This window comes from Phoca vitulina, unplaced genomic scaffold (genome assembly GCF_004348235.1).
Source record: "Phoca vitulina isolate PV1807 unplaced genomic scaffold, GSC_HSeal_1.0 scaffold2, whole genome shotgun sequence".
NCBI classification, from domain to species: Eukaryota; Metazoa; Chordata; class Mammalia; order Carnivora; family Phocidae; genus Phoca; species Phoca vitulina.
Genome location: NW_022589705.1, coordinates 56,215,248 through 56,430,782, shown reverse-complemented (window position 1 = coordinate 56,430,782; position 215,535 = coordinate 56,215,248). Strand labels below are relative to the sequence as shown.

The 215,535-nt window shown below is 38.7% G+C and overlaps 2 protein-coding genes and 2 pseudogenes across 3 annotated transcripts; 2 read left to right on the top strand and 2 right to left on the bottom strand.

Moving 5' to 3' along the window:
- The first annotated feature begins 29,457 nt into the window (after nt 1–29,457).
- On the top strand, nt 29,458–98,213 carry PRKAA2 (protein kinase AMP-activated catalytic subunit alpha 2). 2 transcript variants are annotated; one of them, XM_032428126.1, is made up of 9 exons: nt 29,458–29,619; nt 60,228–60,369; nt 74,233–74,326; nt 75,231–75,375; nt 76,787–76,874; nt 78,281–78,505; nt 87,610–88,114; nt 89,545–89,671; nt 90,897–98,213. In XM_032428126.1, exons 1-9 carry the CDS (start codon nt 29,526–29,528, stop codon nt 91,133–91,135), a joined length of 1,659 nt encoding a protein of 552 aa, XP_032284017.1. In that variant the 5' UTR covers nt 29,458–29,525; the 3' UTR covers nt 91,136–98,213. The 2 variants fall into 2 exon arrangements, with proteins under 2 accessions (XP_032284017.1, XP_032284026.1); XM_032428135.1 differs by lacking the exons at nt 89,545–89,671; nt 90,897–98,213 and having other exon boundaries at nt 87,906–88,057.
- On the bottom strand, nt 43,050–43,542 carry LOC116647020 (annotated as a pseudogene).
- Nucleotides 98,214–109,476: 11,263 nt separating the features above from the next.
- Nucleotides 109,477–203,505, bottom strand: FYB2 (FYN binding protein 2). The gene is given in 19 exon segments (XM_032428102.1): nt 109,477–110,249; nt 110,368–110,524; nt 113,402–113,495; nt 116,297–116,383; nt 127,034–127,094; nt 128,708–128,736; nt 133,638–133,736; nt 134,775–134,835; nt 136,580–136,620; nt 136,730–136,844; nt 146,136–146,262; nt 148,944–149,074; nt 154,824–154,857; nt 155,052–155,086; nt 165,826–165,926; nt 180,959–180,967; nt 196,610–196,643; nt 199,485–199,646; nt 202,752–203,505. Coding segments are annotated over 19 exon segments (2,169 nt in total). The 3' UTR covers nt 109,477–110,211.
- LOC116647003 lies at nt 119,692–120,427 on the top strand (annotated as a pseudogene).
- Nucleotides 203,506–215,535: the final 12,030 nt, after the last annotated feature.

Here is a 215,535-nt window from a genome sequence, read left to right as displayed (position 1 = left end):
AAGGAATTCTGCCTCCAGACTGCCTTTGGACCTGAATTACAATATCAACTCTTCCCTGGGTCTCCAGCCTGCCAGCCTTCCTTGCAGATGTGCCAGTCCCTTAAAACCTCTCTTTCCATACACACACACACACACACACTATTATTTTGTTTCCCTGAAAACCCTCAACAAATACAGATACCTAGAAGCCCAGTGCCATCATAACCCTCTGTAGAGTGGATGCAAAAGTGAACCAGGCAATAAGGAGATTTGTGGCCAAAGTATGGCTTAAAATCAATATACTAGGTCTGTGCACTGACCCTGTGGTTCCTGCCACCCCAATTCCTGAATCTATAATTGAGTTTGAATTACTTGGCATTTGGAGTAACCCTTGGCCTGCAGGGGTAAGAAATATGATAGTAGCTAGGCCAAGTAAAAACCTCTGAATCTGCCCCATCCTCATCCCTAATAAAGATAGAAGCAACATTGTATCCAAGGGAGGATGGAATGTATTAGTATCAGCCTTAAGGATCTCAAGGATCAGGGACGGTGGCCACTACCATATCTCCATGTTTCCAGCCAGTCCAGCCTCTATAGAAACCAGATGCTAGATTCTAGAGAATGACTGCAGGTTCAACCAGGTAATATCCCCAATTGCAGCTAACATGCTAAACATGGTATCTTTTTTTTTTTTTTTAGTAGGCTCCACACCCAACGTGGAGCCCAACCTGGGGTCCAAATTCACAACCCCAAGATCAAGATGTGAGCTGAGATCAAGAGTCAGATGTTGAACCGACTGAACCACCCAGGCGCCCCCTCAACATGGTATCTTACTTAGATTAATTATGGTCTTAGGTACATGGTATATGGCCATTAATATAAAGGATATATTCTTTTCTATCCCAATCAAGATAAAGGACCAGAATCAGTTTACATGAAATGAACCACTATGTACATTGACAATTTTGTCATTGTGCTATGTTAACTCTTCTGCTATCTGACAGTAATACAGTCCAAAGAGATCTGAACTTCCTGGATGTTCCACAAAACATCATATTAAATCATTATAGCGACAACATCATTCTGATTTGGCAGGATGAGCAAGCATTGGCTAGCACACTGGAAGACTTGATAAAGCACATGCTTGTAAGTAGACAATGTATCCTGTGATAATTCAGGGGCCTGCCACTTCAGTCATGTTTTTAGAGCTCCATGGTCAGGCAAATCCCAGAACATCTCCTCCAAACCAAAAGACAAATTGATGCATCTTGCATCTTTCCATTTTCAGTGCCTTCAGAATCACTTCGGTTTAACTGAAACCTTACTCTTTCCAGGCAATCCTAAGCCAATGGCTAAGCACAGTGGATGTATGTTATGGATTAAATGTTTGTGTCCCCTCGCACCAATTTATATATTGAAGCCCTAACCCCTAAGGTGATGGTGCTATGGTCTGAGTATTTGTGTCCCTGCCGGATTCATCTGTCCAAATACTAATGCCCAATGGGATGGTAGTATGTAGGGCCTTTAAGAGGTCATGAAGGGGAGGTATTTAGGTCATGAGGGTGGAACTCTCACAAATGGAATTCGTGCTCTTATAAAAGAGAGCCCACAGAATTCCCTGGCCCTTTCTGTCATGTGAGGACACAGCATGAGGTCTGTGACCCAGAAGAGGGTCCTCATCTGACCATACCAGCACCCTGATCACAGGCTTCCAGCCACCAGAACTGGGAGAGAAAGATAAATTTCTGTTGTTTATAAGCCATCCAGTCTGTGGTATTTTGTGATAGCAGCCTGCACAGACTAAGACAGATGATAATTGGAGATGGGGACTTTGATGCTAATTAGGGTTAGATCAGGTCATGACCATGGGGCCCTGATAATGTGATTAGTGGCCTTCTGAGAAGAGGAAGAGAGAGATCTCTCTTTTTCTCCTCATGAACATAGAGGAAAGGCCACGTGAGGACACAGAGAGAAGGCAGCCACCTGCAAGCCAGGAAGGAGTTCTTACCAGGAACTGGACGCTGTCAGACTTGGATCTTGGACCTTCGAGAGGTCTCCAAAACTGTGAGAAAAGTAAGTGTCTGTTGTTCAAGCCCCCCAGTCTACGACAGTGTGTTACAGCAACCCGAACAGATGAAATCAGTGTACTGGCCATGAATACCCAACCAGAATGCTTAGTCTTTGCCCTAGAGTTCCTCATTAGGCTGATGAAGACTTAGTCAGATCTGCATCGCCATCTGATGCCCTCCCTTTATTGGTAACCATTCAACATATCTGTGGTTTGTCATTTTGTTTTTTTTAATATAAGCAAATATGCATAAATACTTGAATCCTCTCCTCCCTTTCTTAGATAAATGGTAACGTACTATGTATGCTTTCTCCTCCTTGCTTTTTACACTTAATAGTATATTCTAAAGATAACTCCATCATAATATATAGAAAACTTTACTCCTCCTTTACACCTGCTTGGTACTCTATTATATGAAGATGTACAGCAATTTTCTCTAATCCCCTATTGATGACAGTGGGTTGTTTTCAGCATTTTGTCATCAGTTCACCTTGAGGATGGAGTCTCAGAAGTGTAACTGCTAAGTCAAAGTGCAAATGCATATGTAATTTTGCTAGGTGTGAACTGGCATTCACCCTTTCGTTTGCAATGTAGCCTATTTCTACTCTTAAATTTGCCATTTTCCTTCAAGGCATCTCTCTCCATCCAGTCAAACAAGTCAGACATTTGGAAATTTTCTCCAACCTTCCTTTTATTCCTTGCCTCCGTCAAAGTAGACATAAAGTTAAAATAATTTTGCCTTCTAGGGATTGGGTTCTGCCTTTAGCCCTGAAGTCCATGGCTTCAATTCAAACTCTTGTAAACTCTTTGGACATGCTTTCTTACACACTATATTATTAGTGTCTTGGGGCACACACACATTAGAGTGTATAATAGGAATCGGACTTGGGTGGAAGGCCAGGGAATGCTTGCATTAAAAAAAAAAATGATTCCTGAACTTATACCTGAAGACTGAACAGATATGGACTAGAGAAAGGGCTTTCAAGGGAGAGGGAAGGCATATCCTAAGGATATGTAAGGTACTGTGGTGGGAGGGTGCATGAAGAGTAGGAGGAACTGAAAGAAAGCTAATGATTTCAAAGCACAAAGTAAAAGAAAGCAAACTGGAGAGACAGAGGCCAGAACATGCAAGGTTGGTAGACTAGATGAAGGATTCCCTATTTTATTCTAAAAATATATAGAAACCATTTTAAAAATTTAAGCAACAGGGTGACACAATCAGATTTGGGGATTGAAATCATCATTCTGGATAATGTGTAAACAAAAATTAGAGTAATCCAGGCAAAAGATACAGAGTATGATGGGAGTGGTGGTGGCAAAGTAGACAGATTCAAGAAATATTTAAAATGGATTTAACATAAGGGTGCCTGGGTGGCTCAGTCTGTTGGGCATCTGCCTTCAGCTCAGGTCATGATCCCGGGGTCCTGGGATGGAGTCCCACGTCGGGCTCCCTGCTGAGCAGGGAGCCCACCTCTCCCTCTCCCTCTGCTGTTGCCCTGTTTGTGTTCTCTCTCTCTCTCTCTCAAATGAATAAATAAAATCTTATTTTATCCATTTGAGGAGACAGTGAGCGAGAGAGAGCACAAGGGGGGTGGGGGTTGAGGGCCAGAGGGAAAAGCAGATCCCCCTGCCCTCTGCTGAGCAGGGAGCCCAATGCGGGGCTCCATCCCAGGACTCTGAGGTCATGGCCTGAACCGAAGGCAGATGCTTAACCAGCTGAGCCACCCAGGCGCCCCTAAATAAAATCTTTTAAAATAGATTTAACATAAATGAAACTAATTAAAATATTTTAGAATCTCTACAAATAGACAGGGCTTAGTGATGGGTTGGTTAAAGGAGTGTTTCCCTTAACTTTATTCCTGCTCCTATGACTTCATGAACGATGATCTGACACTGAACTAGGGAACCTGAAAGACAACCAGGTTGGGCTGAATGGAAGGGAGGGTAGAAATCGTGAGTTGGATTTTTGGACATGCTGAATCTGAAGTGCATTTGATGTTCTTTTTTCAGTGCAAAAAGGTGTTTTTATTAAAGCACAGGGACAGGACCCATGGGCACAAAGAGGTGCCTACAGTGCATTTGAAATTCTAAGATAAGACAGTAAGCACTAGGTGGGAAATAAAGGTCAGCCGGAAAGGTCGGGTTGATGACATACATTTCTGAGTCATCAGCAAATGACATAATTTGGAGTCACGGGTCTATATGAGAATGTCTCAGTATGTAATGAGGAGAGGGCAGGCCTAGATCAAGTCTTGAGGACTGGCGACATTCACCGCCACCGGAAAGAGGAAGAACAGCACACAAATGTAGTCCAGAAACAGCGGCGTGTGGTGGGTGGGGGCAGAGGGGGTGTTAAAAAGAAGCCAGGGAAGGAGTAGTTAAAGGAGAGAATGCTTGGTTGTGTTAATTGCTGCTTGAGGTTGGGTTAAAATGAAGCCATAAAAAATATGATTATTAGATTGAGCAAGAGTCATTAGTAACCTCCATGAGGTCAGTGTCAGTGAGGTGGTGCAGGTGGAAGGCTCATTACAGTTTATTGAGGAGACAATAGAAGGTGAGGAAGGTGAGACAGCTTTCGCTTCAGCAAGTTCAGAAGTGTAGAAGTAGCTGGAGGCCAGTGTGCAGTAAAGGGAGGTCTTTTAAAGGTAGGAGAGTGTTTTGAATGCAGATGGGAACAGAGCAAGAGGAATTATTGCTTCAAGAAGGAGGGGAATAGGGGCGCCTGGATGGCTCACTCAGTCAGTTAAGGTCATGTACTCAGGGTCCTGGGAGCCGGGTGTCTGGCTCCCTGCTGGGCGGGGAGTCTGCTTCTCCTTCTGCCTCTGCCCCTCTCCCCACCCTCCGCCTCTGCTCATGCACTCTCTCCCTCTCTCTGAAATAAATAAAATCTTAAAAAAAAAAAAAAAAGAAGACGAGGAAGAAGGAGGGGAATAAGAAACCAAGCCCCTGCGAAGGCCCGAGGGAATCAGATCTATGCTGAGGAATTGGCTGGTGATAGGAGAAGGGACACTTCACCAGCTGGAACAGGAGGGAAGGAGACGAAGGCAGGTGCAGATGGGCTTGTGGATCCAGGGTTACGATGATCAAAGCGTCCCCATCTGATGGTGTCTATTTTCCCAATCAAATTGGAAGAGAAGAGAGTTTGTCAGGTGCAGGTAGTCACGGTAGGGATAGAAGTTTGAGGCTAGAGTCTACAAGACTGATACCAGAGATTCGAAAGCGAGCTTCTAAGAGAAAGGTAGTATGACGGTCACACAAGCTCACTTTCACTTGTCAGTTGGCATTACCATTCTTCTGTATTTAACATCCTGTCTCGTAAATTAATCCAAACTGATCTCCGCAAGAGTTTAGTCTGAATTAAGCAGATGATGGTTTCAATTCTCCACTTATGTCTGAGTCTGGATCTCTCAAAAGCAGAGCCCGAAGCAGAGGGTTTATGTGCTCTTCTTATTTTATTAAGGAGTACAATCCCAGGGGAGGACAGTGAAGAACAAGGACCGCAAAGCAAGGATGGCGGGAAAACCAAAGTGAAACGGTATGTGCTCGTTGTTGCAACGTGCTATTGATTGCTGGATTCAAAGACTGGGCTCTTAGGAATTAGGACATGCTGTATGTCAGGACTACTCACTTAGCAGGGAAGGGGGTAGAAAGGAGGAAGATTTTATCCACTGGCTATGATCTGTGAGATCATGGATTCACCCCCTGCACCTCTGGGTGCGCCTGGGCCCCTAGTAGGAAGCTCTGGGGTGGGAGGAGAGACGTGCGAGGCAGGGCCGGAGGTGAATGAAGTTGCTTTCAGCTTTGGCCGGTGTGAACTTTGTCAGAGCTCATACAGAGCTGGCCTGCCCAGCAGTAGCATAAGAGATAGATACATCCAAAGAAGTATCTTAGATAACTTACAATTGGCAATATGATTTACTGAAGCCAGGGAAGGAGTAGTTAAAGGAGAGAATGCTTGGTTGTGTTAATTGCTGCTTGAGGTTGGGTTAAAATGAAGCCATAAAAAATATGATTTTTTTTAGTAACACTAAAGTCAAGTAACACTTTGGAAACACAGACAAAAATGGAAATGAACTTGCTGTTTCTAAAGTCATTAAGAGAAGTCTTCTCACCTGGGTGGTGAGCTGATCGGAGATTTTAAGACGCTCTGCACATAACAGGAGTATTTCAGATTTGCTTTGGGCAGGCTTATGCAGGAAACAATTTTAAAATTGTTTCCACTTAAAAACTTATTATTTTAAAAATACTTAAATTTTTATTTAAATTTTAAAATTATTTAAAATTATTATTTTAACAGGGCAGAAGAATCTCGTGGATTTTGAATGCTGACTTCTTTTCCTTAATCTTAAAGCTTCCCTGTCCTGCCATCTAGTGTTCACTGGTGTCTCAGAGGGACATCCGCAAGGAGTTGCTTTATCTGTTTCTCAATGGCAGCATCACCAACATTTTGTGGCAAGGCAATTTCTAGTTGAGGGAAGCATTTGGGGATATTTATATCCCTGTCCCTCACCCACATCCCTCTGGGTATTGCGGACTGAAAACACTCCCACACGTTTTCAAATGTGCCCCAGCACCCCAACCTTTGAAAACCACTGCAGGAAGGGTTGATGGTGAGCCCCTACTTTAGAGATGAGGAAACCAGGGCTTGGAGAAGCGAAGAAACAAGGTCACACTACAGACGCGCCTATGGAGTAGGTGCCCCATAAACAGAAGTCCTTTCCTAATGTCCCTCTGCGGAGGGTGTTTAAGTAACTTAGTGCATTTGTAATAGGACACAATTTATAAAATATTCTATTTTCGCAGAGCTGTATATCATAAAGTGAGGTTCGCTTGTCAGAGCGCCCTGCTAACAAAAACAGAATAAATGATAGATCAGAGAGAAGTCACAAAACCCGAAGAGTGTTAAGAATTTGAGAAAAGATTGTAGGAAGAAATTATAAATAAACCAGGCTATTCAGCTTAGAAATTGGAATGAGGATTTGATAGTGGCCTTCTAGCGTGTGAAAGATTTTCACACAGAGAATGGTGTATATATGTGACATGCTGTATAGTCAGAGATAATGTGAGTTAATGGTATTTGCATCAGGGTAGTGTTTGTACAGAGCTTGAAAGCTTACCAAACACTTTCATAGACATTATCTCGTTTTAATAATTTTTATAACATTGATTGAGTTTAAAATGGCAATTATATGTATCTTGTTATGTACGTATGTAAAAGATGAAGGAAAAACAATCATTACTGATAAAAATGGGAGAAAGGACTACTGGATATAAACATATTCAATGATTCAGGTTTTTAATTTTTTAAAAATATTTTATTTATTTATTTATTTATTTGAGAGAGAGAGCATGAGCAGGGGGAGGGGCAGAGGCAGAGGGAGAGGGAGAAGCAGACTCTCCCTGAGCAGGGAGCCTGATTCAAGGCTCAGTTCCAGTACCCCGAGATCCTGACCCTAGCCAAAGGCAGACACTTAACCAACTGAGGCACCCAGGCACCCCAATGATTCAGGTTTTAATTAGGTAGGAAGATGGGAGTTCATATGGGCAGGCCCATGCCTGACCACCTGACATCTGGGAAATGCAGGGAATTGGTTAATTTAATTGAATATATAGAAGATAGATAGATAGATAGATAGATAGATGATAGATAGATAGATGATGGATAGATAGATAGATAGATATTAGAAGACATGGCTTGCTGAGTAAACCAACAAACCATCAATCAAAGTGAAATCAAATTCAAAGAGAAAGTACATATGCATGACATATCACAGACTATCACTGAAAACAAACCCCAAATTTTAGAAAACAATAAAGTTAGGAACCAAGATTATTGGGAATGCATGAGGCACAATGAAAACACAGGACAAAAAAGATGATATAAGAGAAAACCCTGGGAGAAAGAGAGTTTTGAGAAGAACTCCTTATGAGAAAACAATTGCATGCAAGCTTCAATCATCTAATTCACTATTCATGAGGAATTGTTCATGCTATTACCTACATACGTTAGCTCAAATAACTAGAAATGGCATAAGTGCTAAGAACAATTGACTATGTATGGTGTATGAATATGTGTTTTCATAGTTACATTATCTGACCAACTTTTAAAGATTCCATTTATTTAGTTATTTAGAGGGTGCAAGCTGGGGCAGGGGCCGAGGCAGAGAGAATCTCAAGGAGACTCCACGCTGTCACAGAGCCTGACATGGGGCTCGATCCCACAACCCTGAGACTGTGACTTGAGCAGAAACCAAGAGTCTGACGCTTAACCGACTGAGCCCCCCAGGCGCCCCCTGACCAACTTTTAAATCCAAGAACTATCTCCAGTGATGGTGCTGTTATGCCTTCCTCTTTGACATTATTCATTCAACAGATAGCACACCTACTGTGTGCCAGGCACTCTTTAGGCACTGGGAATCCGGTTGAGGACAGAATAAACATATTCTTGCTCTCACGGGGATTACTTTCTTGAATGTGTGTAGGGGGTGGGGAGGGGAGGAACAACAGACGAGCAAAATAAAGTAAAAACATTGTAGTATGTCAGTGGTGGTAGGGAGACGGTAAATCAGGGAAGGAGAGTGGGGACTGCTGGGGCATCAATAGAAAAATAACATTTGTTGCTCAGGATAAAATATTAAGTGAAAAGAACAAAACTGAGGGGCACCTGGGTGGCTCAGTCAGTTAAGTGACTGACTCTTGATTTCGGCTCAGGTCATGATCACAGGGTTGTGAGATTGAGCCCCTCTGTTGGGTTCCAGGCTCAGCAGGAGTCTACTTAAGTCTCTCTCTCCTTCTCTCTCTGCCCCTCCCCCCCCAAATAAATCTTTAACAAAAACAAGACTGAAAACTGCATATAAGTATATTGCCTATTTTTATGTAAAAATAGATTGAACACAATATGCACAGAAAAGAGAATCAAAGGGAATATTCCTATATATTCAAGTGATTATCTTCTTGGTTGATGAAACTAGGAGTGATTTTTTAAAGTGCTTTTCTTCATGTTTTTCTATTTTGTTAGTTTTCTATGTAAGCATGTATTACTTTTATAGATCAGAAGCAATAAAAAGTTTTAATCATTTTTCTCAACATGTTCTTCTTCTTCACCAAATGGAACGGTTCATACCCAGCATAATATATTTGTGTTAGATGTATAGAAGAATCATTTTCTAGAAAGATAAAATAAAACCTTCTTGAAATGCCCAATAATATTCTTGTCAAGATTCACTGTTCTTTCTACTAAAATGGTACTTTTTTTAAACTCTGGGCCCTCTGCCCTGATTTCTCTCCCCTCATTCCCTAACTGCTTAGACCACCTATAAAATGCTTACCATCTATTGTTGTGCGTTAGTAACCTCCCTTCAAGAGGCACTGGCTAAGAACATGGGTTCCAGAGACAGGCAGCTTGGGTTTGAATTCCATTTTGCTACTCACTGGCTGTGTGACTTTGGCCAAGTGGCCTAAACTTCCTGTGTTGCCCCTTCCTCACACAGAAAACAGGATGTGCATAATTCCTATCTCGTAGGTTATTGTGAAGAAGAGTGAGTCCATCTATGTAATAGTGCTTAGGACAATGCTTGGTATATATTAAATGTTACTCGTTATGACTCTAAATTTAATTTTCCAGAAGACGAGGACCACATTTGATATCTCTCTATATTCTTAGCTCCAACTAAACACAGTGCTTAGGAAATGCATCCTACCCATTTTGTATCCCTAGGACCTAACATGTGGGGAACAGGTGAGATTTGATGTGGGGTAGGAGAGAATAAAATGTCAAGCAGTTTGATATGTTATGTTTGTAATCCACTCTGTCATTCTTCAAGGTAAACAGCAGATATGAAAGCGAAGGCTCTGAGAATTTAAACAACCTGCCCAAGATCACCCCGCTGTTAAGTGCAAATTAAACCCATGTTTGTTTGACTCTGTTCATTGTACTATGTGTTGGAAATAAACGTGAATAAATGGATGAGTGAATTTGAGAAGGATCTGGAATTGTCCTTTGAGCCCCTCCTGTGTTTATTTATTTACCGCTGTGTTCCCAGAACTTAGCACAATGCCTACTTCACAGGAAGAGCTCAATAAATATTTATTGTTAAGTGAATGAATAAATAAATGAAGAAAAGGACAAAGGAACAAATCAAGGAATGAATAGGCAAACACCCTCTCAAAACATTATTTTCAGCCTTAATATCCAGGCTCCTACATTCAGTATATGACAGATTCATGATAAATGCATCTATTCAGTACCTAGAGAAAGTGGAGGAAATAATTCATTACCTATTTGCTACATGTACAAATTCAGACCAACTGGCACACAATCACCTGTGGTTTTATTTTTATAAAATGAAGAAGTAATACGTCTCCAGCTGAGCAACCATAAGCTTCACTTGTTTGGCTATGGGTTCATGTGGAATAGGCAAAGGGATTCAAATAAATTCATATAGTTCATCCCAAACATATTTTCTCTTTCGATTCAAGGAACTTTGGGAAAATATTTTTGTTTATATTTTAAATGATTGCATTTCCCCTGTTCTACCATTCCCCCCACCCTCCCCGGCCTCAAATCAGCCTCAAGCTGGCAAAGGTTTAGAGGGACTCCTGGAGGGACTATTATAGATGCTTCTTTTGATTCAAACTAGTCCCCCACCTCCTCTTAATATAAGCGTGGGAGAAACACCGTAAGTTTAACATAAAATGGATTTATTTATAATAACATGTCAACATGATAAAAACACATTAATATATCTGCAGGGTACAATGAAAAACTGCTGCAAAAATCAGCTGTAAAAATAATTTTCATTTAGATGAAAAATAGCAGATAGTTCAGGAATGAGCCAATATGTATTTTGTGAAGAAAGTTTATATCCCACTGGTGCTTATAAAACGTTTCTCAATTTATAAAAATATGCTTTCCTGCATGATTTTAGAGTTTATAAAAATACTCATGCTGGAAATGGCATAATATCATTGTGTTTTATATGCTTACATTCTCTCCACCCACACATACAAATCTTCAACATTAGAATTAATTTTGGAACAGGGAGGTTGCTTTGAGATAGCCAAATAACTATAATATGCAAATACCGTAGAGCAGAAATATAAACAAGATGAGTGTTAGTCACAGATGATTTTAAAATTTTGAGATCTACTACTAATGCACGGTATTGAATAAGAAATCTTTCTCAGTGGTAGAACTAGAAGCTTGCTACAAATGAGGATATACTAATGTTTGATGTTATTATTTTTAGTACCACACGTATCTGGGGTATAGTTTTATATAACACCATTGTAGGCATACGACATGGTTTCTTTCCTTTATTTCATTTTGTGTGGCCATTAGTGGATAGTGAAAACTGTCTGAAGCATTTCATAAGCCTAAATTTCTATTTTATTAGGATAAAACTCTTTTTCTTCATGTCAGTTTCTTCATTGAATTGGATTATGAGCAATAGGTTTTATTGTAAAAATGAATCCTTTTAAATTTTATAACATATGGGGAATCATGACAGATACATAACTATTAAAGATTAATACAAACATACAGACACATAGACATACCTGTGGATTATTGTCTGGCTCCTAAATATTTGCATCCTATGCACACATTTTGGCACAAAAAGGTAGACATTGTGTTAGGACTGATAGAAATAGAGCATATCCCACAGTCTATGTATAGTATTTGCTTCTTTGTTCCTGCCTTTTGTTTATATTGCTTATGGTTTTTCACACAAGTGTACTGATAAGTTTGACTCTTGTATTAGTCATTTTTTGCTGCAGTAACAAGCAACCCCAACATTTCAGGAACTTAGATTTATTTCATGCTCATAGAGCTTCGATGGGCTCTATGTGCTTTTTTTGTTTTTTGTTTTTTGTTTTTCAGTTCAGGAGTATCTGAGGAAGGCTCTTCTTTTGGCAGAGATCAGAAGCCCAAGAAGCCAAACCAAAACATGCAAGCATATTTAATACCTCTTCCAGGATAGGGTGTATGTCACATCTACTCACATTCCTTTGGTCAAAGCAAGTCACATGTCCAAGCCCCCTGTCAATGTGATAGGGAAGTATATGCCCCTCCTCCCCCTCCCAGGGAGGACACAGGTGGGAGGGGTGGTAAATACTAGTTGAAAGGTAATGCAGTCTGTCATGACTACAGATTAAAAAGCCAAGTCATACCAGTGAGTTACAAAAAGAGTTAAATACTAAAATATCATTGCTGATTTAAGTAAAATTTTCCTATTTCTTTGGAGAACTACTTACAAAGGACATGATTGTTTGGGAGCCAGAGTGGAAGTTTAGAGAAAGCAATCAGATGTATTAATTAAATCTAAGAAAGGACAAAACAAAACATATTAATTTCTTTCTGGGGCTTCCTTAGCACCTAAGCTTACCTCTGTCATTTTACTCATTACTGTGTTTTCCAATCATTCATTTCCGAAGACAGAGTAGTATCTATTATCTTTGCATATCCAGGGCCTAGTAAAATCCCTGGCACGAAGTAAGCACTCAATGAATCCATGCATACATAATCCAGAATATGTTGTTCTTATTCTTTTTCTCTTCTTTCTTTCTTTCTTTCTTTCTTTCGTTCTTTCTTTCTTTCTTTCTTTCTTCTTTCTTTCTTTCTTCTCTCTTTCCTTCCTTCCTTCCTTTTTCTTTCTTTCTTTTTCTTTCTTTCTTCCTTCCTTCCTTCCTTCCTTCCTTTTTCTCTTCTTTCTTTCTTTCTTTCTTTCGAGCCTGGGAGTCATGGGGGGAGGGGCAGAGGGGGAGGGAGGAGGACAGGCAGACTCCATGCTGAGTGTGGAACCCCTAGGAGGCTGGACTCCATCTTACCACCCTGAGATCATGACCTAAGCAGAAACCAAGAGTTGAACACTTAACCCGCTGAGTTAGCCTAGAGCTCCTTATTGTTTCTTTTTCAGTGCTAAAACTATTTATATTTATAACATATGAGAACAAACACATTTGCTTTTCTCTTTCCCATTTTCTTTTTCTACATGGGACTTTTCACTTTTCCTTTACTCAGTGAGGTGAATTTATTTTGAATAAAATAAGTTGAACACACTTGGTTTAATATACCTCAAGTATTTTCCCGCAGATAAGCTTTGTGCACATGCACATACACACCAGTGTGTGCATATGTGTGTGTGTGTGTGTGTGTGTGTGAGAGAGAGAGAGAGAGAGAGAATGATCTGTACAAATAGTTTTTGTACCTTTACCAGATATCTTTAGGGTAGTCACTATTCATTTACTATACTACTGATAAAAATCAGTTCTTGAACCGGCTTCTTTCCACATTTATTTCTTTTGTGATTTGTTTACTGGGAAAACCTTCAGAGATTCACATTATGCAGTTCCAAGCCTGTCAGGAGGACCATTACCATACTAGCACAGTTAAAAAGATTTCAAATAGGTTATATAATGCAGTCCCCTCACAGTAAATAGCGGACAACAATATAAAGGAATGAGAAAATGATGATAATTCCAAAAAAATGAAAATGGAAACAGTAGAATGCAAACTGGTTTCTATTACCATTCAACACATATAATAAACTGTTCAATTTTTATAAAATTATTGTTAAACTCACTTGGCTCAGTTGTGCATTTTTCATGATTTAAACTTCACACTGAAGTCATGAATATTTTTAAATGAAGTTCATATGAAATTGCATCTTTGCGAGTCATCCAGAAATAATATAGAGATATCATCTCTGCAATTCCCCCTGCTTCTTCAAACCATGACTTTCCAATTCTGTAGCTGATATTAGAGAGACGAAGTATGTGACCAGAGTAGAAAATATTATTTTTATGTAGCTACACAAAAGGAAACAGAATTTGTTCATGATCTTTACATATGCATGTCATCTTACTACAGGAAACTTAATTGTTCATGACAAAACTTTTGAAGATTCAAATGGATAGGATTTCTTAGTACAAGTGAACTTGGCTTTTGTTTTTTCTTATAGGTAAAAGAGTGATGACAGTTTAGAGACTAAATGAATTATCCAATGGGCGCCTGGGTGGCTCAGTTGTTAAGCGTCTGCCTTCGGCTCAGGTCATGATCCCAGGGTCCTGGGACTGAGCCCCACATCGGGGCTCTCTGCTCAGCGGGAAGCCTGCTTCTACCTCTCCCACTCACCCTGCTTATGTTCCCTCTCTCACTGTCTCTCTGTCAAATAAATAAATAAAATCTTAAAAAAAAATGAATTATCCAAAAATCACAGCTTCATGAAATATCAGATTTATAATTAATATTCAGAAGATTTTAATATAGAGACCCACACATATCATGGCAGAAATAGTAAAGTGATTCAAAATAGTTAACATTTGAAATCTCAAAATTCCTGGGGTGCCTGGATGGCTCAGTTGGTTAAGCATCTGCCTTCAGCTCAGGTCATGATCCCAGGGTCCTGGGATCGAGCCCCATGTTGGGCTCCCTGCTCAGCGGGGAGTCTGCTTCTCCCTCTCCCCCTGCTGCTCCCCCTGCTTGTGCTCTCTCTCTCTCACTCACTCTCTCTCTCAAATAAATGAAAAAAAAATCTTAAAAAAAAAATAAGAAATCTCAAAATTCTTGGCTTAATGCTGAAAAATATTCGCAATACAATAAGATCAAGCCGTTTTTATCTGATGCTTGTTTCTGTGCTAAGGATTCTATCAGATACAAACTTAGCTAAGACTTATGACAGGAAGCTATGATCTAGAGCCCCCAGCAGCAAAGGAGTGAGAACATAAAATTCTTGTAGGGATTTACTTTTTAATTTGTATTTGAAAAATGTTCCTAACAGATGAGAAAAAGTAAGGAGCTATTCATAAAACCTTCGGATTATTTCCACAAAAATGTTCCATTTATTGAACAGGAAATAAGGTGTAGGATGTACTTTTAACCAAACTAAGAATTCACTTCTCCAATTTATAAAAGCTATTCATTCCTTCTACTATGTACGAATCCAAACATTTCCTCATCTGTACCCCTCAAGAGACTTGACTCTTTAAATGAGACTCAAGAATAAGTGTTTATGGCACCCTCTTTCATGAAAAAAGAGGAAAAAACAGTCCCTTTTCAATGTTGATAAATTCTAGCGGGTAAGAAAGTTGGGGGTTACTCGATGTGACAGGAAACTTGTCAGAGGGGCGTATGTCCAGTGTATTTGATACCATGGCAATCTTTCTCAGGTGAAAGCCTGGAGTTTGCCGCAGTGCATCCAAATTTTGTAGAATAAATTTTGCAGTGGGGCGGGAGGAGAAGGATGTTGTTGAGACTTTCAGACTCTGGATGGAGGAGTCATAGAAAACAGGTAAATATACAAATGGAGAACAGATTTAACCAGCAAACTGGTTAAAGAGCAAAAAAGGAACAACTGGTGAGAGTTAACAACAGGTGTCTTTATGACTGATGCAGAGAGCCTTTGCAGCAGGAATTCAGGGATGAAGCTGACTTCGGGCTTCAAGAAATATAGTCAATGTTGGGACTTAGAAACATGGGATTTATTAAAGACAAGTTTGATTATTTCTCTCTCTCTCTCTCTCTCTCTCAAAAAACCAAAACCCCAGAAACCAAACTTCCTTGCCTTCAGGTTGTTTACTTTAAGCTATCACCACTTGATTTAGCTTTTTCCCTGTAGGCATCGTAAAGATACATTAGATTTTCGAATGAGGGAGTAAAGAAAAGGGCAGGAAGGGTGTATAATCAGGCTCTTTTTTACAAGGCCATGTTTCTGAGAGTATTTATGTCATAGGCAATGAAAACTAGAAACAAAAATCAAGTATTTTCTTTCCTATGCAACAAAAGAGAGTTTGGTGGGAAAAATAGGAGGTGCCATTTCACTTCAATGAGTTAAAAAAGAGTCAAAAAGTAATGACTTGTTTTTAAATTGTTTCATGGGTACAAGTGTTCTTGAGAGCCTAAGGGCATTGTTCGTGGGATACTTCTTTTGTATGTAGCATGGTAGACACTGGAAAATTCTTGAGGCTTGAATGACATTCTGCCAAATTAGCATTTAACTTAACAAAAGAATTCCTCCAATGATTCACCTTTACAGTAAACCTAATATAGTTACCTGAAAAAAAGCCATAGTAAAAGTGGTTCTAAGTTTTTTTTTTTAATATTTTGTTATTTATTCATGAGAGACAGAGAGAGAGAGGCAGAGGCAGAGGGAGAAGCAGGCTCCCTGCTGAGCAGGGAGCCCGATATGGGACTGAATCCCAGGACCCCAGGATCATGACCTGAGCTGAAGGGAGATGCTTAACCATCTGAGCCACCCAGTCACCCTCTAAGTTTTATAAAAGAGAATTAGAATCAGTCCTAAAACAAAAAAATGAATGCCTTCAAATTTATTTTTATTTTTTGTTGTTTCCAAAATAATACTTGAAAAAGATCTTAAAAGGCTGGAAATATACATTTTTTTAAAAAAGAGGATGATACTTACTTAAGATGATTTCCTCCTGAGGAAAAGTTGTAAAGCCCTATTTCCAAGAATATAGCTGAAGATTGCTTTGAATTCTTTTTTTTTTTCCTGGAAAAACTCATGAGAGATGCTATGATAAATTTCTCATTATACATTATGATTTTTAAGCATTTCCCTAGTCTATGTTTGTAGCCAAGTATGCCTGATGTTCCATACACTTTATTACATAATCTATGTGAGATATCAAATGGATCACATAATGAAAGAGTTTAAGAGCAGGATCACCGTGGAGATGCCAACCACATGCTCACTTTCTGAATACGAGCAAGGGAACCAAAGTGTCGAATTTGCACATTGTTGTCCTCCCTACCTGCCTTCTCCCTTTGCCCAGTGACAGGAGAAGCTTTCTGGAACACTAGGATGATCACACAAAGAGGAAAAACGAAGTGGCGGAAATAAAAGCTGCCTCCAGCAAAAATGAAAGATGTTCCCGGAGAAGGTGAGAATTACCCTTGCGGTAGAAGCAGCAGAGAGACGGGCACACTGGAGCTGGGCTACTCAGTTATGGTTTGCAGGCATAACCACTTCCGGCTGCATGTGGATGATACCTTCCACATGGCACTCAGTCCTTCTCCTGAGACATTGGTTTCAAGTTCTGCATTGTAAGATGTTAACCAAAAGAACCAAATCACCTTTCCCACTGTTACAGAGTTGTAGTCACCGGGAGGAGAACATTAAAAAATAATCCCTCCTTTTCAATTTTGAAGATCATGAAGGCAGCAATAAGCACCGGATGGAAAAGCTGTGCTGGGGGACACGGGAAATGGGAATTGACATAGGAAAGACGTTAGGGTTCGAAGCCTTTCTCTCTAAGAAAGAATTCTCGAGACGTCTTTGGTGCACAAAGGTGGTTTTATTAAAGCACGGGGACGGGACCCTGGGGGCCGAATGAGCTGCACTGGGGTCATGAGGCATGGCCGATTATATACTTTCAATTTGGGAGGGCGTTAGGGATAGCGTTAGGTCTCTAAGGAATTTTGGAAGCAAGGTTTCAAGGACCTTAAGGGGGTTAGCTATTGTTGGGAAAAGGTCATTTATTACCATCTAATAAAACTTTAGTCATGGGACCCTTCAGATGTATATCGGTGGGTCATGTGCTTGGGGGATGATTGCCAACACGTATCTTGGGGGGTTTAGAGATAAAGGAAGTTTCCAAAGGAATTTTTATATGTTAAAGTAAACTTATGGGATCCTGAAGGTGGGGCTAACTTTGCCTTTTGCCCTTAGCAAAGTGTTAACATCGAGGCAGCTGAGTTCCTAGAGGAATGTCACTCTGCCTGTTTGAAGGACTTGTCAATGGGCTGCAAGTAGTAAGGAAATTTAAGAATTTTTCTTCTGCCTTTGTTTCCCACAGAAGGAATGAGTAGGGGTTTCTTGAGTTCCACAGAGAATACAGAGGTCAGAATGTACTAAAACTTCAGGGAGAACTCAGTTCCAGTAACATTTCTATTTGTTTCCAAGGTTAGCATGGCCTGGGAAAAGAAGCACAATTTTTTAAAGTAAAACTATTATTTTATTTCAAATTTAGTTTTTAAGGGACAATACTATCTTCCTCTATCCCATACAAATAAATGATTTCTGGCTCTAAGCAGTAATAGATTAAATGAGCAGACTAATTTTGTACAAAAGGTAAAGTCTGAATTGTCTCTGAACTTGGTAATGGAAATAGTAGTCCTCCTTCCTTTATTCATTCATCAAACATTCAAAGAATGCCTTCAAAGTAAAGGCTCAAGGGGACAAGAGATCGTCATAAATAGTACAAATGCAGTTTATAATTGTTTATTTTAATAAAATAAATCATATCAGATTCTGGAGTGTTGCTTGTATAGCTCTCTCCCTTGGGAAAGGGTAGAATTATGCCTACCCTTGGTGTGGGGGGTGTGCTACTCAAGTATAGCAGTGCACAAAAAACAAGAGTTGAGAATTACAACCGTATGGTAATATAACGAAGAATTTTCTTGTTCTTAGGCTTTTGTAGTCACTTTATACCAATTACTGTCCTAGAAAGTGATAATCACACAAAAGAGATACAGCTACAAGTTAATAGAATGCAGAGCAAGAGATGAATTCTAGCCAAGAGTGATTAGGGAATCCCTTGTGACAGTGGAAAAAGATGGGCATGATCATGAGATATAAGACTTTAAAAGGTAAGATAGCTCTTTAATTATTAAACAATACAGTCTTAAAACATTTATTGAGAACCTAGGTGATTGGAATACAAAGATAAGCAGGATAAAATCCCTGCCCTTGAATATTTCAGGAAGGGACATATGCACCAAAAAAGGGAGAAAAAAACAATGCAATAGAGCAAATATAATGTTCTAGCACAACACGGTGCTAGAACAGCAGTGATATAGGACCTTGCAGGGGTAAAGAGGAAGAACCCTTTAGTGTTGCCTGTGAGAAGATAGGTGAATTAAGATATTATGTCTGAAATGAGATATTATGGATTATGTCTGTTACTCATTCATTCAACTAACATGTATTAAGTACATGAATTAACCTATAGTAAGTACAATTAACATGTACTACGTACGCAGCTTGCCCTCAAGGGATTAATAGTCAAATGGTGAACCAGACATATAAATAGATAAGTACAATGATGGATTTAATTAAGTATAAAGCACATGGCATTATTAAAGACAAGGTGGTCAAATGTATCTGGGAGGTTGCAGAATGGCTGCAAAAAGGAGGTGAATTTTGAGACATGGAGGTCTTTGTTAGGCAGATTGTGATTGGAAGTACCAAGGGCTAAAGGAGTTCTAGACAATGAAAACAATGAGAGTAAAGGAACAGTGTTCTGCTACAGTGTGGTGTGTACACAGAATGGAAAGAGCTTTGGGTAAGGAAGATGAAGCAAGAAATGGGGTTGGCAATGACCAGATTATAGAAGGCCTTGAATGCAGACTTAAAGACTTTGAATTTTACTCTGTAGACCAGTACTTTTCAAACTGGATTCCGGTTCTTGAGTTCCAAGAAGTACCTAAGGAAGGTACTGGGCATGCCAAAAAAGCAGATTTTAGGAGTCCATGAATTCTAGACTCTGGAGTTTTAAACATTGATCTTTAGGCAATGTAAAGTGTTTGAACACTTTTTTTTCTTGTTGGAACAAGTGTTTATTATTCTTTGTATTTAGTATTTACTTAACATTTAGTATCTGCCATTATTATTCATGTAGTTCCATCATTTTATAGATGGCTACCTGTTCATTTGTGTAAAACCAACCAAAAACCTTAAAACCAAAGGATGAATCGGGCCTAAGACTCCATCTACCAATTAAATTTTCTCTAGGCAGGCTCTTTTCAAAGCCAGGAGTCTCAAAGCATGATTTCCCCCATGCATTTTTGAAATCCTGTTAACTTAAAGAAGAAATGCATGAGTGTTTGAACATTTTTAAGGAAGGAAGTGATAGGCTAAGAACTGCTTTAGGAAGATTCGTCCATCTACAGTACCATGCTAGAAGTCTGGAAGTCATCCAAAATTTCTCCCTTTCTATCCTAATTCATAAATAAGCAGTCACTAAATCCTATTCATTCTTCCTCTTAAATATCACTCAAATCTACACTTTCCCCTCCTTTCCTACCGGAACTGCCAGTGGTTCAAGTCTTACCCTTTTTTTCCCTGGTCAAATACAGGAGCCTTCTAACTTACTCTTCCATGCTCTTCAGTCACTTCTATCCATAACTTTGTCATACCACTTATTGCACCATTTTCAAAATTTATTAAAATGTATATGATTTCCATTAGAGTATAAGTCCCTTGAAAGCCGGAATGGGAGGTTCTGAAGGACTGTCAAATCAGGATTCACTGCTAAATGTTACACAGTTAGTCATTCTGTCTTACTCCATCATCCCCCCCCACCTTTCTATTGGATCATTCCCATTAGCACACAAGCATGTTGTATTTTCCCTCGTCCTAAAAAATCTACTCTTGTCTCCACATTCTCCAGTTGCTACTGCTCCCTTCAGAGCAAACCTCATAAATTTCTCTGCTCCCTATCACAGCAAAGAATTGTATAGAATCATCTTTTCTATTTCTTCACTTTAATTTTCTCATCAACTCACTCCATTCTGACCTTTATCTCCATTATTCCACTATAAAGTCATTTCTCAAGGTTATCAAATCCAATAGTCAACTCTTCATCCTCATCTCACTTGACCCCTTGGTAGCATTAGACATGGCGGATAATAGTGTCTTGAAAAGTTGATACTTTCTTAAATTTCCTCCTATCTTAGTGGATATTCCTTCTTAGTATCTTTTGCAAACTCCTCTTCCTTTTACAGTTCTTTAAATCTGAGATAACTCCGTGTAAGCATCTCTTCCTTTTACTGTTTATATTTATTTCCTAAGGGATCTCTAGTTCTATGGCATATATACTGATGATTTTGAAACCTGCACGTCCAGTCTGGACCTATGCCCTGAAGCTCACGCTTTTGTGGTCGACTACCTACTGGACATGTCCTTTTGAATTTCTATTAAACATCTCACACTTACCATGGTCAAAACAGAATTTTGTTCCTCTCATCCTTCCCTTCCTCCCAACTTATTTCTCACGAAGACTTTTGCATTTCAGTCTATGACACCCTTGTCCATCTAGTTGTACGGGCCCCAAAAATCTAAGTCTGTCATTCCTTTTTTGTGATTCTTCTCACAACTCACATCCAACCATTGGCAAGTCCTCTTGGATTTGTTAAAATCAAAGTGTATGTTAAATTTGAATGGCTCTCCCCATCTTCACTGCTACCACCCTGGTGTAAGCTACTATTAACCCTCACCTGTTCTACTACAATGGACTCTTAGTTTCTATGCCTCCACTCTTAGCCCTTTAGATTCTTTTCCATACAGTCATCCAGAGAGATCCTTTAAATTTATAATTTGTATCATGCCACTCTCCTGTTCAAAAATCTTCCAAAAATATTACACTTTTTTAAAAAAGATTTTATTTTTTTATTTTATTTTATTTAGAGAGAGAGAGAATGAGAAACAGCATGAGAGGGGAGAGGGTCAGAGGGAGAAGCAGGCTACCCGGTGAGCCAGGAGCCCGATGTGGGACTCGATCCCAGGACTCCGGGATCATGACCTGAGCTGAAGGCAGTTGCTTAACCAACGGAGCCACCCAGGTGCCCCATAATATGATTATACTTTTTAAGAAGTCCAGAGTTTTTTTGTTTTTTTTTTTGATTTTTAAAAAAATTGTTTTATTGTTATGTTAATCACCGTACATCATTCGTTTTAGATGTAGTGTTCCATGATTCATTGTTTGTGCAGAACACCCAGTGCTCCATGCAGAATGTGCCCTCTTTAATACCCATCACCAGGCTAACCCATCCTCCCACCCCTCTCCCCTCTAGAACCCTCAGTTTGTTTTTCAGAGTCCATCGTCTCTCATGGTTCGTCTCCCCCTCTGATATCCCCCCCTTCATTCTTCCCCTCCTGCTATCTTTTTTTTTTTTTTTAACATATATTGCATTATTTGTTTCAGAGGTACAGATCTGAGATTCAACAGTCTTGCACAATTCACAGCGCTTACCAGAGCACATACCCTCCCCAGTGTCTATCACCCAGTCACCCCATCCCTCCCACCCCACCCTCCACTCCAGCAACCCTCAGTTTGTTTCCTGAGATTAAAAATTCCTCATATCAGTGAGGTCATATGATACATGTCTTTCTCTGATTGAGAAGTCCAGAGTTTTTAACATAGTCTACTCAGTATGGTCTGGCTCTAGGCATTCTGACTGCAAACCCCTCCATTCTCATTCTTGTACTCACCACTCTGGACACATTGATCTTCTTGCTATATCTCCTATATGTTATTTGTACTGTGTCTTTGCACTTGCTCTTCTTTCTGTGTGGAATGCTCTAATCTCAGATATTTCAATGGCTCCCTCCTCCACATAATTCTCAGATCTCTGCTAAAATGCTATATTCTCAGAGAGACTTTCTCTGACAACCTATACAAAATGCCTGTTCAACCCTCTGCCCCTTTCATCGGTGTATCCATTTACTCTGCTCATTTTTCTTTATAGCACTTGTCACTAATATTACATTATATTATATATTTGTTTGCTTGTTTATTGCCTGGCTTTTCTGCTAGAATGTGACAAAGATTCTCTCCTTGACCTGATTCTTGTCAGACTCCTCTGAGCCCAATTAAGCCCCATCCTTGGGCATATCCTCAAGAGCCCAGTTTTAGCAAGAATCCTACTAAGTTAGTTCAGCCAGAGTAATCATTCTCACTACCCAACAAAATTCCTTGTCTTTACCATCACCTTGGCTTGTTAGGAATTCCATGGAATTGGGGTTGACCCAAGTTTTCAACAAATAAATGACATTTAAAAAAAAGGGGGAGGAAAATCATTATAAATTAAAAGAGATATAAGATCCATATTAACAAAAATGGCTTGTTAGGAAATGCATAGGAATGGCATGGCTTGTTAGGTCAGCTTAGCAAAGAATTACTCTACCCTTTTACTTTGTCTTTTTTTTCTTTTTTAAGTAATCTCCATGCCCAGCCTGGGGCTCAAACTCAAGACCCCAAGATCAAGAATCACATGCTCTACTGACTGAGCCAGCCAGGCACCCTGAATTACCCTATCCTTTTAGTAATTTTGTACTTACTGACCCTCCACCTTGTTCCTTGGCTATACAATGCTACTTTCCATTATTGTATTCAGAATTGAGCCAAATCTCTCTCCCCTACTATAAACCCCCATTGCCGTAGTCCTTATCTTATAGGGATATATATACAAATATAGCAACAGTTCTGAATAAAACATGCCTTACCTTCTTTAAAACTGTATCCTCAGGGCCTAGAATAGTGCCTTGCTCTCAGTAGGCATTCAAAACATCTTTGTTCAATAAATGAATATATTTAGAATAAGGAATGATATACTCAGAGAATTTGGGAATTTTTAATGGGTAAAGCTAATTTTATAACACTTCTAAAACATTTCAATATTTTAAAAAACAGAGGGTGAAAGTTTATCAATAAATACTTTAAAAAGTATTAACACTTTTAATTTCATAGAATCAGAACCTCAGAGTTAAGAGCTCTTCAAGGGTACCTAATGCAAGCCCACATTTTAATTAAAAAAAGAACCTGAATTCCCTGTTTATTTTTTAAAGGTCTTTATTAGAGGGTGAATTATTTTATCATTTACAGAGCATTTGGAAATTTTGAAATTACCTAATTGATCTTAAGTTTACACTAATTAATCATGTCAAAGCTTTGTAGTTAATGTTAACAGGATTGAGCCTACAAACCAAAGCATTAACACCCACTTAAGGTCATTAAAAGTGGATTACAAAAGACTTCAAATAATATATATTGTATCGTTTTGTCAAGGCTTGTTTTAATTCCAAAGCACAGCCATAACAAAGTGGATAATCAATTCAAGGTGACATTGGTATCTCCTTATTCAAACTCACCAGTTTTAAAGTATTCAGTATAGATAGGCACTGAACCCATGCCAGGAGGGAAATAATTGATTTAACTGATCTAAAAGTGTGTTTGAGCTTTTTTCAGACAAGCTGTCAACACACACATGAAAGCAAGTTTCTAAAAATGCTGTCAGATCCATAATGTTTATACAGCAAAGCAAACCACCTTTATTATTCCAATTAATGCATCTGCTCATGGAAGAAATTCCATCCAAAATGTTTTATTTTTCTCAGCTACACTGAAAATTACAATGTTGACCCATATTGAAGCAATTTAGAAATGTACTCAGCCACAAAATGGAAGTGGATTACATTAAGTTTAATATGTTATTAAGGTACCTGCTAAAAATTACACCTCAGAGTTATATAGTACATTTCCTTGAAAGGGTTTCAAGTATTGTCATAGGAATTGCATCTACTTATCTTTTTGAAGAAGGTTGGGCCCAGTAATATTATTTTCTCAACTTTACAAATCAGTAATAATAAATGTCAAGAGGTAAAATGTGTTTAGGGAAAATAACATACCAAGATCAAACAGTTTGTTGATACCTTGGACTATCGCCTATAGTACTTTATAGTAATCTTATCTTTTTCCTTTGATAGTTTCATTCCAAAATGGGGAGTGGGATTGGAAGTTGAATTTCCTAACGGCTGAAAAGAACGTTCAATATAATCTACTTCAACACTACTAGTTTTGCTAATGAGATATGAAATGATCTGTTGAAGGACACACTGCTCAAGTGGCTAAGCTGGGGCATAACTCAGGATTTTTGTGTCTAAATACTGTGCTTTGTCTACAACACCATAGTACTGCTTATGATCAAGAATAATTATTGAACTAAATCCAACAGGGTTTGGGATATTCAACAGGTAAAATGACCCAATTTTTCAACAAATAAATGACATTAAAAAAAGGGGGGTGGAGGAAAAATCATTATAGATTAAAAGAAACATAAGATCCATATCAACAAAATGTTAAACCGTAGACTTAAAATCTCGATTAGAATAAACCAAACATAAAATTACATTCTTAAGGCAATCAAGGGAAATTGAATACAGAGTGGGAATTCCAGGATAGTAAGAAATTACTGTTAATTTTGTTACATGTGATAGTGGTAGTGTGGTGATGCTAAAAAGAAGTCCTTATCTGTTAGAGCTATACACTAAAGTATTTATCAGTGAAATATTCTATCTGGTTATTTGCTTTAGAACACCACAGAAAATAAACAAATGAAAAAGTACAAAGATAGATTGCTAAATGTTAACAGTGTTGATAATCATCAAGGGAGGGGGTTATTTCTACTACTTTACTTTGGTATATGTTTGACATTTTTCATAATAAAAATTAAAAAGGAAGTAATTATTGAACTCATAATACATAAAAGACACCACCAACACAGTTCATTAATCACTGAATACCCAACTTTTCTTATTTTAGTCGGGAGAACAATAACAGAAACACCTTAGCATGAATATATAAGGTCCTACATGTTCTGGCTTATGCCTATTTCCAACCTCACTAATGACTATTGCACCAAGATGGAAAATTATGCTTTGTATTTAATATGCGTTTGCATAAAATAAAACTGCTATTTAGTTTGACTTCTTATTTTATTTTATATATTTTTTTAAATTAAAAGTTTTTAAATAATCTCTATACCCAATGTGGGGCTCGAACTCATGACCCTGTGATCAAGAGTCACATGCTCTTCTGACTTAGCCAGGCGCCCCAACTTCTTTTTAAAAATGTTCCTCCCTGTATTCTTATTCCTTGATTCTTTAGTAACCATGTTGTTTATTTCAATTCAACACGTATTTATGGAATGATGCATGAGTTTCTGTTAGGCCCAGGAACAGCAGACAGGGTATGTGATTTTTATATCTATCTATGAAGTATTCACTTATATATAAGTATATATGAAAAATATATGACATATATAACAGAATCGATAGATGCTATATTAGCTGTATGAAAAAAGTCCTATGCGGACTCTGAAAAGAAACATGTAATCAAAAACTTGATCAATAATGTTAGAGGAAGGACAGAATTATCTTTCTATACTCTATATAAAGCATATTACAAAATATGAGGAGGCAATCAAAGAATATGCAGGCAAAACTATAGAAAACAAGTATTATAAAGGTATGTGGGGTATTAATTTATAAAAATATGTTATTTTCCTGGATTTAAGGATGTTTGTTATTTGTCAGCTTTAAAAAATTTGTAGTTATGTTCTCTATTTTCAAATAAACATTCACTTTCATACCTAATTTTCTATTTTTTTTTCCTTAATCAGCTCCCCCTCATTATATAAACTTCAGGTGCCACACAACCTGAAACCACGTGGGTGCCTATAATTTGGTAGGCACTGTTCTGGGAGCTAAGGGTCTGTCAGTGAACAAAATAGAGAGAAAGCCCCTCTCTCTTATGAAGCTTACATTCTAGTTGGGAGAGACAGACAAAACAAAAACATAATAAACAAGGAAATTCAATAGTACGTTAGAAAGTAAGTGCCATGGAAAACAGTTGCGAAGGGTTAGGAGGATGGAGAGTGCAGGGCAAGGAGTGCGGGTGAGCTGGAACTGCAATGTTAAATAAGGTAGTCAGAGTAGGGAAGTCTCATGGAGAAGGTGACTCTGAGCAGACTTGAAGGAACTGGTTATTGAGAATACCAGTGGAATCTAGTGTAGCATATTAGTTTAGTGGTACTCCATTATTCTCTTATTCAGGTCCTGCTTTAGAGTATCTGAAATAAGATAACCCCAAGGACCCAATACCGGTGGGGAAAGCAGTAACAGCTGGATCAGGGTTAAGAACTGAATGGTCATCTAGGGCACTGCTCATAGAGATTGGTACTAAAGAACATAGGGACACTACAACATCACTGAAAAATAAGAAAAAAGGGGAATATGATATTTACCAGGACATCTTTGGTAGCGGGGGTGAGACCTCCAAGGGGCGTGGCACTGAAGGAGATCTGGTCTGATGAACTATCAGGTTTGTACTGCTGAGTAGGGTGAAGCAATAGGGAATCACATCTGAAACGCGTGGGCGACAGGACTGCTTTGCTGTCACTAGCAGTGACAATGTGCTTTCCCACCCTTCCTGCCCGGTAGCATTCAATCCTGCCGCCAAACAGAAATCAGGAAGACAGCTAAATATGTAAGCTTAAAGTATATGTTGTCGGCCTGCCCTAGAAATAATAACTATGGGAATGAGGCTATAATTGTGAATATTTTAAATGTTCTTAGAGCACCATGTTTGTTTGTTTTTCTTTGGCAGCTGTGGTATAGTAGAAAGACAAAAGGACAAGTCAGAACTGGAAATGAATTCTGAGTCTGCCACTTAGCTGATTAGCCTTGGGCAAACCAGAAAGTGAAAAACTAAATTTTATCATCTATAAAATGGGGGCAATAATAAGTTTCTTTTATGGCAATCAAATGAGGTAATTGTGTTTAAATGAACTTTTTTTAAAAAAATATTTTATTTATTTATTTGAGAGTGAGAGAGAGAGAAAGAGAGTGAGAGCGAGCAGGAGCAGGGGGAAGGGAAGAGGGAGAGGGAGAAGCAGACTCCCCACTGAGCAGGGAGCCCGATGCAGGATTCTATCCCAGGACCCTGAGATCATGACCTAAGCCCAAGACAGCCATTTAACCGACAGAACCACCCAGGTGCCCTAAATGAACTTTTTAATCAACAAAGTATCATATTCTTTTTGGCATAATAATAAAGCTACAAGGTTGTTCACAGTTGCTAGGTAAGGATTAGTTATGAAGTATGTAATAACTTAAGTTGTAATAATCAGCGAATAGTTAAGACAGCATGTAAAATGCTTTAAAAATCTCTATAATCTGCCTTCACTCAATTCAATAAAACGATTGAACAGACTTTTCAATGTCTTTTAATGGTATATTAGAACAAGAAACAGACAACATATTTCAAAAGCAAAAATAGGTATTTTGTTTTCTTACTCACTTGAATGGATACTGAATGAGTGACCCTTAACCAAATGAAGGTGCAGCATCAAAAATAACTGGCTATTTTCTCCAAATTGCCAGCTAGGTAGAGTGATTCTTAAATGATACGTCTTGTCAGCAAGAAAGATGATCCCAAGAATGAACAAAAATAGCCTCTGTTCAACAGCTGTGATATTTATAATTTATAAACTGTGATCATCTTTCATCAGATTGTCTTGGTGTCTAAACAAGAATGGATGTTTGCCATTTGTATATTTATCACTCTTCAGAAAACAAACTTTTATTACATCTTACTCTTTCTGATCAATGCATTTCTCTCTTCACATATAAACAGTATGATAACAGGCTTCTTGTTTGAGGAACACGACCTTGGAACTCTAGTGTCATGTACAATGTTAAAGATGTTCAACTAATCCTTAAACATTTATTTCCAATCAGCAAATACCTTTTAAGCACTGAAAGGCAACACTGAAGACTAGGATAACATGGAAGGAAGAAAGGGAAGGAGGGTGGGAGTGATAATCGATTCATTACTAAATTCTTGTCAGTCTTTAATACTCTGCCTGGGTGTCATGCTTCTAGTTTCCTCTTACTGTTCTTCCCCCACTTCTATTTTTCTTTAATTCGTGCCCTTCTATTGCCCTTGCTCTTCACCATGTCTTTGTGCCCTATATATTTTATTTGCTTTGCTCGCTACATGGTTTCCCTCTTCATTTCTTTCACTACTTCCCTCTCGTGCAGCTCTACGACAAGCTATTTCTACACTTTATACAAGCTTGCGCTAAATTACAATTGAGCAAATTTCGTGACTGTGCTTTATTGGAGAACTTTGCGCAAATTAGAATTGAGAGCTCTGGAGGAGGGGGCTCTTGCATCCACAAGGCAAGGGAACTGAGAATTATAAAATACGTGGAGGAGAACTGAGAGAGCACAGAATTGCGTCCTCCATGTGCCACGACCTGCATCAGAAATACCCCGCCCGTGACTCAAAAAACTTCCGGCAGCGCTCCGCAGACTGACCTTCGTTCGAGGCCCTTCCCCACCGCCGCCTCCCCCTGACTTCCCCTACACCCACATTTTCGTCTTTACGTCCCTCCCTCCCCACACTTCGGGCCCATTTCTCTTCAAATTCGACTCCCACCTTGCACGCCGAGATTCGGCCCCTCTCCGTTCCCACGTTCGCTCCCCTCGGTTTCTGTCACAGGGCCCCGCCCCCCCGAAGCCCATCCCCGCGCTCGGCTCCCCCCACAGGTGAAGGGCCCGTCTCCTCGCCGCCCCCTTCCCGCCACTCCCCCGCACACCTGGCGGCCCCCGGCCCTCCCCGGCCCTCCCCTCCCCCTCCGGCGCCCCGCCCGGCCCACAGCCGCCGCCGCCGCTCGCGCCCGCACGCCCCCACGCCGTCGCCGCCCGCGCCGCGCCCGCCTCGCGCCCCTCGGCGTTTCGGGCCTCCCCCGCCCGACCCCCCCCCCTCCGCGGGCCCGCTGCACTGTGGGTAGGCGGCGGCCGCACTGAGGAGCCGGCGGCGGCGGCGGCGGCGGCGGCGGCGGTGGCCGCGCTAGCACTGAGGAGCCGGCGGCGGAGCGAGGCTGTGCGCGCCGAAGATGGCTGAGAAGCAGAAGCACGACGGGCGGGTGAAGATCGGACACTACGTGTTGGGCGACACGCTGGGCGTCGGCACCTTCGGCAAAGTGAAGAGTTGAGTACGCGCCCGAGGCCGCTGCGCGGGGCTGTCCGCTCGCGGGAGGCCGGGCCGAGCGGCGGGAGCCCGGCGCCCAGAGCCACGGGCGGGCGCGGGCCTGGCGGCAGGTGGAGCGGGCCCCGGAGCCCCGCGAGGGTGGCGGGGGGCGGCGGCGGGGACGACGGGAGTCCCGGGGTCTGTCGGGCGCTCGCGGACCTCAGTGCCCGGGTCGGTGAAACCGGAGGTCGGACTGTTGGGCACGGTGCCTTCCAGCTGAGACGGTGTGGGCAGCACCGGGGAGTACCCGGTGCTGGTGATTGAGTTTCCAGCGCGCCAGGTGCCCTGCTGGGTGCTTTACGTGTGATCTCATTTAATCCTTACAGCGACTCGGTGCAGGTGTTGTCCTCACCTTGAAGGTGAGAAAACGCGGACCCCTAGAGGTTTGGGAACGTGCCCAAGGTCACACAGAATTTGGCAGAACCACGATGAAGTGTAAAATGTCTTCCAGTTCTGGCTAGGCCAGGGAGGTCCCTGCCATCCGACTCCTTCGTGCGCCAGGACTCGGGCGGGGTTGGTGGGGCGGACGCTTTGGGGCAGGTTCCGGGGGCCTGGAGGTGGGGGCGTGAGCGCAGAAGGCCGCTGCATGGGCTCAGGGCTTAATTAGAGCTGGAGGTCCGAGGGGTGCTTGACCAGTGGAAAGAAGCCTAGGAAGGCTTCTGGGATGGGGGGAGGTTCCTTGGTGTTGGACCTTGGAGCGTGCGGGGCTGAGGATGCCAGAACTGCTAAGACGTATTCTGCTGAGGTCTCTTTTCTTGGTGATGGGATCCCATTTTGGGTGTAGAAAAACAGGCTGCTTTTTTGAAATAGTTTTTAACTTGTTACTAGTTAAGTATTGAACTTTCCTCCTTTTGCTGTTAATAACAGTCACATGGGATTTAATTAATCTGTCCTCTCTCCTGAACTTATTGTTTTACGTTTGATTGTTATAAATTCAGAATTGTAAGTCAAACGTTAGCTTTTCTCTTTTTGCTGTAAAAATGTTGGGTAGGCAGCCTGGAGATTTTATCTCAGGCCTCTATTTCCTTGTAAAATACGTATTTTAACCTCAAGTCATGGGTGTTAAATAGGTAGAAGGAACTCGTTCATTCCTGTGGCAAAGATTAGCTCCTATTTACTTCCACATATCTGAAGCTCTTCTATTCGGAAAGCCCTTACTGAGCACCTACACTGTGCTAGACACTGTTCTAGGCAATGGGGTACGATAAGGAACATAAACCAGATTAAAATCTCTCCAGTGGAGCGTATATTCCAGTAGGGGAACACAAAAAATCATCAGAATATATATGTAAGGTACGTAGTATGTTTAGTGCTACTGAGAAGAATGAATCAGGGAAGGGAGAATGAGTTTTGTGAGGTTAACCATTTTCAATAAGGTGATGAGGCAAGGTCTCACAGGCAAGGTGGTATTTGTGTAAAGACCTGAAAAGTTTATAAAAATCTTTGAAGTCCTATGTGGGCCATAAAGTCCTGGGATATTTATGAAAGACTTTAAAGTAGAGTGGATAGCTAAGAGAATATATTTAGAATGAATATAGGAAGATCCAGGCATTAGGTTAATGCCTGAAAGGTTACCTGTCATTAAATATCATTACTGAGGACTGCTGTGTTACGATATTATACAGTTACTCAAGCAAACCGTGCCTTTGCCATCTGGGTATGTACACTCTCAAAATTATATAACTTACCCTACATCCTTTCAAACTGTGTTAAAATGTTTGTCTTTTTGAATTCTTCTGTACTCTGAATGTAGACTAAAACACCCATCAGATCAATTGGCTCATTGTCAAAGGACAACCTAAATCTCTTTTGTATATATTCTTGTGCTGCTTCCAGGCACTGGCTTCTTAAATATAAACCAATGGAAGGTACATTGGTTTATGAGAAATCCTTTTACTGGAGGACCCAGTCTAATGGGCAACCAATCAGAGGGGTGTTTTTAACACTATGTTAGAGCCTCTCTAATGTTATGCTGTGATTTCCTATCTAGGATTAGAATTAGTACCATTGTTCAATAAAAATGATGGAAGTTGCTACAGTTCAGTTATTTAATTCTTCAGGGGACAAGAAATAAAAGTGCATGTATTTTTCAAAGTAAAAATACACCTTTATTGAGGTATATTTTACATATCATTCACCCATTCCAAGTGTACAATTCAGTGATTTTTTTTTTTTTTGTAACTTTACTGAATGATGCAACCGTCATTATAGGTGCAACCAACATCAATTAAAAAAAAATTTATCGCCACAGTAAGATCCTTCATGCTCATTTACAGTTCATCTTTGTTCTCACCACCAACTTCAGGAAACCCTTAATCTGTTTTCTGTGTGTATAAACTTGTTTTCTCTGGATACTTCTGATAAATGGGATCATTCAATATGGAGTCTTTCATATTTCCTTTAACAATGTTTTTAGGTTTATAGATGAGATAACATGTATCAATAGTTTATTCCTTTTTATTGCTGAATAATATTCCATTGCGTGGATATGCCACCTTTGTCTATACATTCACCAGTTGTTTTCGGTTTGGGGCTGTTAAAAATAATGCTACCACAAGTATTTGCATGCAAGACTTTGGGCACATGTTTTCATGTATCTTGGTTAGGCACCGAGGAGAAGAATTGCTGGGTCCTATCGTAGTTTCATGTTTAGCTTTTTGAGAAACTGCAAACTATTTTCAAAAGTGGTTGTACCATTTTGCAATCCTACCAAGTGGATGAGGGTTCTCCCTTTCTCCGCATCCTCACCAGCATTTGCTGTAGTCTGTTTTAAAGGCATTCTAATGGGTGTGAAATGATGTCCCATTGTGGCTTTAATTTGCATTTCTTTAACGAGTAATGATATTGAACATCTTTAGGTAGTTATTAGTCATTCATATATCTTATTGGGTGAGATGTCTGTTCATATCTTTTGCTTATTTCATGAGCTGAATTTTAAGAATTCTTTGTAAATTCTGGATTCGAGTCCCTTATTAGGTGAAGTTTGTAAATATTTTCTCCCAGTCTGACTTTTCATTTTCTTAGTGGTGTCTTTTGAAGTCTAAAAGTTATGAATTTTCATGAGGTCGAATTTATTGACTTTTTTTTTCTTTTTATGGACCTTGCTTTTGGTGTTATAGCCCAGAAATCTTTGCTTTAGGTTTCAAGGATTTTCTCTCATGTTGTCTTCTAAATATCTTCTAAATTTTATTGTTTTAGCCCTTACATTTAAGTATATGACCCATTTTGAGTTAATTTTTGAGTATGGTATAAGATGAGGTTTTAAGATCAGCTTTTTGAATGAATATCCAATTGTCCCAGCACAGTTGAAATGTATATGTTGAAAACACATGCACTTTTAACTGTTATATAATTTAGACTTTGTAAAGTTAATTTTTACTAAAAACAACTTAATAATAGATGATTTAGTTATATATATATATATGTATCTTAAGATTTTATTTATTTGTCAGAGAGAGACACAAGCAGCGGGGAGCGGCAACAGAGGGAGAAGCAGGCTCCCTGCTGAGCAAGGAGCCTAATGTGTGGGACTCTATTCCTGGGATCATGACCTGAGCCTAAGGCAGACACTTAACCAACTGAGCCACCCAGGCATCCCATAGATGATATAGTTTTATATGGCTATAAAAACATGGAGATGGAGGAATGAATAGCATTTTTTGCCTTTTCTCTTAACTGTTAGGCTAGTTGTAGATTTTGAAAAATTTAACTGCCCTTGTTGATGTACCAATTTATAGACTGAAGTTAGGTACAATAAGTGAAAATTCAGAGTGGCATAATTTTCATTTGATTGCATTCATTTCAAGTTATTTTTATTTTTATTATTTTTAAAGATTTTATTTGACACACAGAGAGAACAAACTGGGGATAGTAGCAGAGGGAGCGGGGGAAGCAGGCTCCCCACTGAGCAAAGAGCTCAGATGCCAGGGCTTCATCCCAGGACCCCAGGATCATGACCTGAGCCAGAGGCAGATGCTTGACCAACTGAGCCACCCAGGTACCCCTCATTATTTTTAAAAATGTAGAAATCCTCTATTTGCTGTTAAATAATGAAAGGCTTATTTTAAATGTTCTAAACTGATTTTCTTCATTCTGTTGTTTTGTTAGATTACTGCGGAGTGCTATCAAAACAAATTATGGGGGCTGACAGAATTTAAAAGTAATGTTTTTTCTCTACTTAAATTTTTTGTCCACATTGATTTAGTTCATACTCTTTTCAGGGTGGGGTAGAACTGCTGTTTAAGAGCTCTTGTAATTAGACTTGTTCAATTCTTACCTAAATAGTAAAGGTGATAGAAATGCTAGAAGAATAGATTTGTTGCTTGTGTTATACAAAGACTGGTTCAAGGAAAATATACATAATATAATGCTAATTACTTATTTAAAAAGAAGCCTGCTTTTTCAAGGTGAGTACTGATAGATTTGCTTTATGAAATATTTATTCTTCATCAGAATTGTACACTAAGGGATACTTTATAATCACACTAGCCTCTTTCTAGCCAGCAAAGTCTCACCAAGGAATTACCTTCTCTGTTTTTCAAATAGTTATTTGAATGACCCACAGAATTGGCTTTCAAGAAATTAAATATATATTTTACTAATTCCTCACTTATTTTTGAGATAACAGGAAAGATAAACAGATGGACTTTTTATTACATTTTATTTTTTAAACAGGGAGTGTTACCTTCTTTGAAATGTAAATACCAAGTTCCAAATGATAAATTGGATTTTGGACAACTACCTGGTCAGTTGGTGGACCTGAATGTTGTACTGTGGCATATTGGGCCCTTGCTATGATTGTTTTTTGACTTCCATGTAGTGTCATGGTCCTGAATAAGACATTTAATCTCTCTGGGCCTTGTTTTTTTTTTTTTTCTCTCCTAAAGGAGAGCACTAGAACATGTAATGTATCAGGTCCTTTACAACTTAATCATTAAACTGATTTTTAAAAAGATTTAATTCCCCCAAATGGATATTTTTTAATTGTTCCTTCTAGATTAATGGAAATTTGAGTAACTGAAGATCAGAGCTGAAATGTCGATGTAATGCAGAACAAAAGAAAAGGGAAACACATTTGTAACACTTTAATGACAAAAGCTACAACTTGACTCAGTTTTTGTATTTTAAATACTATGTAATGCACTTGATTTTATGTATTCCCCAGAGTAACCCTGAGTTTGGTATTATCTCCATTTTACAAATGAAGAAATTGAGAATCTATACCTTAAGTGACTCGCCCAAGGTCACAGTACTAAGTGGCAGAATTGGCAATCATAACCAGGATTTTCTGACTCCAGAATCTGTGCTGTATGCAATGTAAAGTCAAAATGCGTAGGGCGTTATCTTGAGTTTCAAATCTATAAGAAGGTAATCTTACATGTCTGTAGATATTTAGCAATAATTGAGAAAAAGATTTAAATGTCTTTTTTTAGTTCACATTGAGATAGAATAAGTACCCCCCCCGAAAATCCATCATATACACGTGTGATTAAAATTTATATTTTCATGTTCCTAACTTTTACTCTTATGCCTCAATTTATTTTCTTATATGGATGAATGTGCTGAATTCTAACAATTTTAACCCGAATTTCTTGGAAATACCAGGTAATTCTTTTTTTTTTTCTTACTATGAAAGTAACCCTGACTAAAGATTACCAGTAACCTTTAGTAACCAGAGTAAAGAGATTTTACAAAAACGATATGATGTCCAAGAAGGAACATATGGTGTAGGAAGGCATTAGCCCTGGATTTTAATTCCATTCCACTACGAGTTATATGGCTTTGGGAAAACTGTTAAGCTTCTCTGAGCTTCTGTTTCCTCCTTTGTAAGATGGCAATAACAACACTTGGTCTACCTACCTTCTAGAATTTTTATGAGGATTAAATTAGTCGAAGTACATAAAATGGCTTTAAGAATGATAAATTGCCATACAGATAAGTGGCAGTATTGTGGAGATGACTAGGTGCATGGCTGTTGTGAGTCAGTTCTGTACCATGTGTGAAGTGTTAACTGTTTGCTGTGTTTAGAAATGCCTTCAGTTCTGATAGAGACATTGAGACAGAGCTGTAATAATCTGCCACTGTGCTTTGGATGCGTGCATTGAAGAAAGCTCTAAATGACTAACTTATTTTTGTTATGTGAAACTTAATTATTAGCTTTTTATTAAAATGCAGTAGTCCTTTTTGGATAAGTCATGTAATCCCCCCCCCCAACAAATGTGAAAAATGAATAAAATAAGAATGAAAGGGAAGTAACAGTGAATGTTCATTTAAGTTACTAGCTGAATTGATTTTACTTTTAAAATTATGCAAATTCTAAACGAGTGTTAAACAGTAGTTCCAAATAATAAAGTTATATTTCTTCTCACATACTAGAAGGTTAGTGTTGAATCAAAATCAATTCAATGATTCTCTCAAAAATTAGGTAAATATTCACTTATCTTGTCATCCATGTTACTTTTCCTTATTCTGCAGTATTTGTAATGGTGACCACTGCCCCATTTAGTCTTCCGAGATTCCTGTGGTTTCCTTGATGATAGGGAAAGTATTTTGTAGAGAAAGTAGTTAATTTTTTAAAGTCAAGCTGATAATTTAATCTGACTTACAGAAAATCTAATCACAAATCAAAAGTCTCTTAATACAGCCTTTTTTTTTTTTTTTGCTGACTTAAATATCCTTTATGTGATTTCACATAGGTAATTTGGTCCTTAATTTCTGAATGGATTTTGTTCATTTTGTGTAATCAATTCACTGACTCTGAAAAGATACTTTCCCATAAGAAGCAATGTTCTAAATGGGGGATAGGTTCAGGGTAAGTCCACAGGGACATCATGGTATATAGTACAAAGAACACTGGATTTGGAAGACCTGGTGTGGAACTTTTGCTATGCTGTAAGCCAGCTGTGTGGCCTTAAATCAAAGACTCGATCTATAAAAAAGGAAATAAGAACACATGTTCTCTTACATTGTTGTGAGAAAAACATGAAAAAAATATAGTTAGTACTCATAAGTACTTAACTCTTATGTAGTCTTATGTAATTAGGTCCTGTTATGTACTTTAACTCTCAATTGCTGAATTCTGAGAATAACCTGTGATCTAGTTCTGAGACCAGAATTTATTTAATGAGGGGGGGAGGCAGAGTTTACTATCTTCTTCTTCTTCTTCTTTTTTTTTAAGATTTTATTTATTTATTTGACAGAGAGACACAGCGAGAGAGAGAACACAAGCTGGGGGAGTGGAAGAGGGAGAAGCAGGCTTCCCGCTGAGCAGGGAGCCTCATGTGGGACTCGATCCCAGGACCCTGGGATCATGACCTGAGCCGAAGGCAGACGCTTAAGGACTGAGCCACCCAGGCGCCCCAAGAGTTTACTATCTTCTGTTTTTTGTTTTTCTCAGGTCTCCTTTTATATTTCATTCTGATATGTTCAGAAAACTCAGTCTCTAGATACTGCTTACTGTCACCGTCTCCTATATGCTACTCCCAATGCCTGTGTGTGAACGTGTAATTTATATTCCAGATCCTGTGGCAGGGATCACAGAGCTCTTGAAAGAAAGAGGCAAAAGTTAGGAGAAGGAAGAGAATATGAACAGCAGCTGGCAGTTTTTATTTATGGGATTTTTGAAGTTTGACCATATACCTCAATTACCTTAGTTCTTTGGACTTTGATCCGTTTGCCATGCTGACACAGCACTGCTCTATCTAGGGTTTTTTTTGTTTTGTAAAAACATGCCAAAATACTCACTTATCTTGTCATCCATGTTAGTTTTCCTTAAAGCATTTGGTAGTATTTGTAATGGTGACACTGCCCCATTTAGTCTTCGGAGATTCCTGTAGTTTCCTTGATGACAGGGAAAATATTTTGTAGAGAAAGTAGTTAATTTTTTTAAGTCAAGCTGATAATTTAATTTGACCTCGCAGAAGATCTAATCTCAAATCCTCTAAGACATAATGAGTAAGTGGGTGGCACAAGACTCCTAAAATATTGAATATGTTATAAATAGAGCAAATCTACCTGGTATGTATTAGACACAAATATAAGAGCACCTTGAATCAGGTTGATTTTTATGGATTTTTATTTATCAAATGACTGAAATGTATATATAAAGCAATGTGTTTATTTTGAAATGTAGTGAACCATTTTATTTTTAGTATGGTGTATTAAGGAAAGAATTTCAGGCAGCTCTTATCTCTGCTAATAATAGAAATTTTTTCACCCCTTTAAGGGAACAGTATTCTTGCTTAAGTGCTCTCTTATGTTTAACCATGTTTGCCTTGCCTCTGATAAATTTTACCGTATTTCTTTAGACGGTGCCTTTGTTTTTAAAGTGGTAATAATCCTTTTAATTTTGCCCTTAGATTTTTTTTAAACAACCTTTTATATGGTTAAAGAGATTATCCTATCTTGCAATAAATGTGTCATTCTGAATGCCAATGTGTTGACTTATATAGATGCTTTTTTCAGAATTTTTTCTTCATATTATTCATGTAATTTTATGTAATATTAAAAACATGAGTCATGTGTTCTCATTTAACATCACTCAACTCCTAAAGTATAAATTAGTTATAAGGTAGTTATAAAGCTGTCATAATTGAAAATCATGAATTAAAAATTTTAAATATACCATAAATTGTTTCCAAATTCTTACTTTGCTTGATAAATACCATAAATATTAGTTAATTTCATTTTCTTTTTAAATGTGTTTGAGTATGACTTGGCACTATAAAGTATTCCATAATTCACTTCTCCCAGACTTAGTTAATGAAATAATAAAAACCAATATATATTTAACATTTACTGTGTTTAGTCATGTTGGATTTAAAGCAAAATGTTTTTACTTGTGGCAATGATACTACTACAGATGATTTACTAATTTAAAACAAAGTGGGAAGTAATCATCAAGAATTAAATGAGTCTTGTCTCACATTTGAATTCGAAGCCAAGTATATGATAAATCTACCTTTTAGTCAGATTTACACCAGGCTGTACTTAGTGCTCTACTAATTCACAGTTAGATAATATAACAGGTATACTATATGCTGTAAACTTGATTTCAGCAAGAATTTGACTTTATGTCTTACAATAGCTTTGTGGATAAGATGAAGAAATGTGCTCTATATGGCTTATTGCTGCTGAATAACTATTCCCAAGGAAATTAGGTGTCATCCTAAAGGGAAATCTTGGACATTGACTCTAATAATAAAGATAGTAATATTTCTTATTTGGGCTGGTACAAAGCTAGATGAGGTGATTAATAGACAAATTACAGAAGCAGAATTTAAATTTATATAAACTCTTGGATTGCTAGGCAAAACCCAAGAGGGTGAAATTTAATAGGGACAAGTGTCAAATCTAGCACTTAAGTTAAAAACAGAAAACAGGAGCATAAAAGTAGAACAGTTGATAGTAGTTCCTGAGATGCTGGAGTTTTAACTGACCACAAGCTTAGGAAGTATATGTTTTGAATGCTTTAAATGTAAAAATTGTTGTTGGAATGGAAACAGATGTGTATTAATTGGTAGTTTTATAGGTAGCATAGTTCCTGCTGTACTTTGGATTAAGCTAAAGTTTGAATATTGAGTTCATTTCTTGGTGCTACAATTTGAAAAAACTTAGCATTCAGAGAATGACCAATAAGGGGAGCCCCAAAAGAATGCCATATGAGATAGGGTAAAGGAAACATTTTCTATACTATTAATTAGAACATGTATTTTAAGTGTGATAGCTGTTTTTAAATTGCTAAAGTACCATCATCTAGAAAAAGGAGGCACCATATTCAGTGATGTTTTGAAGGATACAATGTGACCATTGGGTGAATATTTTAGGGAGGCAAATTATAATCCAGAATAATGAGGATCTTTTTATCAAGGAGCTTGTTTAAGAATGGTACAGCTGGGGCGCCTGGGTGGGTCAGTCGTTAAGCATCTGCCTTCGGCTCAGGTCATGATCCCAGGGTCCTGGGATCGAGCCCTGCATCGGGCTTCCTGCTCCGCGGGAAGCCTGCTTCTCCCTCTCCCACTCTTCCTGCTTGTGTTCCCTCTCTCACTGCCTCTCTGTCAAATAAATAAATAAAATCTTAAAAAAAAAATGGTACAACTGGAGCGCCTGGGTGGCTCAGTTGGTTTAGTGTCTGCCTTCGGCTCAGGTCATGATCCCAGGGTCCTGGGATCGGGTCCCACATTGACCTTCCTGCTCAGTGAGGAGTCTGCTTCTCCCTCTCGCTCTCCCTCTGTGCTCTCCCTCTCCCTCTGTCTTTCAAATAAATAAATCTTAAAAAAAAAAAAAAAGGGATGGCACAACTTGTACTCCAAATCAGTTAGATTTCTGTCATTGACATATTTACTTAGATTCTAGATGGTTATCAAAATTCTTATTACAAAATTTCAATTTCTTAAAAAAGATTTATTTATTTGAGAAGGAGTGCGTGCATGCAAGCATGACTGGGGTGGAGGGCAGAGGGAGAAGGATAAGCAGACTCTCTGCTGAGCAGGGAGCCTGATGTAGGGCTCGATCCCAGGGCCTGGAGATCATGACCTGAGCCGAAGGCAGATGCTTAACCAACTGAGATACCCTGGTGCCCCACAAAATGCCAATTTTGAATGGAAAGTTGGCATAAATAATTTATAAAGTGCTTTTTAACTTCAATATTCTATAATTGCCAAAATAGTTTTTCTAATGTGATTAATTTCCACACCTGCTATGACTTCAGACTTGTATTAAATCAACCTTGTAGTCAAGAACAATTAAAAAAAACAATTAAAAAGCCTATAGAAAATGTAAAAATCTGTTTGAAGTCAGCCAGGACTTCGGTGGTCAGTATCTTCCAGTGAGAAGAAAAATGCATTGGAGCAAGTCTGTTATTTTGTTTGGCTTTTCTGTTTGAGCCATTTGCTAATTTGTCATTATGGTACAAGTAAGAAGCCAAACAACAATGGCTGAAAGGCAGAAAAGATAAGCAGAATTTGAGTCTTGGGGAGAAAGCTGTTGGGAGTTCACAGCTTACTAAGGATGAGAGCTGCTGGTAAACAGTTGGGTGTCTGGTTGCAACCCTCTGAGGACTGAAATCCTTTTTAGAATCAGCTTAATTGCACACTTATTAAGATGATCTGCCTCCTATCTTTATTCTTTGGAGGAAGATCAAATCAGCTGGAGCTTCTACAGTTTTTTCATGTACAATGTTGAACATTCCAGGAGACAAGGCCAAGATAATAGAAACAGACTCATGGGTGATTCACATGTTAAAGTTACCAGACATGCACTTTAACTGTGATTAGTATGTTGAAGATGGAGAGTTTTAGCAGAGATCTGGAATCTCTAAAAAAAATAAAGGGAATTCTTTGACTGGAACATATAATAATTGAGTTAGGACTCCATGGATGCTTTAACAGCAGATTAGATTCTGTTGAAGAAAGAATTGGTGAACTAGAAGATAGGTCAGAAGAAATATCCTGACTGAAGCATAGGGAGACAAAATGATAGAACGTGTAAGAGACCTATAGAAAAACAGTGAAAAGTCTAACATGTATTATTGGAACCTGTAGGTAAAAAAGATCCTTGTAGGCTTAGGACTTTTTTTTTTCCTCTGGAAAGATGACATCAGGTTTACCTTCTTTTGATATAGTTTCTCTTAACATATACCAAGATAAATGTGATTTCTCAGTTCTGTTACTGTAATACCAGTATTTATTTTGAAAACGACCTGTGACTATTGAATTACATCTGGACTGAGAGGTCTCTGAAGGGACATGTAATTCTCCAAGGAACTATATTATTACTTCATTGTTCCACCAGCATAAAACTTGTACAGAAAAAGATATTCCAGCTTCCCTTTATGATGTCTCTTCTAACTCAATGCACCCCCTGTGGGAGGCTTAGAAGCTGCATGAATGGGCAGTTATTTGATGTGGTTACTGTTTGAGACATACAAATGCTGGAATAGATTGTATCCATTCATGTGAGTGTCATCCCCCACAACCTACTCTGTGTGTGTGATGTGGGGTTAGGGAAGCAGGGATTAAATGTTTTAAGAACTGACAAAGATGTGTTTGATTCGGCCTACTGATAAGCTGTGTTTCTAGTCCTAAATCTTTCTAAAAAAACTAAGTAAAACTGGTGTTAGATCACTACCTATTGTGTCCTGTGAACATGAATGTTATTTTGAACCGAAGACTACTGATGATTATATAGAGTGGACACTATGCAGTTCCAGAGGGAGGAGAGAGGGAATGGGGCAGAAGCAGTATTTTTGAAGACATAATAGCAGAAAGTTTTCCAAAACTGATAAGCATGTCAAGCCACAGAGTCAGAGCTCTATGAACCCCAAGCTGAATAAATACAGGAAAATAATTCCTAGGTTCATCATTTGAAAACTGCTCAAAACTGGTTCCCTTTGCTTGAGGCTTTCCTATACTGGAGTGGACTGCATCTGTCTATGCAGAAATGAGAGAAGATGTTAAGAGAAAATCTTAAAAGTAGCCAGGAGATACCATCTTCAAAGGAACAATAAACCAATTTTCTCAACAAAGCAAGGAAACAGTAGAATGATATCTTCAGAAAGGTGAAAGAAATGAACCACCAGCCTATAATTTTGTACCCAACAAAAATATCCTTCAAAAATAAAGGCAAAATATATTTCAGATAAGCATAATTTGAGAGAATTTGTCACCCGCAGACCCACAGTAAAGGGAGCATCAAAGGGGATTCTTTCAGGCAGAAAGAAAACGATGCTTTCCCAGATGGAAGCAGGAGGAAATGAAGAGCATTACAAAGGGCAAATATGTGGGTAACTATATAGATACTGACTATATGAAATAGTCTTGTGAGATATAAAATATATATAGGAATAAAATACAACAACAGAAAAAATGGGAGAGGAAACATAGAGCTAGTGTTCTGAAGTCATTGATTATCTAGGAAATGGTAAAGATACTAATTTATACTAGATTTCTGGTAAGCCGGAGATGCTTGTTGTAATCTCTAGGGTAACCACTGAAATAAAAACCTAAAGGCCCTAGAGATAAAAAGTCGTTTGGTTCTCATTTTGTTTTGGAATGCTAAGTCATTTACTTTTTTTTTTTTTCCAGAAGGTTCTAATGTATTTTTATTTTATTTTATTTTATTTTTTAGATTTTATTTATTTATTTGACCAGAGAGAGACAGCGAGAGAGGGAACACAAGCAGGGGGTGTGGGAGAGGGAGAAGCAGGCTGCCCGCCGAGCAGGGAGCCCGATGCGGGGCTCGATCCCAGGACCCCGGGATCATGACCCGAGCCGAAGGCAGACGCTTAACGACCGAGCCACCCAGGCGCCCCTGTATTTTTATTTATTTAGAATTGTGTAGAGTTTGTCATCTTTCTATCATATAATATACAGTAATATTCAAATATCTGATACTAACATAACTTACTGACCAATTCTAATACTGAACACAGACTGTTCTATATGAACAATAAAAACAAAACCAGTGAGTTTATCTTAGAAAATTTAAATTCAGGTCATTATTTCACAATCTGGAAATCTGAGTAATCCAACTTTACGATGATTTTCTCATTCCTGAAGTTTGCTCTGTCGATGTGTGATTTGGGACTTCCTCTTGTCTCAAGCCATTTCTGCATATGACGTACTTTGGAGATGGGACCTTGCAGTTGTCCTTGCACTGTGCCCTGGTCAGTGTTCTGGACCCAGCCAACCAATCCCAGCTTTTTACCCTCAGCCTGAGGGTACTTGTGGAAAAAGACCCTTGGACCTTCCCAAAAATTTCATAACCCACTGATATCAGGGATATCACCTTCTGCCATGTTCATGCCCACACCCTCCTCGTCCTCCTCTCGGGCGCCTGTGTCTACACCGGCGACCAGCACGCCCTCATTTACTTTGCTGTTTAAGTAAGCTCTACTGAAAAATACTTTAACATTTTTACAGTGTAAAGCCAGTATAAACGTAAGTTTTAAAAATGAAGCTGAATACAACATGTTACGTACTCAGTTCTCAAACAGGTAAGCTGAAGAACAAGTCTTTGCCAAAAATTCACATCTTTAGGCTTTCCTGATCTATTTAAAATAGCACATTTTCGCACCTCCACCCTGTCACTCATACTGTATTTTCATCGTTCTCCATTATATTACCATTACATGTTTATTGTTTATATTCTCCACCTGAATGTAAGTTCCATTTATACCTGGTTTTTCAGCATTTGGAGGAATCCCTAATACACATTAGGTACTCAGAAAATATGTCAAGTGAATGAATGAACAAATGGATGCTCAGACCAACAGGGTAAAAACAACTAGGAGAAAAAGATCTTCAAGGATATGGGTTTGTTCTCTCAATAAAAATAGAGTGCATGTTACATACTGTATTATGGGACGGTTTCAGTCCGTGTTTTATTTTCTTGACATTTGGCAGCTCTTGATGAATACCTTTAGTCTGTCTGATCCACAGCAAAGGCTACAGCCCTACTCCAGCCTGCATTTTGACTGAACACAGCAATTTTTCTTACTTGATTCTTCTCATCCTTTGTCCCTCCTTCCTTAGCCTATCGCTGTTAGGCTTCATCCCTTCAGGGCCCTAATTTCTCAACTCAAGTGCTGGAGATAAAAGGATTAACATGCAGTAAGCACTCATGTTATAATCAAGAGAGGCTGGTTGTTGGGAGGTAAAATAGTGTGAATTTTGAGCTTGGGCACGGCAGGCAGGTATAGCATCTTGCCACTCACTGTTGTCTAATTCCTAATTTCTTCATCTGTAAACTGGGTGTAATAATATTTGTAGAGTTCCAGGAATTAAATAAGACATATATAAAGCACTTAGTAGTACTTGTTTAATCAGTGGTAGATAAAAAGGAATAAAGTCTTTTTGCTTCCTGTTCAGAACTATCCTTTAGAGAACTTTAAAGGGCTTTCGGGGAAAGGAAATTTGGAGAAAAGCAATGAGTCTGTGTTTTGTTTCACCATGGGTGAAGAAGAAAGGAGCCTTGTGTTATTTTGGCAGAAGTCTGGAGATGGTAGAGGTCAGAACATCTGTGCCTCAGAAGTCCCTCCTGACTCCAGAGGGAAAGCTCTTGGTGCAGTTGAGTAGGGGTGGCTGTTGCCTGCCGGGGCCCTGCTTGCTGACACATGTGGTGCCTCTGGGACCTGTCATAGCCTAAGTATGGATACAGTGTCATCCAGACATTCTTCCTTAACTTTTTTATTAAGCTCTACTACACATACAAAGAGGTACATACATTCTAAGTGATTTTTTTTTTTTTTTACCTAAATCCTCAATGGATATTCACAAACTAAACAAGCACATACAACCACTAAAGACACAAAATGGCCAGCATCCCACAAAACCCCAATTTGGGCCCCATTTTAGTTACTGTTTCCATCCTCTACCCCCACCAAGGGTAACTACTATCTGATTAGTTTCACCTATTTTTAAACTTTGTAGAAACAGTTTTTTTTGTTTTTTTTTTAACATTTTATTTATTTCACAGAAAGTACAAGCAGGGGGAGCAGCAGAGGGAGAGGGAGAAGCAGGTTCCTCACTGAGCAGGGAGCCAAATGCGGGGCTCGATCCTAGGACCTTGGGATCATGACCTAAGCCGAAGGCAGGCGCTTAAAGGACTGAGCCACCCAGGTGCCCCTGTAGAAACAGTTCTATTTGTGCCTGGCTTCTTTCACTTGAGCTTATGTCTGTTGCAAGTTGCAGCATATAATTGTAATTTGTTAATTCTCATTGCTGTATATTATTACATTAAGACTATACCATTATTTATGCATTCTTTTTTTTTTTTTTTTTAAGAAGGCTCCACACCTAGTGTGGAGCCACTGCAGAGCTTGAACTCACGACCCTGAGATCACAACCTGAGCTGAGATCAAGAGCCATATGCTTAACCCACTGAGCCACCAAGGCGCCCCTTTTTATCTATTCTGATATTGACGGGCCTGTGGGTAGTTCTTACATTTTGGTTATTATGAATAATGCTGCTTTACATATTCTTATACGTGTCTTTTTTTCTATTCATGATATATTTACTGTATAGATAACATTCAAAATCATATAATATTTTAGAAATACTGTTTTTTCCTACTTTTCAGATTTTTGTCATTATTAGGGCTACTTTTTTCTTTCTTTTAAAGATTTTATTTATTTGTTAGAGCACAAGCAGGGGGAGTGGCAGGCAGAGGGAGAAGCAGGCTCCCCACTGAGCAAGGAGCCCGATTCAGGACTCGATTCCAGGACCCTGGGATCATGACCTGAGCCGAAGGCAGCCGCTTAACAGACTGAGCCACCCAGGTGTCCCACTACGGCTACTTTTTGAATCATCAACTGTAGTTTTCTAGAGTACCTATTCATTTTTATTTAAGTTATTTTGAGTCTGTGAACAATACTATAACAGGTACCCACTAACATAACATTAGAGCTTTGGGTTTTTTCATTTGTCTTGTAGAGTTATACTTAGGAACTTCACAATGTTGTAAACACACAGTATACTGCTTTTTAAAAAATCTTTGATCTTATAAGGCTTATTTTATTTAAGATGATAGTCTACATTTTAAGTATGAAATCACTGTTCAGGAATAATTGTCATATTATCATATCCTTGAGAAATATCCTTTTTGTTGTTTACTAATTTGGTCAAGTGTTTTTTCTCAGCTAATGATTGATACATGTTTAGGCAAATGTGTCTTTTGTACATAGTCATTTGTTCAAAATAATTTAGAAATAACCTTTCTAAATATGAAAGGTTTATGAGACCTTGAATTTGAGAAGAATCTCTTTTTTCTGGAGTATAACTTTTGGTTTAAAAAAATCAAGTTTTATTAGAAAGAATCAAGTTTTATTTGGAATATATGGTATGTCTTTGAGAAAAGGATTTTGTTGTATTTTTTTTTTTTTTTTTTTAGTCCAAGTGCTGTTTCCAGTCATCTTGCCAGTGGCAACAGAACTCTTTAAAAAACAGAACTCTAGGGGCGCCTGGGTGGCTCAGTTGGTTAAGCGACTGCCTTCGGCTCAGGACATGATCCTGGAGTCCCGGGATCGAGTCCCACATCAGGCTCCCTGCTCAGCGGGGAGTCTGCTTCTCCCTCTGACCCTCCTCCCTCTCATGTTCTCTGTCTCTCATTGTCTCTCTCGCAAATAAATAAAATCTTAAAATAAATAAATAAATAAATTAATTAATAAAATAAAATAAAAAACAGAACTCTTGAAAAATGAGAAAGGAGCAAACTCTGCCCCCTGAGAATAGCTTTGGAGATAGCAAGATACTTGAATCACAATTCTAACATTAATTTCTTAATATGAATTTGGTAAATTTCTTAAGTTCTGTGATCCTCAGTTTTCCCCACAAAGGTCCTTATAGCATTTAAATAAGAAAATGTATATAAAGTGGGGCGCCTGGGTGGCTCAGTCAGTTAAGCGTCTGCCTTCGGCTCAGGTCATGATCTCCGGGTCCTGGGATTGAGCCCCACATTGGGCTCCCTGTTCAGTGGGGAGCCTGCTTCTCCCTCTCCCTCTGCCTCTCTCCCTGCTCATGCTCGCTCTCTCTCTATCTCTGTGTCTCAAATGAATAAATAAAGTCTTTAAAAAAAAAAAAGAAAATATATATAAAGTACTTAATATACATGTAGGCACACACATACATACAAAGTGCCCAATATGCTGTAAGCACTCATTATTATTATTATCATATGCCTTTGAGAAATACCTTTCTTCCTGTTGATATCATAGCCACCTTTCTCCAAATTGCTCTACTTCCTAAGCCCCAAACTTGTCTGCTCCTTTCACCCTGCTTTTGGAGATCCACTCTGGTTCCTTTCCTCAGCACCCTGTACTTTTCCTTCCATTTCTTAGATCTTTGCTGCTGAAAGCCTAAGTCCATGGACCAGCAGAATAGAGAGCTTTTTATAAAGATCTCAAAGCACTTGAGAACTCTGTATACATTTCTGCTCGTTATGTACTTAGGAGTGGATCACTGAGTCAGAGTATACATGTTCAGTTTTAGTAGTTACTGCGTGTTCTGCACCAATTTACACTTTTCCCAGGTGTTTGCAGTAATTTATATTCCCACCAGCAATAGAAAAGTTCCGGTTACTCTGTATTTTCACCAGGGCTTGGTATTACCTGTTTTTTAATTGTTGCTGGGTGGGCATGTTGTGATATTGTATTATATTGTGGTTTTAATTTACATTTCCTTGGTGACTAAAAATACTGAGCACCTTTTCATGTGTTTATTGACTAGCTACAACTCCTCTTTTCCAAGTTTATTTTCCTGGAAGACATTTGATTTCTTTTGAAATGCCTAGACTTTAAGTAAATTGCAGTCCTGGTGCTGATGGTTATTTCTTCTTCTACCAATACTTTTCCACATCTAGGAACTCCTGGAATGTAGTACCACAAGGGATTCCTTTGGACTTAAAATGTATAGATAATACTTTTTCTCTGACAGGTATTTGTTGTTTTTTCTCAGATATGAGAAATTAGCACACCCAGTTTGAATTCCCCTCTCAAATTCTAAAGCTGCAATATGAATAGTGTATGAAACATAAATTATATGTTCAAACAACCAAATATTAATGTCAGTCATGCATTCCATCCATACAGAAAGTAGTTACTGAATGTCAGTTATATGTCAGGCACTGTGCCAGATGCTGGGGATACAAAGATAAATGAGACACAGACCCCGCTATGAAGGAGCTGATTGGTTTAAAGAGGGAGATCAATAACAACAACCAAATAGGTAATTACAGCATTTGATGTTAAGTGCCATCATGAAGAGGAGCTGTGGTTGTACATTGGAGGGTCCTTTGATCCAGACAGTTGAATTGTTGGAATGATGGGGGGAATGGGGGTGGTGTTTAGGGAATCCTTACTGGAATAGTACTTGAGGTAAACTTCAAAAGACAAATGAAACTTGGGTAAGTGAAACATTGGAGATTGGTGATCAAGGACACAAATGGTTCACATGTTTAACTGAATTCATTTACTGTACTCAATAAAATTCTACTGAAATTTACTGAATGCTTATCATGGGCTAGATATATTAGCCTCGGAGATGAGAGAAAGCACAGCCCTGATGGGGAATTCAAAATGGTTCTGAATGACCAAAGTATACCATTTGAGGTGAGGGAATGGTGAAAGATGATACTGGAAAGGTACGCAGATGCCTAACTATGTACTACATAAATACTCTATGTGTATCTATGAAGCTAAATGAAGCCTCCACTATTAATCATTCAAAATACCTCCTCATTCCAATTTTCCACCTAAGTGCACAGAACATACTAGGATAGGTTCTAGCTTCCTAGTATCAGTGGAACCTTCATATTGTGTGGTACCATAATTTGACCTGTCTCCCAGAACTTCTGTCCAACACCATTATGGAAAGTTCTTGAATCTTCCCTTTGCTTTTTATTTCAGTCGTTTTGCCTTACCTGCACCTGGAGGGTGTACAGAAGACTAATCTTTCTTGCTACTGAATATTTCATAATGTATCCCCAAGTTTCCCCCTTGCTCCTTAAACCTAGGGCCAGTTTCAGGGTCTCACGGTAAGATCGTTAGAGCCCTGAAAGGAATCTTACAGCTAGGGTGATAAAAAATCCCACTCTAACTAGAAGACTATGTCCCCAGCATCTCGACTTGGAATTCTGAGTCCCACTGCACCCAACCCCAAGTCATTATTACATATAGTGTATAGATTCTATAATACTTCTAACATAATAGTATTATTTTAGACATGAGTGAAATCTGTTGGGTAATCATGGGACGCAGTGTGCTCTGTAATCAATATATAATCGTTATGAACTAGGTTTTAGAATCAGACAGACTTGGATTTAAATACGGATTTTAAAAAAAGATTTTATTTATTTGAGACACACACACACACACAGAGCACAAGAGGTTGGGGGGGGCAGAGGGAGAGGGAGAAACAGACTCCCAGCTGAGCAGAGAGCTCGACGCGGGGCTCGATCCCAGTACCCTGAGATCATGACCTGAGCCGAAGGCAGCTGCGTAATTGACTGAGCCACCCAGGTGCCCCTTAAATACTGATTTTGTTCATTACTAGTCATTTTAATGTCTGTAAGCCTCAGTTTCCTATAAAATTTCCTCATGGGGTTGTTATAAGGTTAAAATGAAGTATGTAAAAATATTTAGCATGTGTGCATATATATAGACATACAGCTGCTAGTTGTCCTCAGATTAGTGGGAAAGAACCATTAACTATCCTCAAATAACCCCCACTAGATATCACACAGGAGCTTGCTATCTGAAGTTTGTGCTTGCTTCTGAGAAAGACCGGGATTGCAATTAAATCCTGTAGTCATGGGGCACCTGGATGGCTCAGTGGTTAAGCATCTGCCTTTGGCACAGTTCATGATCCCGGAGTCCTGGGATCAAGCCCTGCATCAGGGACCCTGCTCAGCAGAGAGCCTGCTTCTCCCTCTCCGTCTGCTGCTCCCCCTGCTTGTGCTCTCTGTCTGTCCCTCTCTCTCTGTCAAATAAATAATATCTTAAAAAAAAATCCTGTAGTCATGTTGAAGAATGATGCCCATCTCTTTTGTAGTCTCTCCTGTGCTTTCTTTTTTTTTTTTTTTTAAAGATTTTATTTATTTATTTGACAGAGAGAGACACAGCAAGAGAGGGAACACAAGCAGGGGGAGTGGGAGAGGGAGAAGCAGGCTTCCCGCTGAGCAGGGAGCCCGATGCAGGACTCGATCCCAGAACCCTGGGATCATGACCTGAGCCGAAGGCAGACGCTTAACCAGCTGAGCCACCCAGGCGCCCCTCTCCTATGCTTTCACTTAGAGACCCTCCTGAGGGATTTAGTGTACATTTTTGTAGCCTAAATTTTAAGTCCAGTCATCCCAAATGCACCCTGAAAATTTTAGGAAACTTCTTCAGCTATATTCAGTAACATGGTGATAGACTTGATTTTATTTGTTTAGGCTAATAATTTTGTGGGAGCATAGCACTACACATGCCATGTTCCAATGAGGTAATACTTTTCAAGTGCCAAAAAAGAAACCTACAAATTTTGTACATAGGTCAGGGAGTTTGTATAGGAATAGGAAATATCACATGTAGCTATTGGGCCTGTGAAGCATATAAAATTAAATAAATTTTTCATGGACTGAAGCTTTGTCTTTGCTGACATAGTTCAAATTATTATGTAATATGTTCACGACCTTTACAGCAGAGGGACATTTGTGACAACCCTTTGCTTTTGTATGAGCCTAGCAGAGAAATAGATCATAATTCAGACCTAAAATAATACTTTGTTTTGTAATTGTTCCTTTTCTTTGTTTTACTAGATATAGTAATAATCTTATATATTAAAATTGAATGAGGAAGTAGTTACTATGAATTAATATGGAATATATAGGAAAAGAGTGTTTCCCATTATACTTGATGAAATTGTAGGGCCTGTGCTTGTAAAAAATGCTAGACTTTATTGGGAGTAATACTAGAAATTTGAAAAATTAATTTTATCTTTGTACAAAACAGTCATGTATACAACTACATAACACAGTTATATACATACAAGGGAACATTACTCAGCAATAAAATAGAATAAACTGGGGTGCCTGGGTGGCTCAGTCGTTAAGCATCTGCCTTCGGCTCAGGTCATGATCCCAGGGTCCTGGGATCGAGTCCCACATCGGGCTCCCTGCTCTGTGGGAAGCCTGCTTCTCCCTCTCCCGCTCCCCCTGCTTGTGTGTTCCCTCTCTTGCTGTGTCTCTCTCTGTCAAATGAATAAATAAAATCTTTGTAAATAAATAAATAAATAAAATAGAATAAACTGATATGTGCAAAAAGAAAAAATCCACAAAAGTGGATGAATTTCAAAAGCATTAACCCAAAAGAAGCCAGAGTTGAAAGGCTACATACTAGATGGTTTCATTTATAGAATATTCAGAAAAATACTATAGTAACAGAAAACAGATCAATAGTTGGCAGGGGTTGGGGTGGAGGAAAGGGACTAACTACGAAAGGGTATGATGGAATTTTTATGTGATGGTGGAAGTGAGCTACATTTGATTTTAGTGATAATTACATGACCATATATGTTTGCAAAAATTCATGGTACTAGATGAGGGGCAGATTTTAAACCTCAGTAAAATGACTTTTAAAAAAAAGTTATACTCAGGGTACAGTGTTATATTAAGTGGGAAATTTTTTTGGGGGGGTAATTTTCAGTATAGGTTGGAGTGGTGAAAAAGGGAGATATGGAGCAGCTGACTGTTGAAAGACTTTCTGTTTTTTTTTTTTTAAAGATTTTATCAGAGAGAGCACGAGTGGGAGAGCACAAGCAGGGGGGAGCAGCATGGCGCGAGCCAAGCTACTCATGCTGTTTGACAAAGTCCAAGTATGGGGGACGATCCTGAAAACAGGAGACTCCACAGCTGGCTCCTGCTCTTCTCTTTCATTTTGTTTATGGCAATCTTTATAATTGTGGGAATATTTCTGGGGTTTCATGATAAAGTGACTACTCATCTTAGTTACACCTATCTAAGCAATCATAATGAAACTAATTCCACGAAGAATTAGTTTCTATAGAACAAAATAACAAGACGGTCACGCTCTGTCTAGCACCTTTCTCTTTGCGTACTGTTTTTTAGTTTTAGCGAAAGCCAATAAGCAGAAATAAGTAAAGGTCATGTTAATCATTACAAAGGAAAAATGAAAGAAGGCTATGGCTGTAATCCAGAAAATGATCTAAGATTTGGAAAAACAAAAATATCCTAACATATAAATAAAGTTCCTCTGAGGCTGTCAGGAGGAGATGCTTGCAACCTGACCCTGTGTCTGTGTCTCCTCATTCACCGACGCCGTCCTTTCCTACGAGAGACCCACCCCGGCTGGAGCTGGACTCCGGCAGCAGCAGAGGGAGAAGGAAAAGTAAACTCCCCACTAAGCAGGGAGCCCAATGGGGGGCTCGATCCCAGGACCCCAAGATCATGACCTGAGCCGAAGGCAGACGCTTAACTGACTGAACCACCAGGTCCCCCAGTTATTCCCAGTTCTGCTTCTTGAACAATATAAATCAGTTTCATTCTTCTGTATGACAGCTCTTCACCTTACCAAATGTAAAATCCTAAAAAGCATAGACAGTGTAAGTATGGATTTTTTCCCATAAATTCCATAGCTTTAGAGAGTATTTTGTATAATTTGGCTGTAATTTAGGAAAAGCAAAATGAAACACGAATGAGTGGTAAATTTGTAGAACTCTTTAATCCAAGAAATTGTGTGGGCTATGAATTTATTTCCATTAGTTCAAGGATGGTAGTTCAGCAAAATTGGAAATTTGAAGTAAGTTCAAACCTTTTGAGTTTTAAAGAATGCTAAAATAGTGAATTCTATTCAGCTGTGATTGGCAGACATCTTCAAAAAAAAAGAAGAGTGGCTTAAACAAGATAGTATTTTGCTCTCATAACAGTCTGAGCAGGTGGTTCAGAATGTTGTTGTACCCAGTGGCATCAAAAGCATGGGCTTCTCTCTTCTGTTGCTCCCACCTGCCTAACCCTGTCCTCAAGGTTCAAGATGGTGGCTTTGGAATTCCAGGCTTTAGGATGGAGAAGGGGATGAAGAATAAGCTTGTGAGGCACATTTCTGCTTACATATTATTGACCAGAATATAGTGATAGGGCCACATCTAGTTAAAAGAGATGCTAGGATGCAGTCTCTACTCTGGGTAGCCATGTGCTCAGGTGTAATTTGGTCTTTATGTCTGGGAAGGAAGGGTGGGATAAATATTGGGTATGACAGAACTACTTTGTTCACTTTCTCAAGTGTTTAGTACAGTGCTTACCATACTAGGCATTCATTAAATAGTTGTTCCATTTATTGCTTGTATTGATCTGGATATTTACTCTGAATACATGATAAATCATGGCAAATTTGTCTATCCCTGGCATTTTTTTAAATGTTCTTTCTTATCTGTGTTCTGCCTTTACAAAGAAGGTATTCCTAATAGCCTGCAGACAGATTTAATACCATACAGAATTTATTTTAGCTCCTTTATTGCTGATGTTTCTTCCCCTGTAAAATTTGGAATCCTGTTAAACCTCTCTTTTCATGTGTATTTGGTCAACATAGTCCTGGCATGTGGAAAGTACCCAGTAAATGTGTTTAGACTGAATAAATTAATGGAAATAAAACTGATGAATCCAAGCCTTTTTTTCCAGTTACTTCCCTAGAAGAGTTTATGGCTATAATACAGAAGAAATTCTTGGTCTTAAATCTGTTTTTCTTATAAGATTTTAGGAATATTCCTTTGGCTTTCATGTAGAATATGATGAGATAATTTGGATTTAATTAATTATTACTAAGTACTAATTCACTTAACAAGTTATTAGGCAATAGGGACTAATATAGTTCAGCAAAAAGAAGAGGCGTTCACAATATATTTGACTCTTTTTTTTTTTAAAGATTTTATTTTTAAGCAATCTCCACACCCAACGTGGTACTCGAACTCACAACCCCAAGATCAAGAGTTGGAGGTTCCACTGACTGAGCCAGCTGGGCTCCCCTCAATATATTTGACTCTTGATATCAGATATTCAATTAACTTATCAGCATCCCTATTTCAAGAGATAATGTCCTTTCTTTTCCAGTGTTTCATGGGGAAAAATTTCTTCAGATATAAAGAGAAATGAGTCAGTTATTTCTTCAGATGTCATAAAGTCATGCTTTTTTTTAAAAAAAATTACTTTTAGCTAGAAGGTTTTCTCAGATTTATTGAGGTATGATTGATAAAATTGTAAGATATTTAGTGTATATCATGATGATTTGATATATGTATACATTGTGAAAGGATTTCTCTCATCTAATTAACACACTTATCTCATGTTTTATTTATATATGTAAAAATATATATGAAAATAATATAAATGTGTATATATTTTATATATGATATATATTTGTATATATATGAACATTTAAATTCTCAGCAAATTTAAGTTATACAATGTTTTGTTTTTTGTTTTTTTTTAAGATTTTATTTATTTATTAGAGAGATAGCGAGAGCAGGAACACAAGCAGAGGGAGTGGGAGAGGGAGAAACAGGCTTCCTGCTGAGCAGGGAGCCCGATGCGGGGCTCGATCCCAGAACCCTGGGACCATGAGCTGAGCCAAAGGCAGACGCTCAGCGACTGAGCCACCCAGGCGCCAAGTTGTACAATGTTTTCAACTCTAGTCATCAAGTTTTACATTAGATCCTCAGATCTTATTAATCTTCTTGATGAAAGTTTGTACACTTTTACCAAGCTCCACTTTTCTACAAACTTGTAGAAAGTTTGACTTTTTTACAGATTCCACATATAAGCAATATCATGCAGTGTTTGTCTTTATTTGGCTTATTTCATAAGCCAGAGGCATAATGCCTTAAAGTCCATCCATGCTGTCACAAACAGAACTTTCTTCTTTCTCATGGTTGAATAATAATGTTGTGTGTGTGTGTGTGTGTGTGTGTGTATCACATCTTTATGCATTTATTGACAGACACCTAGGTAGTTCCATGTCTTGGCTGTTGTGAATAATGCTGCAGTGAACATGGAAGTGCTGGTATTTCTCTGATATCCTGTTTTCATTATTTTTTTTTGATACATATTCAGAAATGGGATTGCTGGATCATATGGTAGTTCTATTAATTTTTAAAGGAAACTCTATACTGTTTTTTATAGTGGTTGCACCAATTTATATTCCCACCAACAGTGCATAGGGGTTCCCTTTTTTTACATCCTTGGCAACACTTATATGTTGTCTTTTTGGTGATAGCTGTTCTAGCAGATACGAGGTGATATACATTGTGCTTTTGATTTGCATTTCTCTGATGATTATTGACGTTGTGCACCTTTTCATGTATTTGTTGGCCATTTGTATGTCTTTGGAAAAAAGTTTATTCAGTTCCTCTATTTTTTAATCAGATTTTTTTTTTTTTTTTTGCTATTTAGTTGTGTGAGTTCTTTATATATTTTGGATATTAACCCCTTATCAGATATATGATTTGCAAATATTTTCTCCCATTCTGTAGGTTGTCTTTTCCTTTTGTTTCCTTTTCTGTGCAAAAATTTTTTAGTTTGAAGTAGTCCTACTTGTTTATTTTTGCTTTTGTTGTCTTGGCTTTTTTTGTCAAATCCAAAAAAATCATTATCAAGACTTATGTCAAGGAACTTACCGCCTATGTTTTCTTCTAGTTTTATGGTTTCATAATTTGTTCTGAGTTGATGTGTGTGTGACGTGTAAGATAGGTTTCTAGTTTCATTCTTTTATATTTGGCTGTCCAGTTTTCCCAGCACCATTTATTGAAGAGATGATCCTTTCCCTATTGTATATTCTTGACTCCTTTGTTGTAAATTAATTGACCCATATAAACATAGGTTTATTTCTGGATTCTCAATCCTATTCCATTGACCTGTGTGTCTATTTTTATGCCAGTATTAGACTATTTTGATTACTATAGCTTTGTAATATGGTTTGAAGTTGGGAAGTGTGATTCTTCTAGCTTTGTTGTTCTTTCTCAAAATTGCCTTGGCTTTTTGGGTCTTTTGTGGTTCCATATAAACTTTAGGATTGTTTTTTCTGTTTCTTTGAAAAATGCTATTAGAGTTTTGATGGGGATTGCATTGAATCTGTAGGTTGCTTTGTTTGTAGAGACATTTTAATATTATCAGTTCTTCTGTCTGTGAGCGTGGTATATCTATTGTGTCTTCTTTATCAGTATCTTATAATTTTCAGTGTATAGATCTTTCACCTCCTTGGTTAAATTTATTCTTTTTTTTTAAATTTAATTTTATTATGTTATGTTAATCACCATACATTACATCATTAGTTTTTGATGTAGTGTTCCATGATTCATTGTTTGCGTATAACACCCAGTGCTCCATGCAGAACGTGCCCTCCTTAATACCCATCACCAGGCTAACCCATCCCCCCACCCCCCTCCCCAAGAACCCTCAGTTTGTTTCTCAGAGTCCATAGTCTCTCATGGTTTGTCTCCCCCTCTGATTCCCCCACCTTCATTTTTCCCTTCCTACTACTTTTTTTTTTTTTTAACATATAATGTATTATTTGTTTCAGAGGTACAGGTCTGTGATTCAACAGTCTTACACAATTCACAGCGCTCACCATAGCCCATACCCTCCCCAGTGTCTATCACCCAGCCACCCCATCCCTCCCACCCCCCACCACTCCAGCAACCTGTGTGTTTCCTGAGATTAAAAATTCCTCATATCAGTGAGATCATATGATACATGTCTTTCTCTGATTGACGTATTTCGCTTGGCATAATGGCCTCTAGTTCCATCCACGTTGTGGTTAAATTTATTCTTAAGTATTTTATTCTTTTGATACAATTGTGAGATTGTTTTCTTAATTTCTTTGATAGTTCATTGTTAGTGTATAGAAACACAACTGATTTTTGTATATTTTGTGTACTGCAGCTTTACTGAATTTGTTGGCAAAGTAATACTTCATCATTAAATTGTTTTGAGTAATTTCATTCACTTTCTGGTTCCTTTGTTTTTTGGTTTAAGCATATAGCATTAAAAACAAAACATCCATCTGTTTGACTGGTAGAGTCTTTGCTCTTATCTTTTTGATCTGGAAAGAGCACATATATTCTCAGTAGTCAGTAGTTTCAATTATCAAATGGGGAAGGAGGAATTGAACTCTTTTTTTTTTTTTTTTTTTTAATTGACAAGGGGATGCAGCATTGGTTACTTTCATTGAGGCTGTCTGGGAGTTGAGGAGAAAGACCTATTTTTTAGGCCATGCAGGCAAGTGTTTGGGTATTTTGAAATTCCCAAAGGTGAGTACTAAACTACCCAGGCATCAAGAAACCATTTAGGTTATTTTAATTGAGTAGAAAGTCCCTGAAATTGATTCAGCCATAGAAAAGAATGAAATCTTGCCATTTGCAACAACATGGATAGATCTAGAGCATACAATGCTAAGTGAAGTCAGTCAGAGAAAGACAAATACCATATGATTTCACTCATGTGGAATTTAAGAAACAAATGAACAAAGAAAAAGAACAAAACAGACTGTTAAATACAGTGGTGGTTACCAGAGGGGAGGAGGGTAGGTGGTTGGGTGGAATAGATGAAGGGGATTAAGAGTACACTTATGATGAGCACTGAGTAATGTATAGAATTGTTGAATCACTTTATTGTACACCTGAAATTAATATAACACTGTATGTAAATTGTTCTGGAATTTAAAAAATTAATTCAAAAAAGTTCCTGAAATTGGTAATATTTTTCTGGAGTTCTGGAGACATATTTTGGAATGTTAGGATAGATTGCCTGAACTTGATATGATGGTTCCCAATTTGTTTGTTTTATATGTAAGTAAAATAACTTTCGAGCTTCACTAAAGTTTTTGAGATGATAATTTACTACTTGAGAAAGTTATAAAGGTAAAAATAATCTCTAGTGACAAGAAACTCAGTTCTTCCTAGGTCAGCCCATTTCCTGGTTGCATTGTTCTGACTGGGGGCATTATTATAATCTACACATAATAATGTGTAGATCTTTCTTGCTTCCTGTGAATTGAAGTGAGGGAGCTTGAGATCACGTGTTGTGCCACCTCGTAGGGCATCACCTCCTATGAGTTACTTCTCTGTGCCTCAGGTTTCTCATTTCTACAATGGAGGACAATACTTCATAGAGTTGTTCGGCTGAGTGAGCAGAGTAGTTAGTACTTAGAATAATAAAGCAGTAAGTGTTGTCACTTCTATCATTGTTATTAATGTATTTGTTTTAATGATTTAAAACTTGATTCTGAGAATATTTAGGAGATATTGTCACCTCTTTGATTTCTAGCATATAGGCTGTGTGTCATCAAGCGAAATTGAGGACGTAGGTTTGGTGGAGGAAGGGGAAGAGAATGCTGAGTTTACTTCTGAACATGCTGAATTTGAGGTGTTTGTGGAATAATACTAGGACTGAGATACCTGAATTTGAAGAAGAGGGCAGAGTGCTTGGCACATGGGTGATAATTAAAACTATGAGAGATGGGCTAGATCGCTTAAGGGTCTATTTTGGTTATATATTAGAAACCTGGGGACCCTAAACTTTAAAGAACAGGTGGAAGCCATAAAGCATACCATCTGAGAGTTAGTAGAAGAACCAGGAGTGAGAAGTGCCACCAAAAAGGGAGAGTAATCAGTGTTGTCTATTGCAGTAATCTGAGAACTGGAAAGTATACATGGCTTGATGATTAATGGGTCTTTTGTGACCCTTTGGTTTTGGTAGAGGAGTGGAGGCAGAAGCCAGAGAGCAGTAATGTTAGGAGGGTGAAAAGGGAGGAGGAACGGACGATAAATGTACACTACTGTTTTGAGAAATGTTGGTGAGACAAATGTTGAAAGCTAAAGGAAGATACAGGGTAAATGGAAGATTTGGGAGCAGGACAGGATATTGATGGGCTAAGGAAAAGGAGCTATTAGGAAAGAAAATGATTGAGTATAAGGGCCGTGTAGAAGAGGTGAGGGTGAGTTCAAGGCCACAAGTTGATGATAGTGGCCTTGAACAGGAGGAGGGTGAAAACATCTGAGACTGGAGCAAAGAGAGATGTGGATATAACCAAGCCTGAAGATAGAGGAAATCACTCCTATGGACTTCATTTTCTCCCAAGAAACGGAAGGGGAATTTGCTGTAAGGAGTCATGGGTTGACTAGATGTTGTGAGGAGAATGATCAATGTTTAGAATAGTAATTGAGGGAAATAGGAGGGGAGGCTGACAAATTTGTTTTCTGATGGAGGGATTTTTCATTTCGATATTACTAGTAGTGTGGATACTATGAATGTGTTATATGAAAGGGGAAGGACTGTTGTTTCATTTAATGCAACATATATTTAGCATGTATTATGTACAAAATACTGTGCTATGTACTTCTGGGAGAGTCAGATGAATACTGACTGCCTTACTCAAGGTGGGGGTGGGTATGAGCTCATAGCTCATGTCGTATGATTTGTTAAAACCACAAATGTTTACAATAGCCTAAAAATGATAAATGATACATGAGCTTTGTAAGCATACTTATAAGGGTTTGAAAGAAGTAGAGATCGCATTAAATAGGGGGAAATAGGAAGGCTTTATGGAAAAGGCAAAGAAATACATAAAATAAAGGCTATATGTATATTTTCTGATGAAATAGCAATTAAACCAGTTATAAGTTTTTAATTTATTACAGCAATCATTTATTCTTCTATAATACAATGACTGGCATTACCCAGAAATGAAGAAATAAAGAGATTAACATAGTGAAGTCTGCTCTATCCAAAAGATGTTCCACATTTGGTTATTTTTTTGTGGTAATATAGAATTCAGTAATCCTTTCAACAAATATTTAATGAACATCTCCTTTGGGTACTGAGGATACAGAGAAGACCAAGATGCAGTTTCTTTCCTCAAGGAGTGCATACTCTAGTAGAAGAAACAAGTAAAAAAAACTTAAGTTCTATACAATAAATGACATAAAAGTGGTATATATGAGTAGAGAGATTTGGGGTTCTAGTGGAAGGAAGAATGAATAAATGATTATGTTGCTATGACAGCAAGTTTTTTCCTTTTCTTTTCTTTAGTTGGAGAACATCAATTGACAGGCCATAAAGTGGCAGTTAAAATCTTAAATAGACAGAAGATTCGCAGTTTAGATGTTGTTGGAAAAATAAAACGAGAAATTCAAAATCTGAAACTCTTTCGTCATCCTCATATTATCAAACTGTAAGTATTTTTGTACCTGATAATGCAAAAGAGAAACTGTCTTGAAATATTTCCTATGAATTTACAAATAATTATCTTTAGTTAACTTTTTATGAAAGTATAAATCTTTAATATTTATATTCAGCAAGTATTAATTCATTTAACCTCCATCAATCCTTTCTTGCATACTTTTAGTTTATAATTAAAAGTCAGTTTTTCAAAATTGGTACTGTTTTCAACTGATGAATGCAGCCTTGGACGTTGACTCTTCTCTAGTATTCACTTTGAAGGGCATTTAGGACTTTAATGTTCCTAGATTCATTTTATAATTTTTTTCTAGTCTCGTTTCATTAACATTACAGTGATTTCTTTTGGAAAAGGTAAAATGTAACTGTTTAATATTATCCAGTATTGTATATTACTTGCAAAACTGCAATAATTACTGTGATTACTGATAGCAGAGCTCTTAGGAAGGCAGGTGGATTTTTTTTTTTTTTTTGATAGGACAAGTTACAAACTTAAAAGATAATATGAAGAGATTGATAAAGCTGATTAATTATATTGAAAGAGAAGTAATTTAAAATTGATTAGAGCTAGAAAAAGTAGATATTGAGTATGTAACAGTATTCTTTGAAATCATTTAAAGTTGTAGTTTAATATTTACTGAGAAAACGTAATACACTAACCACTGAAAATTGTCTTTACTTTTTATCTTAAAGCTTGGATAGAGTTTTATAAAATAAATATTAATCTTGTTGAGTACCTGCTAGTGGCTAGGAGCAGTGTTGAGCATTTTACATATATAATTTCACTTTATCCTCACGATAAGCCTATAGGGTAGGTATTGTTTTCAATTAATAAATAAATTGTATATCTTTTTTTTTTTTTTTAAGATTTTTTTATTTATTTGCGAGAGAGACAATGAGAGACAGAGAGCATGAGAGGGAGGAGGGTCAGAGGGAGAAGCAGACTCCCCGCTGAGCAGGGAGCCCGATGTGGGACTCGATCCCGGGACTCCAGGATCATGACCTGAGCCGAAGGCAGTCACTTAACCAACTGAGCCACCCAGGCGCCCAAATAAATTGTATATCTAAAGAGTATCAGCAACGTGTCCAAGATCAAAGAGCCAGTAAGTTGTGGAGCTGGTAGTTGAGTTCATGTCTGACTCCAAATGCCATGCTATTAATGCTTTACTCCAGTACTCCAGTCTTTCTCAAAACAAAGTTATATGAATTCCTTTTAAGGAAAAAATAAATTTGTGGATCCCTGGTTTTGACTTAATTATTTTTAGTATATTGTTACTTAAGTATACAGAAACAATTCGGTGTAATAAACTCCATATGCTTATAGCTTTGACACAATTATGAAACCAAGATAAATTCACAATTTAAATATAAGACAATGAAGTCAAAGAAATTCAAAGTAGTATCTATAGTATAATGTGATGAATATGGTGTTTTTCAAAAACCAAATCATTGTTAGTTTAATAGTAGGACATCCATATTTATATTTTGATTCAAATAATATTGAAGAGAAAGCCTTTTCATATGAGTATATTGTAAAAAAAATCATTATTAATGTCTTTGAGGCTTTGTTTGCTAGTTCATTGTAATCAGACATTATATTTAGCCTAAACTTTGTTAGTGAGCAGTCTTTGGATGTCAGTGTTAACAAGGAACAACTTGATAATCTGCAGAGGTACATTATTTGCCTTACAACAAGGCTAGCATAGTAGCTGTGCTAGGCTGATTAATGCCCCCCCTCCCCCAAGACATCCTAATCCCCAGAATCTTTGAATATGTTATATTACATGGCAAAGGGGAATTAAAGTTATAGATGGATTTAAAGTTGCTAATCAGCTGATCTTATAATAGGGAGATTTTCCTTGATTTTCTGGGTGTGCCAGTAGTAATCACAGTGGTCCTTAAACGTGAAAGAGGGAGTCAAAAGACTCAGAGAAAGAGATTTGAGAGTGAAGTGAGGGCAGAGTGATAAAATGTGAGAACGACTCAACTGGCTGTTGCTGACTTTGAAGATGGAGGAAGAGGGCCATGAGCCAAGAAATGTAGGCACTCTAAAAGTTGGAAAATACAAATATTTTCCTCTAGAGCCTTGCTGCCAACCTTGATTTTAGCCCAGTGAGACCTGTCAGACTTCTATAAAACTACAAGATAATACATTTTGTTGTTTTAAGCCACCAAATTTGAAGTATGGCAGCAGTAGGAAACTAATACAGGAGCATTCCTGAAATCCTTAAATGAGTGGCTTATCCAGTTATTATTGCTGGGATTGGGAACATGCATTTAGTCTTTACTCATACTAGCTACATTTATTGTTAGTGAACTGTTGCAAATTGGTATGTTCAGTGCATCTTACCAACAATATGAATATGTGCTTAACTTCAGGAAGGCTTTTTCTGGAGGGCCTTGGTCTGCTGTTGGGTAGCAGCGATGACTCAGGTCTCACACTGTTACCATGAAACGTGCATTCTGACAGTGAGCGTCAGTGTCCTTTCATCTTCACGTGAAGTTCACTTGTTCATCGACATAAACAAGAAATGAGGTCTCTAAAATAACATGGCAGTGCATGATTGATTACAAGCTTATCGTCTAGGACCTACATTCTAGATGATCCAGAATATGTATATGCAGGTTTTTTAAGATTAGCGTAAGAATTAAAATGCCACCTACCAGCTTGGTAGCTCACCTCTCATATTCTTTGTTTCCTTAATTTTCCTTAATTTTAAAGTGGGGATGTGTTTGCACTGATATAGTGCCTGGTATTTGATGAGCATTGGCCTAAAGTAGGAATAGGTAACCTACAAGCTGATATTTCAGTCCACTTTCGTGATTCTTAACTGTTTTTCCCCTACTTGAAATAGTTCATAAATAACTTTGACTCCATGCTGATAAATGACTTTATTCTAGTTACTGAGTGGCTTCTAAGCTAAATCTTTTTGCTCTTCCTTTACTGAGCAGCCACTTCCTATAAGAGGAGAAAGCTGGGAAGCCAGACTAAAAGTGTCACATGCCAGAATGAGAGTGAAGGGGGAGATCTCTGTATTTGCCTTGTTCCTTGACCTCATCCCTTTTAGAATGCCAGCCTGAAAGACCCCAGAGAAATTTTGCCCACTTAGGGTATGAGTCCTAGTTCCTGTTGTGTTCCTACAAACACAAATCAGATTTTGTCAGTAAGCAGTTGCAACTGTCATGAGGATTTAAAAGCTTATTTTTGATGTCATATCTACCAGTGTTTTCTTGCCTTCATTTCTATAATTATAATTTCAAATTTTGGTTTGGCTAATTATCTTATTCTGGTTTAGAATTATTTAATTATTTGCTATTTTGTTTTGTGAGGGAGATGTAGAATGTTCTCAGGGTTGATCAGAAAGTAATTAGCAGAGGTGAATATAATGTTTAAATCTTCTGGCTTCCAGCCTTGGGCTTAATCCATTCAGCCAGATTGCCTCTTCAATTGTGGACTGAATTAAAAAAAAGAAAAAGTACTCATGTATCCTTGCTATAGAACAAGCTTATTGACATAGCCTCTAACAGTGTTAGTGATTTATTTATTTTTTATTTTTTATTTTTTATTTTATTTATTTATTTATTTGACAGAGAGATCGCACAAGTAGGCAGAGTGGCAGGCAGAGGGAGAGGGAGAAGCAGGCTCTCCGCTGAGCAGGGAGCCCGATGCGGGGCTCGATCCCAGCACCCTGGGATCATGACCTGAGCTGAAGGCAGCTGCTTAACCAACTGAGCCACCCAGGTGGCCCAGTGTTAGTGATTTAAACAGGGAGAGAGACCTGATCCTTTTAGTGGTTTTGTTTGTTTTGTGCAGTCTTGGACTAACTGCCAAGAATAGTTCCCTTGTTACAGAATGGGCCTCTAGTTTCTCTAGCAGTAAAGCTTGAAAACCAAAAACCAAGAATGTAGGATATTTATTGCATGATTTCTCTATTAAATCAAATTGTAAAATCCCACTGGGAGAAAATTGAAAAGAGTAAACAGGATTCAAAGGAAACTCCAAACTTTCCCATGAACTAGAATTTGTTGATAAGATTTTTGTCTTTGTTCCCCGCCCCCCGCCCCACTATAGTTCTTGGGGAACTTCACTTTAACCAATCAGAAGATCAGTACTTTATTTGGTAGAGCTGGTTTTGCCTGTTTACTTTTTAAAGTTTTATCTTACTCAACCTATAGACAGCTCTTTAACATTGTTCACCACCACCACCTTGAAATGTTGTATTCTCTGGGTTTCTATAACATCACAGTCTTCTGATTTTCTTTTTTGAATCTTTCATCTTCTTAAGACTTTCTTTTATGGACCTCTTCATCTTCATGGCCATTAAATATTGATGCATGTCAGCATTGTGAGCTAGTGTAATGTTAGTGAACCACCTTTGGGTGACCCCATCTATTACGATGGTTGTCATTTGTCATCATTGTGCTAAAGATTTCCAAAACTATATTTCTGGGCCAGGTATTTCTCCTGAATCCTGAACACACTTATTGAACTCTTTATTGGATGTTTCCATTCTGAAGTCATTGAATCATCTGAAACTAACTTGAACTTTTCTTTCTTTCCCAAACTTCTTTCTGTTCTGTTTTTTTTTTTTTTTTTTAAAGATTTTATTTATTTATTTGACAGGGAGAGAGAGAGAGAGAACAAGTAGGCAGAGAGGCAGGCAGAGGGAGAGGGAGAAGCAGGCTCCCCGCCGAACAGGGAGCCCGATGCGGGGCTCGATCCCAGGACTCTGGGGTCATGACCTGAGCCGAAGGCAGCTGCTTAACCAACTGAGCCACCCAGGCGCCCCTGTTTTTTGTTTTGTTTTGAGCAAAAATACCATTCATGCAATTTTCTAAGCCTAAAACTTAGGGATCATCTTTAATTCCGTTTCCCTCATCTTTATATATAATCAGTCATTGAGTTCTGCAGCTCTTATCCCTAAATAATCTTAGTTATTTCTTTCTGCTTTTATTGTCACCATCCTCTTTTGCTTGTTGTCCTTCAGCTGTTGTCTCTACTTAGAAAGCTTTTTCTACACCTCCCTTCCAATTCCAATTTACCATTTAGATTTTAGCCTTTACAGGTGATTATCTCCAGAAAACCTGTTTACTCTGTAAGTCTGTGTTAGGCACCATCCTCTCTGTACCACAGCAGTCAGCCTTTCTAAAGCCCTTGACATTACTTTGAACTTGCTAATTTGTTTGTATTAGTATCTCCCACAAGACCAAGTTCTTTAGAAGCAGGAATTATGTTTGTTTTTTCTTTTATTTAACACATTTTTACTGAGTACCTGCTATCTAATAGGAACTGTTGTAGGCATTGGGGATATGATAGTGAAAGATAAGGTTTCTGCCCTTACAGAGCTTCTGTTCTAGAGCTATCTAGCAGTTCTAGATAGTGAGTAAGCAAAGTAACAGGATTACTTTAGGCAGTGATACGTGCTTTGAGGAGAATGAAAGGTAGTGCTGTTCTAGGTTGTGACTAGCAAGGAGTAAGTGTTAATTCAGATTAAGTTGTGGGAAGGCCTCACTGAGGAGGTTAAGTTTGAGCTAAGACCTGAAAGATTATTAAGATCTAGCCAACTAGTGAGATGATATGACTATAGTATAGAATGGGTATGGGGGCAGAAATGGATGCAGACCAGTTACGAAGCTATTGTTGTGTAGTCCAGCTAAGAGATTATGATTATGGTGGCTTTAATCAAAGTGACAGTCTGGATTTGTGCTGTCCAGTGTAGTAGCCATTGGCTACATGTAGCATAAATTTAAATTAATTAAAATATTTAATTCTCTAGTCAAGCAAGCCATATTTCAAGTGTTTAACAGCAATGTGTGGCTAATGGCTATTGTAAGAGGCTATATAAAACATTTCTATTATTGCAGAAAGTTCTATTTGATACCACTGGTCTAGGGGGAGAGAAATCTATGGATTCAATATATATTTTGTAGGTAAAGTTAATGAGTTACTGAGGATAATAAAGTAACAGGAATTTTTTTTTTTTTTTTTTGGCCTGAGCAACTGGAATTTTGGATTTTGGCTTGAGCAACTAGGTGCTGATAATGAGGCTATTTTTTGAGATAGGAAGAATGGAGGAGAGTCATGTTGGGGTATAGGTGGATATTAAGCATACTTGTTTTGGCCATGTTAAGTTGAGAATCCCATTAGATCTAAATGGAGATGTTAGATATCATCTTTATCTCCCTAGCACCTAGTACAGTAGTAGGCATTTACTAATTACTTATAGCATGTGTAAGTAAAGAGGTGACATTTGAACAAGGTCCTCATGGTTCTATGAGGACAACAAGAGCAAAATAAGGAAAGTGTAAAGAACATGGCGTGTTGGGAACATACAGTATGTGTAGGGAAATGGAGGAAAACAAGGCCAGAAAGTTAGCTTGTTCATCCCTTCATTTAGCAAATGGCACCACTGAGTCACTTGGGATATATCTGCAAACAAAAAGATGACGTGACAACGAAATCTGCTATTATGGAGCTTCTGTTCATGTGTGTGTGTGTGTAGTGGCGGGGGGTGAGTAGATAGATAATAAAACTTATGTTAGTAAAATATATTGTTAAGTTAGACTGTGAAAAGGTGAGGGAATATCCCATGCAGATTATCTGGAGGAGGAAAGTAACAAATGGAGGGAACAGTAAATATAAAGGCTCTGAAGTGGAAATATAGGCCAGAGATCAAGGGAGCAGAGTGATCTAGGGGGAATTGGACTAAGAGATGAGGACAGAGACCTAAAAGGGAGCCAGATTTTGTAGGGTATTATAGACCATTGTAAGGACTTTGGCTTTTACTCTGAGCCAGATGGGAAGCCATTAGAAAGTTTTGGTCAGAGGTATGATATGACCTGACTTATGTTGAAGCAGGGAAACCAATTAGGAGTCAACTGCAGTATTGTGGGTAAAAGAGTTGGTGGCTTAGAATAGAGCATAATCTAGAGGGTGTTGAGAAGTAAGCATCTTCTCTATATACTTTTGAGGTAGGGTAACAGCATTTGCTTAGAGATTAGATGTGGGCTGTGAAAGAAGAGAAGGCATTGATTGACTCCAAGGTTATCTGGCTTGGGCAAATAAAAGAATAGAGTTGCTATTAAGTGAAATGGAGAAAATTATAGGAGGAACAAGTTAGAGGTGTGGGGTGTTGGAGGGTGGTATCAAGAATTTGATATTGGTTTTATGATGTTGAGATGCTTATTAGGCATCTAAGTAGAGATATAAATAGGTTATTAAATATATGACTCCAGAGTTAAGGGGACAGGCATAAGATAAAGAGAAATTTGGAAGTCATCAGCATATAGATGGTAGTTAAGATATTTAAAGTCCGAAGACTGGGGCGCCTGGGTGTCTCAGTCATTAAGCATCTGCCTTCAACTCAGGTCACGATCCCAGGGTCCTGGGATCGAGTCCCACATCGGGCTCCCTGCTCTGCGGGAAGCCTGCTTCTCCCTCTCCCACTCTCCCTGCTTGTGTTCCCTCTCTTGCTGTCTCTCTCTCTGTTAAAAAATAAATGAAATCTTAAAAAAAAAATAAAGTCCTAAGACTGGATGAGATCACCAAGTATAGAGTATAGATAAATAAGAAATCTAAGGATTGATCTCTAGGGCATAATGATGTTAAGATGTCCAAGATGAGGAGGAACCAGCAAAGGAGAATGAAAATGAACAGTTAAAAGAGGTTGGAGGAAAACCAGGAGAATATGCTATCTTGAAGCCAAGTGAATAATATATTTGAAGAAAGAGAGATTATTAACTGTTCCTTATACTGCTGAATATTGAGTAAGATGAGACTGAGAATTGACCCATTAGATTTGGCAAGGTGGAGGCTGCTGGTGTCTTTGAAAAGGGCCAATTAATTGTAATGATGAAGGCAAAATCCTGTTTTGAGGGGCTTAGGAGAGAATTTGAGCTGAAAAAGGGGAGTTAGTTATAATAGACAATTCAGAAATTTTATTAAAAGGCGAGAAGAGAAATAGTGATAATGAGAGGAAATGTGGGGTCTAAACAGGGTTTGTTTTTTTAAGATGAAAGATATTATAGAATGCTTGTACACCAAAGGGGATAATTTGGTCAAGATGGAGAGACTGATACAGGAGAAAGAAAAGCTAATTGTAGAAACCAAGTCCTTTAGTTAGGTGAGAGGAAGGAATCCAGTGCATAATTGGAAGAGTTAGTGTTTGATGGTGTATGACCACGGAGTGAGTGGCTGGGTGTGGTGGAGGATGAGGAGGTCAAGGAAATTAGAGGCCTTGTATTGGACAGATCACCCATGTGTATATCATGTACAACAGTAGCAATGGGGGAAAAAGACATTAAGTCAGAATGAAAGGGAGTGGGGAGTTAGGTTGATGACTGTAACAAAAAAAGGGTATTGGGTATGTAATCTGATGGCCTGCACTTCAGAGACAGTGGAGTTTTTGAGGAACGAGGTTTTGAGTGAGGATTTCCTTTAGATCATAATATATTATTAGACTATGCAAATTGGCCAGCATTTAAAATTTTCTTGTGAATTAATAAATTGAGGATCTGATCAGCAATGGCTGCTAATTTCTCAAAAAAGAGAGATATTATAGGCCTTTGCTTGGAGGTGCACAGCACCATCTAGTCTTTCAAAGGAAAATAAAAGTCAAAATGAAATCTGATCTAGTCTCTAGATCTAAGAGGGTGTTATAAATTGTGCATTATGTTGCCATAAAGAATGGATCAACCAAATGAGACCATGGAATCCTCTGCAGGACAAGCCAACGAGCTCCTTCAACAAAATAATGCATGAAAAGAAAAAAACAGAGATGGAGGAGCAGCCTATAAATTAAAAGAAACATAAGAGATATATCAGTCAATTGCAGTGTATGGATTATAATTGGATCCTAATTTAATCAAAATATTAAAACAAAAACCAAAAAAGCATTATAAGCTAATCAGGAAACCTGATTGGATATTTGATGACATTCATGATTTGTTAAATTTATGCATGATAATAGTATTGCATGGGTATATACACATACATTTTTTAAGGCTATTATTTTTTAGAGATATATACAGATCTCTTTACAGAGAAAATGAAAGCCATACTCAGTGTGAATTGATTGAAAATGTATACTTTTTATGAAGTTAATAATCAAGGCATACTAGTAATCTTATACTCTAGAATGTTAGAAAAGATACTGATTTATTCTGTATATCCATGCATAAATAAAGCAAGATCAAGTTAATAAAAATGGGCAAAATACCGGAGTGAGCATTTAATAAGAAATGTGTATGGCATTTTGCAGGAGATGGAGAATATGTAAATCCACAAACTTTGTAAAGATTTTAGCATTGCCAAAATCTTTTTGAAAATAGTTGGCATTAGCTCTTACAATTGGACAGTCACATGAACTATGACTCAGCAATTCCACTCATAGGTATATATCGAGAAAATCTTGCCATGCGTAAGAATGTTTACAGCAGCACTATTATAATAGCAAAATGTGGAAACAATTTACCCTCCAGTGGTAGATTGGATGAATAAATAAATAGCCTCTCTGTTAAAAGGAGAGTAGATCAATAAATACAATGAAATATTATACAATGGTCACATCAGATAACTAGCAAACACAACAGTGTGGATGAATCTCAAAAAAACAGGCCCCAAAATACTACATATAGCCTGATAATCTTTTTTATTTTTTAAAAGATTTATTTATTTGAGAGGGAGAGGGCGTACAAGCAGGGGGAGGGGCAGAGGAGAGAGAGAATCCTCAAGCAGACTCCCTGCTGAGGGGGCAGTGGGGCCTGACACACAACTCAATCCCAGGACCCTGAGGTCATGACCTGACCTTGAAATCAAGGGTCCAACACTTAAGTGACTGAGCCAGCCAGGGGCCCCACCTGATACCCTTTTTTAAAGCTAAGAGCAATTAAAATAAAAATATACATAAGAGTATGAATTTTACATATATATGAAGACAATGGGATACACATGTATATACATATATAAATAAAACTGTATAAAGGAGAAAGCAAGGGAAGCAGGAAGGGGATTCAGGATGATGGGTAACTTGGTTGAGGGGAAGCAGTGGGAGGGGGAAGATGACTCCACTGTATGGTTAGATGGAAGGTATTGTTGAGGTCCTATGTTTTTTGTTTGGGTGATGGGTTTGTAGGTGCTTATTATAGTGTTAAAAATAGTAATTAAATAAAAGTAGGCCATTCAAGGACCAATAAAGACAGGTGCCATGAACCAAGGGTAATGATTACTACATTTCTTTAATAACTGACTTCTAAATAAAGAAAAATATTATTCTGTATATGCAGCTATATAAACAATGTTTTGAAATCTCTATGGATATAACCATCAAAAAGGCATACTCATGAATATTGACTTTTGCCTAACTTTGGAAAGATTTTTCCTGACTTCTATATGCTATTTAACTGGATATTGCCTAGAAATGCATATAACTTGGTCAGCTGGAGAATGCTTGAGGTTTTTGTGGATACTTGAATTTATTTTGATTAATTAGAAATACTTTTTTCTGAAAAAAAATTTTAAAGCATGTTAGTTTACTCTTCTGTTGTATTAAATATATGAATTTCATGATTGAATTTCTTATAATGCTTCAATGTGATTATTTTGGAGGGCACAAAAATTTGGCTTACTTGGCTAGATATAAGAACATAATCCTGGAATTGGCCTTTTCCCCTAGGTCCCAATATGAAGCTGTTTTCTTAGGATTTCTTTCTTTTAAAAATCATGTTTCCTTTTGTCTTGGCTTCATGCTAGTTAATTGACATTTTATTCATTGAATTTTTGTTGTAATGTTGCTATAATTTCTGTTTCAGATTATTCTGGTTTTGGCTCCAAGCTGCTCACATTATTTAAAAGTGCTACTTTATATAGTGACTTAAATGCCTACTTCATTATAGATACTTTGCTAGGTGCACACTAACTGTATAATCACAGACTGAGGCACATGGTCTGAAGCCAAGGGGGTGCTTCTGTGAGAGCAAAAAGGGCTGACCTGGACTTAAAGGAGTGACCTTTAAGCAGAGCTAGAAAGGGTGACTGGTAGACTGTTAAAGGGCGGAGTACAGGTCAGGTACGGGATTCAGGTTAGCAGAAGCTGCTTATACAAAGATGCCATGGCAGAAGGAAGTGCAGTACAACTAATGAAAGAAAGAAATAGTGCACTGCAGTGAGGGGAATCAAAGAGGAGACAGTACAGACTCAGGCGGGGGCCTGACTCACTCAGGACCTAAGAGCAATGGGAACCCCCTGAAGATTTTTGATTAGGTGACTACTGAAGAACAGATTCATATTTTGAAAAGAATACTTGTCTAATATGTGTGTTCCTGAATAGACTGTAGGCTCAAGTAGAAGGAGGAGCTGTTGATCTCATCAAGTGCAATACAAGTAGGTTTTCAACAAATAGTAAATGTCACTATTTAATAGCTCAGTGTCTGGCACATGGTAAGTACTCCTAATGTTGGTTTTGGTTTTCATTGATCTAGATTGGCCTTTGATATGGACAGTGGCTGCCGTGGAGTTAGAGGTTTCATGAAGTAGTTCAATCCAACAGTATCCACTGAAGACCTGTGATATACTTGGAAGAATCAGCAGCTAAATATATTAAAATTTCATCACTTTTTTTCTCGTATGCCCCAAAGATGTAGCAGAGCAGAAAAGTGATGGAGAATTCTGTTAATAAATCAGATTAGCCTACAGTGAGGTGAATAGGTGCTCCTGCTTCACACTATTCATTTTTTTCAATTAGACTTTGGTGCCTGGTAAGATTGCTTTTATAGAACCATTTCTTCTGGAGTTCTCAGGTAAAATTCCCTTTTCATAGTTTATTTGAAGTAATTTCGACCTTATTCCTCAGTTATATTAGTTTATTTTATATAAAGTGAGTTCCTTGTCATTTTTCATCCCAAAGACTAAAGATTGCCATTAGAAATATTTCTTCTGAAACTCTATAATCATTTTCATACTATAGCTTTAATATTTTACTTTTTTCAAGTGTTTATACGTGATGTGTCTTTTCTTAAAATGTATAGTATGTAGTTATATCACCAATGACCTGGCCATTTTTTCTTTCCTCTTTAATAGTAACCAAAACCACCATGTAGCACATAGTTGCTATTGTGCACATTAATAAAAAGTACCCCATCTGGGTGGACTAATTTACCAGAAAGGTCCCCTGCTTCTGATACCTTCTAAAGGGTGCCATCAGGGTCACTTTTCAGCTCCTGCTTGTGCCTTCACTGGGCGCCTGTAAGCCATGCAGAAACTGCACAGCTATACTTAGTGTCCCTAAATAGTAACTCAGTATTATAGATACTCAGTAACTCAGATTATAGATAATCCTTTATAAACAAAGCAAACTATTTAAAAAGTCAATCAGTTGTTCATTTATGTGTGTTAAATGTAACCTTCAGTTAAAACATTAATAATTGTATTTAACTTGTTTTCAGAACTTTGGTAAAATTGGAAATATGGGGGGAAGTTGTCTTTTAAGAAAATTTTTTTCAAATAGAGCTTAGATTCTTACTTTTTAATGTTCTCAGCTTTGAGTGCCTAGAAGTAAATTAAAAAAAAAATACATTCATCTGTCTACTTAACTTTTTACTATGGAACTTTTAAAAAAATATTTATTAATTTGAGAGAGAGAATGAGAGAGAGCACGGCTGTGGGGGGGGTGCAAAGGGTGAGGGAGAGAGAGAGAGTCTTAAGCAGACTCTATGCTGAGCTTGGAGCCTGATGCGGGGCTTGATCTCAGGACCCTGAGATCATGACCTGAGCTGAAACCAAGAGTTGGTTGCTTAACTGACTGTGCCACCCAGATGCCCCACTATGGAATGTTTTTAATGTATAGGAAAGCAAAATGATGAAGCCTCAAGTATCTGTCATTTCGCTTCAGCAGTTGCCAGTGTATTGTTTTACTTTCTTCTTCCCACTTCTGCCATCACAAATTATTTTGAAGCAAATCCCAAATATGATTTTATTCTGCAAACTCATCAGTATCTACTCTGAAACATAGACCCTTTTAGTAATACAAGCACAGTTCATTATCACACCTAAAAAAATTAAAGTAATAATATCAACCATACAGTCAGTATTCAGACTTTGTTTCATAAGTGGTTTAAAATTGGTTTGTTGGAGTCAGAATCAAAATAAGTCTTGGGGCGCCTGGGTGGCTCAGTCGTTAAGCATCCAACTCTTGGTTTCAGCTCAGGTCATGATCTCAGGGTCCTGGAATCCAGCTCAGTGTTGGGCTTTCACTCGGAGTGGCATCTGCTTGAGATTCTTTCGCTCCATCTCCTTTTGCCCGTCCCCCTGGGTGCACATGTGTACTCTCTCTAAAATAAATCTTAAAAAAAAATCAAAACAAGTCTCTGTAGTATAATAGGTCAATTTGTCTCTTGATTTACTATTAATCTATAGCTTCCCTTCCCCCTTTACTTTTCTCACATTTTATTTGTTGAAGAAAGGGTCGCTTGACCACTTTCTGCATTTTGCTGATTAAATCTCTTGTGGTATCATTTAGGCTTAACAAGAATATTTTTAACTTATGTTTAAATATGATACCTGGTCTCTATAGACTGTAAAAAATTTTTTTGTTTAAATGGAGAAATGAATGCTTAGTTGTTGAAGAATAAAGGATTCCAAAGATTTTGTAAACATGAAAGGGAGGATCTGAAGAAAAGTCCATAATCCTCAGAAAGCAGAGAATTTATTAAAGCTGTGTTTATAGCTCTGTGATTGTTTTGATAACATAATTTGTTGCCATCTTAAGATATTATAAAACATTGGAATATAAAATTGTAGCAATAATAGACTAGCTTGATTTTTTTAAAAACTAACATTTTTTATTTTTCATTTACAAAAAAGATACCAGGTGATCAGCACTCCAACAGATTTTTTTATGGTAATGGAATATGTGTCTGGTGGTGAATTATTTGACTACATCTGTAAACATGGCCGGGTGAGTAACTTACTATCTAGTACAATAAGCCCCTAAGCTAAAAAAGAGGGTAGTAGGAAATAGCAAACCACAAAGATATCTTCAAAGTCAGGGTTGCTTCTGTAATAAAGCCCAATAAAAGATACAGAATATTAGACATCTTTTCTTTCTTAAAAAATACACATTTCAAGGGGCGCCTGGTAGTCTCAGTTGGTAGAGCATGCGACTCTTGATCTTGTGGTTGTAAGTTCGAGCCCCACACTGGGTGTAGAGATTGTTTAAAAATAAAATCTTTAAAAAAATACACATTTTGGGGCACCTGGGTCCCTCATTCGGTTAAGCGTCTGCCTTCGGCTCAGGTCATAATCCCAGGGTCCTGGGATGGAGCCCTGTGTTGGGTTTCCTGCTCAGAGGGGAGGCTGCTTTTCCCCCTCCCCCTGCCCCTGCTCTCTTGCACTGTCTCTCAAATAAATAAATAAAATCTTAAAAAAAAAAAAAAAAACCTTTCAAAATACTGATTTTAGGGAACATGTTCCACTTAATTGCCAACATAATGTCAGTGCTTTTCAGAGTGAAAAATCTGTTCCATAACATTATGTTGAAGCTTCAAGGATTTCCTTTTCTTAGCACTTTCACATAAATTCTGTTTTACATTATGTTTTACTTGTTGATTGCCTAAAACATTGTGCACATTTAGTAATATTAATTGAAAATTAGATCTTACTGCCTAGCAGCAAAGAAGAGCCTTGTTAATTTACATGTTGAACTCTAATGCAAGTTTTTGGTTTGTTTGTCTGATTTGTTGAGAATTCTAGCCTGATTCTAATTAGCTTGCTCAGTTACATTTGGGCTGATTATGAAACTAAAACTCTTGCTATGTACATGTCCCAAATATTCTTAGTGCAGCTTCTTTTATACTTGCTAGGTTGAAGAGGTGGAAGCAAGGCGGCTCTTTCAGCAGATTCTATCAGCTGTGGATTACTGTCATAGGCATATGGTGGTTCATCGAGACCTGAAACCAGAGAATGTGCTGTTGGATGCTCACATGAATGCCAAGATAGCTGACTTTGGTATGTAACTCCAAGGTTGTTCAGAAATGTACTAGTTGCCTTTTAAAGTGTGTCAGTAGCAACTGTTAAAGAAATATGAACTTGCAGTTTCAACTTCATAAATCCTGTACCTTGAAAAAAGGGATTAATGCTTGTTCTATTCATTTAAACACAATTTTAAAAATGCACATGCTTCTAGAGAAGTTTAGAGGGCCAGTTTCAAGGTAAATCCATTTAATCTGCATTTCCTCCTAAAGGAAAACTTAACTGTCTTTTTTTTTTTTTATGGGGGGGGTCACAAACTCCTTTGAAAATCTAATGAAAATATGGGCACTTCCCTTGATGAATGCACTTAAAGAGAAATACATGAAAATTGCGTGCAGTTTTGACGACTTACGGTCTTTCTGATTTGATCAAGGGTGGATTTCAGGGTAAAATCTAACCACTTGCTAAAAAGAATAGGAGTTTTTGTCAGGAGTAAAACAAAGAAACAAAAATCAAAATGTAAATCTAAATGCACCAAACACTTTCTGGGGTAAACATACCTGGAAAGAGTACCATAGTAGGGTGTTTGGCAAAAGGATTAGGAAGTGAGAGGTTATAGAAAGAGAGATGAAAATGTGCCAGAGTTCAGTGTTGCTTATTTAAAATTTTTGCCTGTACCTTGTCTTTAATCTAAAAACTAGGAAACTCGTTTCCCTATTTCTCCTCCTTCTCTAAATCGCAAAACTCCTTAGTATGATAGTTCAACTAGATTTTTGGTTCCGTAGATTATTTTTTCTATGTTGAATTAAAGCTTTCCAAATTAAAAGCTTTTGGAACATAATCTTTATAAATTGGAGCCTGATTTCTACTTAGAGATTTTTTTAAAAGGCTTTGAAAGCACAGGATAAAAAGTAATGGTCTCTATTTCATTCTTTCAACTGTAGAAATGGGTAAATAATATTTTGTTGCTTTTATGTTTGGGAAAGTTCATACAATTTAGAATAACCTCGTATTTGTGAAGTGAATCAACATTTTCAAAAAAGATTTATTTATTTTAGAGCATGGGGGTGGGGGAAGGGCAGGGAAGAGGGGGAGAGAGAGAATCCCAAGCAGACTCCACGCTGAGCATGGAGCCCAACACAGGGCTCGATCCCAGGACCCTGAGATCATGACCTGAGCCGAAACCAAGAGTCAGGATGCTCAACCAACAGCCACCCAGGCGTCCCAAGTGAAGGAATTTAATTCCAATCATACACGATGTGCTTTATCTTTTTTGTTAGAGTGTAAGTGCTCTGAAATGGTCTTCTAGTTTCTCAAGTGCTTTCTACTGTTTTAAAATAATTACAAAATATGATATATAGAACATTGAAGACTTGACATTTTTCTTCATGCATTTATCTACTTTTAAAAATATCTAGCACAAAGTAAATATTGCTCTTATTTTCAGGATTGTCTAATATGATGTCAGATGGTGAATTTCTGAGAACTAGTTGTGGATCTCCAAATTATGCAGCACCTGAAGTCATCTCAGGCAGGTAATAATAGATCAGTGGAGAGTAAGCTCTTTATAATCTTTTGTTCATTCTAATAACATTTAATTAAAATATATTCTATTCAGAGGATGAGATTGTTAACATAATAGGAACAAATTGTCCCTTTAATTTTTCCATTATTGAAGAGAGAATAGTTATATGAAACAATTTTTTTAAACATTTGGTTTAGATTTTGTTATGAGTATATTTAAAGAGTTCTTCCATTAAAAAAATGACTGAAACAAATCTTGATTTTCTTCATTTTGGAAAAGTACAGATAAGAGAAAGCATTTGTTAAATTCAAGCTAGTGTCGTTATTTTCTTACCAGACATAGTACTTAAATAATAATTTACATATTCTTTTATAAGATACTATATAGAGTATTATTTTATGTTTTGTCTTTAGAAGAATGAGGGTTTTCAGGGACAGTATTGTCATTTCATGAAATTAAACTGTATAAGTAGAGATTGGAACTTACTCATTGGTATATTCAAAAAATGTTTATACAGATTGCAGTGGTAAACCAAAGATTTTTTTTACAGTGACCAATGTCTGATTTAAAAAGTTAACAGAATTCTCTGAGAGAAAATAAAGAAAAGGTATTATTGCAAGGAGCAGGTATAGGAGTTTGGACAAGTACAGCAAATGATATAAATGATGGACAGTAATTTTTTGAAATGGATTGTATTCTTTTAATTGGAATTGTAGAGATTCACTTTGTTACCTCAGACCCAGGTTTGAGTTTGTCAGTGGGGTATCAGAGGCATTTTAATACTGCAGAAAGGTCAGAGAAAAAAGGAATAATATTCCAGGGATAGGTTATGTGGAGCAAAGCTAATCTTAGTCCCATGAGCTAACCTAACAAGTGATTAGAATGAAAGTCACACTCAGGATAATGTGATACAGGACAAATAGTGTCAAAGAGATTGCTGCAGGACTAGTTTGGCACTTTAATGTTTCAAATAGTCTTTAAAATAGGCGTGTCAGGGATAAAAATTCAATTTTATATGCATTTTTTTTTCTTGTAGTTTTGTGGTAAAAGGATTTAGCCTAAACACTATAGTATTATTTTTTCAAGTTTATGGTCATTTACTTTGGTGTTTCCATAAAAAAAAAATCAACCATGGTAAGTTTTATATTTTTTAATTAGTCAATTAGTAGGTTCAGTGAGTTTGTGACAAATAAAGAAAAGTACCACTTTCTCTTGGAAAACTTGAATAGTAATTGCTGAGACCGATTCTCTATGGTGAACAAGCATTGAGTGTTGGGGTATGGCCATGGACTTCATTAAAGGCTTGCGAATCAATATACACCAAGTCTATACCATGTGTATATAGAAACAGGGTATATGTGGATGAGAAAAAGTGGCACTTGCATTTCAGGTTTGTGTTGTCATCTTTTTTCTTAGATTGTATGCAGGTCCTGAAGTTGATATTTGGAGCTGTGGTGTTATTTTGTATGCCCTTCTTTGTGGCACCCTCCCATTTGATGATGAGCATGTACCTACGTTATTTAAGAAGATCCGAGGGGGTGTTTTTTATATCCCAGAATATCTCAATCGTTCTGTTGCCACTCTCTTGATGCATATGCTGCAGGTTGACCCCCTGAAACGAGCGACCATCAAAGATATAAGGTGATTCTTCTTTTCATTACTGTTATGTACATTTTATAGTATTAATAGTACCACTAATTGAGTGCCTGCTTTATGTTAGACTCTGTAATAATAGGAATAGAATAATAGGAATTTTGCTTTCCTTTTTACACAAACCTGATCATGTCACTCATCTTTTAAATATTTCAGGTTGTTTCCCATACTTTTTACTTGAGGTAGCAAATTCTCTGAGGCCCTTCCTAATGAGGCTCCATTTCCTACTCCTGAGGTCTCACTCCTGCACTCACCACTGCACCCATTGGTACCAGTGCTTCAGCTACACTCAGCTTTTCCTTCTTCCTCAAACATAACATATATTTTATGCCTTCATGTTCTAATTTATATTACTGCCTCTGATGCCATTTCTGACTTTTTTGACCTGACAGATTTCTGTTCATCCTTTAAAATTCTGCTTACATAGGACCTCCTTTGTGAAATCAATTCGGATTCCCCTAGGCAATGTTAATTGCTTCCACTTCCGTGATTTCCACATTTGGTTTATGGTTTTATTTTTTCATTATCATTTCATATGTAGCTATTATTACTCCGTGCGTGTTTCACGGAGTAATAATTGTAACTCCATAAGGGTAGAGAGAGTGTCTTGCTCACCTTAGTACACACAATGCTAGATGGCCCACAAATGTAGTATATGTTGAGAAACTATTTGAATAAATTTTATACATAATACAGACTGAGTTTTATGTATTTTACATATGGTTGATGAAATAAAGCATTAAAAGTTTTGTTAAGATTTTGAATCCAAAAATAGCTGCTAGCACTGTGAAGGATTTCTTGTTATGTGAGAAACTTTGGAACTCGCAGTGGCTGGTGTTACTGTGAATACGACCTTTATATAGCACACACAAGCCACAGTAATTCATTGCCTTCTACTCTTATCAGGTTATGTTTCTTAGAGGGTTTTTGTTCTTACCTAACATTTCATCAGTTATTCATTTACAAACACATTCTTTTGCCATCTTTCCAGAATCTCTCCTCTTATCTTCATAAGCCAGAATGGCTGTTTAGAGACCTACGACTCCTGGAATGTTTAAACGATGACATGATTTTTTATGTGATTGCTGCCAATCTCTTAGACTGCAAGAAGGGGCTGATTCTTTTTGCATTTGCACACTGTTTTCTTCTCCCAGCCTTTCTTAAGCGCTACAGGCCTCATGCATAAAATAAATGTGTAATTGTAAGTTAGTATCAACTTTAGTTATGGAAATGCACTTAGCAGGAAAAAAACCTTTTGTGTTCACAGTACTTTTTTTTTTCTTCTTCTTTTTTTTAATAAATAAGTTCTACACCCAACATGGGGCTTGAACTCACAACCCCGAGGTCAAGAGTCACATGTTCTACTGACCTAGCCAGCTAGGTGCCTCAGTCACTTAATTGGCTTTTCCTTAGAAAGAAAATTAGATATGCTTCCTGTGAGTTATTCATTCTATAATTGGAAGCCTGCATCTCCCTCTCCCCTTCACCCATTTTGCCCATCCCCCCAAGCGCCCCCCCCGGCAGCCATTGGTTCTCTATAGGTCTAATGCTGCTTTTTGTTTATTACTTTATTCATATCATTTTTTAGATTCCACCTATGAGTGAAATCATATGGTATTTATTTTCCCATATTTATTTTACTTAGCACAGTACCCTCTAGGTCCATTCATTTTGTTGCAAATAGCACAATCTCATCTTTTCTTAAGGTTACACAGTACTCCATTGTATATGTATACCACATGTTCCTTACCATTTGTCTGTTGATAGACAGTTAGGTTGCTTCCATATCTTAGCTATTGTAAATAATGCTGCAATAAACATAGGAGTGCTTATATATTTTTGAATTAGTGTTTTTGTTTTCCTCTGGGTAAATAACCAGTAGTGGAATTATTGGATCATATGGTATTTCTTTTTTAAATTTTTTGAGGAACTTCCGTACTTTTTTTCACGGTGACTATACCAATTTACATGCCCACTAGCAGTGTGGGATTCCTTTTTCTCTGCATCCTTGTCAACACTATTATTTCTTGTCTTTTTTATTTTAGCCACTCTGACTGGTATTACATGATATCTTATTGTGGTTTTGATTTGCATTTCCCTGATTACAGATGTTGAGCATCTTTTCACGTGTCTGTTGGCTATCTGTATGTCTTCTTTGGAGAAATGTCTATTCAGGTCCTCTGCCTGTTTTTTAACTGTTTTTTTGTTTTGTTTTTTTTGTTGTTGAGTTGTGTAAATTCTTTATATATTTTGAACATTAACCCCTTATTGGATATATAATTTGCAAGTATCTTCTCCCATTTAGTAGGGTGTCTTTTTGTTTTGTGGATGGTTTCCTTCACTGTGCAAAAGCTTTTTATTTGATGTAGTCCTGATAGTTTATTTTTGCTTTTGTTCCGTTGCCTTAGGAGACATATTTAGAAAAATGTTATTACGGCTGGTGTGAGAGATATTACTGCCTGTGTTTTTCCTAGGAATTTTATGGTTTCAGATCTCATATTTAGGTCTTTAATCTTTGAGTTTATTTTTGTGTATGATGTTAGAAAATGGTCCAGTTTCATTCTTTTACATATAGCTGTCCAGTTTTCCCAGCACCATTTATTGAAGAGACTATCTTTTCTTCATTGTATAATTCTTGCCTTCTTTGTCACAGATTAATTGACCATATAAACATAGGTTTATTTCTGGGCTTTCTATTCTGTTCTGTTTGTGTGTCTATTTTTGTGCCAGTACCACTGTTTTAATTATTATAGCTTTATATTATATCTTGAAATCTGGGATTTTGATACTTCCAGCTTTATTTTTCTTTCTCAAGATTGCTTTGGCTATTTGAGGTCTTTTATAGTTCCATACAAATTTCAGGATTGTTTGTTCTAGTTCTGTGAAAAATGCTGTTGGTATTTTGATAGGGATTGCATGGAATCTGTAGATAGCTTTGGGTAGTATGGACATTTTAACAATACTAATTCTTCCAGTCCATGAGCATAGTGTTTCACTTCCTTGGTTAAATTTATTCTTGGTATTTTATTATTTCTGGTGCAGTTGTAAATGGAATTGTTTTCTTAATTTCTCTTTCTAGTACTTTGTTATTAGTGTATAGAAATGCTACTGACTTCTAGGTATCCTGCAGTTTCACTGAATTTATTCTAGTAGTTTTTTGGTGTAGTCTTTAGGATTTTTTATGTATAATGTCATGTCATCTTCGAATAGTGACAGTTTAACAGCTTCTTTACCAGTATGGTTGCCTTTTATTTCTTTTTCTTGTCTGATTGCTGTAGTTAAGACTTCCAGGACCATATTGAATAAAAGTGGTGAGGGTGGATGTCCTTATCTTGTTCCTGATCTTAGGGGAAAAGCTCTCAGTTTTTCACCATTGAGTATGATGTTAGCTGCAGGTTTTTCATATATGGCTTTTATTATGTTGAGATATGTTCCCTCTAAACCCACTTTGTTGAGAGTTTTATCATGAATGGATGTTGAATTTTGTCAAATGCTTTTTCTGCATCTGTGAGAGGATCATATGATTTTTATTCTTTGTTTTGTTGTGGTATATTATGTTGATTCATTTGTAAATATTGAACCATCCTTGCATCTCCCTGAATAAATCCCACTTGATTGTGGTGAATGATCCTTTTAATGTGTTGTTGAATGTGGTTTGCTAATATTTTGTGAGGATTTTTGCATCTTTGTTCATCCAGGGATATTGGCTGCTAGTTTTCTGTTTTTGTGGTGTCTTTGTCTGGTTTTGATATCAGAGTAATACTAGCCTTATAGGATGTATTTGGAAGCTTTCCTTCCTTATCTATTTTTTGGAATAGTTTGAGAATAGGTATTAACTATTCTTGAAATGTTTGGTAGAATTCAACTGTGACTCCATCTCATCCTGGACTTTTATTTTTTGGTTATTGATTCAGTTTTGTATGCTAATTTGGTCTGTTTAGATTTTCTATTTCTTCCTGATTTAGTTTTGAAAGATTGTATCTTTCTAGGAATTTATCCGTTTCTTCTAGATTGTCTAGTTTGTTGGCATATAATTTTGGTAATATTTTCTTATAGTCCTTTGTATTTCTGTGGTGTTGATACCTCTCCTCTTTTGTTTCTGATTTTGAGTCCTTTCTCTTTTTTTTCCTGATCAGTCTGGCTAAGGGTTTATCAATTTTGTTTATCTTTTCAAAGAACCGGCTCTTGATTTTATTGATCTTTTTATTTTTTACTTAAGAATTTTTTTTTTTAATTTAAGTAATCTCTACACCCCTTGTGAGGCTTGATCTCAATAACCCCCAAGATCGAGTCACATGCTCTTCTTACTAGGCAAGCTAGGTGCCCCTTACTGATTTTTTTCTATTGTTTTTAAATTTTTATGTCATTTATTTCTGCTCTGATCTTTATTATTTTCTTCAACTCACCTTGGACTTTGTTCTTCTTTTTCTAGTTCCTGTATGTGCAAGTGTAGGTTATTTGAGCTTTTTATTATTTCTTGAGGTAGGGCTGTATTGCTGTATATTTCCCTCTTAGAACTGCTCTTGCTGCATCTCAAAGATATTGGATTATTGTGTTTTCATTTTCATTGTCCCCATAACTCACTTAAGTCATTTAGTCTTAAGTACCAAAATTGAGTATCAGGTAATAGTGATAGAAGGACTTAATTTCTGATGGCTGTGTAGTAACCCATGGGAAATGAACTGATTTTGACTCAGGTGAACCCTCATAAACATTCTGGTTACTGCTTATCTTGATAGAGTTAATTCAGAAACTGGATCCTGAAAACAAAAGCTGAGTATGACTTCTTAATTGGCAATTTTCTTATGGTAAAGAATTATGGTCCTTTGTGTAAATGAATGAATTAGAAATAAAAATTTAGATTATTTCCCTATTTATCATTTTTTATTTTTTTTATTTTTAAAGATTTTATTTATTTATTTGACAGAGAGATAGAGGGATAACACAAGCAGGCAGAGCAGCAGGTAGAGGGAGAGGGAGAACAGGCTTCCCGCGGAGCAGGGAGCCCATTGTGGGGCTCGATCCCAGGACCCTAGGATCATGACCTGAGCCAAAGGCAGACGCTTAACCATCAGAGCCACCCAGGTGCCCCACTATTTATCATTTCTTAAACATTTATTTATATTATTGATATAATTCACATACCGTAATTTGTCCCTTTAAATTGTATAATTCAGTGATTCTTAGTATATTCACAAAGTTGTACAGTCATCACCATTTTCTAATTCCCTTAAAGAAACTCTATGCGCATTAGCAGTCATTACCCATTTCCCCCTCCTTTTATCCCTTGGAAGCCAGTAATCTACTTTCTGCCTTTATGGATTTGCTTATTCTGGAAATTTCATATAAATGGAATCCTATAGCACGTAGCCTTTTGAGTCTGGCTACTTTCACAAAGCATAATGTTTTCAGGGTTCATTCATGGTGTAGCATGTATAGTACTTCATTCCTTTATTCTTTAAAAATACTCCATTGTACAGATATATGGCATTTTGTTTATCCGTCCATCAGTTAATGGATACTTGAGTTGTTTCCACTTTTGGGCTCTTAAGAATAATGTTGCTATGAACACTCATGTACAAGTTTTTTATGGTCATATGTTTCCATTTCTTTTGGGCGTATGCCTTGAGTTTGTAATTCTTGTTGCTGTTCCTTTTGTTAGTGATTTTACTAAACTAATTCCACAAATTTTGTACTCTTTGTCATCGTTGGCCACTGAAATCTCTGATTAGTTAGCTTAATGATCATCTTATTATTAGAGCTTTCCTTAAATGCCTTAATCTAATAAGTCTCCCAGCCTTTGCTGAGTGACTGTGTGTGCATGTTGGAGTATGTCTTCATTGCTCCAAAGAGAAGCTTATAACTCTGATTTAGTCTTCACTCCACATTAGCAGAGAGCCTCAAAGTCAGCCAGTGATTAGAAATGAGGGTCTTCTTGGGCAAGCACACAGCCCTGCATATGTGCATGGCCTTCTTGAGTCCCAGGAATATATCAAGAGTATTTCAAAGACCTCAGTGGAACTCCTATTCCCGAACTTTTCATTTTAAGGTTTTTGGTTAGCTTCTTGTTTGCTCCAACTCTTACTGCCTCTTTAGGCAGCTGGGATGTCACTGTTGCCATTGGTTGTTTTGACAAATGTCCTGGGGAGAAGGCTATTTGCAGTGAGGGAACTCTGAATCAGGTCAGAAAAAGACAAGGCCTGCCAAATGGAGATTTCCAGGGAACTTCCAGACTTGTCAAATAATGACAGTTCTCTGAGGATAGGACTTTTGGAGAATTCTGAACCTATTCTGCTCTAATTCTAAACCTATCTCCCCCTTAGTGGTTGCTAGGCTGCTGGTTTTCTGGGCTACCATGATTGTGCGACTGTTGGTTTTGTGAGACTGTTGGTTTTCAAGGCTACCATAGAAATGGGGAAAGGGAGATGGATATAGGGCAACTTAAAATGTCTCAGATCTCACTGTTGTTACTGAGATCAGCTATTTTCTTGAGTAAATACTTCTCAGGTTGTTGCAGGCTTTTGATTAATTTCCAGGGTTCTGGAAAAGTTGATTTTGGTGATTTTTGCTAGTAGTCTGAATGCTTTTATGGAAGAGTGAATTTTTGGAGTTCATTCAGAAGTGCTCAGCTTCCCTATTTGTCATTAATATTTTTAAAATGTTAGATATATAATGTCTTCTGTTTCTGTTGAAAAAGTAATATATCACATTTTTATTACTAAGCCTTCGGTGCTTAGTATGATACAGGAAATAAACACATTAATGAATTAATGTTAGTTTTCATATTTTATGTATACGTCATTTATTTATTCTGCATTTACTGAACATTTACATTGTGTTGGGTAGTGGAATACAGCTAAATAAGGCATGGTCCCTGTTTCAAGGAGCTCTGAGTTTGGTGGGTAAGATAAAGAAAAAAATCAACACCTGTAAGAGTGTGAGTGTTACAATAGAAAGATCTACTAGAAGCTGTAGAAGATTCATCTTTGTATCCTCCTCAGGGCCTGGCACACCATAATTTCTCACTTGGACTATTTCACCAGTATCATCAACATCATCATTATTTTTGTCTTTTCAGTTTCCATATCACAAGCAGGATGATCTTTATGGAATGCAAATTAGATCATGTCACCCCTGTCTCTGTAAAGTCTTTCAGTGATTTTCATCAAGCATAGATTCTAGTCCCAGAATCTTTCTTCTAGCCTTTAGCTCTCCGAAATATTTGATAGCTTTTGCCCCTCCAACCTGTAACTCCTCCTTTCATGATAGTGGCCTCAGTCCCATTCCTGGAATATGGCACAACTCTTTCTTGTCTCAGTCTTCACATACATTGTTTTTTGTGCTGGGAATACCTGTTTCCTAGCTCTTTGCTCCCACCTGACTTCTAATCAGTCTGGTATCTGCCTAAATATTACTTAGTAGCTTCCCTAACTACATGGCTGTCATTCTGATTTATATATTCTTATTTTACCCTGTTTTCTTCTTATAATCTTTATCACAGGATTTTCATATTTGTATATTTGAAACTATATATTTATTTTTGTGAATATTTGTTTTATCTGTATTTAGCTTAGGATATAATCTCTGTGAGGAGGAGTGTCTTTTTGCCACAGTATACCCTTAGTTAATATTCATAAGTGAGACAATCAGTCAATAGAAAGCATTCAAGCAAAATATATATTGATCTGAATTTAGCTTAGAGGGTGCCCAGTTCTACCATGTAGCAATGCTTGTGCAGTCTCGAAGGAATAGTACATGTTAGATGAAAAGGGGTGGGATATTCTTGGATGGCAATAGTAACATCATGTGCAAAGGCCCAGAAGTGTGAGAAAATAAGATTTAGGAAACTGATTGTCAAACTTTTTGGTTTTAGTACTCCTTTACAGTCTTAAAATTGAGGATTCCAAAGAGTTGTGGGTTGTTTTTTTTTTTAAGATTTTATTTATTCGAGACATAGAGATAGAGAGCATGAGCAGTGGCAGAGACAGAGGGAGACGGAGAGGCAAGCTCCCCACTGAGCCAGGAGCCCGATGTGGGGCTCGATCCCAGGTCCCTGGGATCATGACCTGAGCCGAAGGCAGATGCTTAACCATTTGAGCCACCCAGGTGCCCTAAGAGTTGTGTTTTTTAATGAAGGTTATATCAATATTTATCATATAAGAAATTAAAACTGAGAAACTTAAAAAAAACCACTTAATTCACTTAAAAATAGCAGTAAAGCTACTACATGTTAATCTAAATAACATATCTTTTATGAAAAATAACCCAAAAAATGGTAACGAGAGTGGTATTATTTTACATTTTCAAATTCTCTTAAGTGTTGGGCTTATTCAGAGACAGCAGCTAGGTTCTTAGTCTACTTCTTCATTCAGTCTGTTGCAATATGTTGTATTAGTTGCAGTCTATGAGGAAAAGCTGACCCCACTCAAATAAGTGATTGGAAAAGGAGGAACATTTTAACAGTCTTTCAGATAGTTGTGGATATTCTTCTTTGATATTAAGCCAAAGCTTAACTTGTTAGTTACAGTATCAAATGAGAAAACATCTCGGTGTACTTTTGTACTTTATTACATTAAAATCCATTGGTCTTTTTTGTGTTTTGTGGATATTTTACCCGTGTATGATTCTGTAACATGCATTGGTCATTTTGAAAATAACCGGGTTATTGAGTTAAAAAGATTTTCTAATTGGTGACATGTTCATTATAAAGTATTAGAAATCATGTTCATTGTTATCATTATAAAGTTATTAGAGAATCTTTAAGTAGTAGGAAGCTGTCAAACTCATGGAGGCAGATACAAATTATATAGAATTCTAAAACTTCGCTTGAAAGGTTGAACTTTATCATTGGCAAAAAAATACTGCCAGTTGTTTAGTGACAGGCTCATTTTACTAATTTTTCAGAAAATGTCAGCCAAATACCCAAGTCTGAATAATCATAGTTATTCAAGGGTGGGGGTTAATTAACTTATCCAGGGTCACATAGAGAACAGGTCTTTCTGATTCTGTTATATTTTATTGCCCCATGTCTAAATTATTTGGGACTTGCCAAAGCATGTTCTTACAATAGTGTATTGTGGTATTTTTCCTAGAGAGCATGAATGGTTTAAACAAGATTTGCCCAGTTACTTATTTCCTGAAGACCCCTCCTATGATGCTAACGTCATTGATGATGAGGCTGTGAAAGAAGTGTGTGAAAAATTTGAGTGTACAGAATCAGAAGTAATGAACAGTTTATATAGTGGTGACCCTCAAGACCAGCTTGCAGTGGCTTATCATCTTATCATTGACAATCGGAGAATAATGAACCAAGCCAGTGAGTTCTACCTCGCCTCTAGTCCCCCAACTGGTTCTTTTATGGATGATAGTACCATGCATATTCCCCCAGGCCTGAAACCTCATCCAGAAAGGATGCCACCTCTTATAGCAGACAGCCCTAAAGCAAGATGTCCGTTGGATGCACTGAATACAACTAAGCCCAAATCTTTAGCTGTGAAAAAAGCCAAATGGCATCTTGGAATCAGAAGTCAAAGTAAACCGTATGACATTATGGCTGAAGTCTACCGAGCTATGAAGCAGCTGGATTTTGAATGGAAGGTAGGAAATTGTATATTCAGATCATTTGTAAAAGTTTGCTTTTTTATTTTTTTGTATAGTAAGCTGCTCTGATCTACTGAGTTGAGTACTTAGGTCAATAAAAAAGTTGTTTTTGATTTAGATACAAATTTAGTGGTCTTGATGCTTCTGAATGATAAACCCCATTTTTCCATTAATATACCAGGTGCATTCAATACTAAACAAAGTTCTGAAAGCATGAAGAGTTGTTGATGCTGAGGACCTACAATATTTTTTATTTAGAGACTAGCATTCTTGGCCAAGAAACAGAAAGTAATCAACCTGAAATCACCTGAGAAAATAGTCCACCTATTTCCACCTGCATCATAGCAATAAAAAGTCATGTGTCTTTGAAGATGCTATGTTTTTACTTTTCTTTCTTTTCTTTTTCCCACTAGCTATAACAGCTAGGGGTCAATACAAATGATACCATCAGGACATATTTATTCAATCAACAAATACCTTTCTCTAGATTAAGAAAATCTCTTTTATTTGGCCAGTGCTTTTAATCCTTGGTTATGTGTATTTTTCTTACTCTTAGCCCCAAATTTTCTTTTTTTTTTTTAAATAGTGCTCAAATTCATTGCAATTCTATTTGAGTATATGTGGGAGGAAAAGCATTTTTTTCATTTCAGATATCCTTTCATTCTTGTTCCTTTCTTGAGGACTATGAATGTATTTTTAAAGGAGGAATTTTTAAAAATGTTCAAATATACCCTATATATATTCATTTGACATGTTTGAAACATCTGTCATTTCCATTTTATTTGTACATGAAATGAATAAACAAGATAATAGTTCCTTAAAACGATTTAAAAACCAGATCCCCCTTTGCTTAAGCAATTTAGTTAAGAGAGACACTAATGTCTTTAAAATTACATACAGAAAAGAATTTGGAACTCATTTGATAGATGTTTTGAAAACCCAGAATCATCTTTATCTGAGCTGCAGTTTTCTTCTCTTCAAAAGGCAAATAGTACTTCTTCACAGGATTATTGGGATACATAAATTTTGTGACAGTACCTGTTTATACTGCCTAATGCAAACCATTAACATGTTAGTTCTCTTTTATTCCTCCTACTCCATATTAATAGGTAAAGGTATTCAAGTTGAGGCTGGGTGACCAGAATTATTGTTGACATTTTAGAGCAGAGGCATAGCTAGAATGAAGGCTAGACCGTATATAATCTCTGAGTTCCCTTTAAATTTCTATTGATCTGCACAGACAATACTATTAGTGGAGATTAAATAAATACTAAACTGTCATGTAATATGAAAAGATCATTCAGGAATTCCTTCTCTACCCCACCTCTGTCCGTTATTTCTTTTGATATTCTTTGCAATAAAATAAGGGAGATATTGTGCAGTTTGTTTTTTTAACATTTTTCCTTAAAAAAGATTTCACATTTTAGGTAGTGAATGCGTACCATCTTCGTGTAAGAAGAAAAAATCCAGTGACTGGCAATTATGTGAAAATGAGCTTACAACTTTACCTGGTTGACAATAGAAGCTATCTTTTGGACTTTAAAAGCATTGATGGTAAGGAAGCTATGCAGGCATGAGCTCTGAGAAGATAAAACTTGGCCCTAGTTGACAGGATGTTAAATCATCTCAAAGACATGGTGGGTAGGTCTTCTATACTGGTTTTTAAGTAATCTAGAGTTAACTAAAAATTCAAGTGAAGTGAAAAGGATTGAAGATGTGGACTATCTCTAACCCAGCACCTCTCCAAAAGATGTGCCTCCTTGGCATAAAAAACTCACTTGAAGTGTTGGCTGTGGAGCAAAAGTAAGGAATAACAGGGAGGCAATTTTAAAATTGCCTGATGTTAAGTTCTTTGTCACATTTCTTCATTCATATTTTATTATTGTTAGGATTGTAATATCTAAACTTCTCCGTTCATCAACTTCCCTCATCCTGGTTGGCCAAATGAACCTCTCCTTGTATTCAGGTTGGATTTTGATGCCCCAGCCATTCAGGAGACGAAGGAGTCAGGGAGGTGTGGGTTGTGTCTAAGTATTTAGTGGGTACCAGAAGTCAAACTCTCATGAACCAAATATGCTTGTTCAGTTCAGAGGCCCAAGTGGGATAAAAACAGTAAACCAGGGGTCAGGTGCTGGATAGAACCAGAGAACTGAGTTCAGAGTTAGGGAAGTTGTTTTCAATAGAACAGTTAAATTTTATTCTTGAGCTACCACTGGCTGTCATCAGAATTACCATCATCAGAATTACCTAGAATTCTTATTAAAATGCAGATTGTTGGGAACTACCCCCAGATCTACCAAGTCAGAATTTATTTCTAGAGGTGAGTCCTGGGAAACTGGAAATCTTTATTTTTAACAAGATTTTCTTCGCCCCATTCCCAGGCAATGTGTACTGAAGGTTCAGAACCACTGTATAATGGTAACTTTTATTTTTATTTTAATGATATTTTTTGTTAACATGCTGCAAGAAAATAACCCTTCAGGGATCTGCTTTCTTCAAATGGGGTATCAGTTTTGATTTCAAGGCTGATGCCAAATACTGTGTTGAGAAGGATTTAGGGGTGACATTTTGACTGTTAGTGTTGTGGTTGATGAGTGATGTCTGTTATGATGTGGGAGGAAAGGGGTATTGCCACCCCTGCTCTTAAAACTCTGAAACATGACATCCGTGAAGTTGCCCTTGTTCAGATATGTTTACTCAGTTTTCTGAATGTAGCATCTTCATAGGACTTGGGCAAATATACCTTTCATATAAATTGCTCTTCTTTCATCCATTTCAGATGAGGTGGTGGAGCAGAGGTCTGGTTCTTCAACACCTCAGCGTTCCTGTTCTGCTGCTGGCTTACATAGACCAAGATCAAGTTTTGATTGTGTAACTGCGGAGAGCCATTCACTTCCTGGCTCTCTCCCTGGCTCTTTGACTGGAAGCACATTGTCTTCAGTTCCACCCCGCCTAGGCAGTCACACCATGGATTTTTTTGAAATGTGTGCCAGTCTGATCACTACTTTAGCCCATTGATGATGTTTCTCTAGTTTCTGTCTTTCTGTTATTACACTGTGAAAATCAGATAGATTCTTAAAATTATTATTTTACTTATGGATATCATATACTCTGGAATACTGATGGAGAGTCATGAATATTTCCAGGGGACACTCAATGCCATTGAAATTACTGAAAACAAAAAAGTCTGACATTTTATTTACCTGTGGACATCTGTAATTCTATTTTGCCTATGATAAATTCATAGAGGCAGTATCTTTAATTGGTGAACATTGATGAAGATTATTGTTACTTTAAAATTGTGAGTTCACTACAGATGATTAATACACCTTCACTGGTGAATCCTCTCATCACAGGGTGGTTTGGCAACACCTCTTTGCTTTACTATTTAATGTAGGTAAATCTACTTTATTTCCTAAAGTTCAGCAGGCTTTAAGCTGTGTTTATACACCCAGTTCTCTTGCACAAGATAAAAAAAATAATAATAATAACACAGCCATTAATAAGATGATATTTAAATGTTGAAGCCTTAAAGGCTGGCCCCAAAAATTTCAGAAGCCAAGTTCTAGTAGTTTTAGCTTTTGCAAATACTGCCTAGTGTTTAATAGAAGGGCTGTGGTCCTGGAACAGGTAACTGGTTTCCAGGTTCCTTAAAAACATCTTATAACCAGCTAGAGGTTTTATTTCGAGATTTCCTTGAATAACATTTATCTTAAGAGTCTTCAGTGTTCTACTCAGTATTGGAACATCTGGAATTGTAACAATTTTTGTGTTTTTCATAAACTTAACATTTTTTAAAAAACAACATCATTTTAAAATATGCCTTCAAAACTACCTTTCTCAAATTCTTTTTGGCTCTATTTATTTTTGTATTTTACCAAGCATGATAAAATAGTTAAATGAAACAAAGCAAAATATCAACAGTCCCTTAAAAGAGAACTCTTATCTTTGATTTAATGTATGTGGTGGTGGGGAGTGTGTGCGTATGTCACCCTGCATCCCACAATGCTAATTCCTCATCTAAAGTTCAAGTTTGTTATCACAGCCACCCCTCTCCCTCACCTTCCCACCACCATTTACTTTGTTGTTTGATCCTTGGTGGCTGGTTGACTTAGCTTTTAAATCTTTTCTGGTTCCCTTTCTTTGTTCTATATCTTGGTTGCTAGCCATCCAGTTTGAAAACAGTTTTGGCCCTAAGGGCTTTTGTGTATTTCCAAAGCTTGTTAGGCTGTGATCTTCACTGTTGAGGCTGTTAGGATAGGGAAGCCTTAAACCTTTAAAAAAAAAAAATCTCTCTTGAATAAATGTATGTGTTGTTTACATATATACATATATGTATTCACACACCAATGCTTTTAAAGGAAAACCAAACAGTTTCTTTGTTTTGCTTTGTGCAGGTTTTTTTTTTTTTTAAAGATTAAAAAGAAACCTGTGTACAGCAGAGTAGATAATAGCTCATTGCTTATATTGTTTTAGTGAAAGTATTTAATTTTTAAATTATGTGTAATTTATCTAATTTGTATTTATTAATGTTTAATATGTTGTAATTAACACTCTCATTCACCTGACTTACCCTAGAAAAGATTAAGCTCTTGGAAACAGGTTTCTCTTTGCCAAAAATAATGTTTTCTACCAAGAAGTGAATGAAAATCTTTGGCCAAGTTTCTCTTATGTTTAGGGAAGATAAGCATATCTATCTTTAAGTAGTTTTGAGTCAAGAGTTTGCAGTGTGTCACATCATATTGGTTTATAGAACTTTTTAAAAATTGTGTTAGTAACTTTTAAGTCTGACTTCTTAATATCAAAAGGAATCTTTGCCAATTTGGGAAAAAGGGTGGGTTTGCATTAAACTGTTTTAAGTTTAAACCTTTGAAAGATTGCCATCTAGTGGCACCAAAGGGTACTTTTTGTGATTGTTTTTATAGGGATAAGCAGTCCTGCTGTGCATTATAGATAGGGCATAATTTTGACCTCTCCAAACGTGTAAATACCTCTTTTGGGAAAAACAGGGCCACCTCATAATATTTGCTTGACTATGATTGACCTTATAAATAGGAATTAATCTGATGATTCCTTATCCCCAATGACAAAATCCCTAACAATTTTGAAGGTGGAGAAACAGCAGCAAGGAATACAGTGGCATTTTAGCTTTGTTAGTCGAATAAATCAGATATTAAAAACTTATTCATAACAAAATTACTTTATATTGGTGATTATCATGTTTATGGAGAATTAAAAATATTATATACTGTTTTCTCATTCTTGCCAGTATTTGTGAATATCTACATTTTGATGGTTATCTGTTGAATTTTAGGAGAACCAGGGTTGCAGTTTTGGTTCTCATATGCTTATGTTTTTAAAGCATAGCTACTCTGAATCTAGAAGGCATAGTAAATTGCTTTATATAGAGAAGATTTCAGGAGGCTCAATCCAGCATAATAGGGGCTGGAACATTGTCATAGGAGGTTTTTGTTGCTAATGGGCAGAAAGAGGGAATGAATCAATTGCTAAATTCACACATTTCAGTCTTGTAAGTTGGTTAATTGTGGATGTGGTATGTGGTTGTTAGATCTTGGGTGGGAAGAATTTCTTCAAGTTAAGATTTTGGAGGAGAGCTTCTATTACTAGGTTATAAAGACTTAGCTACATCATGGAAATGGACTCCATATGGTTCTATAATAGCATTTCCCACACTGTATCCCTGAGGTGCTCTGCTGAAAAACGAGCCCATTGAGCAAGTTTGGAAAATGTTATATGCCATACTCCTGCTTGAGGATGACAATGAATATGAGCATTAAAGACTTTGAAAAGTCCTTCAGTGAAAAAAAGAAAACTTTAACCCTGCTTTGCCCAAATTAATTTAACTACTTTTAAACTTAATATCCCATGGGAAAAGGCAAATGTGGAAAGTACTATTTTAGGAAAATTATTGTCCCAGGTTGCTATAATTAGTTATAATATATATGTAATACATATATTACATATATAATACATATGTAATTATATAATTATAATTAACATAGGAAAGAAGAGAATTAAGATACTTTTCTCCTTATCAGTTGTTGGAGAGAATATGGTTCAGAATCAGAAAAATTTCATTTTAACTGTGGACATACTCATTTTGAGCAAATGCTGGACTAAACAGAATTTCGTATGGCCGTGATGTGTTTCATAGCACCTTGATTTTCTTAATCAGGTTGTGGTATTGTTTGGGAGCAAAATTTGTGTTTAATGGATAGCTGAAAAACCTTAAACCAGATTACTTGTAAAAAAGGCCTAAGAAACTAGTGACTAATGCTTATGGCTCTGCGGCTCTGTGGGCAATGAGTCTATGACATTGATTCTCACTTTCAAAATGTATAGTCAGTGAACATTTTCTAAGTACAGGACACCATACTTAGATCTAATTCCTGTAATCTTTAACGTAGGAACAGATAACAAATTGAATAGGGAGGTAGGCAAACTATTTCAAGTCAGGTTTTTGTTTTGATCAACAAACTTTTGGCACACTTTTGTAACCTCAAGTGTTTGCACTCCTTAATATTAGCCGTCTATACTAGGAGCCTAAATTAATTGGAAGTACCAGTATTTCTCGGTCAGGGAACTGGCTATATGTTTTACAGACAATTCTCCATTTTCTGCAAATAGGGTTCCCATGACAGTTACGTAATTGTGGGCTTGTTTTTTCTTATTCTGTAGCCAGTTTGTACTCAGGGAACATAAATTGTTTTTTTATATTAGAAGAGACCTAATTGAGAAAATAATCATAGACAACTGTTATAGGTTTTTTGACTATTTGAATTTATCTGTAGCTTCTATTAATGTGCAGTATACTGAGTTAATATAAGCACTGTACCTTCCATTTATAAAATATAAAAGCTTAGAATGTGCCTACCACAGACACAGTATCTTTGTCTATTCACTGGTTAATAATTTAAATCCTGTTACTGGCTGTGAAATCCCAATATCTAAATGCTAACCATGTTCACAGTTTTGTCTGGTTTTGTTTTTAAAGAACGCCACCTTTTCAGTCTGGCATTTCTTTACCTGGTCATTCTGTCACTCTGTGACTTTTTAAATAGGGAAGGTAATTTATTTTAACAATAGTTCTCAGAGGCTCTATTAGAAATTCTGGATGAGGGATATGTGCAATTGGTTAGTAAGTCACACCTATGTTGGACCTCAGTTAGTAACCTCTAAAGTGGGAGGAATAGTCTAAAAGGCCTCCGAGGTACCTTTGAGCTTTAAAGTTCCGTCTGCTTTTTTTGTGTGATTTGTATTAGTGTTCACTTTTTATATATTTAGAGATTTTATACTAGTGTGAATGTTCTGTATTTGTTTGGTGAGGCATTTTAAAGGTATATACTTGAAAAAAAAATTTAAATACAGCTGTCCTCTGGAATATAAATGGCAAAAATCATCCAGAAAACCAAACACATTAAAACATGTGCACTTGGCATAAGCAAAATATTACTAACTTGAAGTATTGGAAGTGTTCCATACATTTTATAGTGATTTTTAGATCCAGAGACCATATCTATTAACTTAGTTAATACACTACAGTAACTTTGTGAGGTATAACCATTTTCCAGTTGAGGAAGCAGGACCACAAAGCTCTTCATAAAGCTTTAATGCCATACAAGTATTCAGCGATGATCACTGCTTTTTCTACGCCACCTTCCTCTAGGGGAGAACAGTCTGAATCACCGAAACATCTGAGTAGTTAGGTAATAAAGATAAACACAGATGTATTGCTTTCAAGTCTTAGAGTGACATAATGTAGTCTTAACTGAATATTTCTTAATTATTTGAACCGGTTGATTGTACTAAATAAAATTATCTGAAGTATTTATGATTAGCATACTGATATTTATAAGTACTTCTGAGTTATTGAGGGTGCTTATAAAATACTGAAGAAACTTTTAGGCATGATTCTTCCTTTATTTACATGATCCTTGTAGCATAGTCTTTTATAAAAAGTAAAACTAGCCCCAGCCCCTGTCTTAAATTATCATAGTTTTTGACTGTTATCTGAATTAGGCTTATCTAAATTTCATATGCAGATTGATGATTTTTCATTTTGTATGGGTATTTAGAAGATAAACACTGTTTTCATAGAGTATATCTCTGTTCACAAACTACCTAATTATTATTGGCTTGATAGTCTCCCAAATCTTACAGAACTTTGAAATGTAATTTGTTTGATGAGCTTTAAAAAATGATATGTTACTTAAACAAGTGGCAGGCATCCTTACTAGCCTTTCCACATATAATCTTGATGGATTTGATGCCACTGTACAGTAATAGCATAAAGAACAGGACTCACAGTCTAGACTGGATTACGTTTTAATTAAACTTTTTCAGCCATAACCTGATAAGAATCAGGCTGGGTCTAGAAGTTACCAGACTGTGGGCCTGTATTAACGTAGCGAGGCAGTGTTCGTGTTTACTGCCACCCTTGCAGAGCAGTGCCAGTGTGTAAGCCATGACTGTGATGCGACTTTGGGTAACGATTCTTTATATCCAAAGCAGTTTAGATTTTATGGAAGTAGCTCATGATTATTTGGACAAGCAAGGTAGGTAAATTTCAATTACATTTAAAGTGCAATTAAGGAAACCCCAGAGTAGTGTGTTCTTTCCAGGAAAAAAAGCTTAAGTATTTGTAGGAATATCCTAGCATGAAAACTTTTCTGAACATACACAGAGTTTTGACAAGGTTAACTACTTTGTGTTGATTTAAAATTTCAAGGAGGAATAGGAATGTTCTAGCCAAGGAGAACTACATAGTTAGTTTTTTGCTGCTTATAAGCATTATTTCTCACAGCTCAAAATCCCTTTTAAGTTAGTTTTGTTACAAAGAAAGGCCATTCTTCTGGACGGATAACATTTTCCTGAATGGGAAAAACAAAAACAAAAAACAAATAGATCCATTGCTCTAAACAAAACACCTTAATTGTGCCTTCTCAAATTATAGGAATACTAATAATTAGTCAAAAATGTGTCTGAAGTCATTTTTCTAATTGCTCTCATTTTTCCTTAGTTCTGCCCTCCACAAATGGTTACATTGTTTGCTTTTGCCTGTTTGCTTTTTAGGCTCCTTTGGACATACCTCACCCTATCACTGTCAGAAGCTGTTCACTGGATGTATTTTTCTTTTCCTTTTATGTTGCTTCACTTTTTAAGTCACTTTGGTGAAATTTTAGCTGCTTTCTCATGTTTTTAAAATGAATGCAGTGATTAACAGTCTTTACATTTCAACCCTTTAAAATGTTTGTAAAGGCAAGAAATAATGCAGAGCAAAGAACAAAAATCTAACTTGGAATGTGATTCTCAGTTTGGTTGGATTTCCTCATCTACAAAATATGGACGATAACCTACCTCACAGATGTGTGTGAGTAACTGTTTGAAGGCCCTCACTTAAATACAGGGTTTATCATCATATTTAAGGTAAATCCCTTCCTTTTTTTAATAGAAATCTTTGATACTGATAGGATGAATATCTTGATTTTAGGTAAGTCTCATGCGGTAAGAATATAGTGGTAAAAACGTTTTGAGACCATAGTTTCACAAATTATGGTATTCTTATTTTAAGTGACTTAAAATTTCTTGAAAATATCAAATATTCAAATTTGAACTTGTCTTTTGTGGCAACAAATATTCAGAACTTCTTAAAATGTTGGCTGAAGCTGCCTTAATGTACCAAAATACAGCTTTCTCTCAAGACTGTTCACAAATATCTGGTTGTACAGTGTTTTGTGTGTTTAATGTAAAATTGTTAGAGAACTGTGAACTCTAAGCAGAGTAATCTAAATATTGTTTTAAGAAGAATGTCGGTGTTCTTTGTCATGTATGCTTAAATATCATACAGTGAATTTTGAGTTCAACAAATAAAACTGAAAGTTGATAGCCATTAGGTTATGGCCATGACAATCATAAGAAAATGTAAGATTGGATATTAGTCAAAAAATTTTCAAGAATATCCTGCGTTCATTTTTTCTTAGCCTATTTTTGAAAAAGAAGAAAATATCCCATAGACTGATATATTCACCTGTCAAAGCACTTGGTACATATCTATTAAAATCTTTTTAAAACTTTTGAAATTGGGATCACTTTTTATAATTTATTTCAGGAAAAAGGAAAAAAGCCCCGACTTCGAATGCTTTTGTGTTTTAATAACCATAGATTCAAATTTCAGTTTTGTTTGTTATGTATTTTTTGTGGGTGTTAAATGATTGGTGGGAAGGCTCTGTCTTCCAGTAACCACATGGTAAAGATGTCATCTTGAACTACACAGCATTTCATAGTTACAGGTTCTCCCTGATTAATATTTGCACTGTGCGTACTCATAGGTAACAAACACAAAAGAGAAAAGCAGCTTGATTGCTTATAAGGTTTTTTCACAAAATCAAATTAAAGTCTCTGGTTAATGTGAAAGCTATTTTTGTTTCTGCTTAGTCATTAAGCTAATATTCTACATGTCAATTAATAGTTACAGAGAAAGCTTTTGTAGAAAATGATTGCCTAAGATTCCTTGAAGAATTCATACCACTTTTGTCATACGTTGTAGTTTCTAACTTTAGCCATTGTATTTTCTATTGATGCTATAACAGATTACTACAAACTTAGTGACTTAACACAAATTTATTATCTTAGAGTTCTGTAAGTCAGAAGTTCGGTGTTGATTCTTCAGGTCACACAAGGCTGAAAACCAAATCACTGGTAGGGTAGGGCTCTAGGGAGTACTCTGTTTCAAGGCTCTTTCAGGTTATCGGCTGAATTTAGTTCCATGCTGCTGTGGGATTGAAGTCCCATTTCTTTTGGCTAGGGATCATTTACAGCTTCTAGAGGCAACCATCGTTCCCAGGCCTGTGGCTTCCTTCATCCCCAAGGCCAGCAACAGGGGACTCATGCTTTGTATCTCTCCTGCCTCTTCTGTCACTACATTTCTCTGACTGGGTGGCTGACTCTTCTGCTTTCCTCTTCTGATTTTAAGGGCCCCTGTGATTAAATTGGGCTCACCTGGATAATCTCTTGGTTTTAAGGCTAGCAACCTTAATTTCATCTGTAAAGTCCCATTTGCCAAGTAACATGTTTACAAGAATAACACCAGGGCATAAAGATCACAGAGGAAAAAAATCTGTTTCCCGTAGCCATAGAATAGGAAGGAAAAAGACCTCAGACTAGCAGTAGAAAGTCACACTAAAGGCTGCCTAGGCTAGAGAATGAACAATGTAGATGTGAGCCTATGTACCATTCTTACTTATCTAAATGAAACTTATCTAAAAAACATTGTTACTCTAACCCTCATTAAAACATATATAAGTAAAGATTTCAATTTGCTTTATGCAAACTTTAAAGAGATTTGTTTTTATTAGTTAAAATATTTTTCCTTTATTTCCTAAATTGCATGGGTATGGATGCTTACTGTGGGGAAATTTGAAAAGAAAACGGACGGCTGGAAGAAACTGAAGAAAATATCATCCCTACCCTTTTACCCCAAAACAAGCACTTCCTAGGAATGCTGTTATATTTTCATTGTTTTTTCTTCCTGTTTTTTCCCTTAGAATCTATGTTTTATTTTTTTTTTAAAGATTTTATTTATTTGACAGAGAGAGCGTGCACGCACAAGCAGGGGGAGCAGCAGAGGGAGAAGCAGGCTTCCCGCTGAACAGAGAGCCTGATGTGGGCCTCAATCCCAGGGTCCTGGGGTCATGAACTGAAGGCAGAGAGACACTTAACTGACTGAGCCATGCAGGTGCCCTAGAATCTATGTTTTAAAAGTTCTGAAGATGTGTGGGAGAGGGCCTGGTCAAGGGAATGCTATGTCATCTTGGAGGAGCAAGTGTTTCACAGAGGTACTCAAAAGGAGGAAGGGAAGGTTTTGTTGGTACATGTTTACAGGTTGCTGGAGGCCTGGCCCTATAAATGAATTGGAGTGTGCCAGTGTTAGCCTCCGTTAGGATCAAGTTCCTTTGAATGCTGTTGTCTATTTATATTGGTATATATTATATGATTATAATATATGTAATTATAATTTATATACAAAGATATATATTATCTTTTTGTACAAAATTAAAATGTCCATCTTTAAGTATTATGCTAGGTTATGGTTTCTAGGAGACAGATGGCATCTGCTTGGACAGCAGCGATATTACAGTGTTTACATTAAAAAACCTGGTACATCAGTGAGAAATTTAGTTTGAATGCTAGGATTTAAAGAATGGAAGAAATGTGGCTGACATTAGTGAAATAGAAATATAACCACATTGGTTATAGATAGAATGGATAGAAGCAATTCTTCTTCCTAAAAACCTATTTCGTATCAATACATAGTAATTAGGTACTAGCTTCTATTAGACCAAATGATTCATATTTTAAAAACATAGAAAATATTCAGTTTACCTATAACATCCCAACCATTCTTTCAAGTCTTAAGATTTGAATGTCAAAACCATATTTTTGTTTCTAACATCTTTCAACTACAGAAAGGCCAGGTATTAAAATAATATTTATACAGTATTACATATTGAGGATTTTAGGACATTTTTATTTATATTATTATATTACAGCCTGGGAACAACACTGTGAAGTAGACGAGTGTTACTAGCCCTGTTTTACTGAGGAAATTGAGGCTTAGAGCTGAGCTACTAAATTAGAACAAGAGACCATGTGATGAGGTGGCAAGAGGGATTCGTGGTTTCTTACTCTATTGGACAGGATTGTTGCAGGAAAGGTCTCTGCTTAGCCTGTCTCTCACTTACCACCTTGCCCACAGGCCATACTTAGCCTCACCTTCTACCATGCACCCTGGACAGGTCTTTTCTCGGAGTGTGGGGAGGGCTGCGCTTGCCTCTCACTGAGTAGCAGATTTAGTTCAGAGGGGTCCAAGCAGAAATGTATTTCCAGTCTTTGGTACCAGCCTTATCTCATACCTCAAAAAAGAAATCTGAGTCATTCCCTAATTGTCTCTTCCACCTGTACTTCTAAAGATTTTATTTTTGAGAGAGAGAGCATGCGCGTGCACGAGCAGGAGCAGAGGGGGAGGGGCAGAGGGAGAAGCAGGCTCCCTGCCGAGCAGGGAGCCCGATGCAGGGCTCGATCCCAGGACCCTGGGACCATGATCGGAGCCGAAGGCAGACGCTTAACTGACTGAGCCACCCAGGCACCCCGACATTCTGTCTCTTTACCACTTCTAGTGGGGCTCCTATACTAGATAGTTCTATTGCTGCTGTCTTAAATTAAGACCTTTTGCCTAGAATATTGGAAAAATAGTCTCTTCAGTGTATCAGCCATATTGCTGTGACAGTTTTTCTTCCTTCCTCTTTAAACATCTGACACTGTTTTCCTCCTTAAGACCTTTGAATGGCTCCTCACTCTAAGGAAAAAGCCCAAGTGAATTCTATCATATTCTAGTTGCAGCTTACCCCATTGCAGCTCTTGCCATCTCCTACCAGACACAGCATGGATTTTCCATCTGTATGTGCACCTTGTCCAGCAAACATACTTGCATGTGAAGACTAAATTTTAGTGTCACTTTATCTGTAAAACATGTCTTAATCTTCTAGGCATTTCATTCATATTCTTGTTCACTATCATTGTTATTTATAATTTTCTACCTATTTTCCTCTCTGAACTCTATGAATACTTTTTTTTAAAGTTTTTTTTCACCCTGTGCTCATCATGACAAGTGCACTCTTTAATCCCCATCACCTATTTCACCCAGCCCCCCACCCACCTCCCCGCTGGTAACCATGAGTTTTTTCTCTATAGTTGAGAGTCTGTTTCTTGGTTTGTCTCTTTTTTTCCCCTTCGCTCATTTGTTTCTTAAATTCCACATATGAGTGAAATCATATAATACTTGTCTTTCTCGGATTTGGTTCACTTGGCATTATACTCTGTAGAATTATACATGTCATTGCAGATGGTAAGATTTCATTCTTTTTTATGGCTGAGTAATATTCCACTACACACCCACACCCACCCCACATCTTTATCCAGTCATCAGTTGATGGACATTGATGGACATTTGGGCTGCTTCCATAATTTGGCTATTGGGTGCATGTATCCCTTTGAATTGATGTTTTTGTATTTGAGTAAATACCCAGTAGTGGGATTGCTGGGTAATATGGTAATTCTATTTTGAACTTTTTGAGGAAACTTCATATGGTTTTCCATAGTGGCTGCACCAGTTTGCATTCCCACCAACAGTGCATGAGGGTTCCTTTTTCTCTACATCCTCACTAACACCTATTGTTTCTTGTGTTGTTGATTTTAGCTATTCTGACAGGTGTGAAGTGATAGCTCATTGTAGTTCTGATTTGCATTTCCCTGATGATGAGTGATGTTGAACATGCTGTCATGTGTCTGTTGGCCATCTGTATGTCTTCTTTGGAGAAATGTCTGTTCATGTCTTTGGCCCATTTTTTAACTGGATTATTTGGTTTTTTTTTTTGGTGGGGGGTGAGTTTTATTAGTTCTTTATGTATTTTGGATATCAACTCTTTATCAGGTATGTCATTTGTAAATATCGTCTCCCATTCTGTAGGTTGCCTTTTAGATTTGTTGATTGTTTCCTTCACTGTGGAGAAGCTTTTTATTTTGATGTCGTCCTAATAGTTAAGTTTTGCTTTTGTTTCCCTTGCCCCAGGAACATATCTAGAAAAAAGTTGCTATGGCCAATGCCAGAAAAAGTACTGCCTGTGCTCTCTTCTAGGATTTTTATGGTTTCAGGTCTCACATTTAGGTCTTTAGTCTATTTTGAATTTATTTTTGTGTATGGTATAAGAAAATGGTCCATTTCTTTCTTTTGCATGTTGCTGTCCATTTTTCCCAACACCCATTTGTTGTATGAGCCGGTCTTTTTCCTGTTGGATGTTTTTTTCCTGCTTTGTGGAAGATTAATTGACCCTCTAATTGTGGGTTTATTTCTGGATTTTCTATTCTGTTCCACTGATCTATGTGTGTTTCTTTTTTTATTCTTTATTTAAATTCAATTTATTTAACATATACCGTATTATTAGTTCTAGGGGTAGAATTTAATGATTCATCAGTTGCGTACACCACCTAGTGCTCATTATATTGAGTGCCCTCCTTAATGCCTATCACCCAATTATCCCTTTCCCCACCCACCTCCTCTCCCCTCCAGCAACCCTCAGTTTGTTTCCTAGAGTTCAGTATTTCTTATGGTTTGCCTCCCTATTTTCATCTTATTTTTCCTTCCCTTCCCCTGTGTTCATCTGTTTTCTTTCTTAAATTGCACATGAATGAAATCGTATTTGTCTTTCTCTGCCTGACTTATTTCACTTAGCATAATACCCTCTGGTTCCATCCACGTCATTGCAAATGGCAAGATTTCATTCCTTTGATGGCTGAGTAATATTCCATTGTATATATAGACCACATCTCTATCTATTCATCCATCGATGGACATCTGGGCTCTTTCCATAGTTTGGCTATTGTGGACATTGCTGCTACAAACATTGAGGTACATGTGCCCTGTCAAATCACTATGTTTGTATCCTTTGGTTAAATACCTAGTAGTGCAATTGCTGGGTCATAGGGTAGTTCTATTTTTAACTTTTTGAGGAACCTCCATATTGGCTGCACCAGTTTGCTTTCCCATCAACAGTGTAAGAGGGTTCCCCTTTCTCCACATCCTTGCCAACATTTGTTATTTCCTGAGTTGTTCATTTTAGCCATTCTGACTGGTATGAGGTGGTATCTCATTGTGTTTTTTTTTTTTTTCTCATTGCGGTTTTGGTTTGTATTTACCTGATGTCAAGTGATACGGAGCATTTTTTTCATGTGTCTGTTGGCCATTTGTATGTCTTTGGAGAAATGCCTGTTTATGTCTTCTGCCCATTTCTTGACTAGGTTTTTTGGTTTTTGGGTGTTGAGTTTGGTAAGTTCTTTATAGATTTCTGGATCCTAGCCCTTTATCTGATAAGACATTTGCATATATCTTCTCCTATTCCGTAGGTTGCCTTTTAGTATTGTTGACTGTTTCCTTTGCTGTAAAAGCGTTTTATCTTGATGAAGTCCCAATTGTTCATTTTTGCTTTTGTTTCTCTTACCTTTGGAGATCTACCAAGAAGTTGCTGTGGCCGAGGTCAAAGAGGTAGCTGCCTGTGTTCTGGATTCCTTTCTCACATTTAGGTCTTTCACCCATTTTGAGTCTGTTTTTGTGTGTGGTGTAAGGAAATGGTCCAGTTTCATTCTCTGCATGTGGCTGTCCAATTTTCCCAACACCATTTGTTGAAGAGACTGCCTTTTTTCCATTGGACATTCTTTCCTGCTTTGTCAAAAATTATTTGACCATAGAGTTGAGGGTCCATTTCTGGGTTCTCTATTCTGTTCCATTGATCTATGTGTCTGTTCTTGTGCTAGTACCGTACTGTCTTGGTGATGACAGCTTTGTAATACAGCTTGAAATCCGGAATTGTGACGCCACCAGCTTTGGTTTTCTTTTTCAACATTCCTTTGGCTACTCAGGGTCTTTTCTGGTTCCATACAAATTTTAGGATTGTTTGTTCCAGCTCTGTGAAAAAACTGATGGTGTTTTGATCGGGATTGCATTAAATGTGTAGATCGCTTTGGGTAGCATAGACATTTTAACAATATTTGTTCTTCCAATCCACGAGCATGGGATGTTTTTCCATTTCTTTGTGTCTTCCTCAATTTCATTCATAAGTGTTCTATAGTTTTCAGAGTACATATCCTTTACCTCTTTGGTTAGGTCTCTTCCTAGATATCTTATGGTTTTTGGTGCAATTGTTAAATAGGATCGATTCCTTGATTTCTCTTTTTTCTGCCTCATTGGTAGTGTATAGAAATGCAACTGGCCTGCGTGCATAGATTTTATATCTCGTGACTTTGCTGAATTCCTGTAGCAGTTCTAGCAAATTTTTGCTGGAGTCTTTTGGGTTTTCTATTTATGTATCTGTTTTTATGTCAGTTTTTGTTATGGTTTTGATTACTACAGCTTTGTAATATAACTTTAAGTATGGAATTGTGATGTCTCCAGCTTTGCTTTGCAAGATTGCTTTGGCTAACTGGGATTTGTGGTCCCATACAAATTTTAGGATTGTTTGTTTTCTGTGAAAAATGCTGTTGGTATTATGATAGGGTTTGCATTGAATGTGTAGATTGCTTTGGGTAGTATAGACATTTCAGCATTATTTGTTCTTACAATCCATGAGCATGGAACGTCTTTCCATTTCTTTATGTTGTCTTCAATTTCTTTGATCTGTGTTTTATAGTTTTCAGAGTAGAGGTCTTTCACCTCTTTGGTTAGATTTCTTCCTAGGTATCTTATTATTTTTGGTGCAATTGTAAATGGGATTGTTAATTTCTCTTTCTGCTGCTTCATTATTTGTGTAGAGAAATGCAACAGATTTCTGTACACTGAGTTTGTATCCTGTGACTTTATTGAATTTATCAATTCTAGCAGTTTTTTGGTGGATTCTTTTGGGTTTTCTATATATAGCATCATGCCATCTGCAAATAGTGAAAGTTTTACTTCTTCCTTACCAATTTGAATGCCTTTTATTTCTTTCTTTTGTTTTACTGCTGCGTCATTTAAAGCCATTGTTTCCTTGATTTTCTATTGATTTGTCCATTGATGTCAGTGGGGTGTTAAAGTCCCTTACTGTTATTGTATTGATTAGTTTTTGTTACTCATTGTTTTATGTATTTGGGTGATTCTATGTTGGGTGCATAAATATTTACAATTATTGCATCTTCTTGTTGGATTGTCCCCTTTATGATTATATAGTGTCCTTCTTTGTCTCCTGTTACAGTCTTTGTTTTTAAAGTCTGTTTTGTCTGATAGAAGCAAGGCTACCCTGGCTTTCTTTTGACATCCGATTTGCATGATGTTTCTCCATCCTTCAATCTTTAGGTCAAAAATGAGTCTGTTGTAGGCAACATATAGATGGGTCTTGTTTTTTTTAAGATTTATTTATTTGAGAAGGGGTGGGCAGAGGAAGAGAGAATCCTGAAGCAGACTCCCGGCTAAGTGAGGAGCCCCATACGGGGCTCGATCCTGGGACCGAGATCATGACCTGAGCCGAAATCAGGAGTCAGCGGCTGAACCGACTAAGCCACCCAGGCGCCCCGAGTCTTGTTTTTTTATTCATTCTGTTATCCTATGCCTTTTGATTGTTTAGTCCACTTACATTCAAAATAACTGTTGATAGATATGTATTTATTGCCATATTATTACTTGTTTTGCAGTTGTTTCTGAATATTTTCTCTGATCCTTTGTCTTTCAGAATTTGCTGGTTTTCTTTAGTGATATATTTGGATTTCTTTTCCTTATTCTTTGCATATTTGTTAATTGTTTTTGATTTGTGGTAACCATTAGGTTTGTATGTAACATCTGCATATAGGGGTCTACATTAAGCTGATGGTCGTTTAAGTTTGAACCCATTCTTTACCCCTTTCCTCCCCATGTTTTAGATATGTGGTGTCCTGTTGTGCATCCTTTTATTTTGTGAATTTCTTGACCGTTTTTTACAGAAATACTCATTTTCACTGCTTTTGTGTTTCCTACCATCATACTTTCAGTTTGGTCCTTCTGCTCAGAGAGTCCCCTTTAATATTTCTTGCAGGGCTGATTTAGTGGTCATGAACTCCTTTAGTTTTTGTTTGTCTGGGAAACTCTCTCTCCTGTATTCTGCATTATAGCCTTGCTGGTTAGAGTATTCTTGGCTGATTTTTCCCATCCAGCACTTTGAATATATCATGTCATTCTCTTTTGGTTTGCAAAGTGTCTGTGGAAAAATCCACTGATAGCCTCATGGGGCTTCCATTGTATTTAACAGTCTTTTGCCTTGCTGCTTTTAAGAGTTTTAATTACAATATGTATGTCTTGGTATACATCTGCTTTGTTGGGGGTTCTCTGTGCCTCCTGGATGTGGTTATTTCCTTCTCCAGATTAGGGAAGTTTTCAGCTATTTTGTCAAATAAGTTCTCTACCCCCTTTTCTCTCTCTTCTGTGACGCCTATAATATGAATATTATGTTTGATGGAGTCATTAAATTCCCTAAGTCTGTTCTTTGTTTGTATAATTCTTCCTGTGCTTTCTCTAGCCTGCTATTCATTCCACCAAGCATATTTCTCATTTCATTTATTGAGTCCTTTATCTCTGCTGTGTTACAGGTCTCACTGATAACCTCTGCTCTTTTCTCAAGTCCTATGAGTATCCTTATGATTGTTGCTTTAAATTCTCTATCAGGCATGTTACTTGTATCTTTTTTGCTTAGATTTCCAGCCATGGATTGTCCTTTTCTTTCATTTGGGACAAATTCTTGTGTCTTCTCATTTTGTCTAAGTTTCTATGCCTGTTTCTGTGTTAGGAAAGTCAGCTACATCTCCTATTCTTGAGGGTAATAGCTTTATGAAGTCCTATAGTATCCTGCAGTGTAGTATTCCGGAAGTGTCTCCACAGCTCTGGCTGCTTTATCTTCAGGCCTGTTGTCTGCAGAGGCTCTCTTTGCCTTTTGTGGCCTGTGGCCCTGGCCTGAATGTGGTGTTTTTAACTAGAAATGAGACCTGTCACTGTTGCCACTGGAATTGAGGTCTCACAAAACTCCCAGGTTGGGAGATGGGGTGTTGCCAGGGGTTTGGCTGGTCTTCTAGGGGATGGGACTTGCCACCCTACTGAGGCAAGCGGACTAGGAAAAGTAGTTCTTCCGGAGCTTGGGTAGGTGGGGCTTGGTGTAAGCAAGGTAGGTAGTGAGTATCGAGCTGTGCTGGTTACTGCAGGTGGCTCTGTGCTTATGCTGAGGGGTAGGGGAGGGAAATGGCACCTGTCAGTTCCTTTGTTCCTGGAGGGGTCTTGCCCTGAATGCTGTCTCACTGAGACATGCTTAGAGCTAAGCAACTAACCTCCCTACTGTGTGCCCCAGGTGTTTTTAAGATGGCTGTTTCCACACTTTTCTTTTCTCCAAGAGCAGCCTCAGTGTCCTCCATGCTCTCTCAGAGCCAAGCACACTGACCTTTAAAACTCTAGGCTTTAAGCCCTGCTGGAATTTGGCCCCACTCCCATTCCAAGCCAATTGCTCTGGGAATTCATCTTGCCCTTTTTGACAACAGACAACTGTGGTTCCCTTCCCACCACAGTGGCCATGATCCATTTCTCTCCCAAGCTGTGTTTCTGTACTTTCTACCTTCTTCTCTACCTTTAAATTGTGGAGTTTGTTTTGCCAGTCTTCAGGTCGATTTCTGGGGTATTTAGAAATGAGCCTAGAGTTCTCGTATTCTGCCATATTCCCCTTTCCTCTGTGAAACTTCTGCTGCGTGGCTTTTATTGGTAAGTACCTAGAAGCTTAAAAAATAGTCTCACAGCAAACCATAAGAGACTATTAACTATAGAAAACAAACTGAGAATTGCTGGAGGGGAGGTGGGTGGGGTGATGGCATTAAGGAGGGCACGTGTTGTAATGAGCACTGGGTGTTATATGCAACTGATGAATCACTGAACTCTGCCTCTGAAACTAATACACTGTATGTTAATTTAAAATAAAATTTAAAAAGTAGTCTCACAGTATAAAGAATGAGGTCATGGGACCAATTCCATCACACCCTTGAAGGCTAAAGGGGTGCCTGGGTGGCTTGTTGGTTAAGCATCCGACTCTTGGCTTCAGCTCAGATTGTGATCTTGGGGTTGTGAGATAGAGCCCTGCATCAGGCTCCACGCTGAGTGCAGAGTCTGCTCTCTAAAATAAATAAATCTTAAAAAAAAATACAATGGAGCAAAATTGTTCAGTTTTTCAGTGTTTTGAAAATGCCAACATATTTTAAAACAGCTGTATGCCTCTGTAGAATTTATCTCATGGATAGGCAGTGCACAGCATGTAAAAATAGAATGTTATTTACAGCTCCATTTTACTTTTTCTTTAATTCTATTTGAATAGTTGTTCAGGCATAGAATTATTTTTCTTACTTTGGACAACAGGATGTTTTAAACTGACAGCATATGTATATTATTTAAATTGTGTTAAATATATTTAGGCCCTTCCTTTAGGAATAAATTACTTTTCAGCATCCTATTCCCAAAAGAAGCTTATATTGAACAGCATTTGTCTGATATTTTCGATAAAGGAGGACACTTATAGACTGAGCCATAATTACATTTTAAGATTATGCCTTAAATCTGAGTATTTTATTTTATTTTATTTTATTTATTTTTTTTTTTTAAAGATTTTATTTATTTATTTGAGAGAGAGAGAATGAGAGAGAGCGAGTACATGAGAGGGGGGAGGGTCAGAGGGAGAAGCAGACTCCCCGCCGAGCAGGGAGCCCGATGCGGGACTCGATCCAGGGACTCCAGGATCATGACCTGAGCCGAAGGCAGTCGCCCAACCAACTGAGCCACCCAGGCGCCCAAATCTGAGTATTTTAAAGACCTTGGTTACACTATTTACTTTTCAGAATTATACCCAATTTAAATGCACAACATCTTCTAGAAATTATAAACAGTCATGTACTAATATTAGAAGCAAACTAACCATCTGCACAGCTGCCTAGGTGCCATAAGGTGTGATTTCCAACTTTGGCTATGGCTCATTAAATAAATGCTCAAATTCTAACACACACTGTTTCACACTCTCTTGAGCCAGCAGTGAAACAGATACTGACATAGACATTGAAAGATAACCATTTAGGAGTAAAACCAACATCTGAATGTGGAGGATTTTTCTCTTCTCCATTTCCATAGATCCCACCATCCCATTTGACATGCGAACTGAACCTGAGGTGAGGCAGTACTGAGGTCTCAGACTAGTCCTTACTAGTGCAGGCCCTGCCACTGGAGCTTGCTCTTCCTAAGGTGACCAGCCTTGATGCCTGAGAAAACAGAAAAGTAGAGGCCAGCAGAGTAGTGAGTGGCAGATTTCTTACCCAGTTTGATCGTTATGCTCTGTAGAGAAGTCTGATGCTATACGCAGGAGACACAAGAATAAAGTCTCTCCCAGAGTAATCCTCAAAACTTCCTGAATTTAAATAAATTCAGTAGTCTTTCTTTGAGACTAATGTACACAACAGTGTATTAAGTATTTAGAATTCATGATTGTAGTATAAAATCAAACCACTTACTTGAAATCTAGATGTTCAATTAGTACATATCCATCTGTAGAAACAAAAATCACTATTACTAATCTGAAAGTTATAGAGAGAATGCTTGGAAATTTTTTTTTCTTTTTAACAGTGATTGAAATTTTATGGGTGATAAGCCAGTAACTTCTTACATTTGCCTTTGGAATTGCGACAAATCACTAGATTTTCTTCAGTGGTATCAATGACTTGCAGTTCTTCTCCAGGGGTTATTGGCAAATCGAATATTCCATTTCTTGAATTACTGGAACATGCCACTGCTGTGTTGATGACAGTAATCTCTTTGTCATACTGAAAGAAGAAATTACTAATCAGACTGTATGTGCAGTTTTTATTCTAACAAAATTAATGGAGGACATAATATAGTAACCTCAAACTCAAGATGCTAAATATTAAATAACATCTAAAGGAATAGAAAAATCGTAAAATGCCACAATCTTACATTTAATTTGGTACAGTCCTATTTTTAAAGTGTTTTCACACCTCTTATCTAATTGTACTAACATGAATTCCGGTGGATGAGATACCTGTAACATGGGTATAACTTAAGTTCCATGGATGTTAGGTTAGCTGTTCCAGTAATAAGGTTACCACCAAACTTGGGAATGGAGAAGTTTAAAAAAGTAAGAGGGAAAGAGAAAAACCTCTTTGTGTATAGTGCTTTAGAGTTCATAATGTTTTTACATACCTGGCAGTTCTAGATGGCACTCTTTCTACCCTTCCTCTCTGGGTGGGCTTATATATAAAGTAGTAGGTATGGAGGGCAATTCCCACTCTCCTTCTGGGGTCAAAGACAGGCATTTGTGAAAAAAACTGATGAGAAATTCAACTTACGACCTTAAGGGAGGTTTTTTCCCGTGTGATAAACTAGCCAGCCTATACATCTATAGGTATATCACCTTCTAATGTATTGATATGTTGACTCAGAAAAAGTTCCAGAATACAAAGCTTATGTTTACAGACGTCTACTTAACCAAATTAGGGTGGCCAGACATCTCCCTCTGCTCAGGACAGTCTGCTTATATCTAGTATCTCTACACATACTTAGAATTAGGATTAGGGATGCCTTCTTCCACTCTCAGAAGTTTGCTGAATTTGAATGATAAAGTGTATCACTCTATACCAAATGGGATCTGATCCACAAGACAGATTTTTCTTTTGCCTAACAAAGTAATAACTTCCTCACTGATTTCTTACCATTTTCCAGGCCATTGTTCATTATGAATAGTGATTTCTTAAAATGAAAATCTAATCAGGTCACTTTCCTTTTTGTCAAATTCTAAAGATTCTTCATTGCTTTCATGATAAGATCCACATTTTTCAGCTTGACATTCAAGTTCCTTGGCATACTGTCATTTCCCATGCTCCTATTTCTGCCCCATTAATGAAGCCGCATCAAGCTGAATATGCCAGGTACCTTTTATACTTATAGGCCAGTGCTCATGTGGTTTTCTCTGCCTGAAATACCTTTTACTCTTAACCACTTCTAATGAAGACTTCCACAACTGCAATGTATAATTTTCTGTTTAACTACACTTAGTATATACTATTACAGCATTTAATAACCATCTTAAAATGAAAATGGAAGACAGTTTTATTCAACCTTGTACTCTTAATGCCTAGCACAAATGAGGCACTAATCTTTTGTGATTTGAGCTGAATAAAAATTACTGATATGGCGTAATTTTTCTAATGATATATAAGGAAAACGCACCACAGGTAATAAGGAAGAATGGAATCATACACATGAGATAGGAGATAGTCACAAAGTGAGAAAAGCACTAAATGGAATGTAGGGTCATTTCAGCAAGTAATTGTTACACTGTTGTTTTTCAGTTAAACTAATAACATCACAGTTGCAGTAAATAATTTCATATCATGGCTTCTAGATATAATAACCCTAATCAGTTTTGGTCCAAAGCAGGAGTTATTAATGATTATGAGGGATTTGTGTATATTCTTTTTTAGTTCAGTCCAAAAACATTTTTGGACATTTCCAAAGGTAATTTTATTCTGCTCTACACATGGATATAAAGATAAGATAACCCTGTCCTCCAAGAGCTCAGTTTAATTGGTGAACACATAATTACAATAATGTTAGTGCTCGTGATAAGCTCAGATTAGAGGTATATGGAGGAAGAGTAATTGCCTTCATGAGCAAGCGTGGGTCAGTCTTCTGGAGGAGAGGAGATGCCTTGACTGGGTGTTGATAAGTGAATGAAAGCTAGTCAGATGGGGAAAAGTAGCAAGAGTATCACCAGATAGTTGGAGCAGACCAGGTACATGCCTAGAGGAAGGGAGTAGCAGGACGGGGACTGAAGAGGATGTTCATTGAAGGGACAGAATTGAGTAGTTTGTTGCCAAAGCCTGAAGTGCAAGGTGAAGAATGGCAGGAAATAAAATCTGAAAGACAAGAAGTTATGACAGGAAGAGCTTTATATGTCATGTTAAGAAGCCTAATCTTTATCCATTTTGTTATGGGGAAGAGTAGTGACTTGGAGAAATTTTGTGAGCAGGATGCCCACATTCTCTCCCTCAATCCAGTATCTGGGACCTGGGAGCTATTCAAAATGTTTCTTAATAAATTCTCATGGTGACAGTATATGAAATTACAAGGAAGGACTATTTGAACCTTGGAATTGAGGAAATACTCCATGGATTCATAATGACAGAAGAAGTCAAGGAGCTTCAGATATACTGCTTCCTTCATTCACTCATTTGTTTCATTTGTTTATCTAGTCATTCATTCACTCAGTGAACACTATGTGTTCAGATATGTTGGGAGGTAAGGAGCAATCTTGAATGAGACAATCTCAGAGAGGACTTGAGTTTAGCTCAGAACACACACACAGGCTGTGTTATAACAGACCAGTGTTAGAACAGATATGTGTATAACAGATAGATAAAATGTGCTGAATAACTTTCCCAAGAAGAGTGGGTGACATTTGAACAGAGCCTTAAGAATAACTTAGGAGTTTTTCCAGGCAGAGGGGATAGCAAGTGTAAAGGCATGATAATATAGAAATGCATCAGGAAAAAACTGTATCAGCTGTTTAGTCATGGATCCTATCTATCCCAGAGGCAGAGGTACAACACTCTTATAGGATCTTTAGTAATATTAAAAGCTAGGAATTTGTTTATAACTTGTACCTTCTGAGGAGAACATACCTTAAATTGTTCTCTAAAACGTTTTTCTTCTTTTTCTATTCTCATCTTTTCTAAGTTTTGCTTCTTGGTTCTGAAGAAATTTCTAGGAGATAAAGTGGCAAGAAATATGCAGGTCAGGTTAAATGTACCATAATAAAACTCTAAGTTCCCAAATCTATAAACTCATGCTACTTCAGGATAAATTCAGGTATAATTTTGTATGTATATATTTTTATATAAAATCATAAATATATATATAATCCTATATTATGTGGGTATTTGTAGATGATTATATACATAACACATATTTCCAGTAGAGCACAGTGTCAGAACAGTTGAACAGGGTAATACCAATTGCTTTTTCCTATAATTAAAAAGGTTGTGGGGGCGCCTGGGTGGCTCAGTCAGTTAAGCCTCTGCCTTCAGCTCCGGTCATGATCCCAGGGTCCCAGGATCAAGCCCCACATCCGGCTCCCTGTAAAGCAGGGAGTCTGCTTCGCCCTCTCTCTACCCCTCCACCCCCCTGCTCGTGTTTTTTTTTTTTTTTTTTCTCTCTCTCTCTCAAATAAATAAAGTCTTTAAAAAAAATTAAAAGGTTGTGGGGTTTTTTTTTTTTTTTTTGATACCAAGATAATAATTTGGAATAAAATCAAACTGGTTAAGCAGTTTAAGTTAAACAAAAAACTCCTCTGAATCAGGGTTCAAAGTATAATTAGCTTGTTAAAAAAAATCATAAATCTTTGTGCTTCAATCAGAGAACTGTTCTGTTTGCTGAATGGTTCTGGAGAAGAATGAAATTAAAATAAAGTAAGATACCACAAAATAAGTGCAAAAATTGTCAGCACATAAAAGTTGATAGATAACCCTACAGCAGAGGCTGATTACACTCTTAATCCTCCCTTTTCCTCCTTCCTGCTCTTCACATGGGGGTTGGTGCTGCTTTTTAGCAGTTTCATATATTGACAGAAGGAAAAAAGCAAGTCCTGTTAGTTTTATTCAGAAGTATCTCCTACATCTTTTTCATTCTGTCCCAAGATTATAGCCACTGCCACATTTCACTTTTAACCTGAAATAACATCTTACTCTTGCCTCTCCTTCCTCAAATCCATCTGCATACTTGCCTCCTGAGTCATCTCTCTAAAATGTAATTGATGTCAAGCTTTTGCTTAAAACCTTTAATTTGTCTCTAGTGCCCATAAGATAAAGTCAAATTCCTTAGTGTGGTACATAGGGTATTTTATAAGCTAGCCCCAGCCTACCTTTCCAGCTTCACTCACACACACACACACACACACACACACACACACACACGCACATGTGTTAGAACATTAAGCGTCTGCCTTCAGCTTAGGTCATGATCCCAGGGTCCCAGGAGTGTCAGAACAGGCAATTTCTATGCCTTTATACGTTTATATCCTTCCCCAACTTCTCTGAAAATTTGTCATCATCTTTGATTCATAAAGGGATCATAGAAGGGTTGAACTAATATAGAATGCATTTCTTATTGGTGGAACAAGTTATGGTAGAAACCATTTAAAAAGGAACAAAAAGCACTAGAAATTGATACATCAATCTACAGGAATATGATCGCCCCAATATCACATTTTGAAATTTACCATATTTTAAAATTTACTCAGTTGAAAGTAAACTATAATATGTTTGTTGTAAGAAAAAAAGCACTAGAAAATTGTTTCCTGAAAGTCTTACGTGTACATTAAAATACTAAACATTTTTTTGTGTGTGGAGTAGTGTCAAAAATTTCACTGATATTCTCTCTCTTGAAATTCTGTTTTGCTATGCTATGTAAAAGTATGAGGTTTAAGGTGGAGGGATGCTTTTCTAGTTTGTGAATACATCTTTTGAACTTGGGAAAAGTAAGTTACATCAAGTCTAATCCCAAAGAAAATAAGGTAATGGAAAGGGCCATCCTATGCCATCCTCTGTGTTTAAATATGGTATAGACAGATGTCTGCTTTCTTTTGGGGTTCCCCTTTAGGACTTTTCTAGACAGGTTTCCTAGAGCAGACAGACCACACAGTGTTCCCAGCCCAGTGGCTGTTTAGACAAGGATTTCCCCAAGGCAACTGTTAAAAGTATCTCAGGTCCTGGGCCCCATCCTCCAGAGCTCAGATCACACAGTAACCATCTGAGATAGTAAAAACATCACCTCCCCCAACAGCCAGCTGGGAACTTGAATCACAAGAATGAGGGTTTGATTATGAGTTGATAAAACATTCTTTTTTAATTATAACACTAATGTAGTCATAACTAGAATTGTATTTTAGGGAAATTAGTCTTGTTATGTGATCATAGTTTCTCAACGTTTAAGTTCTAATTGGTGTATTATTTAAGTTCCCATCTATAGGGGAAAAGTTCTTACAGCCTAAAAGAAGACCAAGTTTTTTCATCATTTGATAATGGCTGGCTTGAAATCTTTCCTTACTCCCTATTTTCCAAAGTCTGGGTGATGACAATGAAGAGAAATGTGTGTGGTGCTTTACATTTTCATATTCTTTTTCTCTTTTAATCCTCTCAACTATACAGTGATGTAGGTGCTATTATTCTCATTTTATAGGTTAGGAACCTGACAAATTTAATGACTTGCCTAAAGTCACACAGCTCTAAGAGGTATAAATTTCAGCAGATAAGCTGTAATTTATTTATTTTTTTTAAAGTAATCTTTTTTTTTTTTTTTAAGATTTTATTTATTTGACAGAGAGAGAGACACAGCGAGAGAGGGAACACAAGCAGGGGGAGTGGGAGAGGGAGAAGCAGGCTTCCCGCTGAGCAGGGAGCCCGATGCGGGCCTCGATCCCAGGACCCTGGGATCACGACCCGAGCCGAAGGCAGACGCTTAACGACTGAGCCACCCAGGCGCCCCGATAAGCTGTAATTTAGGTATACCCGTGTACCTACCTTTCTGGTTCTTCAGCACCTTTTCTCTCTTTTTTTTCCTTTGCCATCAAAAACTTGGGTTTCCAAGTTTTTAGTTTATCTTCCTCTCTGAGGAGAAAAGTATTTTGAGCAAGTAAATATTGAATTAAAACTTTTATGGAAACATCAGTACTTTCTGGACAATTAGGTTTTATAAAAAAGTTAAAACATTGTCTAGAAGTATATTTGGATAATCTGTGTCAAGACCAGATTGTAAATATCTTAAGCTTTGCAAGCTATACCATCTTTGAGGTAATTAGTAAACTCTGCGGTTGTGACTGTATTTACAAAAACAAGTGGCCATCTGTTTTGGCCCACAGGCCATAGTTTGCTGACCCCTGATGTGTGGTGATCCAAATTTGAAACCGGAAGCAAGAGATCAACCTGCTTATGATCACATTTCCCTTCCAGGGCCTGAGTTTCTTTGCCTCTAAAACATGAATAATATTAACCATTACCTTAAGACAAGACAAATCTCGTGTTTAGCACTAGTAGAAAAGGATGCAGGGAGGAGCTGGGGAAGATGGCAGAGTTGGAAGACCCTAAGCTCACCTCATCCCATGGATACAACTAGATAACATCCACATCAGTGTAAATAACCCAGGACGTGATCTGAAGACTGGCAGAACAAACTTCATAGCTAAATGTAGGGAAAAGGCTATATTGAAGAGTGTAGGAAGGGCAGAGTCACTGTAGGGAGCCAAACAGACCCTTAGGACTATACACAGGAGGGAGGGATGCTATGGGCACGGAGAACAGAAAAGAAACAGACACCCCAGGCATAGGGAAGATGAACACCCCCCCCCAAAACATTTGGCTTTGAAAACCAGAGGGGCCAAATTTCATGAGTTCTTACAATCAGTGGGACTTAACAACTGGAACTTTTAAAAATCAGCAGGCTCAAGTCTGGGAGAACCAAAAGGACTAGAGGAAGCTGAGTCCTTGCCCTTAAAGAGAAAGCACAACAAACAGCTCCAAGGAGATACAGCCTAGAAGCAGCAGTTTGAAAAACGCCTGGGGCATGCAGGAGGGAGAGTTGTTTATTGATACCAGAACAGGCACTGGAGGGACAGGGATCTTCTCCAGAAACAAAGGAGCCCGCAGGCACCATTTCCTCCCCTGCCCCCCAGCCTTGACACCTATGGGAACCAGTGCTGTGAAGGCTCTCCACCTAGCTTGCTAACACCACTCACCTGCCCTCATGTACTTCTGTGGATCCACCCCCTCCAACCTCGCCTACCTGTCTGGAGGTTGCAGGTCCCCCCCCATAGCGCATGGCAGGGGAGACCTTGCTGGCACTGCACCCACCCTTGTCTTCTGTGAACCTGCTCCTCCAATATGCACTTGGCTATGAACCTGCCCCTCCAATATGCAGCCTGGCAGTGTGCAAGCAGCCCCAGCAGGGGCCAGCACCACTGCAAAGTGATAAGGGAAAATCATACACAGGGGTCATACTGTGGCTCCAGCAGTGGCCTGGGGGCAGACATCTGGTCTGACTGCAGGACCCGCCCACCAACGAAAGCTTCTTAGGGGACAACACAGGGAAATTGCCCTGCAGTTCAGTGCTACTGCATCTCTGGCAAATGCCTAGTCAAACCCAAGGCAGTTCCAGACTGGCCCACTAGTAACACAGGGACCAAACCCTGCCTACGACAGGTTAGAGAGCCATTGCAGATGACTGGACTGAAGGCCAATGTGGCTCAGCCACAACAGCAAGACACAAACAACACACATAGGAGAGACCCCAGAAGCACCAGGTTCTGGCGAACAGGGGACACAACACTGCAGGACACTATAGGACTTCTTCATAAAGCCCCTACTTTCAAAAACAGGAGATGTAGGTGACTTTTGTAACACATAAACACACAAAGAGTTAGACAACATAGGAGACAGAGGAATTGTCCAAAATGAAAGAACAGGACAAAATCACAGCAACAGACCTAAGCAAAATGAAGATAAGTAATATGCATGATAGGGAATTTAAAGTAATGGTCATAAAGATACTGGTCTTGAGAAAAGAGTGGAAGACATCAGTGAGACCCTTTACAAAGAGACATAAAACAAAAAATCAGAGATGAAGAACTCAATAACTGAAATTAAAAATACACTAGATGGAGGGGCACCTGGGTGGCTCAGTCGGTTAAGCGTCTGACTCTGGGTTTTGGCTCAGGTCATGATCTCATGGGTGGTGAGATGGAGCCCCACTTCAGCCTCTGTGCTCAGTGTGGAGTCTACTTGAGATTCTGTCTCTGCCCCTCCCCTGGTTCATGCTTTCTCTCTCTCAAATAAAATCTTTAAAAAATACACTAGATGGAATAAAGGGTTGACTAGAGGAATCAGAGTAACTGATCAGAGACCTGAAGGACAAAGTAATGAAAAGCAATTAAGCTGAACAGGAGAGAGAAAAAGAAAAATGAAGAGACTTAGGGAATTCAATGACACCATTAGGTGCATTAACATTCACTTTATAGGGATCCCAGAAGGGGAAGAGAAAGAAAAGGGGGTTGAAAATTTATTTGAAGAAATAATAAACTTCTGGAATCTGGAAAAGGAAACACATTCAGAGTCAGGAGGTACAGCAAGTTCCCAACAAAATCACTCCAGGAGTTCCACACCAAGACACATATTGATTAAAATGGCAAAAAGTAGTGATGAGAGAATTTTAAAAGCAGCAAGAGAAAAAAAAGTTACATACAAGTGAAACAACATAAGGCTATCAGCTGATTTTTCAGCAGAAATTTTGCAGGCCAGAAGAGAATGAGATGATATATTCAAAGTGCTGAAAGAAAAATAACAACAACAACAACAAACCAACAAAAAACCCCCAAAACCCTGCCACTGAGAATACTCTATCCAGCAAGGCTATCATTCAGAATAGAAGGAAAGATAAAGAATTTCCCAGACAAATAAAAGTTAAAGAAATTCATGACCATGAAACCAATTTTACAAGAAAGATTAAAGGAGATTCTTTGAGTGGAAAGGAAAGACCATAAGTAGGAGTAAGAAAAATAGGAAGCACAAAAGCAGTAAAAATATCTATAAAAATCAGTCAAGGGATTCACAAAATAAGAGGATGTAAGGTATGACACCATATACCTAAAATGGGAGGAGGGAATAAAGAATGGGTTCAAACTTAAGCAACCATCAACTTAGAATAGACTGCTATATGCAGAAGGTGTTATATATAAACCTAATGGTAACCATAAGTAAAAAAAAGCCAGTAATAGATTTGCAAAGAATAAAGAGAATCTAAGTATATCACTAAATAAAGCCAGCAAACTGTGAGAGAAGAGAGCAAGAACAGAGAAAAACTACAAAAACAACCAAAAAACAAGTTACAAAATGATAATAAATATGTACCAATCAGAAATTACTTTGAATGTAAATGGACTAAACACTCGAATCAAAAGACACAGGGTGACGGAATGGATAAAATTGCAAGACCTGGCGCCCAGGTAAACGTCAGTGTTGGGCACAAACAGCAACAAAAAGGCTTGCTGGTAAAGTTTAGTCTTGGTTCCCTCCTTGTGAACCCATGGAGAGTGACTTTTATCTGTGTTACTACGTGGGTCATAAGGGCAAATTCGGCCATGGGTTCCTGGAGTTTGAGTTCTGACCCGACAGGAGATTGAGATATGCCAACAACAGCAATTTCAAAAATGATGTCATGATCAGAAAAGAGGCTTATGTACATAAAAGTGTAATGGAGGAACTGAAGAGAATAATTGATGACAGTGAAATTACCAAAGAGGATGATGCCTTGTGGCCTCCCTCTGACCGAGCGGGATGGCAGGAGCTTGAAATTGTCATTGGAGATGAACACATTTCTTTCACAACATCAAAAATTGGTTCTCTTATTGATGTCAATCAATCCAAGGATCCAGAAGGCTTATGAGTATTTTATTATCTTGTTCAGGACCTGAAGTGTTTGGTCTTCAGTCTTATTGGATTACATGTCAAGATTAAGCCAATCTAGATTGAAAATTGGTGTGAACACAAGGGTTGGGAGTACCTGTTTTTAATTACCATTATTGGGAAATTTTTGTGTATATCAGGGCAATATTTTGAAGGGATGGAAAAGCATTTATCATGCAAATGGAAGTGAAAAGAGAGCCAGGGTTGCAAGGCTTATATCAGAAAAAAATAGACTTTAAAACAAAAACTGTAACAAGAGACAAAGAAGGACACTATATACTCTTAAAGGGAATGATTCAACAAGAAGATATAACAATTGTAAATATACATCCAACATGGGAGCACCCAAATACATGAAAAAGCTAATAACAAACATAAAGGAAGTAATTGATAGTAATACAATGGTAGGGGACATTAACACCCCACTTATATCAGTGGACATATCATCTAAATAGAATCAACAAGGACACTGTGGCTTTGAATGATACACTGGATCAGATGGATTTAGCAGATACATTCAGAACATTCCATCCTAAAACAGCAGAATACAATTCTTTTCATGTGCATATGGAACATTCTCTGGAATAGGTCGCATATTAGGCCACAAAACAAGTCTCAATAAACTAAAAAATATCAAAGTCATACCATGCATCTTTCCTGATCATGACACTATAAAACTAGAAATCAACTACAAGAAAAAATCTAAAAAGAACACAAATACATGGAGGTTAAATAACATGCTACTAAACAATGAATGGGTCAACCAAGAAGTCAAAGAGGAAATCAAAAGATACATGGAGAGAAATGAAAATGAAAACACAACGGTCCCAAATCTTTGGGATGCAGCAAAAGCTGTTCTAAGAGGGAAGTTTATAGCAACACAGGCCTACCTCAAGAAGCAAAAATCTCAAACGACCCAACCTTACACCTAAAGGAGCTAGAAAAAGAACAAAGAAAACCCCAAACCAGTAGAAGGAAGGAAGGAAATAAGATAGAGCAGATAAACAATATAGAAATTAAAAATAATAGAACAGATCAATGAAAAGATCAACAAAATTGATAAGACCTTCTAACTAGACTCATAAAAAAAGAGAAATCAGAAATAAAAGAGGAGAAATAATAACAGACACCACAGATATTCAAAGGATTTTAAGAGAATATTATGAAAACTTACATGTCAACAGATTGGGAAACCTAAAAGAAATGGATAAATTCCTAGGCACATATAACCTACCAAACCTGAATCAGGAAGAAATAGAAAATTTGAACAGATTGATTACCAGCAATGAAATTGAATCAGTAATCAAAAAATTCCCAACAAACAGAAGACCAGGACGAGATAGCTGTGGTGAATTCTATCAAACATTTATTCTTCTCAAGCTATTCCAAAAAATAGAAGAGGAAGGAAAGCTTCTAAATTTATTCTATGAGGCCAGCATTATCCTTATTCCAAAACCAAATAAAGACACTACCAAAAAGAACTGCAGGCCAATATTGCTCGTGAACACAGATGCAAAAATCCTCAACAAAATATTATCAAACCGAATCCAACAATACATTTAAAAAATCACTCACCATGGTCAAGTGGGATTTGTTCATGGGATGCAAGTGTGGTTCAATATTCACAAATCAATCAACATGATATGTCACATCAACAAGAGAAAGGATAAGAACCATATGATAATTTTAATAGATGCAGAAAAAACATTTGACAAAGTACAACATCCATCCATGATAAAAACCCTCAACAAACTAGGTTTAGAGGGAACATACCTCAACATAATAAAGGCCATAACTGAAAAAAACCCAGAACATCATCCTCACTGGTGAAAAACTGAGAGCTTTCCTCCTAAGATCAGGAACAAGACAAATATGTCCACTCTCACCACTCTTAATTCAACATTGTACTGGAAATCCTAGCCACAAGAACCAGAGAAGAAAAAAGGAATAAAAAGCATCCAAATTGGTAAAAAGTAAAACTTTCACTATTTGCAGATGATCTGATTCTCTATATAGAAAACCCAAAAGACTCCACCAAAAAAACTCCCAGAACTGATAAATGAATTCAGTAAGATTGCAGAATACAAAAATCAATATAAAGAAATCTGTTGCATCTCTATACACCAATAATGAACCAGCAGAAAGAGAAATTAAGAAAGCAATCCCATTTATAATTGCACAAAAATAATAAAATATCTAGGAATAAACTTAACCAAGGAGATGAAAGACCTATAATCTGAGATCTACAAAACACTGATTAAAGAAATTGAAAATGACACAACCAAATGGAAAGGTATTCCATGCTCAGGGATTGGCATAACCAATATAGTTAAAATATCCATACTACCCAAAGAAATTTAGAAATTTAATGTAATCCCTATCAAAATAGCAACAGCATTTTTCACAGAACTAGAACAGACAATCCTAAACTTTGTATGGAACCACAAAAGACCCTGAATAGGCAAAGCAATCTTTAAATAGATAAACAAACTGGAGGTATCACAATCTCAGATTTCAAGATATACTACAAAGCTATAGGAATCAAAACAGTATGGTAGTGGCACAAAAAGACACACACATCAATGGAACAGAATAGGAAATCCAGAAATACACTCACAATTATATGGTCAATTAATCTTTGACAAGGAAGCAAGAATATGCAATGGGAAAACGTGTATTTAACAAATGGTGTTGGGAAAACCGGATAGCAATATGCAAAAGAATGAAACGACCACTTTCTTATACTACACACAAAAACTCAAAATAGATTAAGGACATAAATGTGAGACCTGAAACCATAACAATTCTAGAAGAAAGCCCAGGCAATAATTTCTCTGACATTGGCCCTAGTAACATTTTTCTAGTTATGTCTCCTGAAGCAAGGGAAATAAAAGCAAAAATAAACTACTAGGACTACATAAAAATTAAAAGCTTGTGCATAGCAAAGGAAACAACAAAACCAAAAGGCAACCTACTAAATGGGAGAAGATATTTGTAAATGACATAACTGATAAAGGGTTAGTATCCAAAATATATGAAGAATTCATATACTTCAACACAAAAAAATCCAAATAATCCAATTAAAAAATGGGCAGAAGACATGAACAGTTTTCCAAAGAAGACATACTGACAGATAAAAAGATTCTCAACATCATTCATCATCAGGGAAATGCAAACCAAAACCACAATGAAATACCACCTCACACCTGTCAGAATGGCTAAAATAAAAAACACAAGAAACAAGTATTTGTCATGATGTGGAGAAAAAGGACCCTCATGCACTACTGGTGGGAATATAAACTGCTGCAGCCACTGTGGAAAGCAATATGGAGAGTCCTCAAAAAGTTAAAAATAGAACTACCATATGATCCAGTAATTCCACTACTGGGTATTTACCCTCCAAATTGAAAACACTAACTCAAAAAAGATATATGCACCCCTGTGTTTATTGCAGCATTATTTACAATAGCCAAGATATGGAAGCAGCCCAAGTGTCGATCAATAGATGAACGGGTAAAGAAGTGGTATATAACAATAACAGAAAAGAAGTGGTGTATACACACACATAAACACAATGGAATATTAGCCATAAAAAATAATGAAATCTTGCCATTTGCAACAGCATGGATGGGTATAAGGAGTATAATGCTAAGTGAAATAAGTCAGAGAAGGACAAATACCTTATGATTTTACTCAAGTGGAATTTTAAGAAACAAAACAAATGAACAACAACAAAAAAGACAAAGCAAAAAATACTTTTAACTATAGAGAACAAACTGGTGGTTACCAGAGGGGAGGTGGGTGGGGGGAATGGGTGAAATGGTGAAGGGGATTAAGAGTACACTTATCATGATTAATGTATAGAATTGTTGAATCACTATATTGTATATCTGAAACTAATATAATACTGTATGTTTATTTTAAAAATACTGGAGATGGGGAGGTAGGTGACAGTGTAAACAAGTTTGGTCACAAACTAGTAATTTTTAAAGCTGGGTATTGGGTATATAAGGGTTCATTATAAGATTCTATTGATTTTCTGTTTAGAATTCTCAGTAATAAAATTTTTTTAACTAACTAAGATCATTTAAAAAAAGAAAATGATGCAGGGAGGGGAAAAGGTATTATAAAAGGAACTAATACTTTTTGAGCACCTGTGTGTCAAGTTTTATGCTGGCATTTTATATATTAACTAATTTAGTTTTTACAGCAAGCATTGAAACAATTCGAGTATTTAAAAAGTTGGAAGAAGTAGAGAAGAGACAAATTAAGCATAATCTGACCTCTCAAAGACATCTAAGTTTCCTTCAAAACATCTTTCCAAGCACTTTTAAAAACTGAATTGAGATCATACTATACATATAAATTTGCATTCTGCTATTTTTCTATTGTCATTATAGTGTAAGCACTTCTCCATGCCACTGGAAATTCTTTAGCATCTATTTAACATATATTTAAAAGGTCATGTTGAGTACTATAATATAATTAGCAGATTACTATATGTTTTGATGTTTGGGTGGGTGGTTTTAAACATCTTTTTATAAATACCCTGAGATACACATTTTTATGCATGAAATTTTTTTATGTTTCCTTTTTCACCAGAGCCCATTGCTTGAGCTGGGAATTGCTGGGTTAAGTAAATGGTGTGGGTATTTTGGATACATACTGCCAAATTATACTTTCAGAGAGATCATACCAATTTAGACCCATACTAGCCATGTGAACATTCTGGCCAACTCTTTGCCCCTTTGTCAACTAATATTAGTTTTCTAGGGATCTAATTAGGGAGCTTAATAAATCTGGCCAGGATGAGGATTTTTATTACCAAATCATAGGTTAAGAAACTAAGGTTCAGAGAAGTAAGAGGATATGCTACAAGTCCCATGGGTGCCATGCTATAGAAGTTGTACCAGTGTCCTTTAAGATCCCCCTCTTCTTCCTTCCCTTGCTAACTCTCTAGGAGACAGTCTAATGAACAAAAGGAAATGAAAAGTAGAGGTCTGGAATATCCAGCGACCATAATCTAGAGCTGTTTTGGCTTCTCCTCAATCTAATACCTACCTACCAAGCTGTGACATGCAAACTAGCCAAGTTTGGGGAGAAACTGACTCATCTACCATGTTTATGTAAGATTTCAACCCATTTCTTTCAAATATTGATGGGTAAAACATCTAAAAATTCACAAATCTATAGATTTTTAACAAGAGAATGATTTAAAGAACATAAGTTGATCGTTGTACCAAACAATTAGAGAAGTCATATTTTTCTAAACTGCACAAAGAACATTTACGAAAATTGACCACACACTAGGCATAAATCATGTCTTAGAACATGTTAAGGCACTGATATCAACTACTCTCTCAGTGTACTAATATCTTATTAGTACTTTTATATCTTACTACTTTAGTACTTACTAATTATTTAGTACTTACTAATATTACTTTTTCAGAGCACCCTGCAATTAAGATGAAAAGGACAATGGAAAAGGGAGCATGGACACAGATTTCAGACATAGGGAAACTTGGTATGACAAAGATGGCATTGTACCTCCATGGGGAAAGGTGGGACTATTCAATTAATCATGCAGGACATTTATCCATATGGTAAAAAATTTAATTGGATTGCTAGCTACTTCATTATAGTACCAAAACACAAAAATGAATTCTAGATAGGTCTAAGGTTTAAATGTAAAAGGCAAAAACTAGCAGTTTTAGAAGAAAATATGGGAGGATATCATATGATCTTGGGATAAATATTTCTTTAAAAGATATAAAAAGCAACAATCAATTGATAAATACATTAAACTTAAGAATTTCTATTCATTAGAAGACTAGGAAGAACATCGCAAAGTCAAGTTACATGAAGGAGAAGGTGTCTGCAACATATGTAACTGACAAAGGAATGGTATCTAGAATACATTAAAAAAATCTATAAATAAATAAGAAAAAGACCATCAATCCAATAGGAAAATAGGAAAAAAGTATCAACAGGCCTTCTATAGAGGGAAAGATATGAATGGTGAATAAACATATTAAAAGGGGCTCAACACTGAGTATTTTATACCCACTAAATTGGTGAAAATTAAGAATTTCCTCTGTGCTAAATGTTGGTGAGAAGGTGGATCAATATTCCCCTTAGAAATGGTGGGGAAGGGTGTAAATTGGTACAACCACGTTGAAAAACAAGTTGGCAGTTTTCTTATAAATTTGCATTCCCTACATAATTTGCATTTCCCTTCCCTTAAGTATCTCCTAGAAAAATTCTTGGACATATTCACAGAAGAGATGAGTAAGAATATTTATAGCAATAGTGTTTATAAGTGCAAAAATTTGGAACCCTAAGTGAATCAAAAAGGAGCAGAGGGGACCTTTATTTTTAGTCATCTAGTTGAGAGAGAAAGGATAGATAACAAATAGCTAGAGAGGGGGCATCGAGTTTCAGGATAGTTTCTTGATATATTACAGTTATTTCATCTTTGAGAACAGACTGTTCTGTCATACAGTGCTTGCTATCCTCCAGGTTGCCTTGTTCATAAGAGGTTATTAAATAAAGGTGTGTTGCACTGAAATGAGTTTCAACTCTCTAGATTCAAAGATATGAAACAGATTGAAAAGCTCCAGTAACTTCTGAATCACCTTCTACTGTTAAGTGACTCAGACTACTAACTGTCTATGTTGTATCACAAGCTGACTTTTCATCCAATCTCTAAGGCTCTAAAAAGGTGGCCCTCTGACCATATTTAACAAAGCATCAGAAAATGGGTTGCATATCAGTAGAGATAACAAATGAGGTAAAATGACTTACCTTGACTCTTTTTCATTTATGTCCACATTATCATAGACAATAACTTCCTGAGACCTAAGTTCTGGGTTCAAGACAGGATCAAAATAGTCATTAGGTATGGTTTATACAATCCCTTGCTTTCCAAATTATCCACAATACCCAATTATCCAGGTGCATCCCCACATCTGTTCATAGATCTGATCATAGAATATAGATAGGCTAGAAGGATCAAAGAACAAAGAATCTCGATTTGGGAAGAAATTTAAATGAGAGATTAAAAAAATAGTGGCATGCCCTAGTATCTCAAACACAGACATATATATTTATATCAATTTAATTTCGTGCAGATTATCAGAAAATATGAGTTGCTGAAAGGATCATTTTTAGAGTAGGTTCCCATCATCTTGGAACTGGACAAAGATATTCCACTTCTAGAATAGTAAGAGGGCTTTTCCTAATTCCTGGGAAAAAGACAGTTTAAGTAGAATATTCATGTTGATTTTTCTTCCATTATTTTTATTTCAAACCATAGGCAACTGCTCTTCTATAATAATCTTGCATAAAATTGAATCTTAGTGCATAATCATAATTAGACATTTTCAGTTTAGGATATTCACATTCCTGGGGCTCAACATAGAATTCCATAATTTTTTTTAAAGAGGTGGGGTAGGGTAGAGGAAGAGAGAAAGAGAGAATCTTAAGCAGGTTCCACACCCAGTTGTGGAACCCAACACGGGACTCTATCTCACAACCCTGAGATCATGACCTGAGCTGAAATCAAGAGTCAGACACTTAACTGACTAAGCTACCCAGGTGTCCCAGAATTCCATAATGTTTAAGTGATTCACCACTTGAGTGAGTTTGAGACCTTCTGGTATAATTATTCAAAATTCATATTTGATTGTTCATAAATTTGGGTGGGAGTACAATGCATGCCTATTCTAAGTTGGCTTTTTAGATTTTTATATGGACCAAGGGAATTTTGGGAGACGTATGATTTTACCAGGTTTTTTATATAACCTTCATTTGTTTAGTGCAGCAAACTCATATTTCTGGAATGTAATATACATTTGATTTGCCTATTCAGAGTGAACTCAAAGTACCATCATGGCTAGAGCTCAGAAACAAAAACCAACAAACAACACAGCCCTCTTTTATTGACAGATTCAACTTACTGAACATGTATTGTGATCATACTATATATCAGGCAATATGCTAATTTCTGCACTATTGTTTTTATAGCAACGAATATTCCAATGACCTATCCTTGATGCAAATAGTATGTGTACTGCAACGTGATCCTGTCCAACTTATTATGTATTAATTAGGGTGATTTGGCTGTCAAATCCATCAAGAGGCTGTGTGGTATAATGTAAAATGCACAAGCTTTGTAATCAGAGAGACTTGAGTACAAATCCCAGATCACTAAAGTACGGATGTGGGTCCTAGAGCCTCCCTAAAAAGATTATACCTATTTTTCGGGGATTTTAAGAGGCCTGGTATACAGTGGGTATTTAAGAAATGTTACTCATCTTCCCCAAAGTAATACTGTTTTGTAAAATGTCTTCTTTGATTTTTATGTATCAATTTTTCATTAAATGTGGAATGAAGAAAGGATTACTACTTCTCTGTCCATGCCGCTGAATATGCTAATGCTGAGTAGTTTTGTACCAGCAATTAGCGAATGTCACTTACCTAAATCAGGCATCGAAATTGAAAATGCACTGTAGATTGACAAAAGACACAAAAGGGTTACGGAAAAAAGCCAGGTTCAGAGAGATTAGTTGATCCATCTCAAATAACATATTGATGACTAGGTTTCTGGATGCACGTGTGTCTAGGCAAAGATGTGAAGCAAACCTTTCCTACAGGTTCGTTCTGATTAACCTTCTCCTCGCTTCCATACCACCATTTAAAAATGAGCTTATGTATCTCCAGGGACCACCCATTATCCACTCCCCCTTTCCTAATTAGACAACCTCAGGCTCTGCCTTTGTCCATCCACAAGATCCTGTTTCTGCCTTCTAACCTTCCAAGATGCTCACCAAATACAGGCATGCCTCATTTTATTGCCCTTGGTTTTATTGCACTTCATACATACTGTGGTTTTTTATAAGTGGAAGGTTTATGATAACCCTACATCAAGCAAATCTATCAGCACTATTTTTCCAACAGCATTTTCTTACTTTGTGTCTCTGTTACATTTTGGTAATTCTCACAATATTTCAAACTTTTTCACTATATTTGTTATGGTGATCTGTGGTCAGTGATTATGACTCACTAAAGCTCAGATGATGGATAGCATCTTTTAGCAATAGATTATCTTTTAATTAAGGCGTGTACATTTTTTAGACATGGTTCACACTTAATAGACCACACTATAGTGTAAATATAACTTTTATATGAACTGGGAAACCAAAAAATTTGATTCAATTTATTATAACATTTGCTTTGTTGTAGTGGTCTGGAACCCAACCCATGATATCTTTGAGGTGCACCTGGATATCCATTGTGGGATAAATATGGTGAGAGAGAACTACCCTCTGCAGACACAGGACCCTGGCTATGTATATGGTTAAGCCAAAAGGATATCCTGAGAGCAGGGCTCCAGACCAGGGGGAAATGGAAGATAGCAGATTGCTAAGTGGGAGAGGACATTTGGCCCAGGTAGACTGTTTGGTTACACAGTTAAGGAGATGGAAGGAAGTATGATGTGGTAGAAAAAAAAAATTCATGTATTTTAAACAATTTAAGTTCAGTCCTACAGGTATTAGGGGGACACTGACCATGGGCCAGGCCCATGTGCTGGGCATACAAAATGATCAAAGTTTCTACCCCGAAGTAGCTTAGCATTTAATGAGGGAGACCAAAAGTAAATTAGTACAACACTGTGTGATAAGAACATAATACAGGATTGTCCAAAGAAACAGCACTTTTGGGAAAAATCAGCTAACCCTTATGCAAGCCTTGGTTTCTTCATTTCTAAAGTGAATACCAGCTCTATCTTGTAGGGTGAGTATTAGAGCTGGATGGGGTGTACCTAAGTGGATGTGCCTGGCAAAGGAGCTGAGGATGCTCACTGGTCCCTGCTGTCAGTAACTGTATGACCAGACTGGGTGCTGTCAGAATAGAGGAGAAGCAGTACCTGGTCCCTGGAGTCAGAGAGAGCTGAATCTGACTCTTAGTTCTGCCATTTACCCACTTACCCTGTGCAAGTCACATAACTTCTCAAAGCCTTAATTTTTCATCTGGGAAATGGAGAAAAGAGTTTCTATCTCATGGGGTTATTGTGAAGATTGCAGAGAGAACACATGTGAAGCACTTCACCCTCCCTGTCCCCAGTGCCGCATCCTTGGCCTCTCCACTCAAGGGCTCCTGGCTCAAAAAAGCCTTTCCTAATACCAATTCCCTTCCTCTATTTTAAGTGGGCCAGGGTGGTGGTAGCTCCTATTTAAACCTAGAAATTGAGGCTACAAAAAATTTAGAATGAGGGGTGCCTGAGTGGCTCAGTTGTTAAGCGTCTGCCTTCGGCTCAAGTCATGATCCCAGGGTCCTGGGATCAAGCCCCGCATCAGGCTCCCTGCTCCACGGGAAGCCTGCTTCTCTCTCTCCCACTACCCCCTGCTTGTGTTCCCTCTCTCACTGTGTCTCTTTGTCAAATAAATAAATAAAATCTTTTTAAAAGATCTAGAATGATATTTCCTTCCTCTAGGTCATTTATTCATTCAATAGCCTTTTATTGAGTACCTATCATGTCCCAGGCATGGTTCTTTATGTTGGAGATACAGCAATGGACAAAACAGTCAATATCCCTGCCTTCATGGATTCTAGTAGGGTGAAGCAGACAAAACAAGGAAATTTATGTTCTGTCATGCGAGGAGTTAAGTACAATTGAAAAAAGTAGAGCAAGATAAGGGGGCAGGAGAGCTGAAGGTGAAGGTTGGCTTGCCATTTTTCAGAAGATGGTCAGGGAAGGGTTTACTGGTAAGGTGACTTGAGTAGAATCCTGAAGGGAGTGAGGGAGTGAGCCATGCAGTTATCTGAGTAAGAGTATTCTAGGAAAGGGAAGAGCAAATACAGAGACCTTCAGGCAGAGGTGTGCTTGGTCCTTAAAAGAAAAGCAAGGAAGTCAGTGCATCTGGAATAGAGGGAGTGAGAACAGGTTTAACATCTAATTCCAATGTAAAATTCATAGCATAGCTAAGGCTGGTGGCATTTAATTCTTGACTTATTTATACCTAAATCAAGCCACTGAATGACTATCCTAATAGGCAGTGTGTGTGTCTGAGACAAAGAGAGGGTGAAGAGCCTTATTCTGTTTTTGTTTTGTTTCATTTTGTTTTTGGAAGAGCCTTACTCTTTTTAAATGTCACATTACCATGGTTGCAACTTCCCTCTGAAGGGAAAGTAATCAACTAGGAGTTGGTGTTCAAGAGAGGAGCCCTCAATGAAAAGGCTCAACAGAAGATAATAAAATTCTGTCCTGTCTTGTTATATCTACATGTTATTAAATGAAAAATTAAGGCGGAGAGGTAGATTTTGCCAACATTTATGGGAAAAAATCTTACTAGACTTCCCTAAAGATGAAACATCTTTCTCTGCAGGTGGTAACTCCTCTTTTATAGAGGTATGCATGCACAGGTATTTGGCTTGTTAGGAAGTTTGCAGAGAAGCTTGTGTACTGGGTTGGACTAGATAATATGGATTTCTCTTGTTACCCTGAGACTCTCTGACTCTAAGAAAAAGGGTTTCTCAGGAGATGTTATAAGACATGCTCCGGATATTAGGGAGATACACAGGAGAGACAGGTGATCCAGGTTTGGGTAGAGAGGTTCTGGGAAGATGTCCCAGAAGGGATACTATTTGACCATTTTTGATAATCAAAGGAGGTTGGAGGAGGACAGATGCATTCAAGACCAAGGGAATGTCCTGATTAAAGTGAAGAGGCATGCAGTACGATGGCAGAGTTAGATCTGTGGAGGTATTTATATGGCATAGTAGAGAGTGGAAATCAGAGATAAACAAACAAGAAAAAACTGGACATGTAAGAAGGCAGCTGCCATAAAGTATTTACTTGTCATAGGAAGGGACTGGATATTCGTTCTAAAGGTTGTAAGAAGTCACTGAATAGTTCTAAGAAAAAGGAAAGCAGATTTGCATTTGCATTTAAAAATATCCGCATTCTCGCCTAGATCAATTTTTTAAAAATATTTATTTATTTATTTTAGAGAGAGCATGAGTGGTAGGGGGCAGAGGGAGAGAGAGTCCCAAGCAGACTCCATGGCAAGTGCAAAGCCCAATGTGGGCCTTGATCCCACGACCCCAAGATCATGACCTGAGCTGAAACCAAGAGTGGGACACTTAGGGGCGCCTGGGTGGCTCAGTCGGTTAAGTGACTGCCTTCGGCTCGGATCATGATCCCGGAGTTCCAGGATCGAGTCCCATATCGGGCTCCCTGCTCAGCGGGGAATCTGCTTCTCCCTCTGACCCTCCCCTCTCTCGTGCTCTCTCTCTCATTCTCTCTCTCAAATAAATAAAATCTTAAAAAAATTATTAAAAATAAAGAGTGGGACACTTAACTGACTGCACCATCCAGGTGCCCCTCACGTGGATCAAATTTCTAAGGGACCACAGGCGTCATAATTTTTTGTCAGAAGCATCTAACCTGCTAGGCCCAGACAATGCCTTTGTGCATAGGTCTTATTGACCACTGCAGCTCTACTTCCATGGTCAGGACTATAATTTATGAACCCCATGTTCTGTTGGATCTCTTGGTAGATCTAGACCCAGCAGACAATTGGACTTAATATCACATAACTTTGAGGTTTTATGATTGACAAGAACTTCAAGGTAGAGTAACAATTCCACGCCAGTATACCTGATGACCCTGGGGAAATTATTTTACCATCCCTTGCCTCTTAAAACAGATCTATCCATTTCTACATATTAGAGAAGTACCTCTGAATCTCCCTTGTATGCAAGAGGAAACGTGGGCTGGATCATGATTTGCCCCCAACTGCACAGTGAATAAATTGCAGAGCTGAAACTAGAACCCAGAATTCAGGCCTCCCATCTCTACTGCTAGTAAATCTGTAACTTTCTCAAACACCGGTAATTAGCTGGGAAGGAGAGGGTCCTCTCCAGGTCTAAGACCTTGAGATATATGAACCACCCAGCTGAAAGTTCATCTCCCCTCTCTACACACTGCCTCACTCCAGAGAGGCAAATTAGAATACAAAATGTAGACAACTAAAACCACTGGAACTTGTAGGGCTAAGAAAGCATAAAAGGATACAATAATATAATAGTTAGTGATAATAGGAATATATGCCAAAGGTGATGAGGAAAAATTTCCTTTCTAGACTTTGCTTAAGACTTTCCTTCTACCCTTGTTTACAGCCCTTTATCATCAATTTTTTTTTTCCAAAAGGGATATTGTCACTGTCTTATTAGTATCTGTGGGTATGGTTCACTCACAAATTGGAAAGGAGGAGGCAGGTGTTAACCAGGGCCTTTGGTTTTAGCTTCAGATATCCCCTGCACTGTTTCTGAGAATACGATGTAAAACTACCAGGTTAGCACGCTAGGCCTCTCCTGGAAAGAAAAAGTAAGAAAGACTTTTTACCTTATGTTTTCTTTCAACTTGTTTTTCTTCATTTTAAACCTATCCTTTTCTTTCTTGAAGAATTTCCGCAGTCTTTTAAGTGCTTCTTTTCCATCTAAACTAAGAGGAATCAGAGGATATAAATAACATGGCATTTCAGAGAGTACTGGAGATGGACGAGGCTCATTCCAGAACACATCTCACTCCGGGAAGAGACAGGAAATGCCTTATCGACATCTATACTCTTCTTTGTTGAGGTACCAATATGAAATAACACACACCAGTCAGCTATGAAGGGGATTATACTTCAATACAAACGTTCATCCGCCCAAATGGTCTCTATTTTGAGGATACGAAGCAAGGTCTTCCTTTTAGAGAAGGTGACTTTGGGAAGCATAGTTTATAAACTATACTGGAAAAATGTTTTGAAATTCCTGGCTCCTGAAATCTACATCACTGACTTAATTTATTGAATGATGTCACAACAATGGTGGTACATTTACTGCCCAGTTAAGGATTACAATTCTTCCAAATATGCTCTCAGGTTTTTTAGGAGGTAGGGAGAGGGAATGATATACCCACACCATCCCACCCAGTATGGATCCCTACCCTTCCCTTCAACCCTAAACCTTCTTGCTTTTGACCACTGCTGTTTCATTTCCACAATGTGCCGTAATAACTAAACTTGATGAATAATGCCCATTTGAACAAATGTTCCTGATAACATGGAATTCTTAGATATTAAATTAAGCCCAAATCCCAGAGACAGTCTCATTAACTTGCAAAGACATAGGTTAAGTCATAACCATTGATTTCTTCCTGGAAATGCTATGATAGAACTGAAGCAAGTTTTACTGATACTTACTTCTCCTTTCTCACTTATTTCCTAACACAATATTAAGGCCCTCTACTTTGAGAGGTGGACACTTTCTCAAAAGAGGAAGCAATATAATTAAAAATTATAGCATATGATTGTATACAATCACAAGTCTCTTATTCATCACAGTGTAGTATTAAAATATCTTATCTCTACTCTTGATGCAAATCCTCCCTAAGGATGATAGGGTCAAGGGAAGGGGATTGTTTCTTCAACTCTGGTTTTCCTACACTAACAGGAAAGTACCATTAGCTACAAAGCTGAGAAAGAGAGAAACTCACTCTATCTTTGGGTAGTTGCTCTTTGTTTTATAGACCTCTTCATATGCTTCTTCACTATTTTCTTCTGAAATTAAAAAAAAACTATTTTCATTTATTATAATGACAGTAGTTCAGATTCATATTTCATAAGAAATTACTGGATACCTATCAGGTGCTAGGTACAGTTTGATGTCAAGCACAATTTTTTTTTAATAAGCATATGGTAAAAATAATTAAACCTCTATAAAAGTATATACAAAGTGAAAATTCATATTTGCTTCCACCCAATTCCAAGTCTGATCTGATGTAGTAGAAGAAAGCTGGTTTATTAACAGATTCCATCCTTCTACCCTCATCCTTTGCATATTTCATATATAACATTCAGAGTCTACTAAACATCACACACTGTGCTGAATGCTGGGGCAATAATGGAGAACCAAAGCATCCTGAATAATCTTTCCCTTGATAGCATGGCTTTAGCCTAGCCCAACACATGAGCTTAAAGTATACAGATACACTTTGAGGCTACCCTGCAATGGAGGATTTTCAAGTTTAAAATGTGACTCACGCACAGTGAGTTTAGGAGAGTCACTTAATTTCTCCATGCCTTAGTTCCTTTCCATAATGGCATACTAGATTTCATGATCTCTAAGGTTGTTTCACCATCTAAAATTCTGACATTCTAAGGAAGACAAAAGCAACCAGAGCAGCATTTGATTATCCCTCCTCTATTACTTCTTTATCCATGCACATTCAATAAATAGTTTTGGTGTGTCTCACATGTTCCTGGCATTATGCTAGGGGCTAGGAAAAATAGCAAGCATAAAGAAAGTCTAGGAGGGAAGACAGTTATTAATGGAAGAATCACATACATATAAAATTATAACTGTAAAGTGCTGAGAGGGAGAGCCATGGCACTAGGATATTGATGAGACTGTACACCAAGGGGAATATTCCCTGGGGCAATAATGAAGGAGTTGGGATCAGAGGAAACATTAAGAGTCACGTAGGCAAAGGGGCCCAGGGGAGGGAAGAGCACTCCAAAAAGAAGAAGGAGCACATGAGAACACCCTGTGGTGGAGCTTGGCAAGTCAGAGAAGCTAAAAGGCGGTAGGCATGAATGGATCTCAAGGATGAAGACTAAGTATGGTGTGAAAAGTCCTCAGTAGCAGGTAGAGGCAAACCACTCAAGGCTCTAGACCATGTAAGAGTTGATCTTAAACCATGATTGGGATCCATGATTGAGTGTTAAGTAAACAACATTCCTGTAACTTAAGAAAGAAAACAGATGAACATATGGGAAGGGGAAAAGAAACAAAGGAGAGAGGGAAACAAGCCCTACGTGACTCTTCATGATAGAGAACAAACTGAGGGTTAATGGAGGGAGGTGGGTGTGGGAAGGGCTGGAAGGGTGATGGGGATTAAGGAGGGCACTTGTGATGAGCACTGGGTGTTGTATGTAAGTGGTGGACCACCAAATCCTATCCCTGAAACCAATATTGCCCTGTATATTAACTAACAAAATTTGAATTAAAAAAAAACCATTCCTTTAACCAGACCTGCCTTGTGAAGCAGTCAGGAAGGAGGACATTTCACAGTGAAGTTGCTTTATTGCCACAAAAGCCCCATTATTAGCGTCTTCACCTTCATGATTCTAAGTGTATTTGTTAGCACATACCTTGGACCACTTCTCCCACCTAGCTTGTCATCACCTCACCCGATTGGCATTATTAAAAGTATATATAGATAAAAGACACCTTACACTATCAGCCACAGAAGCACTCAGCAATTCCTACCGACAGTTTCAAGTGTCTTCTCATACTTACCATTATCGGAAGCAAATGAGTCAGAGAGGTCTGACTGTGGTCTGCAGGGAGAAATAATGCAAAGACCCTTAGCCTATTGTGTTGTACCTTTAGTCTCACCACAGTCATCTGCAGTCTCACCACACTGCTGAAGGGCTGACATGCACTTACCCCACTCTCCCGGGGTACTCAACATCATCATAGGTCTCCTCTGAGATGGAGTGAGGCTTACAGGCCCCCCTGCCTGGCGCTTCTGTAGTGACCTCCAAGGCCTCCACATACCCACCTGTAAAGAAAACAGAGAAAGTCCTGAAGAATAGCTCATCAACTGCTACCATAAATGCATTCACACATTCCATGACAGTGGAGGCAAGAATAGGAAAGGCAGATTTCATACACTGAAACTGGGTTATAATCTTGGTATGTACGCTTCTTTGGCACCCCACTTCACCTTGCAGAGACTCAGTTATGGTTCTCTGAAGTTGGGACAATAGTAACACCAACTTTTATATGACGGTGGCAAGGATGAATACGTATTTATGAAGAGTGCTAGCCTAGTGACCAGTAACTCTTCTTTTGATGGCTGTTCTCTAATCTCTGACCTCAGATGGTGAGATCCTCCAGGGTACAGCCCTGGAGTTTCTTTTTTTCCCCTAAAGATTTATTTATTTATTTGAGCGAGAGAGAGAGAGAGAGAGCATGGTAGAGGGGCAGAGGAGGAGGGAGAATCTCAAGCAGATTCCCCACTGAGTGCAGAGTCCAATGATGCAGGGCTTGATCCCACGACCCTGAGATCATGACTTGAGTCAAAACCAAGAGTCACACGCTCAACTGACAGAGCCACCCAGGAGACCCTTCTCTCTCTTTAAATCTAGATGACCTTATCCAGTTTTGTGGCATTTTTTCTTCAAATTTCTTAGAAAAGTTGATTGAGCATGTTAACATTTCTTATTTCTTAGTGATGGAATTAGCCAGAAGATGGTGTGCCAGGTTGAAAAATGTACAGGGATTGTTGGCACAAGTAGCGAGTTGCAGGTGCTGCTTTATTTCACAGAGCTGTAAACTTGTCATAACCATAAAATTGCCGCATTTTTATCAGTTGGCGTGGGTTAATATTTCGAGTATGGGTGATTCAGAACCATTTTCACACATGAACTATTAATCAGAAAGAAGAAGTGATACATCTGAGAAATAAGCAATGAGCAAATTGACTTGTGTCAACTAAATGAACCAAGCAACAAGGTTTTATCCCCTGATAAGAAGTCAGTTAGCATGTAGACCCTGAAGTGTCTCAAGCATGTCAGCTCCTTAAGCCATAAAGTGCTGCTTTTCCTTAAGGAGTTACCAGTAAATTTCTCCAGCACAAAGCAGACAGCTGAACACCCAGGTGCTTAATTCCTAGTTCAAGGCATTTTTTTTTTCCTTTCTGACTCCTTCCTTTTGGCTGCAACATATGTAAAAGTTTATGGCTTCTTTTTAAAAACACAGACAACTCCCAAATTTACATCTCTAACTTAGACATTTTTCATGAATTCTAGATACTCCATCAGCCTTCACACCACTCCTATTTGGTTGTCTAAACACATTATGCTCCAAACCAAACTCACACTTTCTCTCTGCAAATCTGCTTTTCCTGAAGTCGGCTCCATCTCAATAAAAAATGGCAACACGTCCTTTCAGTTGTTCAGGTCCCAAACACAAAGACGTCCTTGACTCCCTCCTCTACTTCCAAATTCTATCCTGAATCCAAACGCATCTCAACAAGTCTGCCACGTATGCTCCTCCGAGCTCCAGTCATTTCTCTCACATTAGTGCAACAAGCTCCTAACAGGTCCCTGATTTATCCCTTCGCATTTCTTCTTTCATGACTTCGGCCAGGACGATTCTTTAAATACAATCAGATCATTCTGTTCTTGCGCTCAAAACCTCTCATTCTGAAAAATCTGTCAGAGGAAACGCCAAAGTTCTTGGAATGGTCTACAGAAGCTCCCACACTATCTGGCCCTTGTCATGTCACTGACCTCATCTCCTACACCCTGCTCCAGCCACACAGCCTCCCTGCTATTCTGCCCCCACATCTGGTAGGTTCCTGCCTCAGGATATTTGCATTCCTTCTCCCCTCCCCAGAACATTCTTACCCTAGATACACTTGGCTCTCATCTACTTTACATCTCTGGAGTCACCTATCAACACTTTAAAATTGCAACTCCTACTACCTCCTCTTGCTTTCTTGATTCTCTTTCCTTGCTTTATTTTTTCCCATAACATTTACTACCATAGCATTCCACAGAGTGGATATTTTATCTGTTATATATTTACCATCTGTCTCCTCTGATCAGAATGCAACTTCCATGAGCATAGGGATTTTTGTCAGTTTTGTCTACTGCTATACCCCCAGCACCTAGAATAGAGCCAGGCACATAAAAGGCACTCCAGTATTTTTTAATATTGAATGATTTGAATGCATATGTCTTCTAACTAGAGTGTTTTGCATATTAATATTGTTTACTGATATATTAAATTTTACATCTTCTATCTCATTACATACTTTTTATATGTTCTGTTCCCCCCCCCCGGTCTTCCTCTTTCTTGACTGATATTTTTTCTCTTCATTCTTCTTTGTTTTCTATTTGTTTGGAAGGAATATGTGCTATCTTTTAATAGTTATCCTAGTATGTTTTAAATTTTAATAACATACAGGAAAAAGCACAAATCATAAGAGTATAGCTCAATAGATTTTCCCAAATTGAACATATTCATGTACATGATCAAAAACCTAACACTGCCAGTGCCCCCAAGCCCTTCCCAAGCTCTGTTCTAGTCCTTGTTCCCTCCCACAAGGGGAGCCACCATTGTGCTGCCTAATATCAGAGGTCAATTCTGCTTATTTATGAACTTTATATTAATGGAATAATTCAGAATGTTCTCTTTGGTGTTGCCTACTTCCCTTCAATACTAAGTGACATTCATCTGTGCTGTTGCGTATGGTTGTAATTTGTTCATTCCTGTAACGATTCCATTGTGTGAACATGCTACATTTATCCTTTCTACTTTAGATGGACATGTGGATGGTTTCCAGTTTGAGGTTATTATAAAAAGTTCTGCTATGAACATCTTGTATATGTCTTGGTAAATTGAAGTATGCATTTCTATTGGGTATAAGAATAGGCATGGGGTTGCTAGTCATAGGATATGCATATGCTGGGCTTTAATAGATACTGCCAGACAGTTTTCCAAAGTGATTACCCCAGTTACAGTCCCAGCAGTGTAGGAGAGTTCTAGTTGTTCCATAACTTCACTAAGACTTGATATTTTTAGTGGTTTTTATTTTAGCCATTTGGGTGGGTGTGTAGTGATATCACATTGCAGGTTTCATTTGCATTTCCCCGAGACTTAATGAAGGTGAACAGCTCTTCCATAATGTATTTGCTTTTTGAATATCTTCTTGAGTGAAGTACCTCTTCATGTATTTTCCCAATTTCTCTAAATTTTTTTTCTGATTTTTATATTTTCTGGATACAGTGATGTTTATAGAAGATTTATATATTCCATATCAGAGTCCTTTGTCAAATATATATACAGATCAAGTAACTTCTTCCACTCTGTGCCTTGCTTTTTCACTGGTATCTTTTGATGAATATATATCCTAGCTACTCTCTTTTAAAGCTAGCATAAATTACTATTGTTACTCACAATTAAAAACCTTAGAATGCTTTGAGTTACCTTCCCAAAGTATGTGCTATTAATGATCAATATTTTTTCCCCTCTCCCCAGTTTGATGTTATTGTTTTATTCAGTTGACACTTGCTATTCTTTCTTGCATCCGAAATTCTCTATCTGGGATTATCTTCTTTCTGCCTGAACTACACGCTTTAGAATCTCCTTGAGAAGGTTTCATTTGGTGATTAAAATCTCTCACTTTTTATTTGTCTGAAAATATAATAATTTTCCCTCCATTCCTGACATGCATTTTCACTAGTTATACAATTCTGGATAGACATTCAATATTTTTCAGCAGCACTGTATTCAAGTTACACACTCTTGTTGAGAACTCAGCAATCAGCCTGCTTGTTTCTTTCTGGGTGACTGGCCTTTTCTTTTGTCTGCTTTTAAGATATTTTAAGATATTCTCTTATTCTTCAATATTCTTCCATTTCCTTAAGATATAACTAGGTGTGGAGTTCTTTTATTTATCCTACTTGAGAACTTAAGGGCTTCTGGATCTATAAATTGATACCTTTCAACAATTCTAGAAAATTATCAGGCATTATCTCTATTTTATCCTCCTTCCCACTCTTTCTAGGACCCTTTTGTAGAACGCTGATTTAATGTTATTTTAAGACTTCTTTTATCCTTGAGGATTCTTATCCTCTCTTTCATTCTTTCCTATCATTTCTCCTGTGGAATATATTTTGGATAATTTCTCTAGATTTATCTTCTTGTTCCTTAATTTCTTCACCTGTGTCTAATCTGATGTATAATTCATTCACTGCATTTCTATATCAATTTATCAAATTATTTATCTTTTTCAAATCTGTTTATTCCCTGTTCATATTTTTTTATTTTTTTTAAATTTTATTATGTTATGTCAGTCACAGTACAATACATCATTAGTTTTTGATGTGGTGATCCACGATCCATTGTTTTCATATAACACCCAGTGCTCCATGCAGTACGTGCCCTTCTTAATACCCATCACCAGGCTAACCAATCCCCCCTCCCCCCACCCCTCTAAAACCCTGGTTGTCTTTCAGAGTCCACAGTCTCTCATGGTTCATCTCTCCCTCCAATTCCCCCCCCCCCATTTTTCCCTTCCTTCTCCTAATGTCCTCCATGCTATTCCTTATGTTCCACAAATAAGTGAAACCATATGATAATTGACTTTCTCTGCTTGACTTATTTCACTTAGCATAATCTCCTCCAGTCCCATCCATGTTGATGGAAAAGTAGGGTATTCATCCTTTCTGATGGCTGAGTAATATTCCATTGTATATATGGACCACATCTTCTTTATCCATCTATCTGTTGAAGGGCATCTCGGCTCTTTCCACAGTTTGGCTATTGTGGACATTGCTGCTATGAACATTGGGGTGCATATGGCCCTTCTTTTCACTACATCTGTGTCTTTGGGGTAAATACCCAGAAGTGCAATTGCTGGGTCATAGGGTAGCTCTATTTTTAAATTTTTGAGGAACCTCCACACTGTTTTCCAAAGTGGCTGTACCAACTTGCATTCCCACCAACAGTGTAAGAGGGTTCCCCTTTCTCCACAACCTCTCCAACATTTGTTGTTTCTTTCCCTGTCCATTTTGGCCATTCTAACTGGTGTAAGGTGGTATCTCAATGTGGTTTTGATTTGAATTTCCCTGATGGCTAATGATGATGAACATTTTTTCATGTGTCTGTTAGCCATTTGTATGTCTTCTTCAGAGAAGGGTCTTTTCATATCTTCTGCCCACTTTTTGACTTGATTATTCGTTTTTTGGGTGTTGAGTTTGAGAAGTTCTTTATATATTTTGGATACCAGCCCTTTATCTGTAGTGTCATTTGCAAATATCTTCTCCAATTCTGTGGGTTGCCTCTTTGTTTTGTTGACTGTTTCCTTTGCTGTGCAGAAGCTTTTTATCTTGTTGAAGTCCCAAAAGTTCATTTTTGCTTTTGTTTCACTAGTTTTTGGAGATGTATCTTGAAAGAAGTTGCTGTGGGCGATGTCAAAGAGGTTACTGCCTATGTTCTCCTCTAGGATTTTGATGGATTCCTGTTTCACATTGAGGTCTTTCATCCACTTTGAGTTTATCTTTGTGAATGGTGTTAGAGAATGGTCGAGTTTCATTCTTCTGCATGTGGCTGTCCAATTTTCCCAGCACCATTTATTGAAGAGACTGTCTTTTTTCCATTGCATGTTTTTTCCTGCTTTGTCAAAGATTATTTGACCATAGAGTTGAGGGTCCATATCTGGGCTCTCTATTCTGTTCCATTGGTCTGTATGTCTGTTTTTGTGCCAGTACCATGCTGTCTTGGTGATCACAGCTTTGTAATATAGCTTGAAATCAGGCAACGTGATGCCCCCAGCTTTGTTTTTCTTTTTCAACATTTCCTTGGCGATTCGGGGTCTTTTCTGATTCCATACAAATTTTAGGATTGTTTGTTCCAGCACTTTGAAAAATGTCATTGGAATTTTGATCGGGATGGCGTTGAAGGTATAGATTGCTCTGGGTAGCATAGACATTTTAACAATGTTTATTCTTCCAATCCATGAGCATGGAATATTTTTCCATCTTTTTGTGTCTTCTTCAATTTCTTTCATGAGTGTGAGTGTTCTGTAGTTCCTAGAGTATAGATCCTTTACCTCTTTGGTTAGGTTTATTCCGAGGTATCTTAAAATATATTAAATATTATGTTTTGTGTTTAATAATTCCAATACCTGTACTATCTTGCAGGTTGGCTCCTAAATCTGTTATTTTGCTGGTTTCCAATCACTGTGACTTGTTTGCTTGTGTGTTTAGTAATTTCTGTCTATGAACTGTTAATTTTTAAAAGTATATATTGTTGAATTATTTGAAACCTGGAATAGAAGTTGGTTCCATGAAAGAGGATTTTGTTTGCTTCTACCAGTTGTCTGGGAGGGCTACCAAGCTGATACCACATTAGATTACTTTGGGTTTCTTTTGGACCACACACATTGTAGTGGGGATTTGAACTGCTGATGGACATGAGGATCAGCTTATGGTAATTATTTTTTTTTTCCTTCACCCAGCACCAGGGTCAAAATGGCCAAGTTTCCTTCTGATTACCAGGGCTTATGTTTTGTTAATTTTTTTTTCAACCAAAAGAAGTGATAATTTCATTCATTTTTTCAAGAGGCCTATTTGCATAGGAGGAGTATAGAAAGACACTCTATTGTGTTTTTCTTCTCAAAACTTTGATTTCATGCCAACCCTCCTTGACTAAGCATTTTGTGCTACTCAAACAAGTACTGGAAAGAACTAGTAATGGACTCAGCAACTCCCTTTGTGCTTTAGCAGCATGTACAGATTACTCAGAATAATCCTCTTTGGACTGTTTTCTTCATGGTATAATCCCCAAATCTATAGTGACTCTTCACGGACAGTTCATAATTGCATGAAAATAGCTTTCAGCCCCATATTCAGGGCTCTCCTGTAACTCTTTAATTCACTTCAACTGGTCTTCCTCTCACTTCCATTTTTTTTCTATACTCCAAATTAAATCTACCCACTTCTCATTTTAAGGCATGGTTTTTGATTTTATGCCACCTCTGTGCTTTCTCATGTGTCATTAATATCAAAAATATCTTTCTCCCTTTTTCCATTTATTTTTGAAAAAATTTGTATTGTGTTCAGAATGCTTGAGATCTACCCTTTTAATAACAAATTTATAAGTACACAATATAGCATTTTTAACTATAGGCACAGTCTTATTCATTCTGTGTGGACATAATCCTTTGAGGTCCTGACTTTATACAGAAGTTTCCAATTATGAGCTCACTTGGGGCAGATCCTGGGATATCAGGACCTGTCCTCTGAACATCACACCATCAAAATAGGAGTTCAAGAGATTCAGAGCTCAGCAAAAACCCTTAGGGCAAGAGTAGCTCTGGCACTCACCTTCCAGGGTTCCTGGTTCCTGTGAGTATATGGATGCTTTCTTTTTACATCAGTTCTGTGATACTTTAATACATTTTCCAAAAATTCATTCTTTACTTTTCTTAGTCAAGAGAATTATTCATGTTATCAAATCTACTGTAGTCTCACTGGAGTTGGATTTATTCTTTTATTCCTTTCTTTAACAAAGTTTTGTTGGGGGATCACCAGTGTGCCAGACACTGTGCCAGGTTGCAGAAATACAGAGAAAAATACCAAATGGTCTCTAATCACATGGTGCCCACCGTGTACCATGGGAGACAAACACGTACCCCATGTATTATAACGTAAGGTATGCTATACTTTTTTTAGAGAAGGAAATAAATGAAGAGAACTAACAGTTATTGAGCACTGAAATATACACTTTATATACATTGACAAAGAGCCCTGGAAAATAAGTAGTATTAACCCCATTTGTACATGAAAGTTTGTAAATTTCCTAAGATTATGGGATTAGTATATAGGGGTCCTGGGTCCCAGAAATGCTTAACTGCAAAGCCTAATATGGAGATGGGGTCACTTGGTTGCTGTTTCAGTGCCATGGAAACAGAAAGGAGTGGGGAATTGTGGTCCCTGGAGAGCAGGGAAGAGGAGGATGGATGGAGGTAAGTGAGGCCTCAGAAGAAGTGACTCCTGAGATAGATCTTAAAGGATGCTTAGGACATCAGCAGGTAGCGAATTCCAGACAGAGATCAGGCAAAATTACAGGGGCATTTAAACACATGACGCAGGAAATGCAGAATGCTGCAGAGTATGCAGGGAAGGACCTGTGAGGCAGGGATGTGGCCAACTAGCCCAGAGGCACATTTTAAGGGACCCGGAGTCCATCTTATGATCACTGCGTATTTATTCTTCTCATAACTGTTTTGTAACGTGAAATGTCAATGGTCTGCCATGGTTTATTGGGCTGGAGTGGATATCTGTTTTCTTTGTCTACCCACTACCTATTCCCCTGCCCCCCCAACAGCCCTTTTCTTTCACTTGGGAAATCCTTCAATCTGATATTATGTACTTTTGGTAGAACGGACTCTGCCTGCCGCTCCTGGGGTGAGTTTATGACACAGGCTGAGCCAACCAGAGCATCCTATCCCCCACTTATAATGACTGGTGCAGAGATGACATGTGACCCAGTCAGAGCCAATAAGACCCAGATCTGGGCCTTTTCTCATAACTATTGAGAAGGTAAAAATTTCTAGTTTTCCTCTGGGGTTCCTAAGAGGATAGGGTATAAGCTTGTTACAGCTGGATGCCATATTGCCTCCAAAAGGGTAGGGTTTGTCTGAAAATGGAGCTAAGCCAGGGAGGGAAAAACCAGGAGAAGAAGTAATATTGAGTCCTTGGTATTGTTTGTGTATGTGGACCCCATCACCACCAGACTTTCCTTGAGGTGAGTCTCCTTTTTTTGCTCAACACAATGTGATTACTGTTACCTGTAATCAAGAGTCTTGACTAACATGAAGGTAAAATATAACCTAAATAAAGTCAACTAATGATATCCTAACTATATCATCAGTGTATCGATTATTTTGGCCTACAAAAATCAATAGGAGCTGGTAGATACACAAAGAAAGAAGTAAATATTTGCTGAGTACCTATTATGTGACATACTGTCAGATTTGGCCCTCACAAATCCCCTGTGAGGCCCATAGTATGATCCCTTTTTATCAATGAAGAAATGGAGCTGCAGGAATATGAAGCTATGGCTAATAAGTATTAGAGGTTAGATTTGACCTCTGGTCTTCTCCTTCTAAATCCAGTGCTCTTTACATGACTGCACAACTGCCTGACTAGGGCAAGTTTCCTTGTACATAATAAATGTTCAATAAATATTTATAAAAGAAACTAACATCTTGGACACCCACAACTTTAAAATCATTTGGTGACGGTGAAGAGAACCAGGAAGAAAGGCAACTTACAGTGGCCTAGGGAGTGCCTGGCCAGCTTTGGGTCTTGGGGCCAGGCCTTTGTCTGGACAGTGTCACTCACAGGGCCCTGCTTCCTGGGCAGCATGCTCCTGCCGCCTCCGAGGACTTCCATCACCTGCTTTCTTCCCCGCATTCCTCCACGGGCAGCCCCCTAAACACATGCAACAGGGAGAGTGCTGTAGAGCTCGGACTTACCTGCTCCGTTTGCCGCTTACTTCTGTTCTGTTCTTCAGTCATTCACGCTTCACGGAGAGCAATGATTTAGTGTGGTACTGAATGCAGTCTCCCTAGACTAAGTTTCACAAGGATGCACACAAAGTCTTTGGCTCGCCTCTGAATGGCCACCGAATGACAAGCGCAGAGGCAGCCCCACAGAAGGCAGCCAGCATGTAACAGAGCACTGCCTACAGAGCAGGTTCTTCATATATCTGATCTCACCTCACCTCCATGACACCCCATTGGGAAAATATCATTGATCCACGTGATAAAGAGTTTTGAAAGGTTAAATAAAGGACCTCCAAATCCTCTGGTCTCACAGCCAGTGGTCTACCAAGGCAGGACTTGAGCCCTGTGCTCTTGACCACCAAGCGATGCTGTGTTCCTTTCGCCTCACATTTCATCTCTCCCCTGGCCATTCTTCTGTTCCTCCTCACTTCCTTTCCCACTCCCTCCCTGCAGTGTTTGTCAGACACGAATGCTGAGGTCCAGAGATAGAGAGACAGCATGGGCACGGCGGCCTACACACTGATCACAGAGACGTTACACACAAATATTAAGATACAATGTGGCAAGAACCATTTGCAGTTGTGTTGTTCACTGAGACAGAAACCGAGGAGGGGAGGTCAGTTCTCTCGACTGGGAGACAGGGTGGAGGAAGACTTCCAAAGCAGGTCTTACTAAAGAGTATTTTAAAATGTAAGGACTCTTCCTTGACTGAGGGGATGAAGGAGTACCTGGCGGATAAATCAGCATGAGCAAAGGCATGCGTATCTGGAGAAATGTTAGGGTCCTCAGACAGGTGTACGGAGGCTGATGCTGAGGGAAGACTGGAAGGGACAGAGAAAAAAGACGAGGTGAGAAAGATGTGACAGAATGAGGCTGAGTAATGCAGGGTCATGCATGCAAGTTTCAATGTGGGCCTCACTGAGCCCCAGGCAGCAATCTGAGCAGATGTTCATTTCAGAAAGATCTGGATGGATTGCCAGGAATAGACACTGGAAACCAAGGAGCATTACAGCCTTTCTGGCCATTTATCAGATGACAACGGGAGAGGAGATTACTGTACTTTGGACGTCAAGTAGACAGGAGAGTTGACTATGACAACACATCTGAAAGTACTTGGAAGAAGCTGAAGTACTTAACAGATATAAAGTATGGGATTTCCTGAGTTCTTGGTGGGGTCTGGGCAAACTGAAAGGAGAATATAAGGAGGGGCATTCTTTCAAGTCACACAGCCAAGAATGAATTTTTTAATGGGGAAAAATGACAAAAATAAGTCAGAGTTTCCCACAAATGCAGTGACTACCTTCCTTCACCATGGCCCCTAATAAGGCAGTGCATGGGTTCCCCTTGGCCTGTCCTTGGGAATGCTTCCTAGGGTCAGTTTGAATCACAGGGGATTCTGTATCTACTGACTTACCATTTACATCTGACTCCAATCAGCACTGCTCAGCTACATTGCCCACCACATTTACCTAACATAATCTAAGTCACTTTTAAACAAGTTCCAAAACTCAAATCCACACCACAAAAGCAGGAATATGTCCCTTTGGTGGTAGCCTGACCCCATACCTGGCTCTTATCAAACGGCCAGCACTGATAGAGAACATATCACTGCTTTGGCTCTTTCATGGTCAATATCCCTAACCAATATCCCTAACCATGATCCCCCATTGTCTTTCTCATGCTCCTGATTAACCCCTTTCTGATCTCTGGCCTCATCACCCACTTATGGCCTCGTCCTCCCTCTGGCCTCGGCATGTAATGCCACTTCCCTAACTCTGGTCCCTTTCTTTCACAATTAGTGACTTACTTCTTCCTTGAATGATACTGCTTGGTGATCCTCTATAAACACACAACCTGATCCATCCTGGCCTCTGGGCCTACCCACCAGGTCCGGCCCATGCCACCACCAACCTGTTTGATTTACCTGAGCCCTGCAGATGGGACTGGAACAATCTGATACTCTAAGATAGGCACATCTCAAATAGGTTTTTAGAATGTTCTGAGCAGACCACTCTAGCTGTCTGAAGGGGACAGTGTCAATTGGATATGAATACACACACATATAGTATTTACCAATAAGTAATAATTAAGAATACATTTTTATGGTATTTTATGGTTTACATAGCACTTTCACACACATTATCTTATCATCACAAGACAGAATCAGGGTGGGACTGGGTATGGTAATTGGGTAGGGATTATTTATTCTTCTCTTACAGATGAAATGACTGAGCTCAGAGAATAAGTCGTTTCTAAGCAGGGCCTTCTAGCACACACCTTAAGGAGGCCCTCCCTCCGGGGTCGTTCATTTGCAGGGTACAGCCCCCGAATGAGTGTCTATGTTTTGCCCTCTGGATGCCTTGCTGAACTCACACTAGTCCCAGCCCCACTCCTAAGGCCTGCTTCATGGCTAATAAGTAGAAAACCTGAGGCTAGAGCTCAGTGTTACTGTCAAGTTCCTTTCTTTGAGAAAACACCCAACAGCCACAGGGTCTTCTGACTCTGTGTCTGGAGAGCTGCTGTCTCAGCCTCTAAAAGTTCACTCCATGAACTACTCCTATGACATGCCTGAACTCTACTGTTTGGCCTGGAACCCTAGAACACTGATACCTTGAAGAGATGGCTTGAAGGTAGATCCTTTTCTGGTTTTTGAGGTTCCAATTCACATGGCTCTTTTTCCTTCTCCTTTTTATCTTCATCTTCATCTTCATGTTTAGGGCTTAGATGTGAAGAGATACCAGGGGAAAAGTGAGGTTTAGAGTGTTTAGATCATAGTGTACCACCCAATCCTAAATGAAATGAATGGAAAAAGTGAATGTAAAAAACACGAATAATCCCCCACCTCTCTCCACCTTCTTCTAAGATGAGGATCAGGTCACCCATTAGATCATTTCACTGAGTTTCTACCTGCTCCAATCAATGCCAGAACGAATCTCTGCTTAAAATCTCCTAGGAACTCCCCATTGCCTGTAGGATAAAATCTAAGCCTATAGTGATCTGGCCGAAACCTTTCTTTCCAACCCCATCTACTTCTGCTCCTTCCCTCCATTTTTGCTCTAGACTCTCACATTCCCCAAACCAACGATCCTAGTTCGAGCAACTCTCCCTTTTTAGTTGTTATTTCCCTTGACAGACATGCCCTCCGCATCTTGCTGGAAAACATCACACCCTTCTCAATTTGCTGAATCATCTTACTTCTGAGAATCCTTCCTTGATTCTCCCAGTCATACCTTCTTATCCGCTGCCCCAATACTTTGTCCTTCTATCTTGTATTCTAAAGCACTGTCTATGGATCTGCCTCCAGTTCCTCCACTTTGCCTTGTAAATGAACAATCAAGTTATAAGGAGGCAGAGCTCTGCTATTTCTCGATATATCCCCAGCACTAATGCTGTGTAATCTAGAGAAGCAATAGCACGGGGCGTGGCACAGGGCGGTAAGGTACTTAGCCAGGCTTCCCTACAGAAATGAAGGACTGCCGTGCACCGCAGTATACAGACAGCAGCTGCACTGGAGGGAGTAGGAGAGAGAGATGCAAGGTGGACAGTGTCATGAAAAACCTGAGAACCAAGGACAGAATGCTGGGGAACCATCAACCCCCAAATGAAGACTTCTGTTCTGGCACAGTGAACTAGATTTACAACCACATTCATACAGAAGGCAGAAAAAGAAGAGCCCTCAAAGAAACTCAGAAGAGGGGGTCATCAAGGGAGGAAAGCACCAGAGACAGTACTGTTCTGAAAGACAATGGAAAGAGTTGTCAGGAGTTTCATTCACTCATCTAATTACTGAGCACCGTGCCCCCCATTAAGGCCATCTGCTAGTTCCATGATGATCGGGAGCGGTGAGGGAGGGCTGGCTTCTAATCCCCACTATATATCCCTCTTTCTGCAAGTCTACGATTAACCTTTCTAAAAAAAATCAAATTTTCTCATTTATAAATGAAAGGTCACAATGCCAATCTCCATGGTTGCCATGAGAATGAAATGTGAGAAAAATGTTGAAAGCCTAGCATTGTTCAGAGCATATAAAGGACCTGCAGTAATTGGGGTCCTTGTCTTCATGGAAGCATTTGCTGTGTTAGAATTACCCAATTCTTATTTCTCATTGCACACTGTTGGTATTTCTCCTAAAACATAGCTGCCTTGTTGATGTACATGCCCTTGGTAATCCATCTTGCCCCTCAGGTCTTGTCCAGTAGTTTCTATATAGCTGGATCTCCATAACAATTATCAAATTAAACTCAATATGGTGACTTCTAGGAATACTATGAGGGGATGGGGTACGTTATCTCTGCTTTGAAACTCTTTTGTGGCTCCGCCCTGACCTAGAGTATAAAGTATAAATCTGTGCTGTCAACTGTGGCCACTGTACATGTGTGGCTATTGTGCATTTGAAATATATCTGGTCCAAATTGAGCTGTAAGTATAAAACATACTTGGATTTTGAAGAATTATGAAAAAAAAAAAGACTATAAAATACACCAGTAACAGTTATTATATTGATTACATGTCAAAATGATAATATTTTGGATATACTGGGATTAATAAAATATATTATAATTTTACCTGTTTCTTTTTACTTTTTAACATTTGGCTACTAGAAAAATTTTAAATGACATCTATGGTTTGCCTTATAGTTCCATTGGACAGGGCTGGTCTAAATGGTAAATTAGGCCTGGAACATACATTCTGACATTTTCACCTGGCCAATTCCTACAGGTCTTTCAAGATTGAACTCAGTTGTCAGCTCTTCAAGAAAGTATGCCCAGAGTCTCATCTCTGTGTTCCTACAACTACTTAGCAGTGATTATATTATATTGTAACTTCCTACTGAGACGGTCATTTCCCCCTCCAAATAGCCCCTTACCCCCAACCATTCTGGCCTCCACGCCCATCTTGAACCAAGGGAAGAGAATATATTCTATTCATTTTTGTATCTCAGAATCTAGCAGCATCTGAACAGAGTAAAAGCTCAATAAACAATGAATTAATCATGTGACATGGGCCTCCCAAGTGCCAAGCACCATGCTAGATGCCGGAGGGTAATTATGGGGGGCATGAATCGAGGCAGGCCAGAACTCAAGGAGAGAGATGAAACAGGCTTCCCCCATGACCCAGTGCTTGTGTGTTTAGCCTCCGCCAGGGAATTTTGATACTTGCTTCTCCAGACCTCACCGACCATGTTTACTCTAATGCATTAAAAGTAACTCCAGGGGAAGAATGATAGACACAGACTCTGAAGAGGTGGGTCAGAGCACAGCCTTGCCAAGGTCCTGGTTTGGACCCAGAAGTATGAGCGGTATCAGGAACACCAAGAACAAGAAAACACAGGCCCTTCTCACAAGGAGCTCACACACAAGAAGGGGTGAAGAGAAGGAGAGTGAGGATGAACTGGCATGTTAGCAAACCAATGACACACAGTGATGTTAGTGCAAACTTGTGAACCTTACAGGGAGGAGCCTGGCTACTTCTCTCTGAAGGAGGGGACTTAGGAAGGCTTCTTATAGGTGGGAATTTTGAAGGTCAGTAGATGTTTACCAGATCGTTAGGTTGGGATGAATTAATGAATTAAGGCAGCAAAGGCACAGAGATTTGAAACAGCATGGTGCATTTTGGAAACTAAGTTCTTTGGCAGTCACATGATGGTTATATGCCCAGTTGACTGTGTGATTCCCACAGTCCAGGAGCCCCTGAGGGTAGTGGCCAGGTCTCCATCACTGCTACCGGCCCAGTGGTTAGCAAGTGGCTGGCCATGCTGGAGACTCAGTAAGTGTTTACTGATGAGTGTGGTCTGGGCTGGAACAAGGCAGGAGGGAAAGGCCGGGCAGGACCCCTGAGTACCTTCTCTGCACCAGGCACCTTATGAGGTGCTGGGGAAGCTGAACCGGGGCAGTCTCTGCAAGCATAGCTGACCCATCGAGGTAAACTAGTTCATTCATCAGAGGGCTGGTGGTTGGATTAATGCTTTTCCATTTGAAGATAAAACTCACCTAAGTTCTTGATGGAGACCATTCTTCCAAGGCTGAAAGTAAAGAGGGAAATGGTCATTTTCATAAACCAATCCAAACCATGCCTTTGTTGTATGATTACAGATCTTTAGAGACTTGACCAAAAGACCAGGCAGGTGAGGTCTCGGCATGGAGCAAAGGTGGACACTGACAACAGAAACTTCCAGGAATCCTGGCTGGTGGAAATGAAGGTCAGTGGGAAAGGAAGAGAAGCATTCCCCATGTGACAGTGCATGCCAGAGGGAATGTATCATCTGACTTAGAATAATAAATTGTCCTCTGCATGCTTTTCCAGGAATGCGCCTGTAGAATAAAGCTTTCCCATCATTTGGGGGAAATACGCACTTGTGATATCGGAGCAATGTTTCAGCGGGCAGAAGTAGTGACACAAGTCATGCTGGGAACTCTCCCGGGCTGGCTGTGCACCCCCTGATCCAAAATTCGCTCATATAATCTAGATTTGGCTCCGTTAAGATTATGTCCCAATGACTACAATGTAGCTCATTTATTCAGTTGTCACCAAGATCTGATTCATTCATTATTTTGAATCTAGACAAGAATGCTGAAGAAAACAGAAAATAGCTAAGCCTTGAAAATGCTGCTCCCAAGACCAGCCTAAAAGCTCATTTGCCCTCCTATGAGGAGAGCCCCGCAGGCCTTCATTCAGGGACGACCGGTTTTTATTTTCCGTATAATTCTAACAACCTGGATGGTAGAGTGACAAGTCAGATGGACCTCGGCTACATTATTTACGGGTGGCTGAGCCTCTCTGAGCCCCCGGTCCTGCCCTGTAAAATGCAAGCAGTGAAACTAGCTCACCGGGGAGCAGGGAGGAGGAAGCGCTCCCACGTTTGCACAAATGCCGGACACAAAACAAGGACCTGGTACAGGCTTTTCCGCGTGACAGACTCCCTGCTAGATGCAAAGATATTGACAGAGAAAGCAGAACTGTCAGAGAACAGAAAACAATGACGGCAAACAGACTTGGGATTTCGTGGGAAGACAACTAGCTCTGAACACCTAACAGGGGACTAAAATCATCATCATTTTTTTTTGTTTTTTAAGATTTAGCACAAGCAGGGGGAGGGGCAGAGGCAGAGGGAGCAGCAGGCTCCCTGCTGAGCAGAGAGCCCGACGCGGGGCTCAATCCCAGGACCCTGGGATTATGACCTGACCTAAGGCAGATGCTTAACCGACTGAGCCACCCAGGTGTCCCAAGGGACTAAGAGCATTTTATAAAGAAGAGTGTGAACTGCAGCCATTCAATCCCTTACATTCCGGAGGATTCCATGTTATGAAGACAGGGTGAGATCAGATTCCACCCACCCAAACAAGAATACTGAGATGAACACAATACATGTCTGAAAGTTAAGATTTTAAAGTTAAAAATACAGGGCGCCTGGGTGATGTAGTCAGCTAAGCATCCCACTCTTTATTTTGGCTCAGGTTGTGATCTCAGGGTTGTGGGATCGAGTCCCGTGTCAGCCTCTGAGCTCAGCACAGAGTCTGCTGGAGATTCTCTCTCTCTCCCTCTGTTCCTCCCCGTCATCTCTCTCTCTCTAATAAATAAATCTTTTTAAAAGAAGTTAAAAATACTTTAATGCTTTTTTTCTTTTAAATGAGATAAACTCTAGTTATTTACAGAGTTCACTTGTGCAGAAAAGTTTATTATTTTGGAGATATTGCCGGATAATTGAAGCATTTTAATAGAATGTTTCTACTCTTGTTAATAAGAATAATCATTTGTAGTTTTCTAGCTAGAAAGTGTAGCTAGAACAGTCCTTTCTAGTAGGTGTAAGAAAACAAGCAGAAAGATGAAAGGTCTTGACTAAACGAACCCGGTGAGGAAAGAGTGAACCTTCACTGGTACAGTTACAACACGAGGCGAGCACCTCGTGCGCCAGGCGCTGTACTGGGCGCTTAGCTACTTTTGAGTTCTCTCAGCAATTCAGTGAAACAAGTATGAACCCCCTTATTTACTGAGCGTCTACTACAGCAGATGTGGTCACCACAGGGCATCTGCTTCCTGCCCTCATGGAGAATACACCATTTTCCAGAAGACACAGCTGGAGCCCAGAGAGGTAAGATGCCTGGGAGACATGCAGGCGTTTACTATCGAATGGTTTCTCTGAGTTTACCTGACTCTCGTTCCCACAATGACCCCAGACGTGGGTACTTCCATTATCTCTATTTTACAGGTGAGGAAATGGAGGTTCGCGACCACACGGGCAGGTGCTGGGACTGAGGCCAGCAGGGACTCTGCTTGGGCCCTAACCAAGTTGCTTCAAGGTGGCACCTCGCACCATGCCCACCAGGAGCCAGAAAATGCGCCTTCAAAGAGCTGGTCATCCTCCCGAAAGTGCAGGAGATACAAATTTGGCACAGCACTCCTCTCTCTGGAGGGACCGTTATTAACGGCCAGCTAATGCTGGCCGCCATAGATAACGGGCCGGGAGTGGATGAGGGCCAGCTTCTCCCTCCTCCCCACACCCCCTTTTCTATCTCTGTTATTACAGGAGATAGAATCTTAGCAGCTGGAGCCTTGGAAAAGCCTCAGGAATCGGGAGAAAATGGAAAACAAAGACCTTTCTCCTTGCTCATAAAAGAAACCCCTTTACAGTCAATTCTGTATACGTGTTATAGTTATAAAGTTGGTAGAAAGAGGAAACAATACCTTTCGGGGTTCTTCAATTTCGACTTCGTAAGTTGCTAAAATAAATATGAAAAAAAAATGATATCAGAGGCAGTTTATTCACCGTTTCTTACAGCACCCAGGATTTAAGCAACTATGAGGGATGGCAGAGTTCAGTTTTCTCAGCCTCCAGAACATGGATCTGTGTGAGGCTTTGTCCCGGTGGTCTGGGGAATTCCCGGGCTTTAATCTCTGTGGGGATTTCCAGGATGGAATGTATGGTCAGTGAAAACACGTGAAACAATTTTCACTTTCCTGTTTCGGTAAATAGATATATACTACATGCTTAAGAGACAGCACTGAAATTTAGTGGTTGCAATCAGAAGGGGAACGTGAAAGGGAAGGGAAAGGAAAAAAGCCCCCCTCCAAAAAAATAAAAAGGCTAGATCCCACTTCAACAAAATGAACTCCATAGCACGCTTGTAAGTGTTTTATTCCTTGACTGTTGTTTCCCTAGCACAGCTTGAAAAGAGGAGACTGGCCACCAACCGAGGTTTGAATTCCTTTTGATTTTTTTCTGATCGTTCTGTGGATTTTACTGAACGATGTGATGCCAACCTTAATTATTAACAAACACAAGTAGTGGCAAGAATGTGGGCTCAGAGCCCAGTTCTGCCGCTTCCTACCTGTGGGATTGCGGACAAATTACTTCATTTCCTTGAGTCTCAGTTTGCTCACTTGAGAAATGCAGTCAATTAGTACCTGCCTTACACAGTTAATGGGGAGATTAAAGGAGATGATGTAAAAAATGGGACATGCCTAGCAGAGCACCAGATATTGTACAGAAAGTGATGGGTTTTTGATAAAATTGATTATTTTTCTTTGCTGAAATGTCATCTCTAGAAGTTCCCCCTACTGTTAATAAATATCCATGCATAATAAGTAGGACTCCCCCTGTTTTTCTTCTCTTTCTTGCTGCTAGGGTCCTGAGGCTTTAGTTTAGAAAAGTGAGCAAAAAACATGTTGCATTTTTTTTTTTTTTTAATTAGGCTCCATGCCCAGTAAGGAGCCCAGTGCGGGGTTTCAACTCATGACCCTGAGATCAAGATCTGAGCTGAGACCAAGAGTCGGATGCTTAACCGACTGAGCCACCCAGGCGCCCCTCATGTTGCATTTCAAGGTCATTATTATTCTATACATACAGTCCATTGATAAAACAAATGAAATCCTAGGTTTTCTTTAGGGATTGCCTGCACGTGTTTGTTTGACACACAGACCTAAAATTCTTGGTAGATGATTAATACTATGCACTTCAACTAGAGTCATTGTACACTTTTATTTTTACTGATTTTTGAATCAAAATGTATTATTTTGGCATTGCTTACTTTAAAATATTTGTTTAGCTATTTATACGTAATAAATATTTGCTTATGATGCAGTTTGCTCCATATCCATTCCAAATATGGATTTCTTTTCCAATTTTAAAAATGGTAAGTCTCCTCCCCGAACTGATGTATCATTCTTTGTTTTTCAAAGAAATAACAAATCATGATGTTTTTGCTTCTCACTGCCACCTGGGGAGAGGGGAGATATTATTATTCTGTCTTGGAAATGGGGAAACCAAGGCTCAGAGGAAGCTTACTTGCCAAGGCCGCTACACAAAAATACACACTGAATTAATAATGCATTCATAATTTGATTATGATTTTTTTTAACAAACTAGAGGTTCTCCAGAGATAAGTTTTGCCATCACAACTTGCTCCCAAGGAAGGAATATAAAGGACAAAGGACTGTACCCCAGGGGGTCAGGAAGGGACAAGGAATCATAACAGGAGGATGCAACCCACAGCCCTGGAGCGCATTCTCTCCACTGACAAGCTTTATTCCAGCTGGGGGAAAAGGACACACATCACAAGATGGTCCTCAGTACCCTCCAACTGCTGGCACCATAACATGACCACAGCTTACAGGCTTTTTCTCCATGTACTAACTCCCTGTGTGACCTTGGAAAACCAGGAGGTAAGAGGACTCTTACTAATAATATAAAAACAGTAATAAAAATCAGCTAACATTTTTTACACTTACAAATAGCAGGGACTATGCTAAGCGTTTAAATGTATGATTTCACTTAATTCATACAATGATCACTCTTGACACCCCCATTTCACTGAGGAGGAAGCAGAGGCCCAAAGAGTGAAGTAACTTGCCCAAGGTCACTCTGTTAGCAAATGGCTTTCAAACTTCCTCCCAGCTACGGAATCATTCATTTAAGTGGAATATTGTCCACGAGCATACACAGAACTTCTCTGGTTGATGTTATCCTCAAGGTCTCCAGTACCCCTCAGGACAGTCCTAGGGCCTAGGAAGCATAGTCTGAATGGCTGGTCTAGATGACCTGAGGACAATTCTGCCGAACTTCTAGAACAGCCTATATCCTGCTTACTCACATTCTATATAAAAGGGCAAAGCCTCAGAAAGGCACCCATGCTGAGCTATGCACCCCCAAGGGGATGGTCTTTGTTTTCCTGGCATTAAGGGACAAACTCATACAATGGTGACAGTGAAAGCTAACCACCTCATCCTTCACCTTCTTTTCCTCCCTCTCTCTCCCACTCTCCTCCAGAAAGGTAGCATTTAGATTCCTCACCCTTGGTGGACAGAGAATGAAAGAACAATCCATTTTGAGTTAATCTTTGTAGAAGATGTGAGACTTACATTGAGATTGATTGATTTTTACCTATGGATATCCAATTGCTCCAACACCATGAAAGGCTAATGTTTCCTCCATTAAATTCCCTTTTATAATTTTGTAAAAAAAAAAAAAAAAAAATCAGTTGGACACACTTGTGTAGGTCTCAGTTCTGGGTTCTTAATTCTGTTTCATCATGCTATGTGTCCTTCCTTGTCAATGCCACATAGTTTTGATTACTACAGATATAATTCTTGAAATCGGGTAGTCTGCTACCTTCCAATTTTTCAGGTTTTGTTGTTGTTGTTGTTGTTTTTAGCTATTCTAGTTCCTTTGCTGTTCTATATACATTTTAGAATAATCTTGTCAATATATTAAAAAAGAAAAGATCTTGCTGAGATTTTTATAGGAATTACATTAATCTGTCTATCGACCTGGGGAGAATATTTTTTCTACATGGAGTTTTCCAATCCATAAACATTGCTGGGAATGGCCAGCAATCCCGGTACCGACGGATGAAAGATGACTCCAAACTTTGCTGAGAAAGAGAGGAGAAGGCAAGGGGGTCAGAGACGAAGACCCTTTGCTCTTCTTTGCTCCAGCTTTTATTGGTCCTTCAGGATAATCACAAATCCTTATCACTGTTTCTCAAGCACGTGATGTGTGACAAGGGATCTTACTGAAACTAGGAGGATCTGTTTACAGGAAAGATACGATATGCTAATCTGCGTGTTCTACGAGTTCTGCTAAACATAGCCTAAGGGACAATGCATACGTCTCTTAGATCACAGGGCGGCTGTTTGGGCTAAGAAAGCTTCGGGGAAGGCAACTCCCCACGGCATTCCAACACGTGGGCCTCAGCATTCCAAAGGCCTATGCCCTTCTCTGAAACCCTCCCTGTCCTTAGTGGCCTCTGTGTTTCATTTTAGCAAGTCAGGTATTATGGCTGATTTCATGCTCTACATTAACCCCAACAAAACATGGTATATCTCCCCCATTTATGTAGGTTTCCTTTGAATTATTTCATCAGCAATTTATAGTTTTTAAAATTTAAGTCTTGTAACATTTTGTTAGAGTCAATTTCTCTTTCTTTAGCTATTGTGAATGTTATAGTATTTTCTGATTTTAGTGTGTTCATTGCTAGTATATAGAAATAGGATTTTTTAATTCTATTTTGTATCCTGTGACCTTGTTGAACTCATTTATTCTTCTAAGATTTTTTTTTTTTTTTTTGTAAATTCCCTGGAAATTTCTACCTAGGCAATCCTGTCCTCTGCAAATAAGGACAGTTTAATTCTTTGTTTGATTTGTATATCTTTTATTTCCTTTTCTTGACTTGTTACACTGGCTAGAACTCCCAGCACTATGCTGAATAGGAGTGGTAAGAGTGGACATCCTTGCCTTCCTTGTTCCCAGTCTCGGGGGAAAGTATTCAATGTTTCTCCATTAAGTATCATATTAGCTATAGGCTTTCTTTCTTTCTTTTTCTTTTTTTACAAATGGTCTTTTTTTCAAGTTGAGAAAGTTGCCCTCTATTCTTATTTTTCTGAAGGTTTTTACCATAAATGGGTTTTGAATTTGTCAAATGCGTTTTCTACATAGATTGATGATTGTGTGATTTTTCTTCTTTAGGCTGTCAATAAAGATTTCATTGATGATTGAGTTTTTTGAGTGATCTTTGAAAATCAAACTAGCTTTGCATCCCTGGAATAAACAGCATTCAGTTATGGTATAATTCTATTTTATGTCTTGCTGAATTCTATTTGCTAATATTTTGCAAAGGATTTTTATGACTATACTCATGAAGGATGTTAATCTGGAGTTTTCTTGTGCACATCTCTGTCTTCTTAAAATGAATCAGTAGGTGTTTCCTCCTCTTCCATTTTTCTTGGAAAGATTGTATAGAATTGGTGTTAATTCATTTTTAAACATTTGGTACAATTCTCGAGTGAAATCTCCCAGGACTTTGAGATGGTCTTTTTGGGAGTTCTATTTTCTGTTAATTAATTTATTTTTAAATTTTAATTCCAGTATAGTTAACATACAGTGTTAAAGCTTTTTTTTTTTTTTTTTTTGAGTTTTAAAATTATGGATTCAATTTCCTTAACAGTTATAGGGCTATTCAAATTATTTATATTGAGTGACTTGAGGTAATTTGAGTTTTTGAGGAATTGTTCCATCTTTAAGTTGTCAAATTTAGATATGTAGAGTTGTTCATAATATCCTCTTATTGTCCTTTTGAAGTCTGCAAAGTTTGTAATGATATCTTTGTTTCATTCTTGATACTGTTCATTTGTATCTTCTTTTTGTTTCTTTGTTAGACTTGCTAGAGGTTTGTCAATTTTATTGATCTTTTCAAAGAACAAGCTTTTCCTTTCATTGATTTTCTCTACTCTTTTCTGTTTTCAATTTCATTTATTTCTGTTCTTAATCTTTATTCTCTCCTCCCTTCCACTTGCTTCAGATTTATTTTTCTCTTCTTTTTCTATGTTTTTGAGGTAGGATCTTAAAGATTTTCCTCTTTAATGTAAGCATTTAGTGCTATGAATTTCCCCTCCGCATTCCTTAGGCTGTGTCCCACAGATTTTTATATATTTTCATTTTCATTCAGTTCAATATATATATTGATTTCCTTTTAGAAATGTGTGCTTTTGTTTCTAAGTGTTTAGAGAGTTTTCTGTTATCCTTTAGTTACAGATTTCTAGCCTGATTACATTGTGGTCAGAAAATACACTATGATTTCAATTTTTCAAAATGTGCTGTTTTATGGCCCAGAATATGGTCTATCTTAGTATATGTTTATGGATGCTTGAAAAGTATATGTATTCTGCTCCTGTTGCACCTTCTATAGATATCAATTAGATCCTGTTGCTGATGATGTTGCTGAATTCTGTATCCTTGCTGATTTTCTGAGTAGGTGTTCTGTCAATGTGGAGAGAGGGGTGTTAAAGTCTCAAACTATGAGTCCATTTGTCTATTTCTTCTTTCACCTTGTGCTTCACATGTATTACAGCTCTGGAGCTTGGTGCACACACATAATTGTTTTGTCTTCTTGATGGATTGACCCTATTATCATTACATAATGTCCCTCTGCATCTCTTATAATTTTCTTTGCTCTGAAGTTCACTTTATCAGTTATTAATATAGTCACACTGACATTCTTTAGATTAAATTTACATCCTCCAATCTCTCTCTTTTAATTGGTATATTTAGGTAATTTACATTTAATGTAATTAATGCAATTATTGCTATATTAGGGCTTAAGTCTGCCCTTTATTTTTTATTTTGTGTTTGTTTTTTTTTTGTTGTTTTTTTTTTTGCTTCTCTTTGATATTTCCTGCTTTCTTGTGGGTTATTTGAACATTTTTTAGAATTATTTTTTATTTACCTATAGTTTTTTTTTTTTTTTTAATCTCACTGTATAGCTGTTTTAGTGGTTGCTCTAGGGATTATACTATATATACACGTAACATCACAGTCTACTGGTATGGACATTTTATCAGTTCATGTGAAGTATAGAAACCTTATTTCCCTCTACGTCCCTTAACCCTTTCCTTATAATGGCCTTATGTATTTCTTTTATACACATTTAGAACTATATCAGATAATGTTAAGAGTTTTTGCTTCAACCATCAAACATAATTTAAAAAACTCAAAAGAAAGAAAATATGTCACATTTACTCACATTTGTATTCTTTCCATTTTTCTCTCTCCTGAAGTGATGGTCCAAGGTTCTTCCTTTTATCATTTCTTTTCTGTCTAGAAAGCTTCCTTCAGCCATTCTTTTAGGATAGGTCTGCTGGAACAAATTTTCTTAGTTCTCCTTCATCTGAGAATATCTTGATTTCCCCTTCAGTCTTGAAGGATATTTTCACTGGTAATAGGATTCTGGATTGATAGTTCTTTTCTTCTTGTACTTGAAAAATGTTGTGCCACTTTCTTCTGGCTTTTATGGTTTCTGATGAGAAATTCAGTCATTCAAATTGTTTTTCACCTATAGGTAATGTATCATTTCTTTTGCTGCCTTTAAGATTTTTACTTTTTATTTTTAATTTTTTTACAAGTTTGATTATGTTTCTGTGTGGATTGGGTTTATCCTGTTTGGGATTTTCTTGGCTCCTTCAATCTTTTGTTTAATGTCTTTTACCAAATTGGGGAAGTTTTCAATTTCTTCACGTACTTGTCCAGTAGCATCCTCTTTCCCCTTTCTTTCCAGTACTGCAATTTAACAGTTGCATTATAGTCCCACAGATCCTTGAAGCTTTGCTCATTTTCTTCCCCCATTCTGTTTTCTCCTTATTGTTCAGATTGGGTAATTTCTATCATTTCTTTCAAGTTTATGGATTCTTCTATTCTCCCCATTCTGCTGTTGAGCCCATCAGTGAGCTTTTTATTTTTCTCATTGTATTCTTCACTTCTAAGTTCCTATTTCTTTTTCTTTACACCTTCCATTTCTCTGCAGAGACATTCTATTTCTTCTAAAAATAGAGTAAAACTCTATTTTTTGTGTGTTTCAATCATGTTTGTAATTGCTCACTGAAGTATTAAGAGCTGCTTTAAAGTCTCTGTCAGAACATGCTAATACTTCAGTTGTCTCAGTGTTGGCATCTATTGATCATCTCTTCATTCAAGTTTAGACTTAGACTTTCTTGGTTCTTGGTATGATGAGTAATTTTCTTTTGAAACCTGGACATTTTAAGTATTATGTTATGAGACTGGATATTATTTAAAGCTTCTGTTTTAGTTGGCTTTTCCTGGTGACAGAAATGGGATAACTTTTTTCTGTCTGCTGAGGGTACACATCTAGGTTCTCCACTTCTTGGCCTCCCAATACCCAAGTGAGGGCAGGGCTCCTCACTACTCCTGGGCCAGAGTGGGTACTCCAGTTCCCCACTCAGCTTCTGCTGATAACACCCTGGCTAAGAGTGGTAGGAGTGCTTGTTTTTGCTCCCTATTTGGCCTCCTTACTGCTGGGTAGTTGTGAAAGTCCTGATTCTCCACTGGGTCTTCTCTAACAATATCCCAACAGGGAGAAAAAGGGGCACCTTCTGCGGGGTGGGAGACTGGAATATAAGCTCCCCACAAGGTCTTCATTGTAGGTGGAGTTTTGTTACTCCTGGAAGTGATGAAAGTCCCAGCTTCTGACTTAGCTTTCTCTGCACCACCTCAGCAGAGGGGTTGGGGTACATAATTGCAGGCTGATGAGGGTGGGTGTCTGGGATCCCCACTCAGCATTGGCTGGTGGGGTGGAGCCATAGTTTTTTCTGTGATGTTTGGCTGGAGAAGAACAGTTATTGTCTAAGGCTTTTTGTTTTTCTAGATGGCCCCTTCTCTGGTCCTTAGGCCAGAGAGAACAGGCTTTTGCTGTAGATGTTTCTGTTTGTACCCCCTGGTGTTTCTGGATTGCTGGCTTCTTTAGCTCGAAATCTGGGATATATGAGGCAAGAAGAAAACCCAAGGAACTCACCACCTATTCTTCCTTGGGTTCCTAGGTCTCTAGCTGGTCTACCTTCTTATTTCTACCTTTTCAGAGTCTTCCAGTTTTCTTATGTTTGTTTTACATATGATATCCAACAGTTTTAGTTGTACTTAGCAGGGGGAACAGGAAAGAGTATATATGCTCCATCTTTCCAGAAGCAGAATTCCACTTGACTTTAAATGTATTGTTTTACCAAACTCTCAGAACAATGCCATGAAGGCGATATTATACCCATTTTTCAGATGAAGACACTGAGGTTCAGATGTCATTCACCCAGTAAGTGGTATAAAGATAATTGGAAGATAAATGGGGTAAGAGTCAAATGAGTAAATACAGTGGGGGCAAAATAGCTCACTCCCTTCTTGTTTGTTTGTTGTTGTTGTTTTTTCTGCCTCTTGGTCCTTTAAAGAGGAACAAGGAAAGGGGTGGGGACATGTAACAGGATCCTTTTGATCCCAGGCTGTAGTTCTTCAGTTTCTTTAGCCCTGACAGGTCTATTCCTATCTCCCACCAGGATGTTCTCTCTGGCAAGGGACACCCTCACCACCCTCACCTGTCTCCCACCTTCTTCCCTTTCTGCTACCCTATGCTCTGTTACTCTAAATTGCATCAGTGGCTTATTTTCTGAGCCCTTTCTCTTTCAGCCATAAACACTTGCCTCTTTATGAAGTACATGAAGAATCCCTCAGTGAAAGACTGAAGAGAGGCTTGAGTTAGTGGCTCCTTCTTTGGGTACCTCAGGTGATGTCCCCTGGCAGGCCACCATGAACATTTGTGGCCTGGGAAGAACAAATGCAGGCCTCTGGTCCAGCTTCCCACTTTCAATCCTCAGCTTCACCCTACATGACAAGGGGCCTTGCATAGGCCCAAATCCCATCCACACCAGCCCCCATGAACTGCTCTCCCTGCAGCCCAGTCTGTCCTGGGACTCAGGGAAGAGACCCAAGCAGGACCTCAGACAGCCACTTGAGAGGGGGCTTTCTGGGGGCCTCGTGTATCCAGAAAGAGAAGGTATAGGCTCCAATGAGAGCATCTAAATAGCCCTATAAGCCCTTTGTAGAAAGGCATGCAGTTGGAATTTAGTCCCAATGGGGCCCATGGCCTTTCTATTGAAAGCATGGTTTATAAACCAGCAGCAGCAGCACTACCAGGGAACTTGCTAGAAATGAAGATTCTCAGGCCCAACCCCACAGCTACTCAACCAGAATATGTTAAACAAGATCCCCAGATGATTCATATTTTAAGTGTTAGAATTTGAGAAGCCATATTCTGATGCAGGTGCCCAAGAACAGAACAATATTGCCTTATGGGGGTGAGAGGGGACAGTAGTTGCTTGTCTTAGGACTAGTATTTTATAAGCCATATGGGAGAATGTAGACTTTGCCCAGTCTAAGAGAAAGAGAGAGGGAGCTTTTCCAGTAGTTCTACAACCCTTTATTTCCTGGGGAAGGGGAGGGAAATTTCAATGGATCCTAACTCCTACCCCACAAACCTCTTATGTATGTATTCCCAGGCAAATGACTTCTCCCAGACTCTCGGGCTTTTTTCTCCACACAATAAAGAAGCCGAACCAGATGATCTCTCTCTAACCCTCCCTCCAGGGAAGCAAAACATCCTCGAATGGGAAGCAGCATAAAACTGTGAAAACAGCATGCATTTTTTTTATTATGTTATGTTAATCACCGTACATTACATCATTAGTTTTTGATGTAGTGTTCCATGATTCATTGTTTGCATATAATACCCAGTGCTCCATGCAGAATGAAAACAGCATGCATCTCAGAGGCAGTCTGAGCCTGTTTCACATTATAGCTCTACCATATATTCCTTGTGGGACCCTGTACAACTCAACCTCTCTGGTCCTCAGTTTCCTGTCTCAAAAAGTGGGCTAATAAAACTGCTGTATCAGCAGGGATGCACACAGAGAACCTACTACAGAACTGTGGCCTATAGTATAGGTTCAGAAAATACTATTGTTTATTCCAGCGCAAATGTTTATGCCTTTTGTAGAGAATCGGCTGATCCTACAGGCAGAACAAAGACACAGAAAATTGTAGAAATGTTATGAGTCCCTGCTTCTTCATTTTCTTACCTAACAGGGTCTCTTTCTTCATAGAAAGGTCTGAGCTTTGTCAGCAATACCAGAAGCGGGAAGACTTAGCTCTGAACCGGTGGTCAGATCCATTAAATGAATTCTCTGCTCCTATTCAGACTAAACACAGGGACCTAATTCTCATAGTCTGTTATCTCCCTCTCCACACACGGAGTTACCAGGGGAGTTCAAGAAAGACACCACAAGAAGAGAGATGAAGTTTCTATAGGAGGAGAAGGAAGAAAAATGAATCACCGTATCTTGATTTTCCCTCCCACATATCTACAGAAGGCAAGGCATCTAGGTAGATTGGTGAAGGAGAGAATAGAAGAGGTAGAGAGAAGGCAGCACTAGGAGTTGTGAGATAGCATTGATGCCCAACTGGATTTATTTATATTTTTAAGAGACCAGGCAGGGGGGAACAAAAAAGAAACGAGATGGGAGAGCAGCATGGCTGTGAATTTTTAAACTTATAGTTAGCTAGAGGGAAAATACCATTTTTGCCACATTTTCATTCCACACAGGGTTACAATATTAATTGGCTTAGCAGACTTACAATCAGCAATTTCTTTTGCGGTGCACAGGTTAATGGAGTTGCCAGAGTGTTTCAGATATGAAATTGTTGCCTCATAATTATGTGGTTCTTCAAATTCAGCACTGAGAAGCATAGAGAAAAAGGTTACTTAAAATAAAACATTGTTTTAAACATATTTTAAAACTTTTTGTATTTTTTCTTCATTAGAGAGGTAATATGTCTGATGAATATGGTGATTTAAACAGATATGGAAGGCACACCACCCCTACTCTAAACTATAGAAATTCTGAAAAATATAACACAAAGAATTATATGAAGAATACAGAACTCATCTAGAAATCAGTAAAGTCTCCAGGTGCCATATATAGGGAGGAAAGCACAACTAAAGAATTAAGTGAGAATTACATGCAAAGGGAAACTGAGACAGATAAAGAAAAATCTTAATGACTGGGTGGCTGAGGATTTACTTTGAGTCAGAAGTAATAGGAAGCTAGAACTAAGCTATCAGCATAAAGTTCAGAGTCAAAAATGCCATTTCATCTGTAAAACAAATTGTAAAAAATATATGTACACTTTCCCAGGGAATAGCAGGGAAGCTTGGTATCCAGCTATGACTGTTGGAGCCTTTTAAAAGAACCACCCATGAGAAATCAGAAACTTGAAAACCAAGTACAGGTGAGGTTCTAAATGTATACCGTGTATTTCAGAGACTCAGAGACAAAATGGTGCTTGCAATCCAACCCTCTCTTGTACAGCAAATCTGAAATCATTCTGTAAAGATGCTTCCACAACCCAAGGCACCTATGGTGGCCAAAGGAAACAATTCCCACTTAAAACAAGCTTATAGTGAAAAAAAAAAAAAAGCAAACCACATAAAGAGATGAGCTACCACACATAGTCAGAAGATATAACAGAATGACAGAATTAAACAACAGAAAGACATGAAAATGACTTTAAAATAAGTATTTTTTTAAATGTTCAAAGAAATAAAGGAATAAAAGCCATTAGGTAAAAAACAAAACAAACAAAAAACTCAAGAGCGTGAAAAAAGAATGTAGCTTTAGGGACAGGAGAAAGGAGTTACAGAAATCATTAGTTCTTGTAATAAAAAATTTAATGCAGAAGTTGAAAAGTAGATTAGACACAGCAGGAGAGAGAATTGGGGAATTAGTTAGATTTAAGGAAGTCACTCAGAATACAGCACAGAGATGAAGAGATGGAAAATATTAAAAGAGAAGTTAACCGTGGGGAAGATAGAATGAGAAGGTTCAACATATATAGACCAGGGATTCCAAAAGGGAAAAAGGAAAGGGATGATGAAAAGGAGTCAGTATTCACATGATAGTACCTAAGACTTTTAAAATTAAAAAGGGACATAAATCCTTCAATTGAAGTAGCTTCAACAATAAGAAATAATGATAAATCCACACTTACATACTTTGTAATAAGTTAGCATAAGTCAAAGGAAAAAAATGTAAAAGCTGTGTGAGAGAAAAGATAGATTACCAAGGAATAGCAGACTGGCAAGGGGCTTCTCATTAGCAGCAATAGGTGGTGGAGATTGTGGATAATATCTTAAGGGCTGAGGAAAGATATCAGTATCAAATTATCTTCTAGCTAAATTGTCATTAAACCTGAGGGAGAAACAAAGACCTTTTCAGAATACCAGTACACATATTTACTGCTCATAGATTCTTGCTGAAATACATCAAATCATTCAAATAAATTGAACTAGTAATGAAGTAGGATATAAGAAACAATGGTGGGGGAGTATCTAGAAAAGATGGCAGAGCAGGAAATCCTGAACTCACCCGGTCCCACAGACACAGTGAGATAACAACTACATCTATTGAACGAACTCTGAAATTGACCTCAAGACTGGCAAGACAGACCTTCCACTATTAATTGGACAGAGACCACATGGAAAATGGTAAGGGGGTGGAGACATAGTTGGGAAGCAAATCCTCAGCAAGACTAACCACAAATGGGAGGGACATCATAAGCAGGAAGAAGCAGAAGGATCAGACCCCCCCCCCCCACCCAGGCACCAGGGACCTGCATTGGGAAGACGAGTCCTCATAACATCTGGATTTGAAAACCAGTGGGGCTTAACTTCTGGAGCTTTTAAAATCAGCAGGCTTAATTCTGGGAGAGCTGGAGGGTGAAAAGAAACCGAGTCCCTGAACTGAAAGAGCCAGCATAATAAATAACTTGGCTGAGACAGAGCACAGAAGCAGCAGTTGGCAAGGTGCCTGGGGTAGATGTCAGTTTTTATTTACTACTCTCAGAATGGGTGCTGGTGGGGCAGGAGTCTTCAGGAAATTTCTCCAGGTACCAAAGCAGTGGCAGGCACCGTTTCTCCTCCCCCTCCCCAACTCTAGATGATCAGACACTTGTAGGAGCCAGCTCTAAAACTCTCAATCTAACTTGCTAGCACCACATGCCCCACCCCTGTGTTCACCTGCAGACACGCCCCATCCGACCCACCCAACTCAGCAGGTGTTCCTTCAAAGCAGCTCCTGCCTGGCCATACCCTACATGTGGCCCCAGCAGAAACCATTATCATTCCAAAGTGACTCCTGCCCTGGGGAGAAGGGGGAGATAATACTACACACCAGCATGCCCACAGTTCCGACTGGCTGTGTAGGAAGTGGGCCCTGCTGTGGGGTGAGCCTGCAACTGTGGCAGAGAGGCTAATTGCAGACATCCAGTCTGACTGCTGTCCCTGCCCACATAGGAGCCCCCTCTGGTCTCAGACAGGCCTCTCAACAGCTGAGGGACCAAACCTTGAGGAAGTGCTCACAATAGGGAAAGTGGGCCATTGCAGCCAGCTGGACTGAAGGCAATCACAGCTCAGACACAACAGTAAGGCACACACAGCCCACAAGGGAGACATCCCTGCAGTGCCTGATTCTTGTGACCTGGAGGGATTATGCTACAAGACATGATAGGACCTCTTCTACACGAGGCCACTACTTTTAAGACCAGGAGATGTAGCTGACCTCCCTAATATATAGAAACAAACATAGCGAGTTAGACAAAATGAAGGGACAGACAAATATGTCCCAAATAAAAGAATAAGACAAAAATCACAGCAAAAGAGCTAAATGAAACAGAGATAAACAATATGCCTGATAAAGAATTCAAAGTAATGGTCATAAAGACATTCACTGGACTTGAGGAAAGGGTTGATGATCTCAGTGAGAACTTCAATAAAGAGATAAAATATATATAAAAAAGAACCAGTCAGAGATGAAGAATTCAATAACTGAAATAAGAAATACATGAGAGGAGGGGCACCTGGGTGGTTCAGTTGGTTAAACGTCTGAATCTTGATTTCAGCTCAGGTCATGATCTCAGGGTTGTGAGATTGAGCCCCACATTGGGCTTCACACTGGGCACAGAGCCTGTTTAGGATTTCCTCTCTCCCTCTCCCTCTGCCATTCCCCCACCTTAAAAAATACATGAGAGGGAATGAAAAACAGATTAGAGGACACACAGAAGAACAGATCAGCAATCTGGAAGACAGGGTGATAGAAAGCATCCAAGCTGAATGGCAAAAAGAAAAAAAAAAATGAGAATAGATTAAGGAAACTCAGTGACATAAACTAGTGCAAAAACATTCACATTATAGGGGTCCCAAAAGGAGAAGGAAAGAGAAAAGGGGAAGCAAAAAACTTATTTGAAGAAATAATAGCGGCAAACTTCCTGAATCTGGGGAAGGATACAGAAATCCAGATCCAGAAGGCAAAGAGAGACTCCAGCAAAATTAACCCAAGGAGGTCCACACCAAGACACATAATAATTAAAGTGGCAAAAAGTAAGGATAAAGAGAAAATTTTAAAGGCAGCAATAGAAGAGAGTTACATACAAGGGAAACCCCACAAGGCTATTAGCTGATTTTTCAGCAGAAGTTTTACAGGCCAAAGGGAATGGCATGATATATCAAAATACTGAGGAAAAAAAAAATCCTGCAACCAAAAATAACCTACCCATCAAGGTTATCATTCAGAATAGGAGAGGTTAAAAATTTCTCAAACAAAAGTTAAAGGAGTTCATCATCACTAAACCAGATTTATAAGAAATGTTAAAGTGAATACTTTGGAAAGAAAAGGCCATGACTAGAAGAAAATCATTAATGGAAAAAATTTCACAGGTAAAAGCAAACATATAGTGAAGGCAGTAGATTAATCACTGATAAAGCCAATATGGAGGTTAAAACACAAAAGTAGTAAAAACAATAATATCTATAAATAACAGTCAAGGAATACACAAAATAAAAAGATGTAAAATATGGTATATACAAAAAACCTGGAGAGGGGAGTAAAAATTTAGTGCTTTTAGAACATGTTTAAACTTCAGTGAGCATCAACTTAATAAAGACAGCTATATACATAAGATGTTATATATGAACCCAGTGGTAACCACAAATAAGAAACCTTTAACAGATACAAAAAAATAATAAAAAACAACATAAAAAGAAAGGAATACAAGTATAACACTAAATAAAGACATCAAACCACAAGGGAAAAGAGTAAGAGAAGAAAAAAGGAACAAAGAATTACAAAAACATACAGAAAACAATTAACAAAATGACAGTAAGTACATACCTATCAATAATTACTTTAAATGTAAATAGACTAAATGCTCCGATCAAAAGACACAGGCTGACTGAATGGATATAGAAACAAACCCATGTGTATGCTGCCTATAAGATACTTACTTAAGATCTAAAGACACATACAGACCGAAAGTGAAGGTCTGGAAAACATATATCATTTAAATTAAAGTGGAAAAAAAAAAAAAAAAGCCAGGGAAGCAATACTTATATCAGACAAAACAGACTTTAAAACAAAGACTAGCAAAAGACAAAGAAGGGCACTACATATTGATAAGGGGATCAACCCAACAAGAGGCCATAACAATTATAAATATCTATGCACCCAACATTGGAGCACCTAAATAAATAAAGCAAATATTAACAGACTTAAAGGTAGAAACTAACAGTAATACAATAATAGCAGGGGACTTTAATACCTGTTTCCATCAATGAATAAATCATACAGACAGAAAATCAACAAGAAAACAGTAGTTTTGAAGCACACATTAGACCCAATGGACCGAAAAGATATATACAGAATATTCCACCCAAAAACAGCAGAATACACATTCTTTTCAAGTACACATGAACATTCTCCAGGACAGATCACATTAGGCCACAAAAGAAGTCTCAATAAATTTAAGAAAACTGAAGCCATACCAAGGATCTTTTCCAACCACAACAATATAAAACTAGAAATCAATTACAACAAAAAATCTGGAAGGAACACAACTACAGAAGGCTATATAATATGCTACTAAATAATGAATGAGTCAAACAAGAAATAAAGGAAAAAATAAAAAAAATACATGGAGATAAATGAAAATGAAACACAATGGTCCAAAATCTTTGGGATGCAGCAGTACAGGCCTAACTCAAGAAACAAGAAAAATCTCAAATAAAAGACCTAACTTTATACCTAGAAGAGTTAGGAAAACAACAAAGCACAAAGCTAATAGAAGGAAGGAAATAATAAAGATTAGAGCAGAAATAAATGAACTTGAGACAAAAAAAAAATAGAAAAGATCGATGAAACCAGAAGCCAGTTCTTCAAAATGATAAACAAAAGTGATAAGCCTTTAGCCAAATTTATCAAGAAAACAAGAGGAGTTAAGTAAATATAATCAGAAATGGAGGAGTAAGAACTGACAGTAAATACAAAGGATTATAAGAGACCATTATGAACAATTTTATGCCAAAAAATTGGACAACCTAGAAGAAATGGATAAAATCCTAGAGATTTATCATCTTCAGAAACTAAATTAGGAAGAATTACAAAATTTGAACAGACTGATTACTAGTAATCAGGAATCTAAATTGATTCAGTAATAAAAAAAATTCCCAACAAACAAAAGTCCAAAATCAGATAGTTTCAGGATGAATTCTATCAACTATTTAAAGAAGAGTTAATATCTATTCTTCTCAAACTATACCAAAAAATAGAAGAGAAAGTAAAAGTTCCAAGTTCATTCTATGAGTTCAGCATGACCTGGATACCAAAACCAAACAAAAACACTACAAAAAAAGGAAACTATAGGTCAATATCTCTGATAAACATAGATACCAAAAATCCTCAACAAAATACTAACAAACCAAATCCAACAATACATTAAAAAAAATCAAGACTGAGTAGGATTTATTCCAGGATGCAAGTGTGGTTCAATATTTGCAAATCAATCAGTGTGATACATCACCTTAATAAGAGAAAGGATAAAAACCTTATGATCATTTCAACAGATGCAAAAAAAAAAGGGGGGGGCATTTGAAAAAATACATCTATTTATGATTAAAAAAAAAAAATCTCAACAAAGTGGGTTTAGGGGTAATACACCTGAACATATAAAGGCCACATATGAAAAACAAATAACATTATACTCAAAGGTGAAAAGCTGAAACTTTCCCTCTAAGATCAGGAAGAAGACAAGGATGTTTTCTCTAACCACTTTTATTCAACACAATACTGGAAATCCTAACCACAGCAATCAGACAAGAAAAAGAAATAAAAGGCAATCCAAATTGGTAAGGAAGAACTTACTATTTGCAGATGACATAATACTATATATAGAAAACCCTAAAGACTCCACCAAAAAACTATTCAAACTGATTAATGGTTCAGTGAAGTTGCAGGATACAAATAAGTATACAGATATCTGTTGCATTTCTATACAATAACAGTGAAGTAGCAGAAAGAGAAATTAACAATTCCATTTACAAATGCACCAAAAAGAATAAGATACCTAGGAATAAATCAACCAAGGAGGTGAAAGACCTGTACTCTGAAAACTATAAAACATTGATGAAAAAGATAGAAGATGAGACAAATGGAAAGATACACTATGCTCACAGATTGGCAGAATTCATATTGTTAAAACGTCCATACTACCCAAAGCAATCTAGATTCAATGCAATTTCTATCAAAATACAAATAGCATTTTTCACAGAACTAGAATAATTGTATGTAAATTATCATATGCATGTAAAATATTTACAGTATATAAAATATACAAATTAAAAAATTTGCATGGAATCACAAAAAGACCTTGAATATCCAAAGCAATCTTGAGAAAGAAGAACAAAGCTAGAGGTATCACAATCCCCAATTTCAAGATATACCATAGAGCTATAATAATCAATAAAATATGGTGCTGGCACAAAATTAGACACATAGATCAATAGAACAGGACAGAAAGCCCAGAAATAAACCCACACTTATATGCTCAGTGAATCTATGACAAAGAAGGCAAGAATATACAATGGGGAAAAGACAATCTATTCAACAAATGGTGCGGGGAAAACTGGACAGCTGCATGCAAAAGAATGAAACTGGACAACTTTCTCATGACATACACAAAAATAAACTCAAATGGATTAAAGATCTAAATGTGAGACCTGAAACCATAAAACTCCTAGAAGAAAACATGGGCAGTAATCCCTTTGACATTGGCCTTAGCAATATATTTATCGATAGGTCTCCTCAGGTAAGGGAAACAAAAGCAAAAATAAACTATTGGTACTTCATCAAAATAAAATGCTTTTGCACAACAAAGGAAACCATCAACAAAACAAAAAGGCTTGGAGAAGATATTTTTAAATGACATATCTGATAAGGGTTAATATCCAAAACATATAAAAAAGTTTACACATCTCAAAACTGAAAAAATAAATAATCCAATTAAAAATGGGCAGAGGGGGGCACCTGGGTGGCTCAGTCAGTTAAGGATCTGCCTTCAGCTCAGGGCATGATCTCAGGGTCCTGGGATGGGGCCCTGCACTGGGTTCCCTGCTCAGCAGGGAAGCCTGCTTCTCCCTCTGCCGGTCTGCCTGCTTGTGCTCTCTCACTCGCGCATGCTCTCCCTTTCTCGAATAAATAAAATCTCTTTTAAAAATGGACAGAGGACCTGAATAGACATTTTTCCAGAGAAAACATACAGATGGCCAATAGACACATGAAAAGTTGCTCAACATCACTCATCATCAGGGAAATGCAAATTAAAACCATGATGAGATATTACTTTACACCTGTCAGAATGGCTAGAAGCAAAAAGACAAGAAATAACAAATGTTTGCAAGGCTGTAGAGAAAAAGGAACCCTCATGTACTGTTGGTGGAAATGTAAATTGGTACAGCCAGTGTGGAAAACAGTACGGAGGTTCCTCAAAAAATTAAAAATAGAACTACCAGACAATCCAGTAATTCCACTACTAGGTATTTACTCAAGAAAAATGATGACACTAATTTGAAAAGGTATACACACCCCTATGTTTACTGCAGCATTATTTACAATAACCAAGTTATGGGAGCAGCCCACGTGTCATCAATAGATGAGTGGATAAAGAACAAGTGGTATGTATATACAATGGAACATTACTTATCCATAAAAAGGAATGCAATCTTGCCATTTGTGGCAACATGGATGGACCCAGAGGGTATAATGCTAAGTGAAATAAAGACAAAGACAAATACCATATGATTTCACATATATGTGGAATCTAAAAAACAAACAAATGTATAAACAAAGAGGAAACAGATACATAAATACAGAGAACAAACTGGTGGTTACCAGAGGGGTGAATACGCAATAGGGAAAAAAGACAAACTCATGGTGGGGGAATGGGGGAAATAAGTGAAGGGGATTAAGAGGTACAAACTTCCAGGTATAAATAAATAAGTCATGGAGAGGAAAGTACAGCATAGGTAATATAGTCAGTAATACTGTAATAACACCGTGTGGTGACAGATGGTGACTACACTTATTGTGGTGAGCATTGAGTAAGAGAATTGTTGAATCAGTATGATGTGTACCTGAAACTAATAAGACACTGTATGTTAATTATATTTCAATTAAAAAAAGAAATAATGGTGATCAAATAAATTAATAAAGCTATTGGTAAGTCTAAATATATATCAACTGTAAAAATGACTAATTTGTAGAAGTTTAAGAGTAAGATGGAATTAAAAATATTAAATAATAATATGAAAAATAGTGGGAGAGGGCTATGAGAGTTATCCTCACATCTTTGTATCATTTAGGAGCAAGAGAGAGATTTTGATTAATATCAGACTTAGTTAATTGGATGTTAAAATTTAACTGTAACTACTAAAAAGAATAGAAATAGAGTGTTTAACTTCTCAATTGGTAGAAGGAGACTATGGAAATGAGAAAACTTAAATATTAAAGAAGGCAGAAAAGGAAAAAAATACACATGTAAAAAATTTCATAATATACTTAAAATGAGAAAAAATCCAAATAGATCAAGAATCACAATAAACGCAAATAGATTTCTTTAATAAAATAGTATCTGCATGTTGTTAAAATCTAGCTAATGCTGCCAAAAAGCAAATCAAAGCTCCTTTATAAATGTATGGAAAAAGATATGCAAACCAAATACTAACCAAAAGAAATCTTAGGTAGGTTTATTAATATTAGACCATACTTTAGCATGACTGATCAAGAAAATGAGAGAAGGTACACACATGCGTGCATATACACACATGCACACAAATTATGGACAAGAAAGACAATACTAGAGAGAGATTTAGGTTTTCAGAAATCTAAAAAAATGTTAGGATAAACTTTCTGCTTAACAAAGCAGAAATTTGAAAATTTAGGAAAAACTGGTGAACTTATAAATATAAAATTACCCCAGTGACTGAAGAACTATATACAAAGGCTGATAAGCCAATAAAACATTCATGAGCCTGAATCAATAGTACATACATCCACTCTCCCTCCCACTTACCTTCACACTCAATCTATCCTTCTTTCTCCTCCACCAAATAGTTTTATGGGCAAGTTTGAATGAATAGTTTCAGAGAACAGAAAAAGAGAAAAGCTACCCTACTCATTTTAAGAGGGCAGTATGATTTTGATATGAAAACTACAACATGACCAAAAATTAAAAATATAGCTCAATCTCACTTAAAAGATTTTAGCCCAAACTCACTAAATACTAAAAAAAAATGAATTAATTAGTATTAAAATTAACTCAAGAACAACTAAAATTTATTCAAGATGTCAATATGGCATCAGAAAGTCTACTTAATCACACTTTTCTCTTATGAGAAAACCAGATTATTTTAATAGATGCAAAAAAACCATACCACACAAACTTTCTTAACTAGATTAATCTCCAATATCATACTTAATGGTGAACTGTAGCAAAGAATTAATATCTCAACTCCACTGGAAACTTCCGCAATAGGGAAAAAAGACAAACTCATAGAAAATTGGACAAATGGATATTATAGACATCACAGAAGAAATTTTGAATAGCTTATAAAAATAAATTCACACACAAAAAAATAAAAAATAAATTCACAACCATGTAGTAAACAGGGGAATGGAATTGAGATAATGAGAATTAGTTCACACCCATCAGTTTAAGCAAGAATCCCAAAGTTTGAAAATAATACCTCATTTGGCAAGAAGAAACTGGAACTTTATACTAGCTTGAGAATATAAACTGGCACAGCCACTTTGGAATATATTTTTCAATATCTAGTAAAACTGAAGTTGTTTACTATTGTTTAGAAATTTTATTTCTTAGTAAATAACCTAGGGGAAACCTGGTTTTATATATATATGAGATGATTATTATAGCATCATTTGAAAGGGTGAACATTCAAAACAACTGGAATGTCTCTCAGAAAGGGAACACATGAACAAATTGTGGTATGTTCATATGATGGAATATCTACAATATGCAATTATATTGACTAAACTAGACTTATATGCATCAACATAGATAGAATATGAAAACACAGCTTTGAAAAAAAATCATGCTACAGGATAATAAGATGCCATTTATAAAAAAATGTAAAATACCATATCTGTAACAAATATGAATTTGTAGTTAAAGTATAAAATATACACTAAATGGATACATTCCTGTATCCATATTACAATTTGCTGCTGGGAGGGAGAATGAGATTGAGACTGAGGAGTGAAATGAAGGGGACTTCATCTGTATCTGCAACAAATGGAAAATTACTACTTCACTAAATGTGGAACATAGGAGAGGGAGGAAAAGAATCACCTATGACCTTCCCACCTTAACACAAGTGAGGTCTTAGTATTTTAGTATTCTTCCTGATTTTTTCCATTTATATAAATGTATATTAGTATACTTGCTGTTACAGACAATGAAGAGGTTGGAGTTCTCTCTTTTCTTGTCCCCCCCTTTCCCATTTATTATTACAAGCACATTCCACCTGATTGTTTTCCCTCATTTGACCAGCTTAAGTATTTTCAGATTTTTTTAAAATCATATTCTCTAAAGATGTATGAATAGTTCATTTTGCTGAAAAGGAAAAATTATGAACTCTAATGCATCAGTAGTTTCTCCCCTATTTTGTTTCCCTTCCCTATCATAAAGTAATCGAGAGAAACTTTCTTAAATTATAGACTATGCCATGTATCTCATGCTCCAGTGACCTAACAATCTCATCAGGTCTATGGTAAATTAACTTTATTAATAAGAAACAATTTGTGGAAAAATTGAAAGAAGATGTCTAATCAATTTCTTGGACAATTTTTGTCAGAAATGAATAAGTATCTGACTTTAGATGATCGAAAAGAATTTCAACTGAATATAAAAAAAAAAAAAAAAATCTTTCAGATCAATTGTCTTTACAGAGGGACAGTCCCAGGATTAATGTTAAAAGTGAAAAAAGATATTGTAGATGTATTTAAACCTCCTTTTTTAACCACATGAAAATACTTTTTATCCTTTTCCTGGTCCATTAAAACCAGATCTGAAATCTGCCTTAATTTAATACAGTGTGGGTCAATATAAAGAACTTGGATTGCAGGGAAGAAATAACAATGATTTAAATAAATCTATGTGTCAATTTTTTTGTTTTCACATTTATTAAAATATCTGTCTATAGTCTGTCTCCAGAACTATAGACATTATTGGGAGGCAGCACAGAATTATAGACAAACTTGGATCTTGGGGTCAGACAGATATAAACTTGAATCCTAGCTCTTCTACTTTCTAATTATAAAGTACTGAATAAATACCTTAATCTCAGTTTCCTACTTTATAAAATAGTAATAATAAAATCTAATTTAAAGGTGTATTGTGGATATTGAATGAAATATTTGCTTTCTGCACACAGGCATTCCAATAAAGTGTGCTAGTAATATTATTATATTGGAAGACAGAAATTATAATATTAAAAAAATAAGTTTCGACACACATCTGACGGGTGACTATGATCCCTTCCAGAGACCTTGGAGGGTGGGTACTATCTTCGTGCTCTCCCTCTGCTGTGCTCCAAGCATGCAAGTATCTCTCAGAGGGGAGCTCTTATACACATCTGGTTTTTAGTCTAGTGCCATGGTTTTTGTGGCTGCTATCCAGAAAATGCTTCTTGATCACCTGATTCTGGTGGCCAGGGGGGCTTATGTTCCTGTGTCCCACAGGACTGTAACAATTGGAGAGACAGTTCTTGGCCTGCTGTCATCCCTAGGGCATTGTATAAACATCAGGCTGAAACACAACCCCAGTCATTCTGTTAAAGAGGCCCATTTGCTTATCCTGGAGTTTTGGCCTGAAGGCCAGGCTTCAGGTGTGCCACACAGCTAGAGGCCTATGGAGGGGCTCTCAGGGGACATAGGCCAGTGGCCACCATCTTTGTACTCTCTCTTTCTGCCTCACTACTACTCACAGGCATCTCCCAGAAAGGAGCCTATACATTCATCTGGAGCCCTGATTGTTCTGTCACCCAGGGGACACTTCCAGATTGCCTAGCTCTGGTAGCCAGTGGGGCTTATGTTTGCAGTCACACAAGACTGTAGATAACTGAATACTCTAAAAGTTGCTGTCAGAGAATCTGGCTCCTAATCAGCCTGAATCTGGGTGCTGACTGAGGTCCTCTCCTTTGGGACACTAACACGTCTTGGCATAGCTTCACTACTGGGAGCTATTAACAATATAATAGGCTGCTTGGATGATCAAAAAGTTTGAGAACATCAGATGCTAGGGCAGGGTTGAATGATAAGGTTTATCTCCTACACAAGACCACTCCTTCAAGACTGGGAGAGGTGGCCATTTCATCTACTATATAGAAACCAACACAGAGAGTCAAGCAAAATGAAGAAACAGAGGAATGTGTTCTGGGAAAAAAAAAAAAAAAAAGCCCACAAGAGAAAACCATGGGAAAAAACCTTAATGGAATAGAGATAAACAATCTAACTAATAAAGAGTTCAAAGTAATGGTCATAAAGATGCTTACTGAACTTAGGAGAAGAATGGATGAACACAGTAAGAACTTAAAAGAGAAAATATAAATAGTACCAGTGGAAGTCACAAAGCTGAAGAATACAATAACTGAGCTGAAAAGTACACTAAAGGGATTCAATAGCAGAGCAGATGAAGCAGGACAAAGGATCAGTGACCTCAAAGACTAGACACTGGAACTTATTCAATCAGAGCAATAAAAAGAAAAAAGAATGAAAAAGAGTGAAGAAAGCTTAAAGGACTAGTAGGACAACATCAAGCTGACTAATGTTCACATTATAGGGGTCCCATGAGAAAAGAGAGAGAGGGTCAAAAAGAAATAATTACTGAAAATTTCTCTAACCTGGAGGAAAAAACACACATGTAGATCTAGGAAGACCAGAGAGTTCCAAATGAAATAAACCCAAGGAGACTCACACAAAGGCACATTATAATTAATATGTTGAAAATTAAAGAGAATGTTACAAGCAGGAAGAAAAAAACAACTTGTTACATACAAAGGGAACACACCTAAAACTATGCGATTTCTTCAGTAGAAACTTTGTAGGCCAGAACAGAATGGCATGATTTGTTCCAAGTGCTGGAAGAAAAAAACTTCAACCAAGAATATTCCACCTGGCAAAGTTGATGTTAAGAACTGAAGGGGAGATAGAGTTTTCCAAACCAGCAAAAGGTATAAGAGTTCATCACCACCTAACCAACTTTACCAAAAATGTTAAAGGAACTTCTTTATATGAAAAGAAAGGGCACTAATTAGTAACAAGAAAATTTATAAAAGTATAGGTAAAGGTAAGTATATGGTAAAGGTAAATATATAATAAGGTAGTAGATTAATCACATAAAGCCAATATGAATGTTAAAAAAACAACAGTAGTAATAGTAATAATAACTGTAATTGTAATAATTAGTTAAGAGATATACAACATAAAAAAGATGTAAAATGTGACATCAAAAACATAAAACATGGAGATAGAGTAAAAATGTAGAGCTTTAGAATGTGTTCGAACTTAAGTTATCAACTTAAGATAGACTGTTATAAATCTAAATTGTTATATGTAAGCCTCATGGTAACCACAAAGCAAAAACCTATTGTATATACACAAAAGATACTGAGGAAGAAATGTAAGCATACCACTAAAGAAAGTCATCAAACCACAAAGGGAAAGAGAAAGAGGAGAATAAAGGAAAAGGGGAAACTACAGAACACTGAGAAAACAATTAACAGAATGGCAAGAAATACTTATCAATAATTACTTAAATGTAAATGAGTGAAATTCTCTAATCAAAAGACATAGAGTGGCTGAATGAATGAGAAAACAAGACCTACCTATATGCTACCTACAAGAGACTAATCTTCAGATTTAAGGAGACACAGACTGAAAGTGAAGGGTTGGAGAAAGATACTCCATGCAAATGAAAACCAAAGGGAAGTGGGGGTAGCTATACCTATATCAGACAAAATAGACTTTAAAACAAAGATTGTAATAAGAGACAAAGAAAGCATTACATAATGATAAAGGGGCCGATCCAATAAGAGGATACAACATCTGTAAATATTTATGCGCCCAACACAGGAGCACCTTAATATATATGTAACAAATATTAACAGACCTAAAGGGAAAAACAGACAGTAATACAATAATAATAGGGGACTTTGATACCCCACTTCCACCAATGGATAGATCATTCAAACAGAAAATCAATAAGGAAACATCAGCCTTAAATGACACATTAGACCAGATGGACTTAACTGATATATAAGAACATTCCACTCAACAGCAGCAGAATATACATTTTTCTCAAGTGTGACTAGAACATTCTCCAGGATAGATCATATGTTAAGCCACAAAACAAGTCTTAATAAATTAAAGAATACTGAAATCATTATTGAGGATCTTTTATGACCACAATGGTATAAAACTAGAAATTATAAAAAGAAAATTGGAAAGTTCACAAATATATTTTTATAGAGATTAAACAACATGTTACTGGTCAAAGATGAAAAGAGAAATAAAAAAATACCTTGAGAGAAATGAAAATGGGAATACAACATAAACTTATGGGATGCAGCAAAAGCAGTTCTAAGAGCAAAGTTCATAGAGATAAATGCCTACCTCAAGAAACAAGAAAAATCTCAGACGAACAACCTAACATTACCCCTCAAGGAACTAGAAAAAGAAGAACGAATGAAGCTCAAAGTTAGGAGAAGGAAGGAAATTACAAAGATTAAAGAGGAAATAAATGAAACGAAAAGACAACAGAAAAGATCAATGAATATAAGAGCGGATTCTCTGAAAAGATAAATTTTGCACAGTGAAAAAAACCATCAACAAAATAAAAAAGCAACCTACTGAATGGGAGAGAATATTTACAAATTAGATATATGATAAGGGATCAATATCCAAAATATATAAAGAACTTCTACAACTCAATAGCAAAAACTCCCAAACAATCCAATTGAGAAATGGGCAGGATATCTGAATAGACTTTTTTTTTTCCCCCCAGAGAAGACATGGAGATGGCCAATAGGTACTTAAAAAGATGTTTAACATCACTAATCAGAGAAATGCAAATCAAAACCACAGTATTACCTCATACCTGTTAGAATGGCTATTATCAAAAAGAGAAGAAATAAAAAATGTTAATGTGATGTGGAGAAAAGGGAACTCTTGTGAGCTGTTACATGAGAATGTAAATTGGTGCCGTCATTACAGAAAACAAAATGGAGGTTCCACAATAAATTAAAAATAGAACAATCATATGATCCAGCAATTCCACTTCTGAGTTTTTATCTGAAGTCTACAAAAATGTTAACTCAAAAAGATATATGAGACCCTCATGCTCATTGTACCATTATTTATAATAGCAAAGATAGGGAAGCAATCTAAATGTCCACTGATGGATGGTTAAGGAAATGTGGTACATATATACAATGAATACACACACACACACACACACACACAGAGCCATAAAAAAAAAAGAAATCTTGCCATTTGTGACAATATGGAAGGACCTTAAGAACATTATGCTAGGTAAAATAAGCAGACAGAGAAAGACTAATACCACATGATCTCACTTACATGTGTCATCTAAAAAAAAAAAAAGAAAGAAAGAAAGAAAGAAAGAAAGAAAGCTCCGAACTCATAGACACAGAGAACAACAGAATGATGGTGGACAAAGGTGCAGGGTGGAGTTTGGATAAATGGGTGAAGGTTGGTGGTCAAAGGTACATACTTCCAGTTATAAAATAAATCATGGGGATATAATGTACATCCTGTTGATTACAGTTAATAATAATATATTGCATTATCTGAAAGTTGCTACCATATATAGAGCTTAGAAGATATCACAAGAAAAAAATTGTAACTATGTACGGTGACAGACGTTAATAAACTTATTGTGACCATTTTACAATATAGACACAAATAATGAATCATTATGATGTACACTTGAAAATTATATAATATTATATGTCAATTATACCCAACTGAAAAAGGTTTTTTTGAAGTTTGCATTTTGGAAAGTTCTTTTTATTACTGACATAGCATCAACTTTCTCTATTTTCTGACTTTCTCATAGAAAACCTCTAATAACTTAAGTATTACATTGTTTCTTAATGATATTTTCAACATTATGTATGTTCAAGAAGAAACAACAGCTCTGTAAATGCAGGGTTAGTGTGACAGATGATTTACAAAAGAAATTTTCTCATTGTGTTTGAATTCTTGGAATTCTATCTTCAAAATCAGTTTTTGAACAGTGGGGTCTCTGTTTGAATCATGGACTTGTGACCTCCTCTAACGGTTGTTTCTACTTGCCATGTCAACCCCTAGACCACAGCTGTCTTTTGGAAAATAATTTAGTCAACCTCTGTGTGAAGCTGTACATTCTAGAGAAGTGGCTCACACAGCTCATTCTAACACCTGTTCCCTTGGTCAAACAGTGAAACAGTCTATCACAGAATTAGCTACAATTGTTGAGTGTTTGCCATGTGTTAGGCGCTGTACTTAGATTCATCACGTCCATCTCTTACTGACTATGTGGGTCTCAGGCAGTCATTTAAGATCCCAGAGCCTTAATTTCTTCACTGGCTCACTGTGGCCATTTAGTGTAGGAATAACTCAGTTAACATGTGGTCAATGCCTGACAAATACATATTCTCTCTCATCTTCTCCTGTTCCACGTGACAAGAGGGTAAGTTGAAATTTTTCAGGGCAAGAAGGCTCTGGAAAATCTAAAGAAGAGCTTATGTTAGGTGGAAAAACTGAGACTTGAACAGCAAAACCTGTTAGGTGCACTTTTCTATTTATTTTATTAGGGAGGTAAACAGAAGTTGAAAATCCAGCTTCTTTCACTTCTCCTTTCAGTGGGCCACCCATTTTGGATATAAGAACACGGGTAGCTTAGCCAGGAGTGGCTCTGTGTGACATTCCACAGGTGCCTGGTGACAAGGAAGTATAAGACCATCTGATTTCTCAATTACCTAATGTCCCAAACTGGGCGAGTTCCATCTCCAATAAATAACCTTCGGTAAGACTGCTCTTCCCACAGGCCTTCACCTTAAGAACTCCTCCTCTTGAGTTAAGTGACTGGTGATGAGACTTTTAAAAAAGACTAGGACTAGGTGCTACAATGGATCTCAGAATGCATTTATGCCAGGTTCACAAAAATAGGTGATACATTTTCAAGGACACTCTTCTTTCACAAGCTATTGAAACTCTGTCTTCTACGTTTCCTCTTCTACTACTTCTGCTACTCCACGCTCCTGCCACCACCTCAACCACTTCCTTCATTTCAGCAGAACACACACACACAGGTTTGTGCATATATATCTCTGTATATGATACATGTGCTTTAAATGTGTATATATACATATGTGTGTATAGACAGATACATGTGTATGCACATACATGTGTGTGTGTATATGTGTGTAAGCTCAACCTTACCTGTACATGTTTCATGACCTTACTAATTCTCCTTTGATTTCAACAACAACCGCAACAAACAACAAATACGATGCCTCCAACATCACTTTGGACAGTAGGTATTTCTTTGTTTTTAATCTATGAATATATACCTCCATTCTTCCTATAAAGGGCCACAAAACCATCATGACTCTGGTAACTAATTTTATGTGTTAACTTGACTGGCCACAGGATGTGCAAATTAAATGTTATTTCTTTCCTTTTTTTTTTTTTTTAAACTTATTTATTTATTTGAGAGAGAGAGCAAGTGAGCACGCACAAGTAGCGGGGGCGGGGGGGCAGATGGAGAAGAAGAGAGAGAGAATCCTGAAGCTGACTCCCTGCTGAGCGCAGAGCCCAATGTGGGGCTCAATCTCCTGACCCTGAGCTCAATCAAGATTGGCTGCCCAACCAACTGAGCCACCCAGGTGCCCCTTAGGCTTGACTTTCTTAAAGCACTCGGACTCCTAATGCCACCACTAAAGCAGATTCTTACTTAACCACTGGCAGCTTCTGTAGCCTAAAACAAAATAACCTTAAGCCCTCATTTTCATTAGTAAGGTCAACTTGTAAAATATCAGCTTTTCAAACTTCAGGGTGTCTCTTTGAGGTGGCCATAATATCCAACCCCACCTGTTTCACAGAAAGGTAGAGTAGGTTATCCTCAGAGCTAGAGGCAGGCTTTTAGCAGGAACCCTGTCTGCTGACTCCAGCCCTTCTGTAGCACTAGACCTTGTTACAGACAAACCCCGCTCCTACCAACGAACAGCAAAGAGCCGCCATTTATCAAGTGTAGACAACACTGCCCGACACTCTGTGGAATTACAGATATTCATCTCAATCCTCACAGCGATCCTAGGAGGTAGGACTTACTGATTTCACCATCTCCCATGTGAGGAAATGGGATGCCCAGAGATATTAAATTACTTTTCTAAGATCACACAGCTTGTGTGTAGAGCTCGAAATAGGAATCTGAGGTCATCTGACCCAAAGTCTATGCTCTTAACCCTTTACAATGTACTCCCTGGATCTTCTAATTTTCAAGTGTTGCAAAAGCATTCCATCTAAGCAAACTTCAATCATGCAGCTGGTAAGAGATGGTAGATCCTCTCCCTGCTTTCAAAGAATTTATAATTTAGACAGGAAGATAGGGAACACCCAAGAATCTCGGAAATAATAAAAACAGACTGTATATAATCATATACAGTTAAGTATACAAAGTACCATCTAAGTCCATAGTATAATTCAGCCAACACTTAATGAACTATTCCATGCTGCACTGCCCCCCCCACACCCCACTACTATCCATTCTAAACATGTCAGATTATGGTTCCTGAAAACACCGGGATGCTTTCTGCTGCTGTGTTTCCATATATGTAGCTCTCCTGATTGTCAGATCCTTATCATCAATGGCCTCTTCACAAACTCCAACTTTTTCTTTAAAATACAAATGAAGTGTCATTCTCTTTGCTCCTTCTATAATCTATTCTCTACAAAGTGGTCAGAATGATCTTTCATTTATTTATTTTTTAAAATTTTATTATGTTACGTTAGTCACCATACAATACATCATTAGTTTTTGATGTGGTGATCCACGATCCATTGTTTTCATATAACACCCAGTGCTCCATGCAGTACGTGCCCTCCTTTTTTTTTTTTTTTTTTTTAAGATTTTATTTATTTGACAGAGAGAAAGACAGCCAGAGAGGGAACACAAGCAGGGGGAGTGGGAGGGGGAGAAGCAGGCTTCCCATGGAGCAGGGAGCCCGATGTGGGGCTCGATCCCAGGACTCCGGGATCATGACCTGAGCCGAAGGCAGATGCTTAATGACTGAGCCACTCAGGCACCCCGGTACGTGCCCTCCTTAATAGCCATCACTGGGCTAAGGGGAACCCTCTCACACTGTTGGTGGGAATGCAAGTTGGTACAGCCACTTTGGAAAACAGTGTGGAGGTTCCTCAAAAATTTAAAAATAGAGCTACCCTATGACCCAGCAATTGCACTCCTGGGTATTTACCCCAAAGACACAGATGTGGTGAAAAGAAGGGCCATATGCACCCCAATGTTCAGAGCAGCAATGTCCGCAATAGCCAAACTGTGGAAAGAGCTGAGATGCCCTTCAACAGATGAATGGATAAAGAAGATGTGGTATATATATACAATGGAATATTACTCAGCCATCAGAAAGGATGAATACCCAACTTTCACATCAACATGGATGGGACTGCAGAATGATCTTTTAAAAAGAGGATTTGAACCTTATCATAATCCTGCTTAAGACTCTTCTGAGGCTTCTTAGTATTCTTTTTTTTTTTTTTTAGCATGCTCCACGCCCAGCATGGAACCCAATGCAGGACTCCATCTCATGACCCTGAGATCAAGACCTGAGCTGAGATCAAGAATCGGATGCTTAACTGACTGAGCCACCCAGGCTCCCCCTTCCTATGATTCTTAATGAAAAACAGCAACAACTACAAAACCATCAAGTGCCTCCCCTTTATTATCTCACTTCCAGCAACCTCTCCAAACTCCTGTCCAACCATTCTCCTCCTCCACCAGGACACTCTGACCTCACTGGCCTCCTCTGTCTCTTGCAAGGATGCCACACTCTCTCCCACCTCAAGGACTTTGCAAACGCTGTTCCTGCCACCTGGAATGACTCTGTATGGCCAGCTCTTTCTCAACCATCAGGTCTCCCCTTATAGGTTGCCTTCAAGAAAGTCCTTCTTCTACTTTCTTTTCCAAATAGCCCTCTTCCCCACCGTCTCTAACTATGTAACATTTTGCTTTATACGATTCTTAGTAGTTGTCCTCATCTTTAAATCATTTCATTACTTTTTATTACTTTAACTTTTTCTCTTTTGCTCTGCGATCTTGTAGATCACTCACTGCTGGGTCCCTCATGACAAATACAATGCCTGGCACATTATAGGCTCCCGGTTATCTGGATCCTCCTCTGATGCTCAGAGTGATACTGAAAACTCCTACACAGACAGACAGATGATGTCACATCATGAACATTTTCACTGAGCTCCTCCTCTGTGCCAAGCACTGTTCTAGAATATAAAAGCAAATAAGAGACAAGGTCCTTGAACTCAATACTCTCATGGTGTAGAATAACAAAGAAAATAAACCAGAATAATTATTATTTGAAGCATTAGTAAGTACTAACAGAAGAATTAAGCAGACCTCTGCATGGAACAGATGGTACCTTGGGACAGGAGACACAGGTGTGGTCGGGGAAGTGGACATGTAAGCATTTATCATTGTCTTACATTTTATCATTATTTGCTTCTCTGTCCTTCTTCCCAACTAAAAGGCATATTCACGAGGGCAGACTTTGTTTTCTGTTGCATTATCAGCATCTAGAACCATGTCTGGCACATAGCTGGAGCTCAATAAACAGTCACTGACTAACTGACGGACTGAACGAATCCTGCGCGATGAAAAGGAGCCATCAGCTAAAGATCTGGGAGGAGGTCACCCTGCACACAGGAAGAAGCAAACATCTGTGCTTGGTAAGAACATGCTTGCTGTGTTTGAGGAGAGGCCAAAAGGCCAGTCAGGGGGCTGAAGACAGTGAACAAGGGAGAGAGTACAGGGTAGCCAGAACATGGGGGGCCTTCTCTTGGCCCTGGTAAGGAGTTTGGGGTTTCTGAATTTTATTTTAAATGTAAAATGGAAGTGAAGTGCTCAATGATTAGTTTCAGTAAATAACTACTGAATGGGGCATGAGAGGGGGGTGCCTTCCAGGATGGCTAGAGTAATAAGGACAAGCTTCCTGGTGGTGTCACTTGGAGCTGAATGCTAGACTAAGAAGGAGCAGAGGACAGAGAAGCTTTCGTGTGAGTCCATGTCTTCCCATGGCAAGAGCCCTTCCTTGATACACAAGGGCAAACAAGGGCTCAGACTGTTCTAATTATTTAGCTTTGTTTAATATGAAAAGGACAGGATACTGGACATGCAGATCAATGCAAAATATACAGATGAGAGAGCCTAGGAATGCTTTACTTATATAAAAGTTCATGGAAGGTGGTATCATTTTATCTGTCTATCCTTCTCCCTCAATCTGTCACTCAATTGGTCCATCCCTTACTCAGTCATTAAATAATTATTACTTGCATGTCTACTTCCTGGTGGTGAGAAAGGTGGAGAAAGACAATCATGGAATTTAGAATCTAACAGATAACCTCCAAAAATCTCTCACGTTAGGAAAATTCTTTTTTTTTTTTTTTTCATGTTGGGAAAATTCTGAGACAGGATAGTGTAGTTGAAAATCCTTATAAACATCCACTCCTGAGTTCACATCCCAGATTAGCTCTATACTATCTTATACTTTAGGGCAAGTCATGAAAAATCTCTGAGCCCTCAGTTTTTTTGCCTTCAGAAGATGATCATGGGACTAACATGAGTCTGACAGGTGTAAAGGGCTAAGCAATGCCCAGCACGTGGTAATACTCAAAGATTAGTTTCCATTCAACCTTTCTGAATAAACCTATGTACAAAAATAGGCTCCAAGTCTGCAACTTTATTGCCTGATTTCTTCCTAAGTCATGAATTTTTCCAGCTTGTCATCTGAATGCCACTAAAGAGAAAAGGTGAGACTTGGCTCCAAACACTTTGATACTTTAGCTCCACCCTGGCCAGGCTCCCTACTCAGACCTTTCTGCAGACAGAAAAAGAAATCCTAAGGCAGGAGAGGTATTCAAGAGCACCTGCCTGGGGAATGTCTAGGCTCAATTTGTAGAGCAGGCCATGCGTCTGTTAAACCTTGCCTTCTTCGTAGGTAAAGATCCAACGTGAATCCTCAGGAAGGCAGTCTGCATCGGTGGTTGAGAGGTGATGCTCTGGAGCCCTGCTGACCAGGTCAAACTCTGCAAGGGTGATGATCCAGCTGCATCATCTTGGATTCCTTAAGCTGACTCTATGGTCAGAGAGTCGGCTAACCACCAACTTCATGGGGTGGTTTTGGTTGGGAGTTTTAAAATGAGAGAGTGGACATTAAGTATGGAGAACAAGCCTTTGTCTATGGTAAGTGTTCAATAAACAGAATCTATAGGTGAATTTCTTTTTAAAGGAGGAATACTTGAAAATATGAAAGAAGACCCCCAAATAAATGGACTGTTCTTGCCACCAGTGCCCTTAGAAAAATAGGCCAAACAGCAGCCTTGTTGTGTTTCTGAAACCCAATTAAAAAGGGATAATAAGAATTCATTGAAGTGGCTTGAGCTGAAGCCATCTGAATATTCTGGGTCTAAAACTTATAAGGCACAGGCTTAAAAAAATCCCGTCTGCATTCTTGCCCCATGGTGATTCAGTTTAGCGCACTGAGATGTGAGGGCCCACCTTCACTTCCCAGATACCATCATGAGGAACCTGATTTGCTGTTGGTCAGTCAGAGCAGGTCTATACCTGTCTTGACTACCTGAAACGCAGCCATTCACGAAAGAACACTGTAGTTCCAAACAACTTAAAAACTAGTCCTAAGAGGTTCTGGTCTTACGTGCACATGTAAGACATGCTTGTTTTAAGTAAAAATCCCAAATAGCTTGTTCAGGAAGGGTCAGTATTGCACTGAGCACTGATGATGTGCCAAGGACCCCACACATACTGATGCCAACAATGATGGAAACAGCAAATCACCTGGAAATGGTCTTATACTCCTCTCTTGCCCACCCGTCTCATTCTCCACAGCTGATCCCACAATCACTGCTTTTCCTCCAAAATACATCTTGAGTCCCTTTTTAAAAAAAATCTCTATTTCTACCATCTTGTCCATATCAAGTGATTAAACCTCCTTGTGTCTCAGTTTCCTCATCTATAAAATTGGAATATCATCTACCTCTTAGGATTGTCATAAATGGAGTCATACATTTAAAGTGCTTAGAACACCACCAATATGAATGCCGATTGCTCTGTTTATTGTTACTGTTTTGTTGTTGCAATGGCTTCTGAAGCTGTTTCTACCTGTTTCCACACTAAGTGTTTTATTTATGTAGCCTCCAAAGTGATCTTTACAAAACACATGTCAGCTCATGTCACTGCCTGGTTTAAAACTCCTCTGGTTTCCCAACATATTTAGAGAGCAGCATCCAAATTCACTCCACAGCTGTCAAGACAACCACCATTCCACCAGCACACTGTGCTTTAGCTATTGCCCCCCTCCTTCCTCCCAACGTGCAGACACAGGTCTCCCCGAGACACTACTCCAGCCATTCCCTCTCCTGGAATGTCCATCTCCTAGACCTTTCATGACTGGGTCCTCATCATGCAGGTCTCAACCCAAATGTCACCACCTCAGGCCTTTCCTGATCATCCTACACATCCTTTATCCCACTCCCCATCCCCAGTTACTATCTGAATGCTCTTTGAAACATTCTCTTTATAGCACTTACCACTATTCAAATAAAGATTACAGATGCATTTTGCTTTACCACAGTGTTGTTGTTCTATCAATATTTTACTTGAACGCCTTGGGTAAGGCATTTCTTCCCATTTCCACAGGATCTCTCCCTCGCTGTTATCTAGCACAGGTTCTAGACATAGTCACATAATCCACCTGGCCCTAGGAGGAGTCTGTGTTTTTCACTTGGCAGGGGGTAGAAATATCAAAGGCACAAATAAAAAGTGTGTTCCAAAATATTAGGTTGAAAGAGATCATCCGGAAGACTCAAAATAGGCTTATAGTATCTTTTAAAGACTAACATTAAGATGAAATACAAAATTTAAAAGTTCAGGAGAGAAAATGGTGGACTCCTGAGATCTACCCATGGACCCTCGTCTGAGAAACACTATACTGTATGAATCTTCTCTCCTGAAATAGGCAGGCTCTCCCTTCCTTAATATCTGAGTCAGAGATTTCCTGAGTCAGGACTACCCTCTGACACTTCTTAATGGGAGAAAAACCATATTTATAGCTAATGAATAAAATATTAGCCGACTCTGCTAAGTACTGACAGAGACCCAGCGCTAATTGCTGCCCTGGGACTAACCTGCTTTGCTCATACAAATAGGGGCTGCTTATTCAAGAGGGATGCCAGCCAACTTGGTTTGCATGAAAGAGTGATGACAAAGAATAACCTCCAAAGAGTCATTGCACTGTTGGGAACTAATGAGATATTTATTCCAGAGATAACAAGGGATGGAGAGGCCAAGGGTTGAGGACACCAAAACTCATTGAGCATCTTCTGTATACTCCATGCTTTATGCAATTTATCTCATTTAGTCTTCATGACAATCAGTGAAGTACTATTGTGTCCACTTCACAGATGTATATATCAAAGCTCTGAGCTGTCGTAGGTGTAGAGGAGGGGTCTGACTCTACGGGAATCTGACTCCAGACTTGTACACGTTGCAGGACACAATGCAGGATGTGAAGGTTCAAAAGCGAAAGTGGCTACTGTAAATGCACTGAGTTTCTTTTTTTTTTTTTTAATTTTTTTATTGTTATGTTAATCCCCATACATTACATCATTAGTTTTAGATATAGTGTTCCATGATTCATTGTTTGTGCATAACACCCAGTGCTCCATGCAGAACGAATGCACTGAGTTTCTAACAAGATGATTAAAAACATATATCTATAAAAATATGGGTGGGGTGCCCGGGTGGCTCAGTTGGTTAAGCGATTGCCTTCGGCTCAGGTCATGATCCTGGAGTCCCAGGATCGAGTCCCACATCGGGCTCCCTGCTCAGCAGGGAGTCTGCTTCTCCCTCTGACCCTCCTCCCTCTCATGCTCTCTATCATTCTCTCTCTCTCTCTCAATAAATAAATAAAAATCTTTAAAAAAATATGGGTAAAACATAGACTATTTTGGGAATAATGGTTGAAAATGATGAAAGTTTTATTTAACAGAATGTAGTCCTTAGATATTTTAAGAACTGTCAGGTAAGGGAGGGGTAAAGACCCTGTCTACTCTACCAATGAGCAGATCTTGGACAGATGGCTGGAAATCTGGGGTAGGGATGTCAGTTTTTGGTCCCAGCTCACCTTGGACTTTTGAATAAATAAAACAAATGTGTGTGTGCATGTATGTGTGCATGCATGTAAGACACTTTTGTCTACTCTATACCCTGCTATGTTCTCAACATATATAAGAGGGTTTGGCATATAGTAGACAGTCAATAAATATATGTTGAATGTGCAACTGATGAATTGTTGAACACTACATCTGAAACTAATGATATACTATATGTTGGCTAATTGAATTTAAATAAAAAAAAATATACGTTAAATGAATAAAATCTGCCCCAACAAGAAAAACATATTACTTGTTTAAGTTAACTCATCACTGAAAGCTACGGTCCCAACTCCTCAGCATGGCACCTAATTAACTTTAGGATCCAACCTCATCTCTTATTCTTCAGGGAATGAACTCCTCCTCAAAGGACTTTTGAAGAGATTAAGGTTCTGAGCATGGATTCCTGCCTTTGGAGGGGGTTATATGATAGCTAAGCAAGCTTTATGGAACAGTCTCTAGATGCTCAGTACTACACTCAACACTTTACAATTATTGTTGCATTTAACAACACCACAACTATATGAGTTAGGTCTTATCAGCCTCCCATTTTCCCTAAGTAGAAAGTAAGGTTTGCAGAGGTTAAGGCATTTGTCCAAGGTTATGTAGGTGTTAAGTGGTAGGGCTCAGATTAAAAACCCCAGATTTGTTAATAATTGCCAGGTCCCCTTCCAGTAATGAGACCCAATGTATTCTGTTCCTAATCTAATATCTGTACTGAAGATTAATACCATGAACACAGGAGATGTTCTTTCCAAACAAGCACTGGTTTCCATGGAAGTTGTATCTAAGGCTGCTCAGCATCATGCCATTTACTTGTTTAAACTCATCACTGCAAGCTATGGTCCTAACTCCTCAGCATGGCATGTAATTAACATTAGGATCCAACCTCATCTCTTATTCTTCCACATCAGAATACTTTGTGTCTGTTCATCCTCCACTTTATTATTACTGCCTTGTTTTCAGTCATGTTCTATTTCTATACTGAACATCCATTGGTCTATCCATCATCCATTAACCAATGATAAGTCAGGAATGTGGTCATTTCTGGGAACAGTGCCCTGCCTTCACCTACTGTACAGTTTCACAAAAGGGAATAAGTAAACCTACTAATTCTGACCCATCATGCAGGAGACATCTGAAGATCTTTCCTCCTCCATGAAGCCTCCCCTAAGTATCCCAGGTCCCTCTTTGTCTGTTTTGCTTTGTGCTCTGACAACACTATGGCCCATATCATAACTGAGGTACAACGAACCTCATTTCTGATGATGGTTAGGTTCTAAAGCCAGTGTGAAAGGACACAACAGTCCGATTGCCCTCCCAAATCCCTTAGGAAGAAGCTGTCACATTGGAGACTTGCCACTGTTTCCCAATACTTGCCCGTCAAGCAAGCTTGTCCTCCATGTGGAAACAGACTGCTGTCTTTGATTAAAGGGCCAGAGAAGAAGTCAGCTTATTTCAGAGCCAAACTGTAGGAAGAATACCGATCTAGTTACACACTACGATCACAGCACACATACAGTCACGCTGAGATGCTCACAGAACGCGAGTCCTGAGGGAGCCAAGACTGGCTCAGAGCACAGCAGAATTACACTGTCCCCTCAAACTGTCACACTGGGGGGCCCATGTTCATCGAGTAAGCAGTGCAAATCATTGCCTTAGCTGTCTAAATTTTCTCTTTCACATAAATGCACATAGAATGTGGCTTCACTGACCCACCATGTGCAGTCATTTAACTCTTCTAAATGGGCGACTAAACTAGGAGTTCCTAGGACACATGAACCATGCCCAACACCCATGGTCAGTTCCTTGGTGGACAAGAACCTCCAAGATTTGGTTCCTGTCTTCCTCTGCAATAGCATTTCTCTCCATTCATACCACCCTTTCCACACCAATTCTACTTACCTATTTCTAATTTTCACCATTGAGACCTGCTTCCTTACACCTCCCGCCTCTGCCTATAGCACCCCTCCCTATGTTACCCAGCACATGTCGATCCTCAGTACTCCCTGCGAATGTTTCCTTCCGGGATCCCTGCCCCTTTTTAGGTAAAGTTTTGGCGTCCTCCCACTCTGAAGCTGGGCCATGTGACTTGCTTTGACCAAGAGGATGTTAGCAAATATGACATACAGAGTTGAAAAAGTGTTTGTGCAATGGGGATTGTCCTGCTTGTCTGCTGTGGCTGAACATCGTTCCTCAGCTAACTTGCTGGAGGGTGAGACAGCTGGTGTTAAGTCAGGTTGCCCCACTCATGTCAGCCAAGGCAATCTGGGATCAGCCGGCTGCAGCCTGACCCCTACACATGAGCAACCCTGGTCCATATCAGCAAAACTGCCTAGGTAGTCTGCAACATACTAGCAATACCAGCTGAGCTCAGTCCAGATCAGCCAAACCCACACTCCTGCTGTGTGTATGGATATTTTGTTGCCTATCATATAGTATGATTGTAGCAAAAGATAATGGATACATTTTCTATCAAGACTTCATTGGCCTTCCCAAGGATAGGCAAAAACTCCCATATTTGCACAACCTCTAACTCTTGTACTTTCCCCTATTAGAAAACTTAACACACTCTACTATTATAAACATTTGGTAAATAATATGATTATTTGTTTTTATGCTTACTTCTTTTTTAAGATTTTATTTATTTGACAGAGAGAGACACAGCGAGAGAGGGAACACAAGCAGGAGGGAGTGGGAGAGGGAGAAGCAGGCTTCCCGCCGAGGAGGGAGCCTGATGTGGGGCCCGATCCCAGGACCCTGGGATCATGACCTGAGCCGAAGGCAGACGCTTAACGACTGAGCCACCCAGGCGCCCCTATGCTTACTTCTTCTAAGGCTGACCTTCTTGAGAAAAGGAACATCTTTGTGAGGGAAGTGATGTGATATAATCAAAACAGTTTGGGCATACCTGTTAGTACAGCCATTACAGACAAGAGTATAGAAGTTCAATTAAGAATTGAACTGCCATATGATCCAGCACTCCTGGGTATGTACCTGAAGAAAATGAAATCAGCATCTCGAAGAGAGACTGCTACACTCATGTTAACACTACAGCATTATTCGCAATAGCCAAGATACAGAAACAACCCAAGTGTCCCATCAACAAATGAATGGATAAAGAAGATGTGAAGTAGATATACAATAGAATGTTATTTAGCCACAAGAAAGAAGAAAGTCCTGTCATCTGTGACAACGTGGATGGACCTTGGTAGCATTATGCTAAGTGAGATAAGTCAGACAGAAAAACAATTACTGTAGAGTATCACTTATACATGAAACCTAAAAAACCGAACCTTGTAAAAACAGAGTAAATTGTAGTTACCAGGGGCTGAGGGGTGAGTAAATTGGGGAGAAGTTGTTTAAGGGTACAAACTTACAACTAGTAGATAAGTTCTGGAGATCTAACGTACAAAGAGTGATTACGGTAAAAAATATAATGTGTTATAACTTTTAAAGTTGCTGAGAGATTAGATCTTAACTGTTCTCAACACAAAAAAGAAATGAGAGTTATGTGAGGTGCTGAAGGTGTTAGTTAACACTGCGGGAGTGATCATACCGTGATTTATGTGTGTATCAAACTAACACCTGGTATACATCAAACTTACACAAGCTTATGTTTCCATTATATTCAATAGAAAAAACAGTTTGGGGATACTTGGGCTGGAATCATGTTTCTGCAAGTGGCCAGACTTTCTGAGCCCAAGTGCCTTTAGCTATAAAATGAGGCCAGCAGTGGCAATTTTGCAGCCTTGAGAAAAGGAAGCAAGAAAATCTGTAAAAAGTAGCCAGTTCAATGCATGACACATCAAAGGACTCAACAGATAATATTTGGTTGAGTGAATTAACGACCTGACACTTACATGGCAAAATTCTCAGAATAAGTACAGCAAAAACAGAAGGTCTTTTGTCCCATTACCAAGTCCTAACATCACACCAATGCCCACAGCATTCTGCAGCCTCTAATTTGATTTATTACTATGGAAGCTGATGTTTCAATTTACTGAACCCAGCTGTATAATAAATAAAAGTAGCTCAGAGGACCACCTTTGCAACTTAATGTCAGCACAGCAGTTAAATGCAGTTTATTTAATCTCGCCTCTAAAACAAAAGTTGCAGTTTGTTGCTTATAAATCTGTTCTTCCTGCAACCCTTCTGAGATACACAGACACCTGCCGTGTGTGTGTGTGTTTTTTTTAAGATTTTATTGATTTATTTGACAGAGATAGACAGCGAGAGAGGGAACACAAGCAGGGGGAGTGGGAGAGGGAGAAGCAGGCTTCCCGCTGAGCAGGGATCCCAACGCGGGGCTCGATCCCAGGACCCTGGGATCATGACCTGAGCCGAAGGCAGCCACTTAACCGACTGAGCCACCCAGGCACCCTGCCTTGTGCTTTTTGCCCGTTCTCGGGCTGGCTAAGCAGCCTGTCAATGCGCCATGCTCTATGCTCCCCCACAATTAAGAAACAGGTACTCACCTCTCTGGAGGTAGGCAGGTCTCTTCCACGGCTGCTGCAAGAGCAAGAGGCAGAGTGAAAAAGGGTGTAGGTGGCAGCCTGACAAAAGTGAACTTTGTTTGTGCAATGCCCTGACCCCAGAGACAAAATGAGGAGTGGCAACTCATTGGTGCCCCAAGCCTCCCTGCCCCCCGGCACCTAGGGGGCCCTCCGTCATGCAGCGCAGCACTCACCCACACTATATGGTGTTTCTATATGAATACAATCTTGATCTTTAGGATGAGACTCTGACCTTCTGGAGCACCAGAACTTGTGTGTGTGGGGGGGTTCTCTCTTTAACTCTCATGTCTCTCACAGCACCCAGGGCAAAGAGAGCGTGGCTGCTCAACATGAGCTTACACTAATGATAGCCTGCATTTAGTGAGAGCTTACTGGTGTGCCAAGCATTGTTTAAACCCTTTCCATGACTCATCTCATTTATCCTCACAAAAACCCTGAGAGATGAGTGCTACTGTCATCCGCACACAGATAAGGACAATGAGGCTCAGTGAGTAAGATGCCCAAACTTAAATAGCTAGTGAGTCGGGGAGCTGGGATTTTTTACTACAGAAGACTTGGTGCTTTGTTCTATGTTCTCTGACAACCTTCTTCGCTTTCAGAGAGAGGGTTTGAGGTCTGAATTATTTAATGTTTATAAAAATCATACTTAGCCTTCTCTGTTATGGAGGTGGCCAAATTATTATTAAAGTATACTTATAAGAGAGCTCTTTTGTTTTCTTTTCTTTCATTTTTTTTTTTTTTTTAACCAGGCAAAGAACTTTATTAACCTTGTTTCAAACTTCCCAGGCTTCTCCAGATTAATGAGCTGCAACGAACAAATAGTGTCTAAGCAAAAACTGAAAAGTGCTGCAGTGTCCAAGGGGCTTGGGCTTAAAAATACTAGAGATCTCGAGTCCGTCAGATCCACGAACAAAATTTTAAAAAGCAGTCATCATATAAAACAGCAGCTCCCAGTCACTTCTTCAAGTTTCATCTTCTTCAGAAGTTGACTTAATTCAGTTTGCTTCATTCTTGGAAGCTTCATCAAAATTCTCCACAAGGTCTGGAACCTCCTCCTCTTCCTCCTCCTCCTCTCTGGTAGCAAGTGGTGCGTTTCCATCCACGCACTGTGTGGGCAGAGCTTCAGCCAGTCGTCCTCAACTAGTCAGATGGTCTGCACCAAGTTGGTTTAAGACACTGGTAGCATTTCTGTCAGCTGCTTCCTCAGCATGGCCTGTGATGGTGAGGGCTGTCGCTGCCCCCGATGCCTGGACTTCAGGCTTGTGGAAAGGGATCGTGGTTCCTTGGTATGTGACCATATTCACTTCTTCAATACCAGAGATATTGTTTACCCCTCACTTCTTTAAGGAGAACTAAGGTTTGGGGCGCCTGGGTGGCTCAGCCGGTTAAGGGTCTGCCTTTGGCTCAGGTCATGATCCCAGGGTCCTGGGATCAAGCCCCGCATCGGGCTCCCTGCTCAGTGGGGAGTCTGCTTCTCCCTCTGCCCCTCCCCCGCCCGATGCATGCTCTCTCATGCACTCTCTCTCTCAAATAAATAAATAAAATCTTAAAACAAAACAAAACAAAACGGAGAACTAGGGCTGTAGCCGTTCTATGAACCACCTTCTTCCGGCAAGCTGTTCCTTTTCCACCAATGTGCACCTGGGCTTGCAGTCTGGCAAGTTTCTCCTGGTTCATCTTGGTGGAGAGGAAATGGGACCTCGGGGGACTAGGGTTGGCACTAGGGGGTCTTGGCCAAGTCAACTGAGATTAGGTGCATGCACGAGGGGACACAAGATGAACTTTCTTTTAGGATAAGACTTAAGATGACTTGCAGCAGTGGTTCTCCAAGTATGGTCCCTCGACCAGCAGCATCAGCATCCCCCCAGGAAACTTGTTAAAAAGGCAAATTCTTAGGCACCCAATCCAGACCGAATAAACCAGAAAACCCTGGGAATAGGGCCCTGTGATCTGTGTCTTGACAAGTCCTCGAGGTGATTCTGGTGCAGGCTGAACTTTGAGAACCACAGAGTGAGTTCAAGAAATTTAACTGCCATGAGGTTGTTCAAAGTGGTCAAATGAACAATGCAAGATGGCCTCAGCTCTCTGAGTGTACCATCTACTGGCGCTCGTGGCCACAGTAAGACAAATGTTAGCACGGCACTACATAGCACCCCAAAGTGTGTGTTCGCCTCATGTTTCATTAGTGAAACATAAGCAAAGGCATTTGAAGTGTCAACAAGATCAGAGCACGGTGCCGGTGGAGAGGGAATGAGAAGGCGTTTCTTTGAGTAGCAGAGGAAGACACAAAACAGCACAGAAGAAGGACTTCCCAGGATGCTTCAATTCTTGGAAAGGGCCAGTGGGGGCAGGGGTGGGGGCCCTTTGGCTAATTACCAAAGGCAGATCACAGAGGCCAGAGGGACCCCCATTAGGATCACAGGTCAAGTTTACAGTGCCTTTCCTCCCTTTTCACTCTCTCCCCTCTCCGACTGCACTGATTATGTTGACAACACAGGCTTTGTAGGAAACACAAAAACTCCCTGCTCCCTGCTCAACTACTTTTCTTTTTCTTCCTTTTGGACAGATTCCCAGTGATCAAATGCAATGCTCTCAGGGGAAGCGGGCTGGCCCAGGAGCGATAAGGGGCCAATTCCCATAGATTTGTCATTTCACGGGCAAGCTGCCATAGCCTATACGTGAAATAACCAGTGATGGATGTCCAGCCCCATGGAAAAGCAGCTGGGCATTATCACCTGGGAGTTGACACGGAGAGGGAGGTAACAGAGGGGACACGGGTGTTGGAACCGTGACTCCTGCTGGCTGGCTGTGTGCGGGGCCCTGTGCGTTTTCTTACCTTCCCTGTGGACCTTGGAAATTGCAGCTGCCTGCCTCTGGAAGGCCTGGAGGTTCACGACTGGGGGCTTCGGAGGCTTTGGGGGAGGAGGACCCAGGGACTTGATGGAAGGCAGTGGTTTCGTTTTGAGAAGTTGGTGATGCCTATCAACTGGCTGTTTCTCTGAGCATGGATAATAAGAAGATAATGCAGGTTATTACTATTTCCATTCATATCTTCTTGGGTGAAACTGACCAGTCCTTGCCTCAGTCTCTCTCCCCTTTATTCTCTTCCTACTGGCCAGAGTGCCCTGATCAAAACGCAAAGCTGATCATGTCACCAGCCTGCTGCCCGAGGCTGAAGCCTGGCTTCCTCGGCAGGACGTCCATGTATGTACTTCATCCTCTGGCATGTAAATACCACATGACCCCAATCCACATTTCCAGATTCTTCTCTTACCACCCTTTACCATCCTACTTTCCCAACCTCAAGCCCAAATATCTTTCACTCACACCAATGGCTTCTTAATTCTCCAAATTTGATTTAAAAAGCCATCGTATATCCAAGACTTTGTTCATGCCCTTCTTGGTTCTGGAATGCTCTTCCCTCACTTCTTTCTTAGAAAGCTCTGACTCATTTTTTAAGGCCCTGTTCCAATGACACCTCCTCTGGGAAACTTTATTTGATTTCAAAATCGAGGTGAGAATTAACCACTCTCTGTTTTGTATCCTCACAACGTATTGTTAACACCTCTCTCAGTGTTGTGGCATATGAGAGGGGTGGGTCCATCTTCCCATCGAGTGAGAGCTGCTCGCGAGCAGGCACCAGGCCACACGGATCTCTGCCAGCATCGAGCATGGTGCCTACTTCCAAGGAAATGGATGGTGACTATTCCCCGAAAGGATGCTTCAATCACTTAGGACATGCAAATAACATGGGGGCTATAAAGAGGATGAATTGCTCTCCGATTTCCAGGACTCATAGCCTGGGACAAGGCTAACTTTGAGGTACGTGGGCACCTGTGAATTTTGGGGTTTTGTGTCCTGGAATTTTCCAGGACAATCTCAATTTCACACATTTCATCCTTCTGTGCTCAGAAGCCAAACTCCAACAGAAATTCCAATGTTATATATGAAAATCGTATCTGCCTCTTACAGTGAAAATAGCACAAAACCTTGTATGATCCAAGTGCCTTGATTTGGGGTTCACATAATACAGGGGTTGACTACATGTACCATCCATGCCAAAAAATAAAGACGTTGGCCTCCATACAACTTCCTCAGAGCCCTGTTGCCCTCTGAGAGCAAAGAGGCCGGGGGGGTGGGGGGGGGGGGGGGGGGGAGGGAAGCTTCCTTCTTGCCCCACTAGCAGGGGTTACATCAGTTAGGACCAAGCTCCTCTCTTCTTAGGCTTTAATTATAAGTCATGATGTCAGAAATTTCAGTTTTTATCAAATTAAGAAGATGTAGTGAAAATGAATGATCCCTTACAAATTGGGTTCCTAATTTTTACCAGGCATTGTGCTAAGAGATAGACATGGGTCATCTCATTTAATCCCCTCAACAGCTCCGTCAGGTAGGCAATCCATCCTTCTTTCCTTCCTCCCATTCATTCTACTTTCCTATCCCCTCATCAATAACAATTTATGTACTACAGTCCAGGCATCGTTCTAGAAGCTGGGTATAGAGTTAAGAACAAGAACAGATAGAGCCTTGCCCTCAGGAATTTTCATTCTAATAGGAGGAGACTGATGAGAAACACACAAACAAGGTAATCACAGAGACCTGTCAGTTCTATGAAAGAAATAAAACAGGCTGATAGGAACGAGTGCCAACTGCTCACAGCGAGGCAGTGGTCTTTAGATACAGAGGTTAGAGAAGGATTATCTGAGAAAGTGTCATGTGAACTTAGACCTAAATGTAGCTACAGAGGGCTCAAAGAAGAGTTTTCTAGGAAGAGAAAGAGCAAATGTAAATGTCCCAAGCACAATAAAGTCTCTTCACAGAATAGCAAGAAATCCAGTGTGTCCACTCATGAGCCAGGGCAGCAGTAAGTCAGATCCATAAGCAGGGCCCAGAAGGTGCAGAGCCATGAAATCAATAGTAAATAGTTTAGACTCTATTCTAAATACATATATGGTTGTAAGCAGGAGATCCCTCCACCCACCCGTCCATCCACCCATTCATTCAAGTAGTCGATAAATAGGTTTTGAGGACCTGTTGAACCTGGTCTTGTTCTTTTAGGTGCTGGGGATATGGTGATAAGGAAGACAGTTTTTAATCCTTATGTAACTTACATTTTACTGAGGTAAACAAACAGATATGTAACAATATACAAGGTAGGGATGGGCAATGAAGAAAACCAAAGCAACATAAGAAGACAGAGACTGACAGAGGTGGGGTGGTTATTGTAGATGGTGACGCACAAATTCCACTCACAACAGGTGACCCTCAGCAGAGACCATGATGAAGTGAGGGAGTGAGACATCAAAGACCTGGGGGAAGCTTGTGCCAGGCAGAGAGATCAGCAAGTGTAAAGGCCCTGGGGTGGAACTAGCTTGGTTTATCTAAGGAAAAGCAAGAAGGCCAAGGTGGTAGAAGGAGAGGTAGGAAGGGCCAAATGGCATCAGCTGGTGTAAGATGGCTAGAGTTGAATTTGAGCAGGGGAGTGATGTGATCTAATTTGTGCTTTAGAGGATCACTATGCCTGATGGGAGAATAGGGTAGTGGAGGGTAAGAGTGTGGAAGCAGAGAAACCAGCTGGACCACTGTGGTCCAGGTGAGAGATGACAGTGGTATAGATAGGGCAGAGGGCAGAAATGGACCAAAGTGGAGAGATACAGAACATATTTTGGTGGTAGAACTTGCTGATGGAGTGGATGCAAAGAATGAGAGGGAGAGAGGAATAGAGTATGGCTCCTAGGTTTTTGGCCTGAGCAACTAGGAGGATGGCTGTGCTGTTTACCAAGTTGGGGCAGATTAGTGATGAATCTGATTTACAGGAGAGCAGACCAGGCTATAAGAGGTTAAGTGGACTGCCCAAGTTCATGCATGTTGTAAGAAGTAGAGCTAGGATTCAAACCCAAGCTTGCCCAAACTATCTTTCAATAGAATTCCAGGAGATTAAGCACTTTACCCAAACCTGAAATTACAATTTGGCAGATGAGCCTAGAATACCTGCCCTGGCATTTGGAGCAAAATTCACCCAGATCATACATGATCTTTGGTAGGCTCTAAATTAGAAAAACACAGCGGCCCCTCCCCTGGGCCCACAGGGATTATATCTCACCTGGGGCCTGGCTGGCAAGTTCACTCTCATAGATAGGCTGGCAGGAGCCCCTCCCTGGGCTCTTCTCAGGAAGAGGGTTTTCTAGGCTCTTCCTGCCATGTTGAACAAGTAGAAAAGTGGGATCTTCAGGAGCGGCAAGTGATTCTCTTTGGGCCATCAAGTGCCTCTGGGAAGGCAGGGTCTGCGGTTCTTTTATTTCCAGCTTTCTCCTGGGTTCCTTTGGAGGAAGCCCTCTGCTTTTCTGCTCCTCCGGATGGAAGGCCCTGCGTGCGCAACTGGCAAGGAGAGAGGCTGAAGACAACTCACTCTTCTGAGATGAAACCTTCTCCCAGTTCCAGAGCTTATCTTTGAAGCTCTCCTTCACCATGACTCTCCTCTTGTTGGTTATCTCGGCATTCGACTGACTCATGTCTAACAGTAGAGAAGTTTTCTGGGAATTTACTGCAGAACCAGGAGACCTTTCCTGAGGTCCTGGGGAATTCGAACACTTCTGAATCTCACTCCTTTGGGCTAACTTTGTTTCCTGGGGTTTTAGAAGCTGGGGTTCTGCACTAGAACAGCATGGTGGGAGTGGATTTTGGTTGGATGAGAGGGGTTTCCCATTGGCCAAAATTCTTGTTGATTGTGTGCTTCCAATGTCATCCTTTTGAGGAATGCCTGCTGAGAATTTAATAGGTCCTGGAAGAGATGGCACATCAAACTTTTGAAATTTGGCTCGAAGTTCCTTGAAGTTTCTTAACCCTTCCTAAAGCATCAGAGAAAACAAAACAAAAAAATGTCTTATTATTCTAGGAAAAAAGCCAGTGAGGTTAGCTGACTTCACTGTGCATGTAAGCGGTTCTAAGCACTGATACAACACCATTGCTCACCTAGTGGGTGGTGTCAGCTGGTGATGCCATGGTCTATGGAAGATGCAATGAAAACAAACATCTCCTCTTTGAAACACTTCAGATATGTTTAATTTCTTCACAACATGTAAAGAATACTTATAAAGGAGACAATACTGACAATGGCTGATAAATCCTTTGATACAAATTTTTGGTGGTACCTTGTTGCCTATATAAGTAAGTTCTAATCCTCTTAGTACAGCATTCAAAGTTCTTTACCATCTGATGGAATTATGGTCTCCAGCCACAGCTGAACACAACTACCCTTAAACCAAACAGGATTATTTATCGTTTTCTAGAAATCTGTATTCTCCACCACCCTGACTTTGCTTATGTGTTCTTGCTTCATAAAATGCACCCTCTATCTACCTGTCAATTGCTTTCTTGCAACTTTGGTGCCCCCCTTTCTCCATGAAGATTTTCCCAGGGGTTGACGGGTAGAGCTAACTTCTTCCTTGTCTCCTCATGCTTCCATAGCTCTGTATAACTTGGCTGTTGAATTTAACTTTGGAAATAGACAAATTCTGACTCTGTTCTTTATCATCTAGGCAAATACTCTGGTAAATGTGATATTACCTCTCAGTGTCGTCTCATCATAAAAAGTTGTCAAGTGGTAGAAAGGTTAGGGCTACTATATGTGAGGTGTCCATCAAAATTCCAGTAAGCCGGTGATAAATAAGAGCTATTTTGAAGAGGCTAGCTGATCCTTTTGTATTTTTGACTCCCCTTGGGAGAGTGTGCTCTACCTTCTAAATTCAGTATGAATTCAGTATATGAAAATGGTGGTAGGAATAGCAGCCCAACCCTTGGGGCTGAGGAAGGATGTGTCTGGCATTACACGGGGAGCTGGTGGTCTGGGCAAGCAGGATTGGGCTTGACTTGTGCTCAGTGCTGTTCCCACTGCTCCCCCTTTCTCTCACTAGGTCTGATTTAGTTTTGTAAGCACATTTTGTCATCTTTTGTCTCCCCAGGAGGTAGGAAGCGGTGGAGGTAGGGTGTGAGAGGACAGCTAATGGAGCCATTTCAAAGGGAGCCACGGTCTTTCCTGGTCGTCTTAAAAGGCTGAGTTCCACGTAGCCAGACAATCTCCACGCCAGTCACTTCTCATTTTGCCATCTGAGGGACTACTGGGTGACCTTTTCTCATCATGTTTACAGTTGACTCACACCTGCCCTCTGAAGATTCAGGGAGGGAGGGAAATTGAAGTAGCATGAAGCAGGTGTCTGGGAGCTTGCTTGCATGCTCCCTCCCCCAGTCCGCCTTCCCTCTCTCTCTCTCTCTCTCTCTCACACACACACACACACACACGCGTATACACATGTACACATTTATAGTTTTTTTTCCCCCATGAATTGCTAAGTCTCGATTTCTTGCATATATTGCAACCAGAGGTCAAATTAATTCAACTATACACTCTCTCCCCTGATGTGAGGGAAGCCAGCATTGGGCATGGAACCAGGAGATCCGAGTATGAGGCTCTGCTTCACCATTTTCTAGTTATGTGCCTTGGGCAATTCACTTCACTTCCCTGAGCCTTATCTTCCTCACTATAAAATGGGACCGTTCTAACAGTTCAAGGTTATAAGGATCAAAGGAAAGAGCTATACATACCTCAGTGGTTCATATTTTTTAAATTATGCTTAAGATACACATACTTTAAAATTCACCATCTTAACCATTTTCACGTGTACAATTCAGTGGTGTTAAGGACACTCACATTTTTGCAAATGTCAAGAACCCTTTTCATCTTGCAAAAGTAGAACTCCATAGCCATTACACAATAATTCTCCACTCTCCCTACCCCTACCCAGCAACCACCATTCTACTTTCTGTCTCTATGATTCTGACTACTCCAAGTACCTCATATAAGTGGAATCGTACAGTAATTGTCCTTTTGTGTCTGGCTTATTTCACTTAGCATACTGTCCTCAAGGTTCATTCGCGGTATAGCATGTGGCAAAATTTTCTCCTTTTTAAGGCTGAATAATATTCCATTGTGTGTATCTACCACATTTTATTTACCCATTCATCTGTTGGTGGACACCTGTCTTGCTTCCACCTTTTAAGTATTTTAAATAATGCTCCTTGAAGATGGATACGCAAATCTGTCTTTGAAACCCTGCTTCTAATTCTTTTGGGTGTTTGCCCAGAAGTAGAATTACTGAATCATATGGTAATTCTATGTTTAATTTTTTGAGCAACCACCATACTGTTTTCCATAACAGCTGTACCATCCTACATTCCTACTAACAGTACATAGGATTGCAACTGCTCCACATTCTTGTAACCCAGTATTTTTACAGTAGCCATCACCATAGGTATGAGGTAGGTGGTCAGTGGTTAATACTTTTAAAGGAATGTAATGATGATTATTTTTAGCTCTTCACTATCTGAAGCCACATGAGCTACAGTTATTATTGGGTGGTTGATTTTAGTCTCTGCAGGAATGATTAGGAAAAACCTTAGCAGGAAATAGAATTATGGATGGATACCCTCCAAACCCAAGTCCTGTGTAAAGATGACTGGTTCAGGAGGAAGCAAGCCTGATCACACCTGGTCTATTCCTCTTTCAATAAATGCCCATTGAGTGTCTATCATGTGGGCAAAACACTGTTTTAGACAGACGAGGGCTCAGCTATTAAATATTACATTCTAAGGTAAGGGAGAGGCAGAAAATAAGCAGATACACATGAAAATATTAGAGATGAATGCCATGTGGAGAACTGAATAGCTGATTCAATAAAGAGTGGCTGGGTGCCCACCAAAGATTTTCTGAGTTACCAGAGTGAAGTCATTCCCGTGTCTGGGCTTAGTCGTCTATCACACGAGGCAGTTGGCCCAAGTGATCTCCAAGGTCCCTCCAGCATTAAAGTTTGGATTTCACTTCCCTTATTATGGGAAATAGATGTGACACATCCTGTTGTTGATTATTCGTTACCCCTGGAAGGGAGGTCAAGGTTGAGGGCATGAGGCAAGGTATGCGAGGATGGGTTGGGAGGTACCCAGGGGACATTCCAATGAAAACCATGCTTCATTTTTCTGGGCCTGCAGCAGGTCAGTTTCCACATCCTACTGATGTCAAGTGTTTGTTGTTGTTGTTGTTTTAAAGTAGGCTCCATGCCCAGCATGAGCCCAACATGGGGCTTAGATCCATGACCATGAGATCAAGACCTGAACTGAGATCAAGAGTCAGACACTTAGCCAACTGAACCATCCAGGCGCCCCACTGATGTCAAATCTTAAGAAGCCCATGAGCCTGTCCCTTCTTCATGCCATGGCCCCTGCCTCTGAGTCCTCCTCATGCATTGCAATGACTTCTTCGTGGTCTGTCTGCTTCTACTCTGGGCCCCTCCAATCCACCACTTACCCAGCTGTTAGGCAAAGCTGATAAAAAACACACATCTGATCAGGTATGTCCCCTATTTGAAGTTCTTCAATGTGGCTTCCCCAGAGCTTTCACATCAACAGAAACTCTTTTGCTTAGCGTATAAGGCCCTCCCAAACTCTATTCTCTGTTCATTTTTGGACAAGATAGTGGGCCCTTCCCCAACATGCTTTCTTCCTTCTGGCCTCGTTGAATTACCCATGTTTTTCCACCTTTTCTGCTTTTTCATGCCTTTGCCTTTGAGTGTACTATTTCCTCTGCCTGGAAAGCCCATCTCTCTCCCAATTTCTGGAATTAGCACGTTCCTGCTTGTTCACCATTCAACTCACATCACCTCAAAATGCTCACTGGTTTCCTGCTATGTCCAGGCACGAGGGTTACCACGATAAGTAAGCGTTCCTGACCTTTCAGAGCTAGTGGAACAAAGGAGCAGACACAACCCAATCACTTTCCTGTAGGAGAGACTGTTATTGGATACATGGTATGACATCTGCGAGAATATGGAGGATGGGTCATGATGCTGGCGGGGATGCAAAGAAGGCCCCCTAAAGATAAATCTGCTGAAAGAGGCAGGCAGGTGAGGATGGCGGGAGGTGGCCCTGACATCAAGACGGGCAGGAACAGAGAAGGCATGGCAGTGTGAAGCAGCATGGTGTAGACTGGAATAAGCAATTCCATGGTACTGAAGCCCCAGTGTTCAGTATGGGAGGCTGGAGAAGAAAGTCGAGGGCAAGTCTCCTTAAAGTAATTGGGCTTAATTTTCAGAGTCGATGGGGAGCTACTGATGAGTTTGACACAGGGCTAGGACAGACTTCGATTTCTATTTCATGCAGATTAGAGACCAGGAACCAATTAGGAGACAACTAGAAGGGCCAAGTAAAAATGATGCAAGGTGGGACTTGGGTAGTGTTGGTAGGAATGAAGAAGAGAAATGTGCAGGAGGTGGTATGGACCAGACCTAGAGAGGGGAGGGAGGACTCCAGGATGATCCCCGGGTTTCTAAATTGGGTGAGAGGATGGATGTTGGTCCCTGAAACTAAGACTGAGGGCAGAAGATAAAAGTATTGGGGAAAGATGATCAGCCCAGTTTTGGATGTGATGGTTTATCTTCTTAGGGGAGTCATCTAACAGGTAGTTATGTATGGGAATCTTTGGGGGGTTAGAAATTTAAATTGGTAGTTACTCATTTCTTGGTGCCCACAGAGCTTAAAAACATAAACCCTGGAGTCCAGCTGCCTAAGTTTAAATTCCAGTCCTGCCATTTATTGGCTTTATGACCTGAGCAAATGACCTAACCTCTCTGCGTTTGTTGCCTTCTCTGGGATAATAACTGTACTCCACCTCATAGGGTCGTTGTGGTAGGTAGAATGACGGCCCCTTAAAGAAGTCCACATCCTAATACCTGAAATCTGTTAATGTCACCCTGTGTGCTAGAAGGGACTCTGTGGGTGTAATTAAGTTAAGGATCTTCAGATGGGGAGATGATCCTGGGAATCTGGGTGGGCCCAATGTAATCATAAGGGCCCTTAAAAGTGGAATGCAAGAGACAAGGAGATGGGACAATGAAACAAAGATGAGGGTATGGGGGTTGAAGATGCTACGTGCTGGTTTTGAAGATAAAGGGTCCAGGAGCCAGGGAATGCAGGTAGCCTCCAGAAGCTGGAAAAGGCAGGAAATGGGTTCTTCCCTAGAGCCTCCAGAAGGAATGCTGTCCTGCCAATGCCTTGATTTTAGACATCTGGCTTCCGCAACTGTAAGATAATAACTTTGTGCTGTTTTAAGCTACTCAATTTGTGGTCACTTGGTGCAGCAGGATTATTCTGGAAATGAATACAATTGTTATGAGGATTTAATTAATAAGTACACATAAAGCCTTTAGAAGGCAATAATAGGTGCCCACTAAATTTTAGCTCTGGTTATTCTAGGTGGTTGTCGAGACCACAGGGCTAGATGGGATCGCTTAGGAGAACCTGTGCTACCATCAGAGCCAAGGGACAATAGCAGAGGGCAAGAAAAAAGTCTGAGAAGACACGAAGAGGTTGGAGTTAATGGAGAGAGAAAGAGAAGGGGTGGGCAGTATTAATGAGGAATGAGTGCCCAGCAGAGGCCAGTGCAGCAGAGAAGTTCTAGAACATAAAGAAGGAAAAATGCCTGGTGCAATCTGTCAAGATGGAAACCATTCCACGGACATTACGAAAGAATGCCACGGCAGCAGCCCAAGTGCAGGGGGCCCCAGAGTGAATGGGAGGGGAGGGAAAAATAAATGACTAGCTTTTTTGTTTTCGTTTTTGTCTTTTAGGAAGCTGGCATGACAAAAGGAGATGGGATAATCAGAATGGGATTCAGGGTCAACAGAAGGCTTTAATGAATTTTTCTTTCTAGTGAATCTTCCCCTAAGCCAGATCCTGGAAAGCTCGGAGCTATACTTCCCAGGAGCTCTTGCAGCTAGAACTCTGCCAGGCAGAGGCATCCAGGGAGGCGTGGGGGATGAGCCCAGGAGGGATTGTGGCTCACAGGAGAGCAGATCTCGGGGGAGCAGCTACAGATGCTCCCATGCTGTGCAGAGGGCAGCAACGTGAATGCATTCCTACCGGAAAAATCCCACATGGACACGGGACTTCTCCCTTACCTGTAGCATACAAGCTCCTCCCCAGCCCCTCTGGAAACTCCTAAAATAACCTATTATAAGCCCCTTTCTGCTCAAACTGGCAACAGACTTGGTTGTCTCCAACAAAAAACACTGAGCAATACATTCTGGTTTGCTTTTCCTCATAGCACCTATCAGCCCCCAACCTACTGCCTATCTCCCTCCATCAGGATGTAAGCTCCCTGAGGACAGGAGCCTTGTCAGGATTGTTCACTGCCTTAACACCAATGCCTGGAAGCATATTTGGCCCATAGTGGGTGCTCAATAAAAATTTGGTGAATGAATGAATCCTTGACAGACAAATCTTTCAGCAGCCCTTCACAAGACGGGGACAGTGTCTTATCTATCTCGGTACCCCCATTACTAGCGCTGGGGCTCACAAAATGTTTGAATGAATTGGTGAATGAACATTTAGAAAAATTAGCAAGTTCACATAATTCATGAACTGTAACTGTACAGAATTTTGGTGTTTTTTTTTTTTTGCTAAGGGCAGCTTAGAATGCACACAGAAACAAACTCTCTAATTGCTGTAATTTCAGAAGACGACCGGAAAAACAGCCCTGAAGGCAGCCTTGGCACTTCTGATCTGGACTGGGCGAGCTTCAAATACCTTATCTGGGAAGCAAAGGCCAAAAGAATTTCAGAGATGTTGTGGGAACAACCTAAGATAAAAGACAGTGGCGTCCTCTAAACACCAAGGGTTTATCTCTTTGATATGAAAATTGACCAAGGGGGTAGCAACCAGCCAGGAGAACAAAGATATTGCTGTTTTAGACACATGGTGAGACCAGTGTGAAACAGTTATAAGCCTGAATGTCAGTTCTTTAAATGCAGTATTATTATTTTTAGCCCAACTAGGGGACAAGACTCCATCAGACACGTCTCTCATTCAATATTTATTTTATACAAATCTAAGAAATGATAATAACAAAAGTAGGCACTTATGCCTAGTTCACACACACACACTTTATATGACATTACCACGTGCCAGACTCTATTCTAAGCACTCACCTCATTTAAACCTTACGTCTAGCCCAGTGTTTTCCCAAGATACAGACCAGAATATTGAGGCATAGGTAACCTGTCCAAGGTCACAGCAAGGAATGGTCAAAGCTGGGATTCAAACTCACACAATCTGGGTCCAGAACCCATGCTCTATCCTGAACTCCTTAAACCCAAGAATTTGTTGGTGGGTTTAGAATTTTTTTTTTTTTTAGAAACAAGCTAATATTTGATCAGAATATAAATACTGTACTATTAGCTTCCTGGGAAGTCTTTTTCTACTTTGCCAGTTTCAGAGAATTGATAACTATATTTTTTCCTCTTGTCCCTATCATCCTTATTAACAACTCTTATGTATAATCTCTACAATAACCCTACAGAGCAGGTATTGTTACTGCCCTATTTTATAGGTGGGCGGATAGATACACAGATATTGAGTAACTTTCCCTAGCTTGCTCGGTTAGAAATTAGGAATTTGAATTTGAGTCTGTTTGACTGTAGAACTGATCTTACCTATTCTAATATGCCTTATTTATAAATTTAACTCTAATTTACAATTCTTTTGTTATCTCACAGGCATTTTTTTTTAAAGATTTTATTTATTTGAGAGAGACAGAATGAGAGAGAGAGAGAGAGAGCACATGAGGGGGGAGGGTCAGAGGGAGAAGCAGACTCCCTGCTGAGCAGGGAGCCCGATGAGGGACTCGATCCCAGGACTCCAGGATCATGAGAGCTGAAGGCAGCTGCTTAACCAAGTGAGCCATCCAGGCACCCCGCTCATAGACATTTCATAATCAAGTTTGCCTATGTCACACTTACTTTAGAAATGATGTAACAAATGTACCTCTAATCATATTTCTTAACAAACAAATAATAATTCTGGGAACCAATTCGCATTTGCCTTTAAAACACTCTCTCAAGACATTTTGCTATTTATACAGAGATGAGCAAAACATTGGATCTAATGTATTGCTGTAATGGGATTTTAAAAATTTCTTAATAAGTTATAGGACTCTGACTGTATCCTGGATTTTCAAGGTAATTCTGATTTAATGTAATTTAAAGGTGATACAAAGATGCAGAAGCAGACAACAAAATACAATTTAGTGCTACACCCTTTCAAAATAGATCTGCAAATGAGAATCAGTCCTGTGTCAAATCACACGTCCTGACTCCTGGTTTATAAACTATAGTACAGATAACTGCTCTACTCTCTCTGGAGTTTTCCCTGTCTCGGCGTCTTCATCATAAAAATATACATAAAATAAGTTCCAAAGGGAGAAGACACTGTTTTGATGCATATTTCTTGATTTAAGAAAAAAAAAAAAAGTGACTCATTTCTGAACGTCTGCAAATTGCTGAATATTGCCTTCGGCGAGGGAGGGACGATGGCAGCATCAATGGCCATGGTTTATCACACATTTCACACTCTTCTCCTGATAAGCAAATGAAAGGGCCTTAAGAAAAAATGCAGACTCAAAATTCAAAGCCCATAGAAAGGCAGCAGAAGCTAAGAAATTACGAGCACAGAGAGGCAGTAATAGCCGCCAAACCCTTCCTAAGATGGAAAGAAAGAAAAGTCGATTAAGAATAGCATCTGAGTCATCCTTCATGAATAAAAGAGCTTCGATCCAACCTTCACTACTACAAGAGCTATAATGATGGCAAAATGGCCTTATGTTCCTGGTACCAGTGATTAATTCCAAAGCCCCCAAGAAGGGGTAGGAGCAAGAGAGCAGAGAAGGGCTGTTTGAATCCTCCCACCCGCCCTCTGAACAGACACAGGACAGAAACGTTAAAAGCCTCCATCATAAAGGTGTAAGAATCAATAACTGCCCACCCCATTACCTATCAGGCCAAATTAGTACTTTTCATCCCCCAGTTTATGTATGGGCAAGAGTCCCAGTTCTGCTAGACGTGTGACCTTGAGCAAGCTACTGAATCTCTCTGCATCTGTAAAATGGGGCTAATGATGCCCACCACCTGGGGCTATCAGGTTTCACTTATGCATGTTTAAAGCCTCGTAGGCGTCTGGCCCCTGGCAGGTGCCCTTGGTAAGCCTGCTGCTCCTTTCATGGCAACCTCCATGCTGCATGTGAGGAAGGAGAGATCTAGAGCTCCCCGGGCTACCCGTAAAATCCCTCCTCGTCCAGCTGACTTTCCAAGCAGCCCACCGAGTCCTGCATGGTCCTAATAAAACCACCAAGCCACCCCCCCCACCCCCGAACACCCTGCATCACTATTAAAACTGCCTAAAGCCCCCAGTTCTTACTAGTGGGCACTAGTGAACCAAGGACTCCTGTCTCCCTAAAGCAACAAACCACCATGCCTCACATCTCTGTTTACCTTAGTCATCATCACAAAGCCAAACTAGTCCATTAACAAAGGGCCCCATCTCCCGCAGGCCTCTTTAAGGTCCCCAACAGATCCCATTTCTCACACTTCCCTCACCCCCCAATGCTTCCATGTAGTTCTCTGGAACTCAGTCAGCGGTTAGCTAAATCCCTCTTGTCCTCCACCTCTTTGCTCTAACTCAAACTCACACATCCCCTCAAGACCCAGCTTCCCCTGATGCTCTCCCAAGTGTGGCTCTTGTCTTCTACACTCCCCTACCCCTGAGCCAGGAGGGGGGGTGAAGTGTTCTCTTAGCTCCTCACTTCTGCTTCCTCACAGATACCAGCTCCTACTAATGGTAAACCGAACTAAACCCACTGCACCCTATTGAAGGGGTCTTTAATATTCCTGGCCACTCGCCTTCATTTACTGAAGCTTTTAGCACCCGCTCACTCCTCTCCCTCCAGTAACACTCCCATGACAATAAGCACATTTAGAATCCATATAGATAACCCTCCCAACAGGCTGGTTTCATTCCTAATGATCTTGTCTTCCACCCTATCTCAGCCGCCACTCTGCATGCATCCACCTTAGACCCCGCCATTACCAGTGAGTGGACCATCTCCAGTGCATCAATTTCAAGATCTTCCTCTTGGATCATCATCCCTTCTCTCACCCACTTGCCTCTTCTGGTTCCCCAGCTCTAGAAGATCGCTGGCTCCACCAAATGAATCCCTGGGCCTCAATACTTCTTCCCTGGCTACTCTCCCCTGTAGCCTAAAAGGTCTCCCTTCTCAGACCACGTTCTTAGATCTGGCTGTGTCCTGGAAGGTCCTGAGGACTTCTGAACCTGCCCCCCGCCCCCGAAACAGAATCTCTGGGGAGTCCATATTTCATTAAGCACCCGGAGTGCCTACTGTATGGTCAGCTCAGGACCTGGTCCAAGGAATCGATTGGGAAACATGTCTTATAGCATCTCAGCTGCAAATCTCTTACAGTCTCATGCCTCTCACCATTTCCGTGTCCTACTGCAATTACTGAGGGAGATGCCCCATCTTCCCCGATAGTCTGTGAACTCCTTGAAGGCAGCGAGAAACACATACTTATCTTTGTAGAGCTCACGGGCTCCAGAATGACTCTTTACTCTTAGTAAGTCCTCGATAAGTATTTGCCAAACTAGCATTGAATAAAACAAATGAATGGATTTCTGGGCTAAGGACCTAGAGGGAATGTCCTTTAAAAGAGCTATCTGAAGAGACCTACAAATGAAATCCATGCTAATGATGCATCTAAACTGCAGGTTGGATCACATCCTCCTCTGTTAAAACCTTTCAATGGGTCTCCATCATCTTGCTGGTCAATTATTCTGTAGCCATACACGTAAGTCCCTTGATCTTTTTCTGCCTCCATCTCCAACTTCAGGTCCCACCACTTCCTGCCTCTAGCTCACCCTTCAGTAAAACTGGACTTGCCCCTGTGCATTTGCTCATGCTGTTCCCTCTGCCTGGAATGCCTTTTCCACACTTATTAGCCTAGCTAAGCTTATTCATCTTCAGAGACTGAGCTGAGTTATCAACCCCTCCCAGGAGCTTTTCCCCGTGCGTAGGCTGGGCTAAGAACGCCTGCTCCCTGCTCTATAGCACTCTTTGTTTAATCATCTATGTGTCTGCTTTCCCTGAACCCCACTTATACTGATGTCCTCAGGGTGTGGACCAGACTGTACTCTTTCCCACTCATGTTTCTATCACTACACCTAGATACACAGAATGTAGACAACAATACTTTTTAATTGAACTGAGCTGATTAGAAAGCATTGGATGCATTTAATGGACAGAGGGAATGGAGGAGAAATTAGGAGGAATTCTAGATAAAAGAATATGAAAAGCACACTGAATTCTGAGTATGCTACATGTTACTATGTTAGTATGGTTCCAAGCCCTGTGCACAGCCACTTGCGGACTTCATCTCAACTACGGTCACCCTTACTGTGGGCTTCAGAGTAGAGCAGACAAAACCAGGGGTCAGGTTGGCTGAGGTCTGATAAAGTAAAGGACATTTTCAACTTTTCATGTTTGTGGGCCTCGCTCCTGGGCTCCTAGGGAAGCTATACTTGAACATTTACCAAGGTCAAAATGACTCCGCAAAACCTCAAAGCATGGGCTCTACTTCTGCCCCGACACACACCGTACATCTGCTTCATTAAAAAAATAACCAAAAAGGAATATTCCAAACATAAAGATAAAACCTCCCTGATTCCCAGAAGATTAAAGGCATACAGCCTTGCACATGGTAAAAGCATAAGATAAAGTCTGTAACTTTCTGGAATATCTTTGGTCAGGATGATTTGTAACTCTTTATGTAAAAATAAACTAAAAACAAAACACATATATAACCCTGCACCAAATGTTCCTTCCTTGGAGCATTCTCTTCTTTGTGAAGATTGTGTATCCCGGGCTATCCTAACTTGGGCTCAGATACAACTTTTTTTCCTTTTGCTCTGAAATTTTAAAAAAAAGGTTGGTTCATTTT

Bases quoted from the DNA above. Each gene is read 5' to 3' on its own strand.
- PRKAA2 (XM_032428126.1), top strand. From the start codon at position 29,526: ATGGCTGAGAAGCAGAAGCACGACGGGCGGGTGAAGATCGGACACTAC. The intron at 75,376-76,786 runs GTATGTAACTCC...TCTTATTTTCAG, and splicing joins TGCCAAGATAGCTGACTTTG to GATTGTCTAATATGATGTCA. The intron at 78,506-87,609 runs GTGATTCTTCTT...TATTTTTCCTAG, and splicing joins GCGACCATCAAAGATATAAG to AGAGCATGAATGGTTTAAAC.